The sequence below is a fragment of the Anser anser genome, assembly GCF_964211835.1.
Source record: "Anser anser genome assembly, chromosome: Z".
NCBI classification, from domain to species: Eukaryota; Metazoa; Chordata; class Aves; order Anseriformes; family Anatidae; genus Anser; species Anser anser.
Window position 1 is genome coordinate 36978895 of NC_139723.1, and position 263145 is coordinate 37242039.

The window sequence follows — 263145 nt, forward strand, 5'->3', positions numbered from 1 at the left end:
ACACTGAAGCAATGTCCAAACACACAGTTTAAACATTTCTGCAGTCACCCCTGCTGACAAACTGGTTGGCATTCCTGGAATAAGCTTAATGGGGGCGGGTGAGAGATCACCTTCTTTATCAGAGTGGAGAGACTGTTCTGTAAAGTTATGGAAACAAAGAATATATATTCTCTCTCTGCTGTAGCAATTTGGTGTCAAACACATAAACCGTCATGATAGGGACTAGAATTTTATTCTAGATGTGAAATCTTTTGCTTTTGCTTGTTCCTGTTTTCCTTCTCTCCTGCTTTAAAAAGTACGAATACAGCATTGCAAAGCTTTGGCCTCTCAGAGTAGATTTCATAAATCTAACCCTTTTCTTGGATTTAAAATGTCTGGTTTGCAGCATTAGTTAGTTTAGGTGCTTAGCCTTCATGTATAATTTATGGAAAGAATTAAGAAACACACCTGGGGCAGTGAGATTTTTTGCTGTATTTGGTTTTGCAGTACATTGCCAGTCCCAAGGTCTTCTGTGGGCTTAGCACAAAGGCAGGTTCTTCAGCTGTCAGTCTGCAAGCCACATTCATTGCACCAAAGTTAAACTGTTGATTCTAAGTGAGTCTAATAAAACCCTGTAGAAAAGAATAAAGAAAAAAAATATATATATATATATTTAAATATAAAATATATTTTTTTAAATATATATATATATATATTTAAAAAAAATGCTAATTTAAAAACCTGGGCAATGAAAAACTGCTACAGGTTTGTCCTTTCAGAGAAGGAGCATGAAATACTGGGTGTTTGAATTGCCGAGGCATTGCTGTTGGCTACATTAAGAGGTGTGGCTATGAAGAAAGAGCATGGAGCACTCTGAAATAACCACTGGATGCTTAAACTCAGCAATACCCCCAGCAGTGCCAGCCTGGTCACTGAACTACAGCCATGCTTGAGGAGAGAGGAGAAGCCCTAAAAAAGGCTGTGTACAATTCTTACACACTTTGACACATACAAAGAAGTCAAACACTGTGGAGCATCTGGAGATGGAAGAGGCAGCAGCATGCATTCTTTGATGGGTCTGGTAGCATTCTGTAGAGAGTTAGCAGTGCTGAGCTTTAGTGCTGACAGGCGAGGAAAGTCTATGCCTAGACCTAGAGCTGAGGAGCTGATTCCTTGCAGTAAGGCTGGAAAGAACCAAAAGACTTTCCTCAAAAAAATAGTATTAGCTAAAATTATTTATATGTATATATACACATTTTTAAACAATTGTAATGAGGAAGTATCATAATAAGAGGTGTATTTCATGGTGGCAAATGGAAAAATCGTCAAATTACTGTAAGCACAGGGGTGAAAGGTACTAGTAGCTTTGAAACGTATTAGCTCACCTGTTTTCTTCTTTAACAGGGGAAGGGAATAAAATGAGAGTCTGTGGAAAAAGTCTGTGTTGAAACATGACACTAGTAACTTGCTTGAGAAACTAAACCCTAGTGCTTCAGTCTCTGCTGCCTAGGCCTGGCCTAGGTGTTACCTGTACTGTCTACAATCTTGGCATCAAATTGCCGAGAGATTTATACTGCACCGTCTCTTAAATAGCAAGATAATTTCTGTGTTACTGTTAACAAAATGTTGGTGGTATTTTTCTTTTTGTAGCTTTTTCAAGCACTAGTCTTTCTTTGCATGTGTAATCAGCTTTCTCATTTAATATTTAGAAATGAAAGGGCTAATGTGTAGAGTACTTTGGAGAAATAGGTATAGAAGTATCTACTATGACAGGCTGTTTGGGGGGGAAATGGTTCTGTTTTTTTTTTTTTTTGCTTCAGCTTTTCTTTTTTTTTTTCCACATGGATTTGATGTTGAGGGGAGGAAAGGGACAACTTTTCTCTGGCTACTGTGCATAGCTGTCTTGTGCGTTTTAAAGTGGTAGCAGGTAATACTGCCTTTCTAGTAAACATGTAAGGCTTTTTCATACTTTGTTAACTGATCAGTGAACATGGATGTATCTGATGGAAAGTTCTTGTTTAGAAAAAAAGGATGTAATGCCTGTGCTTGGCTCTTTAAATGTGCTGTGCTCATAGCACATGCAAGTAAGTCTGTTTAACAGTGAAATCCTCCAAAACTTGTAGCCTCAGAGGAGTCATTAGTAAGAGTGTTTCTATTTTCTCTCCTTGTTTCAGAGTTGGCAGCAGAGGGTAATACTCTACTGGGTTCTGTCTGATGGCTTTTCTTGCAGTAAGTGTTTCCTGGAAAGCTCCCATTTGGACAAATAGTAGCCTTCTTGGAAACTAGCTGTTGGAGTTGTTAAGTCAAGTCAGTGCTGTGCTGGATATTTGTCGGACTTCTGAAGGGCTTTTTATTTCTGTAGACTTCAGTTATTTTACCCAAAAGCAGCTCTGAATCAATAAAACTTGCATGACAACAGCTGATGTCAAATGAATCTGAATAAATACACACCTTCAAGGAACACCAAATAACTCAGTAATTATGAGAATAATTAAAATGCCATAATTCCTGCTAATTTTCTTTCTGGAGTGAAATTCAAGTGTATGATTCCTTAAAAAACATACTATTTGGAGTGTCAGAAAAGGACAATAAGGTGGCAGGAAAAGTTTGTTAGCCTGGATCTTTGAAACCCTGGGAAGAGCAATTCTATGTTGAAAAAAAATCCCATATACTAGGGACACTTGTTGCTACTGCATCCTAAAATTAGAACCTTAAGCCGGCAACTCGTCTTTTAATGCCATTACCTTGTGAAATGCCCCTTCTCCAGAAGAGCAGCAATGACATACATAGGGCTAATTTTGCTGGTGTAGAATGTTTAAGTATTATTATTCTATTTGTCTGTAACTTCAGAAACTGAGGAGCCTAAACATCTAAAACAGGACATTGCACATCTTGATTCAATGTTTAATCCAATGTTTCTGATTTCCCTTTCTCTGGCTATTACTGCTATGACAAAATCATACATTCAGTATTGGCTATTACTTAAAAATGATCACCAGTTTAATCCAGAATGGAATAAAAAGACAGTGTAGATTTCTTAGAGAGGTCTTTGTGGAAACCTTGAATACTTGAATAAAAAAAAAAACATTTTTGCATTTTTTTCAGCTTGACTGTGTACCTAATTAAGGGCATTCAAAGAAAGGACTGCCAACAAGCAAAAGTACCTCCACTGATGATCTTAACATATTCTTCAGTATTCAGGTAGGATGGTGGTTTTTACACTCTTAAATGTACTGGAAGTTTTTTAGAGCTCTATTGTCAGACTTAAATTGTGATGGTCCTACAACCCTCATTACATGGGTATGTGTAATCTTTTTCAAGACTGGCCTCACAGAACATAATGCATAATAACTGTTTTTGAGGTAATTGATGCAGAGTTCTAATTGCCTAAGGACAGTTTAATTGCTGTTTAGGTTCTGTGCTGATAAACTTATTCAGCAAATGCTGTATAACCTTATTTGTAAGTGAAGAAGCCCTTGCTCCATACCACCTCCTTTTTCTGTCTCTGAAATCCTTCAAGTTTATAATTGCATGCTTATTTACTGTAAAGAATACAGACATTTCAGAAAAAAAAAACTACCCGAAAATAAGCTTTATTGCAAGAAGTGTTGTCATACTTATACAGACCTACAAACAAAACTTTTTTTCTTAAAAACATTTTAATAAAAATGTACAATGTTTCTTTTTTCAAAAATCCCCATAAGAACAAAAGTAAAGAAAAACCACTGAGTATAACTTGATACTAATCTTTGGTCAGCGCTGATAGGCGACTGAAACAATCCTGGAGTCAGCATGTGCTTTGGCTATTTTCACATCTGAGATTCTGTTACATGACTAGTTACAGGCACCAGCTGTCAAAAAAAGCACCATTGAGACATACACTTAACACATAATGGTACAACATTAAAAAAAAATTACTAAAGTAAACTAAATGTCAACTCATTGTACACACATCGTTCTTACAAAATAAGCTATGATAAAATGAGGCGTACGGTGTATAACTACAGTATTAATGAAACTTCTAAAAATGGATTTCAAATACACATTTTCCTTGTCTGCACTGCATAATTAGTTTGCACATATGGCAGTCCTGATACAGCTCTCAATTTTTACTAAATGTACCATTAATTCAAGCCAGCACCAAACAGCATGAAACATCATGTGTCCCCTTCAGAGTGACATTTTCTTCAGCTGCCTACAGTAATGCAAGTATGTAGAGCACCCTTTCTGAGAATGAGGTGTGGTAGCATGTGTGGTTCCTTGAGGTTATTGAAAGGAAGTACAGTACAGTTTGGTTCTGCAATTCTAATGGTATTAAAAGCAGTCAAGGTATTTTGCTACAGTGGTTGTGCCTCTTACTTTATTTGATGTGGTTGATTCAGAATACAATCCTATTGACCTGCTGTGAAATATGATCTTTGCTGAGACTAGTATTGCAATTCTTGTCCTTCAAGACTTTATTTTTTTGAATACTCAAGTTTCACTAGAGCACTTTAGAATAGCCAGAAGATGTATCACAGTGCTCTTTCTACTCTGATAAATTTAAAAATTGCTTATATACTATCTGGATGACTGGCACAAGTACAAAAGGAAACATTTTTCAAATCTTTTTTTTTTTTTTAAAAAAAAAAAAAAAGAAAGTACCTCTAAAATGTTATAGTTCAAATTTATAAATCTAAAGAAAAACAAGCATGTTTCCCTTTTTGTTTACATAATTTGTTATTCTCTCCATATATTACTGCATTAAAAATAAATAAACATCTATATTTTTTTTAATTAGGAACTATAGCAAAATACCCAAAGTGTTACAGACTGCTAACAGGAAAAAAAAATAGCTCACATTTTTTGTGCCATTTAGTGCCATATGATGATCTCTTGAACTTTAGCTTTTTAATATATTTTTAAATTGAGGTTATATAAAAGATACAGTAACCATGATTCCCACAAGTTACCCCTCCTGCAAGGGTGGTTCTGCAGTCTCAGCAGGATGGAGAGAAAGAAGTCTTCCCTTCTCCCTTCCTCCCCCAAAAGTCAGTGACTGTTTCAAAGCCTTTGAAAAGCAGATATGTTCAGGTGGGTAAATAGGTGAACAGAAGTGACTGAAGAACTGGACTCAGCCTGGAAGATGGCTAGTAGAGTTCTAGCCACAGCCTCATTCTGAGAGCTTCCCCAAGCTCTCCTAGGAGGTAGTTGTCCTCATTGCTGTCTTCCAGTTTCTTTAACTCCTTTTTCTTATATAGAGGAATGCTAGTGATTTCCAGTGTGTACGTTCCAGGCACTGACTTTTTCTTAGCTGTGTGCAAATAACTGAGTCCATCCCTCTGATGGATTTGAAAGATGCCATCATCGTTGCCATGTGAGATGATGTAGCGCACGTGGTTGGTAAGAGGCTCAATGGCTGGCATGAGTTCTAGGATGTGCTCCTTGTTGTCAAGCCTGGAAATGTTGACTCTCATCTTCAAAGGACTATCCATGTCTAGACTTTCCAAGCTAATCTGCTCAATCTGAAGTAAAGGAGGAAAGGATGTTTAGAGCAGGAGAGAAACAGATATTCACTTGCATTGACAGAAGAGTAAGTGATTAGTAACAGTTTCTGCATTTCTCAAACTCTAGTGGTTAAAGAAGCCATTGTAAATCCTTTCCAGCTGGGAGAACTGCTTGGTTCCATATAATACACCCTGTAAATCTTAAGGGCTTCTCTCACAGGCTTAACAGGATAATTAAAGTTACAGCATCAAGTCTATAGAGAGGGCTCAGATTTCAGTCTCTTTTCAGAATCTGTTTAACTTCATGCTTGCAAAAAGCCCATGTAAAGAAGAGACATATATTTAGTACTGCAGTGAAGACTGTAAATGAGGCACAATCTTGTTCTTATGATCAACGTGAGCGTGGAACATTACAGAACCAGAACAGGAGTCTTGACACAGTACTGCATAAGAACTCCCTAAACTTCTGATAAAACTGTTTCAATCAATCCTGGCTTCTAAAAAAGACAGGCTTGGCATTTGGTGATGAAGTACGATGATAAAAATGGAAACTGAAGCAAGGAGAGTACTCCTGTATTGTTTGTATTCTACAAAAAGGGCTGGTATGTCATGTTCAATTACATTGTACTTTCACCACCGAGAAGAGTACAGAAGAATGTCCTGGCATTGTTTTTCTGACAAATCAGTCATATGTTTTTTTTTATGTAAGCTTCAGTATAGTTCTGCTACACATGAGGTGTGAGCTGTGAACACACTTGGGGGTGGGAGGTTGAGAATGAGTGCATTCCTACAAAAGCCATCTAACAAAGAACAGCTTTAAAAGCACTCCGACCTAAAATACACAGAATGGTTCATAGGCCTTAGTCTTCTTCAGGAAACCTAAGTCGGTTATCTAGCCTACTTGTCAAGATTCCTTTTGCACTTTCAAATATTGGAAAGGATTTTTTCTCTCTCTGAGGGAATCCCAATCAAATGTGATTATGTATATGTACTACTATGTAATGTAATTAAAAACACATGGTGAAAATAAGGAAAAATTGTGATGGGGGCAAGTACAGAAGAGTATTAAATACCACACCCTATACACATCGTTAGTGGTGAGATTGTTATTTTTCCCCCTGTAGTTTTATGGATGTGAAATCTTCCACTCTTGCTTCTCAGGCAGCAAGAAAGCTTGCTGCTAAAAAATGTAGTAACAAGATATAATAATTCTGAACAAGATATGAAATTAACTGTGCAATGGAAGAAGTGTTTTTCAAAAACATCCCGGTATTTCTGTGGTGGGTTGACCAGAGAATTCAGATTGGAACAGTAGGAGTGGGGTGGGAAGGACAAAGCAGTATTTGCGTGAGGTGTGTGTCTGGGGGGAAATCAAACATTTAGTTTTTAAGCTCCAAAGCAGAAGTTAGTTACACAACTGCTGTCTTCTTTAGAAACTCTATCAATATCAGAACTGGCTTTGATGGCAACTGTCATGAGAAGTAGTGTGTACTCACGATCATCTTAAGTTTTTATCCTTTTAGAAAGGAAACTTGTTTCCTCATTCCTTCAATGTAATTTGTGTGTTCAGCATACTTCACCATTTTATTTGAGTTTGCATTTTGCCTGTTTGCATTACACAGCACTTGCATTACTGAAGGAAAATTTCTCCCCCCACCTAGTCAGTTTCCCATTACTGCAGATTTCAAGACCAGAGCTAATGCTATACGACAACAGCCTATCATACAGACAATGCAGGTAACAGGTGTACAGGTATATTCTTGTTTAAATCAAAAAAAAAAGTGTCTAAAATAAATACTAGGCATAAATACTAGGGCTTGCCTTTCATGAACATCCCATATAAGCCTAAAAAGGCACTAAGAAAAAAAAAATCGTGTAATGTCTAACACCCTCAACAATTTTGCAAATGTAGGACTTAAGCTAGGTTGTCATGTAGGTATCAGCTAGGTCATGGACTCTAGTCCCCCACAATTATGAGCAACCAGGAACAGAGGCTTCAATTTAATCTGCAAGAAGATCTATTTAGCTGACTGAGACCATACAACACTATCCAAACTCCTCCTTTCAGCAGAACAGATTGCAGAAATGACCATTGTCGTAGCTCTCTGTAATTACAGGAAACCTGATTTTGAGATATTTTGAGGAACTACACCACATCTCAGACTATAGAAGACTCTACAGGCTTAAAAAATTTCTGCTGTTCATAACTGCTGATGTCTTCCTGTCACACCACTCCCACCGACAAGACACAAGTCTAGAAATCACTGTGGGGACAGGAAAAAGAAGATTTTGGCTATTGAATGTGGCCTGTAGTAAAACTCCCTCAGCTTACTGATAGCTTTGAATATTTAATCTCTAAAAATACTTCGAAGTATATTATTGTGTTTATTTATCTTGGTACGTACCGTGTCATTAATACTTCTCTTTTTCCTGTTCTCTTTTTTTGAATAGCCATTGATTTTGCACTCGTAACATGCTTCAGGGGATAAAGCATTTTCTTCATCAGCATCTCCATCCAGTGGCAGGTACTGGCCTTTGTTAAATCCCATCCCTGAGACACAGTGACTGTTGGATAAAAGCAGCTGTTTTAGTTCTTGCAGTTTTATGAACTGTCCAGTTAAATGGAAAGTGAGTGTATGTAATCTGTACTATAGCGCCAGCATCCCGTCCCCTTCTCTTTCCTCACCAGGATGACTGTGAATTAATTTTCTTCACACTAGTGAATGAAATACATTCACATACTGAATGAAATGCAACTGCTGGCTGAAGGTCTGTAGGTTTTTCTAATTTTCATTCACAAGTATCGTGAATAAACAGAACAAACCCAACCTGCCCTGACTTTGGAAATAAAAGATTTTAGCATTTACCATGTACCAGAATTATGTTAATTTGTTTAACATTTTGGGTTGACCAGTATGGCTTAAATCTCTTAATTAACTCAGTGAGGATTATACTTATCCTTATGCAGTAACAGTCCTCACTGAGCAGACCTGGAGTTTTTGTGCTCATACCGGTGGAGAAAGCAGAACTAACTATGTAATGCTGTTTATATGTTAGAATTCAAATGAGTGTCATGCTGCAGGTACAGACATGTGTCTTTTTTTTTTTTCCCTAATATTACAGGTATTTGTGCACAGCTTGTGTACATTGTGCACAGGAAATGTAGAAAAAACCATGACTTATTAACCTCTCCTTCATTTGCACCTCTGCTCTTCAAATTACTGCCTAGACTTTTTGTCACCCTCTGAATGTGTCTCTGATGAATGACTATGTGAGATACTCACCCTTGTCCAACTCTGTAATAGCCTGGTGGACAGCCACAAAGATAACCACCTTCAGTGTTAGAACAACCATAATTGCAGGGGTTCTTGGTAGAAGAACACTCATTCACATCATGGCATGCACTGGAGAATTGGTCATAAGAAAATCCAGAAGGGCAGGCACACTTGTAACTTCCAAGTGTGTTGTAGCAAGAAGCAGAGCCACATGTGTTAGGATTGGAACATTCATTTTCATCTAGTAAGCAAACAAATGTGCATTGGTATCTTTAATCTGGACAAAGATCAGACAGGCAAGATGTAGGTAACAAATCAGAATATCTGCAAGTCCTAGGGCTCTGCTACATCCTTGACCTTACTACCCTACAAAGATGTGGTCCCCAAAGTAAAAGTACACTAGCAAAAATTCCAGACGTATGTATCTGGACCATAAAGATGTTTTAGGATACTGTTACTGTCAGGTTTATATTCCCTCAATGCTTCCCTTTCCTTCAAGGCATGTCTCCTGTTTTGCTTAGGGGTACTTATCAATAATCTTTCTCCTGGCAGGGTACATTCCTACCATGCAAGATCCACAGAAGAGAAATGAACTGGAACTCCAGTCATACTTCAACCATGACAGTGTTCATGGACACCCAGAGATGGGGTGAGGTTACTACCTACTTGTAGTAGAAACCTGCAGGCTCTGTGAGGGGAAAGACAAACTGAACAGCCACTCCAGATGGAAGAGAGAAGCAAGAATTGTCTTCACTTTATGGGCATATAAAGGGAAGATCCTCCAGTCAGTCTGATGGATTTAGTTCCAGGTTATCTTGTGAAAAATGAGTAAGTAAAGTAGCTGGTTGTATTGAAAGATTATGCATTTGATAATTAGCAAATATGCTGCTTATTTTATTTACCTTACCAAGGTACAGTTTTCATCTCCAGCATCATTGGTGCATGCTTTACCATTTTTGCCTGCAGTTACTAGAAGACATGTTCTTCTGAGGAATATCTATCTTTATTCTACATTCAGAGACCGTAGCTGTTTTGGAAATTTGTGGGAGTTGCTACTTGTGTTTTCCTGTCACTCCTACCTCCTTCATTAGCTTTCTTTGTTGAAGAGCAGTACTAAGTAAGGAGTGATGCTGGTGGCTGCGCCTTCAGAAAAACTGCCTGGTGTGCTATTTAGTGTAAAATGGGTGTAATAAACTAATTTTGATATCTAATATAAGGGCATTAAGATCAGCCTATAAGAGATCTACGGCAGGGCTCACAGCTATCCTCTTATTGTGACACCATTGAGGTAAAACCATGAAAGCAAACTTGAAAAGTTAAATATGTTGTTATGGTACTTTGTGAAAAGTACAGGATGGGGTTATTTGGCTGTGTTGTTTTTTATTTTTGTTTTTTTTTAATTTCCTACATTCTGTTTGGTATGGGATTTGGCTTAGTTCATGAAATGCAGAAAAAAAAAAAGATGGACTGAATCAGCCAGATATAGAAAACTGCTGAGCTGATTCATTTGTCCCTGTTCTCTGCCCAGTGAACTACTGGTAGCCGTAACACTGTATTTTGGAATGATTATGTTGGTATCTTTTTCTTCCTATTCACTATTAATACTACTCTGTGGTATTCTCAAAATGCTAATGGTGTTGACTGATTCTTACTGATGAAATGTAGGATATTTTTTTCTTTTTTTCAAGAGAGGTATGTATATCAAGCCTGAAGGAATTCAATGAAAGCCTTTACACCTTTCTAAGATGGGGATTTTCTTGAGGACAACGGAGTCAGAACATAGAATGACTAAGAAAAACACCTTGTCACACAGAGTTTTAACAGGCTGAGTGAGTTTTCTCGTCACCATCTGTCATTGATTTACATTAAGAGTAGTAAGTGGATGGAGAGAAGGGGAAAGAGAGAGAGAGAAAAGATCTGTCTGCATATCCTTTGTCCTGTGCATTCTCGCCCTTACTTGGCAGTTGTCACTGTAATCTCTATGACAACTTTGCTGTTTAAATGTTTCCTATGCATTTTGTTTCCTTACCAACGCATTGATTCCACTGGTAATGCTGTATATACCCTTGTGGGCATCCGCATCTGTATCCACCCAGGATGTTTTGACAGCCATGCTGGCACCTATGATTTCCATCACATTCATCCACATCTTTGCATTGGGGAGAGAAGTAGAACAGAGAGAACACATCAATATACATGTTGCAAAATATGTTACTCACTTTGATAATAATCGCCTAAACACCCATATTTATGACAGAGGAATACTGTTCTAAGATGGCAGCACTGTTCAGGGTTTTTTTTTTGGAAGGTCTGAAGCTCAAATTTATGCAGTGTTCTCTGTATCTATCAATAATCCAACTAAAGCTTTCAAAACTTTAACTCAGATTTGGAAAAGAAACACTAACCCTAATCACACACGATGTTGCTTTGATGTAATACTGAGAACAAGAATGTTTTTGGATTTCAGTTGCTAAACCAACTATGTAGGACTTCAGTTTCCTGGCACATTCTGAAGTGTTTGAATGTGAGGAACACATACTAAATTTGTCTGTAGTGCACTTGTTCACCTTTGCAATTAAAAAGCCATCTAAAAAGTCTCTGATGAATGTGTAAATAAAGAAAAAACCCATAAATTAAAACCAAAATGTAAAAATCTGGTCATTAGAAGTAGTGTCTGCTATAAGAAATAAGTACATACCAAGCCACTGTAAGCACCCCAATGTGTAAGGTACAGTATACAATGCTAATAGAAAATAAGAAATTGTACATGACACCACAGATTCTAAGTTACACTCTAGTTGTACACAGTTGTCCACAAATTCCATGGAACTGGATTGTCCCAAAACATGAGGTCTAGAAAACTACTGCCAGGAACTGAAACTTGTGCTTTCATCAGTAAAAACATATAGAGCAGTTCTGATGTTCTAGTTATGTACCTATCTTGTGAATGCTTTGGTATGTGTAATTTAGTGCTGGATAAAGTACACAAGATGGATGTATGTGCTTGAAGAGGATAAAATAACCTGACAGATGATAATGCTTTCTAAAACTTCTAGATGGGCAAATTCTGCATTGTTACTTTAGAAATGCATTCCAAATATCAATTCCTGTTAAATCCTTTTGTCAAGGTAGCTGACATTTTGAGATGTCATAAATCTGTGCACTTACACCCTTGCCTTTTAATTTTTTGTTTAACAGTATCTGAGACCAACTAAAGACACTGCAACTCTCAAATATAGATTTCATGACCGGGGCTCCCTTTTGGGCCAACACAGAGAAATGAAGCTATAGAAGGAGAGATAAAAGTATGGAATTTAGAATCTGATCTTAGATACCTTCAGGCAGATGATTACAATTAGCTGAAAGGAAAAAAAAAAAAAAAAATAAAGTAGCAAGATTCCTTTTAGAGTACATGGAAATGAAAAAGAAAAAATAACCAGACTTTCTGATGCATAAACCTATGTGAAGGTGAAAGCAATCTGGGAAGAGTTGTTTGAGAGTTCAGATAAACAGTAATTTTTTTTTCTAACTTGTGTAAACAAAGAGTTAGACAGTATGCTCTTACATACATTTATGTTTTAAATTCCTCAAATACACTCCTATTTATTTTTGGTATGTACTTTCACTATGTCTGCTTCTCTGTTTTATGACTGTGATTTGTCTTTGACATCATAGGATTCCCTAGACACAGAGGTAAGAATTTGCACCATAAAAGAATTTGACTTTTACTAGTTACCTTCACAGTTTAATCCAGTAGAATCCAGAGAAAATCCCCTTTGACATTCACAGGTAAAACTTCCAGGAGTGTTTTGGCAAATTCCTTTTGATCCACAAAGCAATGGCTGAGAACCACATTCATTGTTATCTTTAACAGGGCAGAGAGAAGAAGGTTAGCATCTTACCTTGGGGTAAGACATTAGGTATGTTCATATAACACTTCCTTAGAGGTTGAAAACCAAAGAGATGCAAAAATTTATTTTAAAAATGTTATTTTCCGTACTCAAATTTCAGATGACCTGATGACTCATGCAGAGCTAAAAGTACTTAATAAGTTGGAAGCAGAGGTTGTAATTCAGTTATGAGTGTGAAAGACCCAGGTATGTAATTGCTGACAGTGGAAAAAGGCTGCACCTACGTATTAGCTTAACTAAAATAGTTTCAGTTGGCAAGATTCGTACATGTGCTTAAGATCTAAAGACATCTGTATCTATTAAAGAAGAAAAGGCAGTCTGTTTTTCTTTTAACTACATTTTAAATCAGATTTTAATACTCTACTCCTTTGTGTCCATGTGGTTATACTTAGCATATAATAACATGTATTAAATATATATAACTTTTTACTAAGCAAGAAAATACAAATGGTGGATATACTTTGATATTTCTTTAGCTGTAATTGCTGCTTTTCAAAATCTGTTTTCTGGACTGCTGACATTATTGCTCTGTATTACTATTGTTTATATGATGCAAAAGGGTAAGAATTGAGAATGTTCCTCTTATAGAAAAAATTAATGTAAGAAAATTCATGTTTTTCTTACCAATACAAGCTGTGTGATGTTGAGTAAAACCAGGTGGGCATTTGCATGTGAAGCCTCCAAGGGTGTTGACACAGAGAAACTGACAATTGTGTTGTTTGGTTTGACATTCATCAAGATCTGAAAGTAAGAGATGATGTTGTCTTAACAAAAGTCAAAAAATATGAAGTACATTTAGTCTAACTTGCAAAAAAAAAAATCACACTTCAAAATTATTTCCTTTTAAGTCAAAGTGCAACAAAATTAAAGTTACTGTGTATAGCTTCCTTTACCTTTGCATGTCTTTCCATCTTCTTGAAGGATGTAGCCCCGAGGACATGAGCACTGATAGCTCCCTTCTGAGTTCTTGCAGATAAAATTGCATGGTTTGGGAGACTGGGAGCACTCATCAAGATCTAAAAAGAGAAACTGTTAAAGATTTGCTGTACTGATTTCTTTGAAAGATGTTTCCTGAACAGTACTATATTTAAGACAAAAAAGTTTGTAGAAGAAGTATGTTTTACATTTTTGCAGCATTTCCATTTCTTTCCTTATGTGTCTGTCACTTTGGAGTCACCTCTACTGTGGCAAACAATCTCTTGAAAGAGTGACACACTAGAGCAACAGTGACATTAATATTTTCATCTATGGACAAAGCATTTCTTTTCAGGCATACTATGATATACTTTGATGAGTTAACCAACAGGAAAGTGGCAAAAACAAAGCAGCGAGCTAGCTGCTTTGTCAGTCAACATGGTTATACAGCTGAAAACATATTTCAATGCTCATTATACTGCAGGAATATTGTCAGTACAGCTTGTTTCCCTACTTTGCAAAATGAAATACAAAATCAGAAGGCATATTAGGAAGACAAAGAAAGAAAAGAGTTAAGAGATAAAGAGATATTCAAAGGCTTACAGAGGGAGACTGATAGTTGCACTGTGTAAATATGTACCAACTAAAAAAATATTGAGGATTAAGAGGCTGAATCTTACCAACACAGGATGTGCTGCTTATGTCAGTCGTATAGCCAACTTTGCAAAAGCAGCGAAAGGAGCCCATAGTGTTGATACATTGTCCATTTCTACACAGGTTTGGCATGACCTTACATTCATCAATATCTGTAGGGAAAATATTAAATATATGATCTTTCAAAAAAAAAAAAAAGATACTAGTTTTGAATTTGGCACTTGTTAAGTTTTCCTTCTGAATAAGAAATTCAAAGAAAAAAGACCAGGTTCTACCAATGATCTACTCAGCACTGGTGAGACTGCACCTGGAGTACTGTGTTCAGTTCTGGGCTTTCCAGTACAACAGAAAGCTGGACATATTGGAAAGTGTCCAACAGAGGGCCACCACAATGATCAGCGGAATTGTGTAGCTCTCTTACGAGGAAGGGCTGAGAGAGCTGAGATTGTTCAGCCTGGAGAAGAGAAGGCTTGGGGTGATCTCATCAATGTCTATAAATAGCTGAAGGGAAGAGGCTAGGCTCCTTCCTTTGTGCCCAGTGCCAGGACAAGAGGCAGTGGGGCCCAAACTGTTACACTGGAGGTTCTGTCTAAACATCAGGAAGCACTTTACTGCATGGGTGACTGAGCACTGGAATATGTTGCCCAGAGAGGTTTTGGAGTCTCCCTCCTCGGAGATCTTCAAAAGCTGCCTGGACATGGCTGGTCCTGGGCAACCTGCTCAAAGGTGTCCCTGCTTGATCAGGGGGGTTGGACCAGACGACCTCCAGAGGTCTCTTCCCACCTCAGCCATTCTGTAATTGTGTATAATGCCATGGGAACGTTACTGGGAATGGAAAAAAAATTCTTCCATTTTTTCCACAGTTCCTGATCATTATACTTCCGATAGTAACTTTAAACTTTCTTTCTCTTTAAAATGGGCCTGAGCACACAAGCAAATATTTTTCCAATTTTTAGTATTGTTTTCTGCATTGAAAGTTTTCTGCTATTTCATTGGGTAATCAAGTTCTAGTTTTGATAACTCAGAGGAAAAAATAAAAAATCAAACAAATAAACAAAATCGTAGAAGTGAAGTTTGTTATGATTAGTAAGATCATAAAAATTTTTCACCAAAATTTAAAAATATGTGCTAGTTAGAACTACTGCTGTTACATTTTGCCTTGTATGTAACATCTCAGCACACAAAAGCTTTGGGATAATTTCTAGCTTTTAGAACTGGTTGATCCTGTTTTAGATCCCAACCCTGAAAATTCTGCACAGCTGTGAGTATTCCTGGTGCAGCTACTGTTTAAAGGTGTTTTTAATTTCTGATCACACAGTAGTATTTGAAAAATCAAACTCTGTTGTTTCACAGGAAATTCTTCAAAGGAGCTTCAAAGAGAATACTGCATTTTCTTAAGCATGTAAGTGTATTCCTTCACTATTTTCTACCTCCTTTCATCTCTGCAAATACCTCTTCCATCTGTAGTATATCCTGGACCGTGTGGACAGAGCTTCTTATACTGGGTGGTTCCAGGAAGTGGGCAGAGCTCACACTGATTACCCCAGCCCCGGCCTCCATCACAGCAGCACTCAGATTTAGTGACAAGATTGCGGCTGCTTGAAGCCATTTGACACATAGTCTGTAGAACTTCAGCAAAGCAAAAGCCTTGACGATTATCTGTAAGGAAGAATTGGAGAGATTAAGAAAGAGCAGGAGATAAATATCTGAACCATTGAGCATCTAATATATTATTCTGGCTCTCTGTCAACTCTCAAGCACTAGACTACTAGCAACCAGTCTGTGAAGTCTGTTTTGACTTAGCCTTTCAAAAATTTGTCATGTCTTCTGAACATCTGTTGCCATTCCAAGTTTATTCCAGACATCTCCGAAGTTCAGTACTCTATGACTTAATGTGACTTTTACTTCTAGGAAGGATGTGCCCTTAGGCATCCCTGGCAAGCTTACTTGATAGCAGAACAGGCTGCAAGCCAAACTGAGCTCCCTCTTAAGCTACCTATGTTTAGCTTGCATTTAACAGATTTACTTGGAGTGGGGTTAGGGCTTTGGCTTCTTTCTTTCTTGTTCTTTTTTGTTGTTGTTGTTTTTTGTTTGTTCTGTTTTGTTTGTGTGTGTAGGGTTTTTTTTTCAATTTTTTTTCCTGGTAAAAATAGTATATCTGACCATCTATACTGTGATGTGATTTAAATGACAAAATCCTTAGCATTTAGAAGTCTCTAAGTGCTGCTAGTCTGCTATTTGCTAGCCTTTTTAAGCAGCACTCCTACTTTGCAGGTGGGAAAAATGGTTTTATATAGCCATACTGTTAATCTGTCCATTTCTTAATCCATTTTCCTTCACTTTTGAACCTTTTGACTAATACATGTCAATCATGAAAGAGGAGTGAAACTATACAATCATTAACATCCTGCATGTTTCCTTCAAACAGGCAGATGAAGAGAGGAGAGATCCCAGCTTCCAGTGATCATGGAAACTAGATTTTGAAGAGATGATACTTCTAAATAGGTAATATGTCAGTTGTCATATTTGTTAATAAAAATGAAGATATTGTCAACTACTCTGACAGATGCTTATGTTTTTAAGTGAAAGATCTTTTGTTTTAAAGCTTAAAGTTAACATCTTTCAGATCCCTAAGAATGTGTACATTTTTGAACACCAAGGTGACCATGTGGTATACAAGTATAAGGAGTATAATCTGTGGATTTCTCACATGAATCAGGTAAAATGTAATCTTTGACTTTAGGTGAAAATTGCTTTGGGTGCCTGGTAACTTAACTGGTTACAGTAGAGAAAGCTGTCCTCACAGGAAGTGCCACTTGTGTGAGACAGCATGTTCACTGTGATGACTTGCAAAACTCAGCAGATTTCTGTTCTTGTAAGTTGGTATACTGGGCAGGTCTTTACACCCCTTATAACTTGAAGACCATGCAATGCTTAGTCTCCAATTTGAGAAGTGAAATATACTTTAACGTGAACAGAATATAAAGGTTTTCACAATATATTTAAAATAGTGTCATCTAAGACTTAATGTTTGTTCTTTAATTCTGAAGATGCAGTTTGTTTCTGCCAGACTAATTTTTCAGTCTTGTCTGACCTGGACAGCCCTAAAGGAAAAGCAGCAATGAGCAAACTAATCCAAAGCATAGTTTTTTAAAGACGATCTATGTAAATATGTGTGTGTGTGTGCATATATATATGTACATTATTTATATATATATATAAAATATAAGAAAGTAATAATGAAAACAGGGTATTTCCTTGGCATTAATGACTGGCTGGGGTTAAAAGCCTGCAACGTCCCACTCCCATCTGGTCCTAATCCTTAGGAAATACTTAGGAAATACATTATTGCTTTGCCATGACGTCAGCACACTACTGATGGCAACTTACAGAGAGCTGGTTATATAGTACATAGGTAAGATAATATCTAAGTAGTTTTAATGCAGGTGTTCTTTATACAGTTCTAAATACTCCTGCAATTTAACATGTTGGTATTGAAAAAACACTTTTAAGTATTTACACTTGCGCACTGGTCATGAAAAAGTTAAGATTCTGCAGTTTTGTTTGATTTTTAAAAAAGTAACAATTTTATAGTGCAAATGACAAGTCTGGACATATTGAAAAGGAAATATAAGTTGATGAATATTAAACCCTTCATCCGCGTTTAATGTACAGACATGCCTCAATAACTTTTCAACATAATTTTTTTTTTTTTTTGTGAAATCCTAATATTTTTATTCATATTCACTATCTACATTAAAAGTACAGAAAATTCATATGCCTAGTTGCAATATTGTTGCACTTAAAATCATGTTCTTAATATGTAAACACTTCAGTTTGCTATGCACCCCAGTTTTTCATCTACCTAAGATAACTACATTCTGCTTCTTTAAAAATACCTATAATTTGTCTGGATAGTGTTGCTCCACACCATGTTTATGCCCTGTGGAATGTAGATGCCTCCATGTGAGGCCCTTTGTAGCTTGATTAAGCTGACATTCTCAAGAGGCTCCTCATTCCTGTCATTATTTAATATTATATCATTTAATATCATTTAATTATTTTAATTAATCAGGAACATTATTTAATTGTTTCACCTAAGAGAGCTGTTAGAGATAATCAGAACCCCAATTTACACTCTAAATCCCAGCACCGACACACTCTGTCATGTAAGATGGAATGCATATGAAGGAGGGAGGGACTTACCAAGACACTCAATGCCTGACGGGCTTGACAGGAATCCTTCATTACATTCACATCGGTAGCTCCCAATGACATTCATGCAGCGACCATTTTCACAGATACCTGGCTTGGTACGGCATTCATTTTCATCTTTACAAAAATATCAAATGCAGGTTATTGTTACAAGAAGATGTGTCAGACTTGCAGAATGTATTCAGCATTTTGTGTAATATTTGCAAGAAGTGGAACATCAACAACTGATTAAGTGTGAGAAAGACTTTTCTAGTAATGATATTCTTCTATTCCATGCCTTATATGCTGCATCTAGGATGAAGGCTTTAGACCTTTTTGGGCTCTGCAAGTAACAAGAAGCAGAAAACAGCAGAGGAAGTCCTATCCACAACTTTTACCTGGCAAATAGCATTTAAATAAAATTGGAACACGAGCATGATTTGTGTAACAAATTTTCACTTTGTAATCATTAAGAAGGAGTCTGAGTACATTTAACTTCCTTCTGCAATCAGTCACAATTCAGTCAGCACATCATTTCCCTGAAACACTTTACAAACCCAGTATATTTTCTTCCATAGCTAATGGCATAGACACTGTAGGCAATTAAATACCTCTACAGATGCTTAAAATTTAACTGAAAAATAACCTCAGGTCATTTAAAGGCAGTATTAAATAGAGAAAAAGACAAAATTCTTGTTAGTACAGATTCTTTCCTCTGAGTAAATTCATCAAGTTACGTAAAGACGGTAAAGAGGTCATTCTGCTGCTGAAGGGATGCTGTTTTGAAATATTTTCATTTAAAGCATTCTCTGAGACGTATGTTTATTTATTTATTTTTTTTTTCCTCTGAGCCAATGATAGCCTCAGATACTTCTTTCTAAAGAGAACTTCGGAATGGTCTTGAGTTTTTTACCCATTAGAAAAGTGTAATTTACCAACACGTAGCTATCATTTTACTCTCAACCAATTCCAAAAATAATAGAGGAAATACAGAGAATTATTGTGAAGTATGGCGGTTTTCACACCTTCTCCTCTTTGTGGCTTTTATATATTGTTTCAGAATCTCACAGTTGTAATTCTTTAAGGAACTGCCACATTATTTATAAACAGTATTAAAGCTGAAGGAAGTTTAACTTTTTATTTACAATAACTTTGCTTTGTACTCATCAGATGAGGTCTCTTTTGTCCTCAAAAGAGGATATTTAATGCTTTAAATCTACCAAGTGTCTGAAAAACTTCCTGATTTTGTTGTACAATGAAGTAAATAAAACCAGTTTTTCTTCTGAAATACTTCCTAGTTCTTTATACCTATTTTCAAGTAGGGCTCAAACATTGAAACAAAAAGTAAATTTAAGACGTTAGGCACTATCAGCTATCTTAAGTGTCCTTTATGAACTGCAGTTCTCTAGTTTACTATATACACATAAAGAGAATTGTTTTTTGTTGGAATTGCAATAAATGTCTTCTTCCTTTTCTAAGCTTTACCTGTGCAGCCTTCTCCATCAGGTCTTCGGGTCATTCCAGGGGGACAAATGCACATGAAGGTACCAATTAAATTTTTGCACATCATGCCTCTTGATTCGCAGTCATGGAGACCTTCAGCACATTCATCTAGATCTGTAAAAATACATTTATTTTGTATCTGAGCATCCTTCCAGTAGCTTCGTTTACTGAAGACAACAAGCACTTTCTCATGAAAAAAGTGCATCCAGACTTTCCTACCAAACAAGAACTAAAAAAAACAAAAATGAGTGTTGTGCATAACTGCAGTTGTCAAAGTAATCTTTGTGAGCTGAAGGACAACTTCACCATCTTGACATTTGTGTCTTTACATTCCCCAGCAAGAACACAGAAAGCACTAGACACTGGCATTATGTGAATTTTGAAGGAGTAAATTATCTGCTGTGCTGCTTGCTACATTTCACTAAGAGGATGAACACAAGATGCACAGAAATGTCTGGAGTATGCTTTGGCCAGCACAGGGTGATAGAAGGTGGGGAGTTCATATCTTAGTCATTACCTTTGCACATCTTTTGGTCTTCTCTCAGTTCATAGCCGACTGGACAGGTGCATTCATAGAAACCATAAGTATTGATACAACGAAAAGCACACAGCAAGGGATTCTGAGCACACTCATTTATATCTGAACAGAAAGGAACAAAAACATCATTCTCCACTAAGTTTTAAAACAATTACCCAGAAGTTTCTATACCTGCACTTCTACATATTTATAACTATATACATGTATGTATATAATCAGCTAAAAACTATCAGAAATGTAATATAATGCAAACCAGAAACTTATGGATGCTTGGTTATGAGTAGTCAGAGAAAACTGAACAAAACTCTGCGTAAAAATATTTACAAAAATAATATGAAACTAGAACTTAAAATGGCAAGCTGGGACTGCTCTATTTTAGATTTTTATTAAATGAAATTTTTAAAATGTATTTCTGTGTGATGACAGATGTCAGCCTTTTTTCAACTATAAGAAAATGAATTCTTGCTTTGGAAAGGAAACATGATTTGTAAAAGACAAAATTTTTAAGAAGGATCCTGATAAGGATCTGATGAGAATAGAATGATTGTACATACACCCCACACTATGAAACTTATTGAAACTTATAGAATGAAACTTATTTAGTGAAACTAATAGAGGATTAGTTTAAAATAAATGAAATAAAATACTTCTCTAAGTTGTGAGAGTAGTAAACTTCTGCATCTTGCTGCCACAAGAGGCTTTAGATGCAGATGGTATCAGTAGTTTGAAGAATGTACTAGACAGATTCTTGGACAACTGATCCATAAATGGATGCTAAACCCACTCTGCAGGAACACATCCTCCAGTCTGCATCATATTTTCCCATATATTCTTGAGAGGAGTGAGCTGCTGAAAGTTGTTAGTCATGCTTATATGCTGTCCTGAATTAGCATTTCAACTGTGAAGGATGAAATAAAGGACTAGATGGACCAGAGGTCTGACTTCAGCTTATTGTGTTCAATGTAATTCATTTGTTACTATAACTGTGATGAATGGGTCAGTTCATAACTGAGCTGCCTCACTTATGAAAAATGCTCTGCAAATTCAGGCATTTTTTGCAGTGGTAACTGATTCAGCTGTTTGCTGGAGAGGAAAAAAAAAAAAAGATGATAACTGTTGGGTCCCCAAAATAGACTCACAATAAATACAGCTAACCACTGCATTGACTACCACAACACATGATTTCAGAAGCCCTGTGATAAACTAAAAATAATGTTTAAATCAATTAATGACTTGCTTTCCCTATAAGATATTTCAATCAAAGAAACTTTTTCCCTCCTGGTTATTATAGCACCAAAGGCCTAGTGAATAAAATAATCTGATGGACAGAAACTAAAGGAAAAAAAAGTAAAAGACAACATACCTTCACAATTCATCATTGGGCCTGGCTCAAATCCATCATGACAGTTGCATTCAAAACTGCCAACTACATTAGTGCATGTACCGTTTCCACATGGGTTGCCGATTGAACATTCATCGGTATCTGTGTATAATGAGTAAATGTAAGCTGAAGAGAACTGGGACACATTTCAAATCATGTTTTAAATTCAAGTGCTATAATTCTTAGCATTTATGAAACAGGGACGCACCAATACAATGTACTCCAGTGAAATCTAAGTTGTATCCCATTGGGCACTCGCAGCGGAAGGATCCATCAGTGTTGATGCAGTGTCCATTCGAACAAATCCCTGGGCTTTCGAGGCATTCATTAACATCTAAAAGGTAGGAAGATATTGGTAATCGCTTATTAGCTGATCTGCTTTTGTATCAAGTCTCACTAGAGCATTTTTAAAAAACAAAGTGCCCCATTCTGTTGGTCTCTACCCATGCATTTTTAAAGGTAATCTCTTATCTATCTCATAATGGCCCACATCTATTAAAAGTCAGCCCCTTGTAACCTGTGGGCCATGGGGAATAAGCCATCATACACTACAATATCCAAGTCTAGTTTTAAATATATAAAAAAAAAAATTTTGAATGATGAGGAAAAAGCATACCTACCTTCACGTGTATCATCAATTCCTGGAATAGTCCCATGACCGTAAGGACACAGGTCCTGAAAAGCAACTGTGGAGGTACATTTAAAAAAAAAAAAAAAAAAAAAGAAAGAAAAGAGCAAGTGAGAGAAAGAGAATCAGGATAAATGGTTAAACCTATAAAAAATCATGTATCTTCTATACCACCTTTTTCAAAACCCAACCGTTTAAATCATGGCCATTACATTGTCTTGCCAGATGCAAAAGCAACGCTGTCTCTAGGGCAGGGTAGCAGTAGCAGTACTAGAATATGCCCAACTTCATTGTGCACATGCTTGGTGCCTTTCTCTTTCTGCACTTGGAACTTGGAGAAAACCAAGAACTGAAAACTGCTGATTACTTCAGGGATCCTCAGCACCGTCCCATTTTACTCTTTTGCTTTTCCTAAAGCAGGTGAGATCCATCAGGATATGTATATGACCTATGATTCATGATACAGTTGGAGGATACTAGTTCATTTCTCTACAGAGCCAAAACAGTAACTCAGGCTGTTTTTCTTTAGTTTCTTCTGTGTAATTTTTTTCCATTTGTTCACCTCAGAATGATTCTACAAAAGGCTGTAAGAGAGAACACCAAACAGATCCCTCCTTCTACTGATTGAAAAGGTACTACACAAATGTGTTTCTCCTTTTCTCCCAGCTAAAAGTCGTTACTTTAATCTTCCTGTGTACCTTCTTCTTCCTTTGGGCAGAGCTCACAAGGATCACCCCATCCTTCTCCTGGCATTTTACTGCAGCAACACTTTGCCTTTGTGGTGTTGAAAGCCTTTGGCACTGAGCACTTCCCATTCTCAAAATTAGTGAAACAGAAGCTCTGGCGAGTATCTGAAAAAGAAAACTCAATTATGTGGAGCCCATGTCTCCTACCAGGTTAAACAATGCGTGTCTAGTCCTGGAAGGAATGATGTTAGGCCTGTATTTTTCTTATTATTTTGAATGCACTTTCCAACTCTCGTAAAATTTGGAATGGGCCTCCCAAAGTCCCTTTTTAGCCTTTTCACAGGGTATGTGTTATCTGTTAAAATTAGCTATTACCTTCCTCAATTGTTAAACTTACCAAAACATCTCCGTCCATTATCAGACAGCACAAAACCTGTAGGACAAATGCACTGGAAACCTCCTGGAGTGTTTGTACAAGAGCCAAAGAGACAGATGTTGGGGTCCTCATTGCACTCATTAATATCTATAAAATTTATGAGAAAAATTTCATCAGAATCCCATCAACTATCAATTCACTGGTTAAGAAACATCATTTATTTATTTATTTAACTTCAACCAGAGGTACACCTCCAATAAAACAACCAAAAGATAAAACAAGCTCCACTAACTTTTTCAAATCAGAGTGTTTCAAATCATGTTATCTGTTCGTCATATTTATAGCATAAACTTTAAATAAATGCTTTCAGACTGAAACAGAGAATGAGATATATTTATAAGAAAAATATTTTCCCATCAGCATAAAACTTCCAAAGATGAATTTTAAAACAAACTGTATGCTGGGGATTCTTTGGAATAAAAGATATATATATTTTTTTCACGTTGCCTGACTGACTCTTGAACTGACACTATAGATAGACGGAGGACTATGAGACACATTTATATTTACCAGTTTACTATGGCCACTCTCGATATGTTATTTAAAAATGTTTTCTATTTAATTAGAAACTATAGCTATGCATACTCAGTTTTTTTTTAAGTAAAGATCTTTTTATAATTATTAAAAACTAAAAGCAAAGGAGTGCGTAATATAAATTACACAGGTCTGTAAAATTGTGCAGCTGAAATAGTATCAAGCTGCATATCCTGCACCTATATAGACAAAGAGTAAGAAAAGTAATATAATAATAGACCTTTACTTTATTATTATTATTATTATCAGCAATCTTTTACTTTATTCTGTTCTGCAAATGCTGTCAGAAGAAATAACCCTCTTTGGTAAAGTAATTTCTAAAGGTAATTATAATTTAATACATTCTGAAATGTAATTTAAAATTCTCCAAAGCTATAATTGCAGGACAACTCGTTCTGAGTCTTTTAGTAATGGATTTTAGAAGAAACATTATAGGGACCTGTGGCTGCATAAACATTCTGCAGTTATATCAACACTGATCTTAAATCAAAGTGCAGGCGGGAATGGAAGTAAGCTTCATGGATGCTGAGTCACAAATTTGTAGCATCATTTTTCCTGATACTTGTTGGACTCTGTACTATACTGAATCTTAGAAAACTGATCTGTACTTAGCAAAAAAGGCAACTAGGGAAAAACAGTTTTTTGTACAGGAAAAGGTTAAGTAGTATGAGGGGAGGAGTCAGGTAGGAACAGGTCCTGTTGATGTTAAGTCTGAAAAATGTTACCTTGAGTCCACTTTTCAGAAGCTACTATAGGTATAGCATATGAGCAAACCACTGTAGCATAAGCTGGCATGTGACCAAGCTCCACAGAAACTTCCCACGGAAAGATTCCTACTACATGTTTTGAGCTACTTTATTTCCGTGAAAGAAAAGTAATCAATTTCTTAGTTAGTGTGACAGTTGCTAACTTACAAAGCTCAGCAGCTAAGCTGCAGTAATGGGATTGAAATGCTTCTCTTTTGAAGTTCTGATTGTTACTGTAAGGTGTGGCTCAGGACTAGTGGAAGAAACACTTTTTGTGGCCATGACGGACAGGCTAACCAAAAAATGGAAGCAAGTCCTCTCCCCTTCATTCCTCATAAAATAAAAGAAAATATATTAAATGTGTAGGTGAAACTAAGACTTTTTATATGGCTCCCACCTGTTTTGATTTCTCTTGCACTCAAGAAGTAATGAGCTCAAGAAGTAATCTAGCTGTACCCAACCTTCCTGAGAGAAGTAATGAATTTTTATAAAGATGTCTGCTTTTAAGATCAACAGAAAGTAATGGGGAACATCATAGGTTTCAAGAGCTGACAGATTATTAATCAAATTATTACTACAATCATATGATTTTCTAGGCATTGTCTGGTAATTTTATCTCAAAATCTTCTGGACGCATGGCAGAATGAAGAAGAATGCAATTAAGTACCCTCTACTAAGGGTAAAAATCTATTTGGCCATCACTGATACTGTCAAAACCATCAAGACTTCTCTCAGGATACTACAGTGTCATGAACAGTGATACTCCAGAAAAACCAAAAGCTTTCATTTTATATTCGTGATTTTACAACCATAGGTGATTTGAATGAATCTCAAACACAATTGCTAATGTATGGGAACAGCAGCTGCCAAAAGAAACCATAAAGCTGGCAGGCAAATTTAATCTTATGGTGTGATACAACAGAATGAGAAAGGTTTGGGGCTCAGAAAATATATCCTATTGTTGAAGACAAAAAATCAAGAAGGTTCCTATGGCCAATGGTCTTTGTTCCTGTACTCAGAAAGTTAGGATAACATAGGCCAAATCATTAATTGCTCGCTAGTCTTTTCTTCATTCCATACAAGGACAAGCTACTCATTTACTATCGGGAGTTATTTTGATGAGTGTGTCTGAGGGGTGTCAGCTACCCTCAGCAATTTGAGCTGAGAACCACGTTTCACAGTGGACAGGCAGTTGCTTATTCCGTTCTCTGACCCCACAGGAATCTAAGGCCCCCTAGGTTAGCTGCCGAAAACTAGTTGCGTGCACCTTTCTTGCCAGGTGCCCCCACATGGTATAGTTAGATGTCAATAACATTCACAGCAGTCCTGTTCTTTGCTCTCCTTGTAGCTTGAATCTATTTCTCTATCTCTGCTACACCCACTCTTAATTCACTATGCGACACTGCTCCTGAACTATGTTCAAATGAGACAGTTCTATGAACAAACAAGAACATGCAAACTGATGGAAGGTCTATTGTACTCTCATGTCCCTGTGGATCTCAGCACTTGAGAGACATACAAAACACCAAATCAGAAAACAATTGTTAGAATAAACCAATTTAAGCAATTTTTCCCATAAATTCCAAAACTTTTTCCAAATCCAAAGATTTTAAAATGTCATAGCCCTGTGAGACCAAAGGTTTCTTCATGCATTGATTGCCATTATTTTACAACATTACAATAATTACCATTTTTTCAAACATTATATAAATCCACTACACAGGTTGGTTTGTTTTATCAATAATATCTGGAAAAAAAAAAGGGGGGGGGGTCATGAAATACAGGACACCATTTTTTTGGAAAAGTAAATCCAAGTATTTTTCAGTTTGCATCAATGAAGAAATGAAAAGTACAAAACATAGCACAATACAGATCAAGGCGATATCTTGTCTTTCACTTTTAAAATCTCTTCCTGAAGACTTTAACTACTTATGCCCTTTCCCCATGATCTGAAGTAGGACAGAATTCACAATCATCAGTACGTACAACTACTTTAAAGCCAGATACTTTTAATTTTTAAATTGTTTAGAAGCAACAATTACAACTTGCCTTACCAATACAACTTTCACTCTTTACTTCATATCCCGGTGGACAGATGCATCTGAATGATCCTTCCAAATTTTGACAGGTACCAGGGGAGCATGAACCAGGTAGTGCCACACACTCATTAGTATCTTAGGAGAATAGAATCAGGAAAGGTTTAGAATCATGTAATTCTTAACAGCATTGTTCTTACATTACAAAACAGTGTTATTCATTACAAATATGGTAGAGTACCTTCCAATTTTCTAAGACATTTAAATGCACATAGATTAACTATTTCAAGCCCCAGTTACTTCTATTGTGTGACATTAAAATCATTGTCATTTTTATTTTTTCTTTTTAGATACTCAGACTGTGATCCTTCCCTCTACATAGGAGCTGATAGCTGTATTATTTCAGCTCAGCAGTACTGTAACATCTCCATGTGGTATCATACATACCAATGCAATTCTTGCCATCTAGAGTAAGTTCATATCCTTCATTACATAAACATTTGAAGGAACCAATTTCATTGAAACACCGGCCATTTCTGCACACCTGACCAAAGAAGGAACTGCACTCATCAATATCTATAAAGAAACAAACAACAACAAAAAAAAACACACAAGTGAGAGTTGAGTCCCTCCAAGAATTTAACCATTAGAATGTGTAAGCATGCACAGTATATACAGAGTGTTATAAACACACTCAAGTTGCAATGCATATATTTCCATGGAAAAGGCAAATCTTGCAGCAAGAAGGGAACAGTTGACAGTGGAAAGTAACTCTCACTCAAGTGCTTTAGGGTATATGTTCTATTTAAACAACACTCTTTTTTATGGGGTATTATAATTTTTAAACTTGCAGCATTACCTCAGCTACTGCATCTGGAGACAGTCAATTACTGCCAACTGACTGTATGATACTAACTCCAGACACAGAGAAGAAAATGTAACATGGGGTGTTCTGGACTTTATCGGGATTTTATATGTGCTCAAGTTCCCCCCTAAAACCTGCTTTGTCATTTTTCAATGTTTGGAATATGTCATTTGCTTTCCATGGGAAGATTTTCTCCTTCATAGCAGTTCTGAAAATGAGGTTTGAAATGCTTATTAGTTAAGAGTTACTTTAATAAGGCAAAATGAAAGAAACACTGCATAATTCAGTAATGTATTACAGATGAGTAATACGGATGAGAAAGTTTAAGAAATGAAAATCAAGGAGATTGGATAAGTATCACGGTGTAAGAACAACTTACACTTCACTGTTGTAAAACACTTTAATTTGAATGATGAAAACTAACATCAATTTTACTGAAAAGGTTTTAGGTCTTCTTCAGAAGTGTTAAGAACCAGCTCCTGTACAAGATGTACCTTCTGCTTCAGCCAGTACAGACCTGCCTGGTTACTAGTTTATTCCACAGTGTATTTCTTCTGTGTGACAGTTCCACAAGTACAAATACTTCCAGACTATTATATTGGGATGGGCTTAAACTGAATGACCGGGATGGCTTGGAAGAAAGATGTGGGGCTCTCCAGGCTGTCAAGAGGCAAGCTCACGAAAGCCAAGTCTCTGAGTCAGCTTGAGCTCCTCAGCCTCCTTGAAGGCACAGCCTGGAGGATGCTCAGAGGCACAGCCTACTGGATGCTCCTGGCAGTAGCCTGGCAGCTGTACTGCTATGGGAAAGAAACTCCTTGGCAAAGACTGCCGTTCTTTGGCTGCAGTCTCTTCTTTCTTGAACAAGTTTTGAATTTTCTCTTTCCTGGAGAAGGACAGGATTTAAAATACTTATTTAAAATGTTTTAGTTCTCTCCTGAACCACAAAGGAAATGGTAGACTTTGTTTTGTCTTTATTCTGTAGCAGAAAGGAATCTGAAGGCTTCTGTTTTGGCTTAGGCTTTGCACAAGGCAGAGGATCTCCAGAGACTTATGAGTCTGTTCTTCAGCCTAGGAAGATTTTATTTTCTTTATCACAAATATTTAAATTATCCAAAACTATCAGATATTCTGGTGTTCTCCACTTTTAAGGAATAGGAAATAGCAATGCCTCTGTGTAAGCAGAGTTTGTCTTAGGAAATTTAGGTGATTAGCCGTGCTTGCTTTCTTATTGCTGGTCTCATTCCTTTTTCACACCGTGCACAAGCTTCAAACAATATGGTGAAATAAAGAAATGATTTTAAATTCCTTAGGTAACTCTGGTGTTATGTTATTATTCAAACTTATTGTGAGTGGCTCCTATGGACTTTGCCAGTAGTCAAGGACATTTGCTGTAATTGCCCAAGAAATCTAATGGGGATGAGGACTGCATTAAAATGACAATGAACTGTAAGGCTGCCCCAGTGGTCAAGAGCTTTAGGGATTACATTATCTCAAGCTGGATGGTAAAACATATTCTGAATTTATTTTCAAAAATTATAATAATGGTTAACCTCTAGGGTTGGTAGCTGTATCAATTACTGCACTCAATTAACTTCCCTAGCACCCTGAAACATCTGTTTGAGTTTTAACTATATACATCCTCCTTGGCATACTAACCCAGCCACAATGAAAGCATGGTTTGGATTACATCACCTACCCATACAATCATTATTATGAGTTAATTCAAATCCTGGATAACACAGACAGTTATATGATCCAACTGTGTTTTTACATGTTCCGTTTCCACATGGATGGCGTTCACATTCATCAACATCTGCAAAGAGAAACAAAATTATATGCTAGAATTTATTTTTACAGGTATTTGTTAAGGTGATGTCTTTGCACGCAGTGACGATACTCTAAACCTGTAACATCTGTCACATTTTTTATTTATACTACTGATTTTTACAGCATTGTGTGCAAAGTTCTGGGCATGTGTAGGAAAACACTACATATGACACTTATTTTTCATTTGTATTTTAAAAGCTATTGCTACATGTAAAGATCAAAATAAGTGCATATGCAGTACCATGAAGCTTTCTTTTTATTTTCCTTCGTAAAACTTCATTTCTTAATGTGCACTAGTGATCTGAAATCAGTACAAAGGATTGAGCATCAAAGTCTCAGAACTATCTCAAAATTCATATACACCTCTTACTCTAATGCACATGAAAACCTGTTCAAAACACTCTATAAAGGAGTTATGTATCATTGTTCACAATGACGTTTGCATACGTAAATTCATTATGTTATTATTACTTTCAGAAATATAAAGACTGCCTTCAAACTCTTGGATACATCCATTTTTTAATGCACTAGAATTCAATGTTTTCTACTGTGTATTTGAGTGCTGTTTGGATTTTCATGGGGATATGAAGGTTATTTGTCTCCGAGTTCTTGTGGACTTTCTGAAACATTTGTTTATTTATATATTTATAACATTTATTTACAGATGGTAAACAATTTGTTATAGGATTGTTTCCATAACCTGTAATTGTCAAGATTTGTATTTCAGACTGCATTTCAGTCAAAATTTTTATTTCAGACTATGAAAGACAAATTTCAGTTTTAGAATTATTATTGTTTCAAGTAACCATGTTCTGGAAATTTTGCATTGTTAACAGAAGTCACTTTCTGAAATATCTTTTTCAGGTGATTTGACAAATATGATTTAGTTCAAAAATGGGAAGACTCAAAGCATATATGAATATATAATATTATGGGAACAGGTTTTCAATGCCCCCATGAAATAGAAGTATGAACACACCTGTGTTATAGAGGTCACTGAATGTCGCTAGTGCTTAGAGCTGACATTTAGTTTTTTTTTTCAAAGAGAACCAAATTCACACATGCCTCACATCTTTCTTTAAATATCCTTTAGAATTTAATATTTAACATTAAAAAAGAAAAGAAAAACACTCTTATTTTGCTATCAGCTTATTTCTTAATGTCATCTCTTTCATGTCATCATCTGAATATAAAATTAGTATAGATTACATTGTGTGGGATTCTATTTTTTTAATGAAGTAGGAACTCAATAAAATTTGAAATAATTGAAAAAAAATCTGTATTTTTTTCTCCAGACTCTATTGCTCTGTAGTATCACCTGTAAATTTTTCTTTCAAATGAGTCTTTATCATGCATTTTTGTGAAAATGGGGTTAACATGTTCTTCGGTAATACGGAGCTACCTCTGAAAATATTGTGATTTTTTTCTCCTTTCTCCAAGGACAACTTCACATACTTTAATCACAAAAACTCAAAGACATATGAATCAGCCTTTCAATGCCATTATATTCTTTTTATACAATTAAAAAAAAGAATTAACTCATTCCCCTCTATTATCCTCTCTTTTAAAACCACAAAAGTGTATTCTTTCCATACCCATGCACATAGTCTGGTCTTGAGATGCCTTAAAACCATTGTGACATATGCACTGGTAACTTCCTTGCATGTCCACACATAAACCATGACTGCAAACATTAGGAATTTCCAGACATTCATTGCGATCTATAACAAAAATATAAAACAGATGGTACACATTATTGACTTTTATTATTCATTCATGTTACACAAACATGTTTTTACAATCTGTTATTATTATTAAAACCAGACTCAAAATTATCCATAACTAAACCTGAATCATAACAAAATTTCATTTTATAAGAACTTCTTGCCTATACACCTCAAGGTCAAAACTACTGTTAGTATTTGGTTGATACCTCAAGAATGTTCTTTAAAAGTTTCACTCTGTCTTTTCTTCCCTTGCACAGAGAAACAGGGCTATAAAATAAAAACTGCTACATAAAACACACAGCAGAATATGCAAGGTAACAGAAAATAAACATTACTTTTACCCTTCAAAAGAATCAAATACAGACCCTTGATTACGTACAAACAGATTCAGACTAGAAAAATCAACTGATTTCTTACCAACACAAGCACCATTGGGTGAAAGTTTAAAACCAGCAGCACATTCACAGCGGTAACTACCAGGACTGTTGATACAGTCCGCGTTTCTTTGACAGAGATTGTCTCCATTGCTGCACTCATCAATATCTGAAATACCAAGAGTCATAGTAAGAAACCACAAGATGCATATTCCTGCCTAGTGTTTAGACTGTATAGTCAGTCTTGTGCAAGACTGGTCTTCATAGGCCTTCCTGAGCAAAGTATGAAGTTGCTGACCTTCAGCCTCCTGTGCCATACGTGCAAATGAAAAGCAACATCAATAGAATTTTATCAACAGCACAGTTTTTGGATGAAGGAGGATCCTATGAATCCAACTCCCTATATACTGAAGCAGTCATGCAGTTTTAAACAAGTACCTGAAAAAATTTATTCTTTGTAGTAAGTTCCTCTGTACATTTATGTATTTTAAACAAAAGAACGTTTTGAAGTGAAAAAGTAAGTGGCACAGTTTGTTAGCAACTTAGGGCACAAGTGTCATCAGCACAAGACACTTAAACACCAATGACAAAACTACTATTGACTTCAGGACACACAAAATTTCACTACTATCTTCTATGAATATATGATACTTCTTTACTGATAAACCCACAAAAGAACAGATATAAGGGGGAAAAATCAAGGGAACTTTTTCTTCAAACAAGTTTTAACAAAAATTAATAAAAAATACCATAAGACCATAATAAAATGAAGCATTTAATTTACCTCTTATTTAGGAGCCAGCGGGTTGCTTGACACAAAACTATGACAAACTGTATTGAGTGCGTATGCATATGTATTAGAGACAAACACATCACAAACTCATTTATGGATTTGACCCCTACAAGAAAGCAAGTTCACAACCTGTCCCTTAGAGCCTGAAAAACATGTAATTTAAATGTTCCCCTTCCCTTTATGATAATTATGCTTATGTGAACTAAGTAGAAAATAATGTCACTTCAAATCACCTTCACAGACCAAGAGCAGGTCATTGTAGCTGAATCCAGTGGGGCACTCACAGCGGAAGCTGCCAATCTGATTGATGCAAACACCATTTGCACAGATTCCTGGGATCTCCTTACATTCATCGATGTCTGAAAGTCAGATGAGCTTGTCAAAATACAGTGCTTCTTGACTTTATGTACAATATGGTTTCTCAATTGCACTGTTTTTTATACTGAGATGAGAAGTTCCTTTTAATTTACTTAAACTACTAATTATATACAGGGTATAAATCAAAACATATGCCTGTTACAAGAAAAAATAAACTATGTGAAGTTCAGCAAGTGATCAAAACAGAGAAATACTAAATATTAGCAAGATGCAGAAGTGTTACAAATGTGCTGATGAGTCCAACAAAATTTTTGAAGGCAAAACCTTCAAAAAAATCGCCAAACCTTCAGAAAAACAAACCTTCAGGAGGGGGGAGGAAAAGATCATTATCAAAATGATCAAAAGTTATCTCTCTCCTATGAAGAAAGGCAGACAGCTGGGGATGTTCACCCTGAAGAAGAGAAGGCTCTGGGGAAACCTCAATGCAGCTTTTCAATACTTAAAGGGGGCTTATAAAATAGATGGAGAGCAACTTTTTGCTTGTGCAGATATTGTTAGGACAAGGGGGAATGGCTTTAAAGTGAAAGAGGGGAGACTTAGATTAGATATTAGGAGGAAATTCTTCACTCAGATGGTGGTGAGGCACTGGAACAGGCTGCCCAGAGAAGCTGTGGATGCTCCGTCCCTGGAGGTGTTCAAGGCCTGGCTGGATGAGGCCCTGGGCAACCTGATCTAGTGGGTGGCATCTCTGCCTACTGCAGGGGGTTGGAACTGGATGAGTTTTAAGGTCCCTTCCAACCCAAGCTGTTCTATGGTTCTACGATTCTGTGAAAATGGAGGAATCAAAAAATATAAACAACAAGCCATTATAACTTTGCTCTCACACTCTGTCTCACCATCAGAACTTCAGAATGAATTAGAATTTTATTTTATGAAATACTCATTTTAGTCCACTATTATGGAGCTGCACCAATCTTATGCATAACATCTTTTGGTTATCTTCAGGAAGTTTATTGAAACTTACCAACAGCTTTTCCAGTATGAATATCAAAAGTAAAGCCAGGAATATTCCCACATATGTTTTTGAATTCAGCTACAGCAAAACAAAGAAAAATGCATTTTTAGTGAGTATTTATAAATCTCTCAATTACTTGTAGTTTTCTCAGAGCAGATAGAAGCCAAATTTACGCAGAAGAGAGAGCAATTGCCTTCTGTACAAATTATACTGAAAATTCAGGTTGCCAATAAATGAATGCAAACTGGAACACTAATTCATACTTGTTTTTTTGCAAATCTTCGCAGACTTTGGCACAAGAACAAATGTCTGGTTTGAGCAAGCAGAGCTTCAGTTTGTTTTAAATAGAACTCAATAACTTACCATTTAAGGTTCATTATTGCTTTCTAGAAATCTGTAGAGAGAATCTGCAGCAACACTTCCAGAAAGAAGTAAATTTAACTTACTGGTACCCAGAGTGGTGATAATTTATTTCTCTTCTGGTTGTTGTCTTAGTTTCTTGATCCTCTATATTTCAATGGCAGCTTTTCATTAGTTTAAAATTTGGTTAAGTTTAATCACTGGCATTATAACTTGAGTAATTCTTATTTCCCTTAAACCAAATGTTCTTTATTAAAATTTCTGCAAATGTAGTTGATAATTGCGCAGAATGTGATTTGGCAAAATAATTTTTTCACATTCAAATATTCTTATTTCTTGTACAAGCTGACTAGAATCCAGTATATAAACCTCAGCATTTTCTTCTGTGCTGCTCGTTAGTGACTGTTTAATGCCTACTGACGTTACTCTTGTACTACACAATAATCTCAGAGCTCACTGCCACCATGTTTTACCATCCAGAAATTTTGTGTTCTATTAACATTTATAAGATTTAAGGTTTTCTTTATAACAATTGTTTTCTGCATGGAGATTTATGCCATTTATATTGTTGTTAAACCAGTGAAACACACATTATGGGTAAAAAGAGGGCCCTGTGTTCACTACCTTATCCCCATGGATGATGACAATCTAGTTCTGTAATAATGCCTAACGTCAGTTCTGGGAGAATGAAGAAGAAGCTCAGAGAGTTGCAGGCCTTCTTTCCTTCTGTGCTATGTTACCTATGTATTTCGTATGTTCTATTTAATAGAGTTCTTTCATATTTTTTCAGTTTGTAATGTGTAGAAAAAATTGCATGTAATTACGTAAGGACTGTAGTATAATGCTTTTATAGAGACTGCCAAATTAGTAATGCACAAACACTTCAGAGATTTACTTTCTGAAAGCTTGACTTTTTACTATTTGCAACAATGACTTTAAAAAGTATTTACAAAAACCACATACTTATCACTATATTATTTTTCACAGGAAAAAAGATCTATCACATAACAGGGAAAAAACTCTTTGAAGTCAAGCACTACCCAGATGATCCAACCATGAAGAGAGTTCTGCAAATACTTAGTTACTTTTTAGCAGCGAAACAGCTTTTTACACTTATTTGGGTGGGGAAAAAAAAAAAAAAAGAAACAAGAAAGATTATTCTGTTTAAAGCCTGTATGGTGATGGTTATGATCTATATTATGTGTAAAACCGAGCAAGATAATCTTTCCTACCTGAAGTCATCAAACAGAGATTAATAGTTAAGCATAAATATATGAAAAGGAAGAGAGAACACAGTTCACAAAGAAAAAAATTGCAAATTAATTGGCCTGTGAAGTTAATTTAGAGGAACAATATAATTCTCATCAGAGCAGAATAATACTTTTAATGAGGTACTGGGCTCAGTCTAGCAAACTGGTTAGGGTCAGTATATCATAACCCGTCTGTGATGTGTAGCCCCCACCCAGATTTCAGTACAACTGATTATATCCTGTAACTTCAGCTATTCAAGCATTTACGCTAGGAATAAGTGTTTAATCCCTCAAACAATCTCTTTTCATGGTGAAAGAGCATCAGCCATGTTTCCAGATATAGTAAAGGCATTTAAAAGAGCTAACAAGGCAATACTGAAGTATTTCAGGAAATATTTTAACCCAATAACTTCTTGTAGACTGTCTCAGTGAAGTTGTTTTAACAAAGATTTAAAAACTGCAGCAGTTCTTGAAAACTTGTCTTAACAATTTAAAAGGAGAATTCTCTCCTCCATGCAAGAATATTAATTGCATGAATCCCTGCTAATACTTTGGTATATTTTTTTCATATGTTGTCATCCTGATGACAATTTTATGTTGCAAAGACAAATGACTATGGAAAAGAATTTTATGAGCTCTCTCTGATAGCAAACATGTATTTCCTCTCTCAAGCTTATTTTCAGCCCCCATTCCTGACTGCTAGAAACATTCCTTCATTTTCCCTCCTCCTACTTAAGAAAGAAACGGAAGAGGGTGTTTTTCTTTTCAGTCCCATTTTCCTCCTCTTTACTGCTTGTGGGAGAAAATCTTCCCTAATTATCTGCTATTTCCCTTACGTCACCAGAATAAACCATGTGGAATGAAAGGAATACACTATTTACACTAACACAACAGAGGATGCACCCCCAAAAGTATGGCTTTAGTGGTACTAGATTGTTGCAAAGTGAATTAAACAGTAAAATGTATATATATTAAACAGTTATTTTATCTAGGCAACTTTGTTCTTTTTACAAATGTAAGAGTATTTTAATGAAGCCCAGGTGCTACTGTCAGGTTTCCAAGTTGGTGATTCTCTCACCAACAATTTTTCTGAGTTGAGCTTTCAAGCGTGATTTGTTCCAGGCAAGAAACTCCATAAAGACTAACTGAAAAAGGACTGAGTACCTTTTTATTTTCACTTCATTTTGTAGAAGGAAATTTTTACTTCCCTTTACTATGCCCTACTTACAGAGCTTTTGCAAGTTAATCACCTTCAGTAGAGGTAATGTAAAAACAACCAAGAGGATCACGCTCAGATTTGAGACACAAGTGAAAAATCTAGAAAGGCAATACACTCAGGTTACGAAACACAATCTTTGTGTTCAAACAGAGATTAGGACTACAAGGATAAATGTATCCCTTGCTATGCAGTTACTAAATTATGCTATCCTAAATCAATGATCCTGGAAGGCTGATCAGGCAGCAGACATCTCTTTCTTTCCAGGCCTTTATGTTCACCTCCACTCAGGGGGACCTGACAGTATTTTCTTCCCTTGTCCCTGATCTCACTGACAGCAGAGAGGGAAAATGTGCACATTCTTCCTGTATCTTTTATTCAACCTGGGTGAATGATTGGTTTCCTCGACTATTGAGGCTGTATCTTTCCTCTGCAGAAATGGAAGAAATATCTAGACCTGTTTAGCACAGCAAGACTTATTCCAACCAGTGAGAAGATGGCAGAGTATTTGTCACACTGTTTTAGCATAACAACTCCATACAATGCTACAGGCTTGGGGCAGAATGGTTGGAAAGCTGTGCAGAGGACAAAGATCTGGAGGTGTTGCTTGACACTTGCCTCAACATGAGCCGGCACTGTGTCCAGGTGTCCAAGAAGGCCAATGGCATCCTGGCTTGTATCAGGAATAGTGTAACCAGCAGGACCAGGGAGGTGATTGTCCCCCTGTACTCAGCTCTGGTGAGGCCGCACCTTGAGTACAGTTTTGGGCCCTTTACTACAAGGAGGACATCGAGGACCTGGAGCGTATCCAGAGAAGGGCTACAAAGCTGGTGACAGAGGAGTGACTGAGGGACCTAGGGTTGTTTAGTCTGGAGAAGAGAAAGCTCAGGGGAGACCTCACTACTCTCTACAGCTACCTGAGAGGAAAGTGTGGGGAGCTGGGGATCAGCCTCTTCTCACAGATAACCAGTGATATGAAAAGAGGAAATGGCCTCAAGTTGCGACAGGGGAGGTTCAGGATGGAGATTAGGAGAAATTAGGAGAAATTCTCAGAAAAAGTAGTTAGGCACTGGAACAGGTTGCCCAGGGAAGTGGTGGAGTCACTGTCCCTGGGGGTGTTTTAGGAAAGGTTGGATATGGTGCTTAGGGACATGGTTTAGTGGATAATATTGGTGGTAGGTGGATAGTTGGACTACATGATCATGGAGGTCTTTTCAACCTTAATGATTATATGATACTGTGATTTTGGCAAAGTTTTTTGGGGGCCTGAAATTTCAACTTCAGCTAATATGCTGAAGGAGCAGATGCACAAAGAATGTAAGAAAATTGAATGATTATGGTAGGCTTTACCCGTTCCTGGAGTTGGACATGGTTCACAAGGTTTATTCCAGGCTTTCCCAACATTGTATGTGCAGCAACACATCCTTTTGGTCACATTGAAGGGCAGTTCATTCTCACAGGAGGTTCCATTATAGCTTCTGTAGCAAAAGCTTTTCCTCATGTCTAGATGTGAGAGAAGAATCACTTATGAAGTAACCAATGAATTGATTTAAGTAAATATCTACCCCCATGAACCAAGAGAGTAATTCATTAACTCTGGCTTCTGAATGCAATCCAAAAATGTGCACAGATACACTCAGAAATCATTTAAGGATTGCACTCCTCTAACTTTTTGTACTAGACTTACCTGAAATGACAAAGGGTTAAAAGCAACATTCCCAAGAAATCAGAAACAAACTGTAGATGCCCATCAGATCCATCTATATATCAAACCCTACTATTGGAAATGGATGGTGAAAATAAAAAATATTTCTGAGCTCTGTTAAAGAATAAGACCATGAGAACACTGCATTTGGCTCTCTTTCCTGGCTACATGACACAACCTCCTGGGAGTTAAAGGTAGGAAAAAGCTATAATAGAACTTAAGTTTATGAAAAAACGTAACAGCTGCAAGTCCAGTTTTCTGGTGCGAGACTTTAAAGACTTCAGAATTGACCACATGAAAAAGGAAATTTTAGAGCAGGGAGTCTGGTTCCAAAACAGGTTGATATCTAGACAGTTATAGTAAAGATGACATTTTGCATACCCATGCAGTTATGTCCTCCATTGACCTGCATATATTCAGGAGGGCAAATGCAGGTGTAGTTCCCCAGGGTATTGTAGCAGGTTCCAGGACCACAGACACCCGGATGTGCAACACATTCATCAATATCTAGAGACCAAGTGAAAAAAATATAATTAACGATGAGAAGGAAGACCAACCCCAGCACATATTTCTGAGAAACACAGCCAAAATATACTAAGATAAGAAAAATGTTGCATATAAAGGCTAGTTTGGGAAGTACAGTTCAGATTTGGGTCAATACAGGGAATGTAGTAAAACTAGTAGGCAATATAAGGCACTGAAGCTGGAATTTACAAATCATGAATAACCACCTTATCTATATACTATATAGAAAATACACATATCTGAGATCTAGTATATAAACATTAGTATATGCAAATGTTACATTTCAAGTTTAATATTAATCATATCAATAATGCCCAAGACAATGATTTTAGAAAAGATTTTTGGTAAGAGAGTGGATAGCTACACTGTGGTAAGAGTGTGTGGCCACAGCCACTTTTGGATTTAAGGCTAAAACATTGTTTTTCATCATAGCTGCACTGTGATAAAACAATTTCAAGGGACTCAACCTTCACAGATTCTCGTCTCTTCACTGAGGTAGTAGCCTTTTGGACATTCACACTGGAAGCTGCCAAAAGTATTGATGCAATTTCCACCTTGACAGAGACCTGGCAGCTCCTGACATTCATCAATGTCTAAAAAAAAAAGAGACAAAAACTTACTTTCAATCCAGAATTAAAAGAAACATCAGACTGTAAGTACTCCCCTGAAATTTTACCAACTAGTAGCTTTTAACTGTCACGTGGATTTTTGTTGCTTCTAAATTGCACTTTATGAAAGTATGGATGTGATGCTCATTCTCTCCTATATAACTAGTTTTTCCGGAGCACGTTTCAGCTTGATGAGCACCTGGAGTTCAGCTTCTGTTACTGTTTACAGGAATTTGGCATCTAATTCCCCATTCCTTCATGCTCACTGGAACCATGGTTTCTTTGTCCAATGAATGTTTCCTGAAACTTATACCTTCCACTGATAAACTATAATTTTCATAGAAGACTTACTCTTCAGGGCCAATTTCAAAGTTCAGCTCAAGGAAGGAGGCACACAAAAGGTATGAGATCAGTTTATTTTCCTACTGAAATGTTGCTGGACTTCTTCAATGTTCTTTTACAATGCTCCTTTTCACCATGCTATTGTTCAACTCATATTAACTTTTTGGTTTGCAATAAATGTAATGGCTTCTTCAAAATACAGTTCATGCATTTATCTCAACAAAGATGGCATTTTTTTTTATTACCAAATTTCATTGTCATTTACGATGAACTCACCTTCTAAAATAATAGTGATGGGATTTGGTCTGAATCCTTCTCCTCCTGGACAGAGAGTATTGTATTCCGCTAAAGTAAAGTATAACAAGAGAGAGCATGTCAGTTATATGAAGAATAAAGTGCTAAGAATAGAAACAAAGCATTTCATTTGTGTTTCTAACACTTCTTTTTCCCTACTGCCATTATTCTTCTACCTTCCTTGGACTATTTACTGGAAACAAAGCAAGTCTGCTTTGACCATTACCATAACCTTGGATATTCTTATAGGCAGGGACAAAACTGTTTCCTTCATTTTCTGCCTGTATAAGATATATATGCATCCTCCACTTTTAGCTTTTACTAGTTCTTCAATACAAAACACCAGTATACAATAGATAAAGAGAGATGTTAAAATTGCAATTCATACTATTATGAGACTGTTAAGAATAAGCTGCTTTATATTTCTTTTGCATTATTTCATATATCTACAAAGTTGGTAAGTATCACTGCGTAACAGTTTTGAAAGTACTTAAGGGTGACAAAAATTGTTATATAACAGTTACCAAGGTTCCCTTTGAGAACCACCACAGTTCTTTGAATTAAAGACATAATTTGAATTCTAAGCTTTAGTCATGTGTTTATTACCCTACCAACGTGGAGCTGCTGATTAAAAATTGCAAACAGATGTATGCAATATATTCAGATTCTCGAAGTAAATCGGTTTCTTAAATGATAATATAGTAAAAGATTTCAAATATTTTTTCTAGTCCTTAGTAGTATCTTTTATAATAATCTTCTATAATAAGAGGGCAGGGGAAAATATGAGAACATTTCCTTACTGCTGTTTACAGGGGGACACGTCTCACAGGGGTTTCCCCAAGCTTTTCCCAGAGAGCAGCAGCACGAGGAACGACTGACTCCAACTCCAATTTCAGTATTGCAGGATAGGCTTCCATCCCCTCGTGGTCCATACTTCAGGTAGCAATTGCCAACACGATTATCTACATATAAAGCACATATGGCTACAGCTGCACAAAATAATCTGGGCAAAGCAACAGTAGGCATTCATTTTAATATTCCATATCTAGAAGCAGGAATTTGGATAACATCATTCTTTTAAAGTCACTGGCAAGCTGAAAACATTCATGTATGCTGCTACTGATGTTGAGAGAGATAGCATGCAGAAAAGGTACCTTCAGCCTCCTAAGAACCCAGAGAACAGTTTTAAATGTTCGAGTATCTTCCAGAGATACACCATACTCTAGTGTAGAACATACACTATTCCCAGTCTTTCAATCCAGAAAACATCCAGAAGCCTTGCTGCAGTTTGCTGATAATACTTCTTCTCTATTTTCTGATTTTGACTAGGCTGAATTCCACTCTCTTGTGGAAATTAGAAGTTACCTATTTCTCTATGGAACTGCAGAAAAAAAGTGCCATCTGTCATTGCACTGGAAGAGCTCTACTAGCAAAAAAAAAAAAAAAAAAAGAAAAATCTCCAAAAATCATTAGCATTGAAGAAAATAATCTAAACATCCAGAAACTTTGAGGAAAAATTGTTAGTTCACTCAAACTGTAACTTCATGATGTAGACAACAATTGGCATTGGTAGAATGAGCAATGAATCCACTAAGAGAAATAAAGCTTTGAGTTTTCTTTCTACTGCCAATACTACCTCCTTGTTCTGTATAAATAACAAGTAACTAGCAGTGAATCATAAATACAAGGAATGAGAAGACAGTCAATTATGACAGTATTTCCTATTACAGTCAAATAAGAAGAAATTAATTTCCTCAAGTTTAGTATTATAATTTTAAAGATCACAGATATGAATTAACTTGCTATCAAAGTATGCCACTAAAGAAGCATAGAAACAACTTGGAATAAAGATGATATATTCATTTTATAAAGGCCACAGTGTCTTTCTGCATTTTTACTATTTCTGTTAATAGTATAACTAAGAAACTTGTATATGAATTTTTGAATGGTTTTCTAAATGCATATTTTACCCAGAGATACCACATTTTTAATTTACTACTTGCAGCAAGTGCCACACACTACATTCTTAGCATTTTACATGGAGTGAGATGAACCAAGTATCATAAATATGTGTAGTTCATCCTTTCAAAATCTTCAGAGTTTAACAAATGTCTTGATATGACATGGCTTTTTAAATTATCTTGAGATTTGGTACATATCACTGATCAGCCCATGTTGAGTGGAAGTCCTTTTTTATTTATTTATTTTAAATTTATTACATTTTTTTAAATTAATAACAGATTCCTAGTAATAAATACAAGCTTTACAATTTGTTAAGGCTACAAAATAATATTAAGTTAGATCAAAGTAACATGAACAGCCTTTCCAAAAAAGAAAAAAAGGGCATATCCTGTTGTTCTCATTATGGACTTGAGCTGAAAAAAACCCAAACACTTATTCTCAGAATACCTATTTCCTCGTGTTCTCAGAGGAACTGCATGCTCTTCTCCATTTGTGACAGTGGGAGACATCTGCCTTTTTACGTGAAGCCGAGATTTGGCTTCATGGTTCTTGAGAAAAGTGGGAAAAAAAAGAGCTTTTTGGAAGATGACTTCGGCTAAAGACCTCAGGTCCATTACGAGCAATAGGAGATAATAGTCCTTGGAAAGAAGGCAGAGTGTGGAATTCTCTAGCAGAGTATCAATACGGAGTCCATAAAGGGTTTTAGGTTTCGGTTTACTACTCACATGAACTGTCTTGACAAGGCACCATGTTCTTCTTTGCCAAGGATAATAATTCTGTTCCTTCTGAGAGGAATTGGAATTAAAATTCCACTTTTTGCTCAAGCGTGCAAGAGATAGTTGCTATTGAAGAGAACCAGAAGTACTGTCCTTTGACAAGAAGTTTCTGGAACATTTTTTGGCACAACTGTTTAATTCCAGAAGTAAGAAAATTTCATGTATCTTGGTAAGGTCTACTGGCCTGTGTCTTTTGTTGTTGTTTTTGTTGTTTTGTTTTGTTTTTCCCCAAGTGACTACAATCTTAGAGTGAAAAATGGGTAAGGCTTTACAGTTGCAAATGACCCAAACTTCACTGTCACTGAAGCTGCAATTTGGACTTGCAGTCCTGAGACTATAAAGGATCACAAGCAAACTGAACTTTAATTCTTCCCTCTTTGGACTGCATAAGTCAGTATGGTAGGCATATCCAAAGTACACCACCTCTTAAAACAGAATTAGTATAGCTGCACTGGAATGGCAACTGTCTTGGTGTTTCCTTTGCCCATGTTAACTCATTTAATCCTCTAGAAATTTTATAAATGAGAACTGCTGGTGAAAGGAAACAGATCAAAACCTAACAATGTTTAAAATCATATAACATAGTATAACTAAGATGTCTTTATTTACGCTTGATGCCCCCATCTCTTAAAGGGCTTCTAAAAAAAGGGCACTGAAGTGTCATTTCATTCATGGAACAGGACTTACTTAGTATCTTAATCTGATGATATTTCACGGGAAGCAGAGTCTTTGCACACTCCTATTAAAAACAAAAGCTGAATGTTCAGTGAATGTTTTTTGCATTTCATCATGAAATCAGGCAATAGAGAGATGTAAATTGTGCATCTGAGAGTTATAGTTCCTGCCACATAGACAAAAGGATTCCAGTTCTGCCAATCTCTGAAACTGAGGTTAAAACAAAACAAAACAAACAAAAAACATGTTTGTGCATCAGTCTAAGCCTCGGGAACTTCTCTTTTCTGTGCAGGCAGTCACTGAGGAACTAAAAATATTTCTTACACAGGGGAAAGGAAAAGAGTGCTTTAGTATCAGAGAGAGGCCTAGTAGTACTTCTGCAAGACAGAAATAAGGTAGGGTCAAACAGTTTTTCTTTCACTTTCTTATTAAACTTTTTTTTTTTCTTCTGAGAGGGAGGACTTGCTCTCTCACTTGGGACTCTACAGTTGCTACAGAGAATATACACAGAAAAGAGAGACATATGGAAAAGATGAGCAATAAAATGTGTTCTGAAGGAAATATGCATTTCTACAGAAATGATTTGTTTAGAATATATTTATTTATTACCATACTATAGTAGTATTGCCAATATTTAGAAAATGGGCAGATTTCTACTTCCCAATTTGTGCAAATCTGAGTCTTCCCAAAGTATTAAAATTAAAAAGGCTGTTTTCCAAATAAAAAGCTAAAAGGCTTTCCCAGGATCCCACACAAATCTTTATGGCTGAACTTTGGCCCTTCTCTCAACCTTATCTTCCCGAAAACTTCCCTAGACTGATCGCGCTTATATATCCTAATCACATGACAGTGGAAAAACGTAATGAAAGTAGAAGATACAATGAAAATTCCCTTTATGTCAGTATAAGCCAGAGATGATTATGCCAGAGAGAACTAAACTACAGTGAAATGTGCTTTTTAGTTTGTTTTTAGTTAAACAGGTACCACAAGCAGTTTTAATTCCGGTTTAGACTTAACTTAAACAAAGAACTGGTGACTTTCAGGAAAATGGAAATGCAGATAATATATGTTTGAACAAATAAAAAAAGTGTATTTTAAAGACTTTATAAACACCATCGATCATTTACAATAACTAACAAGCTATAGAAAACTATACAGAAGGATCAGCAAGTGAATGATAATTTTTGTATCTTGCTACCCTCATGTGCATCAAAACAGGCACCCTCCCTTCGAAGAGAGGCCAAAACTACCCATGTTTGATATATCTACTATCCATCTAATATGATTATACATTTGATTTCTACAGTGATGTTTTAGGTGGCTTTTACTTACCCACACAACCCACCCCGGTAGGATTCAGCTGGAAATCTGGAGGGCAATTACATTCATACCTCCCAGGAGTATTTACGCAGAGACCATTAACACAGTTAATGGGATCAGCACATTCATCAATATCTGAAATAGGAAGGCTATGTTTATAAATCCATTCACTTGATGGAAAAGAGGAATCATTTTACATTTTAAAGCAAAATGGGCAAGAAAATTTCAAATACAAGTTATTTCTACCTGAAAATGAAGCAAAGAGCTGCTAATAATTCATCAAACACTTAAGAATAACCATTGTACAGCTGCGTATATAAGAAGCATTTTTTAAATTTAATTCTTAAACTAAATCAAAAGCTTACAATGCTAAAAACTTGTTATTTGGTGGAGAAAGAATGCGCTTGCATAGTTGCTAGAGAATATAATGCATGTTGTGAACTCCTGTTTCAATTAACCCGATGCAATTAGAAAGGTATTTTAGCCTTGACATATTTCTGAACAGAAGAAATATACCTGTACAGTTTCCTCCGGTTCTATCTAGTTCATAGCCATCATCACAGATGCAATGAAACATTCCTGGTAGATTATTGCAGGTACCAAATACACATATATTTTGGAAGGAGCATTCATCGATATCTGAAGAAATATATTAAGAAAATTAGATACTGTTACCATATTAGTACTATAGTAGTGTTGTATTGCAAAGTGCAAATGTAGACACATGTAACTTCTGAGTGGAAGAAAATTAATAAAAGACAAAAAAAAAATAGGCAGGTACTGTCTTATAGCAAGATTCCTAAATTTCTAAAATAAAGCATCTGTGTAAAAGGCGAATTCAGCTCTAGCATGCCTTAGTGAGCTATTTTTAGCAGAGACAGGAAAGCAGACAGCATTGATACCGTTTTACTAAGCACAGCTAAATTTTCACTTGGAATTCTGGGTACAGAGCTCTGTTCAGGAGTGATGAGCTAAAACTAGAAGAGGTGTAAAAAAGGAATATTAAAATGATCAGAGTAACGAAAGATCTATGGTGAACTTGGCTTGCTTGCCTTAGTCGAAGCTTGAGAAGTGATATAATGCCTCTTTATAGGAACATATGAGAAAGGGTAACTTTGGAATGGTGGGGAATGGGGATAAATATTTAGGTGAAAAAGAAATTTAAGATAAATGCCTAGTATTCAATGGTTCTCAATTAATTTAAACTGGAAATTAAAGAAAGTTTTCTAAGTTGGACTATAGCCATGAAATGAACTCTGAATTGGGTCAGGAAGATAATCTGTGTTAAGATAAAGCTTTATAAAGTTGTGGAAGAGACTATCATTGAGAAGTTAACATACTAACATCTCAAGGAATTTCTGAAGAAATTGGGTGAAATATTACAATTATCACACTAAATAACAGGCTTTGGATTTTATCCCTTGATGGCAGAAATCAGCCAAGGAGTCACCCTATCACAGGACAAATTAATACATCAACTTAAAAAAACAAAACAAAACAAAAGAATTCCTCTACAGCATTCAGCATCCATACATTCTAGTTCTTGAACAGTGTAATTTAATCTATGCAATGCTTTCAGATTTCTGTTGGAATCACAATAATATACCAAGATTTTTGTCCAAAATTCTTCAATTTGTTTTTCAGCACACTACTGTGGACCAACTGAAAAGCCAAAATTGCATGACTTACTGTCTCTAGAATTAGAATATTTTGTTTATCAATATACTGATTGGGTGATATCTTTTTTTATTATTATTATTAGAACATTGGAACATTGGCATGATTATAAAATGGCTAACTGGGCTGCACTGAGAAATTTGCTAATTTAAACAATTGATAATACTTGGTAATTATAATAGCTCCGACCAGAACACTTGTGTAGCTAATTTTTCACAAGCTTCTGCCTGAAGTCTGATTCTTATATATACACATGAATATGTGAACATGCCAATAAAGTAAAATGCTTTGGAACATTAGTTAAAAAGAATTTATCTAATACCCAGTTTTCATATCAAACCGAAAAAGGATGTAAGAATACAACAAGGAACAGAAGCTCCATTGGATTAGAGAGAATCATTTCTTCTCTACTTCAGATGATCTGCTACAATACAGAGAGTGAAAGGATGATGATAAAAAAATCTTCAGGACACACTTCAAGGAGTATTACAAAGTTGTCAAGTATGGTTTATTAAAAATGAGGTCACTCAATGCAGTTTATATTTCCTAAGCACATTAAATAAAATAGAGATGAATGCAGTTTTTTTCCAGACACTATTCACTAGTGACAAGACTAAGAGAAATAGTAACAAAAAAAAATACCAACACAAAATTGCCAATCCAAACTGCTGAGATTTCTGGGCCACAGCCAGGAAAACTTCATAAAGAGATGACAGCTACCTTCAACGTAATTAAAACTGTAAAATAATCCTTGGTTGAAGAAATTAGTTTTATATGTGAAGCATGTGTTACGTATTCTGCTTCCAGGTTGAGGTCCTTCCAGCAGTTCTCGTGGTTTGCTTTATGGCAGCCAATCCAAACTCAGAAAAAGAACTTGAAGTACCGGTAGCTTACCTTGGCATGACTTGCTGTCCGAGGAGGGAGTGAATCCCATCTCACACTCACAACGGTATGCACCAGGGACATTCAAACACTGTCCGTTTTCACACAGATTAACATTTTCTGCACACTCATCAACATCTGTGGGAGACAGAAATTTGCTAGAAACCATGTTTCGAAATACAAATAATTTTATCCTACCACTCAGTGTTGCAGAGTTTTGTTGATATAGAACAACATGTTTACACCTGAAGATGAACCATATTGAAAGAATGCAGAAAGGCAAATCTAATGTCATTTCCAAAATGACTCCTTCTACCCTGCTAAGATTCGTACTTTTTTTTTTTTTTTTAACAGAATTATTCTTTTTAATAATGCAAGGTTTTCAGATTCAGTACTGTTACTTCTAATAAATACATTGAATGCTTTGCTTACAAAGTCAAAGCTTTACTTTCTGTAATATACACATCATATATTTCTGTTATATATATTATATATATATACATATGTTATATATATATCCTATTATATATATATAAGGATATATAATAGCAAGTCGTTGGGGCCGGATGGGATCCACGCGAGGGTACTGAGAGAACTGGCGAAAAAACTGGCCAAGAAACTTTCCATCATTTATCAGCAGTCCTGGCTATCAGGGGAGGTCCCAGTCGACTGGCAGCTAGCAAACGTGATGCCCATCTACAAGAAGGGCCGGAAGGTAGACCCAGAAAACTATAGGCCTGTTAGTTTGACCTCAGTGCCAGGGAAGCTCATGGAGCAGATTATCTTGAGTGTCATCACACGGCACTTGCAGGGCAAGCAGGCGATCAGGCCCAGTCAGCATGGGTTTATGAAAGGCAGGTCCTGCTTGACGAACGCGATCTCCTTCTATGACAAAGTGACGCGCTTGGTGGATGAGGGAAAGGCTGTGGATGTGGTCTACCTTGACTTCAGTAAGGCTTTTGACACCGTTTCCCACAGCATTCTCCTCAAGAAAATGGCTGCTTATGGCTTGGACTGGCATACGCTTTGTTGGGTTAGAAACTGGCTGGGTAGCCGGACCTAAAGAGTTGTGGTGAATGGAGTCAAATCCAGTTGGAGGCCGGTTACTAGTGGAGTCCCCCAGGGCTCAGTACTAGGGCCAGTTCTCTTTAACATCTTTATCAGTGATCTGGATGAGGGGATCGAGTGCACTTTCAGTAAGTTTGCAGACAACACCAAGTTAGGTAGGTGCATGTGTCGATCTGCTTGAGGGTAGGAAGGCTCTGAAGGAGGATCTGGATAGGCTGGACCGATGGGCTGAGGCCAACTGTATGAAGTTCAACAAGGCCAAGTGCCGGGCCCTGCACTTGGGGCACAACAACCCCAAGCAGCGCTACAGGCTGGGAGAGGAGTGGTTAGAAATCTGCCTGGCAGAGAAGGACCTGGGAGTACTGGTTGATAGTCGGCTGAATATGAGCCAGCAGTGTGCTCAGGTGGCCAAGAAGGCCAACAGCATCCTGGCTTGTATAAGAACCAGTGTGGCCAGGAGGGCTAGGGAAGTGATTGTCCCCCTGTACTCAGCTCTGGTGAGGCCGCACCTCGAGTACTGTGTTAAGTTTTGGGCCCCTTGCTACAAGAAGGACATTGAGGTGCTCAAGCGAGTCCAGAGAAGCACAACAAAGCTGGTGAGGGGTCTGGAGAACAAGTCTTACGAGGAGCGGCTGAGGGAGCTGGGGCTGTTCAGCCTGGAGAAGAGAAGGCTCAGGGGTGACCTTATCGCTCTCTACAGGTACCTTAAAGGAGGCTGTAGAGAGGTAGGGGTTGGTCTATTCTCCCACGTGCCTGATGACAGGATGAGAGGGAATGGGCTAAAGTTGCGCCAGGGGAGGTTTAGGTTGGTTATTAGGAAGAACTTCTTTACTGAAAGAGTTGTTAGACATTGGAACAGGCTGCCCAGGGAAGTGGTTGAGTCACCATCCCTGGAGGTCTTTAAAAGACATTTAGATGCAGAGCTTAGTGATATGGTTTAGTGGTTTAGTGAAGGACTTGTTAGTGTTATGTCAGAGGTTGAACTAGGTGATCTTGGAGGTCTCTTCCAACCTAGATGATTCTGTGATTCTGTGATATTGCTCTGTTAGTCTGACATGAAACATTTTTTCTAAGTGTTACTTTGAACATTGGTCCTTTCAAACAACATGGTTCATTTTCATTTTTCTAAGATTTTTGATAGCTCTTAAAAAAGAGCAAAAATTTAAATTAAATTAAATTTTAAATTGACAAATCTAACGCATACTTCATTAACAATAGGGATTAAAATTCATGTTCATGAACCACAAACTTGAAACACATAAATAAGCAAAATCTGAAGATCCTACTTCTGAGATCAAAAACTAATATTAATAAGTCTTCTGACTTATTCTTATATTAAGTTTTAATAATATTTAAGGTGTAAATTGATTTTGGTTAGTTAGCTAATAGTGAATGCATTCACATTACTTTCTTTGTATTTTACTATGCTTAGGATGCATTCCTTCAAACCTCAGAAATTGCTGACCACATAGAGAACAAATAAGTACTGTAGAACAGAGACATTGTTGCATTTCCACTACTTAAGTGATAAAAAGCACAGTAACTCAATGCTCATACATTTATGTTTTATATAAAATCCTTACACTTTATATAATCTTTTACACTTTGAGCTATTTTAAAACACTTTCTGTGTGGTAAATGATGTTCAAAAAAGCTTAAATGCAGAGATAGTGGGCAACATTTTTCAATTGCAACTTGTTTTTATTTAAAAGAAAATCATTAAAAATAATGATTTAATCATTAATGATTACATCCCATTCAGTCCTCTTTCCCCTAGCGATGGCAAAATAAAAGATCTCTTCCCTGTCAGAGGCAGACCCAGTCAACAGGGCAGGGTCGACGACAGCTGAATCCTTGTCCTCTTGAAACTGCGCGTGTACATTCAAAAAAGTTGGAGCAAAAAGGAAAAGGAGAAAGGAGCAGACAGGAGCTTCACCCAACAACTGGTCTCACTGCATCCAGTTTGGCATGCAAATCTAAGGGTCGACTGTCTTTGTTAACATTTCTTCAGGAGATGGGTCTTAATAGACACTTTTACATTTATTCTCTTGCACTTTGGGCTTAGGTCTAAATTTGGAACTCTTCCATGAAACAGAAACCATCAGTGACAAATCAGCTTTCACAGAAACTTCTTACCAGAACAAGTAAATCCATCCCCTGTGAATCCCTCTGCACATGCACAGCGGTATGACCCTGGGGTGTTTACACACTGGGCATTCACGCTGCACTGGTGTGTCCCATTGGAGCATTCATCAAGATCTATACATCAGGGACAAAAGAGCATAAGCAGTAATACAGCAGGTAGTGTACTTTGCTTGCAATTAACTGCCAAACTAAACAAGCATACAACATCCACAGAATGGATGGAATTCAGCTGATTCATTAGAGTAAATGTTGATATCATTACCTAAATGTTAATATCCTCATAAAGAGCTTGGAACCAAAGTGTGTTGTGTTAATATCCTCATAAAGAGCTTGGAATCAAAGTGTGTTGAAAATAACAGAACAAAGAGATATGGTGAGGTGAAAATCTAACACACATCTGATGAGCCTTCTCAATTAACAGAACATAAAAGCAGCCTAACGCTATGAAAATCAATGCAGGCTTTATTTCTAACTTGGATGCCAATTTGGATTTAAAAATAACACAAGCCAAACTAAACCAAACCAAACCAACAACAAAAACAGAAGACTCTCCTGCCGCTAAATGGCAATTGCAGCTTGATTTGATGGAAATGGCCATTCGAGTGCATGATGTGAGTCAGTATCAGGTGCCGCACTGTGACAGGTGCTATGTGGTACCTGATGGTCCTTTTCACACTCTGCCTTGCCCATCAGCAGACATCTGTATAAGGGACTCCTGGAAGAACATTCTGTACCCAGGACCTATTTTAACAATATGGGTTCTACCACATCTTTTTGTTTAAGTCCTTTCAAACAGGATGTCTTATTTGCTTAGCAGAACCTCACCTATTTTTAATTAAATGATAACTATAAAGACCAGGGAGCCTTCTTTTTTTTTTTTTTTCTTTTTTTTTTTTTTTTCTCAGACATAGCTTTAAAATCTTACAAAATCTGGCTTGCAGTAAAATGTCATAGTACAGGTATTTTTTCTTTCACATATTATACCAATAAAGCCTAATTTTTAAGTGAATCTCATCTTCCACAGATCCAAAAATGTTATGCAAAAAAGGTAAATATTACAATCTCTTTTACACACCAAAATTAAAACAAAGGCAAGGACACATAATGTGACTGTAGCAGCCCAGCAAATGTAGAATCAAGTTTCCCATACTTCAGGTCCAACGTGTTTTATATTAGGCCTATTAACTAGAAACACTACAGGATTATTTTTTTTTTTTTTCCCAGAAAATTGGTATTGAGTAACAGAAATAATATCTAATGGCAGGAAATCTCAAAACAAACTCCACCATATTTTTGACTGAATTTTGTATTTTGTCCATTCTAGCAGTTGTATATAAACTTTGCAAAATACATATTTAACACAGTAGGATGTTACACAGAGAGGCTCCTGAGACAAAACCTTTTTTTTTTTTCCCCAAAAAAAAACAAACTCCCAAAACACAAGAATCTTGTATACTCATCTATCCACAGAGTACAGCAAATAGAGGAATAATACTTTTGTTTCTAATGGAGTAATCACAGTCATATTGCATGTTTTGTTGAAAAAAGAGAAAAGATAAAAAAGAAAACTAAAAAAAAAAGAAAAATAGAGAGAGAAAAACTTTATTTTTCTATATACTTACCAATACATTTAATGCCATTCCCGACCCATCCCTCTCTGCAACTACATTTAAAACTTCCTGGTACATTGACACATGAGGCATGCATGTCACAGTTGTGAGCACCAATTTCACACTCATCCACATCTAGAAGCACAAAATAAACTATTAGTATTTACATCAGGAGAACCAGAATATTACAAATGATTTTCCCCTTGGATTTTACTCATTTCCATTGTGTAGTTTTGCAATCCCTTAAAAACAAAAAGTTCAAAACCATATAATAATTCAAGCAAGTGACATTACTTTATAAATTAATGATAATTATACTTGCATTTTCAATTGTACTTTCATTATGTTTTCATAACATTCTTTGTTAGTAAACATGGTAAAATTAGTTTGATTTCCTACAGTTGCTTTTCAGTGTGAAATTAAAGCTGTCTTACAGACAAGTATGCCGATATGCCTAAAAAGGGTCGACACCCTTGATTGTGTGGGCACATTTCAGTTATAGAAATGACTTGTCCAAGATTTTTGAAACTATAAAACAAATTCTTAAATATGAAATTACAGGAGGAATTCCATCAACCTTCCAAGAAGAGTCATCTTGGATGACCTTAGCTTCCCCCTAGAAGAAGAAGAAGAACAGAGTAGACCCAGCCTGCAGAAGGAAACATGCCAATTAGCATGGGAATTTGTACAGTTTGAAACTGAATTACTATGATTCTTTAAAATTTGTTAGCATGGATTGAAGGAAGGCATATACTTTTCTTCTTACACCATCACTATTTTTTTCCTTCTTTTTTTCTATTTTTTTTCCCTTTTGACCTTTTCTTAGACTCCTGGGTCATTTCTCACAGCTGTAGTTGACAGATGAGTTCATACTTTCAGTATGCATGACAAATGGGTACAGATTAAATACTTCTACCACAGATGCAGCCATACCTAGCCAGGCTCTATTTGGTACTAGATATTCCTCCAGTCTATAGCAGAAAAAGTTTTGCCTTTAAAACCGCAGTCACGTATGAGGTCTCTTATATCATATTGATATTGGTCAAAGAGCAAACCTTTTCAAATTCCTGAATACATGCTGATACATGTAATATAGGTAGACTCCTACATTTACTACATAATGGTAGAAATTACAGCCTCTCACTTGTGTGTGAACACTTGTGCATGAACACTTGTGCATTTATTTTACCTGAAAGCCAATCAAGATGTGTTACACACTGTAACACATATGCCAGAAATTTGCTTTACCTGTGCAACCGGTGGTTCCTTTCTTGACCGAATATCCTAGCTGGCAGTGACAAATGAATGAACCTTTAGTGTTTTCACACTCCCCAAACATACAGATGTTGGAATTCAAATCACATTCATTTACATCTGTAAATGCACATAAATTCATTATTACTTAAAAATTACTAACAACATCTAACAACACCTAACAGCATACTTTGTCTTTTTGGAATATTGTTGTTGAGGTGAAAATACCAGAAGCACATGAGGAGGAGCCATTTGACTCCCTCAAGGGTGGAGAGGCCTTGCAGAGAGATCTTGACAAATTAGAGAGCTGGGCCATCACCAACCCACATGAAGTTTAACAAGAGCAAGTGCTGGATTCTGCACCCGGGAAGGGGCAGCCCTGGGTGTACATACAGACTGAGGGACGAGAGGCTGGAGAGCAGCCCAGGGGAAAGGTACCTGGGGGTTCTGGTCAATGGCAAGTAGAATATGAGTTAACAGTGGGCCATGGCAGCCAAATGGGCCAACTGTATTCTGAGATGCATCAAGCACAGCACAGCTAGCCAGTTGAGGGAAGGGATTGTCCCGCTCTGCTCTGCACCGGTGCAGCCTCACCTTGAGCACTGTGTGCTGTTGTGTGCACCACAATATAAGAAAAATATAAAACTTTTAGGGAGCATTCAAAGGAGAGTGACAAAGATAGTGAAGAGTCTAGAGGGAAAGACATCTGAGGAGTGGCTGAAGTCCCTTGGTTTGCTCAGACCAGAGCAGAGCAGGCTGAGGGGAGGCCTCATGGCGGCCTGCAGCTCCCTCACGAGGGGAGCGGAGGGGCAGGCGCTGAGCTCTGCTCTCTGGGGACAGAAACAGGACCTGAGGGAACGGCATGGAGCTGGGACAGGGGAGGGTCAGGCTGGGTGTTAGGGAAAGGTTCTGCACCCAGAGGGGGGTCAGGCACTGGATTAGGCTTCCCAAGGAAGTGGTCACAGCACTGAGCCTGCCAGAGTTCAGGAAGCATTTGGACAATGCTCTCAGATGTGTGGTTTGATTTTTGGGTGGTCCTGTGCAGAGTCATGAGTTGGACTTGATGATCCTTGTCCATTCCAACTAGAGATATTCTATGATTCTATGACACCTTTATTCATCACTACATATGATTAGTTTCTTCTCAGTGTGCACACGTATAAAATGAGTAATGAAAGGTTTATTTGACAGATGTTCACAAAATATAATTTTATTAATATAGCCCAAACCACCTTAAAGTATAGTGTATACAAAACATTAAATGTAAAAGGTTAGGGTTTTGTATAAACAGTAGAACTAACTAAACAAGTTAGTTTAATCTGAAGAAATATTTTTATTTTGATTTCCTTCATAATCACTCATAGTAATTTAATGTAGTTGAGAGGATAAACTAAAACATTTACAAGAGACAGAAGAAAATGCTGGGGCACCCAAACATTCTCTTCTCTATAGTGATGTTTTAGGCAAATCCTACTATTACAATTATATCAATCCTATTTTTGGAATTACAGGAGTTTATTTATGCATATGGACTTTTCAAATTTTCTGCTACACTTCCTATCATTTATACTGTAGCAAGAAAGATCAATAGATCTTTTGTTTTTTTTAAAATTACATACATAGTTCTATAACCTGCCTTCAAGTATTCATTATCCCTTCAAAGACTCCAAAGCATTAGCTGTACAACTTTTAGACTCTCATTACCTTTGGTTTGTAGAGCTACTTACCAATGCAAGTTTTCATGTCCATAGACGCCATAAATCCATCATAACAGAGACAGCGATACTCCCCTGGAATATTAGTACATTGCCCACCATCACAGATATCTGGATTGTTTTCACATTCATCAATATCTGAAATAAAAGCAGAAAATAACTCTGTCACACTGGTACAGACTGGCTAACAGAATACCATATTCAGATTGGCTGAAAGGCACCATGCTGGAACTTTCAATCTATTTTTAATGAAAACCCATAAAGATATTAAAAACTACCTGCACATGTCCTGACATCTGGCATTAGAGCATAGCCATCACTGCAGCTACATTCGTAGCTGCCTTCTGAGTTAGTGCAGTGGGTGTCGCAGCCTCCATTCATTATCATACATTCATCAATATCTGGGGAAGCAACATAAGTTACAGTAAGTCTACTTTTATAAGGAGAAGTCACCTTCTCTTGTCATTTTACTTAAGAGATGAAGCAGTTTGCTGGTGATGATCTTGAGTTTTCATTCTCACACTACACTCTCTTGATTTAGATTTTGTTCAGCCTTCCTTCCCTCTTTCAACTGCATTTTCATCTATGGGAGCAAGTGACTACTTTTAAGTTATTTATATTCACATATATTATTAAGGATATAGGTTTAAAAAAAAGTGCAAAAGACAACAGGTGGAAAGAAAAAGAAAGAAAAGCCCTAAGAAACTGAAGTTTAACGTAAGCTTGACATGCAGCACAAATTTATGTTTTTGCAAAAAATAAGCAAAAGCAACAACAACAACAAAATCTCAGTCCCTCTGCTCTCATTGCCAATGTGTTGAAAAATACATAGTTCAGTATTACTACAAGTGTAGGATTTTTAGAAATTTATACAGTAAGTGGAAGAAAAACTTGGGCTGTTCTTGCTCAATTAAGAAACTTAGCAATATTTTCTCATTGTTTCACACTCAAGCTTGTGATTTTAATGGAGTAGCACCATAAGAGTATTATTTTCCCAAAGCATTCTTCAGAGTTCAGTACAGCAATGGTATTACACTTTCTTAATACTCTTCAGGTGAAATGTCCACAATAGTTCATGATATACTTAATAGCAAAAAATGAGAAGATGGCTCTGCATGAAATAGAAGTAAAGCCATATGAAACAATACACGCTTAAGTATGAATACATAGGTTAAGGAATAGAGCACTTGCCTACGCAGCCTTGTCTGTCGGAAGTGGCCTGGTATCCAGAGTTACAGGAACACTGGTATGTTCCAATCATGTTCACACATTTGCCATTTCTGCAGAGATTGTCGCTTAGTGAGCATTCATTTACATCTGGAAAAGAATCATTTATATCAATTACTTCTTAGTCAGAGAAAGGGGGTAAGGAATACATTTTAAACCACTGGATTTCAGACACTTTCAGTTTCTGGCTCTTAATACATTCCCGTTCAAGGTATGGACCCTAAATAGTATGTCTGAAACAGTGACCAAATGTTTATTTTCTTCGTTTTGTTCTGTGAACATTAACTGTAGCAGACCCCCTCATAAAGTCCATGGTACTCCAATCTGCTGGTTTAAGCCAACTCTTGCAGTGACTATTCATCAAACACAGAAGACAAAAAGGTAATATGATTTATGGCTTTTTCATTTTTATTTTTCTTTTACTGCTTCAGTATTGAATTATGTGCAAAAAGGAGAACTGCATTTCACTGTGGGACAGAAACACTTCTTTGTGATTGTAGGAATGAAGTTCACTTTATGCTTTTACGCCTCTTAATTGAAAATGGCCAACATGAGTGGTACAGTCCTTTGAGCTGCTTAATAACCCCTAGAGTCCTGCTAAAAAACTCCTCTTTGAAGCCAAAAGTGCTGAGGGCACTGGAGATTTTACAGGATCTGCTATAAGGATTTAATTTGAAGGTATTTATTTTATTTGAAGGTATTCAAAGAAGGAACATGAATTTGTTTGAGATATTCCTAAGGCCACATCCTTGCCAGTGACAAAAAGTTTTCATAGCAGAAATGACTGCTCTTCATAGAGAGGTGAAGACTGCTATCCTTAGTTGAAACTCACCAATGCATTCCTCATGTGATGGTGACAGCTCATGTCCCACAGGACAGTCACACTGAAAACTCCCTTCTGTGTTCACACAAGTGCCACCTCTACACAGCAGAGGATTGCGTTCACATTCATCAATATCTGAAAAGAAACCATGGCAAGAAAGTATAAAATCATTACTAAGGAGCAACAAAGGGAAAAGCAGTTCTCAGCGCCTGGAAGTGACAAAATCTGAAGGTTACAAATAAAAAGAAGTTTTCATTGAAGCAGTGCTCCTCCTTTCCTCATTCTATGTAACAGTGCAAAAAAAAAGTCCTTTAAGTTACTGAACTCTAAAATAAGTTGGGCTTTTTTTTTTTTTTCCAAGAAAATAAGATAAATGTATCATTCAAAATTAAGTACTCTAAGAGAAACCTGAAACAAGAAAAGACAGAATCTGTTTGGATGGTCATCATTTTGAACAATGTATTAACATTCTGTTGCAATTTTCAAAAAAGTTTTCTACTAAATTTAACCAGACACCCATTTTAGGCATGTACTGAAATTACTGTACATGGATTGCAGTTAATGGGGACATGCATGTAAACTTGTAACTAAAAGGATAGTAAAGTAAAGACAACATAAAATGTTTTTATAGATACATTAACACGAAAAGGAGGACTAAGGAGAATCTCCATCCTTTACTGGATGCGGGGGGAAACTTAGTGACGAGAAATGAGGAAAAGGCTGAGGTGCTTAATGCCTTCTTTGCCTCAGTCTTTAGCGGCAAGACCAGTTGTTCTCTAGATACCCAGTACCAGCTGGTGGAAGAGGATGTGGAGCAGGACGTGGCCCTCACAATCCACGAGGAAAAGGTTGGTGACCTGCTACAGCACTTAGATGTACGCAAGTCGATGGGGCCGGATGGGATCCATGCGAGGGTACTGAGAGAACTGGCCGAAGTGCTGGCCAAGAAACTTTCCATCATTTATCAGCAGTCCTGGCTATCAGGGGAGGTCCCAGTCGACTGGCAGCTAGCAAACGTGACGCCCATCTACAAGAAGGGCCGGAAGGTAGACCCAGAAAACTATAGGCCTGTTAGTTTGACCTCAGTGCCAGGGAAGCTCATGGAGCAGATTATCTTGAGTGTCATCACGTGGCACTTGCATGGCAAGCAGGCGATCAGGCCCAGTCAGCATGGGTTTATGAAAGGCAGGTCCTGCTTGACGAACGCGATCTCCTTCTATGACAAAGTGACGCGCTTGGTGGATGAGGGAAAGGCTGTGGATGTGGTCTACCTTGACTTCAGTAAGGCTTTTGACACCGTTTCCCACAGCATTCTCCTCAAGAAAATGGCTGCTCATGGCTTGGACTGGCATACGCTTTGTTGGGTTAGAAACTGGCTGGGTAGCCGGACCTAAAGAGTTGTGGTGAATGGAGTTAAATCCAGTTGGAGGCCGGTCACTAGTGGAGTCCCCCAGGGCTCAGTACTAGGGCCAGTTCTCTTTAACATCTTTATCAGTGATCTGGATGAGGGGATCGAGTGCACTTTCAGTAAGTTTGCAGACAACACCAAGTTAGGTAGGTGCATGTGTCGATCTGCTTGAGGGTAGGAAGGCTCTGCAGGAGGATCTGGATAGGCAGGACCGATGGGCTGAGGCCAACTGTATGAAGTTCAACAAGGCCAAGTGCCGGGCCCTGCACTTGGGGCACAACAACCCCAAGCAGCGCTACAGGCTGGGAGAGGAGTGGTTAGAAATCTGCCTGGCAGAGAAGGACCTGGGAGTACTGGTTGATAGTTGGCTGAATACGAGCCAGCAGTGTGCTCAGGTGGCCAAGAAGGCCAACAGCATCCTGGCTTGTATAAGAAACAGTGTGGCCAGGAGGGCTAGGGAAGTGATTGTCCCCCTGTACTCAGCTCTGGTGAGGCCGCACTTCGAGTACTGTGTTAAGTTTTGGGCCCCTCGCTACAAGAAGGACATTGAGGTGCTCAAGCGAGTCCAGAGAAGCACAACAAAGCTGGTGAGGGGTCTGGAGAACAAGTCTTACGAGGAGCGGCTGAGGGAGCTGGGGCTGTTCAGCCTGGAGAAGAGAAGGCTCAGGGGTGACCTTATCGCTCTCTACAGGTACCTTAAAGGAGGCTGTAGAGAGGAAGGGGTTGGTCTATTCTCCCACGTGCCTGATGACAGGATGAGAGGGAATGGGCTAAAGTTGCGCCAGGGGAGGTTTAGGTTGGTTATTAGGAAGAACTTCTTTACTGAAAGAGTTGTTAGACATTGGAACAGGCTGCCCAGGGAAGTGGTTGAGTCACCATCCCTGGAGGTCTTTAAAAGACATTTAGATGCAGAGCTTAGTGATATGGTTTAGTGGTTTAGTGAAGGACTTGTTAGTGTTATGTCAGAGGTTGGACTAGGTGATCTTGGAGGTCTCTTCCAACCTAGATGATTCTCTGATTGTAAAAGGATTGATAGCTTGCTAACTGCTGTGTATGTAGATATGTGGCTGAGAAATAGACATGTTACAACGTACAATGTAAAACTGAATATTTGACTCATGAATCTGAAAAAAACAGCTAATGCTATAGATATGGAAAGAAATATGAACAATGGACCTTCAAGGTGCAGGATGCACTCAGACTTTTGGTCTCCCAGGAAGCATGACTAGCTACCCTTGAAAAAAAAAGACTTTTATTCAAATAAATAGACTAGTGTTTTTATTTCATTCGCCTAAGAAATTAGCCAAGACATCATAGGGTTTAGCAGGTTATTCACATAAGGAGATAAACTGGCTGATGATAGAATCCAATTTCTCTTTTGATAGACTCTTGCTTGGCTAATTCTCAAAGCTCCAAAATGTTTTCATTCAGCATTCCTTCCTTTTCTTAGTTTCTGCAAAAGGCCTTCAAGAAGTCATTTCTCTTCTTATTTCCTCACTCTCTGTGTGTTTATCTGACATCTTGCATCCTTGCCTCTGACTTACAGAAACCAAACAGTATTCATTCTCTGCATTTGTAGAGAGTGTCTGTCTCTCCTGAAGGTTTCCACAGTTTAGCTTCCTTGTTATCTTTTTCCATGATTCAGGCAATGATATTTTGATGACTGTGGTTTCAAGCATCATAATGTACAGGAAATCAGTGAAAGGTGACAGGAGGCCTGCATGGAGGCCACAGAACCACATATTTGAGTTCAATCAAGGAGCACAGAATGCTCCTGACAGTACTCAAACATAAAAATGAAGCATAAAATACACAAAAGCAGGGATAGACAACCCAGGAGGAATACTGAAGCACTGTTTGAGTATGCAGGGATGCCACCAGGATGTGACCTTGGCAAGGGATGTAAAGGGCAACAAGAAAGTCTTTCACATGCAGAGCATCAGCAAAAGGAAGATGAGGGAAAATATGGGCCCAGTGCTGAATGGAACTGGTGACCTAGGATGCCTGGAAGAAGACAAGATATTCAATACTGTCTTTGCATAAATCTTCACTGGTAACATTTGCTTTCAGCAATTCGAGACCTAAAATCAGTGGAAAAGTCTGGAACAAGGAAGACTCACTCCTCAGTCACAGAGGTCAAGTTAAGGAACATTTAAACAATGGGGCCATGGAACCTCATGAATTGTACGCATGAGTGCAAAGGGAGCCGACTGATGTCACTGTGAGGCCACTACAGATCATCTTTGAAAGGTCATGGCAATTAGGTGACGATCTTTGGGATGGGAGGAAAGTGAATATTAATCTAGTCTTCAAAACGGGCAAGAAAGAGGATCCAGACCATTCAGCCTCACTTCCATCTCTGGGAAGGTGATAGAGCAAAGAATCCTGGAAGCCATTTTCAAACATATGAATTACATGAAAGTGGGTTAACAGAGATTCGAAGGGAAAATCAAAACTGACCAACCTGACAGTATTCTTCAATGAAATGTCTAGATCAGCAAATAAGAGAGCGGTGAATGCCTTTCATTTTGACTTTAGAAAGGCATTTGACACTGTATTCCCTAAGACCCTGGCAGACAAACTGATAAAGTATGATCTAGATGAGGGCACAGTGGAGTGGACTTAAAACTGGCTGAACTGCCATGTTCAAAGGGTTGTAATCAGCGTCACAAAGTCCAGCTAGACACTGGTTGCTAGTGGTATACCTCAGGGGTCAATAATGGGACAAATACTGTTAATCATCTTCGTTAATGATCTAGATGATGGGTCAGAATGCACCCTCGGCAAGTTGGCAGGTGACGGAAGAAAGACTGGTTAATGTACCAGATGGTTGTGCTGCCATTCAATTGGACCTTGCGAGGCTGGAGAAATAAGCAACTGGGAAACTCTCATCAACAAATAGTGATGCCCCTGGGGAGGAATAAACAGATGCAACAGCACAGGCTGGGGACTGACCAACTGGAAAGTAGGTTTGCAGAAAAGGACCTGGGGATCCCAGGGAACAAACTTAACATGATCCAGCAATGTGCCCTTTGCAGTGAAGGTCAACAGCATCCTGGGCTGCATTAGGAAGTGCACCACAAGCAGGTTGGAGGGGGGTGAACATCACCCTCAACACCGAAAAGACTACATCTGGAGTGCTACATTCAGTTCTGGGCTCCTCAGTACATGGACGTACTGGTTAAAGTCTCATTAAAGATCATAGAGAAGACCTAGAGGTTGAGGGTTCCGACATGCAAAGAAAAGCTTAGAGAGTGAACATGTGAACGTTAGCATGGGAAAAAGAAGGCTCAGGGGGTCTATCAATGTGTATAAATATCTTCTGGGGAAGGTAAAGAAGAAAGTCACCTTCTGAGTGGTGTCCAGTGACAAAATGAGAGACAAATGGGTACAAAACTGAAGCATGGGAAATTGTATTCAAACATGGAAAGGAATGTTTTTAGTGAGAGAAAGCTCTGGCACTTGAACAAGTCTCTGAGAGAGGCTGTACAATATCTGTCCTTGGAGATTTCCAGTATTGAACTGTGCATGGTCCTTGCTGTAGTTTATCCTGCACTGAGCACGGGTTGGACCGGATGACCTCCAGAGGTCTTCCAACCTCAATGAGAGGAACTGTGATTCTGTTTCAGCAGCCTTTGAATAGAGCTTAAACAATTTGTCCCTTTCAAAGACATATTTGCATAACAGAACTAAAAAAGTTAGGATTTAGTCAAAATAATAAAACTGAACATCTAAAATAAGGTTAAGAGTATTCTACCAAGATAAAGATTTCAGACTTTCCATTTCCATGGTGTATGCAGAAGTACTCCATAATGTCAACTCCAGATTTTTTTAAGGTGGCTAGTAACTTTTGGTGTCTCAGTACCTATTCTTATGACTTTAAACAATTTAAAAATATGTGGGGCTTTTTTTCACAAAGTGGTCTCAGAATTTCTTAAGTCCTAAAAGAATCAAGGAAACATGAATCACGTTGCCCTTGAAACTTCAGCGTTCTGTTCTTAGATGCATTAAATGTTTCAATACCTCATGAGCCACTGTTAAACTACATGAATAGTTCCTGACAATCTCAATTAGCTATACAGGAATGTGTGAATGTAATCAGCAAAAAGAATGTGCGAAGCTATATACGCAAATCAGTTATCTGTCCTATATATTGGACATCGATCATTTTTTTCAAGAAGTCACAATAATTATACATATGAAGTGTTCAGTGGAGTAGAACTAGTATAGTACAGAGTACAGCAAATGGAAGGTCTCCAGCTCATCCTGGCAACACTTACCCATACAGTTCTTCATCATCATAAACCCACTTTCATAACCATCAAAGCACTCGCACTCAAAGCTTCCAGGAGTGTTGACACAAGTTCCACTTCCACATAAGTCTGGGGAGATCCGGCATTCATCAATGTCTGTTTTACAGTAAATGGAAATGTAGAAAAATCAAAAAGAGTTTAAGGTAATCCTTGCTTTCACAGAAGTTAAGACTTGGACATTATAAATGAATTCTACAGAAATTATACGTAGTACATAAAGTGATAGAGAAATGAAATTGATTTTAATATTTAAAAGAATCGGATTATGTGAAAAAGTTTGTGGAAGATTCATAATGTAATGCCTTTAGAGCTCTCAACTGTAGATTAAACTATGTTAAAGTACATTTCTAAGGATGCTACTGTAATAAATTCTGAGTTATTATTATAGAGGTACCGTTTGACTCCATGCATACAGCGCTATTGATATTAAATTGCTTTTTATGAATACAATTCTCTAGTAATTCATAATTTTGTCATTAATTTTTTACATATTAAGAAAACATGAAGGATTCACAGGGAATAAAAAATAACAGAATATTTGAAACAATGAAGACACTAGTCCAAGGCAATAAGGCATAGAATTAGTGCTGTCATCTGAGAAGTCTGTGGAGCAAGGAACAAAAGAGCAGAGAAAGGCATCAACATGTCTGCAGTAAGGTGGTGAGCTGGACAATGAACTATTTCTTAAAGTGGCTCCAGAAAACAAAGCTAGTGCAAGCTTAACTGAAGAAACTGTAAGAAAAAAAAAAAAAAGATTTTAAACAGTTCTTTTTTTACTACATGAAAGAATCTCTTCTGCCTCTTGTTACTCCCAATGGCCAGTTTTCTACTGGGAGAAGATAGTTCATTTCTCGTGCACAGATGTGTGGAGGTGTGGGATGGTAATCCATGTGGTGGATCTGGGATGTCACTGAGTGCTTGGCTTTCTACAGGCTTTATAAAACATTTTGTTGCTAATTTAAAATTATAAAAGTCTTCTATTTAATAAAACCTGGGTCTCTGTGGCTTTTCTGTGGAACATTTTCATCAGGACAAAGTTTCAGTGAAAAACAGAACCCAAAGAAGCTTTCATAGTGAGAAGTTTTGTGACCAATTCTTGTTAGTTTAGAAATAAAGTTAGTTAAATGCATTTCTCATCAATGCAATCACTATAAAAACAAGGAAATCACCAGTTAGGGCAACATTAACATCCAGACCAACCTCAGTTAACATGCCTTACCACCCACACTTTGTATTAGTCAGACTCACTTATGGACTCCTGTGTGGTAAAACAAAACCTCCTTCATTTTCAGCTCAGAGCCACCCACAATGCAGGCATCCAGGTTCTCATAACCAGGAAACTATCACACTTATCTTCTATTTCAGTCTTTCCAGGCAGTAAATAAACTTTTAAATTAAATGCATGCCTCTTCTTGCGTTAATGCACTGATGTCAGAATTGCAAGGGTGCCTCTGTGTGTGCTTGGCTATCAAAGCTAAATGAAAATTAATTTGTAGTGGAGTCCCTCAGTTCATTTAGTAATAAAACATCCACAGAGTAAAGACTGTAAATTAAGTTAATCTATATGTTAAGAACTAGAAATTAGCTTCACTGGTGATTCTTCCAGATTTTTCAGATTGTACTGACAGAGCATGACTTGATCATCTTTAACACCAATTTAACAGATTCCTAATGTCCATTTACCAGAAGAATGTTCAATTTAATAGAGAATCACTTCCTGAAAGGGAAACAACACTGTTGACCACTCTGTACAAAGATTAAGCTCTTAGAAATTGAAGGAAATTAATTACATCGAGCTTCCAGATCACCAACATATGCAACAATCACAAGTTCCTTTAAGAACTGGGGAAAGTGCAAGACTTACCTGTACAGTTTCTTTCCTCCATATCTAAAGCAAACCCACTGTTACATCTACATTTGAAACTTCCGATTGTATTCCTGCATTTACCATTCATGCACATACCAGGGAATACCTTGCATTCATTGATATCTATGGAAAAAAAAAAAAAGAAAAAAAGAAAATAACATTCTTAAACACTAATATATAAATGTATATTGAATGGGAATTTCCTTTTCCTGCTTACCAGTTGTACTGAGCATAAAAGGCATGGTTTGGGCAGCAGGGTACTGCAGGGATGGCCTCATCCTTTACAGGTCTGGAGTTTGGAAAAATAAAACCAAGGAGACAAGTAGGAGGGGACACAGCTGGAGACACAGCTGTGATGCACTCCTGGAAGGCAGTACTCCAAGCCCTAGGAGGCATCCTTGAGGGACTGTTGCCCATGGAAGACCTATGTTGGAGTAGTCACACCTCTAAGGGACTGTTCCTGTAGGTGACCCATACCAGGTCAAGGGACAATGGGCTGTTTTGGCAATTCACTCTGGAGTAGTGACAACCCTGAGGGCTGGGGTACAGGAAATGCTTAAGAAGGAAAGAAGAGCGAGAGAAAACAGTAAACAAACAACAAGGGGTGGAAGAGAGAAACCATCCCCAAGGACCTGCTGCCCAATGCCTCACCTATGGGTCTGGGACTGAGTGCAACCTGCAATAAAAACAGAGGGACAGACACCAAGAAGAGTGGAGGAGAAATGCTGGGCTGAAGTTGAGCCTGGAAAAAAGGCAGAAAAGGTGTTTGCCTGCCTGTTCAATTGTTTATGCCTTCCTTGCTTTCCAATACACAAATCGGTAATTAAAAGTCTATGTTTATCAGCAATCCACTAAATTCAATGAAATTTCCCACATTGACACTGTTTTGCTTGTGACACAAATATGTATCATGTTCTTTACTTGGCTAACACAATGAATATTCATGGTTTTGCTGAACCTTCTTGTAAGAGATGTAATTATCATCTGTTTTTTTTTTTGTTTGTTTGTTTTGTTTGTTTGTTTTTAACTGAGTGATATTTCAAGATCAGTTTAGGAAAGGGTAACTTTTCTTTTGTAGAATATCAACCAAAATGTTTCACCTCTTCTAAATGTATTTTCCTGGACAGCTGGGATAACACAGGCTATTAAAATTCTTGCAACCTCTCTCATAAGCACGTGCACAAGGGGATTTACAGATTTGAATGAGCTTTTCTTATACTCTGTAACTTGCTGGATGAATATCCTTACTTGAGGACTAAAAAAGTATGGTGCAAAAGCAGAAACATGCAGCAAAATCTTACAAAAATCTTGAGGTGGATAGAATTCCATACTTGTTTAGCAAATCACCACTGAATGTTGAGAGCTTTGAATTAGAATAGTAACACTTGAAAAATGGAGCTTATTTATGGTGAAACAGAGCGCCAATCTGTTAAAGTTTTCTCAAACAGCTCAACATATTTTCAAGACAAATGTTTCAGAATACTGTGTTCAAGTATTAAAACATTTCAGGATAACCTCAGCTTCTGAACACACAGAAATTTACTGTTCTTCTTCTCAGACTTCAGTCATCTAAAATAATCTCATATCTTGTTTCTTAAGGTTTTCCAGCCTCTTATGTTTTGTCTGTGCTCTGTGGAAGCGAAAGACAGGAAAAAATGGACAAGATGTTTTTACTTTACTTCTTTATCACTGCAGCTCCATCGCCCTCATAATTTGAGTGTAATATCAGACACCCTTCCCTTTTAATCACTTAATTGGTGATTAAAACCAATTGGTGAAAAAACTCTGCAAAGCACAGAAGGAACCCATCCTTTTTCAGTCTGTATATCTACAGGTCAGTCAGCCTCACCTCCATCCCTGGAAAGGTGATGGAGCAGCTCGTCCTGGAGGTCATCTCCACAAATGTGGTGGATAAGAAAGTGATCAGGAGTAGTCAGCATGGATTCACCAATGGGAAATCATATTTGACCAATCTGCTGTTCTTCTTTGATGGGTTGACCAGCTGGGTAGATGAGGGGAGAGCAGTGGATGTGGTCTACCTTGACTTCAGCAAGGCTTTTGACACTGTATCCCGTAACCTCCTCATAGACAAGCTCAGGAAGTGTGGCCTAGATGAGTGGACTGTGAGTTGGATTGGCAATTGGCTGGATAGCAGAGCTCAGAGGGTTGTGCAGTGGTGCAGTCTAGCTGGAGGCCTGTAGCTAGGGGGTCTGTCCCCCAGGGGTCAGTATTGGGTCCTCCCTGCACCTAGGGAAGAATAACCCCTAGCACCGGTACAGGCTGGGGCCTGACCTGCTGGAGAGAAGCTCTGCAGAGAGAGACCTTGGAGTCCTGGTGGACAGCAGGCTAACCACGAGTCAGCAATGTGCCCTTGTGGCCAAGAAGGCCAGTGGTATTCTGGAGCACATTCGGAAGAGTGATGCCAGCAGGCCAAGGGAGGTGATCCTCCCCCTCTATACAGCGCTAGTGAGGCCATACCTGGAGTCCTGTGTCCGGTTCTGGGCTCCCCAGTGCAAGAGGGACATAGAACTACCGGAGCAAGTCCAGAAAAGGGCTACTAAGATGATTAGGTGACTGGAGCACCTGTCGTATGAGTACAGTCTGAGAGAGCTGGGCCTGTTTAGCTTGGAAAAGAGAAGACTGAGGGGAGATCTTATCAATGTATATGAATATCTGAAGGAAGGGTGTCAAGAGGATGGAACTATACTCTTTTCAGTTGTGCCCAGCAACAGGACAGGAGGCAATGGGCACAAACTGAAGCACAGGAAGTTCCAGCTGAATATAAGGGGTCACTTCTTCACTGTGAGGGTAACAGAGCACTGGAAGAGGTTGCCCAGAGAGGTTGTGGAGTCTCCTTCCCTGGAGATATTCAAAACTCCCTGGATGCCATCCTGTGCAATGTCCTCGAGGGGATCCTGCTCTGCGAGGGGGTTGGACAAGATGATCTTCAGAGGTCCCTTCCAACCTCAAACTTTCTGTGATTCTGTGGTTCAGAGAACCCTCACCAAATTGCAGTAATATTTTATGTTCACATTTTAACTCCTTGACTTCATAGAATTCCATCTCATCCTCAGTTCACTCTTTGCAAAGCACAATGTTAAAAAGGTGTGTATTTTCTGTTATTCTCATCATTGAGATCTCCTCTCCCTATCATAGTCCTATCATAGTCATTTCGTTTTTGTCCTTACCAAAATGAGACCTTGCATCTTTTCTTCGCAGACTCCTATAACACTCTTGAACATCATGCAAACAGAGGTAGGTTCCCTACCTTTACTGTCAGCTCTGTAAGGCAAACATCTTTATAATATTTCTCATCTCAAGTACATACGAAATATAAATCCTGGCATTTCCTTAGAATAGTCACCAAGATGTACATATAATTCACTTCTAGATCAGTTAGACAACAATGAACCCTTACCTTTATAAAATGGCCTGCCAGTTAGAATATCTCCCCTGTTGGAAAAGCCAGGACCTCTGGGACACAGAGACTCATATTCCTTTGTGCCAGGCTTTGGACACTCCTCACAGTCGGAGCCCCAGGCAGCACCCACAGCGCAGCAGCAGGCATCCATACGAAACTTGCCAGGCACAGACTGAATGCACTCATCTTCATCCCATTTCAAGTAGCATTGCTCCATGCGGATATCTGCTCATTAAAAAAAAAAAAAAAAAAGGGAAATTTTACCCTTTGCTAGGTTTTCAGTTCTTCAGAAGCAGCTATTTGAGTACATGTGTATAACAGTGGGTCAGTTTCTGGGAGACAGATTTCTGCTTAAGATGCTACACTTCTGCACAGTGTTGAACCATTTGAAATCGCTATTGGTAAGTTTCTGAATCTCTGTTGCAGCACATAAAAGTAGAAGTATTTATCTAAATGCTAGTTTCTACAACATACAAATAATGGGAAATGTATCAATTACAGCTGGGCTAGAGAAGATGTCTGTGATTCTACATCTTCCTAGATGGACTGGAATTCAAGCTGTGTTGTCAGAATAAATGTAAGCATTAATTTTTTATATCATACACTGGACTGGAAGTTAGGCTTCAGGAAACCTAACAGATATTTTAAATGCTTGGCACAAAATGCTTTGGTAAAAATGCATTATCTAAAAAATAACATGGATGAGCTTCTGAATTATTTTCCATACAAGTCCTTCAGAGTTATACAGTTTTACAGTATAAATTTACCCTATGCACATCTTAAGGTAAACAATTTAGAATCAAGTATAAGAATTAGAAATTGTTTAAAGAATACTTATGTTTTCCTGTAAACTACTCTATTTCAGGATCATATTTATTTTCATTTCAAAAGATTCAGCAAACGTATTTCTAATAAATACTTATTTTCATTGAAATCACTGTAGTGGACCCTGCAGGAAATAAACATATTTGAGAAGTATATAGCACAGTGCTTATGTAGCAGAGGAGAAGGCACATATCTTGTAATATAAAGGGACATCTTCTCAATAAATTAGGAAGAGGGAATATGGCTTTAAGGGTAAATGAATCCTGTGTGTTGCATGAAAACGACTCCCTTGTTCCAACCTTTCATTATCTCAGTCAACCACACCTAAATCCACACTTGTCCTTATGAAATTTCTCACTGAGAAGTAGTACAGGGTTGATGGCCACGGATGACAGTGACAGGCAACAGATTTGCTAACTATTGAGGAAAAAAAAATAAAAAGAGGAAGGAAAACCTAACAAAACTACTTATGCTATGCACTAAAAAATACACACATGCAACTTGGCAGACTTGGTTTTGAATTATTTCTTTTCTTCTATGAGATATTTATGCTGATTATACACATCTGTTTCCTTTCAAAATTCTATTTTTAAAAATATTTCTAGCATTACATTGACATTAAAAAAAAAAAAACTGGTAGCTGTTTGTATCAGCTAGGCATAGTGCAATTAAAGGAAAATTGCTTGCTTAAACTTGAATCTCCTTTGAGGAAAGAGAACACTGGTCAAATAAAAAACATGGATTAGAGCAGGCAAATTCTGGACTGACATGAAGCAAGGGCTGAAAATTTGTACTTGTTCTATTGTTCTGTTTTCTTAAAAGAAAGCAAATGCTGTAAGTAATAATATTTTTATAGTCCTTAAAACAGGTAAAAAAAAAAATTAACATGAATTCCAGAATCTTTTAAGCATTCAGTTCCCTGTCTGTATATTTTTCATTTCTGACTACTGATTTTTAAAGATTTCAAAAAAGCAATCTGAACAGATGTACTGCAAAACACTGAATTCCTGGATGGAGAAGGTGTGTGTGGTACAAATTAATTTCAGTTAAAACAGACATGCACTTTTATAGAATACATTACAACTCACAATAAATAGTCTTTTTTTCTTTCTTTCTTTCCCCCCCCCCCCACCCCCCCATAATCTTATAGATAAATGTAATTCTAAATTACTAGGTATGGCTTATTTAAAACCATATAAACATTTTGTGGTATCTGAATATGGATTTTACAGCTTCTCAGATGTAAAAAATACAAGCTCCCTAAGAGAGTGAGCAAGGGGATAGAATTTCCAATTAAAAAGGCAAGAAAAAGAAAACCAAGTACATTCACTGATATATATTGTTGTTTTATTACGATAATTCAGATGCTTCAAAAATTTGTAGCAATGTGACTTTTTATAATACCTGTGATTGTAAAAAGCACTATTATATGTTCATTCACGCACTTCCCCAGCTCTAGAAAAAAAGTTACAGAAAAGTTAAGGGTTTTCCAGGGGAATACACTTTCCTGGTGGTAGTGTAGGAACTGTGGTAAGTCTCTCTTGCTCTTTTTCCCTATCTTGCAACCTCAGGAATTGAGTTCTAGCTCTTTCCTTTTTTCTCTGCCAACAACAACAAAAAAGTTTAGCAGACTAGTAAAACTAACTACACTTGCTACTGGATATTTTTGCATTCTTTAATTTGCATAAGGGGTTCAGTACTTTTTATACCTCAAAACTTTCCTGTAGAGAACATTGTCTTCACAGCTATCATGTTTTGTCAGTAGAAGACATTTAAGTTCTGTACAATGAAGATGAGCTCTTATTTTTATCTACATCCATTTTGCTTTCTTACAAACAGAACAATTTGCACCAGTGTTTGTGCTACAAGCTAGTACCTCATTTTCACAACATGACTAGATAGCAAGAGAGAAAAGAGGAAGTCACACTGCATTATAAGCTTCTGGTTGGACAGCTAACTGCTTATTGTCTAGCTCCCAGTGAGTTAGATGTTTCTGTTTTGGAACAGAAGTCACAGTTAAGGGCAGCACTCTAGCAAAACCTATTGACTGCACTGAAGGCAAGACAAATCATAACACAAACATTCACATTCCCTCTAGGGATTAACAACTCTTCCCTGAACTGGCACAGGTATCTGAAGTCTTAGCAGGCAAAAACTAAGACATACATTTAACAAAGTCAGCAATACAGAAACAAATCAAACATCCTTTCATACTCTTTTGAGACCTATTTCGGATATTTCTTATACAGAGCCTAAAAGTTAGCAGAGTTGACTGTGGTCTTACCTAAACACACTCGCCCTGTTCCATCCAGTGTCAGTCCTTCAGGGCACTCGCAGTGAAATGAACCTCTGCTGTTAACACATCGCCCATTGGGACAAACTCCCGGGAAAACATCACACTCATTTACATCTGTTGGTAAATGAAGGGGTGAAAGAAATTTCAGACTGTATGCCAGCTCCAGCAAGTAGAAAGCTACAACTTTTTTGAGAACTTCAGCTATATGAAAGAAAGCATGACACTTTCATTCATAATGTATTAGGATAAGTAATATTTTCTAATAAATAAATTGAAGGAGTAGTTCCATCCTTTTTGTACCATTTTGACATTCTCCAATAGTGTTAACTTTTATGTCCCCAACAGTCAGTAACTGTGATGGCATTCATCTAAGATCAGTATGATTATGCCTGGCAAAATGAACAGCAAAATAAATCCTCTTTTATACCGTTTTCCAGGGGGAAAAAATGACATCTTGAGTAAGAAGCAAAAGCATTACCTTCACAGGTAACACCCTTAACTCTGGCAAATCCTCTTGAGCAAGCTGTGTCTGGAATCAAGCCAAAAAAGATATATCACTGCTTTAGAATGACAGAAATATAAGAGCAAGTAATTTAAAAATAAAAGTATCTTTGCAATTTTTCTATATTTTCTGACTGCATAACATGATGAGTGATCTAGCCTCAATGAAGAAAACTATGGACTCATACATGTTACTTATAACAAATAATAGCTGGGGAAATTAAATCTTATATATTTTTTTCTCATGGTTTCCTCAATCGGAAATTGAGGAATCAGACTAATCTCTGCACTCAGATGTAACTGAAAGGTAAATTTTTATAAAGTTCCCTAAAGATTTCAAGCTTTAGTGATGCTAGTTATCACTGAAGTGTTTGTTTGTTTGTTTTTGTTTGTTTGTTTGTTTCCACTACAGCTTAATAAAGGATATCAGCAAAGATGTTATTCTAGGATATGTATGTAAAATGTAGCATGCTGTAGAGATATGCAAGCTTGCTGGAATCAAGTGAGTTAGAGATTAGGAAATTAAATGGCCAAACATAGTCTGAACTAATGGGCTCTCTAGATTGATTAGTTTTTGATCAGTTATACCACCCTCACCTTACAATGCTGCTTCCTGGAGTTCAAAGTAGTATCTTTTCTTGATGCTCTACTGCATCTCAAAAGCTTGTTTGTTTGCACCATGCTTATTAGGTGAGATACATGTGACCACAGTTATTGTTTCAACTTAAAAATAAAGGCTGGTTCAGTTGCAAGTGGCATTATTCAAATCTTATGGCGAGAGTGTGGCACGGTGTTTATTCCATAAAAACAAGCATGCATTTAGCATTCCTGCTTCCAACCTCTAGCCCTACCCCTGTGATCTAATACTAGTACTATTCTGCAATCAATAATTGTACATAAGTTATGTGGTTGAAAACAGCTGGAACAAGTGTTAACAGCCCACAAAATAAAAAGCCCTCAAGACTTTTAGCAGATATTTCACTTTACTATTATAGTCTTTAATTCAACCTACCCCAATGCACAGTCCATGTTGAGAAGAAACATATATAGCTATTCAAAGATCAATTCAAATGTTATTTCCTTGTAGCTTCAAAGTTATTAGAATAATACCTGATGGTGGAGATTAGAAGTGATGCTGAAGAAAACAAACTCATTTCATAGTGTTTTCTTGTTATTATTTTTTAACAGAAGATGATGAGAATTTATTAGTGTTACATTTGCTCTTCTCACAAAAGTCACAGGATATGCAAGCACAGCAGCATACCTAATTCACAGCGCTCACATGGGCTGCCCCAAGCTGCTCCTAAGGTAGCACAGCATTCAGATTTCAGTGTAGCACCATTGATGTTGACTTCACAGCGACTATCCTGGATGTTAAGCCAGCAAGTCCCCTTCAGGCTATCTGCAATAGAAACAAAATGGAACTGTCACAGTAAAAAGAGCTGGCATCTTCTCATGCCACTGGCAGATGGAGTACAAAGAAAGCACAGTCTGTCTTTGCATCAGAGTCATTTTGTATGTATTTTATTTTAGAAGCAGAGGAAATGAATACCACTACCACTAAAAATGAGTGGTAGAGTGCACCGCTTGAGGCATTTTATAGTCCAGGTCCTATAGCTAGTTGAGGTCCTCCAGCAGCTACAGCAATTGTATTTATTTGTTTCATCTAGAGACTGCTCATTTCTAAAATACACAAGTAGCAAATAGAGATTGTAACCTGGGATTCCCCCTTCCAGCTGACTGCTTGAACCACTGGGCTATAATCACCGGGTGCTCTTACCTCTGTCCCACTCAACGAAACTTCAAGATTGTCAGAAAGAAAAGAAAAAGAAAAGTGTGGGGGGCAGGAGTGTGCTAGATTGTTTTAGAGGTGCAGTCCTCCCGGTGCATTAGGAGGGCTTTGATTATGTCTGTTAGCTTACACTCCACTCTCTGCTCCTGAGGATGCAGTCACAGCACATCCAGCTCCTCAATCACAAATTAGATTGTCAGGCTGTGAACTGAGACCTGCTCAGGGCAAATCCATTCCAGTAAGTGCCCAACTGAGACAAGCAGCACCTCCTGACTGCTCTCCAGCTAACCAGCCATGAAGAAGAGAGATTTTCGGTCACCGGTGTCAACTATGCTGCCTGAAATTCTCTGAAATTCTCTTTTAGGTACCCAAATATTCAAGTATAAAAAACTACGCTTTCAAAGCCCAAGCCACTTTTCAAAATGTCAATTAGATCCTAAATCGGGTATATACATTTGAAAGTACAGCACCTTGACTCAGTACTTTTATGCATTTATATTAAAATGAGATCAAATTTCTTGAATTCACCATATTTGAAAAGTTGTGACAGTGTGGTGAAGTTCCCACTGACTGGAAGAGGGAAAACATAACCCCCATTTTAAAAGAGAAAAAGGAGGACCTGGGGAGCTACAGTCCAGTCAGTCTCACCTCTGTGCCTGGCACGATCATGGAGCAGATCCTTCTGGAAACTGTATTAAGGTACATGGAAAATAAGGAGGTGACTAGGGACAGCCACCATGGCTTCACTAAGGGCAGATTGTGCCTAAAAAGTCTGGTGGCTTTCTGCGATGGGATTACAGCACTGGTGGACAGGGGAAAAGCAACTGACATCTTCTACCTGGACTTGTGCAAAGCATTTGACACTGCCCCCTATGATATCCTTGTCTCTAAATTGGAGAGACATGGATTTAATGGATGGACCACTAGGTGGGTAAGGAATTGGCTGGATGGTCACACTCAGATAGTTGCGGTCAACGGGTCAATGTCCAGGTGGAGATGCGTGACAAGTGGTGTTCCTCAGGGGTCGGTACTGGAACCGGCGCTGTTTAACGTCTTTGTTGGTGACGTGGACAGTGGGATCGAGTGCACCCTCAACAAATTTGCCAATGACACCAGGATGTGTGGTACAGTCAACATGCTGGAGGGAAGGAAGCCCCTCCAACGGGACCTGGACAGGCTTGAGAGGTGGGCCTGTGCAAACTTCATGAGGTTCAACAAGGCCAAGGGCAAGGTCCTGCATCTAGACCAGGGCAATCCCCAGCACAAATAGAGGCTGGGTGGAAAATGGTTTGAGAGCAGCCCTGAGGAAAAGGACCCAGGGATGCTGGTTGACAAGAAACTGAATGTGAGCCAGCAGTGTGCGCTTGCAGCCCAGAAAGCCAACTGTATTCCTGGCTGCATCAAAAGCAGCATGGCCAGCAGGGCTGGGGAGGTGATTGTCCCCCTCTGCTCTGCTCTCGTGAGACCCCACCTGGAGCCCTGAGTTCAGCTCTGGAGCGCCCAGCACAAGGAGGACATGGATGTATTAGAACAAGTCCAGAGAAGGGTCTTGAGGATGATCAGAGTGCTGGAGCACCTCTCCTATGAAGACAGGCTGAGGGAGTTGGGGTTGTTCTGTCTGGAGAAGAGAAGGCTCTGGGCAGACCTTATAGCAGCCTTCCAGTATCTAAAGGGGGCCTACGGGAAAGCTGGGGAGGGACTTTTTGTCAGGGAGCATGGTGATAGGACAAGGGGTAATGGCTTTAAACTAAAAGAGGGTAGGTTTAGATTAGATACAAGGAAGAAATTCTTTACTCTGAGTGTGGTGAGGCACTGGCACAGGTCTCCCAGAGAAGCTGTGGATGCCCCATCCCTGGAATTGTTCAAGGCCAGGTTGGATGGGGCTTTGAGAAACCTGGTCTAGTGGGTGAGAGGTGTTCCTGCCCATGGCAAGGGGGTTGGAATTACAAGATCTTTAAGGTTCCTTCCAAGCCAAACCATTCTATGATTCCATGAAGCAGACCACAATCCCTGTCACTGGATAGCAAAAACAGTCTTTAAATATCTAACCCGGATTTGGAGATCAGCCTTGACAGAGTTTACATGCAAGTGCATACTCAAAGTTCAAAGCTAAGAAAGTGGCACAGATGAATTTAACAAGATGACTTATGCAAGATGAATAGGAATTGGCTTTTAAGATTTACATGTAATATACATACGAAAAGCCAGACAATCTATTAGGTGCTGTGGATTATTATTACTGATACCTCATATTTAGGCGCAACGCGCTCCAGCTTATTTTTTTTCAATCAACTTGAACTTTTCTACAAAACTGTCATTAAAAAATTACTTAGACCACCAAGAACACAACTTTTCTTTGGGTAATGTAACAGGAGAAAAATGGCTAAAGAATGTGCCTGGAACCAGTTTTAGAAACTGGAGAATGTACTTCATACACATTTAATTATAAAAGAGTGCAATTATTTAGATTAATGTTGGTCTCAAACATGTAGGGCAGAATACTACCTTTAAAAAAGTGCATGAACCAATGAGGGGCTGAGGATCGTGGGCAAGTCATCTTTTCTAAGCCTTGTTCCACCTTTGTCTGACAGTCAGGATTAGGGTTAACATCAAAAGACCAAAGGAAGACATAAGCTACAAAGTGGCTACCTGGATCTGCCCTTGGCCAGTCATGGGTTGGTCATAATATCTTCACATCATATGTCCCAAATACAGGGGACTAACACAGGGAGAACAAAATAGGCCCTTTTAGCTGCTATTTCATGCTACATCTAGCTTACTGGCCATACATTGATGTCTCTGCTTTATGTTATCAAAATGTAAATGCTTCCATTGCTTCATTCACTAGAAATTTCTGAACAAGATATTATTCATTTTTAGTAGCCAACATTACAGGATGAAAAAGTCAAAACAGTATCTCAAAAATGATTTAAACTATACAAATTAGCAGGTGACTTCCTTCACACCAGCTGCATCTATACTACGCTGCCAAAGTCTGCTTGTCTTATTTTTTTTCAGGCTATGAGTTAATTTCCTTTATTTTACACAACCTCTCTTGTCCAGACAAAACTTACAAAGGGCAGTCACTGTGACTTTTACTTTGGTGAAAAAATTATTTATTATCCAGCATCAAAGCATTCTTTCTGCTGCTTGCAACTCTTTGATTCTGACTTGAAGAAGAATATACGCATACTACAGGCAGATGGCAGCCTACGGGTTGTGCACTGTGTGAATTCCAAAAATATTGAAATGTGCATAAAAAGCATTTATTAAGTGCACATTTCAAAGACCACAAATTGCAGTATCTCTACTACATGAGCAGTTTCCAAAATAGAAATGCAGCACTGGTACCACCAACAGAAGTATTTCAAAAACAGTTCCAATTCTACCCTTCCTTACAGGATGTCAGCCTTAATACTGCAGACACTGTCAGTGTGAAAGCAAAAGAAATGCATAATACATCATCTTTTTTTGTTGAATGCTTTTAATGTAAACGCTAAACTAACAACTTTCATTTGCTGGAAGTTGGAGCTCTAATATGAGGCCAAATGTTGTGACTTGAAATCTTGCTATTACTTGAGCAAGTCATTTTTCTTTTATGCAGGGAACCTCACAGAGAGAGACAAATGGCTTACATCTATGCTGGATTTCTACAAGCAATATGGACGCAAATGGCTTAAGCCACCTGGTTCTTCAGCATTAAGGCTGAGCAGCCCATGCAAAGGAGCCAGAGGAAATGACAGACTGAAGTTATCTGTCCACAAACTAAGTAAAGAACATGCGTCAGCCACATAACTTGGGTATTATCTGAGTCCACAAGAGAACGGTGAAAATCAGCAATAAGGCCAATTGGAACAAACACATGAGAACAAGATGTTGTAAAAATAAAATTAAGAGTGCTGTAATGTTAATGTTTTTTTCTTCTAATTATGTTGTCATGTGCAAATTTATGTGAATTTTAAGTTCAAGCTTTCATCGCCATCATGAAAGAAAGAAAAATATGTCCTTACAAACGGGAGTGATTTTGGTTCTGACATGAGACCAAATTTGGAACTAAACCAAAACTGTAGAGAGGTCAGAATCAAACTGACACTACCTTAGTTTGATCATTCTTATGAAGAATACAATACATACCCAAACCAGAACACCATTCTAGACATATGCTTCTGTACTGGTGTAAGCTTTTCATATCTGATGCTACAATAATGCTTTACAGGAACAATCAGCTAAAAAATTATGTCAATTATAGTCAATATACAAGTGGAGAAACACAACTTTCTCTACTGTGGAGATTTAAAACAGCTTACATTCAATGAATGTTTGCAATTTTTTCACACCAGAAACTGCCTATAACCTCACTCCCCTTTCAGTAACCTAGTCTGCCCTTCTCTCAATCACTACTGATTCTAATGGAAATTTTGCCAACACAGAAAAACATAAATGGACTCTACATGTACAAATCTGTACTTCTCACGTGAGCTATCCCGACCCTTCTGTCCTAACATATTCTCACCTGTGGCACTGAAAACTCTTCCTGTGGGAATGTTGATCAACATGAAAAGTAACTATTAGGCTTATAGTATGGGTGGCTCCTATCCTTCACTTTTAATCTGACTGTTCAACTATTTATTTTGTTTGTTTTACATTATTTGCCACTACTACTCAAGCCAAATAGGACCTCACATGACAACCAATTCAATGGAAACCATTTGCAAAGTAAATCCAGAAAACTGTTATAATTAAGTCCTTAATGAACTTGTAATACCTTTGGATGTCAGAACATGAAAATTAAAACAAGCAGTACAAAAAAGCACAAATTACTGTGGTCACATCAAGGCATAAGCAAAATGTGAAAAAGAACAAAAAGAATACTAAACTGTACAGGCCAATGATGGTGACAGTATCCCTAAAAATCTATGAGAAAGGCTAGAAGGAAGGCATCTAAGAGAAGGCTTAGGTGCAAAAGTAACTCACTTAAAAAACATGTTAAGGCATAGACAGATAGCAACATTAAATAGGAACTTGACTCTTTGCATTATATTTCCTGTCTTATGAAAATCTTGGCAAGACAAGAAAGTTGAAACAAGAACACCAAACAAATGCATCTTACAATAAAAAGAACATTTAAAAACAGCATCATCCCTTTATTAATGCACTCCAATCCAACTTATCCCACATATTCTACAATGGCTCCAATTATGTTACACTAATAAGATGAAATGGCAGCTTTTGAGCACCTGAGAAATGCAGATGTGTCCAAACCTTTGAGTCTTCTTGGAAAGACAAGGAAAAAAAAAACATTAATGAATGACTTCCAGAAGTAATGCCAATGACATCTTGCAGACAACTGTTGCTGCTAGCTCTAGTAAAATCTGTGCCATGTTCTGCTTTTTTTCAATGCAATAGAATCCTAAAAGGATGTTAACATTATTTATGTTACATTATTATATGTCACAATATGGTAAATTATATATATATATAAAACACATAGGGAGAGAGAGACATTATCACGTTTCTGCTTCAGGGGCAGTAGGCATATTGATAAATTCAGATGTATTTTACTCTCCTTTATCAACTTGCTACGAAAGACTGAAGGTATAAGATTGTGCTATAAAGCAAAAGCCATTATTGTTTCCTGACAGATTGGAAAGCCACTCTTCGCAGTTTATGAAAAATGGTGTGAATCCTAGAAGCCATGTGTTTTCAAATCACTATTTGAGTAGATGTTCCTCCAGTTTTACTTAGTTTCTTGGCTCAAATTTAAAAGTGGCCAGGGAACTGAATGGGCTTTTCTGCTGTACAATTTCTCAACTATCAGGCTTATTATCTATTGTTTTCACTCCTATCAAGTCTTTTAGGAGAATGACAAAAATTCCTATTAACAATAAGACATCCCCACTGTCTCCCACCAATGAACATCTGCTTTTCACCACTTTCACCATAGTTTGGACATACACATGCATTATACCTATGTCTCTTTTTAACTTGCTTCTGCTTCCATGGAAACAAGAAAATTAGTATTGGTTTGTTTAGTATTACCTACACAACAAGACATGTAGTCTGCTATAAAGGGAAAATGAGCAGAATACATTATTTTCTTGCTTAATTAATCAATAAAAACAATATGTTTCAAATTAGTAAGAAAAACAGGAGAACAAAAAGGAAAAAAGAAGGAAAGACTCACCAATGCATATCAGTCCTGTAGAGTCGAGTTTGCTGCCAGGTGAACATTCACAATTGAAAGAACCAAGATTGTTCCTGCAGGCACCATTGACACACGGACTGCTTTCACATTCATTTATATCTATAATCCAGAAGGGAAAGACACTGTTAAGACTGTGATGTGCTTTTGGAAAATACTAGAGTACAAATACTGCTGTGGGCCATGATTTGCCAAAACTGCCTGGTGTATTTGGCTTTTTTCTCTTTTCTTTCTCTCTTTGTCTGTCTGTCTTCCTGTCTGCCTGTCTTTTTAAAACATGACATGCAAACGATGTATGGTTAGGCAGTTAGCATGTATGTACATGTGTATACAAGTGTATATTTTGAAAGTGTTAATTAAATGGCCCTTCTCTACAAAAGTAGTAACTTAGAAGAACTTGGACTATAAAGTTTTCCAGCATAAATTATAACTGTCCTGTGAGAAATCACAACTCCTTTATCATGGTAAGCAATGCATTTCCAGCCACAACATGCTGTGCACAAACAACAGCTTTATTGTTTCTGTCATTTATGGCTCCATGAGGTTTTGGAAGAATTAAGAAAACCCTGTCAGAATCAAAATATTCCATTGCTGGCTGCGATTCTCTAGTTCTGGAAAGCATTCAAGAAATAGGAGTTGAAACAGGAATCGTGTAAATGGTACTTCCCTCTACCCCCTAGCTACTTCTATTTATTGCCCCCATGAGTTTTTTGAGCCTGTTCATATGTAAGAATAGGAGTCCTGCAGACAGTATTATTTACTGATTTTTTATTTGAAGTGAAACCAGTTTTAAGATTAAACCAATACTAGCAAATTCTTTCAAAGAACAATTGCAGATGCATATCCACTATTTCCTCCTGAACTCAATCAATTCAATTGTTTTGATCTGGGTCCTGAATCAAGCCATACATTCTAACCCAACCAGACAGTTCCTTTGGCAGGCCAGAAATAAAGCTCTTAGTGCATAGTTATGTTTGTTAGTATTGCTTGAGGAATAATGTCATATTGATACAAAAAAAAAATAGCATGATGTAAATTAAGAATAAATTAATGCAGGATGTAGTTATGCACCAGTAATATTAATTGCACCATAGATCATTTTCAAAGCAAACTGGAATGTCCTGCTCATTGTTTAGAAATCGTGAAAAATGTATCATTTGATATTTGGTTTGCTATGATTTATACTAGATGTATACAACTATACATTTGACTAGACTTGAAGGAAGATTCCATGAAGGTATCTTCATGGATATATGTTTAGAATACTCACCAAAGGACATATGTATATAAACATATATGTGTATATATATATATATAAAAATAAGGGGGGGGGGGAGTAGAAAGGGGGAGAGAGAGATAGAAAACATGCAGAAATCTATATACTTATGAAACTGTGATCTCCCTCTTCATCCCCAAAGAAAGCACCTAATTTAGGGCCCACTTTTCACTGTCCCTTTACTTAATGGAATTACTTACTACTACAAAGAGCAAATAGCAAAACTTGTCCTTGAATGCCAGAAGGTTTTTGAACAACAAAAGAGCTTGTGTTAGTGAAGTCTACTCCTAACCTTGTGAGTTACACAGCTTACTCGTACATCATACACAGATGCAGACATGAGATCCAGGAGGCCTCACAATATCAAGACTGTGTTGCAGTTTCAAGGGCTGCCTGTACTGGGTTAACTGAAGCAGCAATATCTGAGCTGGTAAACCCCTAACAGTAATGCTGGCCCTGCATTACTCCTCTGGAGCTGGTAGTCCCATATGGCACCAGGCACAGCTTCCAAGTTTCTCTGCAAGCAGCCTGTTTAGATACAGTTGGTTGTGTTATCTCAGGCTCAGTCCTAGCCCACCAAGGCCCAAGCCAGCTCACCGGGCAGAGTGTAGCACCATGGGCGAGCACGCAGGGCAAGGACAGGTCACATACCAACCTGATCGGCTGGGAAGTGCAACATGGAGGTAATCCCATAGATCTACCGCAGCCAGTTAGTTTCGACAGAGCACTTGCTGAGCACCTCTGTATCCCAGCTGGCAATCTGGAGAGCTTGCCAACATTGATCTGCTCTGCATCCCTTCTCCTCCCCATAAATACATTTCACACTTTATTACCTGAGGTTTTATTATCCAGAGTATGCTCCCTGCCTCCCCAGTCTTCTTGTCTTTCCCTAGCCAGCAATACCTGGTAGCAGAGGGTAGTGTCTGCTGCTTTTACAGAGAAACCACATATCCTGTTCCCACGATTAGAAACAGATCATGCTGAGGCATCATCTTAAATATGCACTACATGCTGAATAGCTCTCAGTATACAAATGATTTTGGAGAAAGGTATGCTTTTGCTTCCTTTTGATATGCCATCTTGCTTTCAGCAGTTTGGCTAGCTTTAAAAAAAGGAGAAAATAGAAATGAAAGAAAGGACAAGTGAACTACATCAAAGAGGTGTAGTTGCTCCCTGTCAAAGACATCATCAAACTTTCACTATCTCTTACAGTACAAGAACAAAAAGACATCTCACAAAGCTAGCTTGTAGCCAAATAAAGAAACAGTCCTTTACACATCAAGTAGAGGAATTGGAGATGCTTACCCTAGGCTGCTCAAAGCATTCACGAATCAATAGCAGTCTGGACAAGTTATGGAAAAGAAATCCACCATGGTTTATTAAATGTAAAGATCCTATTTCTGAACCACAATTGCTGAGAAATCGGAGAGTATTTCTGGAAAGTAAAGTTGTGTACTTGCTCTGCTATAATTAGCATTGGGACAGAGGAATCTTTGATCGGTCTCCACATTTATGTCTTTGTTTTTACGCAGGTATGATTCTCTAACCAGTCCAGCACTCTTACCTGCTCAGGTACAACTCAGAAAAGTTCCCATGCTGGACCAGGCATGAACAGTGACACAGAATCTTTGGAGCTTTTGCACACTAAAAATAGAACATGTCTCTAGAGAGCATATGCAAAAGAAGTCTTACAACTTGGCCAAATTTGAGCACATTTTCAGAGGAAAGAAGCACTATCCTGATAGAAAGCCTATTTAAGAAATTTCAAGCTGCAGTAATACCGAGAAGCAACAGCTTTTTAAAGAAAATGTCACAACTTTTGCACATATCTAAATGCACAGACTAACATTTTTTCAGTAGCTAGTCATTCTTGGAAATAAAGTATTTTGTCTGAAATTTTTAAAGGTAAAATTATAATTTTGTCTGAGTCAGACACACAGTGAAGAAACTTATAGGTAAAACGGTTGAAGTTTGCCAAAAACATTTACAGCTGAAAGTAGGAGATTTTCATGGAAAGCGTCATATGCTTTTAAAAGTTGGCAGCTGAACCACACACGTCTGCACATACACCATCAATGTGCAAGACAAAGCACTATACTGAGCAGAAAGTGCTACTATCCAAAACACTACTTCACTCATATATAGAATATCAAAAATGCATGAAACTTAAAATAATTCTCATTTATAATTGTAAAATGTAGCAGGTTACTATGCTTATCTTTAATTCTCCCTGATACTTAGCAAGTTATGTTTACATACAATTTTATTGTAGGAAAAGCAATCTTCTGCTTTGGGTTTTCTGAGTTAACAAGAAACCCAAACCTAAGAAAAAAATAGTTGAGGGCCATAGCTGAAAGTCAACATCCCAAAAAGTAAAACTAAAGCTAAGTGAATAAATGGAGATGGAGGGGCCAAAACATCTGAAGTTCAGCACTTTATGAGAAATGAAGCAGCTCTCCTGATTTCATGGATTATGTTCTTCATTCTCTGGCAAAAGATGAAGGAGACGAAAGGAACCAAACTGAATTGCTAGGTGAGCAAAATGGGGAAGAAGAGGAAGATCTGTTGTCTGAGCTGACCACCTTCTAGACTGGGAGAACTGCCTGTGCATTCCAAGGCAAAGTCAGGGCATTTAATCTTAACCCTCGCTGAAGCCTGTATTGAACACATTCCATGTCAATACAACTGAGTCTGTCTATCAGGTTGCTGCCATCTACAGGGGACATTTCCATTTCACCCTTCCTTTGTTTCCAACTCTCTCTAGTGCAAGCACAAGTTCACAGAATCACAGAATCGTCTAGATTGGAAGAGACCTCCAAGATCATCTAGTCCAACCTCTGACATAACACTAACAAGTCCTCCACTAAACCATATCACTAAGTTCTAAATCTAAACGTCTCTTAAAGACCTCCAGGGATGGTGACACAACCACTTCCCTGGGCAGCCTATTACAATGCCTAACAACCCTTTCGGTAAAGAAGTTCCTCCTAGTATCCAACCTAACCCTCCCCTGGCACAACTTTAGCCCATTCTCCCTCGTCCTGTCATCAGGCACGTGGGAGAATAGACCAACCCCCACCTCGCTACAGCCTCCTTTAAGGTACCTACAGAGAGCTATAAGGTCACCCCTGAGCCTCCTCTTTTCCAGGCTGAACAATCCCAGCTCCCTCAGCCGCTTCTCGTAAGACTTGTTCTCCAGACCCCTCACCAGCTTCGTTGCCCTTCTCTGGACTCGTTCAAGCACCTCAATGTCCTTCTTGTAGCGAGGGGCCCAAAACTGAACACAGTACTCGAGGTGCGGCCTCACCAGAGCTGAGTACAGGGGGACAATCACTTCCCTAGCCCTCCTGGCCACACTGTTTCGTATACAAGCCAGGATGCTGTTGGCCTTCTTGGCCACCTAAGCACACTGCTGGCTCATATTCAGCCGACTATCAACCAGTACTCCCAGGTCCTTCTCTGCCAGGCAGCTTTGTAACCACTCCTCTCCCAGCCTGTAGCTCTGCTTGGGGTTGTTGCGCCCCAGGTGCAGGACCCGGCACTTGGCCTTGTTGAACTTCATACAGTTGGCCTCAGCCCATCGGTCCAGCCTATCCAGATCCTCCTGCAGAGCCTTCCTACCAGGAAGCAGATCGACATATCCACCTAACTTGGTGCTGTCTGCAGACTTACTGAAAGTGCGCTCGATCCCCTCTTCCAGATCATCGATAAAGATGTTAAAGAGAACTGGCCCTAGTACTGAGCCCTGGGGGACACCACTAATGACCGGCCTCCAACTGGATTTGGCTCCATTCACCACAACTCTTTGGGCCCGGCTATCCAGCCAGTTTTTAACCCAACAAAGCATATGCCAGTCCAAGCCATGAGCAGCCATCTTCTTGAGGAGAATGCTGTGGGAAACGGTGTCAAAAGCCTTACTGAAGTCAAGGTAGACCACATCCACAGCCTTTCCCTCATCCACCAAGCGCGTCACTTTGTCATAGAAGGAGATCAGGTTCGTCAAGCAGGACCTGCCTTTCATAAACCCATGCTGACTGTAAGCATGTACTGTAACCCACTGTGGTCCATGGGGACTGTAACCCATGCTTACTGATCAGTAAGTTCCTTACTGATCCCACAGACAAATATTCACTTTCCAGTTTCTGGATGAAAATGGCAAAAGCATGTAACTAAGATCAGAGGTGAGAAAAGCTCTATCACAGAACTACACTCTTCCTCATTTCACGTTGTCCTGGTATAGATGAAGGAATGCTCATCCCATCTCATTTCTTTCTATGGGTTAGGAACAAGGAGAGCAGCTTTCACTGCTTCACTGCAGCTTTAGGATATGCACATCTGGAGGCATTAATTTGTGGTTGTTTCTAAAATGATCTTGTTACTGTACTCTGGCTCCCCAAACCTGAAAATATAGTTTGCTAAGTTCTGCATTTGATGTGCTTCAGCACAATGTCAAAAAACAAACAAACGAACAAACAAATGGAACAGAAAGAAACTAAAAACAAACCAAGAACTTCTCTAAGCTCAGTATTTTATGTATTAACATGTTTATAATATTGCACTGACTGCTCCCCAAAACCACCATTCAGGAAAAAAAATAAAAGGATGAATGTACTTCACCAATAGTGCATTGCTGAGTCAGGGCAAAAAGTGTCATATGCAGAATGTAAACAAACTTGAAAATTCTTTCCATGCACCTTCTATTAACAATATTAAATGGCAACTTTAAAAAGAGTAAGTGAGAAAATTATTTGATTTAAAATACAATTTTATATTTTAAAATAAAAAGCGAATGTATGAAAATATTTACCAGGGATTTTTTTTTTAAACATTTTTTTCTTAAGTGGAGTGAGTGTACATTGTAAATGTCACAGAAACAAAAATTGAAACAGTTCACTGTACATTCCTGGAAATAAACTTCAAAGCACATCTGGTTTACATTTAACTAGTTATGTCACTGGAAACACAATCTAAACCACAGAGCTTGCTGTAAAAATCTCAACTTTCACAGACTCTGAAAGCTTAAACAACTCCCCCACTCCCCGCAACAAATTGATGAAAATTTTCAGTTGAACTACAAATGAAAGCAGTGTATGTTTTGTTGTTTTTTTCACAGTTACTGATGACATTTATACTAATTAAAAATATACTAGTGAGTAATAAGCATCAGAGCATTTTCAGAGCATAATATAAAGCTTCTGGCTACAGCAATCTTCTACAACTAGTGAACCTGTAACTCCAAACTGAATTTCTTAGTGTTTCTTTGAAAACAGAATTTGGACAAAAAGAGATGAATTTATTCCTCAAACTGCCAACCCACTCAAAATTAGAAAAAATGTAATACATTTAATAGGTTTTATAGACACTTTTATGCCAAACCACTCCTGAATCTTTTTGTGCCTGATCAGCTAAATCTAAACTTCAGTCTAACTAAAATATTCAAGATGGAGATGACAGATCCTTCATAACCTATGTGTGTGATTTCATGTATATAACACTATTGAAAGAAACTGAAAATCCTTCAGAATGTGCAGCACAGACAATATAAAATTAAAATTATTTTAGGCTGGATTACACTAAAATAACTATGGCCAAAAAAACAAACAAAAAGAAATTATTCTCACAAAACTGGAGTTTTAGTAGTTAATCATTAGTGTTTGTTTTGTTTTGCTTTGCTTTTTAAATGAGAAAGTGAGAAAGTAGGATTTTTTTTTTTACATTTATAAAAAGTTCTATTATTTTATTCCTGCATTCATGCCCATTTATGCACTCATTCCTCCGAGTTCAGTATACATACAGGATTTTGAAATAGAGCCAAAGGATGCACAGGAACTGATACTTTATGAAGGAAATAGATCCTTAGATGAGTAGCTAAAAAATGTATTGTGAACATTTCCACATAAAAAAGAAACAAGAGATTAAATGCATTAATTAACCTCTCTCCAAACTCAGCTAATCAAAAAGCCACCAAACAGAAACATGATCTGCTGTACTTATGTACCTTGAATGATCAACTAGGGAATTCTCCTTTTACAATAGCATTGACTTTAATTTACATAACTACCTGCTCAAGTAAAGCACGTTTGCATTTTCTGCCTACGGTTCAGGCTGGCTCAAGTTGTGAAATGTCTCATTACGTGTATTACGAGACAACTGTCAAAAGCACTACACCGTGCTAGTCTGAATAAATCATATGAGTTCCCTGTTCCTATTTTCAGACATGACCCATAAACGATTAATTTAGGGAATGTCCCTAGCTCCTTTAGATAAAATCCAAAAGTAATTTTCTTTTTTCACATTTCTTATAAAAATGAGCTAAGATGCTATTAAGAAGAGAGAGGTCTGCCATTCAGATTTCTACTAGAACTTTCCTGCAAACTCTATTTTATCTTAACTGTAATATTTTTTGATATTATGGTTTAGCAGACAGTATCAGCTAGCAATGCTATCTAAAGAAGTCACCCACACTCCTCAGTGAACTATTAATTCAAATGAACCAGTGAATTAATTTCCACACCAGAATAACTCTCTCTCACACTCTTCCCCACTTACTTCCCCGAAAATAATAGGGACATAGTGAACTCCCAGATGTCATTCACTACATCGTGATCCCCAAAACGTGTGCTAGCACAAGAGAAGGCACACTGGAATGGTCACAAGGATTTCCGGAAGATAGAAAATCCCTTTGGATCCCTTTTTTCCTATAGATGCTGTGTCTCAATGCAATCATGAATCCACTTTTTTTTTTTTTTTTGGTCAATTTGACTCGATTTGATTTTTTTTTGGTTGATTAAGCCTCTCTGTTACTATTTCTATGACCATTACTATTGCTATTGCTGTTAAAATACAAATTTAATTTTACATTTGAAAATCTGGATACACTATTATTTCAATAATTGTACTGGGTTATTTGCATTCTGCTGTCTCATTCATCTATATTTTGGTCAGTGTTACGCTTTGAAGATGATGGTCTTTCCATCTTGTTAATTAACATTTTCTTTTGCGTTACTATTCTGTTTTTTTCTGTGGAGGATATTTGTTAAGAAACATGCAGATGGAAAACATGTGATGAGTGACTGAGATGTTTTTACACATAGAAATGCAACCTGTAGACAGACTGTGAAGACAAAATCTCACCTGAACATTGTGAATAGATACTAAGCATTAAGACAATTTAGCACAGTGTGGTATAAATCAGGGGGGGTATAAGAGGCCTAACCTGAGCAAGTGCTACGAATTTGTAACAGTTAAGGAGAGAAGAAATTCTAACTTTTAAAAGTGGCCTGTGAAACACACATGTACTGAAATATAAAGGAACATGATTCCTTTTGAACAGAAGGGGTGAAGAGGTGAATGATTTGATACTGCCAGAATTTAAACCATTTCATTAGATGTTTTTAGTGTAAACACATGTTCACTTTCCAAACAGTTGGAGACATTAAAAATGCTATTGCCCCCATGCTGCTTGCTTCCACTCCTCTGCTGAAAACTGGCAAAGAGCACATGGGCCTTCCTCACCCACTTCAGAGTAAAGTTAGCCAGTCCAGCATACACTGCGAATGAAATGGTTTAAGTTAACCTGACTGATCTTACACAGCAAGAATAGATTAAAGAGCGCTTCCACTTTCCATTCTGTATGTTTGCTTAGCTGTGTAGCAGTAACTTGTGGCTGACCAGTAATAACAAGCAGCTGAGGATACTAATGCCTTCCACTGCTTCAGATAAATATGGAAGATGATATTGGTTCATACAGTAGATACTCCAAAAGGTATATAGCTTCCCTATCACTCACTCAAACATAAGACTATTTTCCTATAAAAACTTGCTAATAGTAACAATATTGAGATTTATAGATTATGGAACCAAATAAAAAACAATACAAAAAACTAGTAAAATACTCTTGCTCTGAATACTAATTAAAAAAAGAGAGAAAAGTTTCTATTTCAACTCCTCTTTTGCAGAGCCTTGCTTGAAACTGTTTTATAACCAAAAATTCTCATTAAAACTTGCTAGATGTTACCAGAAAGGACAGCCTTCAGGAATCCCAGGTCCCAGAAACCAGGGGGAAAGGCTGGATCAAGGAACGTGTACCCTTGGTAGAAAAGGGTCAGGATGGGGAAAACATAAGCAAACTGGACCATTCATAAGGCCATGGGCTCTGATGGGATGCACCTACAAGAGCTGAGGGAGCTGGCAGATGTCATTGTGAGGACCCTCTCTATAATCTGGTCGGTCATGGCAACTGGGGGAAGGGCCTGAAGACTGGAGGAAAGCAAATGTCACTCCTATGTTCAAGAAGGCCAAGAAGGAGGACCTGGGGAACTACAGACCAGTCAGCCTCACCTCAATTCCTGGAAAAGTGATGAAGCAGCTACTCCTGGAAACCATTTCCAGGCACATGAAGGAGAAGAAAATCAGCAGGACTCACAGATTCACCAAGGGGAAGTCATGCTTGACCAAACTGATAAGCTTCTCTAAGGAAAAGACGAGCCTGATGAATGAGGAGGGAACACTGGATATAGTCTACCTGGACTTGAGAAAGGCCTTTGACACTGCCACCATAAGATCCTCACAGAGGAGCTGCTGATGTATGGGCTGAATGGGCAGATGGTGAGGTAGATCAAAAACTGTCTAAATGGTCAAGTCCAGGGGTTGATGATCTATAAAGTAAAGTGTAGTTGGAGGCCAGAAACTTGTTGTGTACCTGAGGGGTGAACGCTGGGTCCAATCCTGTTCAACATCTTCATTAATGATCTGGACGATGGGGTAGAGTGCACCCTCAGTACATTCACAAATGATAAAGCACCACAAAGATGATGAAGGGACTGAAGCACCTCTTCTGTGAGGAGAGGCTGAGAGAGCTGGGACTATACAGCCTAGAGAAGAGAGGCCTCAGGGGAGATCTTATCAACGTGCATAAAACCTACCCAATATGAGCGTGCAAAGAGGAGGGAACCAGGCTCTTTTTGATGGTGCCTTGTGGCAGGACAAGAGGCAATGGGCACCAAATGGAACACAGGAGGTTCCTCCTGCACATCAGGAAACACTGTTTTACTGTGCAGCTGACCAAGCACTGGCACAGGTTGCCAAGAGAACTCGTGAAAGCTCTGTCCTCAGAGGTCTTCAAAAGCTCTCAGGACACCGTCATGGGCAACCTGCTCTGGGTGGCCCTGTCTGAGCGGGGGAGATGGACAAGATCCCTTCCAATCCCAACCATTCTGTGATTCTGTGTTTAGTTTCTGCAGCGTAACATTTTCATTGCTCTAGCATCTGTGTCCGTTAGTAATATAGAAAAGCAATTTTGATTATAAATTATGTACTGAAAAAAAAAAAAAGACGATTTTAGTATCAACCACTAATATACACATCCAGGAACTATTAACATCACATAAAACATCACAAATACCAGAATTTGATATAGAATTAACTATCAACATAGACTGAAGAGAGAAAACGAAGAAGACTGTGTAATCAAAATTGATGTATTTCGCTAAATGATAAACTGTATTTCCCCACTCTGTGATCAAAGGCAAGCATACATTTGACTTTACTTCCACTTCAAAATATCTTGTCTAAAGAAAGGAAAATATTTTCATAGAACAATGAACTGACTACTTTGAACAGAAATTCACTAGCAAGACCCAACACTTTAAAAAACACTGCAGAGAAATTCCAAGAGGAGTGCAATGATTTATGCTGTATCTTAGTTCTTTCTTTTCATCTTGCTTTTGTCATCACTGAATCTTTTTTGATCATTTAGCTTCAAGGTTATATAATAAGCAATAAAATCACACTTGCAGATTTCTCACCTTCACATGTGTCAGTCTCGGTGCTGAACACATAACCCTTTGGACAAGTGCAGCTATAACTTCCAGGGGTGTTTCGACAGAGCCCGTTATCACACAGCAGACCATTCACTGAACATTCATCAATGTCTGTAACAAGACGAGTTAATACCAATAAGAGCAAATGTCACGAGACACCTTTGTCTCCCCAGCTAGTTCCTCTTGCTTTCTGCAGCAGCAATTAGGTTGCCAGATGTGCAGTTATTTACAATGACTAAGAAAAAATCCCAATTCTTGTTTTCAAAAATCTAATTCTTATTTCTAAAAACTCTATTTTCCGTTTAGTTTTTCAGTATCAGGCTTTATAAACAGTTCATAGTTAGTCTTTCATTGATAATTACATTTTCCTGGAATGACCTTGGGAGCTTTGTCAACTGTATGACTATTACCACTACAACTTTATTAAGGTCTATTTGGTTTGAAAACAGCTTTTTTTTTTTTTTTTTTAATGTATGTAGATAAGGATGTGATAGATTACTATTCTAAATCCTCTTTTATGGGCAACAAAACCTGAATTTGTTATCCACTAAATTAATATATGTGTTAAAATCTAAATTTTACAGATGTATGGTAGACATCTTAAGAATGTGTATACACACCACTTTTGGAAAAAAAAAGGAACAAGACACCAAGCATACAGAATAAGAAAAACTCATCAATTAACATCATTGCCTGAACTTCTTCTAGACTAACTAAATATTGCTAACACAAAACAATCAAACATCTTCATTTTCATATTATTTTTAAAAAGAAAAGGTAAAAAAATCATAATTTAAATTACTTTCCTATAATCCCCACCACATGCCACAATCTTAAGTTTATAGAAAGATAAACCTGATGCTTTATCCTGCTTCAGGGTGTCTCCTGAATTTTCACTGCTTCATTTCCCAAACTTAAAGCTGTAGCTGAAATTGTTCCCTTCAATCAACTATCTTTTTTAGAGAGTTTAAGTTATAGATAAAGAGAAATAATAAGAAAGCAGTATAATTACAATCTAAAGGCTACTGCTTTGACAAGTACATCAGATTTTTGAACATATGCTTATAAATTCTGTTAAGATTCAGACAATAAAGTCTTAATTTCCCCAGATGATAAATCTGAAATTTAAGTTTTGTAGCCACAAAGAAGCTCCTCAGCTACTTGGTCCTTAATCTAACCTCATCTAATTTTAACTACATAAAGAAGGATGGATTTGGAATTTGACGCTTTCAAGAGCAATAGACTTCAGTTTTGAGCTTGTTGTCATATAATCTTCTAACCCAAATTAGCAGTGTGATAAATATGTTATTTCCTTAGAGTGTCGCTGTTAAACTACAGATTTGGGCAGTCACCTGTTGTGACACGCACTGTGAAACAAAGAACAATATAGCTCATGCACCAAAAAACACTTGATGCTGACAGAAGTGCTAACTGCATTCTGTCTGATGAGGATTTTTATTTCTTGACAACTCTTAATCTGTATCAGTTAAAACTTTTCCGCTCTTTATTTGAGTGTTCACAATTAAATTGCTTTGTGCAAAAACTCTTTAACTAAGAATAAAAGCATCCTCACAGTGAATACACTGCATTTTAATTTATGTAATTAAACAAACAGATATCTATGCCAGCAGTTACATAATTGCATGTGTAACTAGACAAGTGATACTCCTTGCCATGAAATCAATTTGGAAAAGAATATTATGTGAAGTATTTCAAAACCAACCAACCAAACAAACAAACGAACAAAAACCTGTCAGTTTTTTTTTTTAGGATTGCATTTCCTGCCAAAAGGTCATATTTAGGGCCTTTAGAAAGTAACGAGCTGCAAAATTTCTTAATTCAAGCAGATGAAAAGAAACACATTTACCATTTTATGTTTGCTTTGCATCAAAAGGTAGGAATGTTCGGTTTTAAAATTATATCACACTTAATAGTCCAGGTTTTCCCTACCAAAAATGTTGTGTTTTGTTGATCATACATGACCATGAATAATAAAATTAACTAGACAGAATGTGAAATGTATAATGTAGGTATCTTCTGTTGGGTATTGCCAAACACTTCCAGAAAATCTATATAGAAATTGCAATGACAGCCTGGTATAAATCTAAGCCAAACTAAAAGTGACTAAATCTAAAAGTTTCTTAATTGAATCACTCCTGTGATTCTGGTGGTGACTGAAAAGAAATATTTTGAAAAACAAAAGACTATCTGTTACACTTCAGCCCACTGTTCAGGCAGGACTTCGGAAATCGTAAGTGTGGATCACAGCTTTCTTCTAAAAGCCAAGGCATTTCAGCAATGCATTCTGCTGTACTTGTGTAACTCAGGGACATCAAAAATTCCTCCATACTGCAAAAATTGTATACATAGGCCATCAGGTATCATTCATTATGGTAATGATAGCCATCTGTTACATTTTATTAGGCAAAATTATGACCTTCAGCAATTGTCATTTTATCATCCAGCCTTGAAAATGACATATTTTAGATTCTCTTGTACAATAAAATATAACACAAACTGATCCATACTTTTGAGAAAAATAACTCCTAATCTACAACAGTATCTCCTGCCTACACATCCCAGACAAATACCATTAAAAAAAAAGCAACACCAAGTAACAGAAAAAGATACCAGTAAAAATATTGGCTATGCAGTTGCTGAGAAAAATGGACTCAACAGAGATTTTTAGTGTTTTCATTGTAGTTGTAAAAAGTAGATGTCTTCCTTGTAATCTAAGTTCTAACAATTCAAATTATCATCAATGTAGTTATTAATTATTCAACAGTGATAAATAAATAGAGCAACTTACCCACGCAGTTCCTTCCAGAAGGATCAGGCTCATAGCCACTGTTACAGTTACAACGATAGCTGCCACGTAAGTTTTCACAAATTCCATTGGAGCAAATGTCAGGATCCAATGCACACTCATTAATATCTGTATTAACATAAGACAGAAAACAACCAGACACTGAAACATATGAAAAACCTGAGCTATAGACATGAACATCAAATTGGAGGTAGCATCTGACTTGGTGGAGGTTGGGGCTGTCATTCAAAGCAAGGATATAGCAAGGATGCAGCCAGAAGGCTGAACAAAGTGATTAGTCCTCTTTATTTGACACTAGTGAGGCCAAACATGGGATACTGCATTCAGTTTGAGGCCACCCAGTCCAATAAAGACATACCAAGGGACTGGAGAGTATCCAGGAAATGGTTGCAAAGACTATTAGAAGGGTGGAGCACATGATGCGTGAAAGTGGCGGAGGGAAATGGGTTTGTTTAGCCAGCAAGAGGGAAGGTGACAGGGAGATATGATAGCAGTTCTCTGATAATTAATAGATGGTTCCAGAGGAGATGGAGCAAGATTCTTCTCTGAGTTACAGAATAAAAAGGCAAGAGACAACACTCTTAGGAATTACAATTGGGGAAATTTTAATTGAACTCTAGGGAAAAATTTCTTCCCCATGAGAGTTGTTAAGCATTAGAGCAAGCTGCCCGAAGAGGCTGTGGGAACTCCATCCTTGGAAATCTGCCAAACACAACTGGGCAAGTCCTTGAGAAACCTGATTCAACTTTGAAGTTAGCCCTGCTCTGAGCAGAAGGTTAGATTGGATGACCTCCAGACATCCTTTCCAACCTAAATCAATAGAATGACTATGTGTTTGTAAGAATACCTTGATGCAAAATATCTAGCCTGTGCACTTAGTGTCTGTGGTTTAAGGATCCAGGTAAGAAGTTATAATTTATTAGGTGATACAAATACCTTTCCTAATACAGGACTAGTGCATATGTCAATACCACAGCATATTCAGTCTTACAGAAATTATAGTATTCATTGGAAATTTAAAATTTCTCTTGGATGGACAGAATAGGATGATGAATGAGATATATTCCCTAAATTTACAGTCCCATATAGAATTTCTGCTGTAGTTGGAAAATTCCAGAATATTCATATGAACTATAAGAACAGGAACAGACTATTTTTAATATTTTTTGCCTCTGCGGAAAAGAGTTTTTTCAATATTAAGTTATTTCTTCCCATACGGTAAGCCCATTACTTTAAATAGTTCCCTTTCCAAACACTGGAAAGAACAGTAGGGGTGCTGGCCTAGCTGTGACTTCATAAAAAGCTTGTTTTATACTTGCACTGTTCAACTTTTTATAAAGGTCATTCCCTCTTCAACCACAGTGTAGTTTAGATCAGGATATTCTCTGATATTTACCTATACTCAGAAATATTTTTTGAAAAAATTTGCTATTAAATTTGCTGGATTATTATTGCTAATATATTTGCTGGATTAAACTGAAAGCTATGAGACATCTGAAATTTTCATAACAAAATATGAATTACTGTAATATTTCAGCTGCACATTTTCTTTTAAGCATAAAGTTTTGTGTAGTTTATTGGGCTTGTTTGTATCTTGTGGGAAAAAAAAAAAAAGAAAACACAAAATCTCATGACTCTGTCTCTCCTTATCAAGTTAATAACAGTATTATAGAATATCCTGAGTTGGAAGTGACCCACAGGGATGATCATCTCCAACTCCTCAAAGTAAATGCTTTGAGATGATCTAAATCCTCCTTTTTCTTTTTATATTGAACACAATAGCATGAGTTCTGTTCTCACCGTTGTCTGTATTCCTCTCATACAAAGAAATGAAGGTTTTGGGCTTCTTAATCACAAGCTAAGTATAAGGAGTAGGTATGTGGTGATGGATTGCAGTTTAATTAACAAGCTATGAATCAACTGAAGGTAAAATTTATATGCCAAGACCTTTACTGATAAAATGTATTCTCACTCACTCTTGATAATGAGAAAGAACAAGGAAAAGAATACAATTTTATCAGTGATTGGTTGCAGGATCAGTATTTCTCTCCTTTATGAAACAGAGCTGGCAAACATGCTCCCTTGACATAAATGGTGGTAGGAGCAGCAGCAAGAAAATTTCCTGTAAGGTTGCTATGCAAGACATACAGAAAATGCTACAGTTTTCTTTAGAAACATAAACAAAGAGGGATTTAATTAGACATGGAATCCCAGAGATTATAGTCTATCCTGCAGTTGGTGGAGTCCATAATTAGTTTTACATTTTCAGTAAGAAATTAGATTTTTTCCATGTATCCAAAAGAATGTATAACCTCCCTACATGCAAATTCTCACAGTAAGATGTTATTTGTACAACAGCATTATGGTACACTGCCATTATTTCTCCATGAGATTTAGAGACTCTCCAAATGGACTTTGCAGAATTCACTGAAAAGAAAACTGAGAGAATGTACAAACTCTGTGGATTTCACATTTTTTTAAGTCTGGCAAGACGTTAAAGAAATGAGCTCATAGAAAAGACAAAACTATGCATATGCACTTACTGTACTGAAAAGAAACAGTATTTCCTCTAATGTAGTACTGTTTTTAAAAGTTATGTATGCTGTTACTAGGTTTAAGGATCCAAGGTTAATTTAATTATTCTATTTTAATAATAAAAACATTAAAAGCAAAATATTAGTCTTAAGGCAAAAATACCCAAACCCTAGCATGTTACAGAAAAATCTACTTCTGAGCATATCTTTATTTTACCTTCAAACATATACATTAAATAAAATGTGCAACATACCTCGTCCATCCACAGTAATACCTATGCCACTGCTACACAGACCATGGAATTCAGCTACTCAGTTGAAGCAAGAGATGTCAGAAATAAAAATAAAATGTTATTTGCAGTGTTTTACTATCTTTAATCCTCAAAATAAATTTTCTACAGTGTAAGTAACAAAATGCCAATGTTCATATGAAATAACTATCTATATATAAGTTAGCTAAACATGTCTTGTTACATTCCACCCTGAACTTTCCCATATATACAAAAGTGAAATTTGATAACAAGAATGAAACATTTAAGCTACTTCATTATAGTCTTGACAATACTGTCTCCTTCAGCTATTGCTTTCAACCATAATACCAGTATTTCTTCATTTCTTCTAAAATTTCTGCTGTCTCACAAAACAACACTGAATGGGTCTGCTATCCAAGACCCATCATCTCAATTCTGTTTTCAGGAACTTTTTTTTTAATCAGTCTCCAAGTATGTTTGGAGAACTGATTCCTATAAAATACATATTTCTCAAATGAATATGAGATGCACTTTTAAACTAGATTTAACTATGAAATGTACAGATTTATCAGAGATATCTGCTTATTCTCTCTAAAGCATCATTAAATTCAGGGACCCAGATTCGTTCATAGCATACTCATGTTCCTTCATCTTGAATTTTGTCACAGTCTGGCCAGCTCTGAAAGGAGGTTTGCCTCAAATGTTGCAGTACGTAAAAACACAAACACCTGACACAGAATACCAGACAGTTTGTTTTTCTTTAGAGAAGAAACCATTTTCAGTGTACATTTATATTAAGTACACTATTCATTTCTCTCAAATGCATGAAATAAATGAGCAAACTAACCTGGACAAGTTTTGTTTTGTTTTTTAAATGTGAAAATTTACCTGAATTTTGAGCAGGGCAGGGATGACATGGCTCTCCAAAACCATAGTCAGGATTGGCACAGCAACATTCAGACTTCGTTACAGCACCAGGGAACGGACGAACGCATGCTCCCTTTTTGATGCCTCCATAGCATGTGCTACGCATATGAGTATCTAAGAAAGGGCAAGCAAAGAAATAATTTATTTCCTTAGGCTCTAAGTGAAATGGAAGTATATTATCTATGGAAGGCATCTGGGGGTGCTGGTGACAGTAGGCTCAGCACGTGCTAGGCATTTTGGGATGCATTAAACACAGCATAGCCAGCCAGTCAAAAGAGGTGATTCTTCCACTGTATTTAGTGTTGGTGCGGCCTCACCTTCAACATCATGTGCAGTTCTGGGCTCCACAATAGAAAAAGGATGTTAAGGTACTTGTAAGCAACCAGAAAAGGGGCAACAAATCTGCGAAAAGGTCTGGAAGGCATGTCCTAGGAGGAGAGGATGAGGACACTCGGATTGTACAGTCTGGGAAAAAGGAGGCCAACAGGTGACCTCATGGCTCTCTGCAACTTCCTCAGGAGGGGAAGGGCAGAGGTGAAGAGCTGGCCTCTGCTCCCTGGGAATTGATGACAGGACGGGTGGGGAATGGTGCCAGGGGGACATTAGGACAGATTTCTTTAGTATGAGGGTGGTCAAACACTGGAACAGGCTTCAAAGTGAGATGAGTGATGCCCCCATGCATGTCTGTGCTCAAGAAGCATTAGAATAATGATGTTAATAACATGCTTTAACTTTTGGGTAGCCCTGAAGTGCTCAGGCAGTTGAACTTGATGATCTTTGTAGGTCCCATCCAACTGAACTAGTCAATTCTATTCTATCTCAATCAGAGCTAAAAAATTTAGTTCTTCAAAACAGTTACATTGCCTCCAGCTGCATTGCTTTGATACAATAATCCTGATGGCATCAAGACCAATCCTCAAAACAGTTCTTCGAGTATTCTCCAGAGCACTTTAAAACTACCTAAACTAACTAGTTAGTTGTGGGCTAACTTAGAATTCCACAGGACCCAACAAAGATGACCTTCACATGAGAGCAGCTTTATGTATCTATCAACACCTATCTCAATAAGAAACACGGAATAGTCTTTAATCTCCATGTCATGCCTCAACATTCCCATTGAGAAGGACTGCAACCATAAACTGGTGACACGGATCTTGCATTTACTTTTGGAATGGTTTCTCATGTAGGAATCTCACCAGCAGCCTGGGCCTGGTAACCTGGGAGGCTACCTATTTCCAATAGAGCATAGCCTCTTACTGTACGTACCAACTGTGAACAGAAATGCTGTTTCAGCAGGTTGTTCAGACCATCACATATATGAGATTGGTGGTCTTAATAGGATTATACACAATCTGGCACCAGTGCTGGATAAACTCTAGGATATCAGAGGTCACACTACCTTGCTAGCACAAGTGATTGGGCAATGTCCACACATGGTTAAAGGATGTGAGGAAGCAGCACTATTTCCTTGAGTAAGAGAATTTACAGGAGGTTTGTGATTAAAAAGCCACTAAGGAAATTAGTTCCAGCTCTGGGGAGAGGGCTGGAAATGATGGCTGCGACATACCACCACTCACTGTAGAAAGAAACAGAAAATACCTGGAAGGTCTCCAACCTTGAAAATAATGTCATAAAAGACAGAAGAAAAAATATACAGGACAATCATACAGCTATAGGACTCTCTTCACCGTGTGTACATTGACAGTCTTCCAGCTGATTTATTCATGTAAATCATGACTGAACCCTGAAGAGCGATAAGATGCCTTGGCAGTCCTTCAGCCTGACTTTACAGGTATAACCAACTTCTGCTGTGCTATACTTAACCAAGAACTGTAAGAATATCTCTTAGACTGCTTTTTGTGTGTTTTGTTTTGTTTCTGTTGTTGGTTGGAGGGTGGGTTTTTTTGTTTTTGTTTTTTGTCATTTCAGGGTTAGATGTCTTTTGCATATATATACATTTGCTTATAGGATAATATTGTCTATTTTCCAGCAAGAGCGCGAGTGGACAGTCCATCTGAATGTGTAGTTGAAAACTGCAGGATACAGACAGAATAAATAGCCTTTAGTTTTGATTCCTATATCTCTATAAACCCTTGCTAGAACTACACAAATACCCTTTGTTTCAGGTATCTACAGACTAGGCCAGCCTAGGCCTTAATTACATTCTCTGTTGATCTCCCAGTAAAACTACAATACACCATGGTCTGGACATGAGTCTGGACGCACTTAAACTGAGGAGAATCTGGGGGAATCCAGATAGATGTCTGCTTAAACGCGTCCCCAGAACAACAAAGAAAAGTTACATGAAAGTAGATGTTGAATATCCTGTGCCAATTCCAATAAGAACTGGCAATTCTTTATGCATTCTGCCTGCTCTTTGACTGCTGTAAACTGGCTCCTACAAAAAGGCATAGCCTGTACATAAATGTTTTCTCTTGCTTTTGGTCTCCCATGGAACATACAGTTCTGGAGCACAGCTAAATGTGGCCCAGATTACAGGACTTATTGCTTGCCAAGAATCTAGGTGAAGCCAGTACAATTTGCTTGCACTTGACAGCAGGAAAAGATTTTTATGCTTGACAATGATAAGTGGTATTGTACAAGAAAAGCTGCTTAAGTACCCTGCAGAATAATTAGCTTCATCAATACTTTCCTTCCACCTCTAAAAAGTCTAGATGCCATACTGCCTTGCTCTGTCTCGAATAAAGGAGTTTCAGTTATTGTCCTCTCACAGAATTGAAACTGTTCTCCTAGTTATGTGTCTGGTAGAGATTGAAGAAGCAATTTCAAGGGGAGGAAATGGCACCAGTGGAAAATTGCAGGGGGAGAAAAGATTGGTAAGTGTGGAAGAAATACTCAGTAAGAAGGTCTTGAAAACTGTGAAGGTGGGAAGCAGCTGGAGGAAGCTACAAATGTACTGAACGACTGCCCTGCCCTGAATGACTCCCCACTTGCAGGGAGCAAGTGTTCTTTCACATAGCACAATGTTTTTAAAGAAGTGCAGGGAACCTGTGTAGGACTGCCTTGCTAATTACAGGAAAACAGTCTTATCTACACAGCCAGTGATTCACAAAGTCTGTGCAGGAGAAAGAACCAGGCTTATACCTCATGAACCTAAACAGCAATACTATGTCAGAAAGAATGTCCTCCCAAGTCTGTTTGTCTCATGCTGATAGCGAGGATGAGGACAGCCATCGCTGTGTCTTTTCATTAGTTGCCTGAGGCAACTCACCAAGCTCAAGTTACCCACGTCCCAAGAGTTCTGACCATGAACCTTACTGATGGACCTGTGCTGCTCCCAAAGTATAGTTTGATCAACCTTGGACTACTAATTTCAGAATGTTGGTGTCCTGGTTCCGGTTGGAACAGAATTACTTTTCTTCCTAGCAGCTGTGTTTTGGATTTAGGGTAAGAATAATGCTGATAACACACTGATATTTTAGTTGTTGCTGAACAGTGTTTGCATAGTCAAGGATATTTCAGCTTTTCATACTGCTCTGCCAGTGGGAAGGCTGGGGGTGCACAAGAAACTGGGAGGGGACACAACCAGGACAGCTGGCCTAGATTGGCCAAAGGGATATTCCATACTATTTGGTGTCATGCTGAACAGCAAAACTGTGAGGGAGCTGGCTGGGGACTGGTGGGGGATGCTGCTCAGGGACTGGCTGGCCATCAGTCAGTGGGTGGTGAGCAATTGGATTGTGCATTGTTTATTTTGTTTATTCCTTTATCATTATTATTATTTTCTCTTCCTTTTCTGTTCTATTAAACTGTCTTTATCTCAGCACATGAGCTTTTACCTTTGTTTTTTTCTGATTTTCTTCCCCATCCCACTAGGGTGGGGTAGTGAGTAAATGGTAAGATGTGGTGCTTAGCTATCTGCTAAGCTAAACCACAACAATCCTTTTGGTGCTCTATGTGGGGCACGAAGGGTTAACATAATGACAAATTCGACCGGAGTATGTTAAAAAAAAATAGTTATAAGCATTATATCTGTTTAATAGCTGCTGGTCACAATTTTGAATTTTTTGCTCTTGGAGTTATGTTTGTTCTCAGAGTTGTATAACACCTTACTCACTAGATGTGTTCCCTGGCATGCTGTTTATCATCTCTGGGGCCTTGTTTAAGGATCTCATTTTGTTGTACTGCATAACACTGGTTTACAATATGATAAATTTACCAGTGGTGATACTAATCTGGTATTCGTACTCATTTGTACTCAACATGCCCCAGTAACAGTCTTCCGCATACATAAGACAAAGCAATGGATATGAAAGTCAGCTCGTTTAGTAAGAAAAGAAACTCCTACTAAGAAGGGGAAGGGGGAAATGGATGATGCAGGCTATCCTGAAGCAGGGCCACCATGAGAACGGGGGAAGAAGAGGCAGATTCCATAAATGAGGTCGTAAACACCCAATCCTTATCCTTAGGTGAGCTGTGAGATATGCAAAAAGATTTCACCCATTGTCCAAGAGAACACAGTGTCACCTGGATGCTCTGATGCTGGGATAATGGGGCCAGTAGCCGACAATTATTGGGCAAGGAAGACAAGCGGCTGGAATCCCTCTCTAGGGAAGGGGACATTGACAAAACGGCTGGAAAGAGAGGCATAATTTTTTTTTCATGCCCTGGATCAGAGCCTAGCATTGGCTTAACTATACATCTGTTTCTGAGCTTTCACTACACAGTTTTCTGGAGGATGGCATTTCTAGACTCAAATTTTGTGATGAAGCATTTCAACACCTGCAGGTGTTATCACCACTACATTTGTGGTCAAGGTCTGGTGGACCAGTGGTTGACCTATTCCCAGTAAAAGTCACTGCAACCATCCAAATGTCAGAGAAGGCCAAATCATGCAGTGCTCATAACCGACACTTTGGGGCATGGTTCTGCAAAATACCTAAACAGACTGAAATAAAACTTAGCTCCTTTGCCCTAGATGGCTACAGCTGTGGGCAGAGATGTGAAATGCAGACTGAATCATAACAAAAAGTACCTCAGTAAAGAACAAACAACACTGCACAAAGCTACAGCCTTAGGTCACTGCAAGTTCTGAGATGACACGCATATACACAGAGCCAGCTGAGGTATCTGAGCATGAAGTTGCAGTTAGAAGAACAGCCAAACCTGAAATGCCTGCAAATATTACCTTGGCTCTGAGAAGTTATCTAACTGTTCCTTTTCCAAGCATTTGTTCTCCTTTGTTTTAATTTTTTTCCCAAACTTGTATAATATTTTGTAGTTGAGTCTGCCATACTTATTAATATTAAATAAAAAAGCACTTTATTCTATGAATAGTCCCACTAGAATTAATGTTACTATTCATAAGTAAAATACTGCTTAAAGTAAAAGTGAGAGAACCGAACTGTACACCCTTACTTATTTATCAATTTTTGATAATTGGCTGGAACATTTGTGGGATTACTGTTAAAAGGAAACTACATGTAACTTACTAATTTTCAGACTATGAATACTCTTAGTGTGAATATTTTTCTAGCCGCCAGAGTGTCTGAAAACTATTATTATCATGTAGTATATGACAGAATAACCAGAGAATTCCTGTAGCTAACACAGCTTGTGTAAATATATATATATACACACAGACACACACAAAATTCTGAACTACAGATTGGCTCTGAAATTCTATTCTGAAGGTCATGTATAAGGACATTTTTGTTAGGCGCTGTTTGAGATCTCATATTTTACTTTATGCCTGGAATAATAACATCATCATCCTTTTAAAATGAATTTTCCAAATAAATCACAATTCTGCCTTGGGATTTTTGTCACATTAAGGATATTTCCTGTTGAAAATTTAAGCATTCATGGTAAACCTTAAGGATATGTCACATGTGGAACTGAACATTTTAAAATAAAAAGTTTTGTTCACAGGTGATAGCCAACTTGCGAAGCCTTTAGCTGCTAGAACTGTGGCAGCTTTAGGTAAATGGGAACACAGCAAATTGAGCACTGACTTGATTCTTTGCAGCTGTATCACTGACAAGGGTGAAAATGAGGCCAACTTGGACCACAAAAAGGGTACTGAACAGCTTGTACTCAAATCTGGTTTTGCTGCTGTGCCACTAAGCAGCGAAATTCATATATTGAAAACAGTACACCAAGCCTTTTCTCATTGTTTTATATTTTCACTGCTTTTCTCCAAACATTTAATAAACTGGAAGAAAACAAACAACCTGGCTAGAGAAGAATCCTTGCATTTGTTGGCTCAAACTTTTTAGTATGCTAAAATGTACAAAATTCTCATTTGTTTAAAAACAACAAATATTTGGGATCCAACTGAGGGACTGAGAAAGTGCTTTTTATTAGACTACTTATTAAGCCATTCCGAGCTTTAAACATGCATTTTTTTTTAAAACTGAATTGATACCAGAAAGGGCCAGTTAGCAGAGGTACTTGATATGAATGCTTGTACCAGATTTTACTTTCAAGAACTTCTGCCCAATTTAAAATTTTGTTTGAAATGGATATTAGTAACACAAGCATGTAGTATCTCACATCCCTTTATGTTGAGATAAACTCCAAATTCTGTGGTGAAGTCATTTTATCTGGACTCATGCTGATAAGATATATAAGTATCCAGCAGCAGAAATTAATTATTAATTTATGGAACAATTGCAGAGCTAAGCCAATGGTGCTCTCTGCCTTTACTGCTGCATGAACCTGTCAAACATCATGACAAAATTACTTAATCTGATCTAATACCAGCTCCAATGGCAGCAGCAGCATCTAGCAAAGACATGTGTGTACCAATCGAGAAGCTGATGCATTGTGCTGCTACCAGTGGTGCACTTTTCACTCAAGGAAGACCCATTATAGGCACATTCCCCTGCTGAAGCTTAACACCATACCTATCTACTTACTGAGCCTTGGCTCATTAATATGCCTGATTATAGATATGTTCATGAGTTAGAGAGAAGAAGTTTAGGAGATACAGTGAAGGTGATGTTCTGATACACGAAAGAAGGGGAAGATGGAATCTCCTGTGGATTAGCCAAAACTGGTTTAAGAAACTTTGCAGTATCACAGTCCCTAGTGCAGGCAGACTCATCACTCTCAGATTTCTGTAAAATATATAACGTTCTCCACCCTTTTTATCAGCAATCGCTAGAAAACAATGGATTGAATATGTCTTGTCCTCTACCCTTTTTTCTTCATTGGGTTGAAAATGCTCTTTTTTCATCTGGAGAGCTCTAGCCCTGACACTATGGTAGAGTTCCTGATGCAGCAAGGTGGAGAATCTCTTTACTGTCAACTAATAATATTTGAACAGATAAAGAGACTGCAGTTCAGATTACGTGACAAAAGCTTACTCATCAGCAGACTAGAAAAGGGTATTCCTCAAGAAAAAAGAGATGACAGGAAGGCTAGAGTTGAGTATTAAGTTTAATTTATAGGAATAACAGGTAAACAAGAGGTGGTGCCAGTCTGATTTCACAGCTTCAAGCTTCTTGTCTTTTAATGTTAGGCATATTGGATAAATTAATGCAAGATTTCCTAAGAATCAGTAATAATGATACTTGAGTTCACAGAAACTATCTATCTAGTTTTTGCCATTTCTCTTGCTAGAGCTTCTTTTTTAACAATATAGTACAGAGAGAATAAAAATGTTTTCCAATTAAAGAAAGGCATGGAAACAGGAGTGCAAAAATAACAGTGTTGCAATCAAGAGATGTACCTCCTTTAGTGATTTGGAGTGGATTATGCACAACTAAATATAAATCTGAATACGTATATGCACACAAATCAACACAAACTCATAGCAGAACAAAAGACAAAGACATCAGTTTTATTTAAGAAAAAATCCTTTCTGGTTTGTTTTAATTCTATAGGTGATGTCAACATTGCATAGCAGAATGTTACATAATGCATATCTTTAATTTCACCCGATAATTCCACTTTTCAATAAAGAAAAATCTCACTTACCTACACACACGCGACCATCAACCCCAACAGCCAAGCCAGGTGGACATTCACACCGAAAGGATCCTTCAGTATTTATACAGTGACCATTCATGCATATTCCTGATGTCTGACATTCATCAATATCTACCAGGAGGCAACACAATTCAACAATATATTAGCTGTTTTCGAACAAGTATACAATTAACATTTTTAGAATTACCTAATGGCTTTATTAATGAATAAATCATTAATATATCCTTGTTTTGTTTCTAGTAATGTCTCACCTTGGAATCACACTAAATAATCAAAATTCCACCTGTGCATTAAAAAGTCAGAAAAACTGTAAGGAGTGGTAAAGTATTTCAGATTCTACATTAAACAAAATTGGGAATAAATTTTCTTCTTTGTCCATCTCATGATATTGTAACTTTGCTTTAAAGTGTGGTTAAGGAAACATTATTCACAGAATATCTCTATGATAGTAAAGTTTAATTTCAAAGAACATTTTAATGGTCATCAATTTCCAAGTGAACAGTCTGGCTGCATGTATATTAAGAAAAACACAGCTAATATAAAAGGTTTAACTTCAAAGCAGATAGCTAATGTATATGCATGATTTTGCACCTCCTAAAAATACTTAATAAGTCAAAAATAAGTCCAAACCTATTTCTACTGGCTGTAACAGGTATCTTCCATTACTTGAAATTAAATCAGACTCCATTCTTAAAATGTTTAATGCAATATTTCCATGACCTCATTTTAAAAAGCTTATAATTCTCTATGCCAAATATGGTGTCTTAAATGTTATGCATTCTGAATTGCCAGAATAGTGGTATGGAAAGCATACATTTGTGTTTATCAAAGTAAAATATTTTAACCCTTGTAAACTTCCCATATTGCTACTCACTTTACCATTTCATTAAGGGTCTGCATATTTTGCTGCATTTAAGATGACTTCAAGACGTTTCAAAAGCTGATTTAACACCTGCTGTCCTATTTGAACAATACTAAATAATTTCTTTCTTTCTTTCTGTAATTTAAAAACTTATATTTAGGCAGCTTAAGACATCTACCATAATGAATTAGGAAGGTATGATATTAAGTCCCTGTGATGAGATTACCATTCTTAATGAATACAGGAAAAACTGTTTTCAATCAAGATTGTCTTAATGAGTTACCCACAGTTCTACATACCAGTACAGTAACGCCCATTTGGAGCCAGAACAAATCCTGGTTTGCAGATGCATTTAAAACTCCCATCCTCATTTATGCACATCCCATTTAAACACATGTTTGTAGTGGTACACTCGTCATGGTCTGCAAAATATTGCAAAGAAAACTTCCTATATTCTTTCATCTCCAGAAAATGACATAGTGTAAATAACAGGAGAGATGATAAGAAAGATTCCTTCACTTGTAGATTAAATACTCCCAGTAACTCTAATGAAGCACCTGAAAAGCTTTCTCTCTACAGACAAAGCAGTAAACTTTTCCCCCATCGTGACCAGTTACTTTGTGTGTTTCAGCAGATTGTATGGAAGAACAGGGTGCATCACACTTTCTTATGTGAACGAATAAAAAGCTCCAGTCACCTGATCGAATTAAGAGCTTGTTACAACTAGCTGTTTATCTAGGAAGATTTTTTGACACAGTATAGACAAAATTAAAAAGAGTTATTTCCTCAGCAGTGCTGAAATTTTCCTTGCCTACGGAAAAGCTATGGAGAGACTCTGTCAGGCAGTGTAGTGATAGGACAAGAGGTAATGACTTTAAACAAAAGAGGGTAAGTTTGGATTAGATATAAGGAAGAAATTGTTTAAGGGTGGTGAAGCACTGCAACAGGTTGCCCAGAGAAGCTGTGGATGCCCCATCCTTGGAAGCGTTAGAGGCCAGGCTGGATGGGGCTTTGGGAAACCTGGTCTAGTGGAAGGTGTCCCTGCCCATGGTGGAGGGGTTGGAATTAGATGGTCTTTAAGGTCCCTTCCAGCCCAAACCATTCTGGGATTCTATGATATACGAAGCACTTACTATGAAGCTTTAAGAAAAAATATTATTCCTGGCACTGAGCTACCTGGGTATCCTGTGGAGAAATGTAGCTTCAAAAACAAAACTTACCTCCAGTTTTCTTTGAAAATATACAGTTCCATACAATATCTATTTCACTGCAGAGGCGGTAAGTTCACCTCAGGTCATGCCTTATCATACAAAAGGTAATTCTTAATCATCACTGTGCTACAGCACTATGAAGTACAATTTCTAGTATTGCCAAGCCAATGCCTGACACATATGAAGAGATCTTACCCACACAGTTTTTTCCATCTGTAGTCAGTTCGAACCCAGCATTGCAAATACACTGGAAACTTCCGTCAGTGTTTACACACCGGCCATTTTTACAAAGAACACCATTCTGGATGCACTCATCTATATCTAAGGCAAAAAAAAAAAAAAAAAAAATCATACAATCAGTTACCATAAAATAAAATTTATATAGTGACAATTATTGCTTTGAAAAATGCTGCCATTTTATTTAAATATTACTTAAGAAATAAATCCAAAAATGGTTAAGAATTCATTCTCATTCCATTAGAGATATAAAAAGTTTTATTTTTCACACTTTTACAATAAATGCTATGTCAGCTATGCTCAACAGTTACATTATAAATAACTCTATAAAACTGCCTACACATTCATCTACATCCATACGCAAATACACACCTGTCGTACTAATAGTCTATTTCATGATCTTTTGTCAAATTCCCAGTTAGAATGGGCTGGCCAAGTAACAGATACTCCAGAATAATAGAACAGCACAATAAATGGAGTAGTGGCCCAGAACTAGGGTTCCAATTAATACAACATCTGTCGGGATTTACTGAAATTGCACTAGTAACTATTCTTTGAACTCCAATAGGATCTGATAGAAGGGGTCAGAACCTCTGCAACATCAGTAGACACAAAGCAAATTTTCTTACCAATGCAAGCTTGCTTGGTAGGAGTCCTCTGGAAACCCGTGTGGCACTTGCAGTAATATGAACCAGGTGTGTTGACACAGTCTCCATTAGAGCATGGGTTTGATGTGCATTCATCAACATCTGTTGGCAGTACAGGGAAACATTAGTGAATTTACCATATATACAACATTTTTCCAAGTCTAGAAGTTTCTAAGTTAAAAAGACAGTAACTGACAAATGCTGAAACTTAAAACTTGCTCTTGATACAAAATCATGACTTTCATAAGATCATAGAGCTGATTTTAGTACAACTAGGCAGACATTTTCAAGAAACAAAATGTTACTGCATCATTTGTATGCATCTTAGAAGACAAAAGAAAAATAACATATTAGGATTTTGAGACACAGGATCACCTACTAAAACAACCCTTTAGTCAACAGAATTTCATTTAACTGAATGACCACTCATTCTTCAGAATAAAACCAACACAGATCAAAACTGGCATTGTAAAAGGAGTGGATCTTGGCATCTAAAATCCCCCATTATGTCACAGGTTTATTACAGAAACATGAGGAGGGGCTGCACATCAGCAGGAGGGATTCTTAATGAGACTATAGCCTGTGCACCACATCTCAGTTGTTTATGCATCATTGCTTTCTCAACCACAGTCTGCATTTGAGTAGTGCTGCATTTAATCTAGCTCTTTTCTATAATGTACCTTATTGTCCTTCCCAAAGTTTTTTGTTATTTGGGTGCAAACAAATACACTTTAACTGCTTTAAGTGTTAGGTAACTGCTCAGAAATAACTCCTGTTTGACACAGGGCTCTGAAAATTTTAATCCCCTTCAAGAACCTTTCTCAAGTTTGATCTCCAGTGGTTTCCTATGAGTCAACTGTGACTTTGGTCTGAGACAGCTACTCCCAGCTCTAAAAAGGCACTGATTATTCCTCCCCTTTACATTCCCTAAAGCCCTCTGCAAGTTCTCAGAGGTGCTTGCTCCCTGCCCTCCCTGATCCTGGGAGCAGAGCAAGTGCAGTCCTCTGGTCTTGCAGGCAGGACCACTGGGTCGCAGTATCTCCTACAGCTACCAAAGGTTGATCTGAGCAGCTTTTCTCTGCTACAACTAAATTCACAGGTTACAAACTGAATGATCATTTGATTAAATCCTCCTTTCTCTATCAATGACCTTTGCTGATGTGCCTTGTTTCCCCCAGCTATGCCCTCCATTTCCCCTGTACGTCTGAAATTACACGTCTTCATCCAGGTAGGTTTTAAAGTCAATGCTTATTGGGGGGTTCTGGGTAACCATCCTATCTGGCTGTAAGCTGCTGTAGGAAACTGGCACATAGCAAAGTCACAGCTACAATTCTTAGCAATGATCGTTTTACCATGCATTTTGCAGTGTAAGCTATCAGAAATTCAGGAAAAACATAGGTAACTTTGCTGATCATTTGTATCACTCTTTATCAGATTTAGTTTTAAAACTCCATTCATTACATCTTGGAAATAATGGGATCAAATGAGAGATCAAATTTAAATGCAGATATTTTCATTTATATGCTCAACACATACTTCTTGAAAGTGTTGGATGACTTGATGAATGACTATGAATGACTTGATTCTAAAAATGGCAAAAAGTTAGTTTTGTTCTAATTAAGCCATAAACAACACCATGAACTTCACAGGACTTAACGTGTTAAGGTATACTCATTAAAACCAATACCATCAACATACATATCAACGAGATCTGGGGTCACCCAAATCAACAATTTAGTGAGTCTGTTTACAGCACTCCTGATGCCTAGATACAATCAGATTGTTTGGGGTAAACAGTTAAATGAATGAAGGCAAAGCAAATGGAAGAATCAAATACCTCCTCTCATGCATATTTAGCTCATTCACACGTGCACCGGCAGCTGATAGCACCACTCCAGTAAAACCACAAGAATGAAGCAAGATAAAGAACAGAGAAATTCAGAATGTTAAATACAATGAAGATAACATAAAGTGCATCAGCTTTTTACATGGCAAAAGACTTCTATGTTATTGTAGTAGCTTCCTGCCCTCATGTTTCTCTACAACGTCTAGATGTTGAGATGCTCTTCCTCCTGAGTGGGTATTTTTTCTCAGTGCTCAGCCAGTATGCAGGAGGACTGCACGTAATTCCATCAGAATGAAGTCGCCAGCTACCAACAAAATGCCAAAATCTAAATCACATTTTCACACTACCGTTTTGTCAAATATCTTAATCTAAAATACTTTACAGTATATTTATCTTTCTTTGGTATAGGGGAGGATGGGGGAACTTAAAAATAATAGACATTGCGCTCCTCTATTTTGCTTAGTTTTCCTACAGAGAATGACATTTATGACTTACTTTATTACAGGTTTCAACTTGCTTCATCTGTTAAAGAAATGTTCATGCTAGCAATGTATCTCACTGTAAATTAATTTATAAATTCTACAGCAGGAATGCAACATTCCTCTATGAAATAGCTGACTTGAGCTTAGAAAATCCTTGAAAAGCCATGTGCATCAGATGATTTCCCTATAAAATATGCATTTTAAGATGCTCTTATTTTTATAAGGTGTTCATAAAAGAGGGAAATAGCAAGTATATGTTAATATAAAGAAGTCGTTGGCTTTGAGTTTGCATTGCAAGCGTGCATATCCAAGCAGTGTAAACAGGAAACATCTGAGACAGAGATATTTAACCCGTTTTGTTCAATCTCCCAACATGCCTCTCTTCAGTGATGAATATTTCTCTTTCACCACTTGCATCACACAACTCCTCTTTTCAGTATTTCATCCGTAACACTTGTCAGAAGAGACAGCATGGAACTCCCAAAACACCCTTAAGACTTACAGTGATGAGTGTGAAGATCCATTGCAAGATTTACAATAAGGAATTATAGTCAGTTTGCAAATACAAATCTCAGCAGAGCACAGAAATGTGCTTGCTGACACTTTTAAAGTATCTACTGTTTTACACAGAGATTTTATAAACAGAATGAAATAAAGGTAGTAATATTTTAGCCATCTATCAGTTTGGGATATTACGACCATCTTTCAGTGTAAGATCACTTAGGACTACTTACAGTCCTTATGCCGCATCAAGCAATGTTCCGTCATGACAAAAACATGATACACATTTAGGTTAGAAGGCAGTGTTTAACTGCATTATGTTTTGATTTGACAGGATAATTTTTAAAGAAGATTTTTCTTTTCTTTAACTCTATACAAAAATATTTAATAAATTCTGGCTTCTTAATTTATTGCCTGGGGAGTAGGCAGCCAGTGTCTTAGAGTAGTATGGAAGCAGTGTTCATTTATGTACTATTAACCCAATATCATACAGTGAAATGTAACATTCCCCAAGTATGTTCTTTCAGCAATAAGAGTGCCCAAATTAGACTGAAGCAACCCTTTAATTTAGTATGTATCAATACACACAATACACATATGCAGTTAAGTTCCTGTTTAAAGTTCCAAGACAACTTTCTGTGTGATTTATGGCCACTAACATTCACAAATCAGCAGTTCAATAAGGCACTTAAGACACTCTTACTACTTCTTTGTAATACAACCAGAAAATAACAGCCAGACAAGGTCTCCTGAATACAAGCAGCTCCTTAAAAGGTAAACCACTGGAGAGTTAAAATAATTTGCAATGACAGATTTGTTTCACATAGAAAAAAAAAAATAGGCAAAATGACACTTAAACTTGCTGGAAGCCATGTCTCCAACCACTTCTTTCAATCTAGGACATTACTGCAGGTGGCAGAGTATCTGCTTCTGTTAAACCACCTGAAATCTTTGTTTTGATCCGAATGCATCCAGCATTGATGGAGGTTTCAGACTACTCTTTCATAATGAGTTATGAAGTCAAGACTAAGTTCCCTGTGTGAATACTCCTTTTTTTCTTTTCCTTTTTTTCTTTTTTTTCTTTCTTTTTTTTTTTTTTTTTTTTCTTTTTCTGGGCATATAGCTGTTTGCTGGAGAATTAGATGGGTAAACAACTTTGTTTAATGTACCTATCGCTCTAGTCCCACAGTTTTCAAGAATTTTAAACTCAAATTCAAAATCTGATACAGCTTGCCGCAGGCTGGAGTGGAAGGTGAATGGCATGCTAGTGGTCTACAGAGTGACCCTGTAGAAGAGAAAGGGACAGAGTGCCAGCCAGCTACTAAGAACACACTATATCTTTCTGTCAATCATTGTCATCACTCAAACAGTTATATCTGATAGGTCTTTTAAACCACAGACTGTTGTCCTAGTTTGTTTTTTCCTGTATGATTTTTTCTATAAGAATTGAAAAAAATGTTTAAATTAAACATTACTTTACTTGCTGCAACCTACCTATCAAGTGGTACAAAGATAGAGCAAATAAAATATTTCACAATAAACTCAACTGCAGAGTTTAAATCCTATTTTGGACTAAAACCAAAAGCCACTGCCAGATGGCATGCATAAATGAATGCCTGGTTGTTTGGGCTGGGAAGCCAAAAGGACACTAAAGACAATGTATCACTCACTTCTTTTGTGCCAATGGTTTCAGAAACTGGCATTCACTAAAAACACAGGTCTAAAGGCACATGGAAGCTCAGATTAGGCCTTTGGTTATCTACCTAACTATATTTTCCTACAAGTTGCCTCTGGTGTTTTGAGTGTTAATCTTACCATCTCAATATTTGCTTTGGTTCTTTGTTTCCTAGACTGTTAACTTATGTATACCACATTACCAATACATGCATTTGATTAATAATCATACGGATTTAATGCTATCGAAACATTGAATAAGCAACACCGAAGTAAAAGTTATTTTCTGTGCTTTTCAAAGTAAGAAAGGGCTTTGAGTTTAACAGCATTAAAATATCATATGCCAGAGTGAACTATTACTTAATCACTATATGCCACATGTCACCTTTACGCTCTCTGCTGATATGAAGCACAAAGTAGCTCAGTCAAATTTTTCTTGCCTTAAGAGGAGAGGATTTTAAAGACACATGATATTATGCCTTTCCATGGTATGTAGGCTCAGTTTTTTGAGCTATGTTTCTCTTGCTCCTTCAGTGTATTTCTTTATGAAGAGTAGTTTTTTACATGCATGAATAAGCATTTATCATAACTGTGTTCTACCATAATGTTAATTGTCACTGTTTTTTAATGATTTGAACACAAGATGGTTGCCTCAGAAAAGTCATTTAGAAATGCCTTTCATTTTGTTCCATTGCAAACTTTACAACAAACACAAACTCAGATTTTTAGCATAATTTATCTTTACTTCTTCATTCAAAGTTAGAAAGCAAAAATAATAAAAATGTAATAAACGTATATTGTGTTACCAACTACGTAACAAAAATCTGTGTGCTTCACTAAGATTTTCAACTTGCCCCCCAGATAACAAAGAATATGAACACAAGTTGTAAACTAGATTTCATGAAGAATAACTTGATGAAACTTTGTTAGGCAAGAGACTAAACCAGCTAGTTTCCCAAGATTTTCTTTCACACGAAATAGTTTAATATGCCAGCTTTCAGAAGATGATTAGAACATTTTAAGACTGTTTCTACGAGTCAAGATTCACCACAGTTAGGAGATACTGATTTTAGTGATGCAAAATGTAATGCTGTTATCAAAAGTGCAAGGACTCTGCATACATTGTAAAAGCATATCAATGCAAGATAGATTTACAGTAAGACTACATTCCTCACTTACAGTGCACTCATACTTTCTGAGGCAAGAAGGATGTGGCAAGAGAATAAATCTCTTAAATTTCCCAGCCAGAGATCAGAGCACTAGAAAATTTTTGCCTGAGGATAAAAAGCTGGTAAAGTTGGATTTTCTATACATATTACAGAGGAGAACTTGGAAGAGGAACTTTAACACTCCTCAAGTACAAAGAAGTGCAGAGAGAAAGGTACTAACCCGCTTTTCTTACAACCCTGTGGATAACACGAGAAATAATGAGCTGACATTTTTTTATTTTTTTTTGTCAAATTGTGTTTAAACTAGATTAGAAGCTCTGAAAGCTTTCTGGACATACGACTTAGTGGGGAAGTGGTGGCATCTCCACCCCTGACAGTTTTTTACAAGTTGTACAGACAATTCTCAGGAAGGTAGTTATAACTGGTTTCTTGGGTGCAAGAAAACCGATTAGCTAAGGGGACCTGCAAACTTTCAAGGGCACTGTATCAAGTCGATGTGAGAAAGAAAAACAGAGACGTTAGACACAGTAGCAAACAGAGACACCAAAGGAAAAGTACTATTCAACAATCGTTCCATTTCACTTCTCCAGAAGGCGGGTGCCAACCCGGCTAGGTCCTGGTACTCAGTTTGGAATTCAGATGAAATGGAAGAATGTGCAACAACATGAAGTTGCAGTGGTTCCCAGCATTTGCTTGATAGCCTTGGTTACAAGATCTTTTTAAGGACTCAATTTCTGTGATTCTTTTTTTCTGTATTTTCCCCTAATCCACAGGCACACTAGAAATTAATTCTAAAAGCACTGTTTCAGAGAGAAAAAACTATAGGTAACAAGCTCTTACATAATATCTTTAATTCACAAATCTCAAATCTCTTTATAAAAAGAATCAATAAGCCAATTTAATCAGCAAGAGAAACAGAGCTTTACACTTAGGCCCTTAGGATCCTTTCTACTTAAGATGCTGTATCCTTCATTTACAGGGCTCTTGTCCACAAAACTACCCCACAAGAACACCTGATAATTCTTTGGCACTGCAAGACTGATGTTTACAGTACTGAATGGAAGTGTAGAACCCCAAATTCTGTGCTTTTTATAGGAAGTTAGCATTCGATAATTTATGAAATACAACTATAATCAAAATTTAATCATCCATTCTACTAATGATTTCATATCTTTAAAAACATAAATTCTGCCCTTAGTTATCTTGGATATAACTCAACATTAACTCCTCTGGCAAAAAAAAAAAAAAAAAGAAAAAAAGGAGCTACACGAGCATAACAAAAGAGTAAGTAAGAACAGAACTTAACTTGCTCAATGTGAACAGAAAAATGTACAATACCTATCTCATAGATTAATACTCCATACTCATAATTTTGATTCAAGATTTTTTTTAGGAAGCAGATAACTCTCATAAAGACTATAAATTCCTCAAGTGTAAGTAATAACATACTCCTTGCATTCTCTTTCACAAGAGAAGTATTATTAAAATAAAAAATAAATACGTATGTGAGGAAAGATAAAATGTTTCGTATTTTTGAAAAAAAAAATTAACCTGAAAAATGTTAGTATTTTGAAAATGAATAATGGATTTTAGAAATGTTCACTTACCAATACAATCCCCATTTGCATCCTGTTTATAGCCCATGTTGCACTCACATCGGTAACTAGAAATGGTTGGTATACAACGTCCATTTAAACAAAGGTTGGGATGGTGCTTACAGATGTCTATTGTCTGATTGAGTATTGCTAGTACAAAAAAAAAAAAAAAGAGAGAGAACACAAGACAGATATTCATACTTTCAAATACAAATAAACTTCATGTATGTGTGACTTCACCTTGTGCTTACAGCAAGGTAGTGTTCCTGCAGAATGGGTAAGTTTTAGATTTGGCAAGGTAAGGAAAGAGAACAGTTTATTTTAAATGTTGGTGATTTTTTTGAGAATAGTTAGAAATTTGGAGTCTTATTAGCGCTGACCAAGACAGATCAGCCGGCACAGCACAAGTGAAAAATTCAAACATATGTGGTAAAGTGGGAAGCCAATGTGTGAGATATATATTACCAGTACATAAACTCACATACAGGTAGTACATGGTAGCTGAACATAAAGCTCTTTCTTATCGGACTACTGTCATAAACACCAAACTTAAAAGTGCCAAAGGCAGGAAGATCAATAAAAATCATTGAAGTCTTGCCTTCTTCACCCTTCTGAGAGGGTGGTCAGGCACTAGAACAGGTGCCCCAGGGAAGAGGTCACGGCACCGAGCTGGATGAAGTTCAATAAGCTCTTGGACAACATTCTCAGACACAGGGTCTGATTTTAGGGTGGTCTTATGTGGAGCCAGGATTTGGACTTAATGATCCTAAGGGGTCTGTTCCAACTTAGGATATTCAATGATTCTTCATTAGGTTTTTTCTCTATAGTTAGCTGTAACTACTGTATAAGCACTTAAAAGAATTCCAAAATAACTTGCTGGGACTAGTTCTCTGAAGAATATCAGTCACCACGGTTGTGCAAGGTGGAGAGGAAAAGTGAATTAAAGGCAGTAAGAGATAATAAAAAATAAATAATAACAATGGACTAAAGTACACAAATACAATACATATACACATATACACCTCCCCCATATACAAAAATTGCGCACACATGGGGACAGAATACAGACAGAATTTTTAGTCTTCCGTGCTAGTCTATCCAAGTCTTGGAAGTAAGTGTAAAGTACACGCTGGGAAACTTCTCCTGGTAAGAAATTCTTTCCTATAGAACCAACAGGTAGTAAGATTAATCATGTGAATGAAATGAAGACATACAGTAAGATAGGAAAGGTACTCTATTAAGAGTCCAAGTCGGAAAATGAATAGGTAGACTGGCCTTTGGCTGATAAGGGAAAGGAATGAAAATACACACACTGGCAGGGAGAGATATTAAATAAATAAATAAAATAAACAAATCTTTTCATTATACTTAATTGTTGATACTAAAGCTACAGGCTTAAGGACTCTATAACAGAAATGAAGAAAAAAATCCATTCATCTGAACTCTTGCTAAAAAAGGTGCTCCCAAAGTCTGATGTATCAGCTGAAGTCTCCTATATACATTTATATGCAAAGGCATCTTAGAACATGTGTTAAGAATACAGTATCATTTTCAGAATAAAAACAAAGCATAAAAAAATAAAAAAAAATAAAAAATAGAAGGAATCAAAAGAGATTAACAAGTCATAATAATGCAAATACTTACTTAACCCTGTAATTATTGGGCCATTTCCAGTGGGACTCTGACCACCAGTCCCTACCCCTGCTCCGCCTACGCTTGGGGAGAAACCATTGCTTCCAGGGATGGGAATGAATCCTGCTCCTCCTGGGCTGTAGCCATTGCCATTGCCACCGGGAAGGAATCCATTTCCTCCTGTGCCACCACCCCTGGAACCACCTCCAGCAGAAGTGCCATCCACACAAAGTCTGCGGTGTTCATCTGTTGAACAGGAACACAAAAAGAAGCACGAAGTAAATCAACCCTTCAAAGCCAGCTTCTGAGGAAGGTAAAGATCTTTGCATGCTGCAGAAACCAGAACACTGGTTCCTCATTTCTTTCATGTTATGTGTTCCCCCTCCCACACCTAATCTCAAGGGGATTCCACAATTGTGACAGGTGTTATTTAAGGAAGGACACTAAGAATAATAAAAGGAAGTATTTTAATTTACAGTTATATGTCAAAACCACTTGTGTTTCCAACAGCATTAACTCCCTGATTTCTCAGAGATCTTGATACAGATAAGACACATTTCACATGGGATGTGGAATAGCACTCTGTGAGCACAGAGTTAAAAGAATAAATGAAATGCTGATGCATTTCTAGTTCAAAGTAACATGAAGTTTAATGGAAAGGGAGAGCAGCTGTTTCTTTAAATTGAAATGAACTATGGACCCTCAGAGTCATTTCCTCTTTGAGCTTTACCACAAAATCTTCCCCATTTCCCGAGAACTACTTCCAATGTCAACAAAAGGACGTTAAAGAAACTAGTCCCAAACAATAATGGACCAGAAAAAAAAATGGTTCACAGATGAACCATTTATACAGATGAAACATCAGTATTAAAAACACTAGAATGAATAACAATCTAAATCTTGACTTTCTTTCTCCTTTTAACCTACATTTTAAAGTAGTTTAAAATATTCCAGCGATCTCCAGCCCACTAGGAGAGCAAGAAAGAGAAGAAAAAAACAAACAAAATAAACACCAAGCCACTCACCAGATCCTCTAACAGGACACATCTCTGGAACAGATCCAATAGCCCAGCACCGGCCAGATTCACAGCAGCACTGCATTTTGGTGAACCTACCAGGAAGTTCCTGTGCACAGCGGCCATTCACTAAGCTGGAGAAACATGTACTTGCCCTCTGATCTGAAATTTAATTTAGAAAGAAAACCAAAAATAGTAACATGAACTCTCAAAACTACTTTCCCTTATTCAATTCATGTAAGTACTAAAATGTTTAAAGAGTTGTATTTAAAAATCAAAACAAAACACACCCAACAATTATCTGAGGAGATTAGCACCAATCTATTCCACATTTGGTTGACTGCTAGGTTACATACATTCATTGATATGAGTCTTGCATTAATCCAACATCTAGTTATCAAACTCATCTTTTCTTCCAGTCTTGACAAGCTCTAAACTTCTTTCACAGACTACTTTGTGGAATGGACTAGGCATATTTTCTCTAGTGGCTTTGTCAACAACCAGTACAGAAATATTGGACAGAATAAAAATGCCATAGATACTACTCAAACTATTTCAGACTGCGTTCGATGAGTACGTAGAAGAAAGAATAGAGCCACTTCAAAATTTGCCCAACTATTGAATCTCCTAAACATGGGAGAAAATGGCCTTGACCAATTATCCATTCTTCTTTACTTGCCTTTCTCCTTTTCTTCTCCTGGACAGGACAAGAAGCTATAGCAACAAATTGGAACACAGGAGGTTCCTCTTGAACAGCAGAAAATATGTTTTTGCTGTGCAGGTGACAATACACTGGCACAGGTTGCCCAGTGAGGCTGTGGAGATCTTCAAAAGCTGCCTGCACATGGTCCTGGACACACTGCTGTAGGTGCTTAAGCAAGGGGATTGGACCAGATGGCCTCCAGAAGTCCCTTCCCACCTCAACCATTCCGTGATTCTTACTGTAGTCTCAATCACATCTGTGCTTCATCACTATGGGTAGTGCCTCCTAACAGCATCATTAACATTCAGCTTGCATAAGAACAAAGTTAAGCCAACCACATATAAGGAAGAAATTCTTTACTCAGAGGGTGGTGTGGCACTGGCACAGGTTGCCCAGGGAAGCTGTGGATGCCCTGTCCCTGGAAGTGTTCAAGGCCAGGTTGGATGCGGCTTTGAGCAACCTTGGGGGTTGGAATTAGATGATCTTTAAGGTCTCTTCCAACCCAAACCATTCTATGATTCTATTAACAATAAAAAAAATAAAAAAATAAATAATCAGCAACTAAATACTGTACGTCACAGCCTTCTATGCTAACAAACAAAAATGGGAGAAAAATTAACATTTCAATGTGGTCAGAGTAAAACAATTAGCACATTTATTTGCATGCACTAAACAAGACTTGAAGAAAATCTTATTAGTCACTGGACTATGACAAATTGCTGCTAATTTATTTAAAGGAACAACACTGGATAGATCAATTTTGTTATCTTTTGCTCATAATATAGCTTCAATATAACCCAGGATGGCTACATTAGATTCCATAACTAGACACTGGAAAAGACAAACAAAGTCTGTTTTTCTTTCTTAACTTCAAAAAACTGCAGACTTTGAACAGCTTAACAGAATCAACTAGGTATAAAAGCCAGATATATACAGTTATATGTGTATTTAACTGTACACAAGTTTTAAAAAGAAGACAATAAAACAACCAAACCCAAGAAATTATTTTCTGCAAAATATCTGTCAGTGTAGCCTCATGCTAGTTATCATGCTCTATTAAAAAAAAAAAAAAAAAAAAACTTTCTGCTTTCTGAACGGCATCTTTTCCCATGAGTCATTTCAGTGAAATTAACAATATTTGAAGATAAAAAACATGCAAGAGGAACAAAAGTAAACTGTTCATTTTTAACCAAGTCTTTTCTAAAATTAACACAAGCATCATAACAACATAGGATGCATGAGGCAGAAGATAAGAAACCCTGAAATATGACCTAAATCTGCATAAAATATAGACAAACAATTGCTATGGTCAAAAATGTAAATCTTAAGGACTAGTATTTTTGAAATCACAGTCCCCTCTCCAAAAACTGCGTTTAAGATGTTCAGCTTTAAAAAAGAAAAAGCCAATATATTTCACAGAAATACGCTCTTGAGTGTGAAGTAAATAGCCTGGCACTGTAAAATATGTGTGGCAGAGGGTCTGGGGCATGTGAAGACACCAAAAATTCCATTTCCAGCTTCTTCTTTCAGCAAGTTTAATAACTATTCATTCACATACTTTTAACCATAACACATTATGATGCATCTGGTCATAGAGATGCCACAGTGCTCAGCGTGGCTGCTGGAACAGCACTCAGCTTTGTCAGTGCAGCAACCATCCCAACCTTGCGGAAGACAGGTCCACAGTCCCTCTCCAGTATCTACAAGCTTCTTGCACTCCAGATGCCTTCCCCAAAGACATAGCTGGAGCAAAAACATTTACCCATCTCCTGCACATATAAGCAACTATGTGGCAGACAGGTCCCGGGGCTTAGCTCAAGTCGTATCCTCAGCATATTAACACAGCACTTAAGATCTAAATTCTGCTGAGCTAACAGGAAAGATGGCTGATACAAAGGATACAAAGCAATACAAATAGAAGCTAGATACAAAAAAATGAAAAGCCCACTGTGACAAAAACTGAGACAATGCAACAACTGCAACCTCAGTAAATTGATTTAACCATTTTTTTTTTTCCCTTGGTGTAGATATATCTGACAAAATAAAGGCCATCCAGTCTTCTAACAATCTAACTCTAGCATAGCATTTTCAGTGTTAGTATGAGATTTAGTAAGTGCTTTAAATGTCTAACATTATCCACAGAGACAGTAAAACAATTAACATGATTACTTGGTAATTTTCACAGCTAAGATAGGATTTGTTATGACAGCTACTCCTCTTTTCTTGAATTAAAGTTCAGATTATATTAAGCCAGAAATAATTCTGAGAACTTTTATTTCCCTTTGAATATTTCTTCAACTATAATTAGTTTCAATTGGAAGAACCATGTATGTGCTAAAGGCAGACTGAACATATTACTGTATTTTCAGTATTCCCATGTGAAAATTAAATAAATATGTCAGTATTTATTATATATCCTAGTTCTTTCAATGATACATCCTAGGTCTTTCATTGTCACACCTCTGAACATTGACTGGGATAAAAACTCTATTAATTTGGAAAGACATGGTATGAATTAAAATAACTGTGTACATCCTGATATTTTGGTGAAAAGTAAGTATTTATCTTAAACTGAGAAAAATAAAGTATGTGTTTATAATGATTACATTCTTCACTTTTCTCCTAAGCACTATTTTTTCTAGTACTGTAAACCCTGAGAACACAAGAACATCCAGACAAAGTTAATTTAAGGGAAAGACTGTAACATAAGGGCTTGTCTTAGCAGATTAGGGCAAACAATTTTGTGTGCAATTGGTTTTGGGAGCTGACTTTAGAAACTGAATTGTAAAAACATGCTAAAATCCATCAAAATTTTGATCATCTTGGAAATCACAGGCTGTCACTATTCCTGGGACCAGACATAATACATTTAAAGCTTGGAACTCCCCAGATGAACCTGGTAATAAAAACAGACTACACTGTGCAAAAAATTATTAACGTGAAATCTCCTGCAAGTCTTGTGTTTCTGCTGGCGTACTCCATGTATCTGTAATCTGGAACTCCCTTCAGAATTTCCATCCCTTTCCCAACATGAGAACAAAGTGCTTTGAGATGTCTGAAATAAGAAAACCCGCTTGAGAGCTAGAAATGACACTACTGTCATAAACAGTATTTTCAGTTAATTCATCAGTATGTTTTATACCATATATTCGGCACATCTGCAGCTGTACAAAACAAACCTAATGAGAAGATCCATGATATAAATTAACACACACCATGATCAGGCAGGTGGTTTTCCCAGGGCGAGGCTCATCCCCTGCACTCCGGGTATGCTGACCCCTGCGATTTTCCCAAATGCGGGAAACCCGACTGCATAATTTGTGGTAGTGGGGGACTGCGTTCGTGCTCTCCCCTGTTTTTTCAGGGTTCAGTACTAGGGCCAGTTCTCTTTAACATCTTTATCGATGATCTGGATGAGGGGATCGAGTGCACTTTCAGTAAGTCTGCAGACAACACCAAGTTAGGTGCGTGTGTCGATCTGCTTGAGGGTAGGAAGGCTCTGAAGGAGGATCTGCATAGGCTGGACCGATGGGCTGAGGCCAACTGTATGAGGTTCAGCAAGGCCAAGTGCCAGGTCCTGCACTTGGGGCACAACAACCCCAAGCAGAGCTACAGGCTGAGAGATGAGTGGTTGGAAAGCTGCCTGGCAGACAGGGAACTGGGAGTACTAGTTGATAGTCGGCTGAATATAAGCCAGCAGTGTGCTCAGGTGGCCAAGAAGGCCAACAGCATCCTGGCTTGTATAAGAAACAGTGTGGCCAGGAGGGCTAGGGAAGTGATTGTCCCCCTGTACTCAGCTCTGGTGAGGCCGCACCTCGAGTACTGTGTTCAGTTTTGGGCCCCTCGCTACAAGAAGGACATCGAGGTGCTCGAGAGAGTCCAGAGAAGGGCAACAAAGCTGGTGAGGGGTCTGGAGAACAAGTCTTATGAGGAGTGGCTGAGGGAGCTGGGATTGTTCAGCCTGGAGAAGAGAAGGCTCAGAGGTGACCTTATCGCTCTCTATAGGTACCTTAAAGGAGGCTGTAGTGTGGTGGGGGTTGGTCTATTCTCCCACGTGCCTGGTGACAGGACGAGGGGGAATGGGCTAAAGTTGCGCCAGGGGAGGGTTAGATTGGATGTTAGGAGGAAATTCTTTACTGAAAGGGTTGTTAGGCATTGGAATGGACTGCCCAGTGAAGTGGTTGTGTCACCATCCCTGGAGGTCTTTAAAAGACGTTTAGATTTAGAGCTTAGTGATATGATTTAGTGGAGGACTTGTTAGTGTTATGTCAGAGGTTGGACTAGATGACCTTGGAGGTCTCTTCCAACCTAGATGATTCTGTGATATATATATATATATTTTAATAATATAGAAACAGATTTTAAATAAATTGCCGTTTAAAATGTTCAACCTACTGAAACTTAATATTTGGTTTGTTATATAACCTGTTTTGGCCAAATTAGTGTCAACTCAGCATATTTTATTTAATGTCTCATAGTGATTTCTAATGGTTAAATTAACCTATGTGAGATGGAACTTGAAATACCGAATTTGCTTGGTATTAAAATAAATGTTTGCTCCTTTAGAACTGAAGTAAGCTTAGCCTTTGGTTTCATCAGATGCAGATTTAAGAAGAAATACAATTAACATTTCTTATGTTTGCCAAGAGAGAGAGGTTCATTCCTTTTTTTCCCGTAAAAAAATCCAGATCTCTGGCAGGAGTTCTCAGCCTACAGCACAGCTGACATAGAGAGATCTACAATCTAGATAAAGATTGCTGCAGTGGCAACCATGAGAGAAGGAAGATGTTAGGAATTTTAAGTTGTTGGATCAGAGTGATACTAGTGAGTTAGCATATATCAAGGTCCTGTCCCAACCATCTAGCATTCTCCCCTTGAAGTCCTGCTGCTGTGTATAAATTGCCTCAATAACCTTAAGAGCTCTTCAAGCCTACAGGATGGAACACCTACCTATACAGCGGGAGCCATCCATAGATGTGACATATCCCCGGGGGCAGATGCAGAAATAACTTCCCACTGTGTTAGAACATTCACCACCTTCACAGATTCCTGGGATGATGCTGCATTCATCAATATCTATTCAAAAAGGAAAATACATAGGATGATGAGCAAAACATTTGCACATATTGTTGTAAAAGAGAAGGAAAGATAGCTTCTCTGAAGTGAAATTATTATTTAGCTCAGATTTAATAATATGCTGCTAGTTGCAAGCTGCTGTGAAGGGTGCATTTGCAAATTGTTTTGTTTGCTATCTAATGCAGGCCTTTCTTACAGGTTCCAAGTATACACCACTTCAAGTCCCAGAGAGGTAGACTGGGACTTCCACTAAATGACAAATACTGAATGCCATCTCTAGGAAAAATGCAGCAGCTACAAGGCAACACAAAAACACACACCTGGCTTCTGAGCTGAATGAATGAAGATAGTACAGCAGCCAAGCATGACAGCTATGGGTTTCTGTGACCACAAAAATATTGCTCATCAGATCTAACAGCTTTCTGGCCTTCTTCTAGTACTTCAGATATAAGGTAGAATTTTGGCTAGGCTCTTCAGAAGTATAGACCAAATGTCACATTTTCATTTTTTTCAGATATTTTTAATCCATTCAAACATTTCTGTCAACTAAAAACAGTGGTCTCATCTAAACACTGACAAATAGTGCATGTAACTACATGGAAATTGAGATGTCATCAAGCTGATGAATGAGCTACTGCAAATAACTAAGAGCTCTAGGGCACACAGCAGCAGCACTAAGAGCACAGAGGGGTGTCCCAGCACAAGCAAAAGAAGGCAGTGAGAAGCAACAGAGGAAGCAATCTGACTGTACTTTTAGAGAAAGTGAAGCACAGCAGAGCAAACTGGGATGGAAGAAATACAAGTGAGGAAAACAGCATGATGGTAAAGACTGTGTCATGACCATTCATACAAATGAGCTGTTGTAAGTAACCAATTCATTCTGCAACTGTGACAATCTTTAGATATTGGATTTTTTTAGGGCCTGTTTAGCAACCTGATTTTGGCTTTAAGTGACTTCTGTCCATTAGCTTTCCAAATGGCTTTCAGAAAATGTGAAGTGTGGCCCAGGTTTAACGCAGGAGGCTTCTGAGAAAACATGCGAAAGAACGGCCAACTTTCTAACTAGCTTGAGATGAGTTATGGTTTCCAGTTGAAATGATAAGATACCACAAGTTTTCATTGGCTTAATACCAAGGGTAGTCATTGATACAAGGCTGTGGCTTAACTTGTTTGTAAACTTCTGGGTGCAGTATTGATTTAAGACTCTTTCATACTGTGAAACAGAGTTAAATCAATAAATAAAAAGATCAGACTCTTGAACCCAGACTGTCTCATGTCAAATAATTCTGGAGAAGCATCAGAAAGAGCAAATGGCAGAAATTATCTTCTGATGACACTGATTCTTCACATTCTCAGCAAGAAGTCTTGGCACTTTTATAAAGATCATCATTTTCCCTGACACTGCCACTCTAGAAATTGCCTTGAGATCAATGACAACTTGAGGAAGAAACTTTATCCACTGTTATTTCTTAGGATGCTTTTATGTGATGAATACTGTGCCTCTTCCCCCACTACATTCTCCACACTGAAAACTCAAAGAAAACAAAGTGTGCCAAAAAGATCTGGTACACACAGGTTCTATATTAAAAAGGTAACTCCCCACTGTGGGAAGTTCCACACATAAAGAACTCTTTTTAGATATGAATATACAGTGGACATTCAAGTACCGCAAAGGAAAATTAAGTTTTGCACAAGAACACTAAGAATGTGAGACCTGTTCTTTGTAAAGGTGAACAAAGCACCCTGCCTGTCCCTAGTGACGTCTTTTTGAGTGTCACTGTAGAAACGACAATTCACTTCACAAGTAACATTGCTTCAAACTACTTTAATCCACACATACAAGCATCTTGTAGCCTTTGTTTTTTGTTTCACACTATGAAGCATAATCAAAAGAAGCAAAAACTTTGTCTTTTTAACAAGGCTATTTAAGCATTTCAGAGGACACAAAAAGTTTAAATTTTACTTTGAAATAGTTATGAAATGATAACAACTATTCCCCATATTTGAGACATCTGTTCAAGTATGTAGAAAAGACAGTGTAATTTCCCCTAAATAAAAATAATCTTAAGAAATAATGTTTTCACTCAGGACTTCATAGTTAATCAATATAGAGATTCCAGAATTTGAAATGTTGGTGTAAGTCAAAACCAAACAATTCCCCAGGAAATCTCTGAAATCTTGCATTAATTTACTATTGTTGAAGACAATATATATAATGTGGTGAGTTGCTTACCATATGATTTCATCCAATGAAATGAAATCACGTGTGTAAATCAAAACAGAACCAAAACCAGTTGGATGCCTTGTTGTGATCTTTCTTGCAGCAAATGTCTTTCACAACCTGTAAGCCTTTTAAAGAATAACACTACTTTCTGTATAAACACACAAACTGAAACATCACATCAGATAGGCAACAAACACAGCAAATGTTTCAGACTGTAGGTGATGTTTTACTTCTACCCTGCGTAGTCCCATAGGTACCACAAACCTTTATGCAGATACAAGTTAAAAATGCATTCACCTTTTCCTGTGCATACTATCAGGGAGAACTGCTGAATACTATTTTTAACTATTAAGCAGAGCTTTAGATGGGTTAAAGAAGTAGAATGCAAAGAATGCGTTAATTACCACTTTCATAAGGAAGGACACATATCAATGAGCAAGTCCTACTTTTGTCAGCAAAGCACTTTACCAGATGCCAGACAGAAACAACATATACAGAATTCTGATCTACAATCGGCCAACAAAAATACATGCAATTATTTGTGTACGCTGTCATCCAGAATATTAGTACATACCAGCATCTGGTGACACAGACCAAACAAGGCTAAAAAGCCCGCTTCTCCAAAACAGCTGGAAAAAATAACCCAAACCCATAGATTTATGTGTTTTCTTAAAAAATAGTAATGAGTTCCTTGTTTAGCCAGCCTGCTTTCTTGACAAGTCTACTTGCTTTCCTGGGTATTGGGACAGACCATGCTTGTGCTTGGCAGAGGTTATTCTCAAAGAACAGCCAGATCTCGTGAGCTCCTTTGCCTTTCAGAGCTGCTTCCCTACAGGATCACACAGGATCACAACTACCAGTCCAATGAATAAGTCACAGTCTGCTCTCCTTAAGTCCAGGGTCTGTACTCTGATGCTTTCCTTCCTCAATCCCCCCAGGATCTTGAACTCTACTACTTCATTTCCAAGGCTGACGTAAGATTTTCATGTCCCCAACACATTCCTTTCTGTTTGGGAGTAGCAGATCTAAGAGACTGTCACACCTGCTCACTTGCTAGGCCTAACAGGTATCTGCATGTAGAAATTGTCCCTGATACCATCCAGAAACCTCCTGGACAGCTTTTGTCCCACGGTGTTGCCATTCCCCCAGATTTCAGGGATTGTCCAAGAAGAATCAGTAACTGTTATCTACAGGCTTCCTTGAACTGCTTAAAGAAGACTTTGTCTGTTTTCTCATCCTGACCTGGTGGCCTGTAAAAATAACTTCTACTGCAGTGTTACCTTTACTAGCCTCTCCTCTGATCCTGGCCCACAAGCCTGACATCTATTTCATAGAAGAACTCTACATTTGAGCATATCTTCTTTTACGAAAGGCAGTCCTCCTCCATTCCTCACGTCTTCCCTAAAGAGACTACATCACTTCATTGCAGAACTCCAGTTACACACACTGGTCAGAATGGCATCACAGTTATTCCAATGGTGTCATAGCTTCACCATAATATTGCAGCTGCAAAAGAAGGTAGATGAATATGTATTCTGGTTTTTGGGTTCAGGTGAAGAAAATAGGTGTTTGGTTTAGTTGCACCCAATGTAATGGAAGTTTTTTCCCAGTTTGTTTTTGAATTCTGAGTCTCTCTTTGAAAGCAGAAAAGGGATTGATTGTGAGTTTTTCAGATCAACAGATCTTAAGAGAAACTTACACACTTCAGAAAACACTCAATACTTTCATACTTGAATATATGATTTATTTTAACACTAATTTATTCTGATGATGTCAATTTTTAGAACAATAAATCTAGGATTCATCTGACACATCACACTACAGTTACCATTTTAGAATATTGCCTGGATCTGTTAAGTAGCATGAATGACCTGCCTTTTATACTCTGTGAATGTATTTATTTGATGTATTAACTTCATCTCAGAGGAGGTAATGGCTCGTCCTTCACATGGAGCTCTTCTAGGGATTATATCAGATGTCCAAATGATGTCTAAATGCTGTCTTTGCTCTAATGATATATTTATCATATTAGAAAAGTCTGTACTAACACTGCAGCAGCTGGCATGGGAATAATTTCAATTTCCCTACTCCTGATCTAGAAGTCTTATGGAATACCAATAAATATACTGTGGCTGACAGAATTAAAAAAAAAAAAAATGCACTTGTAATAAACAAGAATAACTAAGTATTCATCAAAAAAAGCCGAAAGTACTCTCTAACATTAGTGTAATCATTACATTCAATACTACAAAAAGTTCTAAACATTCTCAAGCTGAAAGAGTGCTGCCAAAATAAACAGCTGTAAGTCAGAGAATACCACTTTGAATAAAAGCTTTCCAGTGAAAAGCTTTGCAACTGAAAGCATGCACCTAAGATCAGTAACAACAACAAAACACACATTTCTAAACTATAAATTGCCTACACAATCAAATACACTATACATTTGTTTAGTAATTACAGCTGTCTTTCCTTCAACTTTGTAATGATAAGTTGATCATAGTTCTAGAATTTTCAAATCCACTCTTCTGAGTGAGACATCACAGTTGCACTTTGGAAAACATTCAACACTTGCATTTCTTTTTCTGATAGTTGTATATATTTGGTGGTATGATTACAAGCAAATGTTTCTGAATTTTAGGTAGATTATATTTTGATACTCAGTAAATTTAAGCTTGAATTCTACTGAAAGAAAATTGTACTGCTAGAGTTTTTCAAAATCACCATACCTAGACTTATTTAATGTCCCATATAACATAAAAGTGATGGTAAAAACAGACCATTATGCAAAGAAAATTGAAAAGAGTAGATGTTCATTTACTTGCTAACTGCTGTGTAACCATTCTTGCAGAAGCACATTGCTTAGGAGCTAATGATATCATTAAGATACTAACAAAATACATCATGTCAGTTAGATTTAAGGTGGGTCGAAATAGTCATTTACTGTACCTGTGCTCTTAGCTGGTCAGATACAAATTCACAAAATACACAGACTGATTGAGTTTGGAATGGACCTCTGGAGGCCATCTGGTCCAATCCCACTGCTCAAGCAAGGACATCTAACGAAGGTTGCCCAGGTCCATGTGTGCAGGCAGCTTTTGAAGATCTCCAAGGAAGCAGACTCCACAATCTCTCTGGGCAACCTATTCGAGTGCTCCATCACCCACACAGTAAAGAAGGCTTCCTCATATTTAGACAGAACCTCCTGTGTTACAACTAGTGTCCACTACCTCTTGTCCTGGCACCGGACACCACTGAAAAGAGCCTGGCTCCATCCTCTTTGCAACATCCTCTAGGTAGGTTTTATACACATTGATAAGATCCCTGCTGTGTCCTCTCTTCTCTAGGCTGTACAGTCCAGGCTCTCCCAGCCTCCCCCAACAGAATAGGTGCTCCAGGCTCTTGATCGTCTTGGTAGACCTCCATTGGACTCTTTCTGGTATGTCTGTGTCTTCCCTGTACTGGGAAACCCAGAACTGGACGCAGTACTCCAGGTGTGGCCTTACCAATGCTGAGTAGAAAGGAAGGATCGTCCCCCTCAACCTGCTGACAATACTTTGTGTACAGTAGCCAAGAATACCACTAGCCTTGTTAGTGGCAAAGGCGCATTGCTAGGTCATGTTCAACTTGGTGTCTACCAGGAACCTGGGGGCCTTTTCTGCAGAGCTGCTGCCCAGCTGGATGGTCCCCAGCATGCATTGGTGTCTGGGGTTGTTCCCCCCAGTCAGGTGCAGAGCTTTGAACTTTCATGAAGTTCTTGAACTTCATGAGATTCTCGTCAGCCCGTTTCTCCATTCTGTCAAGGTCCCTCTGGTCAGCAGCATGACCCTCTGTTTAATCAGGTACTCCCTCCAGTTTCATGTCCTCTGTGAATTTACTGAGGGTGCACTCTACCCCATCACCTTAGGCCCCAAAGGCCTTTCTGAAGTCCAGGTAGACAATATCCACTGCTCCCTCCTCATCCATCAGGCTCGTCTTTTCCTTAGAGAAGCTTATCAGGTTGGTCAAGCATGACTTCCCCTTGGTGAATCTGTGAGTCCTGCTGATTTTCTTCTCCTTCATGTGCCTGGAAATGGTTTCCAGGAGTAGCTGCTTCATCACTTTTCCAGGGGTCGAGTTGTGGCTGACTGGTCTGTAGTTCCCCAGGTCCTCCTTCTTGGCCTTCTTGAACATAGGAGTGACATTTGCTTTCCTCCAGTCTTCAGGCCCTTCCCCCAGTTGCCATGATTGACCAAAGATTATAGAGAGGGTCCTCACAATGACATCTGCCAGCTCCCTCAGCTCTTGTAGGTGCATCCCATCAGAGCCCATGGCCTTATGAATGGTCCAGTTTGCTTATGTTTTCCCCATCCTGACCCTTTTCTACCAAGGGTACACGTTCCTTGATCCAGCCTTTCCCCCTGGTTTCTCAGACTTGAAGGCCAGTCTTGCTGTTAATAACTGAGGCAAGTTATAACTGTCCTGTGTAACCACCTCTCCTGTTTCATTCAGCAAACAATTAGCTCTGGTGTGCAAGTCATATATTGACATCAGTACAGCACCATGTCTGACTTGATATAAAATGCCAGGCTTATTTTTTCAAGTCAAAAACTAAGTTGCATGTAACTGTTAATGATAGCTGCCAATTTGTCTTTCCAAATGATTAATATCCATTATCAGAAAAAAAGCAATAGAAACAAATGTTGGATTATTACTACATATCTTCATCATCATACTTTGTGTTTTGATTCATCTAATACTAATGCTTACTTTTAAATACCATCATTCGACAACATTCTGAGTAATGGATACATTGACTTAAAAGAAAAACTTATAGCCTTTGACAACCTACCCTGAAACAAAGAATTTGCTAAGAGAAGTTGATCTACTTCAGCTCCATCCCTGACAGACTTCTTTCACATATTGATATGCAACAGGTTTTAAAGCAGCCCTGCCCTGATTAGCGAAGCTGGAGCAAGACAACGCAAAGCACCTCTCAGTTAACTGCACTAGAGAAGAGCCTCTCCAGCTGAACAACAGGCAACAGTTCCTCAAAGGGAGTGGTTCTTTCCCTTTCCTAACCTGGTTCCCAATTATCATATATGAGTGCTAATCACAGTTTTCTGTTTTCTTTTATAATTTACCAGAATTTCTTCTGGAGTTAGAAATGTTATGGGTAGAAAGGCAAGTGACAAGAAGACACAAAAATGGTAGCCTCTACTGCTGCCACTACTACCCAATAAGGAAACAAAAAGGAAGTTATAAGAGTCAGTGATCCAGCTTCAGGTAAATGCAACAGCAACTGGTGGATTAGCAGTAGCAAAGGCATGGAGACAGTCTTTTTCCCAATGTTCTAGCAAAACTCCCTTGCTTCCAACACAGTTCATATTGACCTGCTTTTACTGTGTATCTTTATGCTCCCTGTAGAGCCCTAAGCCTCTGTATATAACTGGCACACTCTTGCATACAGCTAGGTATATATAGATGTGTACATGCATGGCATATACACAGGTGGCTTCTATTTTTCCTCAGTTATGGCAAGAAAAGCCTTCAGAGTTCTGTTTCTCTGGCTGAAGCTCTACTGCTGTTTCTTGCAGGGTTTGAGAAGATATACCCAGGCTTCCCTAAAACAACTGATGACAGGAATATTATTGTGCACAGAGCAGCAGTTGAAACTGGCCAATATCAAAGGACAGAAAATGATTGAAAGGTGAGCTAAGGACAGAATCAGAGAAAATAACTGTGGTTATTTGTTTTATCTACTCTTCGGTATTACTTGCAACAACACCGTATGCAATCTGGTTCATTTCACATAGAAAATTCAATTTTCAAACCTATGGTATTAGTATTTCTGTAAATTCTGTAGTGCAGGCAAAACTACAGAAAACTCAGGTGACTTCAAGAATAGGGTAAAAACCATGTGTGTGTTTGTAACTGAATAGACGTATAATGTAATATAGTAACATATCTGAATTGCTGCCTAACCACAAACCAAAGCACTGAACAAGCAGTTGTCTTATCTATGTAACTTAAATATGACAGTATCTTTACCCATTGTTTGGGACAGAGTTGTAGTTTTTCAGAGAAGTCTTCATCAAACTCACAAATATTCAGATAATTTCTATTACGCTATTCTAAACTACACAGAATTTCAGCTCTTAATTATACCAGTATATTTACTGAGAAAACACGGTCTATTTGATTTTTTTGTCTCCAAAGAAAGACATTTCCTATGTATTTTTTTACTTAACTAGGCTCTTCAACACAGACTACACACAGGAGAAATTTCTTACAGTCATTACCACATTTGCTTTTCATACCATAGTCAGTAGGCTGACAATACCTACCTGTACTAGAACATATGGACGTTCTTGAGAAAACAAAATCCTAATAACCCAGTTACTGTAATACAGAGCTCATAGACTCATTCTTTATCAATACTTTAACATTTTGAAAGAGGCTGAGTGCCATCTTTACCCACAAATCAGACAGAAAAAATGTCTAATGCAAAATATGAACAGGAAAATAGGAAGACAATATTGTGGCACAAGAAAAAACACAAGGCACTATACAATGCTGTTATGTCTGTTCAGATCAGACACTGCAACTATTCATTACTTTTTCTTTCATTACCAAACTGTTTTAATGCTTTATTTAATCACTTTTTAGGTTTGTTGTCTGACAACATCACTTACCATCACATTTTTGAGTTGCCTCATTCTGCCTGTGACCAGCAGGACACTTGCACTCATAGGAACCTACTGTGTTAATGCAGTTTCCTCCTTGGCAGACTCCAGGGATAGCTTGACATTCATCAACATCTACAAACACAAAAAAGATTACTTGGAAATAACATACAAAAATCCATCATGGCTCTTGCATATGGGCAGTCATCTCGGAAATTATTTGTAAAAATAACCACAACAAACCCCAGCATATTTCTCCACTTCAGCACCACCACAGAATAAGGCAGTAACAGCAGTAACATGACCATGACCTTCATGCATGTTGTTTTTGATTCCATATAAACTCAAACTTTTCCATATATTGACTTATGACTCACACAGCTTTTAAATATATACAACATACTGTTGGTATCCCATACCCTCAGATTGTTGCTTGCATTGGTCATTACAAAAAACAGATTCTTAGTTTTAAAGGACCCCTACCTGTACATCTGGACTACCCCGCTACCCACTTTTACTAGATATGATAATTCTTGCAGGACATCCATTTTATGGACAGAAATCAAACTACTGATGTCAATACAAAATAGGTGCTACTCAACCAGGACAAGTTGTACTGCAAATGATCTGCACAGACTTCATTTACTGAAGTAACAACTAAGGCTAGAATTTCATAGATTTCTTTAGGCTGAATTTTCACCAGTAAATTAATGCTCTTAGAAAATGTATTTGCGATTTTGGCTTTACAGCTTACTTTCAGCATTTTCCTGTTGTATTTCAGTAAGTGCTGTTTCCCATTCAAATTGTATTTTTTCTCCACTCTTCATTTGTTTATATATAAAACATTCTACATTTCTGTAAGGTTGTTTTATAAAAAACTATCCTAAGAATCTTTGTATAAGTGCTAATGGGCTGTGAAAATAATATGGAAGATCACAGCGGCCTGAGGCCTCTATGAAATAACCAGTGTTAAAAGACAGTGAAGCTCTTTGTATTCAAAGAAAGGCAGAACTGGCTCCAGACTGATGCTTGATAGATATGTGAAAATTTAGCTTCTCAGTAGCTCTAGCTATTTAAAAATTCCATTAAGCTATGCTATCAGAATTCAGAATTAATCAATTGAACTAATTCCCTCACAGCAAAATTTCACATGCATCCAAATTTTCATAGAGGAGAGAAGGCTTGGAAGTTTTGTTCCAAAACTTGCAGAAACTCTTTTGTGAAAAAGATTTTAGGTAATCTTCCTTGTTAAACTGTTTGCCAACTCACAGAAGATGTAAAAATCAACTGATATTTCTAGTTCTCCACAGAAACGTATAGATAGCAGAATGCAGTACTATGTTTCAGAGGATGTTCATTATCTGGAAGACCTCAGGAGATGCTGAAATTACACCTAAATTATTAGAGTATAGCACTTCCTCGGTTTTTATTATTCCTGGAGTTTGTGCTATAGATATAGCCTTCAGTAGCCCAGTCCATTCCCTTGCTTTTTCATTCAAGCAGATATAATCACACATACTCAAGAAAGAAGGCAACATTTTATTTTTTTTAAACAACTAGACTTGTTTTTAGGTACATTTGCTGGAAAAGTTTGCATTTTCTTCCTCAGTTGGTGCTGATATAGTTGGCACAGTACAGACTCCCAATGCAACAGAGACTGTAAATGGATTAAGGACTATACTGGAGGCATGAACTTTTTGGAAACAGTTTTCTTTTAAGTAACTAGTGCTTGGAGCAATCTCGTTTACCCAGAAAGCAAACTTTTCTGCTCTGAAGTACAGTAATGAATCTGAACATAATTTAGCAACATCTAGACAGAATATCAGTTTCATCATTTAATCACACCCAGCCCACCCAGTAGCTCTGTTCTGAGTAAAACTAATATGGTGTTTGCCTTTTGACCTTTGAGCCTCAAAATGCATTCAAAACACAGGGTATGCCTGTGCCTTCTGTCATTTATTAATGTTTATTTAAATTAATCCAACCATGTCAGCAGATCAGTGGTTAAAAATAACCACTGTTTATCTTTCATAGTTTTGTAAGTCAAAGATGTCAAGTAATAATAAATTAATGGCAGTAACAGCAGGAAATGAATAATTTCCAGAAAAGGTATCACTGAAGCCTTAAACAGAACAACATTTTAAGATTTAGTGATCCCATTTATTTCTTTCAGTATTAATCGTACGGTGTTAAAAGAACAAATAAACATCAAGTTCTGCTGAAGTCTGAAAAGCCAGTCCCAATCATGCAACACAGTGTAATGCTTGTCCAGTGATGAAAACACAAATGTCTCATTATGTATAGTGAGATCCTGCAAATCTTGAATCACATCAGCTATCTCACCTTTCTGTGCTAATATCAATCTTAATTTGTGAATGGCTTATTTGTTAACTATTTTAAGTTTTATTTAAGTGCAAAGAGAATGAGTACGCTCAACTTCACTGTTAGTCTAATATGTATCTATATACACAAAACATATATATATATATATATACAAGTCTGAAGCCCTTTTTTTTTTTTTTGCCTAACACGGTCTCATGTTAGTCCATTAGTGTTTTAAAACTGAGAAAAGGCAGAAAGGAGAAACAACTTTCTTAAATGGGCACATTTTATGAACTGCTTCCTAAATGCCGTTTGAAGATGTAAGAATACTTTTTTTTTCTCAAAATACAACAAATTTGAAATCAAGCGTGTTTTTATTTACTTCATATATCTCTGACAATTAAGACTAAGCCACACAAGTTTTATCATTATTAACTGCATATTCAGTCTCACTTTTAAACCCCAGCCATATTAAAACAATAAGCTTTTTGCCATAAACACAAAATCAGACGAATAACTCTTTGGATGCTATTCTGCGCACAGAAGTTCAAGATGCTACAGATTAGGCAGAACATTTCCATGTGTTCATAGGCTTGACAATGCCTGGCAAGTGAAAAAAGGTTCTTTACTTTTGCAGAAAGTTTCCCCAGTAAATAGTAACTGCCTGCAGGATTTACGTAACTGCCTGCAGTATTTACACAACTACCTGTAAACTTGTACACAGACAAATTCAGCTTCCCTTCCTTATGAGTGGACTGCTACTCAGAAAACTAACAAAAATGCTCAGGAAATATAAATCCTCTCAGTTTTTATACGGTACTTCAGGAGGGAGTGCATCTTATTTAAGATATCAGTAATAATAATTACCCAACTATGAATTTTCTCTTGGTTTTTACCTATAAATATGTATGGGGAGATTTTGTGCAATTAATTTTGCATGTGGGAACCAAAAAGCAAAATAATTGTCAATATGTTGGAAAACTTCTTCTTCTACAAGTTCTTCTTCTACAACATTCTAATTACCAGAAATACCACAAATTTGAAAACACAGCAGAAGTAATACCAAGCTTATTTAATTTTTTTTCTAATATTAATTTTCATGACAGTAGGATGGGATCCTGGCTGACACTGTTAATATCATCAGTAAATCTGACACATTAATTCCAAACGCTAAGTTATCTGAAAATTACCATCTATCATTCTTGACTGCAAACTGAAATTTAACTACCTTCTCACTTTTGTACTATGTCAGTGCCTGTAACATTCAGTACACTGTATTACTGCTACAGAACTGATTCTTTTTCATATTATATCGTATAATTATTATATATACTTAACAACACCTGCAACGCCAACAGAAAGAAGAACCTTTGTATTTTCAAAAGCTATTCAGCCATGGACTGTTTTTCTCTCTCTAATGCAAATAATAATAATAATATAAAAAAATAACTGTCAGAAGGCAAAGGGTGTAGCTCAGAAATGGACAGTTGACGAATGCAGGGAAGAACTGAGAAAATGTCTAAGACAGGAATTCTGCCATTATGCTGTTCCTAAGGACATGTAGCAGTGGCAATACAGTATTTCAAGTTAGAGTTCCTCTTGCCTGAATTCCCAATTTTTAAGCAATGGCCAAATGGAAACAGCTGAAAAAACAAAACAAAGCGAAACAAAACAAACAAAAAAACCTTTTTGTTTTGTTTTGCTTCTTTAATTTCTTATTAGCTGTTTATGCTAATAATATTACCATAATGTTCTATACAAGCACATTACTAAGCAAACATAATCAGTCTGGAAACGCCTTATTCAGTCAGGAAGACTTGCATACTAACTTATGTATGGGTAAGACAGAGATGAAATGAACTGACTACAAAGGAAAGCTGCTTTATCACCCACCTTTTCACCTGTTTTTTCCAGCTAAAGAGCTTAAGATACAGTAAGATAGCAACATGCACATCCTGTGAAGAATAGGAACAACTTCATATTTACTAGTCAAATCTTGTCAGAATGATAATTAATGCATATCACAATTATGATATATTTTCCAATACTAAGGCTTGCAAGTAATACCGATTTCAAATCACTCATTAGCTCTCAGGCTGGGCTACCTGCTGATGTGAGCATCCACTTCAAAAAAGCTAAACATTTGAACTATTGACTGAGTCGGTATGGTCCAATTGGTATATGTTGAAGGTACAGTTTTACTAGATAATGAGGGGGGTTGTGTTCCTTTAATGAATGTCTCTGCAAATCTGATGTTAGCAGAACATTAAAAAGGTGACATAACATTAGTCAGATCTGTATGTTTGTTTCTAAAACCATGGAGAAAACACTTATTACCACTCTCATTTAAACTTTCTATTTAGAATCAGAGAATCATAGAATAGAACCACAGAATGGTTTGGGTTGGAAGGGACCTTAAAGATCATCCAGTTCCAACTCCCCATGCCATGGGTAGGGACACCTCCCACCCACTAGACCAGGTTCCTCAAAGCCCCTTCCAACCTGGCCTTAAACATTTTCAGGAATGGGGTATTCACAACTTCTCTGAGCAACATATTGCAGTGTCTAACCACTCTCAATGTAAAGAATTTCCTCCTTGTTTCTAATCTAAATCTTCTCTCTTTTAGTTTAAAGCCATTACCCCTTGTCCACACCCCCTGACAAAGAGTCCCTCCCCAGTTTTGCCATAGGCCCCCTTTAGGTACTGGAAGGCTGCTGTAAGGTCTGCCCAGAGCCTTCTCTTCTCCATGCTGAACAACCCCAACTCCTTCAGCCTGTCTTCATAGGAGAGGTGCGCCAGCACTCTGATCATCCTCATGACCCTTCTCTGGACTTGTTCTAATACATCCATGTCCTTCTTGTGCTGGGGGCTCCAGAGCTGAACGCAGTGCTCCAGGTGGGGTCTCATGAGAGCAGAGCAGAGGGAGAGAATCAGCTCCCTCGCCTTACTGGCCACACTTTTGATGCAGCCAGGATACAGTTGGCTTTCTGGGCTGCAAATGCACATTGCTGGCTCACATTTAGCTCGTATTAGGCTATATTTAACTAAATGATGCCTCCTCAGATAGCAGAGAACAATTGTTTCCTGAATTGCTACTACTTCACATTTGCTCCATTTTGATGTTCCATTTTGATCACTTTATTTTCTTTGTCACAATTTAGCTCTGCATAGCCATACCTGTTATCATTATTGAGACTTCCACTTATGCATAACTCTCAGATCTACCACTCTCTCCTACTTGGATTAAATTCTCTGTCTTCCTGTCCAGGCTCCCTTTAAAATTTTCTTAAATAACTGTAGCAAAACCTTGTAGCTTATTTCTACAGACTATGCACCTTAATAAGGAGTTTGGAAAGTAAACAGTCTCTACAATGGCAAATTCTATGTCCAGTCCCTTCCTGCAGTAGTGTGGAATGATAATTCAGGATGGAGTATACAACATATTACCAGCCTGCAAACACAGAATTTAGGTCAGCAGGGATTACCAGGAGTCAGAGTTTGAAAGAGAAGCTTGAAAGACAACATAATGATTTTGTGGAACAAAGATTTTTTTTGTCTCTCCTCTCCCACCCAGAAATTCTAACTTTTAATCATCTGTGCCTTACCGCCATCTTGTAACATCATGTACTAACTCCTGCTGACATAAATACAATCGGATCTTCCTATATAGAAGTAACATGCCAAAAATGTAGCAAAAATGATGGCTTTTAAAACTTACTTTGTTCATCTATCACATAAAGTAGACTACTACATTGCTTTTATGCTTCCCAGTGGAATTCAGCAATGATGTTAACTGCATAACTTAAAAATATTTGCCGCATGCAATAAACAGGCAGAAAAATAAAACACAGTATTGTGGGCAGGGGTGCTAAAGACCTCTACTGATCTCTCACATAATTTAAATGAAGCCCCAGAAGCTATGCCAGGCTCAGTTTGGCCAAGAAGTTTTAAGAGTTCATTATATCTGGCCAATATTTTCATCACACAATGGAGTTTGTGATTGCAACCAACGTGCATGCCTTCAGTACACTGTTTCTGTTTATGACATTGTTATGAAAAGAATGTCTAAAACATACTAATAATTTCAAGATGAAGAGTATAGCATAAGCTGTTGAATGCAGACAGAGGCCTATTTATGACATATATGAAGAAATGCAATCAAATATTTGTCCTCTTTCATACAGTTTGGATGCTTTAAGCAGTGTATGCACAGAAAACAGAAAAGCAAACAATGGCAATGAAGAAAAATGAAAAGATTTATCGTTGCTTGAAACTAATCTAAGTATTTTAAATAAAATAGACGCCTTGGCTAAGACAATGCTGGAGGATTTCTACAAAACTGAATTTAAGCTAGTAGCTTCCATTGTAGTTTCAGGTCAACCATAACTCTGTGAGAATGAAAACTAGAGAAGAAAAATCCCCAAATTATATCTATTTTTTAATTTAAAAGAAATAAAATTCTTACACTGTCTTCATTTTCTCTCAATTTTTTCAATGTAAGTTAGTAAAGAACCCTTACCAAGAACCCTTATGAAGGAGCCCTGAAGTAGAAATCCAGCCAAACAGCTGATCTTGTTAGATTTGTGCAGTTGTAAGCCAATGAACTATGAGGCAACACAGGGGAAAGGAACACTAAAATTAATGTTGCAATACACAGTGGGGGAGGGAGGGGGGAGAGAACAGAGGGGAAGGGGAGACAGACACTGAAAGATAAGAAATAGTGAAATAAAAGTGATAAAAGGACATTATCTAGCCTTTCTTGTAGCAGCAAAATTGTAATTTTCTTGAAATCTTTTTTACTACCTTGAGCATCGGAATGTGCCCGAATCAGGATGTTTTTCTGAATTTTGTAACAGAAATTCTTGCTAACACTTACACACAAACAAATCCTGGTATTATGTGCTTTTTGCTGTTTTGTAAATAGCAAATTAAAGTAGAATGTATTCTAGCATTACAAGGACTCATCTACATAAATATTTAGAACAGATCATTCTATTCAACTTCATCACTTCGCTAAAAATTATTTCAGCTATTCCACAGAAATCTACTTATGCATGTAATGCCTACAGTATCCCAGATGTGCTTTCTCACACAGATTTTTTAAGACATAACATATGGATACACAGAGGCAGACCAGTACACAGACACTTTTTGAAATGAGAAACCAAACAAAAATGTGTCATCCAAAATTATTTGAATCTCTGCTGATTTATTCCCAGACTGAGTGGGAGCTGATTGATTAAACAGGATTTTGTCCTCTTCATTACTTTATTTCATTATATGAGTTATAATCAGAACTCAAAGAAACCATGTTGATTTACAACATGATATTTCAGCCCTAATGCTAAACTTACTCTTGAGCTGTTAATAGACAAAACACTCATAAAAGTATCCTGAGGCCTGACAACCGATTCAAGAAACTCATTGCTGGTGTCTTAGGTCCAAATTATACAAAATGGAAATAGATTCTGGTTTCTGCCTGGTTTCCATTGTTCTTTGGGAAGGTTCTAAGACAATTAAGTCTATGAATGGACCACGTGCACCAAACTGTAACAGAAAAATATTCACTTCAGAAGATCTGTTATCCTTTGTTACTGCATTTTTACACAGTTTGTTCTAAAATGTAACTAAACAGCAAAACAGGTACCTCTTTCAGGTACCTATCTTTCAAGTTCTTCCATTTCTTAGACTACATTTTATGAACCTAAAAATAGAGTACTGCAGCCTTTCCTTACTAGTGCATTTTTCTAGCCCTGTACAAATAATCATAGAATCATGAAGTCATAAAATAGTTTGGGTTTGAAGGGTCCTTAAAAAACATCTAATTCCACCCCCCTCTGCCATGGGCAGGGACACCTCCCACTAGACCAGGTTGCTCAAAGCCCCATCCAGGCTGGCCTTGAACACCTCCAGGGATAGGGCATCCAGAGCTTCTCTGGGCAAACTGCTGCAGTGCCTCACCACCCTCAGAGTAAAGGATTTATTCCTAATATCTACTTTAAACCTACCTCTTTTAGTTTAAAACTGCTGCCCCTTGCCCTGTCACCACAGTCCCTGATAAAGAGACCCTCCCTATCTTTCCTTTAGGCACCGCATATAATTGCACACAGAGTTATCCAATAGGAGGTTCACCATGTGTTTTATATAAATACTGAGATTAAAAAATGTCTATATAATAATTGCCAATCCCTTTCAAAAAGGAAACTACTCAATAGCAAGAAACAGTCAATTTTTCAGGAGAATGAATAACATATGTATTAGTTAAGGGCCAGAACAACACATTCCTGTTACCTAATTGGTGCACTACTGCAGTAGCTGATGGTTGTGCTCAACAGACATTCTGACTTTTTCATGCTCCATATTTACAGCTTCTTGACTGGCACTCATTTTTTCCAGGCTTGTGAGATTTGTTCTATATGTACACCAGCTAAACTCTGGAAGCAGTGAAGCTATCCGAATTTTATCAAAATTAAGGTACAGAACACACAGGGAAAACAGTGATCTTGTTTTAAATGGATGCAAGGTGTTCCATATGAATACAGTCATACAGTCATACACAATTTAAACTAGAAGACTTACCTTGACATGCTCCAGTGCGAATATTAGGGATGAAACCACGACGACATGGTTGAGGCTGGGCAGGGCACATTTCACAGGGGTGACCCCATGCACGCCCAATGGTTGCACAACAGAGGGTTTTCGTGCAAACGATTCCAGTTAGCTGGCCCTGACACATCTGGTTGTTAACTTGTGTGAAACATGGGCCTGTTCTGTAATCTGGAAAAGAGGAAAGATCACTGTATTATTATATTAGACAGTATACTACTCAATAAAGCAGGAATTTTTTTTTAATCCAATAGACACCTGTACCAAGAAAATGGTAGGAGGAACCAGCAATTTAAGTTATTTTACTGCTTACAAAAGTAGCACAACACTTTCCACTGAATGTAATTATTTTTGCAAGATTATCTTATCTTTTGATTCCTTCCTTTCTCACAGATGCAAGTAATGAAAGGCAACTGGACCCCAAAACTGACCAGTGCATTGACAATGTATTCAGTAAAATCAGTAAGAAAGAGTTTTAAAAACAAAAGCACAAATGAGCAAACAAACAAGAGAGCAGATAAAGCAATTGAGGACTGGGAACTCTATGTCTTGCTCCTAAGAAAATTCATGATGATTCATGGGAAGAAGATCCAGAACACAAAAGCCACACATTTGTTCACTCCACTTTGATCAAGACCATGCCTGAAACTTGCCACAGAATCCACGTTCCTGCTGGAATACTTAGTGCAAAGTAGTGCTACCTATGGAGGACTAATTGGTATACCATTATTTATTTTTAGAGGAGTAACATGAGCCATATGCTCATGTTACATGTGATATGTATGTGCTATATTTGGTGCACTGAATACAGCAAACAAACTATACGAAAATATATTCCTAGTTGAATTCCCATAAATAGTTAACTTATTAGGGTTCAACCTGTAAAAAGAAAGATTTTTTGACCTTATGAGGCAAGGCAAACTGGGAACAACAATTAGTTCAAATTCCCTAGGAACAAATGAGAAACAGATGGTTGCTCTACGCCAGATTTCATATCCTTATGGAAACTTTAAGAGGTGGGGCGGGGGGAAAGAAGAAAGTGCAAAGCTTCCACTCAGACCCAGTCACATGAATAAAGGCATAACAGTAGGGTTGTGGCTGTTCTCATTGTTATCCTGTCCTATTCACCTGTTTTTTTCCTAGAAAATAGATTCCAGTGTGTTAATGTGTAAAACACTTAGACTTTCTGCCTTTTCACTAGTTTGTAACTGGGCTTACAAGCAAGCTACAAATGGGACAATTAATGCCTTCTAGAATCTGATATTTTTACCCTGACGAATAAAAATCAAGGCTTTGACATCTTTGCAACAGGAAAAAATGGTCTTCCCAAAAGACTTCATATTAAAAGCACTCTTTCACTAAGACATAAGGCTTTTAAAGTAAAAGCTAGCTCTACTCTGCACTGGTACAGCCTCACCTCAAGTACTGTGTGCAGTTTCACAGTATCACAGATTTCTAGGTTGGAAGAGACCTCAAGATCATCGAGTCCAACCTCCGACCTAACACTAAGTACTCCACTAAACCATATCGCTAAGCTCTACATCTAAACGTCTTTTAAAGACCTCCAGGGATGGTGACTCCACCACCTCCCTGGGCAGCCCATTCCAATGCTTAATAACCCTTTCGGTAAAGAAGTACTTCCTAACATCCAACCCAAAACTCCCCTGTCGCAACTTTCGCCCATTCCCCCTCGTCCTGTCGCCAGGCACGTAGGAGAACAGACCAACCCCCACCTCTCTACAGCCTCCTTTAAGGTAACTGTAGAGAGCGATAAGGTCGCCCCTGAGCCTCCTCTTCTCCAGGCTGAACAAGCCCAGCTCCCTCAGCCGCTCCTCGTAAGACTTGTTCTCCAGACCCCTCACCAGCTTGGTCGCCCTTCTCTGGACTCGCTCGAGCACGTCCATGTCCTTCCTGTAGCGAGGGGCCCAAAACTGAACACAGTACTCAAGGTGAGGCCTCACCAGAGCCGAGTACAGGGGCACAATCACTTCCCTAGACCTGCTGGCCACACTGTTTCTTATACAGGCCAGGATGCTCTTGGCCTTCTTGGCCACCTGGGCACACTGCTGGCTCATTTTCAGCCGACTATCAACCAGTACTCCCAGGTCCTTCTCGGCCAGGCAGCTTTCCAGCCACTCATCTCCCAGCCTGTAGCTCTGCTTGGGGTTGTTGCGCCCCAGGTGCAGGACCCGGCACTTGGCCTTGTTGAACTTCATACAGTTGGCCTCAGCCCATCGCTCCAGCCTATGCAGATCCTCCTGCAGAGCCTTCCTGCCCTCGAGCAGATTGACACACGCACTTAGCTTGGTGTCATCTGCAAACTTACTGAGGGTGCACTGGACGCCCTCATCCAGATCATCGATAAAGATATTAAAGAGGACCGGCCCCAGTACCGAGCCCTGGGGGACTCCACTAGTGACCGGCCTCCAACCAGATTTGACTCCATTCACCACAACTCTCTGGGCCCGGCCATCCAGCCAGTTTCTAACCCAGCGAAGCGTACACCAGTCCAAGCCCCAAGCAGTCAGTTTCTTGAGGAGAATGTTGTGGGGAACTGTGTCAAAAGCCTTACTGAAGTCAAGGCAAACCACATCCACAGCCTTTCCCTCATCCACCAAGCACGTCACTTGGTCATAGAAGGAGATCAGGTTCGTCAAGCAGGACCTGCCTTTCATAAACCCATGCTGACTGGGCCTGATCGCCTGGTTGCCCTGCAAGTGCCGCGTGATGACCCTCAAGTTAATCTGCTCCGTGAGCTTTCCTGGCACTGAGGTCAAACTGACAGGCCTATAGTTCCCCGGGTCTGCCCTGCGGCCCTTCTTATAGATGGGCGTCACATTGGCTAGCTGCCAGTCAACTGGGACCTCCCCCGATAGCCAGGACTGCCGATAAATGATGGAAAGTGGCTTGGCCAGCTCCTCCGCCAGTTCTTTCAGTACCCTCGGGTGCATCCCATCCGGCCCCATCGACTTGCGCACATCCAAGCTCCGTAGCAGGTCGCCAACCATTTCCTCATGGATAGCGAAGGCCACATCCTGCTCCCCATCCCCTTCCACCAGCTCAAGGCACTGGGTATCCAGAGAACAACCTGTATTGCCGCTAAAGACTGAGGCAAAGGCGGCATTAAGCACCTCAGCCTTTTCCTCATCCTTAGTAACTAGGTTTCCTCTCGCATCCAGTAAAGGATGGAGATTCTCCTTAGTCTTCCGTTTCGCGTTGATATATTTGTAAAAGGATTTTTTGTTGTCTTTAACGGCAGTACAACAATCTTTAACGGCAGTAGTTTGGGGCACTACAGTATAAAAAGGACATAAAACTATCAGTGAGTGTCTGAAGGAGTGCTACAAAGATGATGCGGGGTCTAAAGGGGAAGATGTATGAGGAACGGCTGAGGACACTTGGTTTGTTCAGCCCAGAGCAGAGGAGACTGAGGGGAGGCCTCATGGCAGCCTGCAGCTCCCTCACAAGGGGAGCAGAGGGGCAGGCGCTGAGCTCTGCTCTCTGGGGACAGCGACAGGACCCGAGGGAACAGCATGGAGCTGGGACAGGGGAGGGTCAGGCTGGGTGTTAGGGAAAGGTTCTGCACCCAGAGGGGGGTCGGGCACTGGGACAGGCTCCCCAGTGGTCACGGCACCGAGCCTGCCGGAGTTCAAGAAGCGTTTGGACAACACTCTTAGACATATGGTCTGATTTTTTGGGTGGTCCTGTGCAAACCCTGGTGTTGAACTCAGTGATCACTGTGGGTCGCTTCTAACTCAGGAGATTCTGTGATTCTGTGATTCTAGCTCAAAGAAAAATAAATGATCTTTTCCCTGTCTTTGACAAAGCTCATTCAGATATACATTTGGGAAAGACTTCTGCATGCAGCTTTTTCAACGCTTTTGAAACTAATTTCAACTGGACTCTTCACATAAACAAAGTTATGCATGCATGTAAGTATAAATAAGAAAAATGCCTAACAAAACAAGGAGATTAAAAGATCTTTAATACTCTCTAAAGAACGTGAATTTTAATGTTTCTTGACTTTCATTAGAATATTGTCTTCAGAGTTATGCATTTGAGCTACCCCTGTGTCCATCAAGCCACCAAAATAGTACTTTAAATAAAATACTGACATTACAGAAAGAAAATCCTATCCATTAAAAAGGTTTTCGGTGATCTTTCATCCAACATACTGGAAGACAAGCAGCTTCTCAATAGCCTCAGTTTAATCAACTGCAAGATCCTGCCAAATCAGAGATAGCTGAACTTCTGACATGAAATATAGACCCTGATGTCTGATAGCAGAAGACAAACATCTGCCGTCTTCAGCTTGAATTTCATCAGGCAATATATGTGAATGACAAATATTTGAAATACAAATTCCATCTATCAAAGATTTAAATTCCACAAACTCATTGTAATCTTGTCTGGATTTCACTTAAGGAGTAAGTGTAAGGAAAAGACTCCATCACAGATTATGACTGTATAGCTGTTTCATATAAAGTTTACTCAGGTATCACAAAAATTGAGGGAAATATGTGATAGACCACATTTAACCTGCAAATCATCAGCAATGGTCAGCCTGCAATCAGAAGAAAAACAGAACTGTTCAGAATTTAAGAACTGAAATAAATGGAATTAAATCCTAGCCCTGGTGAAAGCAAATGGGAATTTGGCTATTGAATTCAATGACAACACTATTTCATTCTTGGAAAACACTACTGTGCTCTTTAGCAATTGGCTGTATGATAATTTATTGCCTAATATCATCTGTAAAAGCATTCCCTGTGTTACACAGAGAATGTAATGAGCTTTATATGCACAGGAAAAGCTTTTACCACTAGGTGTTCAATGAGCAGACTCCCATTCTAATGTCAAATAAGTTATGTACGCTACTAATATGGTAGTAACACAAATGATTAAAAGTATTTCACTCATTTCATTTTCTCATTAATGTCTGAAATACAAGTAACAGACAGATTCTGGGAAAGTTCATGGTCTACTCTATGTATTGAGAGCTGACTGTTGGTCTGTAATTTGCACATTGCAGAATTTTTGCCCGATAGGTGACTGCAGTCAGATCAGTCAGAAAGACTGAATCTTTCCTGAAAATTCAGATTGGTTTTAGAATCCTCAAGAGTAAGATTTTCAAAAATGTGAAGCTGAAAAAGACTAAAAAGATAAACCTGGTAGGTAAACCTGGAAAGACCATTTACGAGCCACTAGCATAAAAGTAAGGGTCTTATAATAACATATAATCATTATCAAAAGTAAGGCGCCCAGTAGTGCAAGGGACTGTCCAAGTGTGTAGGAAGCATATGTTCTGTAAACCTACATGTATGTGCCAAACTGTGCCTTAATAAACAGAGAATGCATAAATCCTAATGTTCAAGTTGTATAACCAAGAAAGTTCTATCAGTGTAAATCCACAGGATGGCATCTAAAAATCTGACTGCTAACTTTAGAAGAACAGATGAAACTGTCATTGAACTTCTGGGCAATTTTACAAGTGAAAATAAATTCAACCCAAAATACTGAGATCCGAAATGACATTTCAGGATAATGGCATACAGACAACAGATCCTGAGCTCCTAAGTGAATGTATGGCTTATATGACGTAGGGTACAGAAGCAGAAATCCAAAAGCACATCATTACAAGATAGAAACTGGGAAGTAACACGATAAGTAATTGTTGAGCAATAGTAGTTCTTTGCACAGATATGGCAGCTGCATTTCAAAAGGGATGCTAGAAAACTAGAAATACTATGCAAAGAGTCAGAAGAATGTCACATAATATATTTTTACTTAAGTGAAATAAATATATTAAGACTAGGTGTGAGTCCGATGATAATTTTTAGTTTCAAATGAAGACATGGATTTGATTAACTATTTACTGTGTGATATTCTGTGGTCTTTTTTAAACAATCAGACTAGATTATTTTGATGGTTCATCTGACCTTAAAATCCCTGCGTTTATGAATCAATCATCTTTTCCATATTGTTTTTCTTGTCATATTGTTTGGCGTTTCTTCATTTGCTCCTTCCCCAGCATTGCTGCTGGAATAATTTTGCCAGAAAGAACATATGTTAGAACATATGTTACAAATCATTTGTTGCTTAGAAAGGGTAACTGCCTTGGTGAAAGAAAGCGATTTTCGGCACATATGTGTTACGCATTTTTTAACCTCAGAAAACTCTATTTGTTATGCACCATGACTTGAAGAATGACAACCCTTATCAACAATCAAAACTGTTAATATCATTAAATTTAATAAGAAGCACATTTTCTTGGCATCAATATAAAAAAAAAATAAAAATCAAAGCAACTGGAAACAACATACTAGACTTCTAAATTTCACCGTACTACAGCACATCTAGTCTTTCATAGAAATATGTGTTCTGTATTCACACAGACTACATGGGGCTATTCAACTATCAGGGTTCTTGAGATCTTTTTCATTAATTCCTTTTGGAAAAAAAAATTTAAAAAGTTAATTCTAATTCTAGTTGTAATTTTTAAAAAGCTATTTGACAGAGAGACTGCCACAGGAATTAGAAACATAGGAATCCTAATGTTGGATATGGTCCAATAGTAATCTACTTTGTTTTTCTTCCTGTACCTCTGGCCACAACCAGATGATTCAGGCGAAGGTGTAAAAAACCTGCCGTAAATTGACATGGGATAATCCGCCTGCCACATTAAGTTTTCTTCTGGTGCCTAACATCCACTAACTCAAGACTTGAAACACAGCATTTAACATCCCATCTACCATTTGTTGTCATTTACAACAAAAAGTTAAAATATTTTGATAAACATATAAGGATCTTATTTCTATATGAATTTTGTCATGCTTTTAGCCTCCACGATTTCGTATTGTGTTAACTACAAACTGCTGCCCATGAATTTCTTATGTCTTCTCAGATAACTAAAAGTAAAAAAAGTGACAGAAGGAAAAAGGAAAGGAAAGAGGTATCCAGACATGCTGGAATGTGTATTATAAGTTATCTGGAAGAATATGAAAACATTAAGTTTCTTTTCACAGACTGAGATTTTAACTTGAAGCTCCAAAGACCAAAAGATTGTTTACGTGTAAAGCCCAACAGTACTATTGCAGGTGCAGTCAAAGTTTCTTGCACCTACATAAAGCCCTCCAGAAGGCTGAAAGGACATAGTCTGCAGTATTGGAGCAATATATTATGATAAATCCTGTACTTCATGTCTGAGTGCTAGAAAAATTAGCAGAAAGGAATTGTGAAGTCTCTTCATTTTTATTTAAACAGAACTCCACACAATCATAACTAGATACGTAAGTAATGGAAGTATTTTTAACTATAAGCTACTTGGAATATTGATACTTCTATGACTAAAAGTAAAATAATGGAAACATTAAACTGTTGATCAGTCTGAATCACAAGAGAAGTGAGTAAAAGATTTGTAATGAGGTGTCCCACCCCCATTAATTAAAGAACAAAACCTAGTATCTGGGAAACCTGTTTCACTTCCTTTTAGAGCAATTTTGCCCATCATAAGGACTTTACACTCTTTCACAGGTATGATTTAGCAAAAATTAATGAAGAGATCAGAAAATAAATTATCTCAGCATCCACGACCTCACTTGAAGGCTCAAATATAGCAAGCAGCTTATTATTATTACTGATGCCTCAAAAATCCATCTCATATACCAGCATTGTTAGACAAACAACCTAATACACAGAAATCTAGGCCCTGAATGCTGGAAAGTAGTATCTCTCATTACTGTTACCTGGAACTTTACTCTGTTCAAACAAGAAAAATAGCACAGTGGATAAAAGTCCAAGAACCTTCGAGGAGCACAGATGAAGTCTACACTGGCAAAGATCTGAAGTCAATTTCACCCTGCCAGAAGATGCTCCAACACAAAACATGCTGCAGCTGCAACTGTCTCTATTACACCTGTGTTAGGATGCTGTGGCTGATTTCCCCATAAATCCCAATGTGATTTTTCAAATAAATATTTTTTTGTGAAGTGATTATAAAAGTTTTGATAATTAAAAGTATACTTGAGGTTTGTCTTCTTCCAGTATCAAATAAGACAATGTGCAACTCTACTGTGATGTCTGAAAGACTGGCAGAGCAATGTATATCCCATTGTCTCACTGAACCTGCATAAATGACTGTGTTGTCCAGATCTTTGTGCTTCTTAAAAATGGGAGATCAGGACTTTTTCCTTGATTAAATTTTCATCTGAGTATGAAATGGTTGATAATACTCACAGTCGTACTTGGGTTCAGACCACAAATCTGAAACGTATGCATATGCAAATATTATCCTTCTTGTTCAGCTCCACCATCTGCAGATCATAACTCACAGTATGCAAAAAGATATTTAAACATTACAAATGTACATATGTTTGTTTTATTAAAGATTATCTAAAATTGTTTTTCCTTCAATATTTTAATCATCCTAATACGGAAAATTGATCTTTTCTTCAGTAATGCTTAGCTGCCAACACCAAGGGTTCACCATAAGGGAGATTTCAAAGGTAACAAGAATTTAGATGAATTGTTCTGATTCAGACTTGATATAAATAAAAAGCATTTTTTTCAAAGGTGACATCCAACAAGTTGCAGGAAAAAAAAATGTTGGCTGAAAATGAGAGCTAGTCTCTTGGAAAACGAAAGAGGCTTGGCAAAGCTATTAATTTCTCTTGGAAAAAATAGTCTATGAGCAGTACAGCTATTGAGGCTAAGAAGTTCACATAAACTAAAGCCTGAATAGTAAAGTCTAAGCCACCTCCTCCCCCCCCCTTTTTTTTTTAAGAAGAAAATCTGTATGTCAAGTCCTTAACTAAGTTTTTGATTCACATAAATAATGAACACCAAAGTCTTTTAAAAATTTTAAATTATGGATAACTCAAAGAAGTTGAGACAAATCTGCAGATGGCTCCTTAGTGTATGAGACTGGGATTTCTATAACATTTATTTTGATATGTAGAAATTAAGAAGAATTGTTTAGTTCAAAAAGTTTTTTAATATTTACATTAAGTGTATTATGAAGGATTTAACATTTTCCTAGAGTTGACAGCTTTCATTTTCAGGTTGAATTCTTGCTACTATTCTAATAGTTCAACATGACCATTTCTGACCAAGTCCCTTGATGCAGTCCTTTCCATCACCTAAACTCCTTTGATTGATTAGGCGACTTAATATACACATGGCAATTAAAAAGGGAGTGGAGGGTTGCTCTAAATTAAAGAAAGAAGAAAAAAAAAAAAAAAGCATGTTTAAAGCAGCAGTCTATGTGGGCTTTGTAGCTTTTAGCAAAATTCCAGTTTCCACCAGCGCTGCTGTCATGTCCATTCTAAGCACATTCTCATTTTCCTCATGCTGGAACAGAGAAAGCAGCTCTTTTCCAAAAACAACATTCCAGGGTTTGCACACCCATTTTAATATAATTGATATTATGTCAGCTTTAAGTAGACAAAAGATAGTAGAAGTTTTGTTGTATTACCTGCAGATCTTAAAACTTTTTTTTTTTTAATTAAAAATAATTCATTTTACACACCTAAACACATGGGAAAGGACAGCAAAGTACCAGATAATCAACAATACTTCTGAAATAAAGGACAATTTTCTGTAATTAATATGAACATCGAGGAAAATGATTCTAACATTTTAAGATATTAAATATTTTTTAAAATACACACAGACAAGAAACAGAGAAGAACAGAAACACAAAGAAAGAAAGAATCACAAAAATATTTTGCTTCTGAAAGCAACAAAACTCCATAAATAACAAAATAATACTGGGAAAACTTATTGGAAGAAACTTGCCATTTTCAACTGCATTATCATGCACTGACTGCTACAAAATTTGAAGTGTAGAATAAAAGCTGGGAAGTAAGTATCCCTAGATCTTGGTTCAAGCACAAACTCCAATTTTAGTTTGTTTGGAGCTTCTTCCTTCATATGTATGTGTTTCATTATAGTTCCACAAGCCCTGCTATTATACAAAGCTTGCGTTCTAGTTTGGATATTGGACCCTTGCGAAATAGCTCCGCAAGAAAATACACAAGCTGACACACAAGGAAGTATCATCAGTTACTAGAAGAACTTAAAAGGCTGAATTATCTGTGTGCAAAGTGTGCATCTAAATGAGACATCACAAGAATATTATCTTTTTTTACAAGATTCAGCAGTTTGTACTTACTACCCCAGTATTAGTAGCTTGTTATTTCTTAACTATGCTGAGATGTCCATGAAATTCAAAATGAAGCAACCCTGTGTATCTTGCCACCCACCACTCTCTCCTCTTTCATTTTTACAGAAATGCCCAGTGAATAACATTTTGGTCCACAACCCAGGCTCCTCCAGAACTACCACATGGCAAATTATACCCTTGCCCCCAAAACCACAACCGCCTTCCTTCTAACTTTTAATAGAAGGGAAAACAGAGGCTTTCCTCTCTACCATACAACCTAGGGTATGACCTAAGGGCAACAAATACTCAAGACTAGAGTGAAGCTGTGAACATTTACGTCAAGATTGGATCTCTGTACTGTAGCATACGCGAGCAGTTCTTTGCAGCCTCTGCAACAGAACTGCAACAAAGCCTGCATCTCCTCTGCTTGTCTCAACGTTACAGCCTTTCTAAAGAATTCTCCACAGCAAAGACAATGCATCCCTAGGCTTTGCTGTCTTTTACCAAACTGATTTCCACCTTTAAGATCATTTATTTTCTACAAGCTGGAAAATAAAATGTCTTTCACCATATACAGGCAAAATCCTGTGTCAGTTTTGGTAGTCCAGTAAGAAAAAACCTTCACTGGGAGAGCATGCAGTACCACCCATAAGGTCTTGTAGGGATGACATGGGAGTGCAGAAAGATTTTCTCTTATAGTCTGACAGCTGGATGTCTGATTTTCAATGACGCCAAGGAATCTGTTTAGTCCCATTGAAACTCTGTACCCTGCACAAAACACTATTCAGATTTCATGGACAAGCCAAGATTTGCTCATATGATGGAAATATATATTAATCATTAAACATGGGCTCTGAAAAGCTCAACAAATGCACATTTTATCCTTGAATTCCTTCATAACCCAACAAGTAAAGAAGCCAATGCCTTGCCATATGGCTGCAAAGGAAATAAGCTGTGTTTCTGGACCATAATGTTAGAACTTCAATTACACCTTCCACAGGTTTTTTTGTCATATTCTGCTTTCCCCCCATAATTAGTGCTGTTCAGTAGTACAGTTAAAAACTCAGAGGAACAGAAATCCTTGTCAGCAAAGAGGAAATTTTAAGATTCGGGTCTACAGGTGCGATAAACTTTTAACAGCAGTAAAGAACAGTGCAAAAAGCACAGAGTAAACTCCCCCACCCCACCATCCCAACCCTCTCTGGAGTTCAGCATCATTATTCACGCCAGTAATCAATCCCACTAATGAAATTGAGCCAGTTTATACTGGTTAAGACTACCCACGTGGGGAAGAATTGGAGAAAAGGTCTACAGCAAATGCTTAATTATTCTCAGAAACTCTGATCTCATCCTGGTATATTGGGACATTTTTCAGTTAGTCAAGTGTAAAAGAGCAGTCAGGACAATTTAAAGGTGCAAATGTATATTTTTCAGTAGCTGCAAAACTGAGAAGCAGCTAAACATAACTTGAACTTTTGTGGTAGGTGGAGATAGGATCTTTTTTTTTTTTTCTGACCCTTTGGCAATCTGCATATTACTCTGGCAGGTCAAAAATAAGAAGGAAGACATAAAAGGAGATGGTGTTTATGTGTTAGCTCCCAGCTGGCCACAACCCAGAAGCAGAAGGAAGTTGGGCACCTTTATGCACAGTGGAGTCTGCTGAAATCAGGAAAAAGTGGATGACCTGCAGCCCTGTTTTCTCTCCCATTGACTGTAATTCTTGTCAGTAGCCATTTTAAGAAAGTGTTCATATCCAAAACAAAACGAGAAAAATATTTAATGAGCAACTTCTGAGTAAATTGAGAAAAACATGCAAAAAGGGTTAGTAGATCAAAAATCCTATAGAAGCCACCGATATGCGGCTGAATTCTTTTGTTAATGTAATGAAAAAAAGGAAAAATAACTCTTTCATACATGGCTCTTAAAAAAACTCACATTTAGCTTGCAAGAAACACTTCCCCAGATGAATGGTTACACTGTCCTGATACTTTGCTTGAGTTGACAATAAACTAAAAACCCAGCCAGTTACTATTTCCTGGAGGTTTCTCTGTGAAACAGCATAAGCGTGGTTTCCTCTCCTTCAGATTTCTGGGATTGGTTCAGTAAAAAAACAAAAACAAAAACAAAAACAAAAACAAAAACAAAACAAAACAAAAAAATACTACCACAGATCTATCTCTTCAGCTTATACAATAGTTTCAGGGGAACACTATAAATTAGGGTATTTTTTAACAATCAAAAACAGGACAGAAGTTAATTCAGAAGAACCATCTCTTTATAAAGAAACAACTTGCTGCTGTTTCTCATACACTGACCTTCAACTCTGAAGCAGGATAAACCAGATTTCTTTCGGCACTCCAGTATTTTGAAAACCTGGACCCAACCTGCTGTTGATCCGCTACAGCAAACTCTATGCCTAATAACAGCTGGTATACTCTTCTCCATATATATATATATATATTTTTACAGCATTATAGCTTTTTAGACATTGCATAACCAATGCTAATGAACACAAACATGACTGAAAACTTAAAGTGCATCAAACCTTCATATTTAATTAATTTTATATTGAATAATAGCTTGAAATTAAACATTTTATAATACATAATTGCTGTGTTGTACGGCACTGTCAAAATCATTAAAATTTTAACTCTAAAATCCAATATGCTTTTCACCAGCTACATGAGGCTTACTTTTTGACTGTTTCAAGCTGAGTAAGAGAAACACCTTCTAACTGCCACTTTCCAGTTTCCCTTTTCAGTTCTTACGGACCAGCGCAGTGCTACAGCATTTAGGTAGCAAAACCGGAAAGATCTACGCTCATATCCAAACAGTGGCCCTGGATCTGAACTCTGTTCTTAATCAAAACTCCCAGTAGCTTCTCTGGGACTTCTGCCAGACACAGTGCAGGACCGAACCCAAAAAGCGCATTTTCATTGGTGTCAGTAACTTCCTGGGAATCTGCAGAGACAGAAGACAGCAGAAGTGGTGGCTGGGACATGCAAACTAACCTTACCAAGGGCACAGGGTGAAGGTGGCAGGGGAAGGCTGCATGCAGGGACAGTGATGTCACAGCACAGATGGGAGGACATGCACTCTATGTGTTTTATCTTCACCAGAAGTGGAAAGATTGTGCAATGTTGATTCATCCTTAGATTAGACCTGACAGCTTCTAACAGCTCCTGTGTCTCTAACACAAAAGTTGTCAAGCAGCTGTTAGCAGAACAGGCGTAGAAAAAAAAAAAAAAAAAAAAAAAACAGGGTGTGCAAAAAACACAGAAGGAAAAAATAAAACAAGAAAATTTTTTCTGAATATCTGGCATCTGTTTACCCCCAGCCACAGAAATCCATTACAGGCACACAGTTTTATGTCCTTCATACTGATCCTCCTGGCTCAGCATTTAGACTTTTTTACTAAACTCCTTTTTTTATTAATGAAAACAAATATGATGAAAACAAATATGATGTTTATACTGAATGACTATGCCCTTTAAGGCAAAAGTAAACAAAACAAAAGAAGCAAGCTCCTCATTTCTTACTCTTCAAACTCAAGAGAAGCCTCAGGGGGGATCTCATCAAAATTTGTAAGTACCTGGAGGGAGGCTGCAAAGACAACGGAGCCAGGCTCTTTTCAGAGGTGCCAAGTACCAGGGCAAGAGGCAATGGGCACAAACTGGAACACAGGAGGCTCCTCTTGAAACATCAGGAAGCATTTCTGTGCCATGTGGAGGATGGAGCACTGTCACAGGTTGCCCAGAGAGACTGTTGAGTCTCCCTCCTTGGAGATCTTCAAAAGCCACCTGAACTTGGTCCAGGGCAACCTATTCTGAGTATTCCTGCTGGAGCACTGGGGTTCAACCAGATGGCCTCCAGAGGTCCCTGCCAACCTTAACCATTCTGTGACTCTGTGAAATTTTCACGCAAATACTGTTCAGGTGTTATTGAACAATGCATTTATACTTCACATATTTTACTGTTGTGCAGCTGTGGAGCCCCAGGTACAATATTTCAAAAGAAGACAGAAAAGAATGATAAAGTCCTCTTCTCACTCATTCTGAACTTTCAGAACCTGTGTGTACGCTGAACATGCATACACACACCCAAAGTTAAAAAACACAGTTCATCAATTGCGTTGAATTATGACCTTCTTCATAGGTCTACAGGAGCATGCTACATCATTCCATGTGACAGCAGTGATATAAAGTATGTAACCACTTATAGAAAAGCATGTATATATATTTATATTAAAATACATATAAAATACCCTTTTCATATATATGCATATATATATGGTTACAAATACTTAACATTGCCAACTGTACAGCAGGTCAGTAAATCTTTAGTATGCTTTCTTGCACACTCCTGTCTAAGAATTTGGGAGTAATAGTACATAATCATTGTTATTACTAAGCATATAATTTGTTGTGCCTGACAAATCTGATGGCCTTCTATGACAGGGTTACAGCATTGGTGGATAGGGGAAAAGCAACTGATGTCATCTACCTGGACTTGTACAAGCATTTGACACTGTCCCCCATGATATCCTTGTCTCTAAACTGGAGAGAAATTGATTTGATGGATGGACCACTTGGTGGGTAAGGAATTGGCTAGATGGTCACACTCAAAGAATTGCAGTCAACATCTCAGTGTCCAGGTGGAGATGCGTGACAAGTGGTGTTCCTCAGGGGTCAGTATTGGGACCGGCGCTGTTTAACGTCTTTGTTGGTGACATGGACAGTGGGATCGAGTGCACCCTCAACAAATTTGCCAATGACACCGAGATGTGTGGGAAGGGATGACACGCTGGAGGGAAGGGATGCCATCCAGAGGGACCTGGACAGGCGTGAGAATTGGGGCTGTGCAATACTCATGAGGTTCAACAAGGCCAAGTGCAAGGTCCTGCACCTGAGCCAGAGCAATCCCCAGCACAAATAGAGGCTGGGTGGAGAATGTATTGAGAGCAGCCCTGAGGAGAAGGACCTGGGGGTGTTGGTTGACAAGCTCAACGTGAGCCGGCAATGCACATTTGCAGCCCAGAAAGCCACCCGTATCTTGGGCTGCAACAAAAGCAGCAGGGCCAGCAGGGCAAGCGAGGTGATTCTTCCCCTCTGCTCTGCTCTCATGTGACCCCACCTGGAGCACTGCATTCAGCTCTGGGGCTCCCAGCACAAGAAGGACATGGACATGGTAGAATGAGCCCAAGAAGGGCCGTGAAGATGATCAAAGGGCTGGAGCATCTCTACTATGAAGACTGGCTGGGCTGAGGGAGTTGGGGCCTGGAGAAGAGAAGGTTCCGGGCAGACCTCATAGTGCCCTTCCAGTACCTAAAAGGGGCCTACGGGAAAGCTGGGGAGGGACTCTTTTTCAGGGAGTGTGGTGACAGGACAAGGAGTAATGGTTTTAAACTAAAAGAGGGTAGGTTTAAAGTAGATTTTAGGAATACATCCTTTACTCTGAGGGTGGTGAGGCACTGCAGCAGTTTGCCCAGAGAAGCTGTGGATGCCCCATCCCTGGAAGTGTTCAAGGCCAGGTTGGATGGGGCTTTGAGCAACCTGGTCTGGTGGGAGGTGTCCTTGCCCATGGCATGGGGGGGTTGGAACTGGATGGGTTTTAGGGTCCCTTCCAACACAAATCTGTCTATGATTCTTAAACCTTAATGCACCTTCTTATAGTGCAGTGTGAGGGAAAGGTGAGTGAAAAAAAACACAGAGCTATGTTTTTAATGCACCCATAAAATCTCACAATTATATAATAATATATATTATAATATACTGCATGCAGTAAGAGACATGACTTAGTGATAGGACTCAGTAGGTCAGTTTACTGGTTGGACTTGATGATCCTGAAGGTCTTTTCTAACCTAGATGGTTCTATGATTCTAATATATGAAAGCATTTAAAAAAAAATACTGTTTCTTCTGCTGTTATATTTCAGAAAGAAGTATGCATCACTTAAGAAATTATGCCTTTCTAATTCTGAACCTTAGATGTTTCCTTATATGAATAAGTAAGCAGAGTAACTTCAGACATAAGACCGGAAACAGAGCCAGGAGGGAATTATAAAAGCATATGCTATAAACCAATAGAATTACACCTGTGAGGCAAAATATTCTGGTACTAACAGAAACGAATTGTATTGAAATGCAATGACACCAGAAGAAAATGACCCTTTTTCTTTAAAAACTACTGCTTAGGAAATACAACAAAAGTTCTGAAGTTAGTAAAGTTTTTGTGTTACTAATGTGAAGATCTGTAATTTGAACAGCTTTTATACTGTTTTACATTGTAAGATACTCATCAAATTACAGTTTTCATTGTCTGAGATATGGTAACAGAAATGACGTGAAACCATTCTCTAGGCAGAAAAGACCAAAGAACTTGTTATTCATAGTGCCACACTCAAACTGTGTTTTGGATACCTCATCAAGAGGAAATGAAACAATAGCTTTACTTTATTTATGATGCTGACCCATCTGTGAATAAGCTGATGTCTCACAAAGTTAAAACAGCATTGCTCAAATTCCCAATACTGGTCTATGACTGATAACAGTTGTTCCGGCAAATGTCAGAAATCATAGGTATCACTTACTAAAACAGCATCTTCCACCTTGATCAAAATCTTTTCTGTGGGCAAAATGTAAGGTTATATCAAAGCAACTTAAGTCTCTTTACAATAATAAAACAGTAATTGCTGCTTGCTGTGAAAGTTCTTCCTCTGTCAGGGTTCTGATGGGCCCAGGGAGTCTTAGGGCTCTACAGTAGCACAGCGAGCACAGCACTATCTGCACTACAACAGACAAATAAAAGGGTCTGGAGAAGGGCAACGAGAACAGAAACTTTAATTTGTGTTCTACAAAACTGTAAGAAAAGTAAAGATTGTGTGTAATCACCTGAAGCTAAGTTTTTATCAGCAATGAACTTAGCATTAAACGTCTTAATTCTAAAATGGAGAGGAAACATCTTTTCTTATATATGCCTAAATTGTCACATTTGCATTCACCTGTCAAATATCTACAGAAATCCTTTATCAAATGAAAGGAAGATAAGATCCTAATTATACCATCTGAAGTTTGGTTTTGTGACACTGGTCTCCAACTTTCAATCAGTCAGGGTTTCAAGAAGAATTGTTTATCCAGAAAAAGAATATCTTTCAGTTTCAAAAGATATAATTTCTATATTGGAAAATGTCTCCTCTATTGTTACATTTTATTATTTTCAGATGGTTTTGTTTTAGCCAAGAGGCCTTTCTTAAACTTCCCTTTTAATGTAGATAGTGCAGATTAAGTTTGCATTATACAAATATTCAGAAGCAATGAAACTTTTTGGGCATCAGGCTGCTTGGTGTGAGGTAGCAGCTACATGATGTCTCAGGTAGTTCAATGTCTAAAAAGTCAAATTACAGTATGATCTATCACTTAAAACAGTTGAAATGAGGTAAAAAACTAACAAGGATTCTCCCTTTGTATTCTTCCAGTATTTTAAGCTGCAAGGCACACAGGCTGAAAAAATGTTAAAAGACTACCCACATCTAACATATAAACTAGGTTTTAAATTTTAGACGTTAAAAAGAAAACAGAAAAAAAAGACAGAAAGACATAGCTCAAGGTTCTGAAGCCATAAAGATTAAATTAAAAATTTAGCTAACATGAAGTTCACCTACTGTCAGTCCAAACAAGATGACTGCAGATGCACAGTAACACAGATTCAGGAAATAAGGAATGATACACCCATTCTGGAAATACACACCTGCACAGAAAGTACAGTAAGGACAACAGAAACAGCTGTGACTTACCCCAGCATAAGAGAATAACTAGGGAGGAAGAGCACTAAAAAAAGGAAAAAGCTGACTACAGGGCTGGATGTCATGACAGTAGGGAGGTGCTTCTCTTCAAGCGTGTCAAAAAAGAGTTTCTCTGAAGTGAGAGAATTATAGCTAAAGAGAAAGACAACAGAAAGATTCCTGCATGACAAGAAGTTTAATCCGATGGTTTTAACGTGTGAGGAGAAGGTCTGGACATTGGCTATAAATGTGTTTTTCCTTGAAGAGTTGCATTTACTGAAAGTACGGTGCACTGCAGGTACTTTGGAAACCTGCTAGTACTACAGCCCGAACTCCAAAGATGCGTCTGGAGTGCCTAATAAAGTCCGCAAGAGAAGTGGTATTCATCACCTTTGAAAAAATCAGGACACTTAATATGACTTGATCCTTCCAGTGAAGAGTCAGTATAATGCAAGACAGATGTCAAATAGCCTTTCTTAGTAGCTACTGTAGCTATGTTAGCAATGTGAGCTTCTGTAAAGCTGTACTCATATTAAAATGGTGTTACACACCTGCTTCCTAAGAGGAAAAACTATGCAGAGAAGCAACCATCATCATACCACTAAATTTTCTCTCTCTGCCTAACCCTGACTGAGAGGAGATGTGCATATTAAACCACTGACTGGAGTGAGGAAATCTTTTGTCATCATCCATCTGTTTAAGACACATAATGTATGCCATAACCTACTTGAAAATCAGCTAAAAGCACACACAAAATACAAAGCTGCACACATACGGGGAAAGTCTGCATTGCATATTAAGCTGCAGAGGCAAAATGCAATCCTCTTAAAATGTTTTCTTAAATCTGAAGATGACAAAGTGTCTACTACAGTAATTTGCCCAATAACCTGCCAAATAAGCAGTCAACTGTTTCTTTTTAAAGAAATACATTTTGCACCACAATCATAAAACTCCTGAATGAGCACGCTTTCTCTTTTAACATCTTTCTACAGAATATGTAGTTGTGGTGCAGGCTGATAATGAAATTTACATGACTACTAATGAGGTTAGTCCTCATCCTGTAGGTATTTATAAGAAATACCAGAAGATAAAGTGATAACTGACTTTTTGCATCATCAAGTTTGATCTCACTTTCAAGCTCAAAATGCAAGTTTCATTCACAGAACCATAGAATCACAGAATCATTTAGGTTGGAAGAGACCCCAAAGATCGTCTAGTCCAACCTCTGACATAACACTAACAAGTCCTCCACTAAATCATATCACTAAGCTTTACAACTAAACATCTCTTAAAGACCTCCAGGGATGGTGACACAACCACTTCCCTGGGCAGCCTATTCCAATGCCTAACAACCCTTTCAGTAAAGAAGTTCCTCCTAATATCCAACCTAACCCTCCCCTGGCGCAACTTTAGCCCATTCCCCCTCGTCCTGTCACCAGGCACGTGGGAGAATAGACCAACCCCCACCACACTACAGCCTCCTTTAAGGTACCTGTAGGGTGTGATAAGGTTGCCCCTGAGCATCCTCTTCTCCGGGCTGAACAATCCCAGCTCCCTCAGCCACTCTTCATAAGACTTGTTCTCCAGACCTCTCACCAGCTTCGTTGCCCTTCTCTGGACTCACTCAAGCACCTCGATGTCCTTCTTGTAGCGAGGGGCCCAAAACTGAACACAGTACTCGAGGTGCGGCTTCACCAGAGCTGAGTACAGGGGGACAATCACTTCCCTAGCCCTCCTGGCCACACTGTTTCTGATACACACCAGGATGCTCTTGGCCTTCTTGGCCACCTGAGCACACTGCTGGATCTTATTCAGCCGACTATCAACCAATACTCCCAGGTCCTTCTCCGCCAGGCAGCTTTCTAACCACTCAACTCCCAGCCTGTAGCACTGCTTGGGGTTGTTACGCCCCAGGTGCAGGACCCAGCACTTGGCCTTGTTCAACTTCATACAGTTGGCCTCAGCCCATAGGTCCAGCCTATGCAGATCCTCCTTCAGAGCCTTCCTACCCTCAAGCAGATCGACACATGCACCTAACTTGGTGTCGTCTGCAAACTTACTGAAAGTGCACTCGATCCCCTCATCCAGATCATCGATAAAGATGTTAAAGAGAACTGGCCCCAGTACTGAGCCCTGGGGGACTCCAGTAGTGACTGGCCTTCAACTGGATTTAACTCCATTCACCACGACTCTTTGGGCCCGGCTACCCAGCCAGTTTCTAACCCAACAAAGCGTATGCCAGTCCAAGCCAAGAGCAGCCAGTTTCTCGAGGAGAATGCTGTGGGAAATGGTGTCAAAAGCCTCACTGAAGTCAAGGTAGACCACATCCACAGCCTTTCCCTCATCCACCAAGCACGTCACTTGGTCATAGAAGGAGATCAGGTTTGTCAGGCAGGACCTGCCTTTCATAAACCCATGCTGACTGGGCCTGATCGCCTGCTTGCCCTGCAAGTGCCACGTGATGACACTCAAGATAATCTGCTCCATGTGCTTCCCTGGCACTGAGGTCAAACTAACAGGCCTATAGTTTCCCGGGTCTACCTTCCGGCCCTTCTTGTAGATGGGCGTCACGTTTGCTAGCCGCCAGTCGACTGGGACCTCCCCTGATAGCCAGGACTGCTGATAAATGATGGAAAGTTTCTTGGCCAGTTTTTTCGCCAGTTCTCTCAGTACCCTCGCGTGGATCCCATCCAGCCCCATCGACTTGCGTACATCTAAGTGCTGTAGCAGGTCGCCAGCCATTTCCTCGTGGATTGTGAGGGCCACATCCTGCTCCCAATCCCCTTCCACCAGCTCAGGGTACTGGGTATCTAGAGAACGACTGGTCTTGCCGCTAAAGGCTGAGGCAAAGAAGGCATTAAGCACCTCAGCCTTTTCCTCATCTTTTGTAACTAAGTTTCCCCCCGCGTCCAGTAAAGGATGGAGATTCTCCTTAGTCCTCCTTTTTGTGTTAATGTTTTCCTTTATAAGGACTATTATTACCCTTCTGTTATTACCCTTCTTTTATTTACTTTATATTTAAGATCAGTAACATCTAATCTTAGTGATCTCCCTTCTGCTTCTTCTGAAGTTCATCCAAAATCCTTGTTGCACAGCTTTTAACACGTCACTGTGTTGAGCAGCATGTTAAGATTCGAGCCAATACCTTACGACAACTTTTTCAAATGTGCTGATAGCCTTTAGAGTGTGCAGCACTCCACTGCTGTGAAAGGACAATGTGTTGAAACTTGGCTATGAACTGACCTTAAGCACTTGTCTTCATTTCCTAGATGCTATTGTCAATGCCTGTCTGATGCAGATTTTACCCTTTACCTATACTGCTTTTATTCAATTAAATTCCTGCCTGTGTTTTCCTTCCACTGTTTTCAACAGCTCATTGCTTCATAACAAATATTTCAACTCCCACTTTATTTATTTCCGTTGACTTTTCCTGAGTTGTTCCTTTAGGCTTTTCATCTTTTGAATACTTTACACATCACTGGCTACTACTTCACTAATCTAAGGTAGCAATTAAATAATGAAAAATCCTCTATGAAGAGTCATCTGAGAAAATCCTAGCAACAAGCTTCTACAAACTAAGGTTCCTAAGAAGACGAAAACGTCTCAAAGTTCTTCTAGCTTTACTAGACCATGATTTTGAGTTGTAACTTCATTAGAAAAATATGTAATATTGATCCAGTAACACTTAATGATTCTAAATATCAAATGCAATTAAATCAAATGTAACAAATTCACTAATACTAATAAATTAAGCTACCTTAGATCTCTGCAAGCACTTTGCTTTCCACTGTATCTAAGGATACATATGAAATATACAGCTATCTATCATTTCCAAAATGTTAAGTCCTTAAATAAGAAGCTAGAGGAAATAATACCCTACCCTCCTTGCATTCAAAACACCCAGAAAATCCAGACCACTACACCTCCACTGGCTCTTCTTGAAGAACTGCAGAGTAAACCAGTCTGAGCATTAAGCTAGCTAAGAAAGAAAGAAAAGAACATCCTCCCAAAGGACTCATGGCAACTTTCTTTCTTGTCAAACATTCATTTTCATCATTTTGATAAAATGGTTGTCAATAACATGCTTTGTACAACCTTTTGTTTGTTTGTTTTGGTCATATTCTTTCTTAAACAGTGAACACGACATTAATTTTTCTTTGACATTTTCAAATAATGATGATTTCTATGACTATACGATTTACTGACAAAATCCTTTTAAGGAACTTTAACATCAGTATACATATACAAACTGATTTGTTATTTCTATGTTATTAATTGGTTATATGCTATTATTCCTATTTCAAAGGTTAGATGACTCAAATATTTTTGAACAAAAAAAAAGCATACATAAGCCTTGTCAAAGCAGCCTTGATGTATGTATACAAACAACACATCAAAAACTTGGGTTTTACTCTAAAGAAAATAACATGGTTCTACTAAAACAACTCTATTGAACTACCCATGCATTTCCTATATTGACACAAGGCCACATTAGCTTTATGGCCACACATAAAAATGATGACAAACATTCACTCAGGGCAAAGAGCATCACCTCACATTGGTGTAGCGAAAGAATGAGAAGGAAGCCTATGATACTTCAGCCACAGAAAAAACACGTTAATAGTGTAGCAGAGCAGTCACAGAGCAGTCAACTATTTAATTACATAAATTGAGCAATGCCAAAATAAATGCTCACCAGGTCATTTAGAGTGTGAGAATGTCCTGGCTACAGCAAAACTCAGCTGGGGTTCTGGGGACTCTGCAAGTTATTTAAAGAGAACAGGCACATCTCCACATCACGTAGCCTTGAAAATTTGTAAAACTGAGCAAAATGCGATCATTTCACTAGAGTAAGAACAATAGTTTTTCTCACAGCTGAAACCTGTTTTTATAGAAGAACTCAGATAACTGATTACGTAGGAGCTATCATGTGATTATAACTGAAATAACAAAGCTTACCCCCCACCTCTTCAATGACTCATTTTACATATAAATGTATGTCAAATCATGCACACAACACCATTGCATTAGTAGTTATGACACAATCTGAAACTGAATGCAGGACAAACAACTCACAATACCAATGCTTAACATGGTTGGAATGATATGGAACTGTCATGTAAAACTTCAGTGAGACCCATCCTATGCTGATGGCATTACAATTTGTTTTCAATTTGCTGCAGCAATTATTCTTTTTTAATTAAATTTTAATTTCCAAAATTAATGTGAATTTCAATTAAAGATGAATCTGCAGAAATACCTCTCTATTCTTTTCTTTTCTTAAAATGTCCAGTATAAACCTGTATTTTCTGAGGAACTTTTTGGTAGCTGCATGGAGTTCATTCTCCTCACCGCAGCCAATACAGTGCTGTATTTTGGATTTGTGTCTTAAACAGTGTTGGTAACACACTAGTGTTTTGGCTACGGTCAAGCAGTACTTGCACAGCATTGCAACTTTCATTCTTTGTTTTTTTTCCTCTCTATCATCTGGCTCAGGGTGCATGAGAAGCTGGGATTGGACGCAGACAGGACAGCTGATCCCAAGGACCAGAGGGATGTCCTGCACTGTGTAATATGCTCAACAGTAAAGTTTGGGGAAAGAAGAAGAGTACATGTGGACTCATGGCATTGGTCTTCCCATGTAACTGTTGCACATGATGAACCCTGCTTTCCAGGAGATGGCCAAACACCTGCCTGCTGACGGGAAGCAGTGAACCAATTCTTCATTTTGCTTTGCTTGCACGTGCCTCATTGTTTCAGCCCTAGAGCTGTCCTTATTTCAGCCCTGGAGTTTTCAGCTTTTGCCCTTCCTGTTCTCTCCCCTCTCCCAGCACAGAGGGCAAGCAGGAGACTGGGAGGGGGCTGAGCTCCCAGCTGGTCCATGCAGCACAGGTGCCATCGGACTTCCTTTAGTCATTTCTGCATCCTGAGGACACCACCCATGGCACTGGATCTTCGGAGTGGTGACCTCTGTTCAGATCCAGTATTTGCACTGACTGCTTTTTGTGGATGTTCTCAGCAAGAAGATCAATGACTAAGGATAGGAGGCAAATCTGCTTTTTAATTCACCCGATAAAGAACTGAGAGTCTTCACATGAAAACTCTGAAAAACTAAAAAAAAACGGTTTCCATACTATACTCAAAGGACAGTTAAAACTTTCCATTTAAAGACTTCTTTACAAAACTTGATATTAGTAATAAAAATTATATATCATACAGAAGAGGAGGTGGAACATTTCCAAGAAGATTATTTATTTCTACACAAAGACTCCATGTCTGCAATTTACAAACCAGAGGACTAACATAACCCAATGAAGCAGATTAAGTCAGACAGTCAAAAGAAGACATAGGCCCCACAGAGCCAAAAGCATGACTTTATTACCAAGTTTACAGAAATTTATGCATCTTCACATAAAAAAGAAAGAAATTGCAGAATTTCTGTAGCTTCCATTCCCACACCAATCTGAATTTCAAAAACAAGAGTCAAGAAGCATACCATATGCCTCCTTTTTTCAACACCTAGACCTTAACTGATGCAGGAATACTGATAAATGCAGCATTGTGGAAGAATCAATGCGGCTTTTGTACACGAAAACTCAAGGCCTGTATACCTAGTGGAGTTATTTAAAGTGTCAGCATGCCTATCAGATGGGAGCAGATACCACCCACCAGGACTCCCAGAGGACCCCAACCAAAGGCTCTTCAGGAGACTGTAGAGTGAAACAAGAGGTGAGTAGCGAGAAGCAGGAAATGGGGAGTCTGTGACTGATTCTAGAGAGTGAGGAAGGGGACAAACAACGCTGGACACATGCACAGCAGAAAAATGCAGGGCAAGGTGTTAAAAATGATTACAATGCCACTTGCTCAGAAAAATCCTAAACCACAGCGCTGCCTGACCCTGGGAAAAGTAGCCACACACTTTTCCTGTTCAAGTGGCTACAGACAGGGAGAGGATGCTGGCTAGGCTGCCCCTCTGCCCTGATCCTGCATGGCAGCTCTCCTGCATGCTGCGGTTTCCTGCACAGTCACTTTCAAGAGCTTCTTTCCATTTTTCCATTCATCTTACGTTCCTCGGTAATATAAACCTCCACACAACATAAAAAGCATTTCAGACCATATCTCTCAGCTGGATCTTACAACGGGTAGAGTTTTCCAAGTGCTTCTCCCCCCCACCCCCCCGCCCCCCCCTTTCCCACCCAACACAACTACTTGTAAACAGTACAGAAATCAAGCACAATTTCTAACATTTGTAGCATTATGAAAATAAACAACAACCAATGCTCCTGAATTCCCCAAAGCCTCCACTCAATCCTCCTCTAACACAGTATTTGTAAATTTATCAGTAAATTTATTTGTCCAATCTCAAAAAAAAAAAAGGGGGGGAGGGCAAAAAAAAACCTTTACAGTATTTCCAAGCTGGGTTCTTTAAGTTAATTTATTTCCACTTTCTTCCAATTTTAAAATCTGACTACAATGCCTACATAAGCAATAATAAACATTAGTACTTCCTGAATTCCACAGAAGTTTTCCTATTCACTTGAGTATGTTGGGGGACTTTGCACTTTCTTTGTGAGACAGTCCCTGTTGGCGCGGGTCTCAGGTCTCAGTTTTACTGTGTGATAAGTTTTCATTTTATTTTGCTTCTCTTCAGTACACTATTTCAGTGAAGCAGATTATCTTTTTTTTTTTTTTTTTGAAAAGCTTTCCTTAAAAAGCTTAAGAGCTCAAATCTCATCTATTGGGAGCCCTTCATATTCCTCATAAGGCAGCTCCCTAACCTTTCAGATTGCCTTTCCCACACTCTGCTTGCAAGCCATGCCTTTCATACCCACATCTTACATGTATTTTCCATGTCTCTCAACCCACTCTCACCTAAACTTTAAAACTGTAAACTGCAGCCTCTAACTCACCCAGATTTTTCTGGAGATAATCTGGAAATATACCCATACTCTTCTGGAGGTACTTTAAATTTTTATTTAAATAAAAATAATACCCCCTAATACTTTAGGGGACTGGGACAGTTAGTGGCTGGAGCAGGAGTGCAGGTGGTGTTTTCATCTATCCCTGCAGTAGCAGGGAGGGGTACCGAGAGGGCACGGAAAGCCCACCTGATTAACACGTGGCTCAGAGGCTGGTGCCAACACAGAAACTTTGGGTTTTTTGACCATGGGGCGCTTTACTCGGCACCTGGCCTGATGGCCGCAGATGGGTCCCTATCTCTAAGGGGAAAACGGATCCTAGCCCAGGAGCTGGCAGGGCTTGTTGAGAGGGCTTTAAACTAGAAAAGAAGGGGGATGGGGCTGAAAGAAGGCCTGTTGGAGCTGTGCCGGGGGGAACAATGGCAAAGCCGGGGAAGAAGGCAATGGCCCGGCTGAAGTGCATCTACACTAATGCACGCAGCATGGGCAACAAACAGGAGGAGCTGGAAGCCATCGTGCAGTAGGAAGGCTATGACTTGGTTGCCATCACGGAAACGTGGTGGGACCACTCTCATGACTGGAGTGCTGCAATGTCTGGCTATAGGCTCTTCAGAAGAGACAGGCAGCACAGAAGGGGTGGTGGTGTGGCTCTCTATATTAGAGAGTGTTTAGATGTTGAGGAACTTGAGGCTGGGACTGATAAGGTTGAGTCCCTATGGGTTAGGATCAGAGGGAAGGCCAACAAGGCAAGCACCCTGGTGGGGGTCTGTTACAGACCGCCAAACCAGGATGAGGAGACGGATGAGGAGTTCTAAAGGCAGCTGGCAGAAGCCGCGAAATCATCAGCGCTTGTTCTCGTGAGGGACTTCAACTTTCCAGACATATCCTGGAAGCACAACACAGCTCAGAGAAAGCAGTCTAGGAGGTTTCTGGAGAGCGTGGAAGATCGCTTCCTGACGCAGCTGGTTAGAGAGCCTACCAGGGGAGGTGCCCCGCTAGACCTTCTGTTCACAAACACTGACGGACTGGTGGGAGATGTGGTGGTCGGGAGCTGTCTTGGGCAGAGTGACCATGAAACGGTTCAGTTCTCTATTCTCGGCAAAGTCAGGAAGGGGACCATTAAAACCGCTGTCTTGGACTTCTGGAGGGCAGACTTTGAGCTGTTCAGGACATTGGTTGGCAGAGTCCCTTGGGAGGAGGTTCTGAAGGGCAGAGGAGTCCAGGAAGGCTGGGCACTCCTCAAGAAGGAAATCTTAATTGCTCAGGAGCGGTCTGTCCCCACGTGCCCAAAGACGAGCCGACGCAGAACTAGACCGGCCTGGCTGAGCAGAGAGTTGTGGCTCGAGCTTAGGAGAAAAAGGAGGGTTTATAATCTTTGGAAAAGAGGGGGGGCTACTCAGGAGGACTATAGGATGTTGCGAGGCTGTGCAGGGACAAAATTAGAAAGGCCAAAGCTCATCTGGAGCTCAATCTGTCTACTGCCGTTAAAGATAACAAAAACCAATTTTACAAATACATCAACGCAAAAAGGAGGACTAAGGAGAATCTCCATCCTTTACTGGATGCGGGGAGAAACTTAGTTACAAAAGATGAGGAAAAGGCTGAGGTGCTCAATGCTTTCTTTGCCTCAGTCTTTAGCGGCAAGACCACTTGTTCTCTGGATACCTGGTACCCTGTGCTGGTGAAAGGGGATTGGGAGCAGGATGTGGCCCTCACTATCCATGAAGAAATGGTTGGCGACCTGCTACGACACTTAGATGTACGCAAGTCGATGGGGCTGGATGGGATCCACGCGAGGGTACTGAGAGAACTGGCGGAGGAGCTGGCCAAGCCGCTTTCCATTATTTATCGGCAGTCCTGGCTATCAGGGGAGGTCCGAGTTGACTGGCGGCTAGCAAACGTGACGCCCATCTATAAGAAGGGCCGGAAGGTAGACCCGGGAAACTATAGGCCTGTTAGTTTGACCTCAGTGCCAGGGAAGCTCATGGAGCGGATTATCTTGAGTGTCATCACGCGGCACTTGCAGGGCAACCAGGCGATCAGGCCCAGTCAGCATGGGTTTATGAAAGGCAGGTCCTGCCTGACAAACCTGATCTCCTTCTATGACCAAGTGACGTGCTTGGTGGATGAGGGGAAGGCTGTGGATGTGGTCTACCTTGACTTCAGTAAGGCTTTTGACACCGTTTCCCACAGCATTTTCCTCAAGAAACTGGCTGCTCGTGGCTTGGACTGGCATACGCTTTGCTGGGTTAAAAACTGGCTGGATGGCCAGGCCCAAAGAGTTGTGGTGAATGGAGCCAAATCCAGTTGGAGGCCGGTCACTAGTGGAGTCCCCCAGGGCTCACTGCTGGGGCCGGTCCTCTTTAATATCTTCATCGATGACCTGGATGAGGGGATCGAGTGCACCCTCAATAAGTTTGCAGACGACACCAAGTTAGGTGCATGTGTCGATCTGCTCGAGGGTAGGAAGGCTCTGCAGGAGGACCTGGATAGGCTGGGCCGATGGGCTGAGGTCAACTGTATGAAGTTGAACAAGGCCAAGTGCTGGGTCCTGCACCTGGGGCGTAACAACCCCAAGCAGTGCTACAGGCTGGGAGATGAGTGGTTGGAAAGCTGCCTGGCAGAGAAGGACCTGGGAGTACTGGTTGATAGTCGGCTGAATATGAGCCAGCAGTGTGCTCAGGTGGCCAAGAAGGCCAAGAGCATCCTGGCTTGCATAAGAAGCAGTGTGGCCAGCAGGTCTAGGGAGGTGATTGTCCCCCTGTACTCAGCTCTGGTGAGGCCGCACCTCGAGTACTGTGTTCAGTTTTGGGCCCCTCGCTACAGGAAGGACATGGACGTGCTCGAGCGAGTCCAGAGAAGGGCGACCAAGCTGGTGAGGGGTCTGGAAAACAAGTCTTACGAGGAGCGGCTGAGGGAGTTGGGGTTGTTTAGCCTCAAGAAGAGGAGGCTCAGGGGCGACCTCATCGCTCTCTATAGGTACCTTAAAGGAGGCTGTAGAGAGGTGGGGGTTGGTCTATTCTCCCACGTGCCTGGTGACAGGACGAGGGGGAATGGGCTAAAGTTGCGCCAGGGGAGGTTTAGGTTGGATGTTAGGAAGAATTTCTTTACTGAAAGGGTTTTTAGGCACTGGAATAGACTGCCCAGGGAGGTGGTTGATTCACCATCCCTGGAGGTCTTTAAAAGACGTTTAGATGTAGCCCTTAGTGATATGGTTTAGTGTAGGACTTGTTAGTGTTAGGGCTGAGGTTGGACTAGATGATCTTGGAGGTCTCTTCCAACCTAGACGATTCTGTGATTCTGATTCTGTGAAATAATTAGGTTACTGAAATCAGTATCTTTTTTTTTTTCTTCTGAAACTTAAAGCCATCATGGCTTTGCTCAGCTCTTGTAGTCTTACCCTCTAACTAATTTTAAAAAGCCATATCTAATGTATCTTAAAAAAAGTAAAATTTTCACTGGGGAAAGGAGACAAGATTAGTCAGGATTTCCTAAGACAGCACCTTTCCTCTCCTAAACAGTACATTCCCCACCTGTTTTGTTTTTAGATTGTTGCTCTATACTACCAGATCCTTGTCTTTTTCAGCCAAAACAAAAAACAAACAAACAAACAAACAAAAAAATCTAGATGCTGAACATAACCTAGTTCAGGACCTATACAGTGCAAAAAAAAAAAAAAAAAAAAAAAGAAAAACTGTATTTAAAGAAAATGTACCTTTTTGCCCTAAGTATAGAGTATGATAACTCTGCTAGTTCTTCTATTCTCTTGTATTTCACAGTTTGACATAGTGTAGTTGCAGTACTGCCCCTTTAAATACTGACTAAAAGTGAAGAGTCCATGAATCTGAGTTGCAGGTGAGCTCCATTTTAGTATGGTGAAAATTCTCAAGTCCATTGGAAGAGGTCACTCAAATTTACATTTTCATCCTCCATTTCCATTTGTGGACTCAGTTTAAAGGCACACACTTTTGCTTTCATGTATAACACACAGTGCAACAGCCCTGTATCACTTCAATATTTAGCTGTCATATGCCTGAACTAGCTGAAAATTGTTAAAGATATCAAGCGTTTCAAAACCAGCTACCAAAAAAAAAGTAATAATGCTTCTCTATCAAAAGACTTGGTCTCATTTTTTTGGATGTACTTACTGCTGGTGGACATTATGTAATCCAAATTTCAGGTCCCGTCATGTCCTCCTCATCCCCCCTCTTTCCCAGTCCCAGCTTTGAAAGACCTTGTAACCACTCTATGCTGCTCAGCATAGATTCTTAGGGCTTTTGGAACTGAGAAGTGGGCAGGAGTTGCTCCTGATAAACTTTTGTGCTCAGAAGTCATCCAGAACTAAGGATGCTCACAACTGTCTGCTTCTTTAAAGACCTGAGAGCTCTACAAAACAAGAGAAGTAAATGATTCCCTCTTCATGCCATATCCTTTCAAAAGGTAGAGTCCCCACTATTAGCTTCCCGTCAAGGCTTATATTCAAATTTACCATCTTTTCCTCATCTCTTTTGCAGTAGCAGGCCACAAGAATGGCTGAGACCAGAGATCGTCTTTGGTCAGTTTATTAGCATGCCAAGGCTCTGATCCCTGACGTGGATTTTAGCTCATACCCAGATGACTGCGCTTCCACCACATCTGTGAACTGCAGGTTCAGACTCACCTTGTCTGCTACAAAGTGTCTGCTACTTTTCTGTCCAAAACAGCATAACCTGCTTTGGTCTTTTGTATTCAGAGACAACATGTACTACACTCACTGTGAGAATTATTAATTTACATGTATATGCTACACATCGGTAGCTTTTCAGTTTAAAGTGACATTGTATGCTGCATCCATACTTATCTAACTGACTGAATGTTACAGTACTGCCAGAGGAAAAGTGGGCATGAGAGAAAAGGAATACTAACCATCACATGCTGAAGTCCACCGACAAAGTAAAAGAGGGAAGCAAGAGAAAGATACTGTCTGGGATTACATTACTTTCTTAATCATTACTGCCAACAATATGTTCAGAACTATCTGTATCTTTTTAAAATTTGTTTAATAATTTGCACAGCTAGAAGAGAGAAATTTTGAGATACCTGCTAACAACAAACACACACATTCTGTGTACACAATATGTGTGGTTCTTAGTGGTTTGGTTATTTGTCAGCTTGTGAAAGAGAAGAGAAGCAAAAACTGAAAATCTTGTTGCTGGATATTACAGTGGATGCTAAAACCAGGTAATCTAGTGACAGAGACTGAGATTAGACATTTCTGTAATTCTAGTAGCTATCTGTATTTAAGACAGAACATGAAAGCAGCTTTCTAAATTTGCCATTCAGAATTACCATAGTTTATCAAACTGTTCACGTATGCAAATATTTTCAGGACAGTACTCACAGACGGAACAGAGGAGTTCATGAGTGAACAAGGACTGCACTTAACTGTTTATTATAACTGTATAACTTAACTGTTTATTATAAACCTCAGATTTGAGGTATATAGTAGATTTATTGAGTTTGAGATATCTAGTCTCAAACAAATAATGAAAATAACTAGCAGGTTCGCAAGTCCTTTACAAACATGCAGAAAATATCTCAACACCCCATGTTCCACTTCCCAATGGCTAAAATGGAAATGAATGAAATTAGTGTTCAGCAGGTAAGTATTCCACTTACTGTGCGCTGAAAAAAAAAAAAAAGAAACAAAAAAGAAAGAAACAGGACATGTGGCCCTGTGGCAAGAAGAAAAGAAAAGAAGAATGATGGTTGATATTTGATGACAGCGTTTAGTAAAATATATCATTTTTTTTGAATTTTATTGCCTCCTTTCTTCTTGCCTTCTCCAAAAATGTCCGACATTTTCAGCTGCACTCACTCCTTGAGCATAAAAAATTCAGCAGTCTTATGCTAACCTCAACAAAATGAGGGTAAACCCCTAGTTAAAAAAAACTCAGGATATTTGGTTCACTGCTAGCCTGCTGAAGCTGCCCTGCTCAGCCTTCAACAAGCAGTAGCCTCATGGTGCCACAGCCCTTCTCAGGGGCAGGGTAATAATGCGTGCTTTGTCTGGTTACCTCTTCAGAGCAGGCACCCGCTTACCTGCACACATCCTACCCCACATAATGAATATCTATTTCAGCTTAGGCTAACTGTAACCACTATAAAACAAAAAGCAAAATTAAAAAATCACGTTCTCACAGCTCCTACTAAAAGGGAACAGCTCACTGATCACAAAATCATATTTGCTGTTATGCACCTGAACAAAGTTTACAATCACTGGGGGACAGCTGAAATACACCAAGCAACTTGAGAAAATGCACAGGCCTGTTCAGGACCATTTGCACAGTTGTGCTCCGTGATGGGCAGGCAGGAAAACATGGACACAACCTGCCATAGCCTGTGTGACAAAAGGGTTTATGAGCTTTGAGACACACAACCAAATAAACACCATCTCAGTATGTCCTCAAAAGTTCTTGCTGTACCTCAGTGAACTTGCAATGCTTCCACTTCTCGTGGCCCTGTTACCGATAATACATATCAAGGAGTTCCGTAAAGTTACAAGAACTTTTGCATACCTGTCACAGCAGAGTACAGTTTGTTACAAATTTCATTTCCTTTTCCTCCTTGCTTCCATCTGAATTGCAGTCACTAAGTGACTCTTCATCCTAGCCCACGCACACACAAGGATCTTCCACAGTATTACAGCCTAAATGTGAACTGTATGCTTTCTGTATAATAAAATAATATTCACAGATTCACAGATTCACAGATTTTTCTAGGTTGGAAGAGACCTCAAGATCATCGAGTCCAACCTCCGACCTAACACTAAGTACTCCACTAAACCATATCCCCAAGCTCTACATCTAAACGTCTTTTAAAGACCGCCAGGGATGGTGACTCCACCACCTCCCTGGGCAGCCCGTTCCAATGCTTAATAACCCTTTCGGTAAAGAAGTACTTCCTAACATCCAACCTAAAACTCCCCTGTCGCAACTTTAGCCCATTCCCCCTCGTCCTGTCACCAGGCACGTGGGAGAATAGACCAACCCCCACCTCTCTACAGCCTCCTTTCAGGTAACTGTAGAGAGCGATGAGGTCGCCCCTGAGCCTCCTCTTCTCCAGGCTGAACAAGCCCAGCTCCCTCAGCCGCTCCTCGTAAGACTTGTTTTCCAGACCCCTCACCAGCTTGGTCGCCCTTCTCTGGACTCGCTCGAGCACGTCCATGTCCTTCCTGTAGCGAGGGGCCCAAAACTGAACACAGTACTCGAGGTGCGGCCTCACCAGAGCCGAGTACAGGGGCACAATCACTTCCCTCGACCTGCTGGCCACACTGCTTCTTATACAGGCCAGGATGCCGTTGGCCTTCTTGGCCACCTGGGCACACTGCTGGCTCATATTCAGCCGACTATCCACCAATACTCCCAGGTCCTTCTCGGCCAGGCAGCTTTCCAGCCACTCATCTCCCAGCCTGTAGCTCTGCTTGGGGTTGTTGCAGCCCAGGTGCAGGACCCGGCACTTGGCCTTGTTGAACTTCATGCAGTTGACCTCAGCCCATCGCTCCAGCCTATGCAGATCCTCCTGCAGAGCCTTCCTGCCCTCGAGCAGATCGACACACGCACTTAGCTTGGTGTCATCTGCAAACTTACTGAGGGTGCACTGGACGCCCTCATCCAGATCATCAATAAAGATATTAAAGAGGACCGGCCCCAGTACCGAGCCCTGGGGGACTCCACTAGTGACCGGCCTCCAGCCAGATTTGACTCCATTCACCACAACTCTCTGGGCCCGGCCATCCAGCCAGTTTCTAACCCAGCGAAGCGTACGCCAGTCCAAGCCCCGAGCAGCCAGTTTCTTGAGGAGAATGTTGTGGGGAACGGTGTCAAAAGCCTTACTGAGGTCAAGGTAGACCACGTCCACAGCCTTTCCCTCATCCACCAAGCGCGTCACTTGGTCATAGAAGGAGATCAGGTTCGTCAAGCAGGACCTGCCTTTCATAAACCCATGCTGACTGGGCCTGATCGCCTGCTTGCCCTGCAAGTGCCGCGTGATGACCCTCAAGATAATCTGCTCCATGAGCTTCCCCGGCACTGAGGTCAAACTGACAGGCCTATAGTTCCCCGGGTCTGCCCTGCGGCCCTTCTTATAGATAGGCGTCACATTGGCTAGCCGCCAGTCAACCGGGACCTCCCCCGATAGCCAGGACTGCCGATAAATGATGGAAAGCGGCTCGGCCAGCTCCTCCGCCAGTTCTCTCAGTACCCTCGGGTGGATCCCATCCGGCCCCATCGACTTGCGCACATCCAAGCTCCGTAGCAGGTAATGTATATTCTAGAAGCATCGAGTCTGTTATAAAATTGTGCCAGTTTTATTGTATAGGCTCAATGTTTTTCAGGGGTACTACACCAAAATATCTTTATAACAGTTATGTGCCAATCAATTTCTTTAAAATAGCTCAACGCAAGATCTTCTTATCCTTTGTCCTCCCCTATTCTGGCCCAGTTACTACATATTGTTAATGCTTTCTCTGAACATGCTTCCTACTTCACCCTAGCTCTCTCCTAGCTCTGCACTGTTAATTGACTTCTCCATCCTCTTGCTGGCTTGAATAAGCCCATTTCTTTTTCCCCTTTCTCTTCTTTGTCCTTAGATACACAACCAACAGTGACCATTCTCCTATCAGGGGAGGTCACATGAAGACATGCTCTCAAATACGATATGAGATGTATGCTTTCCTAACCCAGAAAACAAACTTCTGTTGCAGTGACATCCCCTGCCTTGAGCCTGGTTCACCATCTCCTGCAATGTCCCACTCCTCATCCCCTTCTCTTGCTCCGTTGCCATCCCTCCTCTGGCTCTCCCATGGCTCAGGCTGAGTGCCTGCAGGCACTGCGGAGCTGGCACCAACGCTGCTGCCTGTACAGGGGAGGTTACTACATGTACCTCTGGGAACACTAGGTGCAACGAATACACTGGGATAAGGTACATTACCAGCAATTTTTCTGAGAACAACTCAGAAAATCCCCCCTTTCTGAAGCTTTTATACTGTATTCGACTCACATTTTTGTTTTTCCTCTTTTCTCACCTGTGCAGACCTGTTAGCTTTATATGAAGTCCCCTCCCATCTTCAAACTTATGTGATTCCCAACCCATGCAGGCGTTCCTATTCAATCCAATGCCCTTGAAAGGCACCTACCCCACCGCTTTGGCACAGAATAATCAAGCACTATTTTCTTCTCCTTCTACAGGGGATGAAGGCAAATATACAACAGTCACAGGATGCTTCTCTCCCCACCTTAACTCGTGACAAAGAAGGAAGAAAATATTGCTGCTTTTCCATTCTGCTATATACCTCTACAAATCAACAGTTTAAAAATGTATAGGCTTTTTAAAAGGAAAAAAATATATATTGTTTGCTCATACGTACATACAATCTTGAGAAATCAAAAGATCTGGTCATGCTAGAACAAAATCTTCTCTTAGGCACACAGTTGAGAATGAGGCCTTTTAATCTGCATCATTTGTTTTTTCTTTTTTTTTTTTTTTTCCTTTATTATTTTTCAAGAGGTAGGACAGCTAAATTTTAATGTCTTTTTTATTATTATTATTTCTTTTGTAAAAAAACGACAAAATCAAATGCTTGAATCTTGTATGTTTACAAAGCAAAGAGGAGAAGCTGACCATAACAGCAGACTTTGATAGGAAACATAAAAGGTCATTGTATATATCAGAAAGAGTGAAGCACAAGCTCCCAGACAGGTTCTGCTTTCTTGTTAACCCAGCAGCAAGTCTCAAGTTAAATACTGTAATCATGCCAGTCATTAGTTACTGTTCAGCCTCCTGTCTCCAGCCCGGAAATTAGTCTGCTAGGAGCCCAGATAGCTGAACAAGCAGTCACGTTTTATCATATAACTGAGTCTGGGAGGCCAATCTGAAGGAAAGCTACATATGTTCTATATTAGGCAGAAAATACCTATTTTAAAAGAACTTAATTTACGGAACAATAAAAACTATGCATTTAAAACACAGCAATGTAAAAAAACAACAAAACAAAATCCCTTATAACTCTGATGTGATTTGCAAGGGAAGTACACATAACCTTAAACTATAAAATTTTAGTTAAAGAGTTATGAACTGTTGCTAAACTCAGTTTAAAATTAAACTACTGAGGCCTTTTATACTGTAAAGTATTATGGGACACCTATTGCCACAAACAGATGAAGAAATCATTGCCTTCTGCATTCTGTTTGAAAGCATGAACTTATTAGGTTTAAAGTGTAAATTATAAATTACTGTTGAACAGAATAAAATTTTAAGGTATCTTTTACATTTTTGTCATGTACTTCAGCTCATGTAAAACAAAAAAATTAACAGTTATTTATACTTATAAATAAGTATTTATATTTATAAATAACTATAAATAACTATAACCGATATAATAACTTTTTACAGTTATTATATAAAAGACTTTTCATCTTTCTTTCACTGAACAATAGTACAATAAATTAGTAACTGTTTTTGAATATTTATGTCTTGCCATTTATATTTGGAAATATACAGAGTGTACGTGAAAAATTTCCAAGAGTCAGCATGCACACATTGTGTCCATAAAGTCTAAAATGTAGTGTCTTCATACATGTTCTACACTATTTAAATCTAAAATCTGGTAGATAATGGAACAGATGAGAAGGAAAGACTATACGTTTCTGTCTGCTAAAAGTTCAACAGCACCCAATGTGTTTACGAACGTTCAAGCTGGAGGTGACCTCCATAAAGGAGCCAATAACAGAACTGACTACAGAGCAAAGAATGTAAGACAAGGGTGAACAATATTTTCATTATGGTTAGTAGGTTCTTTACGTGTAATTTGATGGGCTAGATTCGGTGCACTAAGACATTTCCACAACAACAACAAAAACTTTGGTAGCTGTGAAAAATGGAGAAGCTGCTTATTTACTTTAGAGAAATTAATCCCTCCCTACAGGCATGCCATACTCTGCTTAACCTGACAAGCACAATAGTACATATGTTGCCTTGCCTACAACTAGTTTGCTCAATATTTTGATATGTTTTTTGGTATGTATGTATATCTATTATGTTTAAACCACACATGAAAAGTTTGCTACCACATCTTGCACTGTAGGTTACTAAATCATATCACAATGTTTTACTCAAGAGCAAGCACAAATTAGGACTATGCAACTGATGCTACATAAGTATCACAAAGCCAGAAATTCATTGAACTCATACACACTTCTTTATTCATTTGATACTAATTATTACCCCGATATCAGGACTAAGCTGAAAGCCTGCAACACTGAAGACTAGGAGAAAATTTATTTAATCCTGTCCACCACTACAAAATGGACATTATAAATGTATATTATAAATGCAATTATATTTATTTTATATATATGCTATATTTTTGTGACAATAGCAGAAGCAATTTTAGCCTACTACTTACTTTCAGAAAACAAACAAAAAAGTCCACCCTCCCCCCCCCAAAAAAAACCACCATATTTTATAGCTTAAATGACTTAAGACATTATACACATTACATTTCTCTAGATTGAATCTAAGACTTTGAAAGACGGATGAAAAATAGGGACACCAAATTATAGATGTTTTCTTCCTTTATGTGGCTTAAATTATGCAGTTTAAAGTTTCACAATGAATTTTAAGAAAGAAGACTGCAATGATGTTTTCATCACAGCAAAAAAAGTTACAATACTCGTAAGTGCTAGAATCTTCTAAGGAAGTAAAAGAATACTTCTATTTAAAGTATAACCATCCTTAATAAAAATTCTGATCCATCATCACAGTTAGATTCTGTCGTGTCTATTAACAGGATTCCACAGCCCTGAAACTAGTCAAATTCTAAACTAAAAGCAAATCTTAATCACAGGCGATTGCTTCTGACACAAAAAGAAAGCTTACCAAGTTGTCTGGCAAAAAAATCGAATATATACGAATGCAGTCAATACTAAAAAGAATAAAAATTAATTTGCAATACTATGATTCTATCACATTACAGTCCAACCAGAGCTAAAATCTATCTGTTGAATGTATATAAATGTATGCTCCATCTGAACTAAGGCTTAAAATATTAAGCAACCTCATATTGTCCAACCCCTTCAAGCTGCTTTGAAAATCCATCCTAAATGGACAGGTAGTATTTCCTTTTTGCTTGAAGACAGGTGTGCATTCTACAAAGATAGATTCCTGAAAACAGCTCTAAATATTAACGAAGTACTTAACAGACTGATGTTTCTTACTTCCCATGCAAACCAAAATATAAAAGAATTAAGTCCTTAAGCTTAGTTCACAAGAATCATCTAGAAAGAATGGGCTGGATATAACATGTAACAGCAAAAACTAAACCAACAGCTATGTACAGAAAAGTGGGTAAATCTGGTTTTAAGAATGAAAGTAATAAGCGATTAGAGACAAAGAAACAAATTCATCCTTTACATTTCTCTGTTGCTTGTGACATCTAGTGGGTATACAAAACAAACTTGGAATAGCAAATAGAAATCCCTGTTTTTTTTTTGTTTTTTTTTGTTTGTTTGTTTTTTCAGGGTTTGGTTCAGTTATTTCCTTCTTCTATAAGGAAATCATTTCCATTTCCCCCATCAACAAATGTCAAAAAAGGTACCAGATATTTTCACGATTTACATGCAGCTTTGAGCACCTCAGAGCTGAATTTGCCACATAGAATTCCATGGCAGAAGTCATTTCTGAGCACACAAAGGCAAGAAAGTGTTTGTGAGCAGACAGCACGGGTTTACCAAGGGCAAATGATGTCACTGCTTTCAACCCTGAGGTCACTGGTACAAAGGTATGAAGGGAGCTGTGGATGTTGCTTGATTTAGCAAGGGTTTTGAGTGAGCCTCCCGTAGAGAGATTGCCATTAGTGGGATACAGGCTGAATAAAAGTGAGTGGAAAACTGTCTGGACTGCTGCCTTAAAGAGTTGTAAGAAGTGGTGCAAAGTCCAGCTGGAGTCTAGGAAAGAGGTGCAGACCCTCAGGGATCAGTACTGGGATAAGTAACAGTTTAATGTGCTCACTAACAACCTGGATTATGGTACAAGAGTGCACTTTCAGCAAGTTTGCAGATGATGCCAAACTGAGGGCACCAGTCAATATGCTGGAGAACAGAGTGGCTATCCAGAGTGACAAGGACAGCTTGAAAAAAATGGGCTAGAAGTTATCTCAAGAAGTCCAACAAAGGCAGAAGTCTCACATCTAGGATTGACAAAAGTGATGGAACGATACTGGTGGAGTTCAGCTGCCTATAAAACTGCTCTGAGAAAATGATTACGGGAGTCCTAGTAGACAAAAACCTTAACATGCATCAGTGGTCCACCCCTGAAGCAAAGAAGGCCATCCCCATGGGCTGTATCAGTATGACCATACCATCCAATTCAGCAAAGAGCCCCTTTGCCTCCATTTGGCACTTGTAAAACTGCATTAAAGTACTGTGTACGTTTTTGACTCTTCAATAGAAGAGAGAAATGGACATGGAGAAAGAAGTACAAGGGAAGGACACTGCACTGGTCAAGGAGCTGGAGCTCTTGCCCTGTGTAGGAAGATCGATGGAACAATGTTTATCCAGCATCAAGAACAAAAGGTTTTGAGGGTTTATCACTATCTACCAAAGGATGCAGAGAAAGTGGAGCCAGACTTTTCCAGGATGCTCACAGCTTTCAGACAAGAGGGAACAAACACAAGTTGGAACATGCAAAACTCTGATTAGATGTCAATGTAGAAGTTTTCACTATGAGGGTGAAGAAATAATGGAACAGGATGTCCAGAGATGTTGTGGAATCTCAGTCACTGAAGGTGTTCAAAACTCTACAGACAGGACACACACCTGAACAAGCTGACCTGATCAGACCTTCTTATTGAAAGGTCTGACTAAATGGCCTGGTGGAGGTCCCTTCTCATTTATATTTTTCTGTGACTCTAAGAAGTCTATTTCTGCTCTTAGGGGGTGTCTTACCCACTGCTGATGTGAATTAAGAAAGTGACATTACACGAGTAATCCTAAACTTTATATTTTCTGTCCATGTAAATGACTCCATCCTTCTTTTTAATGTTAATAACCCATTGAATACTTTAAAGGAGTAAGATAAGAATGCATACATGCATTCAGGATTTCACACTCTGTTGTTCAGTTTCTTCGGTATCCTTTTTGATGAGAACTATTTGCAATAACACCAACTTCAAGAAAGACAAAAAATTATATTTCTGTTAAGCTATTCAGCATCAGTTTTGATTATTGTTGACAACCTCATTTTAAAGGATGTACGATTATTATTATCATTCTGAAAAGCAATTCTCACTATATTCATTCTTTAAAAACACATCCTAGCTGGACAGTAATTGGGGTTACACTTGTCAGTTTGATACACACAGAACACCTTCTACAGTTACATCTAATGTTGAGCAGTTCTACATTAATATTTCTCCAGAGTCATCTTGGTTTCAAAATACAAATAATGTTCCCATTTACTACAAAGCAAAAAGTAGAGATTTCTGAGAGTGATAGGTTTATTCTAAATGACTACATATGGACATAGTGCCTAACTTATTTTTGTGCTAATCACATAGTGTAGCACTAAAAATGTTTTGTTCGGAATCATTAAAACTGACTTTATCAGCATCTCTATGACCTTCTACAGACAGCTAAGGAATTTCTCTAAAAGATTTTAAAAGAAAATTCTGATTTGACCCCCAATTCATGAAAGCACTTTAAGTTGTGTTTAAGTTGTTTTGATGGATAAGAATAGTTTCAGGAACTGATCTCAAGTATTATGATAACTGGTTCTTTTTTTCCTCCTTCTCATACTTTTTCCTGTATGACAGAATTAACCAGAACAAGTAACTTCTCAAATTCCTCCCATAAAAGATTTGTTATACAGAAAAGCAATCCTTCATTTAGTTACTTGTATGTGATTCTAACACAAGCAGCAATTTGCTCTAATGTTATTTCATGTATCAGAAAGCAAAAGATAACTCATCTTTAAACTATCATGCAAACAAAATAAGCACCCTAAATTATTCTAATTTCTAACTGTGACAGCTTTTCCAACCTGAAGTGTAGCTACTGGACCATAAAGGAAAACTTTATAAAAGTATAAATAATAAATCTCTTTCTGGAAGCTTACTGGTTCAGCTGGCAAGTACACTGCATAAAACACATACGTGCAGATTGTTGCATATAACTACCCATAATTTTCTTCCTTATTTATTTCTTTTACCTCTTTCACATTGAGGGCCAGTAAATCCGTAGACACATGCACAGCGATTAGGTCCAATACACCGTCCTCCATTCTGGCAGCCTTTTTCACATACAGCTTTAATTAACAACAAAAAGAAATGTTTTTAAAGTGACGCTAATGACATTTCAGATTCACATATGTGCTATTCAAAACTTATTTTTCCCTTCAACTACTCTAAGTCTCTGTGGACCTGAAGATCAAACACCAACAATAATGACTGTTCAGGTCAAATTCCATTAGTACTTACAACTGCTTCATCTTAATTGCAAACAGCTGTTTAATTAATCATATTCAGCACAGCTTTTTAGCAGACACTTAACTTCAGTTTATTTTTAAGCAGTTGTACAGCACTAGTCACTAATCGTAAGAACTCATATCCATCACCAAAGGTATCAGATACAAACTCAACTAATTTGTGCACAGATTAAGTTGTACTGTCCACTCACAACAGCAACAAACCTCTCAGGAAGGGGGGTTTCTTGGAGAGTCAGGGAGACAGGTAACTCAGTGCTCAGAATTCATACTGCTAGCAGAGCAAGTATGTCACTTGGAGCAAGGAAAAAGAATTAGCAGTTTAACTTATCTTTAAGTACCTTGAGAAACTATGTTTCCTGAAAGATCCACCAAAGGAACAAAATTCCTTTTTCTTGGTATAAATCCACAGAATACATAGATGGAGAAGGTATTTTTACACTTGTGGAACTTCTGTGCACCCACTCATGCTATTTATCAATGGTGTGAATCAAGAAACAAATCCTCCCAAAGCACTGAAATCTTCTCAATTTGAAAAGAAGACTGTTCATCAGCTTGTTTTAAAAATACCGTTAAAGTGTTTTAATCAACTCCATCTATTACCAAGCTCATTGCTTCCAGGACATATAAACCATGTTCAGAGTTAGCATACACTCCAAATCAACTCATTTAATCTGAAAGATAGTCCCAATGTCTTCAAGTCACCTGAACAGCAAAGGGATTCCAGTCTAGTTTCTATTTCTACACTGCCTTCCTACACAGGTCTCCCCACATTAATAATGGGGTTTGTTACATATTTGAGTATCCAGTACAAAAGAACCTCAGGAATCTAGAGTCAGTAAATCTTTCATGTTGGAAAAATGCACTGTAACACCATGGTGAACATAAAAATATTCACCGAGAGCAGTTTCCAAAGTTCATTCAGATTTTCTGGGTTGCTTTACAGACACTGCTTAAATAGCCAATCATCTTTCCCTTTCCCCTTCCCTTTCCCCTTCCCTTTCCCCTTCCCTTCCCTTCCCTTCCCTTCCCTTCCCTTCCCTTCCCTTCCCTTCCCTTCCCTTCCCTTCCCTTCCCTTCCCTTCCCTTCCCTTCCCTTCCCTTCCCTTCCCTTCCCTTCCCTTCCCTTCCCTTCCCTTCCCTTCCCTTCCCTTCCCTTCCCTTCCCTTCCCTTCCCTTCCCTTCCCTTCCCTTCCCTTCCCTTCCCTTCCCTTCCCTTCCCTTCCCTTCCCTTCCCTTCCCTTTCCCCTTCCCTTCCCTTCCCTTCCCTTCCCTTCCCTTCCCTTCCCTTCCCTTCCCTTCCCTTCCCTTCCCTTCCCTTCCCTTCCCTTCCCTTCCCTTCCCTTCCCTTCCCTTCCCTTCCCTTCCCTTCCCTTCCCTTCCCTTCCCTTCCCTTCCCTTCCCTTCCCTTCCCTTCCCTTCCCTTCCCTTCCCTTCCCTTCCCTTCCCTTCCCTTCCCTTCCCTTCCCTTCCCTTCCCTTCCCTTCCCTTCCCTTCCCTTCCCTTCCCCTTCCCCTTCCCCTTCCCCTTCCCCTTCCCCTTCCCCTTCCCCTTCCCCTTCCCCTTCCCCTTCCCCTTCCCTTCCCTTTCCTTTCCTATTTTTTTCTTACTGGAAACATGCCTTGTCTGAGAGCAGTCATTCTTTGACCCAATACTTTAAAATGAGCAGGAAGGGGCCAGCAACTCTTAAAAGTAAATTTAACTGTGATGAGGGTCACACTGTAGACTACAATTATTATTAACTAGAATTTTAGAGAGTTCTACCCAGGCAAAATTAAAACTAAAACAAGTCTGCTTCAGCATTTGCAGAGAAGACTAAAATAAAAGGATGTTCCTCCACATTACTCAGTCTTAGCATTCTTTGCACAGTGATTTTTATGTGTTTCTAGTTTCTTCAGAGTACCTTCAGCTAATTTCTCAGCTAATAGCTAGCCAGCTGCCCTCATAATACACTAGGTCTTTGAATCCTTCTTCATCTCTGCAGCTATAGTCATTTTTATTGTTTACTCTATCTGTATAGCTTGTCAACACTCTTCTGTGATAGGTAGAGCTGTGCAAATAATTGACTTTCTAGTTTGTCTGCCAAATTGAAAAAACATCCAAGAGCTTGAACCATATTTAATATTTTTCTTTAGTCAAACAGAAAAACATGCTATAACAGCAGCTAAGCTCCTCTTCTGAGAAACTTCTTCAAAGAGAATGAAATATTAGTGATCATCTGGTTTAAAAAAAAAAAAAAAAAAGGTGAGTGGGATGTATACTGTCATCATTCCCAAAGGGTTCTTCCAGCCAAAACTATTCAGTGAATTCAATCCCTAATCTGAATTTCAGAGACTACAAATGCACTTCATGCATGAACTGACTTCCAGCTACACATAGTCCCCCAGAATAACACTTTTCTCTTAGACATTTTGCTGTATTTCTGCATATGGGCTTTCTCCTATCTTCTTAGACTGCCTAAAGTGGGAGGGCTGGTTGTGGGACCAATGTGGGCTTAAACCCGGACACACGGCAATGGCTACTTACGCTGCCCGCAGTAGGCCCCGATGTAGCCCTTCTGGCACTGGCACCGGTCGTCAGCACAGGTACCGCCGTTCATGCACCTGATGCTGCACTGCTGCGCTGCAGAGGGCCCAGACAGACACACAGACACGAGCGTTACAGGAAAATACCACAGCGTGGATGGATAAAAACAAAGACATCTGAAAGCAGACGTGAACTTCATACAGCATGTGCTGTGTATTTAAAGGTACGCTCAGGTATCCTGTAACCAAAGCTGTTACTTGCAGCTATTGGTAAACCATTATTTTAAAAGCATCAGTGAAAGAGGTTCTCCATGATCATATTTAGCAACGTAGCACTTCCAGTTATCTTGAAGGCCACGCAATCTTCATTTCTTACAAAAACAAATTCAAGGAAAACGTTAATACTACACATATTTATTTTTAAACACGCTTATCCGTTTAAACACGTCATTTTTTTCAGTTTGTCACACAGAGTAAATATGCACGTGTATCAATTTTTATCAATAAAACTAGAGATACACTCAAGTGCAAGACATATGTATGCAGTAATGAAAAGTTATTCTTAAAGGTTTTACATGGTATTTTTAAGTTGACACATTAAGGAGAATTACTTAAAATGAAATCTCTAAGGAAAAAAAATAGAGCAAGTCCTTACTAGATTTTGGTCCACAAGTAGGTGATATTTGTCCACTTGCACAAGTACACATGTTAGGACGGGAACAAAATCCATCACCACAGCTATTTCTACAGATTGCTGAGGAAGAATACATTTAAAAGACAGGGTGATTAACAGTAACCTTAGTCTTAAGTCACAGGAAAAAAAAATCAAACTGTGTTAGTATCTTCTCTTTAAAAAATACACAGAAAATTAAAAAAAAAAAATCCTCAATTCATTAGGACAGCTAATATATATGCAAAAGTAAATGTATGTTAAATAAAGCAAACAATTTGGGAATAATTGGTATCCCTGACAAACTTGAAGACAAACAGAACTGAAGATGGCATATTCAAACACTGGTCAGACCACTTAATACAGATAATAAACTCTTTCCCTAATTAGAAACGTCAGCCCATTATACAAGCAATGTAAAATTATTGAAATTATATATTCTAGACCACAAGGCCTGTAAAAAAATTTAGCAAGAATCCAAGATTTGAATGATCATATAACTCATGAATTCTAACTGTTGGTATGGCTCCTCTCTTACTGTCACTATTCTAGAAGCATTTTAGGGGCTGTCTTTTGGAAGATTATCCATCCTTTACTCAAACCTGCTTTGTGGAAAGCCAACATTTGAATACCGAGCTTTCCAGATTGTTACCCTAAATACTGTTTCTGCACTCAAATATTCCCACATTCTCACTGTGAAACTAACTTTAAACAAATCTCAGGGAAGCCCCTCCACACTGCATTACATGTGGACATTGTGCATGCCATTGTACTCTCCTCACGATGCCCCATGTCGTGCCATACTCCTCTTTCACCAGCCAAGGGAACTCTATTGTGCAAAGAAACCACAGAACCAGAGAAGAGTTGAAGTCTAAATCCAGACTATAAATGAGATTCTCCAAAATAAATTGGAGCTTGAGAGACCGGTGGGTGAGGATGAGGTGAACAGTCTACCCAGGAAGATGCCAAAGGCGAGGAAGTCAACTCCACGCCTCAGGACTGCCTCCACTAAGAAAAAAAGAAGGGTGATCGTTGTAGGCGACTCCCTTCTCAGCGGAACAGAGGGCCCTATTTGTCGACCCTGACCCTACCCATAGGGAAGTCTGTTGCCTCCCTGGGGTCAGAGTCAGGGATATTGCCAGAAAGCTTCCTAACCTGGTTCGCCTCTCTGACTACTATCCTCTTTTGATAGTCCAGGCTGGCAAAGATGATATTGAAGAGAGAAGCCTGAAGGCTATCAAATGGTACTTTAGGGGACTGGGACAATTAGTAGATGGAGCGGGAGTACAGGTTGTGCTTTCCTCTATCCCTACAGTGGCAGGGAGGGGTATAGAGAGGACTCGGAAAGCTCACCTGATAAACAGGTGGCTCAGAGGCTGGTGCCAATGCAGAAATTTTGGTTTTTGTGACCATGGGGCGCTTTACTTGGAACCCGGCCCGCTAACTGCAGATGGGTCCCACCTGTCTCAAAGGGGAAAACAGACACTAGCGCAGGAGCTGGCAGGGCTCATTGAGAGGGCTTTAAACTAGGTAGGAAGGGGGATGGGGAGGGAATAAGGCTTGTTAGAGGTGTGCCAGGGAGAACAATGTCAGGTCTGGGGGAGCAGGCAATGGCCCAGCTGAAGTACATCTACACTAATGCACGCAGCATGGGCAACAAACAGGAGGAGCTGGAAGCCATTGTGCAGCAGGCTAGCTTGTTGCCATCACTGAAATGGGGTGGGACCACTCCCATGACTGGAGTGCTGCAATGACTGGCTATAGGCTCTTCAGAAGGGACAGACAGCACAGAAGGGGTGGTGGTGTGGCTCTCTATATTAGAGAGTGTTTTGATGTTGTGGAACTCGAGGCTGAGTCTGGGAATGATAAGGTTGAGTCCCTATGGGTTAGGATCAGCAGGAAGGCCAACAAGGCATGCATCCTGGTGAGGGTTTGTTACAGACCGCCAAACCAGGATGAGGAGATGGATGAGGAATTCTACAGGCAGCTGGCAAAAGCTGCAAAATCGTCAGCTCTTGTCCTCGTGGGGGACTTATCCTGGCAATGTAATACAGCTCAGAGGAAGCAGTCTAGGAGGTTTCTGGAGAGCGTGGAAGATAGTTTCCTGATGCAGCTGGTTAGTGAGCCTACCAGGGGAGGTGCCCCGCTCAACCTTCTGTTCACAAACAGAGAAGGACTGGTGGGAGATGTGGTGGTCGGGAGCTGTCTTGTGCAGAATGACCATGAAATGGTAGAGTTCTCTATTCTTGGCGAAGTTACGAGGGGGACCAGTAAAACTGCTGTCTTAGACTTCCGGAGGGCAGACTTTGAGCTGTTCAGGACACTGGTTGGCAGAGTCCCTTGGGAGGCAGTTCTGAAGGGTAGAGGAGTCCAGGAAGGCTGGGCACTCCTCAAGAAGGAAATCTTAATGGCTCAGGAGCGGTCTGTCCCCACGTGCCCAAAGACGAGCCAGCGTGGAAGAAGACCAGCCCGGCTGAACAGAGAGCTGTGGCTAGAGCTTAGGAAAAAAAAGAGGGTTTATGATCTTTGGAAAAGAGGACAGGCCACTCAGAAGGATTATAAGGATGTTGTAAGGATGTGTAGGGACAAAATGAGAAAGGCCAAAGCTCATCTGGAGCTCAGTCTGGCTACTGCTGTTAGAGATAACAGAAAATGTTTTTATAAATACATTAACACAAAAAGGAGGACTAAGGAGAATCTCCATCCTTTACTGGATGCGGGGGGAAACTTAGTGACGAGAAATGAGGAAAAGGCTGAGGTGCTTAATGCCTTCTTTGCCTCAGTCTTTAGCGGCAAGACCACTTGTTCTCTAGATACCCAATACCTTGAGCTGGTGGAAGGGGATTGGGAGCAGGATGTGGCCCTCACAATCCATGAGGAAGTGGTTGGCGACCTGCTACAGCACTTAGATGTACGCAAGTCGATGGGGCTGGATGGGATCCACGCGAGGGTACTGAGAGAACTGGCGAAAGAACTGGCCAAGAAACTTTCCATCATTTATCAGCAGTCCTGGATATCAGGGGAGGTCCCAGTCGACTGGTGGCTAGCAAACGTGACGCCCATCTACAAGAAGGGCCGGAAGGTAGACCCAGGAAACTATAGGCCTGTTAGTTTGACCTCAGTGCCAGGGAAGCTCATGGAGCAGATTACCTTGAGTGTCATCACGTGGCACTTGCAGGGCAAGCAGGCGATCAGGCCCAGTCAGCATGGGTTTATGAAAGGCAGGTCCTGCCTGACAAACCTGATCTCCTTCTATGACAAAGTAACACGCTTGGTGGATGAGGGAAAGGCTGTGGATGTGGTCTACTTTGACTTCAGTGAGGCTTTTTACACCATTTCCCACAGCATTCTCCTCGAGAAACTGGCTGCTCTTGGCTTGGACTGGCATACACTTCGTTGGGTTAGAAACTGGCTGGGTAGCCGGGCCCAAAGAGTCATGGTTAATGGAGTTAAATCCAGCTGGAGGCCGGTTACTAGTGGAGTCCCCCAGGGCTCAGTACTGGGGCCAGTTCTCTTTAATATTTTTATCGATGATCTGGATGAGGGGATTGAGTGCACTTTCAATAAGTTTGCAGACAACACCAAGTTAGGCGCATGTGTCGATCTGCTTGAGGGTAGGAAGGCTCTGCAGGAGGATCTGGATAGGCTGGACCGATGGGCTGAGGCCAACTGTATGAAGTTCAACAAGGCCAAGTGCTGGGTCCTGCACCTGGGGCGTAACAACCCCAAGCAGTGCTACAGGCTGGGAGTTGAGTGGTTAGAAAGCTGCCTGGCAGAGAAGGACCTGGGAGTACTGGTTGATAGTCGGCTGAATATGAGCCAGCAGTGTGCTCAGGTGGCCAAGAAGGCCAACAGCATCCTGGCTTGTATAAGAAACAGTGTGGCCAGGAGGGCTAGGGAAGTGATTGTCCCCCTGTACTCGGCTCTGGTGAAGCCGCACCTCGAGTACTGTGTTCAGTTTTGGGCCCCTCGCTACAAGAAGGACATCGAGGTGCTTGAGAGAGTCCAGAGAAGGGCAACGAAGCTGGTGAGGGGTCTGGAGAACAGGTCTTATGAGGAGCAGCTGAGGGAGCTGGGATTGTTCAGCCTGGAGAAGAGGAGGCTCAGGGGCGACCTTATCACACCCTACAGGTACCTTAAAGGAGGCTGTAGAAAGGTGGGGGTTGGTCTATTCTCCCACGTGCCTGGTGACAGGACGAGGGGGAATGGGCTAAAGTTGCGCCAGGGGAGGGTTAGGTTGGATATTAGGAGGAACTTCTTTACTGAAAGGGTTGTTAGGCGTTGTAATAGGCTGCCCAGGGAAGTGGTTGTGTCACCATCCCTGGAGGTCTTTAAAAGATGTTTAGTTGTAAAGCTTATTGATATGATTTAGTGGAGGACTTGTTAGTGTTATGTCAGAGGTTGGACTAGATGATCTTGGAGGTCTCTTCCAACCTAGATGATTCTGTGATTCTGATTCTGAGATCCAAATGAATTCATCTAAATAATGTGTTGGATCAGCAAATGTACCATAACAGAGCCTGAGACATTAAGAGCTAGTATAGAACAAAAGGACCTTAGAAGCATTCATCTTGTAGGACACAGCTTGTAAACAAATATATATATATATGTGTATATAAAATAAAAAAGCAAGTATCACAGTTCCTTTGTAACTGTTTCTAGGCTTTTTGAGAGAATCAGATAATGAGAAGCACATCTCCACTGAAGGACTTCAAGAGGAACACTTTCCTCATATTCCTCATGCAGATAATCTGGCAAGGATATCTGCCAAATAATGGGACAAAACCCATTCCTACACATCAAAAAAAAAAAAAAAAAAAAAAAGACAAAAAAATATACCTGCCCATACATATTAAAAAAAAAAAAAAAAGAAAGGAGAAATAAGACTTTTCCCAGAACACTTGTGCTCCACTTCCAATTCAGGAAAACATACATAGATGAAAAACATCTCTTATAATGAAACAATCTCTTTTCTTGCCCCATTAAAGGTGTTCAAATATGCTCCCTTCAAAATGTACATGCTATTACCTTTTCTCCACCAAATACAAAGCTCAGTACCGACGTTCATGTTCAAACCAGACAAGACTTTGTACACCTCAGTCCTCCTTGACATAATTGGTTAAATGCCACATTTTGTTTCCGAGAGGAGTAGACAAAGTCACATTTGTGGTCGTTTGACATTGTTCTTCTGGGCATCAAGAAGATGCAATGTGGATTATCAACATTATGTGGATCATCAACACCTTCTCTACCACTATGCCCTGGCTGTGAAGGCAGCAGATGTGAGAGTTTATGAGGCTTTGATAGTTGGAATTAGAGGCATACCACTGACTGATATGAAATGCTTTTTCTATTAGGAGACTTGAAAGTGAGAAAGAGAAATCTGAATTAAAGCACTTGACAGACACAGAGAATAGTGTTGTTCAGTCCATCTTTACACAAGATAGCCCAATCTCCTCATGTCTACATTAAACCACTTTCTTAGTTTATTATCTGTTAGACGAACAATTTTTATCAGCTTAAAGCCCTATAGCTGAAAGCATTTTCCAAACACGCTTTCATCTGTACAGCTTGTTTAAAGAGAAAGCTAAATCAACCAGACCTTTTTTTTTCTTTAGATAAAAGATCATGTTTAATCATAATATTTCACCAACCACAAATAATTGCTATCACATTATCAACTGAAAACAGAATAAAGTCAGAATAGTTTCCTGTTGACCTACCACTAGTCCACAGCTCTCACTTTGTGAAACAATACTTTATAATTAGTGTACGTTGTAGCCGGTGATTTTAATCAGCTCATCTCCACTAAGAAGTTTACTGTCCCCTCCATCATCCTGTGCAGAAGGCTTTCTCTAGCTAAACAGATCTAGTTAGAGGATCCATTGTCTCAACAAACGTGTAAGTGTAAAAATCTGTGCTCTTAAACTTTCACCAAAAATACAACTTGGAAAGCATTACTGCCAGTCCGACAGCTGGTCTGGCAAAATCATTCACTCTTCAAACATGTTAGAGAGCTGCAATTAAACTCCAGTAAGTTAAACATGAGCTAAAGGGTGACTTTTGTGCATAGAAATTGTTGTAAGTCAGTGGTTATTATGTGAAAACACCTGAGACTGAGGTCTTTTTAGGAGTCACTGAGAATCGCAATTTAAGAGTAAGTTATTAAGATTCCTGAAAGCACCTAAATCATTGTCTCTCCCTGACTGCAACCGAGATGGATACCCAGCTGACTTTGAAAACGCTATTGCAGGTCAATAGTGTATTGGGCAGCCTAAATCCACTTTAAAAACTCAGTTTCACATTTAAGTAAGTAAATACTGAGACTTGATAAGAGATAATAAATATGGACTGAACGTTCTGAGGAGCTCCTTTTATTCCACAGTGGTATTGCCACCATCATCTTCCTTGCTCTGAATGATGCAGCTAGTCTTTGCTTGGAAATGCTATGGTCAACCTGAGATGAAAATCAGCAATCCGTGGCAGACTTATAAGAAACATTAGCAAGGCCAATTTACTCATGCAAAATGAACAGATGTGAACAAGTCCTGCGTCATCAGGCAGCAGCCCAAAAGTCACCTTTAAGTTTCACAGTTGTTGGTTTACCTCCCTCTTCTTCTCCAGTTTAGTCCTCAATGTCTGCAGTTCATTAGACTGAATATTACAAAGACTTGCATTGCTTATGCAAAGGGCAGCACATTCTTTAAGCTGAGTTCTGAAGCTGAGCATACTTATTAGGAAAAGGGATGATAACTGCTTAGGATCAATGGGAACAGCCCCTCATTTAAAAAAAAAAAAAAAAAAAAAAAAACACGAGTGTCTAATATCAGTGTTATCTAAAAGATAGAAACTTAATACTGTATTTCCTTTCTAGCTAGACGTTTCCTACACAGAGTATTCTGCAGATTTTTTTTTTTTTTTTTGCCAAGCCATGTCAACAGCCACATCTGTCAGCACAATGTCTATTATGACCCAGCAATAATCACAGTCTACATGCTTTATACCTACAAAAATACAACTAAAAATGATAGGCAGGAGAATAAGCACTCCAGAGGTAAAAAAGTTTTCCATTGGACTGTAATTCCAAGCCTACCACAAAAGTTCCAGAAAACTTCAGATCTCATTTGCTTTATATCAAGACCTTTTCAGCTTTTTTTTTTTTTTTCTGTTATTACAGTGGATTATTTGATTTCTGGAAGATTTTTTTATTATTATTATTTTTCCTTCACTGTCTTGTTGTTTTAAAAATAAAATAAAATTGGTGGAAACGTGCCTCTGACAACAACACCGAAGAAAACACAACAATTCACCAATCTTTCAATTACAGGAAATATAGACCTGTAAATCCGTAACTATTTTTTTTCTTTTTTTGTTTTTCTTTAAGGAAAAAAAAGTCACACATAAGGTAAAAGACAGAACTGGCCAAATTAATTACAGAAAGAATTCTCTTTTCTCATACTAAATGGATCAGTAACTCACAGAAAAACACTTATTCTTCTTATTACCCTTAGGGCAGTAGAAACTTAAAGTCAGACACTTACGAACAATACACTGATTTCCTCCAGGGAGCGTTTTCCATCCAGGGCAACAGTACGAATGGAATCTAGAGCCACACACATTTGGCCTGCAACACAGACAAATACAGGCATATATAAAAATATAAATCTGTACAAGCAGAACCCAAAGTTTTATGTTCTCAGAGGGGAAGAAATGTAAATCTACCAATACAAATATAACCACGAAACACATAAAAAAAAGTGTGGAGAAGATGTCTAAAAGAAAAAAAAATCCTCCCTAAAAGGAATACAACTTTCTTCTGCTACAAGGAGTTCCAAGCCATTTTATTTCACATTAGTGAAATGGTCAGTGTGACTAGTTAGCGTGAAAAGGAGAGGCAGGATAAGGCAAGAGCAGGCCACATTCATCCCTGGGGGAACCACGGAGGAGCCGCCGGAGATGAGCTTGGCTCCACGCTCACGCGCGGTGTCACAAGTCCGGCTATAAAAGTTGGCTTTGTGCTGCGTTTGACACAGGACAAGGGGGATGAGTGCTCGTAAAGATTTATGGACTAAACCAAGGTAACAAGAACTCCCCCAAAACGCCAAGAGAAAGAAAGAAAGAAAAAAAAAAAAAAAAGACTTTTTGTACAGTTTCCCGGAGCAGAAACCCGCTCAGCACAAAACAAAGCCACGGGCGAGCTGCCCCGCTGCTGCAACCCGCAGCGCGAGCGGAGCGCGGGGCTCCCGCTACCGGGGACGGGCGCGGGGCTGCGCGGGGCAGCGGCTCCCTCCCGAGCCGTGCCGTGCAGAGCCGAGCCGTGCCGTGCCTACCCGCGGAGCACGTCCTGCTGTCCTCGCCGGCGGACCCGTCCGGCGCTGCCGGCCCCTTCCTCCCGGTGCGCGGCGGCGGGGAAGCTGCCGCCCGCTCCTCCCGCAGGGCGGACCCGCGGCGGCGGCTTTTGTTGCCCGGCGGCTCCCTGCGCGCAGAGGGCCAGGCAGCCGAGCCATAGGAAGCAGGGCTGCACGCACAGCCACCGCCGCCGGCCCATGCTGCGGATGCTGCCCCGGAGGAAGAGCGGCGAGAGACGGGGGAGAGGCGCGCCGGTCCCGCAGCGGGCACCGCTTCTCGTCGCGGGGAGGCTTCAGCCGCTGCGGCTCCTTCTCTCCTCCTCCTCCTCCTCCTCCTCCTCCTCCTCCTCCTCCTCCTCCTCCTCCTCCACCTCCTCCTCCTCCTCCACCTCCTCCTCCTCCTCCTCCTCCTCCTCCACCTCCTCCTCCTTCTCCTCCTCCTCCTCCTCCCCCCCAGGCTGCCCTGCCGCCTTCAGCGGGACGCGGTGATACCGGCGGCGGGGTCCACGTTGCATCCCCCCCTCCTCTCTCTCCGGGGGAGGGGTGGAGGGGGGGGGCGGGAATGGAGGTGGGGGGGGGGGGGGATAAAAAGTTTTAAAAAAAAAAAAAAAAGAAAAAGCAGAGCCGGTTGGGATTTCCTTCCACCGCCCCCCTCCGAGAGGGGAAATCCAACGGGACCGGGCTGAACCCCCCCACACACCGATACCGTCACCACTACTAATTAACGCCGAGTGCAGCCCGGAGAAAGGAGCGCGGCGGCGGGCCGGGGGTCCCCGCGGCAGGGACGGGGACAGGGGCGGGACGGCGCCTCGCGGCCGACGGGGTGCGGGGGGGCCCGGGCCGGGCCGATCCGAGCCGGGCCGGGCGGAGGAGAGCGGGACGCGGGGAGTGGGGCCGCCCCACACGTGGGGCTGCGGCGGGGGCCGGGTGGAGGGGGCGGCGGGGGAGGGGAAGGGGGGAGGCCGCAGGGAGGCCCGCGGAGCCCGGTCAGGGGGAGCGGTGCAGGTACGGCCGGCCCCGCCGCAACGTCCCCCGACGGGAGCCTCGCCGAGGCGAGGCCCAGGCCCCAGGCGGAAGGGCACGGCCCGGCCCGGTGGAGGCCGCGGGTGGAGGCTGGTGCTCCGCGGGGCTCCCGGGGAGCTGGAGCCCGGTGGGAGCTTCACGGCTCCCTGGGGAACTCCAGGGGCTGCCAGGGTTTGCACTGAGTTCGCCCTATACTTGGTAGTTTTCTCGGGCTCACTCGTTTAAAATTTTACTTGTTTTCCCTTCACCGTTTCTCCCTACATGATCATCTTAAAATGAATGAGAAAAAAAATGGCTAATTTCCTCGTGACTTCTTTTTAGGCCAAAACCATGCACGCACCTAGATGTTCAGGGTGGTTAGGCACCAGCACAAGCTGTGCAGGCGCCTCCCTGCTCAAAGTCCCCGAGTGCTCCCTGTGGGCCGTTCCGATAACCACAGGGCGCAACTGGTTTTGTTATCTGAGCTGATTAATCGCTTTGAATTACATCTTGAGGTTGAGCACCTCACCGTGCCATGGCTACTGCAGCAGCCACAAAACACTTTTTCTTTTTTCCCTTTAAAGCAAATCAAACAAAACAAAATAGCAGCTGCTTTTGGATGGATGTTATCTGGCACTTCTAATTCTGGAATGAGGAGCAGAAGCCATGCTTTGTTATCTCTGAAATTAAACCCGCCAGCTAAGAGGTCACAAAGCCATCCGCTTATTCAAGTCACTGTCTTGCTTTGATAGTCCAGCTGCTCTCATAGTGGCTGCATGTACAGATCTGTATTCTGATTGACCAGAATACGTTTCTCTGTTGTTGTTGTTCAGATTTGGAAGGCTAGCAAAAGTAAGATTGCAGGGGTCTGAGTCTTTGAAGGTAAACCTTTAATTAGGGGACAATTTAATGAAGGAACAAATGAATGAAGACAACTGGAAAGAAGAGTTCAGGAACCTCAAGGATATAGGTGATGTTTGGTATTTCATCAGATCAGAAGCTGTTAAACCTGTCATGAATGAGGTGCTCCTAACAAAGGCAGGGAGAGAGAAGGATTCCATGCCTGCTCGGGTGAATAACTATCTCAAGAAAAATGCAAAGAATAGGCAGATAGCCTACAAAGAATAAAAAGGAAAGGACCAATCTGAGATAAGCTTAGGGCCTTGGGTGTCAGGAAGCACAGAGATAAAGAAGTAATTCCCCAAAGTTAAACAGAGCTACATCTTGAAAAGAATGACACAAAAAAATCTTAAAAATAGTAATAGCAATGAAAACAACAACAAAGTGAACCAGTTACACAGTAGGGATTAAGGAAAGAAATAGTTACAGTTCAAAACCAAGAGGTAGATACGTTGTATTAGTTTTTACTAAGAAACTGTAGATACTGAGCACAAGAACAAAAACAACTGGTCAGGTGCCACAACTGATGTGTAGGTAAGGCTTAAAGACCTTGATACACTCAAACCAGAAGAAGACCAGGTAATGTCTTTCTAGAATTTTGCAAGGAATGCTAGTTCTAGAACAAAAAACTACACAACGTTCAGCATCAAGGAGTGCTGACTCTGAAAAGATTGTGATATAAGAGATCCACGTAAATAATGGATACAAATGATGTACTGACCAACAAAGCTGTTTTTACTAGAAAGGGAAGCATTAGTATTTTTTACTTGTGTGAGACAATGATTAGACATCATCTAAAATAGCAATTATGTTCTCATCAGTAACATTAGAAAAAGAAGTGCTGAAACTAGAAGAGTTGTGTAACGAAGTCATTAGCATGGTCAAGGGAAGAGAAGACTCACTGCTAAAAGAGTTTGGGTTCTTTAGCTAGCAGCAGTTCTCTTAGAAAGAAAGAAAGACAAGGAAAGGAGGAAAGGGGGAAAAAAAGAAAATAGTTGAAGAAAAAAATGGTATAAACTGACCATAACTCAAATTAGTGCTACAATAAGAATACTTTCTTACATAAGACAGGAATACAGCTCTGCATTGGAAAATCTAGAACCTAAAACTTTAAGTACTTTTTAGGATGAAACTAAATTACATTAGGAAAGATGTCATAGACTGTCTGCCAACTGTTAATAAGCATATGAATTTAATGAGATTCCCTCCCATCCCATTTCCTAGATATTATAATAATAGCTAGGAAATAGATAATACCTCATGGTATGAATATCTTTCATGGATAATATCTTTCATGGATAATACCAGGATGTATTGACATCGAGCGATGCAGAAGGATGAATGATGTCTAAATTGCTCTAGCTGATGTTACACTTCAAGTCTGAACAATTCTAATAAAAATAGGCCCTAGTGTTATATATAGTGCATATTCAGGAAACATATAACTGTACATTTATATTCAGAAAATATTCCCAGAGAAAAGATCTTATTTTAATGCTGATTATTTTGGAGTCCACATTTTTCCCATGTAGTTGACGTTTTTGTTTCCAGACAAGGTTGGGAGTTATTTTTAAGTAAAGGCGCTCCTGTTATTTTGACATTTGTGAACAAAGATAAAATGCAGGTTGTTATGCTATTGCTTTGCTAAAGCAGAATCTAGGTAAACTAGACTTCTAATCTGTAAATAATTTCTTCTAGTCCTAAAAATGGATGTCTCTCAAGGGCCACATTTGATTGACAATTAAAAACATTCTCACCTATTCATTACCCTGAAATCATCAAAAGCAGCCAACAGTGAACACCTGGATCATTACAAGTATTGAAAGTACAAGAGTCACCAGCTTACAGATCTAAGTATATGGCTTTAAACCAAAGGAGGGCAGATTTAGGTTAGATACACGGAGGACATTCTTAATTCTGAGGGTTTCAGGGTACTGAAGCAGGTTGCCCAGAGGAGCTGTGGATGCCCCATCACTGGAAGCATTCAAGGCCAGGCTGGATGGAGCTTTGAGTGACTTGGTCTAGTGGGAGGTGTCCCTGCTCATGGCAGGGGGGTTGGAGGTAGGTGATCTTTAAGGTCACTTCCAACCCAAACAGTTCTCTGATCCCATGATTCTGTGATATACAGGTGGAGAATGCAGTTCAGCTGGTCCTTCCACCAGATATGCTGGTAGCAAGGGATGGATCTGAATGTCTCCTGTATCAAAGATAACAAGAGACTTTCAGGTTTTGGGCACCGTTAACAATACCTCCCACTTCTTCCGTGAAGAAAGTGCTTGAAATTATCCTTTCAAGAGAGACATTTTATTCTAGGTAAAAGTGGTTCAAATGATGAAAATCAGTTGGAAACAGCACCAAATAGAAAACTTTAGTCCAGGGATTTTGCTTTTTCTTTCTCCTTTTCTAATTACATCTCAAATTCCACCTACATGACTGACTTGTTCCGTAAAATGCAAGTTTCTTAGTTGTTAATTTAAAACATCTTTTCAATATTTTTTCAGTATACCTTACTGTGACAGGATTGCAGATATTCTCGCCTTTCTTCTTACTGTGAATCTTTTGGAGCTTTCAAAACATAAACATTTTCTAAATGTGGCAGAAGCACACTGGGAAATAGGAAAATACTGGAAAATGGTAAATTGTGAAGTTATAAATGTATTGAATAGAATGCCTGTGAAATACAGACTGTTCTTTCCACTTGGGCTGTTTCCTCTTTTAATTAAGTGAATCTGTTGATTCCCAATAACCTCTAGGCTCCCAGGCTCTAAGTCATATGGAAAATTGGCCAGAGTGGAACTCAGGGGCTGTAAGAGCTAGGGCATGCAAGTATACAAGTATACAGAGCAAGGCCTTTGGAGATCTGCATAGGAGATCTGCATGCTGATGGATGTCATCCTGTCTTTCTGATGTCTTCTTGTGAATGCTTAGCTGTCATATTAAAATACATATGTAAAAAATAAGGTTTTGAACTTTTTCACTTAGACAGTCTACCTCTTCCTCTTTCTCCTTCTGTAGGGAGAAGAACCTAGAGGAAGAACAACCCCCTCATCCCAACAAAACAAAACAAAACAACACACAAACCCAACAATCTTGAAAATTTCTGTTGCTTGGTACTGCAACTTGCTTCTCATCTTTTACTAAGTTTGCTCTCTCTTGCCTGAATCACATGCTCAAGCTATGACGTCTATCCAGACAGAAAAAAAAAAAAAAAAAAGAGAGATTGTGTGGAATTTCTTTCCTTAATTGTTGCTTTTTTCTGACCTTACCTTATGTTTGAGATACTACAGGTACTACCAACAAAAATATCTCTAATTATAAAAGCTTTCTCTCTGACTGTTTTGATCTGTACCCTCTTCCCCACTGCACCTAATGCATATTCCCTTTCCCCACCATTTTCAGACAGGACCATATTTTCAGCTAGTATCTTTCTCTGGTATCTTCACCATTGATACATTTACATTATTTTAAATTATTGCTGGATGACACCTTGAAAAGTCATCTGGTTAATCCCCTCTGCTGTAAGCCAAGAAAAAAAAAAAAGACTACAACCCACGTAATAAAAATTGGCTATCTAACTTACGCTTCAGGTATGGGAACTCCACAGTACTACAGGTGACTCATAATTGCTGTTTTTCATGGACCAGCTGCTAGAAAGTGGCATTTCATATTGTCCAATATGAATCCTATATCCTGCATTTTAAAGACCTCTCTCCCAATTCATTTTTTATTTCCAGAATCTTACATGTTTCTTTTTTGGAGAATATTGTTCCATCTTTTCCTGGTCAGGTCTTGACTAAAACTGTATCTTTCCAGATCTTCACCCATTTTTGTTTCCTTGATTCATTTTCCTGGGCTGACCTCCTTTCTTTATCAAGTGAGGTACTCAATGCTCAAGTCAATTCTCTACTTGTGACTGTCGAAGTTAATGAGGGTGGAGGAATCTACTAATTTATCTTATAGTCCATAGTGTTTATAGTGTGTATAGACTATAGGGTGGTTGTATTTTTCAAATCAGGAATGATGTTATTGACTCATTTTAACTTATGGTGTACTATAATACTCCTATCTTTTTCTAAATGTGCATAAAAAGCAAATACAGTTAAATTTTAGTTAATTGAGCTGCATACTTTTTTTTTTTTTTTTTTTGGCCTCTTATCTACCTTACTGCATCACTTTGCAATTCTAGCACTGTTCTCCTACATTCCCTTCAGGTTGGCATTAGTCTGCAAATGGAATAAATTGTCTGCTCTTTAAAAAAACAACAACAACATATTGAAAAGTAATTGGTCCAAGGCATCAGTGTGAAACGAACACATAGTACTAGCTACCTTCTTGGCAATAAGCAATAACTATTCTAATTACTCTTTAATGTATTACATATTCACTCTCTGGTAGTTTAATCTAGACTGTGATGTCTTGCTTAGAAGAATGTTAGTTGAGACTATTTTGGAAGAATTACTAAAATCAGGCAGAGGATATCTTTTTCTATTTCTTTCTTTTTTGCTTTCTTTCATCCATCTGTGCTGTTATTTATTACATAAAATCTGTTTGAATCTTGCTTGTTTTCGACAAGCTTTTTTTTTTTTTTTTTTTTTTTTTTTTTTTCCTGGTGTTATTTTCACATAGATACTTGCTTGATTTTTTTTTCATTATTTTTTCAGGAAGTAGGAAGCCAGAGAATTGGATTAGTTAGCCTAACTTCCTTTCTTCTTCTCTAAATTTGCCCATAATTTAGTAACAATGAATAAAGTCTAGTTAGCAAAATGAGAGAACATTGATTTATTCTAACCCTGAATTTATTCTCAATCAAAAGAAATCAGTAAATAGGTACAATCTCTTCTATGCCTGTATTTTTTTTAATTTTCTGCTTTTAGAGGGTATTATGACAATTTAAGATCTATTCCTGATTCATATATTTTATTAATTCACTCATAGTTACTCTACTAATAGGACCTAAAGTACGGTCCCTCAACAAAAAGTCCCTCACTTATAAAACATATGCATCAAGCATCCTGCAGACCTGCAGGTTTGCCATCTAGAAAATTCAAAATTGTTTTAGCAGTGGTTTCAAAACAATGTTTTCACTGCAGATGAAAAATATAAAAAAGATAGTATGCATTAAATGACGCATATTGAAAAGATGAAGTCAAACCATTAGGTGAGGCTAAAATAAAAACAGAAAGACATTTAGGCAGAGAAGGCAGCAATTTGAAAAAAGCAAAAAAGCCATCACAGTACTGAGGAATGAAACACTTCATAAGAGAAGTGTTCCATGCATTTAAACAAAAAAAATATTTCAATGCTACAATACTTCAGCTATAAAAAGATAACCTATTTCTGAATGACTAATTCTTGAGAAAATTAGTCATAACTTTAAGATGGCAGCTATTTTACCTTTTTGATAGGAACGAAACTGTAAACAAGGCAGACTATCTTAGCATATCCTTCCAGGACTCATGTGATTATTTTACCTATAAAATCCCCTATTTTACCTATAAAATCCCCTTGTTGTGTTGTTTGTTTGTTTGTGTAGCAGGGGGAGGAGGAGGGTGGATCACTCTACACTGATTTTTCTTTATTTAAAACTTCCAAATCTATCATCAAATGGAAAAAGCATGGAAGAAAAGAGCAAAAAATGAAGCCCTTTTACTTTTTACTTTTTTTTTCCCCTAGATGCAGAAAATGTTAGCCAGATTTTATGTACAAGAATCAGCAGTGAATGAAGTAAGATTTTTACATATGTCTTCAATGAAACAGGAGATTGAAGTCATCCCTTCCTAGAGCTCAGACACCTCAGTGTCTATTATAAAATGAGTCAAGTTTTATATAAAATATAAAAACACAACTGAGATTCTTGGATATTGTGTTTTGTCTATGAAGAAATCATGTAGCTGATGTGGTACTTCCCAGATTCCAGGAAGAGGTCTATAGTTATATTTTGATTTGTCTTCATTCTAGAAAATCTACCCCAGGGAGTCTGTAGGTGGAGCACATAAAAGGGCTCAGTTATTCAAGAGAAATTTCATCTGGCATTAAACCTTGGAGTATGTGGCTTTAATTACTTAAATGCATTAATATTTTTATGGCTGTTTGATTTTAAATGATTGTTCTTTTATAGGTCCCTTTAAGCATTATTTTCTGACTCAGCTTCTCATTAACAACATCTTTAAAAAGGATTCCAGTATACTAAATCTCATTGAGATGGCACCACATGTTTAAATCTCCATTCTCCTACCCATTTATTTACCTAAAAGCATATATTCTATTTATTACACAGTGTTCTAACAACATTTCCACAGTTACTTTGTGCTCTGAGGCAGTTTTCTTTGTTTAAACAAGTGGTGAAGTTCTAGGAATTGTAGCTATAAGCGAATGAGCATTGCACCACAAATCCGGAATCTGAAAAAAGCAGAGGTTGTGTCTGTCATGATCCCTTCTATGTTCTGATGCTTCTGCATGCTCATAGGAGATAAAGTTTAAGCTAAAGACAAGATGGATGAACTGTGAGAATATCGAAGAGTTGCAGCCAACTATCAGTTCACCTGAATTCCACCATTCTTGTCAATGGTGCAGTTTGTGCTGACTGGCTGTATCATTGCTAAAAGCCTATGTTCTCTCTTTTTAATAAATAATACTGCGTCTGCGGAATCACAAAATTAAAGCATGCTTGGCAACAGTCCGAAGAGTCTCCAGTAAGCCCCAAACTAAGCAGTAGCGTTATCTAAGGAAAAATCATTCTTAACAAGAATTTAGTAAAGTCAGTTTTCTGCTGTATTTCTTTTGTGCTTTTTTCCTTTCTGATTGACATGAGATAACTACTTTTGCATACTAGAACCAAGTTTTACTTTATTTTTACCAGAATGAAATAGCTTTATGGAATGGCTAGACTCTGATTCCTTTCATGCTGTAATACAAAAAAGTTATTAAATTGCTGTCAAGGCAGTTCCTTTATATAGGCACATACCTATGAAAAACAAAGCTTGAAATTTTCACTTACATGCAAATTTAAGCAGACAAATGCCAGATTTATGTAGGGTTCAAATCAGTATGATCTTGATACATAAAACATGAACATTGTTCATGAGATTTAGAAAAAAACTGTGCTCAAAATACATAGAGGAAGTAAGTATCATACTTTTTCAGTCATTACAGAATGCTTCAGTAATTTGTGATAGTACTACACATACTAGGATGAATTCAAATTTTACATTAACTTATTTCAGAAGTGAACCTTTCTTGTAGAACAATGGAAGAAAGGATAGGTCATATCCCAATGCAAATGCCATAAGAAACCTGTCAGTCACCAGAAATGTTTGTTCACGGCTTAAGAAAAATATGAATTTTTTGAGATGGTCTCAAATTCATCTGTAGTGCCTGTAAACACAGGTACGTAGTTTGGTATATAGCTAGCTAAGCACAGCCTCTTTAACAGATGTCTAAAGATGTAAGGGCTGAAAAATACTATGAAACTCCCTATTTTTATTTTTATTTTTATTTTTATTTTTATTTTTATTTTTATTTTTATTTTTATTTTTATTTTTATTTTTATTTTTATTTTTATTTTTATTTGTATTTGTGTTTGTGTTTGTGTTTGTATTTGTATTTGTATTTGTATTTGTATTTGTATTTGTATCTTATTTTTTACTTTATATATATATGTATATATATATATATATAGCCTTTTAAATTATTGGACCCTAAGGTACAATCAGTCCTGATGTTTTTATTAGGTAAAACAAATCTGGACTCAAGATTATTGACTCTAGCTTAGCAGTCACATGAATCTCAATGTATTAGGGAGAGAAGCCATGCTAATTCCATACAGATGTGCTGTTGCATTCCTGTAAATTTTCAGACTGAAAAGGAAATGCTAGTTACACCCCTTTCCCCTACAGCCTACGGTAGAACATTTCACAGATTGCATATGTGTTTTGCATTCAAAGAAAAACAGTCATAGATCTCTTTGACCAGATTCTCCTGTTTTTAACTTGTCACTGACATTTTAAAAACCAAAGCCTGTGTTTGCCAATTCACGTATCATATCTATGACATATATATTTTTAAACAATCTAGGAAACCTAGCCCCTGGGCCTCAGTTTTTTGTTTTTGTTTTTGTTTTTTTTCAACATACACACAGAATATGAACAGCTTTATTCCCTTAGATGTTTTCCTTTGCTTGGAAAGAAAGCTTATATATATACAAATATACATACATAAATATATATATATATTTCAGAAGGACTTGGTATCAAGATCACAGATACAACTAAGAAGACTGAGAAAAGAAAACGTTAATAATACTTACCTTAGTCTAGAAAGTGCTTTGCACAGAGTAAGAGCAAAGACTTGTAAGACTACCACGTAAGAGCTTTTCAGACCAGTTGCGAAAAGCAAACCACACTCTCCACTGATTTCCATTGGCACAGACCTTAAAGAGACTTTCAGTGGTGGAAAATATATGTAAATGTGGCAGTAGAAAACATCTAATATCCATCTTCCCAGCCTGAGAAAATTGATAGACCTGGCCAGACAGGAGAATGACTAAAATAATAGAAGAATGGCAGAATATGCTGGGTTGGGTGAACATGGTATAAACTTTTCAAACTGAAAAGTCATATTTGCACATCACATTCCAGTTTTGAAAGAAGGCAGATTTCAACACAGTTTCTTTGTTCAAAACATTCATCCTCCATGCTGAGTCCTGGATCTGGCTAGTGATGCCTAGGCTTCAACAACGGGGAATAAGATTCCTTTTCATAAAGACAGTGTAGTCAAACCTCTCTTAAGTCACTCCTCAGGGGACTCACAAAAGTCTCTTGCCAAACAGAAGTGGTCTTTAACTAAAGGTCAAATAAAATTTGTACTAGAAACCATGAGGATACTTATCATAGATCACTTAGAGACTGGCTGTGGACAGAACAGCCACTTATTCACAGTGGATTCTCTTTGCCCTTATAATCTACATTTCATTGTTATAAAGTACCTTTAGACTATTTCGCAGTTTATTTTTTCTTTACTTAATCATTGAAGTTCTGGAAGTGTTTTCTAAACTATTTTATTTTTTATTTTTATTTTTTGGTCTCAGAGAGCAAGACATTTATCCAGATAATGCCAAAGGCAGAAGGAACACAACCTCTATCTAATATTCTCATAGAATGACAACTTAAAAAACATCTTTTTTTTTTAGTCCCTGACCTTGGTTGATAACTGTTTATTAAATTACTGGAGTGTCACTCAAGATCGCCTTAATTGTAAAACAAATTTGCCACTATTTACAACTGTTAGTCCTTTTGATATTTTTAGAGTGACATCTGGGTTCTTTATTAACGGATCAGGACTGTGTTCTACAAGCATGGTGTAAACATACTTGTAATGAATTGAAGAGTTTCCTGATCCTAAAATACTGCAATCTGTATAAAAGCATCAGACGTTGTCTAGGAAGCACAGAAGAAATATTGGTAAATTTGATAGGTGGATTTATTATGCACATGGCATAGCTATTGGTTAAATATTATTGAGAGATATGAGTGAGGAAAAAAGGTTTGCAGATAACTTCAGGATTTATTTATTTATTTATTTATTTATTTTCAAAGGAGAAAAAGATTAGGAGAGAAGCAGCAATATATCAAGTTTTCCAGCATGCATGTCAATGAAGGTTTGTGTCACAGGCCAGGCAACAGTCAGCCTCTTGATCCCAAATGAGAGATAATAAAAGCGAGTGACAGCAAGGGTCTTTAAAAGGAAGGTTACATAAACTATATTTGATATAATAGAGAATGCCAAATCAGTGAAGCAATGCAAAAAATTTATCTTTGTGTTAGCAATCTGGATGTACATTGCATTTCAAAGCACTAGACAAAGAGTTATGTCGTCACTGACATGTGAGATGGCAACTAGCACAGGAGTATTAGTCCTACAGATGCAACATCATATGCAGTGCAAATGACACAAATTGCCAATGATGATGAGAGTACATGCCTGAATGACAGACAGGATGGCAATCCCACTCAAAATGGCTATAGAAAAGAGATGGGAGAAACATGCAGCTAAGATTTCTTTTATCCTTGCGCTGACAGCATGTATTCCAAGACAGCAAATCAGAAAAACAGGCATAGATTTAATTTAGAGGCAGAGACTTACATGAAATGAGGGGAGTAGAATCAAAAAGGAGATTATATATTCAGTTCTTTGGAAAAGAGACAATCTATAGACAAAAGACAGAGTGTGGAAAAATAAGTAACACAGAAATGGAGCTTAAGTATTTAAAATAATGTTGGAGGGCTAGAAAGTGCATTTTATTTCATGTCATCTCGGTATCTTAATCTTGGAAGTCTGAAGATTCATGTTTATTGATCATACTCTTTTTTCTTTTTTTTTTTTTTTAAACAAACTGAAGTTTTTGAACTATCTTAAGATTGAGAAGATGACTGTATTTGCTATTTCAACATATTCTCAACTGGATCAATATTCAGCCAAACTGCCCCAAACTCCCTCACCAGTACTCACAGAAGGGAGGGAGGCCAATAACACTGGAGGAAGCTGGCAACAACACGAACCAGCAGGTGTACCAAAGCCTGAGGTACCCTTGCAGAACCACTTCACTCATCTGCAGACTGAGAAGGAAAGACGCATTGCAGGGGAGTGGAGCTGAGTAAGGCAGCCTGGTCTGCTCCCTGTGTAACAGCCAGTCCCACTAAGAGAAGGTGATGGGTGATAGTAGTAGGACACTCTCTTCTGAGAAGTACAGAGGCACCCATCTGCTGACCTGATCAGCTCTTGAGGGAAGTCTGCTGCTTACCAGGGGCTCATGTCAGGGATGTTAGCAAGAGACTGCCAAGCCTTGTACAGCCTAAGGACTATTATCTGCTGCTGCTGTTTCACATTGGGCACCAACAATGCAGCCAAGAGCAGTCTGAGGAATACAAAGAGGGATTACAGAGCCCTGGGAGCAGCAGTTAGGGACTCAGGAGCGCAGGTAATCTCTTTATCAGTCCTCCCAGTCAAAGGCAAGGGGACTGATTGACAATTGATTCTGGCAGAAGTCTGGTGCCACAGACAGGTGTTTGGTTACTTAGACCATGGGACTCGCTTTGAGAAACCTGGTCTGTTGGGGGTTGATGGGGCCCACCTGTCAGAGAAGGGGAAGAACCTCTTTGGTCATAGGCTTGCCCAGCTGGTGAAGAGGGCTTGAAACTAGAGTTACCAAGGAGGGGAACCTCAATCCATCCCACTCCTCACAGCTTGATGCCAGTGTCAGTGATAGATGTCCAGAGCCCGGAGAAGGGTCACAGGTCAGCAGAGAGCACCTGAAGAGCAGCACAAATGATTTCTAGCCATTGCAACTACTAAGCAAGCCAGTCTCATGGAGGCCCAACTCAATTGTCTCTATGCTAATGCACAGAGCATAGGGAATGAACAAGAGGAGTTAGAGATGTATGCATGTCTGCAGGGCTAATGACCTCATTGGAATTACAGAGATGTGGTGGGAAGGCTCCCATGTCTGGAGTGTTGGAATGGAGGCTCTTTAGGAAGGATGGGGAGGGGAGATGAGGAGGGAGTGTTGCTCTCTGTCAGTGAGCAGCTGGAGTGCATGGAGCTCTGCCTGGGGATGGGTGAGGAGCTGACTGAGAGCTGATGGGTCAGGATTACAGAGATGCCAGGGACAGGGGACATTATAGTGGGGGTCTGCTACAGGCCACCTGATCAGGAAGACCAAGCAGATAAGGACCTCTATAGACAGGTAGAAGCAGCCTCACATTTGTAAGCCCTGGTCCTCATGGGGGACTTCAACCACCTTGGCATCTGTTGGAGGGACAGCACAGCAAGGCATAGGCAATCCAGGAGGTTCCTGGGATGCATGGATGACAACTTCCTTCTCCAAGTGATAGGGGAACCAATGAGGAGAGGTGCTATGGTGGACCTCACTCCTACCAACAAGGAGGGGCTGGTGGGGAATGTGAAGCTCAAGGGCTGCAGTGATCATGAAATTGTGCAGTTTAGGATCCTGAGGGCTGTGAGAAGGGAGCACAGCAAGCTCACTAACCTGGACTTTGGGAGAGCAGACTTTGGCCTCTTCAGAAATCTGCATTGTAGACAACCATGAGACAAAGCCCTGGAGGGAAGAAGGGCTCATGAAAGCTGGTTAATATTCAAGGATCACCTCCTCCAAACTCAGGAGAGATGCATCCCAACAAAGAGGAAGTCAGGCAAAAACACCAGGAGGCCTGTGTGGATAAACAAGGCCGAACATAAACAGAAAAAGGAATCCTACAGAGAGTGGAAGCAAGGACATGTAGCCTGGGAGAAATACAGAGAAATTGTCTGAGTAGCCAGGGATCAGGTTAGGAAAGCCTTGTTAGAATTAAATTTGGCCAGGGACATCAAGGGCAACAAGAAAGGCTTCTATAGGTACATTGGTGATAAAAGGAAGACTAGGGAAATTGTGGGCCTTCTCTGGAAGGAAATGGGAGACCTGGTTGCCCAGGATACGGAGAAGGCTGAAGGTACTCAATGAATGTTTTGCATCAGTCTTCAACAAGAGCTCCAGCCACATAGCCCAAGCCCCAGAAGGCAAAGGGAGGGACTGGAAGAATGAAGAAGTGCCCAGTGTGGGAGGGGATCAGGTTTGAGACCAGCTAAGGAACCTGAATGTGCACAAGTAAATGGAACCTGATAAGATACATCTGTGGGTCCTGTGTGACCTGCAGTACTGTCCAATACTTAAAGTGGGCCTAGAGGAAGGCTGGAGAAGGACTCTTTATCAAGGAGTGTAGTGATAGCAACAAGGAGTAATGGTTTTAAACTAAAAGAGGGTAGATTTAGATTAGATATTAAGGAGATTTTCTTCACTCTGAGGGTGGTGAGGCATTGGAACAGGTTGCCCAGAGAAGCTATGGATGCCCCATCCCCAGAAGTATTCAAGGCCAGCCTGGATGGGGCTTTAGTGGGAGGTGTCCCTGCCCATGGCAAGGGGGTTGAAATTAGATGGTTTTTAAGGTCCCTTCAACCCAAACCATTCTATGATTTTATCAAGTCCATATTCTCTTGTCACATTTTAACAACTGCATTAGGGAAGAGCTTGCAGTGGTTATTAGGAAGTTAATTTAGTCTATGCATGAATTTCAAGAATGTAAGTTACTTTGAGGATAGAATGCAATACAAATTTATATCGTAAGTTTAGCTATGTAGCTTCAAAGTCAGATGCCCAGTTTAAACTTTATGCTCTGTTTGGTAATAAAGGACCAATTCCTGGCTCTGATCTTAGAGACTTCTCATAGAAAAGTATGCCCCCTGCTCTCTGTCCCCTGCACTCTTTGTCTCTCTTAGCATACAGTCTAACTTAATACTAACTTACTAACTTACAGTCTAACATACATAAACTTTCCTGTTGCTTGAGCAAGAGCGGATGAATCCTCTCCTTATGTCATGGATAATATCAGTCATCTAGCAAAGTATCTCAGTAGAGAAATTGGAAGATAACGAGTAAAGCAAGAATGCAGCTCTTTTTTCTTTTTTTCTGTTAATTTGCTTTCAAGATAATAGTGATGAAAATAAGTTTTATATCTTTAGCATTGCATCAGTAAATACGTATAACAACTGTGGCATAAACAGTTGTTTTCGTATTTATGCAGTTATCAAGAAAGATGTAAAATGTCACTCCACACATTTCCATTAATTTGGGAAAAAAAAAAAAAAAAAGCAGCAAACTAATTCAAGGTTTACTCTTCAAACATTTAATTAAATGAGTACAAAGGGATAAATTAATTTCCTTTCTTCTTGTAATCGCAATGCAGCATGTTTCTCTGGAAAACTTCATTAATTTTATTTCCAGATTTTCCTGGAATTTTAAAAATATGATACCAGCACCTAATGAATTCTTCTAAATATGTTCTATTTAAAGTCAGTAATTTAAAACTTAATGGAGCTTTTGGTTTGCTTCACCAAGAAATAGCTAAATGTTAATATAAAAAACAAAGACCAAAAGCACAACCATACAAATAAACAAACAAACAAGAAAAACAACCCAAAAACTAACAGCCCACATTAATGAACACTGTTAGCTTGAACCAAACTTACATGAATCTCCAGAAACAAATGTTACAATGATCTACCACCATACAAGGCACTACGGAATGATACTGGTGATACAGGCTGCATGAGACTTTTCAGTTTTTCATGCAGAATACCATCTCTTACTTTCAATGATTTGTTTTATAAAAGAAGAGTAAAACAGTCAGAATTTGGTCTTCCCAGTATTATAAAGTGGATGTATTTCCCATCAAAAGTTAAATCCATTAAATCACAGTTCACATAAAGAATAATTTTCTTTCTACATATTCTCATCAAAATTAAAATGTCAAAAAATCTTAGCTATCCCAGAACCCCACTTAACTAAACTAGCACAAATCCAGATAACTCAACTTACTCTCATTGCTTTCTTTTACATTTGCCAGTGGAATCCATATGAGGAAAATACAGAGAAGGGTGGAGCGTGGGGAACAAAAGTGTTAAACATGCTGAGAGAAGTCAGTAGACATTTAATTCATATTCACTGGAAAAGTATTGAGCTATGGATAAACTGTTTAACTGAGAAAACAAAAACTTCTTCAATACTAGAATTACTCCTGATTTAACCTTGGAGAAACTGGCAAGTGTGATTGCACAGGCCTACCTCTTGTTAAAGTTAATGGAATTATTAAATCTGCGGTAAGTTAAGGAAAAGTAGTTTAAAGCCTTTTTAATTAGCTGATGTAATGTAACTCAAATCAAAATTCCTCACCCCTTTGCCCTAATATTATCATTCCTTATGATTTTGGCAGCATGGCAATATAAACAAGGTAAAAAATTAAAATCCTTTCCAAACCATTGCAAATTTAATAACTAGCTATTATAAAACAATTCAATCATCTTGCTTATCTAGCAATATAAGAATAGACATGTATCCAATCATTTCCTCAGATTTCCCCTAGTGTAACATCATATTTTTTTCTGATAATATTCAATTATTATTTCTGATTAGAACTATATATTTAGTGTCTTGAATTCACAATTTCATCCTTTATATTGAGTTTGAACTCAGACTACTAAAATTACTTTTAAGAAAACACTGGTACCTGAAAACAGTGTGATGTCTAGGACACTTCATCCACACAAAAAGAGCTGAAGGTCAGTAAGAGAAGTCCTGATGGAATCATGATTCACTATTTGCAAAAGCCTGGACAGCTCTTTTGGGCAACTTTTTCATCCCAATCAAAATAATACAGAAAACTTTTGATAAAATTCTCAACAAATTACCATCACATAAACTGAAATATCTTTAAGGCAGATTGAGCCAAGCTAACTCAAACTCTTCTAGGCCTATGAGTAAGAAGCTGAATATTTATATCAGGGTGGATAATATTTTTGTGTTCATTCAGAATGTATCAATGAAAATCATTCTACAGAACTGAGGATGCCCACAGTTGTCTGCTTCCTTCAAGACCTGAGAGCTCTACAAAATGAGAGAAGTAAATGATTCCCTCTTCATGCCATATCCTTTCAAAAGGTAGAGTCCCCACTATTAGCTTCCCGTCAAGGCTTATATTCAAATTTACCATCTTTTCCTCATCTCTTTTGCAGTAGCAGGCCACAAGAATGGCTGAGACCAGAGATCGTCTTTGGTCAGTTTATTAGCATGCCAAGGCTCTGATCCCTGACGTGGATTTTAGCTCATACCCAGATGACTGCGCTACCACCACATGTGTGAACTGCAGGTTCAGCCTTGCTGTCTCTGCTACCGTGCTCATTTTCTGTCCAAAACAGCATAACCTGCTTTGGTCTTTTGCATTCAGAGACAACACGTACTATACTCACTGTAAGAATTAAAATAGCAGGCTGTAAAAGCTTTCCAGATCAGAGTTTATCTGCATTCAGTTTATTACCACAATGGGGCTTTGATCCCTAATTTGGATACAAGGAAAAACTTTTCCCCATGAAGACAGACAAATGATGGAGCATGCTGTCCAGAGGGTTGTGCAGGCTACATCCCTCTGAGATCAAAGCCTGAATGGGGGCAGCCTTGAGCAAGAGGGACTGTCCACAGAGCTGACCTTGCTGTGACTAGGACTTTGGACCAGAGACCTCCTAAGCTCCTGTCCAACCTGAGCTCTATAAACTCTATAATACTCTGCGAGCATTACATAAAGAAATGACAGAAACGTTCTTATTAACGTTTTATTGTTTTTATTGTTTTATTGTTGCTTTAGTAAAAACTTTAAAATAGTAGTCTGTTTTTACTTTTTTTTTTCTTTGTCTTTAAGTATAAAGTCAATGATTTTGACAGCACTTTTTTGACAGCATAGCTTTATATTTTAATGATTTCTATACAGTTCAGGGACGACAGACCGTCCCTATATAAGTGTATCCAGAGTAACCTGTTCATCCTCTTGGCAGAAGTTCATGGGCTAATATAGCTCTGCATTTGTTATTCACAAATGTAGGGTTAATATCAAGATTTTACCTTTTATTACTTCTGTAGTAGAGGAAGACAGGCCAATCACTTTTTCTATTTGCCTGTCAATCACTTAGTAACAATGACCTGGAATACTGCACAGGAAGAAAACTTCATTTAGTGGGGAAGACAAGGTTCTTTTAGCTTGGCAAGACTTTCCTAGGAAACATATGGGTGCTGCTGTTCAAATGTTAGATATCATGTTCTTAAACTAAAAATAATAAAATAAATGTTAGTCATGTTCTAACCATAACAGACAAATAACGTCACCAGACTTCTTTTGAGGAATTACAAATCTATTCACGTTCTATGTATTTTTTTAAATATGGTTCATCCTTCACTCTCCACCTATTCTCCATACACTTTATCTGTACTGAACTATTTTGGTAGTTACATTCTTTCAACACAATAAGATTTAATATATATTCAAAGTATGTTGTGAATGGAATCTCAGACATTACAAATACTCTTAAATCTCTGCAATTTGGGGGGTGTTTTTATAATAACATTTTTTTTTATCTTATTCTTTCTGAATTAAACACATTAAAATATTGCAGCTATACCAGAGAAAAATAACTATGGTGAAGTAAATACATTGACTACCCAATATCCAGAAGATAAAGTAACTAGTCCATAGGACAGAAACATCAACTCATGGATGGTTTGAACAAGCACAATATAACCTGTATTATCACCTCACAAAAGGAAAGTTGTCCTCTATCATGGGATATTTTTCCTCCCCAAAGCTGTAACATTCTTTGAATTATATCAGTTATAATCAAACTTCTACTGCCATTGAACACACTATGCTCTTATCTTTTTTAAAGTGAAATTAGGCAGTGCTACACTAACAAGATTCCTTCCTCTCTGTCTCAGTTTTCCATTTGCTAAGCTGCTTAAATTTTAAAATATCTTCGGAACTTGAGCTTGGCCGTTCAAGCAGTGCTATAATTTCACCACAGTTTTGCCTGTAGGCTCACAGAGAAACTTTGTGTTGATGTAATTGCCTCCCACGGTCTTTGAGATTTCTGCTCTCCTAAATGAAATTCTCATCCTGCTCTATGGTCTAGATTCTTTGTACCGAGATGATAGATGGCATCTGATCACATGGAATTTGGATTGTTTTCTGATCATGAAAATATCCATACCTGTCTTTAGTAGGTACCTGTCTTTGTGGGGGTTCATTAGAAAAATATAAACATCCAAGTAATACTAGGTAAAAAAACTCCCAGTAACACTGAATTTTGAGATCCTTCAGCTGGCCAACTTTAATCCACATAGTATGTTTTATGGATGATATATTTTAAGTGATATTAAAACTTATAATCAGTATTACACTGTATTGCAACAGATGCCTTACAGACACTGGAACTTTTTACACATACAGTTACTTTTATCCATCAGTTCTGCAAACTATAGTGCTAGTGGAAAGTAAGTTTTCCACCTAAGTACATTCATTAGAATTACCACTATCTCTGATTCATTATCTGATTCATTATCTGAAATCTGTATTATCTATTAAATTACATACTTTCAGTTAGGTTAATCCTCTAGTTCTCTGGATCATATGCTTGATGACCTTTTAGCAGTACTGACATGTTTCCCTCCACCTCTCATCCCCCTAGTTGGACTTTCACCACTATATCAGTGCACCAGAAACTACCAAATTTAACCATTTGGCAACTTTTAGGCACATCTTTTCTGAAACATCTGATTTGAAAAACAATTTTAGTAGATGATGATTCATATTCCTCAGTTATTGTTGGAATGAATAATACCTGCATATCCTCTCTATTTTTCCTCCTTAAAGGACACTCTTTCTATAATATTGCCAGGATTTTTCTATTTACTAATGAAGTCTACTTTTCCTCCTATTACCTCTAGCTTTTGCCATAAATATTTTCATTAATACAAGCAACTTCTCTCATACATTGTCAATTACCTAAATATCTAATTTATATTCCATACTGCTCATTTTCACTGTGTTTCTTTTTATCAGTGTAATCTGTATCTTATCACACTAAGAGACAAAAACAGCAGCCAGATGTTGAAAGCAACACTTTGCCAAGCAAGAGTGGTCTTTTGAAGGATGCTTGGTTCAGGAGATAAGAGAGATATTCCTGGGTAATGACAGAATTTTACAGAAAGCCAGAATAAAATTTAGCAAGCAGCAAAAGCAAGGCAAAACAATCAATCAGCTGAAACAAAACAAACCCCCCCCCCACCACCACCAAAGCAAAACAAAGAACAACCGACTAACCAAACAAACAAACAAAAAAACTGACCGCTCACATTTCTTTCTACTAGCTGGGCACTCTCTTTAATGACTTCAGAGAAAGGTGTTTTCCTCAGCCTCTCTCAGCCCATAGACAGCAGAGTCCCAATATTTCCAGGACCTACTTAATTTTCTCCCAAGTGATTAGAGGTTTCTCATTAGTTTCCTTCATGTGATTTCTTTCATGGATGCCATTCCATACTGTAGGTGAGTGACTAAACAGGGAGTTGCTCTGTAATTTGCTAGGTCTCCTTTTTCTTTTTTTTTTTTTTCTTTTTTTTCTTTTTCCTAAGATTATAGAAAATAGTTATCAGAGACAATCAGAAACATTAAAAAATACACAATCATATTGCTGTTAGATCAACTAAAATCTACAGAACAAAATATGGTAGGTGACACTTAAAAAAAAAAAAAAAAAAGTCTTTGCCGGTAATTTTCTTATGCCTTATTTATATTAGAATACATATAATCTTCTAAAACTGTTAAAATGCTCTTTTCTAGAAATCCAGTATCATTTAAGAGACAATTTTAAACAGCAGTGCAATGGTCCTCCTCCAGCACTTAATGTATTTTCTTGGAGATATCCTGAAAGGCACTATTCAGCCTGCTTTCAGCCTCTGACAGGACTGAACTGACTATTCTTGAAGCTGTTATTGATGATCTTGGCTGAAAATGGGGGTGGGAGTGGGGGTAAGTGTTTCACGAGAGTCTACTTTTCAGAGTGGGATGCCTGCCATTGAGTGCCCTTACCTAAGCCTAATCTCCTGGAAGGGTTTATTTATTACCCAGTTGTGTGTTTAACAGGTGTGTTCATACCAGGTGCAAATTGCTTGCATTTATTTTGCACGTATTTTAAGTAAATTTGTATTATTTTGCTTTGTACGTTTTTTTGTATGTCAGCCTTCTTTCTCCTGCAGCTTTCAAAACCTCCTCACAATAATTTAATTTTCCAGGATTACTGCCACCAGTCTACATTCTTCTTTCATAGTATCTTTTAACAACCTTGGATAAAACCCATCTGGACTTCAGAATTTATTGGTTTTGAGTCATTGTAACTCATTTATCACTTCTGTCTTACTGACCTTGAAATCATCCAAGATAGTGAGTGCACAGCCAGTTCAGATGAGATTTCATTAGTGCATTCTGTCTCCAGTAACTGAATTCAGGAACTATGAATAACCGTCTTGAATACATAAACTTAAGCAGAGAAAAATGCATACACAGAGGAGAATCCCAAATCTTCAGTTTTACTGAAGACAGCTAAGTGTGTGGGTGTGGGGTCTTTCTGGGCAGTAATTTCCAGTAGCAGTAAGTTACTTGTAACATTGAACTAAACGCACATAAGTTTTTTTCTCTCTTATGTCTACATAGGTGTAAAAAATGCTGATAGCTTGACTCACCATCTATTTTAGAGGGAGAGAGAGCTCCATATTACCTTGACATTTCAGTGTTCCATAATCCTAAAATATGTTTTTCTTAAGGCACAGTCAACTACAAATTTCGAGGAATACAAAGAATTAAAATACAAGGGACTGAACTTTTGCAAGCAGCTGAGAGAGTGAGGGCAACGGGAGCACTGCTGCATTACCTGGGGTGGTGATGAACACCTTCAAATCCTGAACCAGAACTGTGCTTCACTGCTGAGTTGGGACCACGGGTGGGAGCAATTACATATAGCCCTATAGCTAGGTTATAGTTTTGCACATTTATCAGTTTCAAAACATAAACACTGTTTCTACAGGAGGGGACTTTATACTCAGTGGAGGCTACAAAAGTATTTGTTCTATGTAGAACCACATGGTTGGTACTACATAGAACAATAGATGCTGTTAATTTGTGGTATCACAACAATTTTAACTGTGTTTGTAAAGGGTCAAGATGACAGCTCTGGAGACCTTGGTCTTTTGTTAAGTCCTAGCAATGCTAAAACTCAGTCCAAGATCCTGCACGCCAGTTGGCTCACACAACCCAGCCTTGCTCCAGAGGGCCCACTTCTGGTCATAAGAGTGACTCAGTGCCATTCAAAAAGTAGTGGAGTAGCAATTTTAATGAATAGTAAAATAAAAAGAAATAAAAAAGTGATTAGGTCATCTATTCCATTTTTATGCCAATGTACAATTGCTCCTTATTAAGTATTTTCTACTACTTTGTGATGTCTATTTTTCATTACTTGAGTTTTTGGTATTTCTGCTGAGACTTGCAGACATCTGTGTGCATTCATGCCAAATCTGGTGGTAGTTTTCTGTGTTCTGTGACTAGGGGAGTAGAACAGATGACACTGGAGAAGAAGCATGGTCTAACAGCCCCAGTGGGACATGGTGTATTAGACTCTATACGTTATGAATGCAGGAATGCAGTAGCTACATGTTGTGTACATGTGTGATTTATTTATTTTTCTTGCAAGTTCTGCTAGCCATAATCAAAACTCAAACTATCCACACCATAGTCAAATTTAAATCCTGCTAAGAAAGGATCTTGTATACCAACTTCAGCATAGCATGTCATAGACCATTTAGCATTTCTACACAAAGAATCAGCTGGCAGAAAGTTATTGCAAGCAGATATTTTCAATCTTTCTTTAAAAGAACATTACTACGGTATTCTTAAGAGTTACTGAAAGCTTGCTCATCCAGTAAGAAGCATCAGTACCTGGAAACACCCAGCCCCCCCCAAACACATTTTGCTTATGCCAGCCACTGAGAGGAGAATTCTCTCCAACACACTTCATAATATCTACTTGCAAGACAGGCAGGGATGGAAAGTGATACAATTACCTTTTTTTTTTTTTTTTAACTGTGACTGAAAAACATACGCTAGTAGTACTACTCTGATTTCTTTTCATTTTTCATAATGAAGTAAGGTGAGAGATCACAATGTTGATGTTTAGAAGGATACAGTCTAATACAAAAATATAAAGTAAGGTACCATTCTGCTGCAGTGAACTAGAGAGAAGTGTTTGTTGTTTTTTTTTGTTTGTTTGTTTGTTTGTTTTGTTTTGTTGTTGTTGAGCAGAAAAAAAGCCATTGAAAATATAAATATTTACAGTCTTTCCAGAGGAAAACAAACACAAAAATCTGGGGAAAAGGCAATTTCAAAACCATTTATGGAAAAAAAAATAGAAGACAGCACCTTCCTAATACAATCATAAAATCTATCAGATTAATTTAAGTCATTCATTTATCTATCACATTCTTATGATGTATCCTCAAACATGATCAGCAGCTTAACCTCATGGCTGGGCAAACTGACACTTCTTTTACTGTAATGAACTATTCACAGTAATGCATTTACCATTGTGCCTTTTGAAATGCTAGTGAAAGGTTATCGCTATTTTACATTCAACCTTTTAAAAGTACAATATTAAAGATATAAAATTATAAAGTTAAATACCTTGACTTTGTCTCTGGTATCCTTCCTAATAGTACTATATCACAACTGGGATAACTTGTTCCCTTTTGCTTCAGCTAGGCTATTTACTAGTCACCAAATGGATGCAAAGGAAATGAAGACTAGAAACACAGATAATCTAGATTATCTAGAACCCAGAGAAAGGAAATTGAGAAATAAAGAATGAAAGAAAACTAACAACAACAAAAAATCAAAGACATGAGTAATAATGCAGAGTAATTAAGGGAAAGATGCAGAAAAATGACAGTGAAAACTCAACATAGTATATATATTTGAATTGAAGAAAAAATATTTGGCAATAAATTTATAGTCTTTTTTTTTTTTCAAGCAGTAGTTATGGAAAAAATACTGTCCTGTATATAATTATTTTTAACCTTATTTGTATTTATGATATATTTCTCCACTTTCTGTAACATTTCTTCACTCTTTCCTTATTCTCCATGCACTTTAATTACGTATTACTTTATCTGTTGGAAGTTTGCTACTTCTATGTTCTCTCTTTGAGAGGTAGAGGGAAGTTGGTTAACTGGACATGGAAGAACATGGGAGAGATGGATAAGTTTTGTGGTCTAGTTAAAATATTAATTTAAAATAGTTCTCTCCAGCACAAAAGACAGTGTGAAAAGAATTGGAAATGCTGCATGGGGAGAGCAGAAGACTAAGCAGCTCTTCTCTGAAAGACCTACTGTACCTGCTCTTGAGAAATTAGGTTGTTCATCCTCTCCCATCATCTTATCCTCTCTACTCATAAATTTAAGGTCCAGGATGAAGTAGTGGACAAATTAACTGCTCCCACATAGCTCTGTACCACGGGGTCCATCAGTCAGGAGAAAATGGCTACAGCACGGGTCCCCCATGGGCAGCAGCTCCCCCCAGACCCCCTGCTCCTGCGTGGGCTCCTGTCCACAGGCTGCAGCTCCGGCCCGGGGCCTGCTCCTGCGGGGGCTCTCCATGGGCCGCAGCCTCCTCCAGGCCACATCCACCTGCTCCACCGGGGGCTCCTCCACGGGCTGCAGCGTAGAGATCTGCTCCATGTGGGACCCCCGGGCTGCCGGGAGATAGCCTGCTCCACCAGGGGCCTCTCCACAGGCCACAGGGGAACTGCTGCTGCACGCCTGGAGCACCTCCTGCCCTCCTGCTGCACTGACCTTGGGGGCTGCAGGGCTGGTTCTTACTCTTCTCTCTCCCAGCTGCTGTTGTGCAGCATTTTATTTTATTATTTTATTTTATTTTATTATTTTATTATTTTATTTTATTTTATTTTATTTTATTTTATTTTAATTTTATTTTATTTTATTTTATTTATTTTATTTTATTTTATTTTATTTTATTTTATTTTATTTATTTTATTTTATTTTATTTATTTTATTTTATTTTATTTTATTTTATTTTATTTTATTTTATTTTATTTTATTTTATATTTATTTCCCCCTTCCTTAAACCTGTCCTCAGAGAGGCGCAAACAACATTGCTTACCGACTTGCCTCTGGCCAGTGTTGGGTCCCTTTGGAGCTGGCTGAAACTGGCCCTTACCTAACATGGGGCACTAACACCCCTGCAGCCCTCCCTGCTACCAAAACCTTGCCATGAAAACCCAGTACACATGCAGGAACCTGAACCCACCATCTTATGGTCTGTGCAGCCAAGGCTGCCCCCAACCTTCAACTCCCCAACCAGTCCTTTGTTTGTTAATACAAGGTCCAGCAGCACACCTCTCCTCACTGGCTCTGCTACCTGTATCAAAAACATTATTGTCAGTGCTCTGTAGGAACCTCTTGGACTGTTTGTGCCCAGCTGTGCTGTCTTTCCAGCAGATACCAGGGTAGTTGAAGTCCCTCATAAGAACCAGGGCCTGTGACTGTGAGGCTACTTCCAGCTGTCTGTGGAAGGCCTCCTTGACTTCCCTCCTGATCAGGTGGCCTGTAGTAAACACTCACAACAGTGTCACCCAGGGTAGCCTGCCCTTTAATCCTTACTCTTAAGCTCTTGACTCGATCTTCATCCACCCTTAGTAGAGCTTGATACATTCCAGTTGCTCTCTCACAGTTGCTCCATCACCTTGCCTTCCTGGCCTGTCTTTCCTAAAAAGCACACAGCCATCCACTTACTCGTTTAGAAGATTGTCATATGCAGGAGCCACGGAAACGCATGCAATTAGTGATGTAGATTACATTGTCAATGGCTGAATTAAGATGTATCACATATTTAAAATTTGTAAATTTATTTAACTGTCAGCTACTGACTTCAACATGTGGCCACGAATTTGGTATGAGACTCCTCTTTAATTTGAAGGAGGAGAGCTTAAAAGACTATGACAGATTCTGGGGAGGACAAATTTGTTCTTTTGTTGCAAACAGAAAACTCAGTTTCTGCCTTCTGGCAGGAAACAAAAATGCAGATCGCAAAAGTGTTTTCTAAGCCTGTAAGAAGCAATTTTTTCTTCCCACCTCCAAATAAATTAATTTATTTCTCCAGTGGTAGAGAATAAGATATGCAATATTTATTCCAGGTTCTCTGTAATTTTATTGTAAATCAATATGAAAATGACCTCTATTTTATTTTCTTCGGTTTCAACAAAGAAGAAAACCAAGCAAACAATAGAGGGACATACAAACCCACATTTTTCCCCCACGGGTAAAAATTCTGAAAATCTGACATGATTAAAAGAAATTAATGGATATATTGTGTAATGTAACTGTTGCTCTTGCTGACGGTATTGAAATCAGCATGTCAAATATTCTACAGTCAGCAACAGTGAGTGCTTTTCAACATGCTCACATATGCTAAATGCATGTGAGTGCACTGCTGGACATTGAGCAATACAGTGAACAAAGACAACTGGAACCTCTGGAATGGGTGAAATGCACACAGTGGAGCAGACATTCAACTCAGTTGTGTAACTGATTACAGACCTTTCATATATTGCCTAGCTGGCAACTTTGAAGTCACATTAGATTGGCATAAACAGTAGAACAGAATGAAACAAATCACCAGCAAAAGGCAACCAGAATCTACCAATCATTTGACCTTGCCACCTTCCATAGTTTTCTCATGCCTTCTTTCAAGCCTGGAATATACAAGTGTCAGCTAAGCCTCCATTCCATAATACAAGTATTTCTGTTATGTATCAAAATAGTTGTCTCTATGGAATGGAAAGGAATATGGCTAAGAATGTCCTCTGAATTTAGGGTGGCACATCTGACCACTTCTACATTGTAATTAAATTTTCATTCAAAAACAAAACTAAACTTCTCCCTCGATTTTCGTCTTGCTTGCACTTTGTCTTACCTTTGCAGCCATGTAAACAAATTGCACTGTTTCTGCAGCTGTTTGGCAGAAAAATTCCTGAGCACAGCAGGCTGACCAACAAGAGATACCGTCCTGACAAAGATGGACACAATACTAGCTTGAAACAGTTTTTGACAAGAATAATTAGCACTTGTGCTGATCATTATATGAGAAGTCTGGAGCAGGAAAGTATGTATCCCAGAGTACAAGTCATATCAGTTCCTGAACCAAGAGAATTATGAAAACCAGGCAGGCAGAATGACTCTCTTCTGCTAGACAAATCAGAGTCTGGCTCACCAGGAACATGGACTGAAAGAAGCATCTGGAAATCATGCTTCATTTAATGCCACTAAGCAAAGCTCCTTAAGAACGCATTCCCCATTCCAGCTCATGTTTAGTCCCTACTACTTCTTCACCCCTGGTTACATGCTGATGGGTTTGAACCTACCAGTGAAAAGAACTTGTGTGCATGTGAAAACCACCAATTATGTTGCTACAGGTTGCCAAAGAGATTTTCCACAAGTTTCTATCTCATTTAGTTGTTGAAGTGAATTTAAAGTATTTAAATTTTAATTAAATTGACTTTTAGCTGAAGTGTAAAGTTGGACATTGATGCATGAAAAATACTGAAATTAAAGACTGATTTCAGTGCAAAATATTTGGGAACCAATGGTCCAGAAACTGTTAACTGTCCACCTTAAGTGAAGCTCAAGTACCTTTGCCTAATAAATCTGAAAAATGACTGTGTTTAATTAATACTACCAAAATTTGATTCTATATCTACTGACATATTTAAAAAAATAATAATAATAAATTGCAAACTAAAGTAAATTAGGGACAAGTTATTAATGAACACAATTTTAACTCACAGGTATAAAATAATTGGCTTTAAAATTCCAGTTTTCAAGGACTTTATTCCTTAAAACTTTGCTTTTACACATAGGTAGAAAAAAAACAGTAATTCACTTACCAGTTTCCAACAGAGAAACCTGCATACGCACAGCTCTTTAGCCGGTTAGTCTGAACTTGTAAGGAGGCACTTCCCTTCAACATCTACTATTGCTATGCACCATAACACATTATGGAACATTATAACTTGTGTAGCCTCAGGTGTGTGTCATGCTATCTGTTGGTACTTTTGCCAAAAGCTTTGAAGTAACTACTCTTTATAAAGCAGATACAATCATGCATGTGGATATCACTCATGATAACTAAAGTAGTTTTACGTCTTTAACCATCATTCAAACAAGTGGCTATTGAATGGTGACAAGGTATAAACTCTTGCATCAAGAAAATTCTCTTCTATATGCTCAATACTAGTGTGCTGTATTTTACCAATAACACTGTATTGAAGCACAAGATATGTGTCAGTACATTAGTAAGACTTCTAGAAATTCCAATTCTGAGCTAACAGTAGCAAAGTTGTTAAAAAGCATATTCTCATTTTTTGTCCTTCAGAAAATGTTGCTAATATCTTCAAATTATACCCATATTTTTATTTAATATACCTTCAAATAATTTGGCAGAGGTTAAAGTACCAACTTATTTTAACTAGGTGTGATGGAATGATATTTCTACACTATTTTCATCCCTCTATACTCATGAACAGGAAAGCTGACATCACCAAAGTCCTTGGCCATCACAAGTGGGAGATATAATGTTACATCTATACACAGAACTCTTAATAAAAAAGAAAATAGAGACATTAAATGAGGGAACTACATTCTTCATTTACAAGATAATAGAGGAGAATTTCTAAATCAATGCATTTGCATTCAGATTACTGCCATTTTAAAAGACACTCTCAAATTTTGCAATAATAATGAAATATCTTCAAAGACTTTTTTCATAGATTATAAAATAAAGAATAAAGAAATATTTTTGATAAATATTATGTTTTGAGGGCAAACGTTTTGTATGAAATTACTTTACTTCTTTTGGGATAATGTATACTCTGAAAGGACTAATCACTTAAAACACGTCAATATGTCAAACTCCACAGTTCCATACTATTCAGAACAAAAAATAAATTATTCTGAATATTTAAAATTTTAAAATTAAATCAGTATTTCAAAGATTAAATTAAAACAGGAGAGCTGATGAAGGTCTTTATTTCAGATCCTAAAATCCAATTAATGAAGTGAATAACCATTATGCATAGAAAAAATACAGGTAAATCTTTTGTGACAAATCCATGTTGTTTCTTTCAAATTGTTGTTAATTTTTCTCTGGGCATATCAAGTGGATGTTCAAGATTTTTAAAAGAGAGCTGTTTATAATGCATTTCCACCTCATATCATCATAACACCAGTAAAGTATGGGGAGCTCATATAAGAAACAAGAGTTTATCCCACCTGTCCTTTGTTTAGGGTCTGTCCAGTCCATTGCAGGTGATGAGGAGCCAGCCCTCACCAGGCAATAATCAGCATTACCCTTATTTACTTTACTGGCAGACCTTACTGTAGTCTAACTGCAAGGCACACCCTTTTCCTTACCCATAACTGGAATGAAAAATGTCTCATTGATGTTTTTCTCTTTCCTTTGGACCAGGTGCTGGCATACTGACACAAGCTGACCCATAATCATATGAACAGTCATAACGATTTCAACAGGACTATTCCTGGAGTACACAAACAGCTAGCACGAGGAAGAGTGGCAAAATAGGAACCCTTCTGGGTAGCAACAGCCACCATGCTGTGGCCTGAGCTATGTGTCCCCCTCTTGCCTGTTCCCCATCCAAATGTGCCTTCTGATGTCCTCCTTAAGCCTGGAGTATGGGCAAGCATTCACAGCTCCTGGTTTCTCCCAGGAAAACTGCTGGACCAGAAACCAGGAGCTTGGCTTCAGTTTCCCCATCTCCTACCCGGGCAATTGTGTTACTAAGCCGAAGAAGGTTTTGCATAGCTTGTTGCAGGATTACAGCCACAAGCTAGAAACCTTTCACAATTAACCCCTTATTAACCAACGGAGCAGTGTCTGAGAGCAGTGCGAGCAGCACATTACTTTCCGTTTTCCTTATTCAGACTTCTGCCAACGTACCAAAGTGTGCCAACAGCTACTCAACACAGCTGCTTAGTGACCTCAGAGCTGAAGTCTAGACATAAAACTAAGAAACATCTTTAAAGAAGTTCTTTAAATATCATCCAAACCAACACAGTTTAGATGGCTACAAAACATTTTAAGCCAAAATCTAACATTATGCAACTTTGCCTAAAACAGGTGCTTCAGTAATAGAGATATTCAAAGATTTTTTTTTTCTTTCTGTAAATTGAGTGAAGCCAGCTTTCCATCTAGAAGTGATGCTTAGATTCCTACAAGTATTTCAGCCAGCAAAGAAAAGCAAAGCAATTATGTGAATGAAGTTTTCTGAAAAGCCTTTAATTCTGGCAAATAAAGTCATTGAATTTCCTAAGTGATTTCAGAATGCTGTAAGAATCAGGATCTCCTTAAAAATGAGTTTTTTTGTGAATGTGGTGAACATCACTTTAAGCACAGGGTGACTTGTGAATGTGACATCCTTTTCATGCACAGCTCCCCCCACCCCCATCTTCCTTTTTTTTCACCCCAGTTTGAGACTGGCACAAGCACTACTTCTGAATGAAGCAGACATTCTTTAGGATGTACTGCCAAAAATAATGGAAAGCTTGATACAATGGAATGGTATAAAATGGTACCTGAAATGCTTAGAAAACCATAAAATTTAATGTTGCACAGCTCTCATAGTCTGTGCCAACTACTGCAGCTGCTAAGACGTACTTGAGGAATCTGAGGATTTTTTTTTCCTTTTTCTGTGGAGTCCCACAGACATCTGTCTTAAGGAAACTTTGTTTATAGTATCAACAGTTACAGCCTGCAAAATGGTCCAGAAAAAGGCTTCTGTACATTCACAAAGGACTGAAAGGGATGAAAAAGTGCTCCTAATAAATTTGCTCACATGAATTAATTGTGGAATGAAGCACAGCATCTTAAATGTTCTTCCTGACTCTTCCAAATGTAATTTGTAACCCTGGTGTTTTGCTAGGCACAATCCTGCACAGCAGAACACAGAAGAGGGCCACAGCCCCCACAGTGTGAGTGGGGTATGGGATTCCACACCACAGCGACAGGCTTAAAGGATTTCCTGATGACCCTCAGGCAGACATTGCTAAAGCTGCACAACATGCTCCATGTGAAGACAGAGACACTGACATGTCTCTGTATCAGTCCTTTCTCATCACCATAACAGAGAGACAAGAAGCCACCTGTCAGCTGGACCACAGGCTTCAGAAGGCAGGTATCTCCTATTACCATAATCTGAAGTTTTTGCATATTGACTTGGCACTAGCCTGTTAACTGATCTAATGCAGGAGTAGGGTGTGTGATGGAAAGACTGTGTTCCCCCACACTGGTATTTTCCTGGAGGATAAAAGCTGGAGGGTTTCCCTCTAGTTTTCCAGATATGGTCCTGGGCAGCCTGCTGTAGGTGTCCTGGCTTGAGCAAGGTGGTTGGACCAGATGGCCTCCAGAGGTTCTTTCCCACCTCAGCCATTTTGTGACTCTTAAACAGGCCCAGGATCATTGTGCTGAACACTAATAAATAGTACTGGCCCACCTTTTCCTCACTTTTTATTTCAATTTTGTTTTAATAGTCCCAAGATACAGGGAATAGATCCTTACAGTCTTACTTGAAGATAACGAAATATTTAAAACTCCTTTCAAGCAGATGCTATCATCAGTGTAGACTGTGCCTAAGATAATATGGAAGCACTCAGCACTATTGTCAGAAACCCAGTAGAGTCAAAATAGGATTGTAGAAGAGCCTTGTTGCTTTTGAGCCTCTTAGCTGTAGATTCTGATTCAGACTTGCAGAGTTTCAAGAAGAGGGACTGAAGCTGTGAAATGTGCACCACTCCTCCTCACACAAAGGTGGGATAATCAGGACCAAATGAGAAAAAAAGAAGAAAATTGATATATTTGGGAAGACAAGAAGAGAGAGGAAGCATGTAAATGACAATCTGAATGTGTTGGGGAAAGAAGTCTTGTGGCTTTGGGGAGTAAAATATACTAAATGAAAGCTTCCTAAGGTATCCTTTCTCCCACTGTAATAGTGTTTATATGCAGCTTATAATATTTAGCCCAAATGAAGAAATCATCAGCAGTGAGATTTGATATAATCAGGGCAAGGAAAGACACATAGCAGGCTTTTAAGAAATTGAGAAATTCACACTAACCTCACCTTGGCAATAAGCTAGGTTTCCAACCTTAAGAAAATACTTATAATGTTAAATTGCTCTTTGAAAAGCTGGTGAATAGTCAGACAAATTAAATTTACTGGTAGATAACTTAGAGGCAAAAACTAGCTATCTTTGTAATAATGCCTTCAGTTGTAATAAGTGAAATAACTCAAGAACTCAAAGTACACTTGTGGAATTCTTGAATACTGTAGTTCAGAAATTTAGGAAGCTCCCCAGGTTTGGTCACACCAAACATTACTTCTGAGAAATTACTTTCATTCCCAGTAGCATTTGAAGCCCTAAGAGACTGCTTCCTTTTGCAAATATAATGTTAAGAAATAATTTATATTGTGTATGAATTATGGTTTCTAAGAAAAATCTTACTAGCTTTTGAAACTCTTGGGAAGCTAAAATAAGTTCCAACAATGTTATTGGGCATGGAGCATTTGTATTTATTACTACTTTCGGAGAAGTTATAGCTGTTTATCCACAAGAAATGTTTGCAAAACTTGAATGTTTTTGAAATACCTTACATATTTTGTGGTTACTCCCATCATTATTATAAGCATACTATCAAACTTGCTTGATATTGATGTTAAGCTAAAGATGCTTTATTTATTTATTTATTTATTTTTAATTACTTAGCAAAGAGAATGTGTATTTATATAAAATAATTAGTCATCTTTTCCAGGGAAGTCGTTTTGCAAACCCATCCAAATGATTTTATATATAAAAATGACATGGCTGATGCCATGGTAATATAGGTAACTTTTAGCAGACATGTTTCCATCTCTTACACATCTGAGAAAATAACAGCTGGGGCTTTGAAGAGGTGTTCACATGTAAACTTTGAACATCCATTCGCAAAGTAATACTGTGCTACATGTCACTTACACACAAAGTTCAGTCTGGGGTAGGGTGGGATAAGCTAATATCCAGTCATACAACATACCTCTGCTGCACCTGAAAATGTTTGAATTCAAAGGCAGAAAACTACTCATTACTGCTTTTTTTTGCTGTTCACCACAAGTCAAAAGAAACAGGCAATCAATATCCATAGTGCCATCATACTAGCAACTTCTGGTACTTAGAGGAGTGACGTAACTTACTCCTTTTTTTCGTAAAGACAGCATTTCAATTCTGTAGCCCGAGCCCAAACATTTGAACTGTGCTCTTGGAGAGCTATACTTTTAAAGCCATCATCAGTTACAAGTTTAGAACCTAGTATGGCCAGAGTTTGAAAGTGTACTGCCTTTTTTTCCATCTCCTAAAATAAATTAAAAGATATGTTCCTTGGATACATTTGCAGGCATGCTATGAGGTACACATAAATTAATACACAGCTGTCACCTGCAATCTTGTACAAAATCATTTGATAATTTTGCAGCTGTTTTCCCTATTTTGTGCCCACTACACCATCTCCAGGGTGACAGATAACAAGCTTCTAAACTCATAAATAGCTTAAACAGTTGTCATTTAAAACAGGCAACATGACAGAAACGTTTCTCAACTCACAGCTTTGCAGAGCCAGAATAGGAAACTTTGCAGTGTTCAAACAAGAAGATTGCCAGGTTGCTTTCAGACACACATGCAGCTACTTCTAAATATAGATGACTACTGATAGATACTAAACATCTCCTTCATCAAACAAGAAAATTATATGTCATTTCTTAAAAGAATATACTTTTCTAAAAACTTTAATTTAAGGTAAGTTATACACCTTCCTTTAATAGGTAGAACAAAGGAAGGAAAAGTACCAATATATTTAATGAACTACATAGAATATTCCTCGCCTAGTTTATTTCATATAAAATATACAGGAGGGTAAGGTCGAACTCATCCTGAAAGCCCTTCAAAACCAAGTATGACTTCTTCGCTTGTAAATTAGGCAACCACTTTAACCACAATCCAGTAAATGTGTCATGTGTTTCTCCATTTCCCTCAGAGACGTAAATGATGGGAATACAGAAGCTTTTCAATACACCAGCTATGATGGTTGCCTAACCTAATGTGGTCACATCAAATGAGCACCCCTAAAACTTTTAGGCTACATTAATCTCTTGAGGCGACATTTCACGGAAAATTCTTCTAAAGAGTTGCAAAACAAGTATGGTTATTTTTCATATTTCTCTTGCAGAAAGCCAAATTCCTTAATATCATGAATGTCACCTTATCAAATTGCTAAGGTCAATATACAGAGTCTGACTTATTATATTGTACTTCAAGTGTTTTAGTTTCTGACACTGGTCTGAACTACAGGGTACTTCTGAGATGCCACACCTTTCATCCGTGTTATCCATGTAGATGTAATTCAGAATTACAGATCTCAGAAACTCAGTCAACACAGCAGAGATATGGGTGGTATAATGGCTTTGATATACATGCTTTGCCTCATTTTCACACTGATGTCAGTTTGCTTGTCCAAAAACACATAGCATCAACAAAAGCAGCAGAACTGGCCTCAAATCTGATTTTCCTTTTAATGAAAAAATGGCCAGCACAAACTCCTTCATACAACAATTTCAGCCATAACGTAAGAGAAAGTATTTCCAGCAGAATAGATAAACATAGCAATGCCAATGATTTAATCCACAACCCCACACCTTGAAAGAAGCTATTGCTTCTAGCAGGATAGCTCTAGTAAATTGGTTCAGAAACCTTGCTTTTAATGTATATACAATAGTGACAGAGTGTATGAGAAGTTTATTGTTGAAAACTATTTTTTTTTTATTTCAGCTGAAGGAGATACATTTCTTCCCCTCAACGACAGAGGAATTAATATTTTGTGGTAAATCTTCCTGAGTAAGCTAAATGTTACTGCTTCAGTAATATGCTTCCAGACTGTAATTTTTTATTATACATGAAGATGTTATTAATGCAGTTTCCCTTAAAAACACACATACAAATGAATTGTATTAGTTTTCACAGACATGGGAGAGAATACGAAAGACATATTTCTTGATTTATATGGTGTGATCTCCATGAAAAAAAAAATGATACTGCTTTCTGGATTAAAGCATAAAAGCTTAAATCATGACCAGTGCAAAGATTGCTCTTTCTTGTGCCAGCCAACTGCACTAACAGCCCAGTAAAGATACTCATTCAGAAATAGTTGCCAATAAGACCTTCCATCCTGGGAAGTGCTTTCACTGCCAAGAAAGATGCCAGATTATTAAACTTTTGGTACTACGTTAGAGTTGTCAAAGACTTCAGGCTGATGTTGATGATACCATGATTTACAGTAGCCTTACATTTTTTTGAAATATACTGTAATTGTTATCGTAATATTTCAAGAAAATTATATATTTTTCTATACAATAAATTGATTATTATTATATTTATTACTTAAAAGAAATATTTTCACAGTACCTGCTGGCACAACAGAGAATAAAGACAAGGAAACAGACTTTGCTCGTTTGCCTTATCCAAATTCCCTCGCAAGGTGGCAAAGCCTGAGGTAAAAACCCTATACACCTGCCTTGCAGACTTTCTGTGAGAAAAGCAGAGAAGGATCTCCAAAGCCTTGACAGCTCTGCCCACCTCTGCACCTGCTGCATAACCAGAGTCAGCCTGGCACGTTTCACAGGATGGGAAATCCCTGTCTGATACCATAATGTGGGATCCTCTCCTCTTCTTCTCACCCTTGCAGCTCGTCTTTCAGTCAGCACATTTTAAAATGGAAATGAATTAGGACAGCAGTACAGGAAACACTTATATTTCCAAGTTTCAGCTTGTGAAATTTGAGCACGGTCAACTGCAAATAAGGTCATAGAACCATTTTTTTCCTGCCTGTCAACCTCCTAAAATTTATGTTTATCATAGAAACAAACATTTTCACCTCATACAACTGAAGTTCATTGGATGAAAATGCATTGGTATAACATAAAGTCACATCTGACTAGGAGACAATGGAGGCTGTTTTCCAAGAATGCGTCCTAAACCTTAGCAAACTCTTGCCATTGTAAATGCTGGAAGTGGTTGATGTTAATGTGAAAGGTAGGTTGCATGCAGAAGAGAACTGTTTTTCCTCACAATCTCAAAGCACTAACTAAAAATTAATTTATTACACAATTTATTATCACCTGTGAAAATCTGGGAAAAAGAAAGGATGGAAGAAAAACAGCCTTCAATAAAATAAATGTTGCTTCATGAATTTGGCTGTCAAAACAATAAATTTCCACAGCTGTAACTATGAAGGACTATATATTTTGTTGCTTCCTTTTTAGTATTTGCCCCTTCCAACAGGTTGCACTTCTGGCTTCCAGGTTCATTATCCCCTCTGGAAACTACATCACCCAGTTTGCCTTGGGTCTACATCAGGGTAACAAAACACTGAGCCTGATGCTTTCCCAAGGGGTCTTTATAAACCATGCTAAAACTTCATTAAGATTTTGTGTTCCCCAGGGTGTCCAGATACACAGTTTGCTGCAAGAAAATAGTGATAATATTATATCACTAAATATCATTAATGCAGCAAAATATGTAAAAGGATCTCACAAGAAATTAGTAATAAAACTTAATTTAGCCTTATAAAACCTAAAACAAGTGTTCCTTCATTCACAAGAGGCATAGTAAAAATCCATACTGCACTAGACATGCAAGCACAAGCTCATGTCATGAAAACATGCAGTGATGCATTTAAACTGAATGCCACTATTGAGCAGACTTATTTAGTTCCAGTTCAGGGCTCAACTGACTAAAAAACTATTATGGCTTAAAAGAAAAAACAAATGACAGGCCAAAAAAGCAGCTTAAACCCTTCTTCCCTCCTCAAATTTTAGAATTATTCTTTACAGACATAAATAATTTGGACTTCTAACTTTGGTGGTACTCACTTCCCATTTGTAAGCAATTTTCCCTTCTTTATCTTTTCCTTCAGCCAAGTCTGACACACTTACATTGTCTCTGATTCCATTAACTATTTTAAGAACTGTGATAAAAATCACAAGAGGTCACTGCTGCTAACTTTTTTTCTGTTATGTCACTTTTTTTTGTATCTCTTCAAAAAAATAGTTCAAGCTATCTTTCTGCTATTAAGCCAACAGACTACCATTGTCTAGTCATTTTTCATTCAGCTGTGTAGTGTAATTATTTTTGAATCTTAACTACTAAAGCAGAAGTACTCTTTCTTCACTCTGTGCTGTAGTTTCCATTCCAAAGCCTGCCTTGGACAGCAGAGGATCATTGTTCTCTGATGAACAGGATGTCCTAATACTGCGGAGAGTCTGGATAGGGTGAATTTAAACAGACACACTCCTCACAGCATTGCTGTAGGCAATGTGTTACTGTAACATCAGGAGAACACAGGCTGAGTTTGGATTAAGCCAGTTAAGGGTAGGGATTAACAGGTGGTCACAAAATCAATTTTGACCTGTTATTCTAGAATAGGAGGAAAAAAGATGTTGAGAAGGGTCATCTGTGCATTGGAAAAAGCAATGTAATTGCCAGTAAGAGGATCCTGCAGTCTCTCAAGCTTGACAGGTTACCAGCTACAGTGTCTTCCAGTAGAATCCACAGTCTTCCAGTACAGAGGTATTTGGAACGAGGAATACAATTTACAGTATCATACAGGTCTCCAAAGCCTACACAGCTGGTCAAGGTCCGTGAAGGTCTTTGCTGTACTGAAGTCATATGAAGGTCCAGAGAGGACAAAATCAGCCAAAGAATTCAAGACTTGGCCTTATACAAAAACTGCACCTATATGGTACAACCAACAGAAAACAAATCTCCAACGTTTGTATTGAAATGTCAGAAGAATGTCTTATTTTTGCTGAAAACAAACAGAAATTTAGCAGAAGTAAGTAAATAACTACCACACTGCCTTTAGACTATCTTTATGAACAACTTGATTCTGGTATTCAAATTACTCAAACAGCTCAGTAATAACGGTTGGTGGAGCTACCAATTTGCATTTGAGATTATTAGAACTACTATTTATTTTTTTCAAGGGGTCTCATCCACACACCCCAAAAGCCTCTTCCTATTGTATACCTGGCATCTACACCAATGTCCTGTTTTACCTCACAGCATGTAACAGGATTGCTGTCACAACTACAGTTTTCCAGCAGAATAAGCACACAAGTCACCTGCCATTGAGGATGCTACATTTTTGACTTTGCAGAGATTTCATCCAAATGACTAATTTAACAAAAGGCAACTAAAGGATTAGTAATTAATTACCTAGCTTGTGCTAAAGTGCTTTCCAAAATTTTGTCAGTCTATTGAAAATGGAAACAAAAACAATGTTGTGATTACATTGAAGCTGCATAAACATAAAACACTAAACAGTCTGAAGTACATATATGCCCAGATTGTCTTTTGACAGTTTAACATATATGGTTCTCTTCAGATAGCTTGTTGTATTTGTTCTTATTTTGCAATGGTAAAAATAAAAAGGAAACAGACCTGGCCTGAAATAATTTCCTATCTATATGTTGTGGTTTTTTTTTCCTTTACACATATATCTTAGTAATGAAACCTTTATATCACAAAAAAATACAAGAAAGAAAATGTAAGCATAGCAAACGTTATTCTAAGTTTAAAACACCAAGATTTATAGCAAAAACAGTAAGACACATGTGCTATGTACTAACAGAAGGGTCAAAAAAATTATGATTATAAAAAAAATTTTACAACAAAATTTGTGAATTTTTTTAATCAACATTTACCAAAAAAAAAAAAAAAGAACAACTGATGCTTGCTTCCAACTCACAGGTCAGAACTGCCAGCCTATAGAACTTTTTCAACTGGTCGTATTGCTATAAAATGTTAGAAATGTGAACACCAGTATGTATTCCATTTCTTAAAAGGTAAAAAGGAATTCTTTTTTAATTAAAATGTCTACAAAATATGGTAGTGTATTTTCAAACAAAAATAGACCCTTGCCAATTCAAATATATTATTACTTAAACTAATTGATAACCTGCAAGCAAGGTGCACTAAGAATAATGTTAATAATGCATTGAAAAGCACTCCTGAAATGTTGTAACCAGCCCTGGTGTCTCTTACCAATCCCTTCCAATAGCACTACAAATAATGACAGTGGTTAAGACTCCAGTTAATTCCCTGGTGGAACAGCTGCCAATTATGGATAGTCAAAACAATGAGAACCCCAGGCAGTCCAGTCCTTTCTCTGTCACAGAGACACAGATACAGCAATCAGTTTTGCACAAGAAGAATCCAGAAAATGAGACTCATTTTTCAAATGCTACTCAGCAGAAACATTTGACAGAAATGTGGATTCTAGATTCTAATCCGTTTGAAACAAGCCAGCAGCATTCGTATTTTGAGCTTACATAATAAAACTTCTGTGTACATTTTGTACTCAGAAGATACCAACAAATGCCAATAGCGTCATTCAAAACCTGGTTGTTTTAATTTGTTTTACCACAGATTGGATTAATATAAAACAGCATTGTAGCATACCACACAAGCCAGGGATGTCACTGTTAAAACTTTGTACTCTCTTTCAAAGGTAACTTTCATTTGCACATACTTTGCAAAAATGTATGTATGTACACAAGTGGCTTTAGGTAACACAGAGACATGAATTATGGAAGACAGAGTTTAATTAAAAAAGAAAACAGCTATTTTGACAGACATCAGATCTTTATTATGTCTCTTTACAGTTATTTTTCAGTTTCCACCAGGGAAAAGGATTACTTTAAAACAAAAATAAGAGAATAAAGCAGCCTTAAAGAATTCCTTTGTTTAGGATTAAAGAACAGCATGTGCTCAAGACATTACTGTGTTTTAACTTGACAAGAACATTCAAAATCTCCATTATGCTATTTTGAGGAACAAAAAGGGTCTCCAAGATTTTATTAATTTTATTAAGAGAATTGTTTGATTGAACTCAGTCTAGTTACAGAAATAATTTGTAAATTTTCATCAAATATGTATCTACTGATTATGTCAAAATGTATGAATGAGATGTGTGTGTATATATATTTTAAACAGACATGATCAAAAAGATAAAAAAGCTGCTTTACATACATACACAGCTCAGCTCAACCTTAATTCAAGAGTCATGATTGATTCCTGCATAAACTTCTACGTATGTTGCTTTGCTTTCCCATGTACCCCTGAAGTTAATGTAAGACTGTAAAAGCTCAATACAATGCCATATAATTGAAAAAAATTAGTGTTGTAATACAAAACACCTCAGAGAAATCTAATGTAAAATTAAATTATGTAGTTGAAACGTACTATCGCAAACATATCAGATTGCAGCACACTGCTGAATTACTGTTACTTTAAAAACTGAATTACTGTAATATTTCACAAGCAACAAATGCTACTGCTAATAGTTCTGGAAATCAATATTCCTTTGGATAAAATATTCCAGGATTTCTAAATGAACCTGTAATTAAAATTTATTATACATAAACTCAAAACACTGACAATATACAGTATTTGATCATCTTTTTTTATGATTATCATAAAGAAAAAACAATGAATGGGCAAGAAAAAATGGGCTGCAGTAACACTAACAGTCACTAACAGTCACTAATAGTGACTGAGTTTGGATACATATCTGCTTATGACTTTTGCACATAATTTATTGTTCAATATGTAAGGTATGTTCACTGAGGACTTTCATACTATAACAGATTTAAGTAGAGAAGCATGAATGGTACTGAACTAAACTTCACAAAATTTTGTAAAGCTGGATTAAGCCTTTTTATATCACTTCACTTCATACAGCCTTCGAATGTGTCTTATTTACTCTTTCCTGAAATGCAATTATAGGTTATAAATATGAGGAGGGAGGAGGGAAGGGAGTAGGATATGGACCTATGCTTACTGTCCATATCCTACCTACAACTCTGAGTGAAACCAGGAACTCATCATACTACACATATCAAAATATATCTAAGGGTCCCTACATGATCTAACACATCAATGTAATAATGAAGGAAACACAAAGGACCCTCCAAGGAGCTTCAGATAAGAGGATTTTCATGTATATTGTTAGTGATTGCAATGTAAGAAAGACAGGTAATGGTAATATGTGCATCACCTTCACCGTAACTGGTTTGTTTACAACCTTCACCTACTTTACACGATGACATTTTAAGCTAGCTGCCAAATCCATCTCTAAGTATAACCAGCTTTTGTCAAAGCTATCAGAATGAGTATTTGTTACCACAGTTGACATTCACTCTTAATTTACAGCTTTCTAATGCTAGGTATGCTGACATTTTATGTTTGCTATGTGCAGGTGTTATGCTCTTATAGACACATATAAACATCATTTATACCTTCAAATATGTGCCAAGATTTATCCATGGTGTCCCTATTTAAGTTTATCTCATAAACCTAGTTTATCTCATTGACCTAGAACACACCTATTGAAGAATCCAACTACTTTTAAGAACAGAAAGATTTTCACTTGGGAAAGGTTTCACATCAATATTTCTGCCAGGTATTGTGAGAATATATGAGAATCACATATGTTCTTCATAATGGCATACAAACACTGTGCCTGTTAGCAATATAAGCCAACTGCAGTGACTAAGCATCTCAGAAGTTTGTTAAAGCGTGAGAAATCTCATTGCAAGGAACTTGGAAGATACTGTTAAAATCTTGATAAACATTTCACAGAATCACAGAATCATCTAGGTTGGAAGAGACCTCCAAGATCATCTAGTCCAACCTCTGACATAACACTAACAAGTCCTCCACTAAATCATATCAATAAGCTTTACAACTAAACATCTTTTAAAGACCTCCAGGGATGGTGACACAACCACTTCCCTGGGCAGCCTATTCCAATGCCTAACCCTTTCAGTAATGAAGTTCTTCCTAACGTCCAACATAACCCTCCCCTGGTGCAACTTTAGCCCATTCTCCCTCGTCCTGTCACCAGGCACGTGGGAGAATAGACCAACCCCCACCTCGCTACAGCCTCCTTTAAGGTACCTGTAGAGTGCAATAAGGTCGCCCCTAAGCATCCTCTTCTCCAGGCTGAACAATCCCAGCTTCCTCAGCCGCTCCTCATAAGACTTGTTCTCCAGATCCCTCACCAGCTTTGTTGCCCTTCTCTGGACTCACTCAAGCACCTCGATGTCCTTCTTGCAGCGAGGGGCCCAAAACTGAACACAGTACTCGAGGTGCAGCTTCACCAGAGCCGAGTACAGGGGGATAATCACTTCCCTAGCCCTCCTGGCCACACTGTTTCTGATACACACCAGGATGCTCTTGGCCTTCTTGGCCACCTGAGCACACTGCTGGATCTTATTCAGCCGACTATCAACCAATACTCCCAGGTCCTTCTTTGCCAGGCAACTTTCTAACCACTCATCTCCCAGCCTGTAGCTCTGCTTGGGGTTGATGTACCCCAGGTGCAGGACCTGGCACTTGCCTTGTTGAACTTCATACAGTTGGCCTCAGCCCATCGGTCCAGCCTATCCAGATCCTCCTGCAGAGCCTTCCTACCCTCAAGCAGATCGACACATGCACCTAACTTGGTGTCGTCTGCAAACTTATTGAAAGTGCACTCAATCCCCTCATCCAGATCATCGATAAAGATATTAAAGAGAACTGGCCCCAGTACTGAGCCCTGGGGGACTCCACTAGTAACTGGCCTCCAACTGGATTTAACTCCATTAACTATGACTCTTTAGGTCCGGCTACCCAGCCAGTTTCTAAGCCAACAAAGCATATGCCAGTCCAAGCCAAGAGCAGCCAGTTTCTCGAGGAGAATGCTGTGGGAAATGGTGTAAAAAGCCTCACTGAAGTCAAGGTAGACTACATCCACAGCCTTTCCCTCATCCACCAAGCGTGTTACTTTGTCATAGAAGGAGATCAGGTTTGTCAGGCAGGACCTGCCTTTCATAAACCCGTACTGACTGGGCCTGATCGCCTGCTTGCCCTGCAAGTGCCGCGTGATGACATTCAAGGTAATCTGCTCCATGAGCTTCCCTGGCACTGAGGTCAAACTAACAGGCCTATAGTTTCCCGGGTCTACCTTCCGGCCCTTCTTGTAGATGGGCGTCACGATTGCTAGCTGCCAGTCGACTGGGACCTCCCCTGATAGCCAGGACTGCTGATAAATGATGGAAAGTTTCTTGGCCAGTTCTTTCGCCAGTTCTCTCAGTACCCTTGCGTGGATCCCATCCGGCCCCATCGACTTGCGTACATCTAAGTGCTGTAGCAGGTCGCCAACCACTTCCTCGTGGATTGTGAGGGCCACATCCTGCTCCCAATCCCCTTCCACCAGCTCAGGGTATTGGGTATCTAGAGAAAGACTGGTCTTGCCGCTAAAGACTGAGGCAAAGAAGGCATTAAGCACCTCAGCCTTTTCCTCATTTCTCGTCACTAAGTTTCCCCCCGCATCCAGTAAAGGATGGAGATTCTCCTTAGTCCTCCTTTTTGTGTTAATGTATTTATAAAAACATTTTCTGTTATCTCTAACAGCAGTAGCCAGACTGAGCTCCAGATGAGCTTTGGCCTTTCTCATTTTGTCCCTACACATCCTTACAACATCCTTATAATCCTTCTGAGTGGCCTGTCCTCTTTTCCAAAGATCATAAACCCTCTTTTTTTTCCTAAGCTCTAGCCACAGCTCTCTGTTCAGCCGGGCTGGTCTTCTTCCACGCTGGCTCGTCTTTGGGCACGTGGGGACAGACCGCTCCTGAGCCATTAAGATTTCCTTCTTGAGGAGTGCCCAGCCTTCCTGGACTCCTCTACCCTTCAGAACTGCCTCCCAAGGGACTCTGCCAACCAGTGTCCTGAACAGCTCAAAGTCTGCCCTCCGGAAGTCTAAGACAGCAGTTTTACTGGTCCCCCTCGTAACTTCGCCAAGAATAGAGAACTCTACCATTTCATGGTCATTCTGCACAAGACAGCTCCCGACCACCACATCTCCCACCAGTCCTTCTCTGTTTGTGAACAGAAGGTTGAGCGGGGCACCTCCCCTGGTAGGCTCACTAACCAGCTGCATCAGGAAACTATCTTCCACGCTCTCCAGAAACCTCCTAGACTGCTTCCTCTGAGCTGTATTACATTGCCAGGATAAGTCCCCCACGAGGACAAGAGCTGACGATTTTGCAGCTTTTGCCAGCTGCCTGTAGAATTCCTCATCCATCTCCTCATCCTGGTTTGGCGGTCTGTAACAAACCCTCACCAGGATGCATGCCTTGTTGGCCTTCCTGCTGATCCTAACCCATAGGGACTCAACCTTATCATTCCCAGACTCAGCCTCGAGTTCCACAACATCAAAACACTCTCTAATATAGAGAGCCACACCACCACCCCTTCTGTGCTGTCTGTCCCTTCTGAAGAGCCTATAGCCAGTCATTGCAGCACTCCAGTCATGGGAGTGGTCCCACCCCATTTCAGTGATGGCAACAAGCTAGCCTGCTGCACAATGGCTTCCAGCTCCTCCTGTTTGTTGCCCATGCTGCGTGCATTAGTGTAGATGTACTTCAGCTGGGCCATTGCCTGCTCCCCCAGACCTGACATTGTTCTCCCTGGCACACCTCTAACAAGCCTTATTCCCTCCCCATCCCCCTTCCTACCTAGTTTAAAGCCCTCTCAATGAGCCCTGCCAGCTCCTGCGCTAGTGTCTGTTTTCCCCTTTGAGACAGGTGGGACCCATCTGCAGTTAGCGGGCCGGGTTCCAAGTAAAGCGCCCCATGGTCACAAAAACCAAAATTTCTGCATTGGCACCAGCCTCTGAGCCACCTGTTTATCAGTTGAGCTTTCCGAGTCCTCTCTATACCCCTCCCTGCCACTGTAGGGATAGAGGAAAGCACAACCTGTACTCCCGCTCCATCTACTAGTCGTCCCAGTCCTCTAAAACCTTACCTATGCTTATGTTGGAAAAGCAGGGAAAGGGTGCCACTAGTCTGCCAGAAGAATTAGTTCACAGTTCATTTGACAGTACTATTTACAGCATATCGCAAACTGATGATTTCTTAAGAGAATGTGCAAAATTTCACACTATTATGATTACAGCAGTAAAAATATTAAAAGATTTTCAATTAAAATAAAGAATAAAATTATCAGGGATGAGAGTATGGGTGAGGGAAGTGGTTAAGTGAAATGAGAGTGTTATTTTGCTAGAGTGTTCCTGGAACATTTATCCTCATCTTACTCAACAGAAATCGTATAAATAAGTTGTCCGTACTAATGGTGAACAATCTCACTTACAGAGAGCATGCAGGAAGAAAGTAAATTGCTTACGAGGGAAGTAGATAAACCCAATCTATTTGCGTTTAATCTTGAATACACCAGCAGATAAAAGCATATCTGAATGCCACAGTCTCATACCTTAGAAAAATTTAAACTGATCTTCACCCTTCCCTTAGGGAAAATAGTGGGGTGGAGACCCGGGGAGGGGAAGTGTGAAGGGTACTCCACACCAAATATTTGTCACTGACAGAAGCACACAACTCTCGTTGGTATTAGAAATGAGTATTTTAGCATCAAAAACATATACAATCATTTCTATTTCAGTGTTAAATATGCATAAAACTTGATATACTTGCTTTCTGCTTAGCATTATTACAGTCAATAGATTGATGTTAAAAGTTCTAACTTGTCAGTCTTGAGAATATATTTGGTGAAGTGGTGGGAGACACACCAGTAGCTCATCCTCTAACTGAAGTGGTCTCCCCTCATCCACCGAAGCTATACCACCCATTTACTTAGCTGTCACTGTGAGTGTATTTGGAAGGAGTTGAAAACTAGTGGCCATTGCACTCACAAACAATTTTCTATTTATCTACTTTTGTTGGTCTCAGACAAAGTAGTATTCCCACTTAAACTAAATTTAATACAGTTTGTCCCTTCTTTTTTTTGGGATACAGCACCTAGTTTACCTTCCACTGCCTCTAGAAGCTAGACCACCTGAAACATGAGCAACTTGAGAAAGGGGTGAATATTTAATACTGGATGGGGTCCCCAGATCTTAACATTTATTTAAAATTAAATTTCCTTGAGAGTAGGACTGTATATTAGCCTGTGAGAAGAAAAGAGCATTGCAAATTCTAGATGCAAAATTAAAACTATCTTTCTCAAAGTTCTGTCTCTAATAAGGGTATTTTGGTTTAGATTAAAAAAAAATGATAAATGCCATCCTAATTTTTTTCTGGATGCCCTGATGGGATTTTTATCAGCATTTGTTTTAATTATAAGTGCAAACATGACTCATACTTATTTCCCAGAAGAAAATGTGAACTATCATTAATGTAACAGCTGCTAATAACCTCTACTTAACACTCTTCAATAATAAATTCTAAAAATGAAACTGTTCATTCTTTTGCAGGCTAGAGCAAAGGTTTCAAAATATCAGTCTACTTCCGCATAATGAAAAATACACTATTTTTTTAAGCATAAGCCCCACTTTATATCCCAAGACAAATTCAATGTTAAAAGAGTATAAATTCAGCCTAAGGAAGGACATTTTAAAAAAAAATTATTATTCCAACATTTGCAGTAATGAAATTCAGAACCACTTAAAGTGTCAGAGTCAGAAAAAAGTAGACTAAAGGCCTCTGGAAATCAAAGGACAACTTGCAGACCTTTTGGGAAGCTTGCATGTGATGATATAACTTCTGGCATTTTTTTCCATTTCTTAAAGTTCCTTTTCAAGATTAGAACACTATTTATTGTGGCATAAGTGTTTAGTGTAACATGTAAAACTTGTAACTAACAGTATGATAGTTTTGTGGTAGTATTTTCATACCACAATTTCAGTGACTGGGGTCCTCCAGTAAGATGGTGTGAGGTGCTCAAAAAACCCCACACAGAATATGATTTCACAGTCCATAAAGTAACTTGGTTTATCACCCGTTAAAATAGTATATAAGCAGTCTTGAGAATTTGGTATGTAGCTCACAGTGGAATAACTGACCAAGAAACTGGAAATATGTAGCAGTGGTATGTTGTAGTCATATAGTCACTAGGAAAACAAGGAGTTGAGTCTACAATCAGCAGTTAGGTTTGCAACCACTGCATTGCTCCACTGGTTCTCTAGAGACTATCATAAAAGCAAAATAATGTGGGAAACTTTGGATTCTATTCTAGTTCTGAGGCTTGTGTACTAATCGTCATTTTCTGGCTTGAATACTTCCAAATAGCTTGGAATTTCAACAATAGTTTTCAGAGCATCCAAACTGTGAACATTATACCCTTAGGGTGTGCATTCTGACTCTAAAATTGCTTAATCATGTATGTTCTCACAAACGTATTTCTGTTCTTTTCTGCTTATAGAAAGAATTTTAGGAAGACTACACAGAACAGGTAAGACAAAGTAAATCAGTTTTACTACTAAGTTCAATGTGAAAAATGACTTCATTGTCAGTAGCACTAACATCAAATGGGTATTTTCTATCATTTTCTTCTACATTGACATAATCAATGAGTGCTTTATATTTGATATGAGACTATGTCTATGTAGGAAAATCAGTGATGGCACAGCATACCAGATTCTGTATTAGCATTTCCATCAAGTTTTATATATTGTAGTAAAACAAATTCAAGAAGGTAAAGTTCACAAAAGAGATGAATGTCACTGTGGTTTACAAACACTCTATGTGGCAATCTTCTGATGCTGTTCCATTTCACTTGACTGCTGTTGCCAAATTACTTCCTGTAGAAGTGCTGTACTCTGAAATACAGAATGCCACAGAAGACCCACTTTGCTATGCTTGAGGCAACTGAACTTACATTAGTGCTGAGTGATTAGGAGATTCAATTAGGAGGAATTATTTTAGACCAAACTCTGTCATATAAATATATGTGAAGAATGCTAGTGCCATAAAGTTAATTACTGTGGTAAGGATAAGAAAAAACTAATAGAATGTAAGAGCTGAAAGGGGTAAACTCCTTCCCCAACTTCTGTTTAATATTTTTTTTTTTATAATTCTTGATAAATAACCAATAATTGTTTTGAAGAATCCTACTTCTGGAATTTGGAATTTGTATTTTGGAAATGCATTCCCAGAAAGCTCTTCTCTCATTTGTTCACAGAGATTCAAGGAGTATATTACAGCAATTCTGTATATTAGTTGTGTTTTGCATGAACTGTAGAGACAGCTTAGATGCAGATAAAGGAAAAAACATATTATCATTTCCTTGTATTTTTATTAAGCAATAGACATGCTCTACTAAATTATAGCCATCCTATAAAAATAATAGTAGCTAACACTCATTTAATTCCCCACAAATAAAATAGTTGCATAAGTTTTAGCAAAAGTGATCTTTCTCTCTTTATTGACTTTCTATGAAGTTGCGTAGGTATGAGGTTCACAAAACATCCTTCACTATTTCCCAGCACTAATTAAAGAGCGTGCAAATATCAACAGATTCATATCATTTTTTAAACAAAGAAAAACTGTTGTTGCTCCATAGATAATCCTTACAATTAGGTAACATCTCACTACCTATTCTGCTGTAGGGCACTTGACATTCCAAAGGCAACAGAGCAATGGTGCAGTCAGATTTTGTATTGCCTTTTCAGTATTTCTTATAAGGTAGAGCCAAGCTCTGCTTCAAATTTAAAATGGAGTAATTTTAAAAGCTTCACTGGAGATACTCTAAATATACACAGCTGTGGCAAAGTACAATTTAATACCTGATCTTTTTAGTAGCTTGAAATATGACTAAGTTAGTTTCAAATAGTGCTGAACTCATGCAAATACAGTGCTGCAATTAAGAAGACTACATTAGATACTGTTTACTCAAGCACTTCACCAATGAAGAGATTATGATAAGCACAGCACCACTTTATTCAGCATTTGAATGTTTTCTAGATGAGATATTCTGATTTCTTACAACCCCCTTTTCATTAATTCTTTGATTTTAATTCTTAATTCTGTAATTGAACCATATATAGATAAATCCTGAAAGTCAGCAGATCCTCTAGTTTGCTCACCGTAAGGATAACTTACCTTACTTATGCTACAACAGTATAATGTTGCAAAAATAGTTTGAATGAATAAACTAAGTAAAGTAGATAAACCGAGGCCTTATTTGCTGTAGCATTGTGTGCTTTGACTGTTCTTCCCCTCAACTGTTGAGTCAACTAATTTTATTCACACATGATGCCAGCTACAACCTTCTAAATAGCAGAAGCTCTACCAATGCTAAGACTTGTTCCAAGAAGCAGGCAAGAAGCATTCTGTTCTTAAAAAACCAAGGTAATATCTAATATCATACAGTATCCAATACTGCATGTATGTTACGAAGATAAGGAAGACAATATATTGCTGGGTATTTCTCTGCACTGATAAAAGCTCACTTTTTAAGAATATGGCATCCTATTATACTGCTGTTGCCATATATGGTCTTTCTCATGAATAAATATATTTTCCTTGGCAACACAACAGTTATAGATTTTATTTATACAATTATGTCAAACTTGCAGAGACAAAGATTCAGTATATGTGAGTAAATAAACTCTGTTTTTTCTTTTAATCATGTTCTTAAAGAAAGAAAGAAAGAAAGAAAAAAAAAAAGTCCAGTTCACCACTTATCTGTAGTCCTCATTTTGTTAAAAGGGACAGACGAACAACTGTCTTTGTTTGTGGGAACCTATTGCCAAAAAAGGAAAACAAAATAAACAAACAAAAAAAAAACCCTCTCTTCCTTCTGGATGTAGGGAACAGACTGAATTCTGATTTAATTTGGAAATTATATCGATATTGACTTCAACAGGAATAGTGTGATTTATACTGACATTAACAGAAGAATCAATTTCTTTGAATACTTCTCTCACTTTCCACTTAAGCCAGTGACACCCCTTCAACTTTCTATTTTAAACCTAATTTGTTGTGTTTATTTGTAGCACTGCCTTTTATTTATTTATTTAGAGCTATGATGGATTCTTTTATGTAAATGTTACTCACTTTGGGTGTAACATTTCTTTCTCTCTTTATAATTTAAGGCATTCTTCCATCTAGTTGTGATGATCCATTTTTGTTTTATGATAGAGTAAAGCATAGATATGCAGAGGTATGTGCAAGGTTTAGAACTGCACCTCAAAGTAAAGACAGTTTGGAAACACAAACAAAAGCTAGAGCTATTAGTTCATATTACTTGCACATATAATCCCTTGTTCTTTTCTGTTTTCATGTAAACCTAATGTCCTTTAATATGTTTGCTTTATATATTTTACTAGAAGCCTAGGGAGAATTATTTGCCTGAAGAAATATGGAAGCTATGAAAGCCCTGAACATTCTACAGATGCTTCACCAGTAATGGATATGTGGTACCTTCTTTGTTAAGAGTTCATTATAGAAATATGAGTGCTTGCTTATACAGACCACAATTAAAGTGATCACCTCTTGTTTCACTCTTTTGATGCACAAGAAAGAAGCTTTGTTACTACATAGCTGAAGGAGGAATATCTCATTATCTGTTTGACTTGTTTCTGTAAACTCTGTCCATGTACTGCAACATTATAATAATGTATACATGCGTGTGAGTGTGTGTAAAGTCATTACTGAAAAACAAACATAACCACCAACTCTTGAGAATTTATCACCATCATTTGCAAATGTTAGCTTTCAGATACAGTAGGCTGTCAAAAAAATGATAGAGGAAAGAAAAAGTTAGCTTCCAGCTAATATCTGAAATTACATAGTAGATAATACCATAAAATACTCCATGCGAAAAATCACTGTTTGATGCAAAAGTGTTACACAACATTTCTTAGGATATTCTCTCACTTGCCAAATGAGTTTCAGAGAACATATAATGTTTCATTTGACAACTATTGGGCATTGAGGCATCTGAAGAGAACTTAAGAGGCTTTCCAGATGTTTTTCAGCTGAAATTTCTAATTCAAATAGGACAAAAATGACACTGCTAAAGAGTCTCTACCAATGTTGTGTAGAAGTACCTGTACATTAATTTCAATAATCTTATATAAATCTGTTGTTGTACATGCCCAACCCGATTTATTCTTCAGTTAAAGAACTGGTTAATAAAATGGTTTTGCATAAAAAACTATGTCAGAAGAAGAAAATAAATGCCAGTTTCATCCATAGAGATACCTCAATTTGAGGAAAAACAAGATGTGAGATCAAGTGTTTGGTTAACTAACTCACCTTGTTTTTCAAGTTTAGATTCTTCCTAATTAGAAAAGGAGAATGAGGATTTAATATTTCAAGAAGTTCTGAGCTTTAACAGTATAGTGCTTTTCCCATCACGTTTTAAAATAGAAAGTCATCCTTTATTTACTTTCCTGAGAAAGTGATTTATCTAACTACCCATTCACTGCAGAAGCCTAAAATATCTTCCTACTATAGGAAGAACCCCTGCAATAAGAAAATAAAATATGGGCACTGTTTGGGCACTGTGTGTATGAACTTTCCTGAAAGCTCTTGTATGCCATGTCAATTACTGCATGATGCAGCAGGAAGGCCTATATTACCTAGATTTGGAGCCCAGGCAGGGGCAGCTGAACAGATTCTGAAATCAGAGAGAATCAGCAAGATTTTTAATCTTAAAGAATCTTATAAATTAATAAACATTGTGATTTTTCATTTTAATTAAATTGGAGTGGTCCATTACTTACTGCAAAGTAAGACACTGCTCTGGCAGAACAGGAAATGCATTTTGAAACTCTGATCAAGATCACGCATTAAAGAAGTTTCAGGAAAGTTCTTCCAAAGGAAAATAAATCAGACACAAAATTACCACAAAGAAGTGAGACTATCCTCTTGTTTCTTTTTCTATATAATTCTAAATTAGCAGAGCTGGTTTAGATACCAAACCCAGAAACAGGAATATTGGCTTCCAAACATAATTCAGACAGAGGATCCTAAATTATACTAGAAAAAGCAATTTTGACAATTTTAATTTTCCTGGAGGCCAACTCTATTGGCTTGTTTAAACTGTGAAATCTACAACATGCTACACTTCTCCAAATGATTAATCCTCTCTTCTCTCATTATGTGTGCCAAACATGATATCCAAAACATGAGTTGCATTCAGCTTCTCCAACCCTCTGCCTTCCTCCTCTCACTTTTATTATCCGCATCTGAAATAATTGATACAAGTAGTATTCTTGCTGCAACCAGAGATATGGCAGCGTATGCACAGGGACCGTGGCACAGTAGATGTAGAACACATTGCTGTGCACCTGCTGTGTTGCACACATTGTCCTGCTCAAGACTGTGCGGTGGTTTCACATTGCCTTCCTACTCGTGAAAGTCATGTTAGTTAGTTATGGTACCATTCCTGGCTAAAGCCTGTGGCAAGGCAGGAAATATGAGGCACCCAGCAAAATGCATCTTGATGCGGGTAAAGAGTGATCAGGCCTCCTGAGAATCACACATACTCTTTCAAAAGAGTCAGAAAGCAACTGCCAATACGCTGGGTTATATTCACTACCAGGTTTTCCAATCTGTATTTTTCAAATGATGCACAAGGAAAATAAACAATCTGCAATATGCCAACTTTCTGGTACACCAGGATTTCTGATTGACCTTCCCAGAGCACCTCAGAACAGCAGCAGATGATAAAAGTGAGAGATTCCCCTGCCAGTTTTGAAGGATGAGTGCTTAGCAAGGCATAGAGGACACACACAGAGTTAAAAAGTTAGAAGGTAAGGACAACAGGCATTAATGACCACTTACTTATTTGAGCTACTGCTGGCCTATGAAGCAAATGGGGAGGCCCTGGCCCTCCATGTTGCTGTAGCAACCAGACTCTTTCAAATATTTCCACATAAAAATTGTCATTGCTTTCCTTTTCTGTCTGAATGCTTGCCTTTATGGATTAGAAGGAGAGGACACTCACAGCTCACACAAGCAGGCACTGTGCAGTGTACCAGTGGAAACAGAGCTCTACGCTATCTGCTTCACCAAAACCCAGTCAGCTGGGGTTCAGAGCATTACAACTCAGCAATACCTTAATTTTTCTGTGAAAATCTGGCACAAACCTTTGAGATATATATGCACCAGAATTTACCTACATACAGTAATTCTACATCTGAAAGCTATTTTGAGCAGACACCATTTCTAAATGAGTAGAACAGTTTTTTAAATTCTAATATTGTCTCAAGTTGCTGCCTTATAAGACAGACTATAATACATAATAAAACTTTCAATTTGTTGTTGCTGGTTTTTTTTGTTTTTGTTTTCCCTAAACTCTTTCCTGAAATAATTTCTGAATGTATCATCCACTTCTTTTAGATATATATAAGCAGATTCATCAGGACAACTCAGAGTGGCAAATAAACCAGCCTCACAGGAAACTGTGTTTGATTTAACCGTTTTGCATAAAAAAGAACTCCAGGGTACAACTTATTGGTGCTGAATGTGGTGTCTTTGGCTTAATATCATTGCTGAATTATGCATTGAGTCAGATCTTTGAAAGGGTTTATTTTGCAAGAGCTGGGAATATGTTGCCATACCCAGAGAAATTAAGTTGCAGCTGTTTAATTTCTCATTCCCTACCTTTTCAAAATCCAAAAACTTCAGGGAATATGATCTTTATCTCTTAGTCCATGTGGAATATCCTTTAAGTATACGGAACAAGAAAACAATGACCCTGTTTTTATCTAACTGTTGTCGTCATTTGAATTCATTTGAATTACAGTTCTCAACAGGACCAAAGCTATTAGGAAGCATTTTTTTAATTATCTTTTTCTTCTTCTTCTTTAGTTGCTGTCTTGTCTCCGTTTTCATTGCCCAGGGCCATACGGATGAGGCACTGTTGATATCCTTCCAACAGCAGCATCTGGTTCTTTGGCAAACTGTTTCACTAACTGTTCTGAACTACTGACAGCTCTAGCACTGCTATTGAAGGCTGCATAGATTGGCTGGAGTACATATGGGTCATCTCTTTTAATTCATCCTCTTGGGAGCTGTTTTTATGCCAGTAGCATTTGATTTTGAGCAATTTAATATAATTACTCTGGTCTATCTACAAACAAAAAGGCAAATTATTATTATTTCTGTATTTCTAACATCAAAGAGAGAAAAAAAGTATTATGAGTCTCTTTGGTACAATTTAAATGCTAACATTGCTGGTTAGAAACAGCCATTTTATTTCTGTTTCCCTAATTGAAAATAAAATTAAAATAAAATAAAATAAAATAAAATAAAATAAAATAAAATAAAATAAAATAAAATAAAATAAAATAAAATAAAATAAAATAAATAAAATAATCTTGTGCTGTATCTCAGAAAGTTTGCAGAACTAAAACTTTTGTATAGTTAGTTTAAAGACCTAGGATTTCTTTAAGAAATCAATAAAAGTACTTTCTACACTTATTTATTATAGGCAATTAGAAGAAACACTGATAACTTTTTCTCATTTAAATTGAAGGACTAGATATAGTTTTGTGACTTCATGACATCATTTACTAAATCAGGTAATGTTTACATCTTCTCTGAAGAGAGGAAGCATTCTTTCTTTTCAGCTTGGTACCTATTCTTTATGTTCCTGCAGTTTAACTGAAGTTTAACTGAGGTTTGCTCAGCATCCTGTCAAAATCACTGGACCTCAACAGATAACCAGAAAATCTTTAACAAAAGCATGAGTAGTAAAGTGTTTTTCATCCATTCTTCATATTCTAATAAAATGTCTATTTATGACCTAGCTGAAAACACGTCTGTTCTCTCATTCGCATTAATGTTGTAGTTGTGCATTGTTGTTACAAGGTTATTGGAAGTGAACAAAATAATAAACATATATATTATATGAATTAGTTCATGAAAACACGGAAGCATATCTTTGGAAAAGATCAATTGTCAGGAGTCATGAGTAGTAAAAAATCCTGGAGAAGAGTCATCTTTGGTTCCTAAAAGACATGTTTGGTCTATTTAGAAATGTAATCCTGTCTACTTCTTCTTTGCATTCAATTCTCCCTAATATAGCTCTAAAAGGAGAAATTGAAAATAAACTGATGTCAGTTCCTAGTCAATGAATCTACTAAGGTGCAGAGGGTGGCGTGAATATATATTCCAATCCTTCCCAGGAATTAGTGAAGGTAATGAAAAGTATAGGAATACTGGTATTATTCAAGTGAAGCCATGACATCTCGATGTAATTAAGGCAATTATGTATTCTGTATTTCGTATGTCTTTATCCCAACCCCATAAAGGGTGGAAGGGGACCAAGAAGCTCTATAAAGGATATTAATCTCAATTTGTTACAGTTTTATTTCTTAAGATGCTTTATAAATATATCACCATATGTGCTACCAAAAATCTTGCTTTTAATGAAAGACCTAAACCTTTTCTCCATATATCCTGTAGTACTAGCCTGGATGAACACAATAAATCCCTAACATCTAAACAAAAACAAATCAAATACTGTCTGTGAATTCATGCCAAATCTCCTCAAAAGTAGAGCCGGGAAATTAGATTTTTTTTATTATTATTTAGTGTGGTGCCAAACACTGTAGAACTGCACCTACTTTATCTATCATATTGATAGAACAGTAATCATCCATTTTTCTGTAGTGCATGTCTCAAGGGAAATAATTTATTAATTTAGAAACTTATGCACTTATAGTTTAAAATTTCCTTATAGACTTTCCTTCATTAGAAATTTGACCAGTTACTCCTGTATTCGTAAATAAGAAAAAAAAAAAAAAGCTCTTCTTCCTAAAGTTGCCCAACTGCAGAAGTCCACTCTACTCTGAAAAAGAAACAGATGTGCAAACTAAGTCTCATAATATCTTACAAAAGCAAGTAAATCACAAAGACAAGGGGAGAAATCAAGTTCCTCACTTTGATATACACTGTGCTGTTTAATCATGAAGTTAAAATTTGTTGTGAATATTTTGGATCATTCATATTTATTTTGCAAAAATTTCACAGAATCTGAATTCTGAAATCTAGATTTTCAACATGCATTTGCTAAAGTTCTTTCTAATAGAGCAAACGAAAACTCATGTGATACTTCATCACATTTTACAGTAAGCTTTTATGTTTATGAGTTGAGGTTTCAGGAAGCAGTTTTACTTACTGACCTAAAATGAATAATTTCTTTCATGAGTAAAAAAATTAGGGTGCCCATATGTTGAGTCTTGTCACTGGTAATTTATACAAAGTATGCATGCTAGCTTTTCAGAAACACTCTATCTGGTAACGTTGACTACACATACTTCTAAGGCTGGTATCCCATCAGTAGCCCCCACTGTCAGTAAAACATTACTGTGTTTGCATAGGGATGATGAGTCCTGTGGCTTCCTGAGCTCCTCTCTAGACTTAGGCTGGTATTGGAATTAGGAAGTTCTTGACCTTTCTCCGTTATTACATTTTTGTGAAGTCACCTGTGTTAAAATTAACCTATGTTCAGCTTTCTAAGGCTGAACTTGTTAAAATGCTGTGTAGCTGCATTAATGCCAAATTGGCACCTTTATTTATTGCACCTAGCACCCCTACTTTACCATTTTTAATAGGACACTGTGTTACACAGCCCCAGATGAGATGGAACACCTGATATATCTGAGACAATGAGAAGGTTTTGATCACATGTGATGAAGCTTTCTCTATTTTTATGATGCATTCAAAATAGTCTATAGGTGTAATTGCTGCTCAGAAACCACCCTTAGTTTCCTTGCTTGGGTTACCAGACGTTTTCCTCATATAACCATTCAGTACATATGTTACAATTAAATTTTACAGAGGGGAAGAAAAAGATATATATATTTTTTTGTACAAGTGTGCAGAAGTTGTAAGAATGGGAGACATTCCAACAGGTTAGCTTTTTAGCTGGCAGTCAACTTTCCTACATGGAAACTGTGCAAAGGATACACTGTGAAGGCATTAAATATAGAGTGGATTCTCTGGACTAGCAAAATTGGTGTTGTCATGGGGAGACAAACACTGACAAACTCCTCAAAATTTAGAAATGTAGTTCTGAAATTTCGCTTCAACGTAAGTTTAATGTTGGGCTGTGGACTAAAAGATCTAATTCATTCATAGATAAGGTGCTAAAATTTTGATGTATTCCACTATAAATGAACAAACATAAGAGAGTGATAATTTTCATCGTTGCTTACCTACTGTGTAGCAGGCAGATACTAACTTCAAAAGTCACTTCACTGAGAAGGCATTCAATTCATTATTTCACTGTTACTATTAGGTATATAAGAAGTTGACTGCAAGATGTTGGTATATCAACAATGAAACAGTTGGAGCACTGAATTTGAACTAAGTAAACATTCTAAAAAACAAATTCTTCCAGATTTTTTGCTTAGATACCTATCATTCTTCTGTAGCTTCATCTACCAGAACCTGTTTTCTAAACCTTGCCACTACAGAAGTGTGCAAGTAATATCTACAACATGCAAAGAGCAGGCAGCCAACCTGTGCAGTCTGTATTTCCAGCACTATTAAGAAAATTTGCTGAAAAACCTACTAAGTTAATTTTACCTATGTGAATAAACACTATAATAAATACAGGTTTAATTTATTTAAAAAGGTGTTGCACACTCAGAATTGCTTTAACAACTTGACAGGCAGAAACAATAGTTCACTACATTATGGTGTAAGACACATTATTCTTTAAAATTATGCATAGGTATAACTTTCTTTATAACAGAGCAACAAGCTGGAGAGGTGGTGCATAAAATAGTCGATTGTTAAGTGAATCACATACACAAAGATTAGAATAGAAGGTATAGATAAACTTAGAGAAACCATAAACTGAAAGGGCACAGTAAGAATATGACAGTCCCATGAAAGATCTTGAGAGGTGTAAACAGTGAAGGAATCTGTGAGAGCTGTGTAAAAAAATTCATTGAAAAAAAGAACTTGAACTAAAATTCAAGTAATATTTCCTGAGAAATCTACTGGTGGAATAATTTATTAAGGGAAATTCTTTTGCTTGAGTCATTTAGAACTAGACTGGAGCAATGACTGACAGGATAGTGGAAAAGATGATCTAACTCCCATGATTTTGTGATTATTTTAACTGGAAACGTTTTGTTTTTGTTTTGTTAGAGCACCTTTCCTTCCTGGTGAGGTCTTAAAGACCTTGTACAGCTGTTGTCTGACTTCTCCTGCCTGGCACTCTATGTAACTTAAATAACACCTAACACATGGCACTTGGAACATGCAGTGTTGGTGTAGCTGTTCTGCTCCTTCTAGCCACTACAGTCCTACTAGCAACACTGTGATCCAGTTTTAGTCCTGGACCAAAAAGAAAAGAAACCAGACTTGTTTGCCGCTTCATGTTAGTGCAACTTTAAAATATTATCTAAAAATACATTGTGTTAATACATTTGGTATCTCAGAATAGGAATGAATTGTTAAAATTTAGGGCTGGATTTTTAACATTGACCTCCTTTTAATGCCAGCCATCTGCTCCACATTGAATTACAAAAGGACCACTGTATTACTGTTACACTACTAGTCAAACTTAAATGAAGGTAGTGGGATGGATTTTCAGAAGTACCCAATAAAAGTTACCTTAACTTCAAGAATAACAGAGCTAAGCTAGTGCTGGGTGATTTTAAAAGTCCCAGCCAGCAAGTTTTGCAAATGCAGAACAATATACAAAACCAGCTGTATTGTTGCTATGTAGTGGGAAAACATGCAATTGTTTGTCATCTTAATCCCAAGCATGTGTTTCTGTTGAATTCTGGGCGCACTATAGTTTGTCATGCCAAAGGCTGAAAAGCACTATTGAATGCACTACTCACTACTATGTGCCTTTGGTTTCGACTGTATTGATGTTCCTGTTTTCAAGACAGACCCTTATTTTGGATAGCTAGCAAAGAGTAAATACTAGAGACTCTGTTATATCAACAGCTTATTTTTACGTCAAGTCTACTCTCCATGCTCTAAGCTTTTCCTAAGGTCTTCATTCTCTTGCAGCTTCCCCAGGCCTGAATCTCGTCAGCATGCTGGATGGGTATTTAAACAGAAAGAATAAAAAAAACCCTGTAAAGTGTTTGTCTTCACATATGAAGGTAGCACACAACAAAGTAGGGTTATCTATTCAACATAGTTACCATAACTGCTCTTGAAAACATGAAATCAATTCTTTTACATAGGTAGGAAAGAAACTATGAAATCAAAGTGAGAGAACAAGGTAAAAACATCTAGAGAACTGCAGTCTTCGCTTGTGAGGAAAGGTATGAAATAGTAACTGTCAACTATGACGAAAGTATGGGAAAAGTCTGTAAGTAGCTGAAGCATATGATTACCAAGTATACCATGAAATCACTAGTGCCATAGGTAGGAGCTTAACTATAAGTAACAGTATGAAACTAAAAGGGGAAGATGTAGAGTGATCTTCAGGAACAGACCCACTAGCCCCTTTTGGGGGGGAGGGGGAGGGTGTCCCACTAGAGAGACGGACAGAAAAATTAAGTATGTCCTTCTGTTTTCTAACTTGTAGGATTTAAACAGGAGGATTTTCCTAAGGTACTTGCCTGTTCCGTTTTAGGATGGATAAGGTGGTTGTGACTCAACTACATGTGTAAATAAGAGTTTTGCTCTAGAAAGAAAATGACATACCGCACAACTTATTAAGTTTGTAGTTTTGTATTATCTGCGCTACAAGTAACCTTTTAGTTTAAAGACATCATTCCAGCTAGACAACTACTATACTTTATAGCTCTTTTTATGGATGTATGTGCTTCATATTTGTGATTTACATTTCTGGAAGTCTTTCAATGTTTCACATGGGCAGTAGGATAGAAGCAGAGATCATCTGTTCCATGCTCAGAACAAGACATTCAAACTAATTGTAAAAGCTCTGTTCACTAACATATTCACGTCATTTAAACATTACATTAACAAACATACAGACACTGTGTCTCTCCTCAGAGGTTTATTATCAGGAAGTAGGAGCAAGACAATATAATATTTTTATAAATTTTATACTACTGTAAAGCTAAGATGTTGGAAAAGAACTTTTGAGGTAGGCAGACCTGTGCGTGCCATGAAAGTCACCTAATTAAAATATTTTTAACACCATCAGACTAGTGCGAAAAAAAAACAAAATAAGACTTTCCTGGTATTACTCAGATCTACCTAAAGTACACTATTCTGTTGCATAGAACACCACATTTAGATAACCTCCACCAACATATATAGAAAGCATACACTATGTATTTTTCCCACAAAGATTCCCCTTTCTTCGTTCTATATGTACATGGAGTTGTTTTCTACTGGTAGCTGGCACACCACTAGCAGCAGTCTGTGAGATCTACCAAAGGTAAAGACACAATTATGGTTAGTAGACTTACATTCACCTGGAAAAAATGCATCTGGAGTCTGGAATCTGAGACAGGCTGAAAGCAAATGCTGAATGAAAATCTGAGGGATGGGCCATAAAAGGTTAAGAGAAGACTTCTTTTGTTTCCAAATTTTTCTGATAAATATGCAAATAGAAATGAAAGTTACTAGCTGCCGGTGAATTTCTTAGAGTTTCTTATGTCAGATTTCATGCGTAACAGCTACTTCTGCTAACATCATTGTGGCGTAACAATGAAGATCTAATGCATCTGGTATATTTTGCATACAACTATTTTGTTCTTATCAGAATTACTTAAAATGGTAGGTTGCTTCACTCTTTAGTAACTTCTCACAATATATTAGAAAAGCAAAATAATTTTACAGGAGTTGTTTTGCCTCATAGTATTCAGCACAATTTAAATTAGTGTCAGTGTATTAGTTACAATAGTTAATGTACGTCAGTTTTTCTGGTTACAGACAAAGAAAAGACTACTGTGATCATTCACAGCTTGTGCAGTCTCCTGTTATTTATTAGAATGAGCTGCAAGAAGTGTTTTAAGGAGGGATCATTTGAGAACTGAGACCATGTTTGCCACTGGTATTTAATTTTATATTTAAACAATTATTTCATGGTAAGGAAAAAAATGAAAACAATCCATCTCAGTGGACACAACTAACTTTTAAAATACACAGAGAAAAGAATTGTATGGAGAAAAAAAAAAGAAAGTAGTTTTTTTTTTTTTTACCATGAGGTATAGATAACATTGACTCATGCCTGTTATGCAGCTATGGGCTATGCAAACCACCACAGCTATGTCTTGGTATTTTGAACCCCAATAGCTTAATTTCTTTAGTCATCAGCAGTCATCAAACCAAAACCAAAACTTTTTGGTAGTTCTATGATACTGTAGCCAGCCAAACATACACTGAGACACATGATTTGGACCACACACATAATTTTAAGCTGTAAGCTTAACTGGACTTGAGATATACTTTATTGTTCACCTTAAAGAAGACAGTTTGAACTATGAGAACTATTATTTTCAAATCTGTAAAGCACATCAATAGTATTGCACTACAAAGATCAATTCTTTTGTACCTCCACTACTACAGAACACAGTCCAAATGGATTTTTGAGACAGCCAAACAAGAGAAAACTATAGACCTTTAAATTAATTCCTACATTATCTTCTTTTAGTCTCTGAATCATACTCTGCTAACAATGAAGTGCCAGAACATCACCCTGTAACTATATGGGAAAGTTTAAAATATTAACTGATCATAACTTCAGCTACACAGAGGTGTTAACATCCTGATATCATTTACATTCACTTAGCCTCAGATTTACATGGTCTTATTCCCTGTCAGCTCCAGATGTACTGACATTCTGTTATTTACAGAAACTGCAGCATGCAGATATATTTCTTTTAATTGCCTTAGTTGTCATTAAAACATATACGAAGATCATTAATTTCTTAAGAGAATTTTAAAATTAAAGGCAAAATTATTTAACTAGCAGCTTCATTCATAATAGCTTGACACAGCTCTTTCATGAAAAATACCATGATAGAACTGATTGTTATAACTCCTAAACATGCTCAACAACCTTCAAAAGCATTGAGACTCCAGAAGTATGTCTAGACTATGTATACTACACTATTTTTATAGAGTAATTGGCATTAAAAATCACATATAGATCTTGTTAAGAATAAACAGTACAGAAGAAATGTCTCTCATTCATAGTAATACCATGCAATGCTTGGATCCAAACAGTCTGGTCGTCTGCCAAAGCAGAAACCAAAAGCATTAAAATTTGAGCCAGTTCTTGCTTGTAAACCCCTTGTTGCTGCAGTGGCTTCTGATCAGTTCCTTTACCCTATAAATAATTGTCTCTTACTCTTCATCTTAAATAATATTTGTGTGTGTTACTCATTACAAATCTAAAGTAGCAGGTGGATTTTGAAAATGACTGGTTACTAAGAGCAAAATATTTCTGTGCTTTTTATAGTATAACACAAAGCTTCAAGCTTTCTAATAAATGAAAACACATTTTGCCTAGCAAACTAGAATAAATATACATCAATTCTATCATTGTAAAAAGTAAAATCAAACATATTTGCTGTATTCCAGCAGTTTTAAGTTCTGGACTACATGTTTAATGAATAGTGTATCCAGGACAGAGAGATTTAAATAGTTTTACAATGAAACCACAAAGCAAGAACATATTTTCATTGCTAGGCAATTTCTGAGGATATGTGTAGAGAATGAATATTTGCCAGGAGTATCTGGAAGAACACAAAAAAATAAAACACTTAAGACAGGCTATTACTGTCACTTAAAAACAGACAATTTTTTTTATTCCTGGAAAGGTGTCTCAGAAGCTGATGAATAAGCACATCTAACACCCCTGCTTTCTGCCAGCAGACAAGCGTCCTCACAATTGCTTCAGCTTTGTAGGGTCACTGAAACTGACTGCTTTTAGCTATTACTTGCTTTCCTATGCCTATAAGAATGGTGAAAACATCATGCTTCTGCTCTCTATCTTAAAGTAGCTTTATTTCTTTATTGTTGTCTTCTTTGGTCCCGATATTCAACAAATATAGAGCGCTAAGCAATCTGAAAGTTGCTTTGCAATATGCAGATCATTTTAAAACAACCATCTGACATTCTGTTCCCATCATTTAAATATTTTTTTTAAGTATGTAAATTTCAGCTTATTATTGTAATCATTGTCATACAAGAAAAGTACTTCATGTCACTGTTCTCCTGTTGTCCTATATTTTTTGTAAATACTGCACTTCGGAATAATATTATTTACCTTTCTATGTCTCATGCAATAGTTTTTAAGGAAACCTGGTTGGATTTTTTCATATCCCTGACAGTCACCTACAGCAAGTAACTAGCTTCTGGATTTTTCTTGTAGGTCAGCAATTTGAAACCATCTTTCACAACTTGCTTGAAGTGTTTTGTTTCCCTGATGGCCTGAGGAAAGCAAATAGGAGTATGTCTATACTTAATATTTCTTCCGTTCAGAAATTCTCCAGATTCCACGAAAGTGAGTGGATGTATGTTGTCAGGGACTCGTCATTAGTCTTGTAGAAGGATCCTGAGAAATAAAAATTAATTTTGACTTTTTGCTAAAGTAGTCAATTCTACTGAAATACTCTCACTGAGACTTGTACAGCAATCTTCTGAACTTGTACGGAAAATAATTTGAGAAGTAAACTCCACATTGTTCTGATATATGTTATAAAACTGACACTGTATACGGTTCTAAACTTGAAAGCCATCCCTGGATATGAATGGAGATTTGATTGGTTACTTACATGCAGATCATTTATGAGTATGACAAACCAGTCAGGCTTGTGGCTTAATGGGAACTACAAAACAGTGGGTGCCATCTTAGTTATACATTCTGATGTCAATGAAAGTCACTAACTGTATAGATAAATAAGTTTGGCATTTTCTAAATAGTTTCCTGACAAATCAGATTCACATTTCATGTAAGGATGTGTTCAAGAACATAGAATACATTCACACTGTCCTGTTATGTTAGTACTCATTTCAGTATCATCTCCCAGACAGATGTTATAATTTTAAAAAGCACCTGAAACATTCCTTGCTATGTGTTCCTGTCTCTTAGGATGCTAAAAATTTTTATGTAACAATGCATAAATCAGGACTCAAGGGAAATATCGTTTGTTTGGATCTTTTTGGCTACTAGAAATAATATTTGTGAAGAACACATTGAAATGGCTTAAATCCTTGGAACTACTTAATTTTCCGATGAACACAGAGTTTTGTTTCTGATAATAAAAAATATTTACTTCGTGCTATAGAACTATCGGCACAAGTATAGTTTTCAACTCATTTTGGTGGAGCTGAAGGATAGTACCTAAAGTTCACACCAAGATATTTCTGTAGTTATGACTTAATTACTCTGTAATGTTCCAGAAGAAAAGAGAAGCTTTTGCTCACAAAAACTCAAGTTTATTGAAGCTACAAAATAACTAAAAATATGCTTCATGCAAATACCATATTCATCCCAGGTAATGGTCACGTTCCATGGACCGGCTTTCTGAGTGATCGGCATAATAACTAATTCTCTGAGATTGAATGTACCCTGTTTATTTATTTATATATATATATATGTAAATTTGAACTGACATCAGAACTTCTACCAATCACTGACTGCAATGATTAGTCCTTGTACATCCCTTATTCACAAAAGAAAGTCAGTCATGGGGTGTATGGGGTGTAATGCAATCTTCATATGATGCTGAAGGTTTCCAATACTTTATTTCCAAAGAGCTCCAAAATATTTTTTTTTTTTCCATTAAAGGATAGCTGTCCTTACTGCTGCTTGCTTACAAGTGTTCATCCAGTTAATGTTCTTGGTAAAAGAAACTGGAGATGTTTCTTATAGGTGCAACACAGGAGCTGCAACTCATTAAAGAAGATGAAAGATGGGTGAGCAATTGGCTAACGGGCAGGGCCCAAAGGGTTATGGTAAATGGGGCTGCGTCAGGCTGGCGGGCGGTCACCAGTGGGGTCCCTCAAGGCTCCATTTTAGGGCCGGTACTTTTCAATATTTTTATAAACGATCTGGATGTAGGAATAGAAGGTATTTTGAGCAAGTTTGCTGATGACACCAAACTTGGAGGAGTTGTGGACTCGATTGAGGGTGGAAAGGCCTTGCAGAGGGATCTGGATAGGTTGGAGAGCTGGGCGATCACCAACCGCATGAAGTTCAATAAGAGCAAGTGCCGGGTCCTGCACCTGGGACGGGGAAACCCTGGCTGCACATACAGACTGGGCGATGAGACGCTGGAGAGCAGCCTAGAAGAGAGGGATCTGGGGGTCGTGGTAGACAGCAAGTTGAATATGAGCCAGCAGTGTGCCCTGGCGGCCAGGAGGGCCAACCGTTTCCTGGGGTGCATCAAGCACGGCATCGCTAGTAGGTCAAGGGAGGTGATTGTCCCGCTCTACTCTGCGCTGGTGCGGCCTCACCTCGAGTACTGTGTGCAGTTCTGGGCACCACAGTACAAAAAGGACATGAAACTGTTGGAGAGTGTACAGAGGAGGGCTACGAAGATGGTGAAAGGCCTGGAGGGGAAGACATACGAGGAACGGCTGAGGTCACTGGGCCTGTTCAGCCTGGAGAAGAGGAGGCTGAGGGGAGACCTCATCACAGTCTACAACTTCCTCATAAGGGGGTGTCGAGAGGCAGGAGACCTTTTCTCCATTAACACCAGTGACAGGACCCGCGGGAATGGGGTTAAGCTGAGGCAGGGGAAATTTAGGCTCGACATCAGGAGAGGGTTCTTCACAGAGAGGGTGGTTGCACACTGGAACAGGCTCCCCAGGGAAGTGGTCACTGCACCGAGCCTGTCTGAATTTAAGAAGAGATTGGACTGTGCACTTAGTCACATGGTCTGAACTTTTGGGTAGACCTGTGCAGTATCAAGAGTTGGACTTGATGATCCTTAAGGGTCCCTTCCAACTCAGGATATTCTATGATTCTATGATTCTATGAAAGTTGTATTTCTAGGCCATCGTTATGCCTGTGTGATCACAGATGTTTCAGTAGCTGAGCTGTTTTTCAATACAGCTTAGTAATATGTGATGGATCATCAACATTACAATAACCTCCTTTCACTGCCCTATGGATATTACAGTTAACAGAAATTTCTACGTATATTTCTACATATAGAAATGTATATTCTACACTGCTGTGTAGACTGCACTGCTGTGCTTCTTCTAACCAGTCTAACAAAAAGACTAATTTGGGCTAGTTCAGGATGGTTTTCCTGTTCAACTGTCTGGTACAGATATTTCTTTCTGTAGGGGAACCTCAGCAGCTTCCGCTGAATGTAGTCAGTTACGGTGTTACTTGGTTTTTAGATTAATTCTCACCTTCTGATAATTGGTATAGTTTTGGACTTCTAGCTTGGTAAAGCTGCATACGTGAAGGTCATATGTCAGATCCTAAGTGCTGAGCAGGCTGAGTAAAGAGAAAGTATAAATACATTGTCAGGAGGCGAAAAGAAAGCAAAGGAGACCTCAGCATCTGAAATTTGTTTTCATGGTGTTTGATTTTTCTTCATGCAACCATCCACCTACAACAGATTTTTTCTATTGTCTGACTTCCTATATCTTTTCGTATATTCCTATATTTTTAATTACTGGCACTAATTTAATTCCTGGTCTGTTGTTCTAGAAGATAGAATCTAGAAAAGTTGTTTTTATTTCCTAGTGTGCTTCTAATGGAGAATTTCTAGGAGAAATCAGAATTACTATAAGAATATCTTTCAAGAATACATCAATCTGTATTCTGCTTGACTGACAATTTGACTAGAACTTCACAGCAAACCTGATGAGGAAGATATCAACAGGGACCACTTACTGACACTTGGGAGCCACTCAGCAGCACAAGAATAGAAAAGAAGGAAAAGAGCCTGACAATAAGCTAACCAAAAAAAGCTATGTGACACAGCAGGAGAGAAAGGACAAGAATGGAAAAAAAGCAGGGTAAGAGTAAATAATACCATAAGAAGCCATGTTATGTTGAGAGAAAATTAATTGTGGTAAATGAGAATTATGGCAATGTGTCAATAATATGTTGGGTCTTGTTTGCAGATATGTGCACATAGTGAACTGTTTATACACTCACTACAAAGTCAGGAATCAGGATTAGCCACATTTTTTAACAGGAGAGCTGAAAACATACTTATGAAGGAAGTCAATAGACATGCAATAGGTCAGTAGGTCTGTGGGACTACTTGTCAAAGTATGGAGTAGCTACAATAAATATGCCTGTCTTCCAGCATTTGAGGAAGAGGGCTATCAGTCATTACTAAAACAGAAACTTACCAATTTCAGGAAATCACCCTGGCTGAGAATGGTTATCACATGCAGGAGGAGAGTTAACATACACACCTGTTCTCTTCCTACTCTTTTGTAGAGCATTTTTGGCAATGGTTTTTCTTTGTTTTATATAAAACTCACAAACTGTATTTGTTCTTTCATGTGGTGGTATTTGGCTTATAGAATATTTGGCTTCTGAAGATTGTTTAAATAAATTAACACGGAAAAATATCAGACACTTAACAGATGCCCAGTTATTCTTGGACATAAAAATGCAGTTGCACTACATGATCTTTGAAGATCTGTCCTAACTGGACTCTTCAGTTTTATTCCAAACGTGAAAAAACATTAAAAGACTTATTAATCAAATATTTTTCAGTTCTCTATTTCAGGGAGAAAACTATCAAGTTCTAGGAGCAAAACCTCACTGGCTGAAATTTAAATAACCAAGCTTCACACAAAACAGCCATTGCTCAGGGGCTTGCATATGTGGATATCTTGGACAACTGCTTCTAGGTTGGCAGCTATGTGTTACTGAGCAAAGTCAGCATTGCTGTTCTTGTCTTGATTAGACACTCTCCTTCTCTCCAGCAATTACAACCATCTTCAAAGAGTCCAAGCTTTCTGAGAATATCCCAAGGCCTGCAGAATACTTTTCCACTTTCAAAGTTTTTATTTAGAGA

At 38.4% G+C, this 263145-nt stretch overlaps 1 protein-coding gene and 1 long non-coding RNA gene across 3 annotated transcripts; one reads left to right on the forward strand and one right to left on the reverse strand.

Moving 5' to 3' along the window:
* Positions 1-3556: 3556 nt before the first annotated feature.
* FBN2 (fibrillin 2) lies at positions 3557-195195 on the reverse strand. 2 transcript variants are annotated; one of them, XM_083819185.1, is made up of 65 exons: positions 194840-195195; positions 194051-194133; positions 186495-186593; positions 185841-185936; positions 183042-183137; positions 141912-142109; positions 133019-133144; positions 123998-124123; positions 118354-118506; positions 117341-117574; positions 115709-115846; positions 108412-108531; positions 107741-107866; positions 106634-106756; positions 105461-105583; positions 97478-97630; positions 96593-96646; positions 93787-93912; positions 90963-91088; positions 79863-79982; positions 73151-73288; positions 71864-71914; positions 71374-71499; positions 68262-68489; positions 64841-64966; positions 62944-63072; positions 57265-57390; positions 56397-56522; positions 55484-55606; positions 55218-55343; positions 53485-53610; positions 52249-52371; positions 50618-50740; positions 47426-47551; positions 45371-45493; positions 44867-44989; positions 40922-41083; positions 40104-40172; positions 39345-39470; positions 38734-38859; positions 37998-38150; positions 33831-33899; positions 32722-32847; positions 31739-31864; positions 31190-31315; positions 29464-29580; positions 27350-27478; positions 26921-27040; positions 23548-23673; positions 23163-23315; positions 22457-22522; positions 22045-22170; positions 21819-21938; positions 20435-20557; positions 19900-20031; positions 18427-18552; positions 15673-15879; positions 14247-14372; positions 13545-13667; positions 13276-13392; positions 12477-12605; positions 10770-10889; positions 8750-8981; positions 7871-8030; positions 3557-5483 (listed from the first exon to the last, which is right to left on the reverse strand). In XM_083819185.1, exons 1-65 carry the CDS (start codon positions 195055-195057, stop codon positions 5109-5111), a joined length of 8691 nt encoding a protein of 2896 aa, XP_083675311.1. In that variant the 5' UTR covers positions 195058-195195; the 3' UTR covers positions 3557-5108. The 2 variants fall into 2 exon arrangements, with proteins under 2 accessions (XP_083675311.1, XP_083675312.1); XM_083819186.1 differs by lacking the exon at positions 123998-124123.
* Positions 8995-18410, forward strand: LOC310890324. Its single transcript, XR_014577179.1, has 3 exons — positions 8995-9568; positions 15574-15622; positions 16649-18410. It is a non-coding gene; the product is annotated as an uncharacterized lncRNA (long non-coding RNA).
* Positions 195196-263145: the final 67950 nt, after the last annotated feature.

Excerpts from the sequence above, each read along its gene's own strand:
- FBN2 (XM_083819185.1), bottom strand. The coding sequence starts at position 195,057 with ATGGGCCGGCGGCGGTGGCTGTGCGTGCAGCCCTGCTTCCTATGGCTC. Across the intron at positions 115,847-117,340 it reads CCCAATAATTACAGGGTTAA|CAATACTCAATCAGACAATA; the intron begins GTAAGTATTTGC and ends TTTTTGTACTAG. Across the intron at positions 105,584-106,633 it reads AAATGGGCGTTACTGTACTG|ATATTGATGAATGTCAGACA; the intron begins GTATGTAGAACT and ends GCCTCCTGGTAG.